Below are 288,358 nucleotides of genomic sequence, written 5' to 3'. Positions count from 1 at the left end.
TGTAATATGTTTCCATTATTTATTTTTTTATTATCAGGGTGAAATTAACATTTGAAAACCGGCCACTATGAGTCTCCCTCCTAGTGGCCGGCTGCAGCCTGGCATGATGTCCCGCCTGAATTCGGACCGATGCCGGCCGGGCAATCGGTCCGAATTCATTTTGACTGCGCTCGCTCCCTGCCTGTCAATCAGACAGGCGGGAGCGAGCGCTCAGAGCGCATTGCCTCCCTGGCCTCAAACGCTGGCCCCGCCTTCCGCTGCTGCTCAGGACTCAGGACTCGGTATGTCTAGCTGCGGGGATAGCGCTGCGGCCATGAAGTTTATTGATTGGGGGAGTTTTGCGGGGGTAGCGCCGTGACCATGACAAAGTTATTGTTTTCACCACAGGGTGCCTCCAGCTGTTTCACCACTACAACTTCCAGCATGCCCTGACAGCCAATAGATGTCAGGGCAAGCTGGGAGTTGTAGTGGTGAAACAGCTGGAGGCACCCTGTATAGGTGAACTAAGGGCAGAAGTCCCTCCCCAGCAGGCATCAGTGACATTGCGCCTGCTGGGGAAGTCTGCCTGGTAGTGAGCACACTACCAGGCAGACAAAAAGGCATTAATATGATAGTAAAAAAAAATAAAAATTAAAGGCAGGGAGGGGGTTAGGGATAGATGGGCAATAGGCAGGGACAGAAAAAAAAATAAAAGGATGGTGGGAGCTACCCTTTAAGTTTATTCTAGACACTTTTATGCTAGACAACTGATATAGACAACATTTTGACATTTCTGTTACCTCATATTGCCTACATGCATTACTTTAGTATCAGGAATACCTTCTGGCCAGGAAAGTATCCTGTGCACGAACATAAGAATAGATATGACATTAGACATTTGACATATGACATCAAGTAGACTGTGTAATTATGAATGCTACAGTACTACTGTATGTGACTTGTGGTGTACATTACTTATGTGTACTTTTTATGTGTACTCTACTGTTTATACTGTTTATTGTATATGTATAAGATGCTTAGTATCTATATCTGGCTGGTATCTGCCCTTGCGTGGACCATTGGCCCCTACGCAGCACCATCTCTTGAGATTCAGGAACATCGACTTCTTGAGGAGCACTTGACTCAACTGGGTTCACAACAGGTTCCTCTGCTACAGCAAATTAAGTAGGTGGTGGCTCTGGACTGTCAGAACTTGGAATTGAGGGGACTGACATGGGTGAAGCGGGTGGTCTGGAGACTGGAGTATATTCCTGGGCCAAAGAGGACAAAACTTGACTTGGTGGGGTGACTAAAGGTGGTTGTACAGGTCCACAGGTTGGTATGAAGCCGAAGAGTGTGGTTCGGCCAGGAGGGAACATGGGAACATCCATGGACGGGACAATTCCCTCTCCGGGCACATCCTTCCTCACAGGTTTGACTGGGAGTGAGGGAGGTATCGGGAGCATAGGCAGATCCTCCTTGTGACACAACTTGATACCACTTCTGGATTGCATACACATCTGATTCGGGATAGGGTACTGCGGTCACCGTGTAGGGCTCCGTTTCCCAGATGGAGTCCAGTTTGTGGGTCCTCGGGAACTTCAGCAGCCAGACCTTGTCACCTATCTGGAGAGGTTTGGCGGAGGCATGATGATTGTGGTCTTGCTGCAGCCTCTGTTGAGCTTCACTCATCTTTCTGTTGACAAACTCTTTTGCTTCCTGAATCCTTCTTTGGTGGTCGGAGACTCATTCCATAGAAGCTTGTTGAGAGTTATTGAATGGTGCTTGGAGGTCCACACGTGCAATCTTTGGGTAGCTGGCCATGTCGGCCCTTAAAAACGCATGACGTAAATGTACGTCCTGGTATGGGGGTACTTAATGCACCAGGACGTAAATGTACTTCCTGTACATGACCGCGAGCATCGGAGCGATGCTTGGGTTATGCGCGGCAGTTCCCGGCTGCTGATAGCAGCCAGGGACCAGCCAGTAATGGCCGACATCCGCGATCGCGTGGATGTCTGCCATTAAGCCCTCAGATGCCGTGATCAATACAGGTCAGAAAAATGCATGTTCGGATCGCCCGCAGCGCTGCCGAGGCGTTCCGATCATCTGTAATGGCGGACAGAGGTTCCCTCACCTGTCTCCGTCCATCTCTTGGGGTCTTCTGCTCTGGTCTTAGATCGAGCAGACCAGAGCAGAAGATAGCCGATAACACTGATCAATACCATGCCCTATGCATAGCACTAAACAGTATTAGCAATCAAATGATTGCTATTAATTAAAGTGTAAAAATAAAAGTAAAAAAAAAGTTAAAAATTAAAGTTAAAATTTTTTTTTTTAAACTCCCCGAATAAAAATGTATTGTCCTTTTTTCCCCATTTTACCACCAAAAAGTGTAAAAAAGTTTTTTTTATAAACATATTTGGTATCGCCTCGTGTGTAAATATCTAAACTATTAAAATATAATGTCAATTATCCCGTATGGTGAACGTAAAAAAAAAAATGTCTAAAATTGTTGCTTTTTATAACATTTTATTCCCAAAAATATGTCTTAAAACTTTTATATAAGCAAATGTGGTATCAAAAAAAAGTACAGATCACGGCGCAAAAAACTTGCCCTCATACCGCCGCTTATACAGAAAAATGAAAAAGTTATAGGTCAGCAAAATAGAGAGATTTTAAACACTAATTTGGTTAAAAAGACTTAAGCGGTACAATAATGGAAAAGTATGTAATCATGGGTATCATTTTAATTGCATTGACCCACAGAATAAAGAAAACATGTCTATTTTACCGTAAAGTGTATAGCATGAAAACCAAAATTTGCAAAATTGCAGTTTTCTTATCAATTTCCCCACACAAATAGTATTTTTTTTTGTTGCACCATACATTTTATGGTAAAATGAGCGGTGTCATTACAAAGGACAACTGGTCGTGCAAAAAACAAGCCCTCATACTAGTTTGTGGATGAAAATATTAAATAGTTATGATTTTTAGAAGGCAAGGAGGAAAAAATGAAAAAATAAAGATAAAATTGAGGTCCAAATGGGGTTAATACTTTAGGAGTCTGAATTCGTAGTGACTGACATTGTTGCTGGGACTGCGGCCAGGACATTTGAACGGCGCAGTATAGGCCTGACTCAAATACTTGGTACAACCCCTCGAAGATCTGCTCTACAGTCGCCTTGTCGGAGGCAGGCCAAGTGCGGACATCCTCAAGAAGTGGTCCCTGTAGTTGTCCTGTGAGCAGCTGCACCTGTTGAATTGGAGGGGGAGAACAAAAGACAAACAAACTCTGGATCTTGTCCTTGAAATCCCTCAGGGTGAAGGGGTCTCCATGGCAGGTAGGGAGGACAGGATTCCCCAAGAAAACCATGCTGACATCCTTTTTGAGTATGCCATCACTTTAAGATTAATCGGGTCACTTTAAGAGAATTTGAGTGTGCTGTCACTTTAAGAAGATTTGAGTGCGCCGTCACTTGAGATACTTGGCAATAGATTGCAACGGGTACGCGTGGACTTTGTTGGGCACTGAGGGATTAATGTTAGCTGCCACAGGTTGACTTGTTGCGGCAAATCGTCGGTTTATGCAGAGTCTGCGCTGCAGCGGGTACTTGCCAGTATTCTGTACAGCTGGACGCAGCCGCCCGAACCTTCGCTATGGCTGCGCCCAAGAAATCTCCTGTTTGGTCCGGTTCGTAAATTCTTCCCCTGTGCAACACAGGGTGGATTCTTAGTTCCAGCTCATACACTTAAGAGGCGTCACCGCTGGGGACTAACTGGGCAGAGCTGCGACCGCTCCTGTGTGTGGGAAACACCGGACTCTGTTTAACCCCTTCAGGTATGGGCATGACACACTTAGCAATAACAATTATAAAACCTTCCCCACTACTTTATCCGCGCCACAGTAAAAACACACTAAAATAATAAAGAATAAAAATAATCATATGTGGTACCGCCGCGTGCGTAAATGTCTGAACTTAAAACCGCACGGTCAATGGTGTACACGTAAAAGATACCAAAGTCCAAAATTGTGCATTTTTGGTCACTTCATATACCATAAAAATATTAATAAATACGGTCCCCTCTCTGCTCCCCATCAATCATGTGTCATACATGATTGATGGGGAGCAGAGAGGGGACCGTGTGGTTTTTCTTCCTTTTTCTTTTTTGAATACTTCAAGGCAAGTGAACATTATTATGTTATCTTTATAGTAAAGTACACTATGCATGCATCTGCTTATAATCTACATAGAGAAGAGCAGAATTAATATTTCCTAGATTTGTAATCTACTTTCTGGAGAATTATTTCTTCATACGACTGTACAATTATTCTCGTTAGTGTAACATTCGCAAACTATTGAGGAAATACTTCATAGATTTTCTCCTTTAGATGTGATGTTTACGATTGTTGTCATATTCTGTATATGTTACTTTTATGTTTTGGAAAAAATTGAAAACTTATAAATAAACAGTTTAAAAAAAAATTATAATAATAAAAAGCGATCAAAAAGTCCCATCAAAACAAAAATGGTACCTATAAAAACTACAGATGATGGCGCAAATGAGCCCTCATACCGCCCCATACACGGAAAAATAAAAAAGTTATAGGGGTCATAAGATGCCAATTTTAAACGTATAAATTTTGGTGCATGTGGTTTATAATTTTTTAAAGTATTAAGATAAAATAAAACCTACATAAATTGGGTATTCTTATAACCGTATGAACCTACAGAATAAAGATAAGGTGTCATTTTTACCAAATATTGCACTGCGTAGAAACGGAAGCCCCCAAATTTACAAAATGGCGTTTATATATTTATTTCCCTACACAAATATTTTTTTTTTGTTTCGCGGCAGGTTATATTCTAAAATAAGTGATGTCATTGCAAAGTACAATTGGTGATGCAAAAAACAAGCCCTTATATGGGTCTGTAGGTGCAAAATTTAAAGCGTAATGATTTTTAGAAAGGAAGGAGGAAAAAGCAAAAATGCAAAAACTAAAATTTGCTGAGTCCTTAATGTGAAAATAGGCTGCGTCCCTAAGGGGTTAAAAGAGGTGGTAACTTGGGCTGTCGGGTTAGTCAGGGGTAATGATATTCCTTATGGCTTGGACTCAAAAACAATATTCAGCCATGCCTCCTGAGAGGGCAGTAGAGGATGATGCTCTGTCTTTGGAGAGTGGGAGGAGTCGGGAAGCTGGTGAGACAACATCACACTGACTATGAAAAGACTACACAACTTTCTGTCAGGGGAAATTCAATAAAAACATGCAAAAACAAGATGAAGTCAGGCTTCAAAAAGTTATACGTCTTGGGTTAAAAGTTTAATTTAAATATAATATTCTGATACCGGAATACCCTATCAAGCTATAGCATCAAGTTTTCCGACAAATATCAGAGCATTATGATTAGACTGAGCCGTTCATAAATAGCAAGTCTCACGGATGTTTTACTTACTACAGTGTTCAAAGTGTAATACATTGACTGCTGAACATTGTTGTGGTCAAAAAGTCCTGGTTAATAAGTGAGGTCAAGACGTGGAGTAACAGATGTGTAACAAATGCAATCTGTAAATAGCAATTCGGCAGTACTAGCAATGGACTACAGAGGGCTGAAAAAATAACTAACTGGAAAAATCTAACTTTCTTCTACAGTACACCGATATCAGGATTTGGTGCAAGTTGCATAATTACATAAATGATGTCCACTTTCTAGGCTTGTAGAAAGTTTTGGGGCATATTTTTATGTCAGCCCTAAGGCAGCTATACTTTTATGTGAAGGCTACTACATGTTTTTGTTATGCCCAATAAAAGAACACTTGATAGCTTGCTGATGTCTTCCTTCTTTGTAGTGATTCTGCTGTGGGCCATGGATCAGCCCTATCAGACTGATAAGTGCAGTTACCTGGATTGTAAATTGGACACCACTAAATAGGCAAGGGCCCAGACAGTTAGGGGGGGAATTCATCAAGCTGTGCTTACGTACACAACTTACGTACACTGGCCCTCATTTGCTAAAGGAGAACCGACGGTTTTTCTCGGTTATTGCGCCCAAAATTTGGTCGCATCCCGCGTGCGACCAAATCTGCGCCCAAAATTTAGGCACACAACCTACATTTTCAAAAACACTCAGAGAGTTTAATTTAACCTACAAAATGGGCGTGGTTTACTCAAAAATGGGCGTTAACCCGACAGAATGGAAAAATCACTCGGAGTAATTGTGAAATCACTCTGAAAAAAGTGTGATTTCTCAACTCTAAAAAACCGACAGCCCAGGGGTCGAGTGAAAATGGAAAAATGGAGTGTTTTTGAGGAAGGGACAGCTGACCATTGTGGTTCATGATTAAATTACTTGTTTTATACTTTAAAAGCATTTTTAACCCCTCAACGCTTTTATGATTAAATTATGTAATAGATTTTTATATATAAATATATATATATATATATATATTTTTTTTTTATATATATATATATATATATATAAATCTATATATATATATATATATATATATATTTTTTTTTTTTTTATTTTTTTTTTTACTTTTGGGTTGTTAACCCATTAACAATCATGAATGTAAAGTTACATCCTTGTGCAGAGTAACTTTACTTTTATTTATTTGGTTTAATTTTTATTTTTCCAGTGCGACACTTTTTATTTCTGTGCGACAGAATTTAATATCACGCGACACAAAAAAAAAAACAACACATGCGACAGATTAGTAAATCACAAGGAAAAAAAAGACGAGTAAACTGAAAAAAAACCCCTACCATATATACTCGAGTATAAGCCAAGTTTTTCGTGCTGAAAACACCCCCCTCAGCTTATACTCGAGTGAACTCTCCGCCCTCAGTGGTCTTCAACCTGCCGACCTCCAGATGTTTCAAAACTACAACTCCCAGCAAGCCCGGACAGCCATCGGGGGGGGGGGGGGGGGGGGGGCCTCTTCTCCTGTGCGTCGTCGTCAAGGCAACGTCATTATTCCGCGGCCGGGCGCGAAGCGCAGAGAAGAGGCCTACCTGGTGAAGATGGACAGCCCGATACGACTATCCCTCCCCACCGGACGGTCCTGCAGCACAGATGGCCCGGACCAGCTCACCCGAACGTCCCGCCAAGCGGAGGTGAGTACGAAACTAATGGGGGGGGGGGGCTGGATGATGACGAAGGCCTGGGCAGTGGACTTCAACCTGCGGACCTCCAGATGTTTCAAAACTATAACTCCCAGCATGCCCGGACAGTCAATGGCTGTCCGGGCATGCTGGGAGTTGTAGTTTTGGAACATCTGGAGGTCTTCAGGTTGAAGACCACTGTTAAATCAGACATTGACAAGCGGTGAGGATGAAGGGGGTGGTGTGGGATGATGACAGGGTAATGATGAAGGGGGGGATGATGAAGGGGAGATGATGACAGGGTAATGATGAAGGGGGGATGATGAAGGGGGATGATGAAGGGGTAATGATGAAGGGGGGGATGATGACAGGGTAATGATGAAGGGGGGATGATGACAGGGTAATGATGAAGGGGGGATGATGACAGGATAATGATGAAGGGGGGGATGATGACAGGGTAACGATGAAGGGGGGATGATGACAGGGTAATGATGAAGGGGGGGATGATGACAGGGTAATGATGAAGGGGGGGATGATGACAGGGTAATGATGAAGGGGGGATAATGATGATGACAGGGTAATGCTGAAGGGGGGATGATGACAGGGTAATGATGAAGGGGGGATGATGACAGGTGATGATGATGAGGGTGTTAATGACGGGCGTCTGGATGATGACAGGGGGGATGATGTATTTCCCACCCTAGGCTTATACTCGAGTCAATAACTTTTCCTGGGTTTTTGGGGTGAAATTAGGGGCCTCGGCTTATATTCGGGTCGGCTTATATTCGAGTATATACGGTAACCGACACTCCAGTTTTTGTAAATGAGGGCCACTGTTTTCCATGGTGTAAGTGTTTCTTACATGTGACACATTTATCACTTGGTTCATAAATTTGGCTCACATAAGCAAAAACACTTTTTTAGCATACATAAGTGAAAACCAAGAAATGACTTCAGATCACCACTTTGCAACACCAACTCTTCTCCTCTGTGACTTTTCTGCTCTAAAGCCGCATTTTTGACAAAAATGTGCGATACATATGTTTTTATTTCATTTTTTTAACACTTTTTCCCCGAAATGTACTAACCCATTTTTGTATGTTTTTTTCTCTCCTCATTTCAGTTCCATGTATGCAAAGGACTACTTCAGACTACGGTGACCAGCATTTTATTTTTTGTTTAATATTAATAAAATGGTTAACGAGGGCTTGTGGGGGAGTGTTTTTTGGAATGAAATTTTTTTAAACGTGTGGTGTTTTTTTAAATTTATTTTGTTTTCTTAACAGGGTTAGTAGTGGAAGCTGTTGTTATCCACAAAAACAGCTAGCGCTAAGCCCCAATTATTACCCCGGTACCCACTGCCCCAGGGGTGCTGGGAAGTGCCGGCACCAACAGACCCGGAGCATCAAAAATAGGCTGGGGAGGGCCAGTAACGATGGTCCTCGCCCACCCTGGTAACATCAGGCTGTTGCTGCTTGGTTGGTATCGTACTGAGAATGAAAATACAGGGAACCACACACATTTTATGCATAAATAATTTAAAAAACAAAAAAGGATAGGGTTCCACGTATTTTAAATCTCAGCCAAATACCAACCAAGCAGCAACAGCCTGATGTTACCAGGGTGGGCTAGGACCATTGTTACTGGCCCTCCCCCATCTAAATAACACCAGCCTGTTACCACCTAGGCCCAGGAGCGACTGTTCGTACCGGCTCTTCCCAGCACCCCTGGTACAGTGGGTACCGGGGTAATAATTGGGACTTAGTGCTAGCTTTTTGGGGGGCTAACGATAAGCCCTGGATTAGTAATGGATTCCGTCTATAAGACAGCTTCCACTACTAAGCCTGTAAAGTAAATAAAATAAAAAAAACACAACACGTTTAAAAAACTTTTATTCCAAAAAACACTCCCTACATGCCCTCGTTAAACATTTTATTAATATTTAAAAAATTCACGGCATAAGCTGTGGTTACAAAGTGTTGTTCTGAAGTCATTTATTGGTTTTTGCTTATGTGTGTTAAAAAAAAATGGCATTCATAAGTGATTTATTGTTTTTTGCTTATGTTAGCCAAATGTATCAACCCCCTGTGATAGTATAATAAATAGGTCATACATGAGCAAAACCAAAAGCAAAAAAAAGGGGGGGGTATGAAGACCAAGGATGAAGAGGGGGGGAAAGGATGAAGGGGGGGGGTGAGGAGACCAAGGATGAAGAGGGGGATGGATGGGGGGGGGGGTGAGGAGGCCATGGATGGGGGGGATAGATGGATGGGGGGGTTAGGAGTCCAAGGATGGGGGGGGGGTTGAGGAGACCAAGGATGGGGGGATGAGGGGACCAAGGATGAAGAAGAGGGGTTAAGGAGACCAAGGACAGGGGGGGGGTCAGGTCAGGGAACCAACGATGGGGGGGGGTTTGGGGGTCCCCAGGATGGGGTTGGTGAGGGGACGAAGGTTGGAGGGGATGGTGAGGCTGAGAAAACCGAGGATGAGAGGGGGAGTTGGATATGTATGATTGATAGATGCATGATGGGGAGCTGTATATGTGAGATTGATGATGTATGTATGATGTGTGTATGTATGTATGATAGTTCGCACATCTATCATATATATATATCTATCATACACCAGTCATATACAAACCTATGATACATACATATGTGGTGAACCAGGAGAATTGTGGTGTCTGGGGTGTTGCAGTGATGTAAGTGCAGGGTCTGGTGATATTAACCCCTAGATGTTGTGACGCCAGGGTGAGGTTTCCAAAGTGTTAATGGTCCTACCTCCAACCGTCCCAGAAATGGTAGGGAAAATAACGGAATGTCCACAGCAGACTTTATGAATAAACTGAAGAACTTTACTTGAAGATTTTATGCAACAGTCTCTTAAGAGGTAACCGGAATGCAGGTTCCTCACAGGCTTTGCTGGGACTTTGGAAGCAATGAACTTTGATGCAGGCCACTGTGCTACTAATTATAAGATTTTAGCTGGTAGTAGTCACACAGGATTTGGTAGATTGAGCTTGGTAACTCACGGTTTAGTGGCTGCAGGTTCTTAGGCTTTGGCCTAGATGAATTGAGATTTCTGCTGAGATGTTTGAGCTTCTTTAGTGTCCAGGAGGTAAGAGATAAGAGAGCGAATTTAGTGGCTACAGCCCTTTGTAAAATAAGGGACTGGACAAAGCTCATTGGTCAGCAAACCTGTAAGTTATGAACCCAGTGAACTCTGGGTACATCACATGACCCTGGAAGGTCCTTAAGCAATTATACATTACAACTGTACATCACGTGACCCCGAAAGGTCCTAAATATCTATACAACCATTATAATAGATCACGTGACCCTACCCGGGTCCTATACATATATTATTTATATATATTAAACAATATACAATTTATATGAGGCGATCAGGGGTAATCCCTGCAGGAGGGCCCTATGGGAATGAAGGGACTCTGGCTGAGGGGACTTTAGACAGGGACAGGACCACGTCCTGTACAAGACACCACACATATACTATACATTAATCCGGTGGGGAGGGGGCCTGGGAGTGATTGGGTACATTTCACACCACTGATGGGTTGAGAAATATTGGTTTGGATTGATGTTCTCTACTCTGCTGCTTTCAAGCTATTGCACAACTACAACTCCTATCATGTTCTGACAGCCTTCTGGAGCAGGGCTTAGGGGTCTGGGGAGGGGGCAGAGGAGCCTGGAGAGGACTTAGGGGTCTGTGGAGGGGAGCAGAGGACCGTGGAAAGGACTCTGGGGTCCGGGTAGGGAACCAGGAGCGTGGAGAGGACTTAGGGGTCTGGGGAGGGGACAGAGGACTGTGGAGAGGATTAAGGGGTCGAGGGGCGTGGAACAGAGGAGTCTGGAGGAGAAGGACACATGGATCTGGGAGAGGACAGTGCAGGGGTGGGATTTAGCTGAAGAAGAAACAGTGTGAGACAATATCGTTATGGGCACAGTGTGTGGCAGTATTATATACAGAGGTAAATGTGTGACAGTATTTCTGGGCCGTATACCAGTTCATACTGAATACCGAAATTTTTGTTCTGCACAATATGAATTTTTCCCATACCGCAATATCGGTTGGGCCCCTGCCCCTCGGGAATGAGTGAATTATCAACCCAGCTCTGCGCTGTCCCCATCGGGGAACTAATCACATGTCACCCGCAAGCGCTGCCTTCCTCGTCCTCCTGTTTGTTGCGGGCCGCCAGCGCTGGAACTCTGCACTGTACGCTGTATCTCTATGCCCAGGCTGCAAAAGATAAACAAAATAAACTTTAATTCACTTTCCCCCGTTGGAGAGCCGTCAGCCTATCACCGGCCGCAGCGATGTTCCGCCTCGGCCGGTGATAGGTTGAGCGCACTGTTATGTAAGAAACCGGCTTCTTACATGACAGTGCTCTCAACCTATCACCGGCTGAGGCGGAACATCGCTACGGCCGGTGATAGGCTGACGGCTCTCCGACATTGCTGTCCCCAGGAAGCATTTGAGGCCGGTACCGGAGCAACAGGAGGTGAGTTAAAGTTTATTTTGTTGATCTTTTGCAGCTCGGGCATAGGGATACAGCATACAGTACAGAGCTTCAGTGCGGCCCGCAACAAACAGGAGGACGAGGAAGGCAGCGCTTGCGGGTGACATGTGATTATTTCCCCGATGGGGACAGCACAGCGCTGGGCTGATAATTAATTGTGGGGGGGGGGCAGGGGGGAGCAGAACAGCGTTTGCGGGTCACAAGATTTGGGGGGGGGGAGAAAACTGTTACATACCGTGGAACCGCCATAAGTTGCAAAAATACCGTGATACACATTTTTGGTCATGCCGCCCAGCTCTATGTGACAGTATTATATTCAGTGGGTACAGTGTCTGGCAGAGTTATAATGATTATTGTCTTTGTACAGATGATGAGCATTGGCTGACAAAGTGAGGAACCAATGATGTCCTGGCATCAGATTCTGCAGAGAAGATGCAGCTAGAAGAAGACAAGGACCAGATGAAGAAGAAAAGACAACAGAGAAGACATCACTCAGGTCACTGATATTATTGTGTATTCTCCTGACTGTCCCATCAGAGCTGTTGTAACTTGTAAGTTCTGCAGTGATGATGGGTGAAACTGTACCCCAATCTGTGGCTCTGCAGCTGTTTCAAAACTACAACTCCCATAATGCCTGAGACTCTGAAGACATGATGGGAGTTGTAACTTTGAAACAGCTGGAGAGCCACTTGTGATCGGTCAGGTTCCCAGCATATGGACCCCCCCCCCCCCAAAAAAATGGACTGCTTATTCAAAAATGCCAGGGCCTAATTTTGGTCCCAGTCCAGCCCTTGCATGGGAGGGTAAAGGGCCCTGAGGCACTATTTTGCAACGGGGCCCTGTCGTTTCTAGCTACGCCTCTGATCAGTGGGTCACCATATATAATCCATATAGGGGGTTACAATATCAAATCCATACAAGAGGGCAGAGTATTTAACCCCTTAAGGAAGCAGCCTGTTTTTACTTTAATGACCGGGTCCAATTTTTCTCTGCAAGGGGTAATACCTTCAACAGGCTTTTACTTATCAATGCATCATTTTTTTGTGAAAAACTCCAAAATATTGTGAAAAATTTAGAAGTCTCTGGCTTTTTTTTATGGCCTTCACTGTATGGTAAAAAATTTTAAAATTATGTTATGTTTATTCTGTGGGTTGGCACGATTTATGGCGATACCCAATTTATATAGATTTTTTTTTTACTTTCCTGCTTATGGAGATCACGGGGGTCCTCAGCAGCAGGACCCCCGCGATCAGACATCTTTGGATAGGGAATAAGATGTTTCAGGCGGAGTACACCTTTAATGCTGGGCATTGGCCTGATTGGCGGTCCGGCATTAGCCACGGATCCCGGCTGCTGAGAGCAGATGGGACCAACCGGCTATGATGCATGCTCAGCAGCCCCTTTGTGCCCAAGTCGTTAAAAAAAGCTCAGGCAAGTTAACAATGTTAAATATACACGTATAGTTTTTTGCTAAAATAATGTAGTTGGTTTCCTTTGGGGGGGGGGGGGGCGACACAGCACCTCGCCAGGGGCACAAGATGCACTAGGTACACCTCTGTATGTACGACTGACACTGCACCCTGTCTTTGGCCCCTTTCTTTGTAAAAATGTAGCTCCGTTCCCCCACGACTGTATGCTGGCTTGACGACTTTTCTGTCCATAAGATGGTGTCCTGTGGAGGAGCAGGTGAAAATACACTCCATTCATCTGCTTCCTCCATAGCATTACACTGTCCTCAAGCAAGGAGCAGTGGGGGTGGCAGAGTGAAATGTATGGTCACATGCTTCTCCACAGAACACCACCTTACAGACAGGTAAGTGTTCCAGCCAGTATGTAGGCATGGCAGAATTAGGGAGTGGAGCTATATTTTTACAACAAACGTAGCGAGAAGGTGCTGTGGCACACCAGTTGAAAGATGTGGTCCTAATCTATGTAAGGCCAGCTGCCTAGGTAGGGGCCCCCAGCCAGCTTGCTGCTTTTTTTTTTTTTTACTTTTCGCCTTCTAAAAATCATAACTTTTTTATATTGGGCTTGTTTTTTGCGCGACCAGTTGTCCTTTGTAATGACAGCACTCATTTTGCCATAAAATGTATGGTGTTATTTGAGTGGGGAAAGAGAAAAGAAAACCCCAATTTTGCAAGTTTTGGAAGGTTTTATTTTTATATTGTACACTTTATGGTTAAAATGATATGTATTCTTTGTTCTGTGGATCAATACGATTAGGGAATAAAGGGGGGGAGGTGCTTATAAGACTTAACTTTTAATAACTCACACAAAAAAATTGTATTTATGTGATGCAAATAAATTTGCTGTAGCACTGTGATGCAAAGTGCACAAGCTCAATGGACGCCAGGGTATACCTGCTAAAATTGCAAATAATGGGGAGATCGCTCCCACAACAATATAATCAATAATGTCCACAAACAGGACAACAATGCCCAAACAGGGCTGACTGTGTCCAAAACCACAATGCCCTACTCGTTTCGGCACATTGTAACATATGACCTCCTCAGGGGCTAGGTGTGAGGGGGGAATAGGATAGGGGCCTAGTGGACCTATATGACCCCTAAAGAGCCCTACCCTAAGTCCCTATACCTAGGCGGGGTGGCCGCCCTAATAAGGGCGGTCCCGAACGGGAACCAAAACTGATGAACCCTCCATCACCCTATCTAAGGAGTGTGCTAACTCAAGGGCTGACTACAGCCCCCCCTGACTGCCTTACCGGCACCCCTATAATGCCCCCAGCGGTATATAAAATTACAAATAACTAGTGAAGCATAGCTGCTCATTCAGCCCCCTGGGGGCCACTGTGTCTAGAGTGTAAATCCAGCGTGTTTCACGTTGTAAGAGCATTTGATCAAGGTTACCCCCACTTGGGGAAGGACGCATCTTCTCAAGACCAAAAAATTGAATCTGTAGGGGGTCTCCTCCATGATTCTCGTTCATGTGCTTCGCTATCGCAGTATCTCTTTTATTGCGAATGTCACCTATATGCTCCAACACCCTATGATGCAGTTCTCTAATTGTCTTACCTACATACAGTAGGTAGCAGGAGCATATGGCCACATAAACCACAGCCCTGGAACTACAATTAATAATCCCCTTGATCTTGAAGATTTTACCCGTAGATTTAACGGTGATGCTTTCAGTTTTCCTCATATGGGGGAAAGCTCTACAGTGGCCACATTTGTAGGACCCATTAATGACACTACTACCCAACCATGTCCTGGGAGGTGTAGGGGGTGCAAGATGGCTTCGTGTGATGGTGTCCCCTATACTCCTCCCCTGCCAATATGTAATCTGTGGATAATCCACCACAATGGGCGCAATAACTTTATCCATAAGAAGGATACTCCAGTGCTTCTGGAGGATCTCACGGACTGGCTGGGACATATTGTCATAAGTTCCAATGACTCTACAGATCTGTGGTTTTTCATGGTGAGTCCTCGGTATCAGTAATTCCTGCCTCGGGGTTGCTATTGCATGCTGGAAGGCTGGAGTAAGTACCTGATCAGGGTACCCCCGTTCTCTGAACCTTTCCCTAAGATCCCTTGCCTGTGCCAAAAACTCCCGCTCCTCCGAACAGTTCCTCCTGAGGCGGAGATATTGCCCTTTAGAGATCCCCTTTTTAAGGGGGCCCGGATGGCAACTCACCCACCTCAGGAGGCTGGTCGTCAACACATTAGTGGTGAGGCCACCTTTATTGTCCTTTCAGATAGTAACATCCAGAAAGTCCAAATGTGAGCCGCTCAAGGTATAAGTAAATTTAAGGCCTACCTCATTAATGTTGATGGAGTCCATAAACTGTTTGAAATCCTGTTCCGTACCTGTCCATAAGACGAAAACATCGTCTATATATAACGGGTCCACAATGGGACATACTCCAGGTACCTTTCTCTCTCCTCGACGAACGCCACAGTAGCCTCCCACCAACCTAAAAAGATGTTAGCATAGGTTGGTGCACAGGGACTGCCCATGGCAGTCCCTTTAAGCTGATGGTAGTGGCGTCCATCGAAGAGAAAGTAGTTGTGTAATAAAATGAACTCCATCAATTTAATAACCAAGATATTATGGTTATGCAGGTAGGTACCTCTTGTAGAGAGGTAGTATATGATGGCCTTTATCCCCTGTTCATGTGGGATGGAGGAATATAATGCCTCCACATCTATTCCCCCCCAATAAGGTGTCATTATCCACTCCAATACCCTCCAATTTGGACATGAGGTCCATTGTATCTCTTGTGAACGAAGGTAGGGCAGTGACAAAATGTCTGAGGACCTTGTCCACATAAACTCCCACGTTCTGTGCGATGCCACCAATGCCCGAAACAATTGGGCGCCCTTTAAGTGGAGATGTTCCTTTGTGAACTTTGGGCAGCGCATAGAACGTGGGAGTTATGGGAGCTACGGGTGTCAGGTACCCATATTCACCGTCACTAATAAGGCCATCTGTCCTAGCTTCCTCCAGAATAGTCATCAACTCCTGCCTATATTTAGATGTTGGATCCTCTGGTAGGATCTCATAGGATTTCCTAACTCTAAGGATTTTATAACACATTTCTTTATATTGGTTTCTGCTCATGACGACTATGTTTCCCCCCTTATCCGAGGGTTTGATCACAATATGCTCATTGGCTGTGAGGTCCCTCATAGCCATTTTTTCTTTTTTTGAGAGGTTATTTCAAACAGTACTGTCACGATTCGGCTGGCAGGAGGTGGATCCTCTGTGCCAGAGAGGGATTGGCGTGGACCGTGCTAGTGGACCGGTTCTAAGTTTCTACTGGTATTCACCAGAGCCCGCCGCAAAGCAGGATGGTCTTGCAGCGGCGGTAGCAACCAGGTCGTATCCACTAGCAACGGCTCAACCTCTCTGACTGCTGAAGATAGGCGCGGTACAAGGGAGTAGACAAGAGCAAGGTCGGACGTAGCAGAAGGTCGGGGCAGGCAGCAAGAATCGTAGTCAGGGGCAACGGCAGGAGGTCTGGAACACAGGCTAGGAACACACAAGGAAACGCTTTCACTGGCACAATGGCAACAAGATCCGGCGAGGGAGTGCAGGGGAAGTGAGGTATACATAGGGAGTGCACAGGTGAACACAGTGGCCCTTTAAATCGCAGAGACCCGGCGCGCGCGCGCCCTAGGGAGCGGGGCCGCGCGCGCCGGGACAGGACCGACGGAGAGCGAGTCAGGTACGGGAGCCGGGGTGCGCATCGCGAGCGGGCACCACCCGCATCGCGAATCGCATCCCGGTTGGGGCGGTATCGCAGCGCACCCGGTCAGCAGATCTGACCGGGGCGCTGCAGTTGCGAGGATGTTGCGAGCGCTCCGGGGAGGAGCGGGGACCCGGAGCGCTCGGGGTAACAGTACCCCCCCCCTTGGGTCTCCCCCTCTTCTTGGAGCCTGAGAACCTGAGGACCAGACTTTTGTCTAGGATGTTGTCCTCAGGTTCCCAGGATCTCTCTTCAGGACCACAGCCCTCCCAATCAACTCAAAAATTTTTTTTCCCTCTGACCGTCTTGGAGGCCAGTATCTCCTTCACGGAGAAGATGTCAGAAGAACCGGAAACAGGAGTGGGAGAAACAAGTTTGGGAGAGAAACGGTTGATGATGAGTGGTTTAAGGAGAGAGACATGAAAGGCATTGGGAATACGAAGAGAAGGAGGAAGAAGAAGTTTGTAAGAGACAGGATTAATCTGGCACAAGACTTTGAAAGGACCAAGATAGCGTGGTCCCAGTTTGTAACTGGGGACACGAAAGCGGACATATTTAGCGGAGAGCCATACCTTGTCTCCGGGAGCAAAAATGGGGGGAGCTCTTCTTTTCTTATCAGCAAACCTTTTCATGCGAGATGAAGCCTGTAAAAGAGAATTTTGGGTCTCTTTCCATATGGTGGAAAGATCACGAGTCACTTCATCCACAGCGGGCAAACCAGAGGGCAAGGGAGTAGGGATGGGGGGGAAGAGGGTGACGGCTGTACACCACGAAAAATGGGGATTTAGCAGAAGATTCAGAGACTCTGAAGTTGTATGAGAATTCGGCCCATGGTAGAAGATCTGCCCAGTCATCCTGGCGGGAGGAAACAAAATGCCGTAAATAGTCACCCAGGACCTGGTTAATTCTTTCTACTTGCCCATTGGATTGAGGATGATAAGCAGAAGAGAAGTTTAATTTAATCTTGAGTTGTTTACAGAGAGCCCTCCAAAATTTTGACACGAATTGGACACCTCTATCCGAGACGATCTGCGTGGGCAAACCGTGAAGACGAAAAATGTGTACAAAAAATTGTTTTGCCAACTGAGGCGCTGAAGGAAGACCAGGAAGAGGAATAAAATGTGCCATCTTGGAAAATCGATCAACGACCACCCAAACAACAGTGTTGCCACGGGATGGGGGTAGGTCTGTAATAAAGTCCATACCAATCAGAGACCAAGGCTGTTCGGGGACAGGCAGAGGATGAAGGAGACCAGCAGGCTTCTGGCGAGGAGTCTTATCCCGGGCACAGACAGTACAGGCCCGCACAAAATCAACAACATTCGTCTCCAGAGTCGGCCACCAATAGAAACGAGAGATGAGTTGCAAGGACTTTTTGATGCCCGCATGGCCTGCCAGGTGGGAGGAGTGACCCCATTTGAGAATCCCGAGACGTTGGCGTGGAGAAACGAAGGTCTTCCCAGGAGGAGTTTGCCTGATGGAGGCTGGAGAAGTGGAGATCAGACAGTCAGGAGGAATGATGTGTTGCGGAGAGACCTCTACTTCCGAGGCATCCGAGGAACGAGAGAGAGCATCGGCCCTAATGTTCTTGTCGGCAGGGCGAAAATGAATTTCAAAGTTAAAACGGGCAAAGAACAACGACCACCTGGCCTGGCGAGGGTTCAGCCGTTGGGCAGACTGGAGATAGGAGAGATTCTTGTGATCGGTGTAAATGATAACTGGAAATTTTGATCCCTCCAGCAGATGCCTCCATTCCTCAAGTGCCAATTTAATGGCCAGAAGTTCTCGATCCCCGATGGAGTAGTTTCTCTCCGCCGGAGAGAAGGTCGTAGAAAAAAAAACACAAGTAACAGCATACCCGGAAGAATTTTTTTGTAGAAGGACTGCACCAGCTCCCACTGAGGAGGCATCAACCTCCAATAGGAAGGGTTTAGATGGGTCAGGTCTGGAGAGCACGGGAGCAGAAGAAAAGGCAGACTTGAGCCGTTTAAATGCGTCTTCCGCTTGGGGAGACCAGGACTTGGGATTGGCATTCTTCTTGGTTAAAGCCACGATGGGAGCCACAATAGTGGAAAAGTGTGGAATAAATTGTCTGTAATAATTGGCGAACCCCAAAAAACGTTGGATAGCACGGAGTCCGTAGGGGCGTGGCCAATCTAAGACGGCAGAGAGTTTATCCGGGTCCATTTGTAATCCCTGGCCAGAGACCAAGTATCCTAGGAAAGGAAGAGATTGACATTCAAACAGACATTTCTCCATTTTAGCATAAAGTTGATTGTCTCGAAGTCTCTGAAGAACCATGCGGACATGCTGGCGGTGTTCTTCTAAGTTGGCTGAAAAAATCAGAATATCGTCCAGATACACAACAACACAGGAATATAAGAGATCACGAAAAATTTCATTAACAAAGTCTTGGAAGACGGCAGGGGCGTTGCACAGGCCAAAGGGCATGACCAGATACTCAAAGTGTCCATCTCTGGTGTTAAATGCAGTTTTCCATTCATCCCCCTCCCTGATGCGGATGAGATTATAAGCACCTCTTAAACCCCTTTTTTAAATTTTCCTGGATGTATTCAGACATAGCAAGAGTCTCTGGGGCGGACAGAGGATAAATTCTGCCCCGGGGTGGAGTAGTGCCCGGGAGGAGGTCAATAGGACAGTCATAAGGCCTGTGAGGAGGTAAAGTCTCAGCTTGCTTTTTGCAAAAGACGTCAGCATAGTCCATATAAGCTTTAGGAAGACCGGTTACAGGGGGAACCACAGGGTCACGGCAGGGAGTGCTGGGAACCGGTTTAAGACAGTCCTTGAAACAAGAAGTACCCCAGCTCTTGATCTCTCCTGTGGACCAATCAAGGGTTGGGGAATGGCGTTGAAGCCACGGTAATCCAAGGAGAATTTCGGAAGTGCAATTGGAGAGGACCAAAAACTCAATTTTTTCGTGATGAGGTCCGATGCACATTAGGAGGGGTTCCGTGCGGTAACGCACGGTACAGTCCAATCTTTCATTGTTAACACAATTGATGTAGAGGGGTCTGGCGAGACTGGTCACCGGGATGTTGAACCTGTTGATGAGAGAGGCCAAAATAAAATTTCCTGCAGATCCGGAATCAAAGAAGGCCATAGTAGAGAAGGAGAAGGTAGAGGCAGATATCCGCACAGGCACAGTAAGGCGTGGAGAAGCAGAGTTGACATCAAGAACTGTCTCACCTTTGTGCGGAGTCAGCGTACGTCTTTCCAGGCGGGGAGGACGGATAGGACAATCCTTCAGGAAGTGTTCGGTACCGGCACAGTACAGGCAAAGATTCTCCATGCGGTGTCGTGTCCTCTCTTGAGGTGTCAAGCGAGACCGGTCAACTTGCATAGCCTCCACAGCGGGAGGCACAGGAACGGATTGCAGAGGACCAGAGGAGAGAGGAGCCGGGGAGAAAAAACGCCTCGTGCGAACAAAGTCCATATCCTGGCGGAGCTCCTGACGCCTTTCGGAAAAACGCATGTCAATGCGAGTGGCTAGATGAATAAGTTCATGCAGGTTAGCAGGAATTTCTCGTGCGGCCAGAACATCTTTAATGTTGCTGGATAGGCCTTTTTTAAAGGTCGCGCAGAGGGCCTCATTATTCCAGGATAATTCGGAAGCAAGAGTACGGAATTGGATGGCGTACTCGCCAACGGAAGAATTACCCTGGACCAGGTTCAGCAGGGCAGTCTCAGCAGAAGAGGCTCGGGCAGGTTCCTCAAAGACACTTCGAATTTCCGAGAAGAAGGAGTGTACAGAGGCAGTGACGGGGTCATTGCGGTCCCAGAGCGGTGTGGCCCATGACAGAGCTTTCCCAGACAGAAGGCTGACTACGAAAGCCACCTTAGACCTTTCAGTAGGAAACTGGTCCGACATCATCTCCAGGTGCAGGGAACATTGTGAAAGAAAGCCACGGCAAAACTTAGAGTCCCCATCAAATTTATCCGGCAAGGATAGTCGTAGGCCGGAAGCGGCCACTCGCTGCGGAGGAGGTGCAGGAGCTGGCGGAGGAGATGATTGCTGAAGCTGTGGTAGTAGCTGCTGTAGCATCACGGTCAGTTGAGACAGCTGGTGGCCTTGTTGCGCTATCTGTTGCGACTGCTGGGCGACCACCGTGGTGAGGTCGGCGACAACTGGCAGTGGAACTTCAGCGGGATCCATGGCCGGATCTAATGTCACGATTCGGCTGGCAGGAGGTGGATCCTCTGTGCCAGAGAGGGATTGGCGTGGACCGTGCTAGTGGACCGGTTCTAAGTTGCTACTGGTATTCACCAGAGCCCGCCGCAAAGCGGGATGGTCTTGCAGCGGCGGTAGCAACCAGGTCGTATCCACTAGCAACGGCTCAACCTCTCTGACTGCTGAAGATAGGCGCGGTACAAGGGAGTAGACAAGAGCAAAGTCGGACGTAGCAGAAGGTCGGGGCCGGCAGCAAGGATCGTAGTCAGGGGCAACGGCAGGAGGTCTGGAACACAGGCTAGGAACACACAAGGAAACGCTTTCACTGGCACAATGGCAACAAGATCCGGCGAGGGAGTGCAGGGGAAGTGAGGTATACATAGGGAGTGCACAGGTGAACACACTAATAAAGCCAACTGCGCCAATCAGTGGCGCAGTGGCCCTTTAAATCGCAGAGACCCGGCGCGCGCGCCCTAGGGAGCGGGGCCGCGCGCGCCGGGACAGGACCGACGGAGAGCGAGTCAGGTACGGGAGCCGGGGTGCGCATCGCGAGCGGGCGCCACCCGCATCGCGAATCGCATCCCGGCTGGGGGCGGTATCGCAGCGCACCCGGTCAGCAGATCTGACCGGGGCGCTGCAGTTGCGAGGATGTTGCGAGCGCTCCGGGGAGGAGCGGGGACCCGGAGCGCTCGGCGTAACAAGTACTTTTTTGGGAAGCAAGATGTTTCAAATCTTGTGTAACTAGTTCTTTAAATATCTCAATACAAGAGGTTTCTCCTACAGGTGGCTGCATTTTGTTTTTTAATTTAAGATCAGTAAATGGTCCCAGACCCCGATCCCTCTCACCAGATTCAAAAAGGTCCACAAGTTCATTCACTGTTACTAGGTCCTCAACCGAGATCCCCATGGTCCGCACTCTTTTTTTCTTTCAAGGTCTTTGTGGAACTTCTGCCAGTTAAGTTTTCGTGTAAATAAACTAACATCCTTTGTCCATGTGAACGTGTCTAATTCCACAGTAGGGACAAAGGACAAACCCTTATTTAGTACGGCCCCCTGGAACTCAGTAAGGACATAGTCTGATAAGTTTATTATCTGAGGGCCTTTGGTTCCTCTAGTTAACTCTGTGATCTGCCCCATCCCGTGGTTGGGCGTAGACGATAAGGGTTCTCCCCTTCTAAAAAATGTTGGGACGAGGAGGAGGAAAGTACAGAGGAGGGGCCACATGCTTGATTATATTGTTGATTCCTCACTGTGGCTCTATGGCAATTCCTACCTCTCTGGTTATGAGGTCTACCTCTGCCCCTACCTCTCCCCCTGTCAATTTTGCCCTTTTCCCTGTCTGAGGTGTCAGTTTCGGAGGAGGAGGGTTCTGTTTCACTCTCCCAGTGAGGATGCACCTTTTCCAGGACTGTGTAGGCCCTGTTGTCCCTAAAGTCCTGGAGATCTCTGACAAATTGCATATGTTTACGCTCTTTTAAATGGTAACAGAACCTTTCTATAGTGTTTTGTAACTGGGTTTCTTTTGTCACAAAATCAGGTTCCCCCTTAAATTTGGCAGCTATCTCTTGCTGTTCCTTTAATTTTTTGCCAGAAATCTCCAGGATTCTTCTCTCCTCCTCAAGTAAGATTTGTAAAAACCTCACTGAGCAGGTTGTTGCCTCCTCTTCCCACTTTTTTAATACCTCTGGTGTACGCAGTCTAGTAGAGGGCAAAATGGGTATGCGCAGTCCACGGGGCACGATTTTATTTTGAATATAGGATTCAAAACTGTGGACCTCCCAGAAGCTGGTTATGTAAGATTTATGACACTGCGTCAGTTCACGAAATGCAGCCTTGAGGGAGGGGGTATATTTAGATTGAACTAAAGTTTTGTCTGAAAAGACATCACGTGCCTCACTGATCCAATCCTCCAAGTTGGGTGTACTAGTAACCAGACTAGCCATAGCCAAGTAAATCCAGAATATACAAGTATTAGTAGAATTGTAAGGGTGTATACCAATATAAAAGGGGGGGGGGGAGGTGCTTATAAGACTTAACTTTTAATAACTCACACTAAAAAATAGTATTTATGTGATGCAAATAAATGAGCTGTAGCACTGTGATGCAAAGTGCACAAGCTCAATGGACGCCAGTGTATACCTGCTAAAATTGCAAAAAATGGGGAGATCGCTCCCACAACAATATAATCAATAATGTCTACAAACAGGACAACAATGCCCAAACAGGACTGACTGTGTCCAAAACCACAATTCCCTACGCGTTTCGGCACATTGTAACATGTGACCTCCTCAGGGGCTAAGAATGTGGTACATATGATAGAAAAACTGTAATGCAAATAATAAAGTAAGCAATAATACTGTATGAGCCACAGATTACTAAGGCTCAGAATATGGAGTACTTCCTTATCCTGATAGCCGGAGTCCACCTGCAAATGAACACACAAGAAAGAATGTACCGTTCAATATGGCATATCCTGACTCCGCGGTGCCTGTAACAAACACATGCACACACTCACGGTTCTATCAGGGTTGCGACGCGACACCTGTAAAGTAAAAAGAAAAAACATCTATTTGTCCCGGCACACTCCTATGTCGCGATGTCTGTACCTGTAAATTGAAAGGAATCGCACTCATGGTTCCGGCGTCCTCTATATGGATAGAAGCTCCAGGGAATGTGGTACCCACAATGGCGGGGAGCCGAACTGTTTGCCGGCTACTCACACATGTCTCCTGAGCTGTCGGCGTCTGACGCCTTATCCGCTTCCGGGGCTGGGAGAGGAGTCCCCGCCCAAACGCCATCTCCATGCCAACGCCGAGGCAGGAGGGCGTATACCACAACCCGCTCGTCTCGTGGGAAGGTGAGCAGGGAAGAGTTTAACCCTGAAAGCCCCGTGGGATAGGATATATACTGTGAGTCAGAAGATAAACTGACTCACCAGTAACCATATAGACTTTAATCGGCTACATCCAGATCGCACCCCGAAGATGCAATGTATGGATCAGTGACAAGCACATGAATATTAGATGAAAAAAATAGAAACATAAAAAATAAATAATAAAAAATGTGGAAAAATGTGTCTAGGGCAGAACTTGGCTCAAAAAACGCCCCGGACAAAAGGGACCAAATGAGGAACGTAAGATTGGCACAGACAAGGGAAATAGATCAGGAAGGCTGAAATATATGAGCAGCTAACATTGAGTAAAGTCAGTGAATACAGGTGTACTCATATGATGATATTGAGAAAATATACCGCCGGGAGGAGGGGGAATTCCCTAAATAGAAGGAGGTGTGAGGGGGGAATTGGATAGGGGTCTAGTGGACCTATATGACCCCTAAAGAGCCCTACCCTAAGTCCCTATACCTAGGCGGGGTGGCCGGGTGCCGGTAAGGCAGTCAGGGGGGCTGTAGTCAGCCCTTGAGTTTGCACACCCCTTAGATAGGGTGATGGAGGGTTCACCAGTTTACGTTCCCGTGCGGGACCGCCCTTATTAGGGCGGCCACCCCGCCTAGGTATAGGGACTTAGGGTAGGGCTCTTTAGGGGTCATATAGGTCCACTAGGCCCCTATCCTATTCCCCCCTCACACCTCCTTCTATTTAGGGAATTCCCCCTCCTCCCAGCGGTATATTTTCTCAATATCATCATATGAGTACACCTGTATTTACTGACTTAACTCAATGTTAGCTGCTCATATATTTCAGCCTTCCTGATCTATTTCCCTTGTCTGTGCCAATCTTACGTTCCTCATTTAGTCCCTTTTGTCCGGGGCGTTTTTTGAGCCAAATTCTGCTCTAGACACATTTTTATTATAAATTTTTTATGTTTCTATTTTTTTCATCTAATATTCATGTGCTTGTCACTGATCCATATATTGCATCCTCGGGGTGCGATCTGGATGTAGCCGATTAAAGCCTATATGGTTACTGGTGAGTCAGTTTATCTTCTGACTCACAGTATATATCCTATCCCACGGGGCATTCAGGGTTAAACTCTTCCCTGCTCACCTTCCCGCGAGACGAGCGGGTTGTGGTATACGCCCTCCTGCCTCGGCATTGGTATGGAGATGGCGTTTGGGCGGGGACTCCTCCCCCAGCCCCGGAAGCGGATAAGGCATCAGACGCCGACAGCTCAGGATGTGTGAGTAGCCGGCAAACAGTTCGGCTCCCCGCCATTGTGGGTAACACATTCCCTGGAGCTTCTATCCATGTAGAGGACGCCGGAACCGTGAGTGCAATTCCTTTCAATTTACAGGCACAGACATCGCGACATAGGAGTGTGCCGAGACAAATAGATGTTTTTTTCTTTTTACTTTACAGGTGTCGCGTCGCAACCCTGATAGAACCGTGAGTGTGTGCATGTGTTTGTTACAGGCACCGCGGAGTCAGGATATGCCATATTGAACGGTACATTCTTTCTTGTGTGTTCATTTGCAGGTGGACTCCGGCTATCAGGATAAGGACGTACTCCATATTCTGAGCCTTAGTAATCTGTGGCTCATACAGTATTATTGCTTACTTTATTATTTGCATTACTGTTTTTCTATAATATGTACCACATTCTTAGCCCCTGACGAGGTCACATGTTACAATGTGCCGAAACGCGTAGGTCATTGTGGTTTTGGACACAGTTAGCCCTGTTTGGGCATTGTTGTCCTGTTTGTGGACATTATTGATTATATTGTTGTGGGAGCGATCTCCCCATTTTTTGCAATTTTAGCAGGTATACCCTGGCGTCCATTGAGCTTGTGCACTTTGCATCACAGTGCTACAGCTCATTTATTTGCATCACATAAATACTATTTTTTAGTGTGAGTTATTAAAAGTTAAGTCTTATAAGCACCTCCCCCCCCCCCCCCCTTTATTCCTCAATTGTTATTTTGGAAGATTCTGTATATGGGTTGGTAGACACCCTTACAATTCTACTAATACTTGTAGATCAATACGATTAAGATGAGATCCATGGTCACATGCTTTTCTATTATTGTACTGCTTCAAAAAAATCTCAAACTTTAATAGAATTAGTATGTTTAAAATCTCTATAACTTTCTCATTTTTCCGTATACAGGGATGTATGGGGGCTAATTTTTTGCACGGTGATCTGTAGTTTTTATTGGTAGCACTTTTGCATAAATGTAATTTTTTTAATCACTTTTTATAATTTTTTTTTTTGGGAATGTGATGTGACAAAAAAGCTACAATTTTGGACTTTTTTTTCATGTTTACAGTGTTCACCGTATGAGATATTTAACATTATATTTTGGTAGGTCGGATATTTATGGATGCGGCGATACCAAATATGTTTATAAAAAAATGTTTTTGATGCTTTTTGGGATTAAATGGGAAAAAGAGGTGATTTAAATTTTTTTTGGGGGAAAATTATTTTTCAAATTTTTTTAACAGTTTTTTACACTTTTTTTTACTTTTTTAATTGGGATTTATCAAGGGATTTAGAGTTTTTTCTTGCTTACAAAAGTCGCACGTGCGCCTAAGCAATTTTTTGTGCGACTTTTGTGGGTAAGCAAAAAATACCATTCAGCCCTATCTAAGTAATTTTCAGTTTTCACTTTGCAGTGGTCGGGAATTTATCAAGTGTGAAAGTAGCACTTCAGCAAAAAAAAATTAAAAAGTCACAAAACCCCTTCAAAAAGTCACAAGTGTAAGCCAGGTCAGACCTTTGACAGCCATTTTTGTTCGACTTTTGTGCGACTTTTTGCTCCCCGGCCACCCGTCCCCATCCATCACCCGCCCGCGAGGTATTGCAGAACTACAACTCCCAGCATGCCTTTACAGTGAGGACAATCTGGGAGTTATAGTTACAACAGCTTGCGGGCGGGTGGCTGGGGAGTGGAGCCGGTCAACAGAAATATGAAATTACAGCACTGTCATTTCATATTTCCCAGGCAGACCTGTGATTGGTCCAGACCGCCTGGCCAATAACAGCTGTCAGAGGGAAATATGAAGTTACAGTGCTGTAACTTCCTTTTCCCCACTGGGAAGCCAGGGAGTGGAGCACAGTAAAGATATTCTGGTAGTTGTAGTGGTGCAGCACGGGCGGGCGGAAGATGTGCGGGTGGGTGACAAGGAACCCCCGCGATCTAGGCTGCGGTACACCAGACATCCAGTGCACGTTCTGTGCCGGATGACTAGCGATGGTTACATGGTGGGCAGGGAAATAACTGCAGAGGTAGCATCGCACTAGGGCCTTGGGGATGGCACATGGTAGACAATGACATGGGGATTTATGGACCTGAAAATACAAGTTATGCCTCTAATAGTGGGCCTTTTGTCTTCAGTCCAAGATTTGGGCCCAGATGAGAGCAAAAATTCTCCTTTTCAGACAGAAATGGGCTAGATTATAGCCCGCCACTACTTGTAGCCTGCGCTTTAGGCTACCCAAAAGAAAATAGTGTAAACCTTCCTGTAAAGTTGAGGAAGGTAGTGGGTGATTGTTGGTAAACACCCCCATCTCTCTTTAACCATTTATGCAAGAACTAAGCACTAATGTAGATAAGTTATGCTTACTGTAAGCCTCATGGTTGGAGGTCCAGTGGTGTGTATTTACTCCCCCATTGACCACATTATATCTTTTTTTAAAGGGGTACTCTGGAGGAAAAAAAATTTCAAATCAACTGGTTTTAGAAAGTTATACAGATTTGTAAATTAATTATATTTAAAAATGTTAATCTTTGCAGTAGGTATCAGCTGCTGTATGCTCCAGAGGAAGTTGTGTAGTTCTTTCCAGTCTGTCCACCTCTGTCCATGTGAGGAACTGTCCAGAGTAGGAACTGCATGGACAGAGGTGGCAGCAGAGAGCAATGTGGTCAGACTGGAAAGAACTACACAACTTCCTCTGGAGCATACAGCAACTGATAATTGCAGGAAGGGTTACGTTTTTTAAATAGAAGTAATTTACAAATCTGTATAACTTTCTGGCACCAGTTGATTTAAAAACATTTTTTTCCCTCCAGAGTGCCCCTTTAAGGGTACGTTCACATGTGTGGATTTACAGCGTATTTTACGCTGTAGATCCACCGCTGAAGGACCTCTGTATGGTGCCCTAAAATGTGCCTGCTCGGAGCAGCAATACGCCGCTCCGAGCAGACACACTGCGATGTGCGAGTCGCCGTGCATGCGCGGTGTACTCGCACACATCGCAGCCGCTTTGCCTGCTCAATGTGCTAGGCTGAGAGCTGCCGCGATGTGCGAGTGTACTGCGCGTGGGAGCGGCGACTCGTACATCGCAGTGTGTCTGCTCGTAGCGGCGTATTGCCAGCATATAGAGGTCCTTCAGCGGCGGATCTGCAGCATAAAATCCGCTGCAAATCCGCTCGTATGAACGTACCCTAAGGCTAAATAGTTAGGAATGGCATAAGAATAGTCTTTCTGCCCCTGTTGGTGTGCTGCACCTTCTAACACTAGAGCTTCGATTTCTTTTGGTGTTTGGAAAGTTTAAAATGACAAAACCAGAAGAGGAATGCAGCCGCCGATTTTCCCTCGTGACATGTGAGGCTTTAAAAGGGGAATACATACTTTCTTGAAAGGCTTTATCAACAGGGATTTCTGCAAGATGACATGGAAAACATCCCTCATTTCCACTCTCTTTTCTTGACTTGTTTTTGTCTGTTTGATCCCATTAACTCCATCACTGCCTAAGGCTGAAATGAATGGGGTCAATGAAATCAGACCTTCGCAAAGGGATTTCCAGCTCCTCGCCCATCCTCCTCCTTCTTCTCTTCAGCTGCTGCTTCCTGGTGACAGAATACTTTAAAAGCAACAGGAGCTGAGAAAAACAGGATTCTTATTACATTTACAGAAATGACCTTATCCTATAGTACAGTTTTTCCCAAACCAGTGTGCCTCCAGCTGTTGCAAAACTACAACTTCCAGCATACCCCGACAGCCAACGGCTGTCGGGGCATGCTGGGAGTTGTAGTTTTGCAACAGCTAGAGGCACACTGGTTGGGAAACACTGCTCTAGAATCACATCCTATTTATAATTGTATAGTACTGTATTTCTTCATGCACTAATACATAAAAAGGTGTGTGGTATTGATTGGGATGAGGAATCTATTTAAAACGATTCTTACTATCTATTCATATTTGGGGAGATTTATGAAAACGTGTCCAGAGGAAGAGTAGCGCAGTTGCCCATAGCAACCAATCAGATCACTGCTTTCATTTCTCAGAGGCCTTTTCAAAAATGAAAGAAGCGATCTGATTGGTTGCTATGTGTTATGATTCGGCTAGCTGGATGTGGATCCTCTGTGTCAGCGAGGGATTGGCGTGGACCATGTCGGTGGACCGGTACTAGGTTGCTACTGGTTTTCACCGGAGCCCGCCGCAAAGCGGGATGGTCTTGCTGCGGCGGTAGCAACCAGGTCGTATCCACCGGCAACGGCTCAACCTCGCTGACTGCTGAGAAGGCGTGGGACAGAAGGACTAGGCAGAAGCAAGGTCAGACGTAGCAGAAGGTCGGGGCAGGCGGCAAGGTTCGTAGTCAATAGTAATAGCAGAAGGTCAGGAACACAGTAATGGTAAACACAGTAGTAGCTTTCTCTGGCACAAAGGCAACAAAATCCGGCCAGGAAGTGCAGGGGAAGTGAGGTTATATGGACAGGGAGCAGGTGGAAGCTAATCAGACTGATTGGGCCAGGCACCAATCACTGGTGCACTGGCCCTTTAAATCTTAGAGAGCTGGCGCGCGCGCGCCAGAACATGATAGCCGGGGACCGGGACGGGTAAGTGGCTTGGGATGCGATTTGCGAGCGGGCGCGTCCCTCTATGCGAATCGCATCCCCATCGTGAATGTCAGTGCAGCGCTCCCGGTCAGCGGGTCCGACCGGGGCGCTGCATAGAGGAGAACGCCGCGAGCGCTCCGGGGAGAAGCAGGGACCTAACACTATGGGCAACTCAGCAACTTTTCCTCTGGACAAGTTTTGATAAATCTCCCCAATTATAATTTTTACAGTTTAATTTATTTGCTATTGCACACATATATAGGTACAAAAAGGTTCCACTCATGTTTCTGTACTCTTTGAGGCTCATGAGAAGGAAATCCAGTGTCCTCACAGGTGTGAACATACTTCAAGGCTTTATTAAAGGACAAGTCTCATGCCGTTAAGTACAGAAAAACGTAATCGTAACGGGGATAAGTTTTAGAATGCGGGGGTCCGAGCGCTGTGGCCCCTCGCGAACTTCTGAATGGAGTCCAACTCTCTCACCGAGTGGTGCGTCACAACCTCCGCCCCCTCCATATATCTCTACGGGAGAGCCGTTTAGCAATCTTCGTCTCTCCCATTGAATAGGGCCCCGGAGAGTAACGGAGGGGCCACATGGGATGAGCCCCCTGTCAGGCCCAAGGCCTGATTATTAAAATCCTATATGTGTAATATAATTGTAACTGTGTAATGTCTTATCCAAGACATGGTTGAGAGGTCATTCAGACTGTGTTTTGTGTATTGCATTTTATTGGGGGTCTGGCTGTTTGTTTACATCTCCTTTGAAGTCAAAGGCTTTTTTGAAGTCATGCACTCTGGTCCCATCATATAATCAAACAGATAAGGGGCCAGGAAGAGAGAAGACCCCCTGGTGGGGATCAGAGGGGAGGGGGGAATGGAGTCTTCCTCCCAAGAAAGCAGATATGATATTTAAAACAATGCTAGACTCAGTGTGTTAAAGGATGTGCAACAAGCTGACAAGACCATCCTAAGAACAGCTGGACTCTCACTCACTCATGGACTGCTATATCATCATGCTGTAAGAACTTCATCTTTTGTTTTCTGAACTTGCCTTGCAAAACTCTTTTATATATTTTTATACCTGTATGTCATTTGTTTCTGTATTTTTATATAGTCAGCACTGTGATACCTTTTATCAGATTAAATGTTTAATTAATCAGCTCTGGTCTTTGATCTCTAAATATATGAGCTCACCTTTCTGAAGGAGGCTCTGGTAAAACACGTTTATCTAAGGGTTAATTTGGTGACTTGCTGGGACTTGTAGTGGATACCCAGAGGTCTGGCGGCTTTAACCCTTGCACCATCATACTCTCTCTAGCGTCTTAGCTGGACCGATAGGGTGTGATCGTTACAACTGGTGGCAGCATCGGGATATATTTAGAGATTTTTAGTGCTTGCTGGATTTTACCTGTAAGGAAATCTTAGTGCTAAAAATGAAATTGCATACATCTTCTTGTGTGTAAATTCCAAAGACAGAGCTCAGTGCTGGTTTAAAAGACATACAAAAAGTGCAAGACAGTTCTGTCCTCCCCATCTACTGTTTTACTTCCTCTGTTTCATCTTGGAAATATGGAGGCATATGGCAAGCAGTCCAAGCCTGCACTGGAGCTAATGTGCCAAGAAAAGGACATCCCTACTGCAGAAAAAAAACAAGGAACAACTTATTGCTGATCTTGTGGAGTATGATGCCCATGCAGAAGAGCTGAGTGACATGAGACAAAGTCCTACAGCTGGAACTGCCATCCAAGGACTGATATCTCCTGGGGAATACAACATTACTCCCCATCAGGACAGTACTCTACATATACTTATATACAGACTGCCTTACAACACCTTGGGAATGTGGATGCCAATATGAAACTCCAACTGCTTCTCCAGTACCAAACTGCAGAGAGAGAGGCTCAGGCACAAGCCGCAGAAAGGGAGGCCCAGGCACAAGCTGCAGAAATAGAGGCCCAGCAAAGGCATGAACTGGAGGTTCTGAGGCTGAGAGGGGATGCTTCATCCGCACGGAGTGATGTGCAGGATCAAGGAGACCACAAACCCTGCTTGGAACATTTCCCGATGTTGGAGAAAGATGGTGATCTGGATGTGTTCCTGAGGGGATTTGAAAAGGTTTGCCGGCAGTTCCATCTACCTAAGGAACAGTGGGGACGATATCTAACCCCACGGTTGCGTGGGAAAGCTCTGGATGTGTTTGCTTCGCTTCCCTCTGAAAGTGACCAGGACTATGAGACAATAAAATCTGCCCTGCTAAAAAGTTTTAATCTGACTCGAGAGGCTTATCGGAAAAGATTTAGGACTTTGCAACAAAGCGCCACAGAAAGCTGAACTGAACATGCAGGTCAGCTAAGGACTGTATTCAGGCAATGGACTGGGGGCCTACAAGTCACTACCTATGAGACCCTGGAGGACTTGAAGGTCCTGGATCAGTTTCTCCAAACACGGAGATTTGAAGCCAGAGAGTGGATTTTGGACCGCAAGCCCAAGACAGCAATGGAAACAGCCGAACTGGGAGATGACTTTGCCAACAACCGGGCACCAACAGCAAAGTGTGGATCTGCACAAGCTGGAGCAAGTACCTGGAGGGGAGCCACACACCCAGAGAGCACCACCAGCAGCACCAAGCCAGCCGGAAAATTCCTGCCATCAGCACCAAAAGCAACAGGAGCCACATTGGGTCAGGGGGACACCCGCCGATGTTACAGATCCAACAATATTGGGCACCTGAGTGCCACTTGCCCCAACAAAAAGAATTTTCCACCAGTAGCTGGAGGACACACAGCTGTTCTTCTGGTGTCCGGAGCGGTGGAGAAAAGAGCGGATAACCTGCAGAGTGTAACTGTGGGTGACCGGGTGACAGTGGATTTGCGAGATTCTGGAGCCTCCTTTACCTTGGTGCGGCCTGAAGTGGTGGATACAGCGGACATCATCCCTGGAAGAACCATGGCCTTAAAAGGAATTGGAGGTGTGCGGCCTTCTGTGCCCATGGCCCTTGTGTACCTGGATTGGGGTACAGGCAAAGGTTTGCGGGAGGTGGGGGTCTCTGAGGACATCCCTGTTAATGTTCTGCTGGGGAATGATTTGGGTCAGATGCTCTGTCATTATGCTCCAGAGGACACTACCTGCACACCGGATGGGCTAGGAGAGAGCCCTGTTCATTCTGAGGTACTGTGCGAGACTTTGGGAGACACTGGGGTAACTGGGAGGGAGTGCAGGGGATTGATAATTGTTTACCTGTGACTGAACCAGTAATGTTTTCCAAAAGTAGAATGGGGTGTATTGTAAAATGTGACAATGCATTGCCAATGCCAAAACCTAGTGGAGATGGGATAGGGGGAGGGGTTGGTGTGCCCCTGGTGACATTTAAGGATGAGGGACCAGCAGTGATATTTCCCAATCCTGTGAGCCTAAGGAGGAGGAGGGAAGGAGTGATAGCCCTGTGTATGATGCCTGTAACATTGTTATGTCTGGAACTGAGGGAGAGGAAGGTGGAGATGCTAGTTCATCTGGGGGAAATGTGCTCCCTGATGCCCCAAGATTGGGGAGGGAAATGAGCATTTCAGGGAAGCTCTGCGCAGTGACCCTTCCCTTGAAGGGCTGAGACAACGTGCTGAGCATACAGATGTTGACACAGATGGACATCGAGTATATTGGGAAAATGATATCTTGTACTGGGAGTCCCTTTCCAAAGGCATGCTAGGGGCCCAGGAGAGAGAAAGGCCGTTAGTGGTTCCTAGGCAGTACAGGAAAGAGCTGCTGAGGTTTGCCCATGAGACCCCCCTGGCAGGACATTTGGGAGTGGCCTATGCGGTCATAGAGAAGGAATGTCTAGCTGTGGTCTGGGCTTTGCAAAAATTACAGCCATACCTGTATGGCAGGGATTTTACTGTCATAACTGATCACAACCCTCTACATTGGTTGGACAGAGTGTGCGGTAACAATGGCACCTTGAAACAAATGCTAAAAACATTTGTAGAATCGGAGGGCAGAGACTGGGAAAAGTATTTACCCCATCTGTTATTAAGGCAGCTTAATCAGGTACTAGGCCCCTTCAGTGCCATCTTTGCCTGGGAATTCAGGGCCTGTGGTGTCAAGAAAAGAAATAGATGGTTAATGTAGACAGATCTATCAGCCTGGCAGGCAAGATCTCTCTGTCCCCATCTTAAGGGGGAGGTGTCAGGCCCAAGGCCTGATTATTATAATCCTATATGTGTATTATAATTGTAACTGTGTAATGTCTTATCTAAGACATGGGTGAGAGGTCATTCAGACTGTGTTTTGTGTATTGCATTTTATTGGGGGGTCTGGCTGTTTGTTTACATCTCCTTTGAAGTCAAAGGCTTTTTTGAAGTCATGCACTCTGGTCCCATCATATAATCAAACAGATAAGGGGCCAGGAAGAGAGAAGACCCCCCTGGTGGGGATCAGAGGGGAGGGGGGAATGGAGTCTCCCTCCCAAGAAAGCAGATATGATATTTAAAACAATGCTAGACTCAGTGTGTTAAAGGCTGTGCAACAAGCTGACAGGACCATCCTAAGAACAGCTGGACTCTCACTCACTCATGGACTGCTATATCATCATGCTGTAAGAACTTCATCTTTTGTTTTCTGAACTTGCCTTGCAAAACTCTTTTATATATTTTTATACCTGTATGTAATTTGTTTCTGTATTTTTATATAGTCAGCACTGTGATACCTTTTATCAGATTAAATGTTTAATTAATCAGCTCTGGTCTTTGATCTATAAATATATGAGCTCACCTTTCTGAAGGAGGCTCTGGTAAAACACGTTTATCTAAGGGTTAATTTGGTGACTTGCTGGGACTTGTAGTGGATACCCAGGGGTATGGTGGCTTTAACCCTTGAACCATCACACTCTCTCTAGCGTCTTAGCTGGACCGATAGGGTGTGATCGTGACCCCCCCCCCCCTTTTCTTTTTGGTCCATTACTTCTATCCGGTTATGTTATGTGGTAAAAAAAAAATAGGGGGCTGTACTTACGTTTGTGCTGAGTTTCTGTTACAGGGCCAGCTGTTGATGGGCAGGATGGATCCAGATGTTGATTGGTTGCCATGGAACCAGCGGGAAAAGAAGAAGAGATAAATACAGAGGCAGCTGGAGGTGCTGAACCAGTTTACAGTGACCGGCAAGGAAGAATCAGCTGCCCCCCCCCCCCATCCCTTATCCTGTCACGGTCGTTTGAGGGCGTCACCTGTTGGGGGACAGTTAAGTGTGGTTGGTTGTCACCCAGATTGGTCTGGGTGGACAGGTGATAAGTTAAGTGGAGATATGGTGAGATTTTTTTCTCGGTTACATGAGTTTAAGTTTTAATAATTATTAGTTTTGGTTTATGGTTAATTGATTATTTATTTATTAATAAATTATTATTTATTTATTTATTCCCTCAATATAACGGCCGTGGCCTTTCATACCAAAAAGTTGTCTTGTATTTATTTATTAAGTTAGAAATAAAGATATATAGAGGAGACGCTTGGCGGCCCCTGATTCTTGACACAGACAATTGCCAGGAGCCACAGCACTCAGACATCCCCCCCCGATCTTAAACTTATCCCTGTTACGATTGCGTTTTTCTGTACTTATCGACATGGGACTTTTCCCTAAGGGTAGGGTCACACGTATTTTACACTGCAGATCCGCTGGTGACCTGACAAATTTTGTGCCTCCAGCTGTTGCAACCCCCCTTCCACAGCCTTGTCCCACCCCTGGCCTGTTTGCAGCAGCAATCCACCGCTACAAGCAGCCACACAGGGGGCCTGTAAGTCGCCAAGTCCACTCAGACATTGCAGAGCAGCCACAATGTCACTCGGTGACTCGCAGGCCCCGTGTGGTTGCTCGTAGCGGCGGATTGCTGCTGCAAACAGGCCAGGGGCGGGACAAGGGGGGGTGGCAACACCTGGAGGCACAAAATAGTTCAGGTCTGTGGCAGATCTGCAGCGTAAAATATGCTGTGGATCTGTTACATGTGACCCTTAATAGACTTTTATCTTCCAACAACACACTTGTACAAGACAGAGTAATGTCAAGGCATTTTGGGCACAGGTGGCTTTATCATGACAAGGGCACCTGTGCCTGAAACGCGTTGACATTACTCTGTCTTGCTTCGGTGTGTTAATGCAAGTCCTTTAAGTAAGTTCAGAGCCGTGAGGATGGTGGATTTCCTTCTTTGCTGAATTGCATACTGTTCACCATCGCTGGAGGTGGTGAGTTGTACAGCTTTGCTTTTACTATAAAGCATATTCACACGTATACACATATCATATTCAGAGCTGAATACCGACACGCTTTTACGCGTATTTTTTTTTTTAACATTAACTCATCCTTCATCCACAGGATAGGGGATAAATAGCTGATGGCAGAGGGTCCAGCCACTTGGACATCCCGCGATCTCCGGAAAGGGACCTGGCTTTGAGTGAGGAGCACGTGCGGTAGACGGCAGGCGCTCCATTGATTTCTATGGCAGCTCCGAAGAGACTTGGGCTTCATCGGCGCTCCCATAGAAATCAATGGAGTGCGTGATGTCTAGCAATAGACTACACGCACTCCTCATTGCGTGAGATGGGTTCCTGTTCCGTAGATGGATAGGGGATGAGTTAATTTTGGGTCCAGTGCCCCTTTAATATATGACATAACAACAGGGAGGGGATACCTGCTATTGAAAACAAAGTGTATGTGAAAACCAACACCAATGTTAAAAACATTGGTAAAAGCGTGTTGGTATTCAGCTCTGATCTCCGGAAAGGGACTCCGTCTCTCTCAAAGAGGAACGCGTGTTGTCTACCACTAGACGGCACTCGCTTCATTGATTTTTTATGGGAGCGTTGATGATGCCCAAGTGCTGGACATGAATGAGGGGGCGCGTGACGGCTGTGGTCACCCATAATCCGGTACAGAGCGGAAATTTCTCCGTGCACTGGCATGCCGGAGTACCCTTTTAATGCAGTGTTTCGCAACCAGGGTGCCTCCAGCTGTTGCAAAACTACAACTCCCAGAATAGAAGGACTGGGCATGCTGGGAGTAGTAGTTTTGCAACAGCTGGAGGCACCTTGGTTGGGAAACACTGTCTTACTGTTTTGAGGGTAGCTTCTTCTGTACATGCCACATTTTTATCTTTAAGGTTTGTACAAAATCTGACAAAAAGAACACTCTGCATGTCTCTATATGAAATCAGAGACCTAAACCGGTATAGTAGCGGCCTTGTGCACTTTAAAAGGGAGCTGTATTAAGGCTCTGTACAAAACCGAAGCCCCACAGAGAAGTAAAAAGCATTGGTATATTGCCCCACTTGTATGACTGCAATGTATAATCCCTGTGTAGAAGAAGCCTTAGGTCACAATTTAGCAGTATTCACTTGGTGCAGGAGACAGGTGTTTTAACTATGTTCTTATATCTCACCAACAGCCCCTCAGGTGAAGCAGCTATATTTTCTCTTTTTATTCTAAAGTCATTTTTTTTTTTACTGATGAGACTGGGAAAGGACATTGTGACATGTCTAGTGTGCAGGTTAGGACCTGCGTCTCCAATATAGCTGCTCCTGCTCACTGCTAAATGTGGCTTTTGCAGATGAAAATACATTTCACATAAAAGAAAATGCAGACGTGAACAAAAATGATCTGACAGACAGAAAAATGCATGCTGTAAATGTTCTTGTTTAAAGAGATCCTGTCACTTCCGATGAAGTGTTTTCATTGTTACAGGCCGAGAGCATCACATCGCCTCTGTCGGCTTGTCTTCTTCCTATAGTGCATCCTGGTGCCATTCATTTCCCTGTTAAAAAGGGGTAATGTTTCTCCTTAAAGGGGTACTCCGGTGCTTAGACATCTTATCCCCTATCCAAAGGATAGGGGATAAGATGCCTGATCGCGGGAGTCCCGCCGCTGGGGACCCCCGGGATCATGCACGCGGCGCCCCGTTTGTAATCAGTCCCCGGAGCGTGTTCGCTACAGGACTAATTACCGGCAACTAGAGGGCGGGCGGCGTGTGACGTCACGCCCCTGCCCCGTGTGATGTCACGCTCTTCCCCTCAATGCAAGCCTACCGGAGGGGGCGTGACAGCTATCACGCCCCCTCCCGTAGGCTTGCATTGAGGGGCGGAGCGTGACATCACACGGGGGCGTGACGTCACACGCCGCCCGCCCTGTAGTCGCCGGTAATCAGACTGATTACAAACGGGGTGCCGCGTGCATGATCCTGGGGGTCCCCAGCGGCGGGACTCCTGCAATCAGGCATCTTATCCCCTATCCTTTGGATAGGGGATAAGATGTCTAAGCACCGGAGTACCCCTTTAAGGAGAGCCTCATAAAGACATGATGAGACCATTCGGCCACAGTCCACTGGGAAGTCTGAGAAGAAAGGATATGCAAAGCAGCTCTCACACCACTTTTTCCACGTGGTTTTCCCTTAATGTGCTTATCCATCATAAGGTGATTTAACCCCTTAAAGTAGTTCAGTGGTGTACGAGTGGTGAACAACTTATCCTCTATCCTAAGGATAGGGGATGAGTTCCAGATCGCGGGGGGTCCAACCGCTGGGGCCCCCCCGCGATCTCCTGTACGGGGACAGCCCGCGCAGAGGGGGCATTTTGACCACTGCACGAAGCGGCGGCTGACACGCCCCCTCAATACAACTCTATGGCAGAGCCAGAGCGCTGCCTTAGGCAATCTCCGGCTCTGCCATAGCGATGTATTGAGGGGGCGTGTCGCCCGCCGCTTCGTGCGGTGGTCGACACCCACTATCTGGCCGGAGAGCCTGGCCCCCGTACAGAGAGATCGCGGGGGGCCCCAGCGGTCGGACCCCCCGCGATCTCAAACTTATCCCCTATCCTTAGGATAGGGGATAAGTTTTTCACCACTGGACTACCCCTTTAAGGACCAAGCCCATTTTCACCTTAAGGACCAGAGCGTTTTCTGTAAATATGACCACTGTCACTTTAAACATTAATAACTCTGGGATGCTTTTAGTTTTCATTCTGATTCCGTGAAAGTTTTTTCATGACATATTCTACTTTAACATAGTGGTATATTTTCGGCGTTACTTGCATCCTTTCTTGGTGAAAAATCCCAGAATTTGACGAAAAATTAGAAAATGTAGCATTTTTTTTACTTTTAAACTCTCTGCTTATAAGGAAAATGGATATTCCAAATAAATTATATATTAATTCACACATACAATATGTCTACTTCATATTTGCATCATAAAGTTGACATGTTTTTACTTTTGGAAGACATCAGTGGGCTTCAAGATTCAGCAGCAATTTTCAAATTTTTCACAAAATTTTCAAAATCTGAATTTTTCGGGGATCAGTTCCGTTTTGAAGTGGATTTGAGGGGCCTTCATATTATAAATACCCCATAAATGCCCCCATTATAAAAACTGCACCCCCAAAGTATTCAAAATGACATTTAGAAAGTGTGTTAACCCTTTAGGTGTTTTAAAGGAATAGCAGCAATGTGAAGGAGAAAATTCAAAATCTTCATTTTTTACACTCAAATGTTCTTGTAGACCCAGCTTTTGAAATTTTTTGAAAGGGGTAAAAGGAGAAAAAGACCCCAAAAATTTGTAAGCCAATTTCTCTTCAGTAAGGAAATACCTCATATGTGTATGTAAAGTGTTCAGCGGGCGCAGTAGAGGGCTCAGAAGAGAAGGAGCAACAATGGCATTTTGGAGAGTGAGTTTTTCTGAAATGTTTTTTGGGGGGCATGTCGCATTTAATAAGCCCCTATGGTGCCAGGACAGCAAAAAAAAAAAAAAAAAAAAAAAAAACACTTGGGATACGTTTTTTGGAAACTACACCCCTCAAGGAATGTAAGAAAGGGTACAGTGAACCTTAATACCACACAGGTGTTTAACGACTTTTTGTTAAAGTTGGATGTGTAAATTATTATTTTTTTTCACCAAAATGCTAGTTTTCCCCAAAATTTTACATTTTTACAAGGGGTAATAGGAGAAAATGCCCCCCAAAATGTTTAACCCCATCTCTTCTGAGTATGGAAATACTCCATGTGTGGACGTCAAGTGCACTGCGGACGCACTACAATGTTCAGAAGAGAAGGAGTCACATTTGGCTTTTGGAAAGCAAACTTTGCTGAAATGGTTTTTGGGGGGCATGTTGCATTTAGGAAGCCCCTATGGTGCCAGAACAGCTAAAATATAACCCCATATGGCATACTATTATTGAAACTGCACCCTTCAAGGAACATAACAAGGGGTACAGGGAGCCTTAACACCCTATAGGTGTTTGATAAATGTTCATTAAAGTGGGATGTGAAAAGGAAAATTTTTATTTTTTACACTACAATGCTGGGGTTACCTCAAATTTTTCATTTTCACAAGTGGTAATAGGAGAAAATGTCACCATAAATTTCGAAATACATTTCTTGGGAGTATGGACATACCTTATATTAGGACATAAACAGCTCTGCGGGTGCACACCGGTCTCGGAAGAGCAGGAGCGCAGTCAGGGGCCTTGAACATTTACTGAGATTCTATGGAGCCAGAACAGCGGCACCCCCCCTCAAGGAACATGTTACATGGGGAACACTAAGTTACTAAAGTGGGATATCTGTTACCTGTCCATCGGGACTCAGAGGGTATTGTTATTCCTGCGTCTACTGGAGGTGTTCAGAAGGGATTGCGATTATTCCTGTCTTGTGTTCAGTGTGAACAGTGTTCTATAAATATATCCTGTGTATCTAAGCATCCCTATTACCTGTCCATGGGGACTCCGTGTCTACTGGTGGTTTTATGTGGGATTGCAATAATTCCTGTTTATCGATAGATCCCGTTTGCCTGTCCGTGGGGACTCAGAGGGTATTGTTATTCCTGTGTCTAACTGAGATTTTTCTAGGGAATTAAGCTTATTCCTATTTTGTTCTGGAGTATGTTGAGACTTATCCGTTTTCCTGTCTGGTGTGTTGAACTCTATATGTTTATTAGTTCTTTATTCAGATCTTTGGAGTTCTGTTCCTGACCACTTATCTATAGTGTTCTCTGTTCATGACCGCCGATCTATAGTGTCCTCTGTTCACGACCTTTGTTCATGTCCGCTGATCTATGGAGTCCTCTGTTCATGTCTCCTGATATAGTGTCCTCTGTACTAACCCTCTGATCTGTGCCCTCTGAACTTTATACTATAGAGTTCTATGTTCCTGTTACGTTTCTGGTTTGTGACCGACTAATTATTAGTATGTGTTTTTATTAGGCCCCTGCACTTTAGCTCAGGGAAGGATCGGCGCCCAGTTGTCAATCCACCGGTTAGGGTGGATGGGCAAGTAGGCAAGTTTTAGGGTCAGTTTAGGGCTCCCTCTCCCTGTCCCCCAGTGTTCTTCTTGGAACTGGAGGAATGTCCCTGTGTTACCAGCGTGCTGAGACAGTACAAAAGAGTTGTATATGGCAACCTGTACCAAGTAGACCGCACCTTTTTTGTACCATACCAGTGTTTTCCGCATGGCCATGTATGGCTTGAGGACTTGATCAGTGAGATCAACTCCCCCCATATACCGATTGTAGTCCAGAATACAATCAGGCTTGAGGACCGTTGTGGTAGCTTGCACAGGGAAAGGTGAGCTGCCGTTACCATGAATTATGGACAGCATAAGGACATCCCTGTTATCCTTATATCTGACTCGGATCTGGCAGCAAGGGATGTGAACAGAGGGATGCTAATATAAACGTTGTCCACATACACATGCTTATCCAGAAATGGGTGAACAAGGTCCCAAACGAGTTTCCCGCTAAAACCCAGAGTAGGGGAACATTCTAGGGGTTCAATATGGGAATCCCAAAGTGATCAATGACCGGCCTCACTTTGTAAATCCGGTCATAGGTGGGATCACCTCGGGGGGAGGGGACATGCTACATTGTCAGCGTAATGCAGGCATTTCCGAATGGCCTCGAACCGTACTCGTGCCATGACCATACTGTAGAGTGGGTCTGGTAGAGGATGTCCCCACTCCAGTACTGCCTGAAGCTGGGTTTTTGACTAGGCCCATATGCAGCACGAGGTCAAAAAATGTCCTCATTTCGGCTGCATCGAAGGCGTACCATTCATTGGGCCTAGCCAAAAACAAATCAGGGTGGTGGGCAATGAACTGTTGGGCGTACAAGTTCCTTTGCTCCACCATATGATTGACAAAGTCATCACTGAAAAATAATTAAAATAATCTATTTCAGTGTACCCAACTATGTCAATCTGGATTCCTGAGTCGCCAACAAATTCAGGAATCCGTGGCTGATATCCCTCTGGGGGTCTCTAGACAGGTTCACCGGAAGGGGGCTACAGTATGCTTGTCTGGGGGGTCGGACTCCTATTATGAGCAGCATGGACACTCGTACTAGTGTTGGCCACTGGGTCACTATCATGGGGGGTGCGTGGTCTCGCCTGCCCTTCTGGGGGACTCATCATCAATGCTAGAGGATGAGGAGGACAAGGAAGAACACATGAAAGTAGGAACTTCTTCGTCCTCACTGGCAGAATCGAAGTCGGAGGCAAGTAAAGCATGTGCTGCATGTTAAAGCATGTTAAAATGAAATGTGGTTCATCAGACCGTCAGTGGACAGGAGTCAGCGTGGGCACTTTAATCTACAGCCCCATACTCTCCTAGCTGCGATACATTCTGACACCTTTTTACCATAGTCAGCAGTAAGTGGCCAAACCAGAACTGACATCCAGGAGAAGACAAGGTGGTGGTGCCGAATGTCTTCCTTGAAATTTGAAGTCTTGACCCTGCAGTGGTAAGAGCAAATGGTATTTGTTGTCTGCCTTGTGAAACATAAAGGGGGAGATTTATCAAAACCTGTCCTGAGGAAAAGTTGCCCAGTTGTCCATAGCAACCAATCAGCTTGCTTTTTTCATTTTTAGCAAGGCCTCTACAAAATGAAAGAAGTGATCTGATTGGTTGCTATGGGCAACTGGGCAATTTTTCCTCTGGACAGATTTTGATAAATCTCCCCCAAAGAGTTTCAATGATCTCTATGGTAAAGCTATGATCTGTGAAGTAATAAAAGAGTTCGGAGTTTTAGTGGGCAAGGAAAAAGGAGCATTCATAATCCAGTTTACTATGTCCGCTGAGATGCAAATGAATACAGTAAAGCCAATATCAATCATTTGACCGCTCTTAAATTGTACAGTATATGAACACAATATACAAGCAATGAAGGGAGGGCTATAGTATAGTCTTGTGAATCAGTTATTCCTCCATTAGAACATTTCCCCTGAGACTTAGGTTTGTTTCATTACATAATGCAGCCTTCTCATATTCATAGATATATACAGTACAGAGAAAGGTTTCACTGTATAAGGAAAATAGCACAACACTAACTTAGCATCTAATGTTCCAAAAAAGTGTACATTTATACTATATGCAATATAATACAGTACATAATATCGCACACAACACGATGGGTACACACACGCACACACATACTGTACATCTATACAGTATATACACATACATCTATACAGTATATACACATACAGTACACACATCTATACAGTATATACACATACATCTATACAGTATATACACATACATCCATACAGTATATACACATACAGTACACACATCTATACAGTATATACACATACAGTACACACATCTATACAGTATATATACAGTACACACATCTTTACAGTATATACACATACATCTATGAAGTATATACACATACATCCATACAGTATATACACATACAGTACTCACATCTATACAGTATATATACAGTACACACATCTATACAGTATATACACATACATTTATACAGTATATATACAGTACACACATCTATACAGTATATATACAGTACACACATCTATACAGTATATATATATATTCAGTAGACGCATATATACATTTAATACACATACAGTACCCACATCTATACAGTATATATACATACAGTACACACATCTATACAGTATATATATACAGTGTATATATATATATATATATATACAGTACACACATCTATACAGTATAGACATATAGTACACACATCTATACAGTATATAAACATACAGTAAACACATCTATACAGTATATATACATACAGTACACACATCTATACAGTATATACACATACAGTACATACATATATACAGTATATAAACATACAGTACACACATCTATACAGTGTGTGTATATATATATATATATATATATATATATATATACACATACAGTACACACATCTATACAGTAAAGACATATAGTGCACACATCTGTACAGGATATATACATACAGTACACACATCTATACAGTATATATACATACAGTACACACATCTATACAGTATATATACAGTATACACATATATACAGTATATATATATATATATATATATACACATAAAGTACACACATCTATACAGTATAGACATACAGTACACACATCTATACAGTATATACACATACAGTACACACATCTATACAGTATATATACATACAGTACACACATCTATACAGTATATATACATACAGTACACACATCTATACACTATATATACAGTACATACATCTAAACAGTATATATACAGTACATACAACCAAAGAATAGGATCGGATCAAGAATTGGATCAGTAGTGCTGGCCAAATTATCCTTTGGTTGTATTACACATACGGGGGAGTGGCTACCTTCATGTTGGTTCTTGGACCCCACCCACCTCTATTAGGTGTATATAAGGTGCCTTGGATGTTTCAGACCTTGCATGCCTGCTGTACTGTTCACACAGAGGCATATACACAGTGTAGGGTCCGTCCCAGAATGAGGTCACCTTACCATGGTGGGACGGTCCACGCTATTTGGCGCCAAATTTGCAAGCTAAATACCTCATAATTTCATAGTTTCATATCTTCCTTTATTGCACTACAGCTGTATAGCTTTTCATGTTCTGTCTATATACTCATATTTTATCTATATACTCATGTTTCATCTATATCTTTGTGCTAGCAGTGTGCTGCTGTATTCTCCTGTTGCTGTATACAGTACATACATCTATACAGTATATACACATACAGTACATACATATATACAGTATATATACATACAGTACACACATCTATACAGTATATATACAGTACACACATCTATACAGTGTGTGTGTATATATATATATATATATATATACACATACAGTACACACATATGTACAGTATATACATACAGTACACACATCTATACAGTATATACGCATACAGTACACACATCTATACAGTATATATACATACAGTACACACATCTATACAGTATATACATACAGTACACATCTATACAGTATATATACATAAAGTACACACATCTATACAGTATATATAGTACACACATCTATACAGTATATATACAGTACACACATCTATACAGTGTGTGTGTATATATATATATATATATACACATACACATACAGTACACACATCTGTACAGTATATACACATACAGTACACACATCTATACAGTATATACACATACAGTACACATCTATACAGTATATATACATACAGTACACATCTATACAGTATATATACATACAATACACACATCTATACAGTATATATACAGTACACACATCTATACAGTATATACACATACAGTACACACATCTATACACTATATATACATACAGTACTCACATCTATACAGTATAGACATACAGTACACACATCTATACAGTATATACACATACAGTACTCACATCTATACAGTATATATACATACAGTACACATCTATACAGTATATATACATACAATACTCACATCTATACAGTATATATACATACAGTACACACATCTATACAGTATATATACATACAGTACACATCTATACAGTATATATACATACAGTACACACATCTATACAGTATACATACAGTACACACATCTATACAATATATATACATACAGTACACACATCTACACAGTATATATATACATAAAGTACACATACATCTATACAGTATATACACATACACTTCACACATCTATACAGTATATACACATACAGTACACACATCTATACAGTATATATACATACAATACACACATCTATACAGTATATATACATACAGTACACACATCTATACAGTATATATACATACAGTACACACATCTATCTATACAGTATATATACAGTACACACATCTATACAGTATATATACATACAGTACACACGTCAATCTATACAGTATGTATACATACAGTACATACATCTATACAGTATATCCACATACAGTACACACATCTATACAGTATATATACATACAGTACACACATCTATACAGTATATATACATATAATACACACATCTTTACAGTATATACACATACAGGTCACACATCTATACAGTATATACGCATACAGTACACACATCTATACAGTATATATACATATAGTACACACATCTATACAGTATATATACAGTACACACATCTATAAAGTATATATACATACAGTACACACATCTATACAGTATATATACATACAGTACACACATCTATCTATACAGTATATATACAGTACATACATCTATACAGTATATATACATACCGTACACACATCTATCTATACAGTATATATACAGTACACACATCTATACAGTACATATAGTACACACATCTATCTATACAGTATATATACATACAGTACACACATCTATACAGTATATCCACATACATCACACACATCTATACAGTATATATACATGCAGTACACACATCTATACATTATATATACAGTACACACATCAATACAGTATATACACATACAGTACACACATCTATACAGTATATATACATACAGTACACACATCTATACAGTATATATACATACAGTACACACATCTATACAGTATATACACATATAGTACACACATCTATACAGTATATACACATACAGTACACACATCTATACAGTATACACATACAGTACACACATCTATACAGTATATACATACAGTACACACATCTATACAGTATACATACAGTACACACATCTATACAGTATATACACATACAGTACACACATCTATACAGTATACATACAGTACACACATCTATGCAGTATATACACATAGAGTACACACATCTATGCAGTATATATACATACAGTACACACATCTATACAGTTTATACATACAGTACACACATCTATACAGTATATATACATACAGTACACACATCTATACAGTATATACACATATAGTACTCACATCTATACAGTATATACACATACAGTACACACATCTATGCAGTATATATACATACAGTACACACATCTATACAGTATACACATACAGTACACACATCTATACAGTATATACATACAGTACACACATCTATACAGTATACATACAGTACACACATCTATACAGTATATATACATACAGTACACACATCTATACAGTATATACACATACAGTACACACATCTATACAGTATATACATACAGTACACACATCTGTACAGTATACATACAGTACACACATCTATACAGTATATATACATACAGTACACACATCTATACAGTATATATACATACAGTACACACATCTATACAGTATATACACATACAGTACACACATCTATGCAGTATATATACATACAGTACACACATCTATACAGTATACACATACAGTACACACATCTATACAGTATATACATACAGTACACACATCTATACAGTATACATACAGTACACACATCTATACAGTATATATACATACAGTACACACATCTATACAGTATATACACATACAGTACACACATCTATACAGTATATACATACAGTACACACATCTGTACAGTATACATACAGTACACACATCTATACAGTATATATACATACAGTACACATCTATACAGTATATATACATACCGTACACACATCTATACAGTATATACATACAGTACACACATCTATACAGTATACATACAGTACACATCTATACAGTATATATACATACCGTACACACATCTATACAGTATATACATACAGTACACACATCTATACAGTATACATACAGTACACACATCTATACAGTATATACATACAGTACACACATCTATACAGTATACATACAGTACACACATCTATACAGTATATATACAGTACACACATCTATACAGTATATACATACAGTACACACATCTATACAGTATACATACAGTACACACATCTATACAGTATATATACAGTACACACATCTATACAGTATACATACAGTACACACATCTATACAGTATATACATACAGTACACACATCTATACAGTATACATACAGTACACACATCTATACAGTATATACATACAGTACACACATCTATACAGTATATATACATACAGTACACACATCTATACAGTATATATACAGTACACACATCTATACAGTATATACATACAGTACACCCATCTATACAGTATATACATACAGTCCACACATCTATACAGTATACACATACAGTACACCCATCTATACAGTATATACATACAGTACACACATCTATACAGTATACATACAGTACACACATCTATACAGTATATACATACAGTACACACATCTATACAGTATATACATACAGTACATACATCTATACAGTATACATACAGTAAACACATCTATACAGTATATACATACAGTACACACATCTATACAGTATATATACATACAGTACACACATCTATACAGTATATATACATACAGTACACACATCTATACAGTATATATACAGTACACACATCTATACAGTATATACATACAGTACACCCATCTATACAGTATACACATACAGTACACCCATCTATACAGTATATACATACAGTACACACATCTATACAGTATACATACAGTACACACATCTATACAGTATATACATACAGTACACACATCTATACAGTATATACATACAGTACACACATCTATACAGTATACATACAGTACACACATCTATACAGTATATACATACAGTACACACATCTATACAGTATATACATACAGTCCACACATCTATACAGTATACATACAGTACACACATCTATACAGTACACACATCTATACAGTATACATACAGTACACACATCTATACAGTATATACATACAGTACACACATCTATACAGTATATACATACAGTACACACATCTATACAGTATACATACAGTACACACATCTATACAGTATATACAGTACACACATCTATACAGTATACATACAGTACACACATCTATACAGTATATACACATACAGTACACACATCTATACAGTATACATACAGTACACACATCTATACAGTATATACAGTACACACATCTATACAGTATACATACAGTACACACATCTATACAGTATATATACATACAGTACACCCATCTATACAGTATATACACATACAGTACACACATCTATACAGTATACATACAGTACACACATCTATACAGTATATACAGTACACACATCTATACAGTATATACAGTACACACATCTATACAGTATACATACAGTACACACATCTATACAGTATACATACAGTACACACATCTATACAGTATATATACATACAGTACACACATCTATACAGTATATACATACAGTACACACATCTATACAGTATACATACAGTACACACATCTATACAGTATACATACAGTACACACATCTATACAGTATACATACAGTACACACATCTATACAGTATATATACATACAGTACACACATCTATACAGTATACATACAGTACACACATCTATACAGTATATACATACAGTACACACATCTATACAGTATACATACAGTACACACATCTATACAGTATATATACATACAGTACACATCTATACAGTATATATACATACCGTACACACATCTATACAGTATATACATACAGTACACACATCTATACAGTATATACATACAGTACACACATCTATACAGTATATACATACAGTACACACATCTATACAGTATACATACAGTACACACATCTATACAGTATACATACAGTACACACATCTATACAGTATATACATACAGTACACACATCTATACAGTATACATACAGTACACACATCTATACAGTATACATACAGTACACACATCTATACAGTATATATACATACAGTACACACATCTATACAGTATACATACAGTACACACATCTATACAGTATATACATACAGTACACACATCTATACAGTATACATACAGTACACACATCTATACAGTATATACACGTCCTCTCCGCTGCCTGCTCTCTGCCTCTAATCTCCGTCTGGTGGGCGGTGCAGGGGCGGGGCCTTCTGTGATTGACGGTTCCCTGTGAGTGTGACACGGCAGGCCCCGCCCCCTCGCTGTGCTCCAGTCTCTCGGAATGTAGTAATAAGATTCCCAGTGTTCGGGGCTGAGAGTGAAGACGTTGTCGGGAGCGGAGGGATCGGGCTCCCCGGGGCTGACACACATCACACCGGCAGGGACTGCAGGGATCTCCTGGAGAAGCCGGGACTTGTGGGATCGTGTAGATCTGCCCATCCTGGAGGAGGAGGAGGACGGGGGGGACATGCAGCATCTCTGGGGTAAGTGTCATCACCCTGGACATGTACTCTCTGCCCTGGTAGAAAGTTTACTGCCTGTGCTTGACATAGTTCCTGTGCCCCCCATCACTCTGCCATCTGCTGCACTGTTTCCTAACCAGGCTGCCTCCAGCTGCTGCAGAACTACAACTTCCAGCATGCCTGGACAGCCGAAGGCTGTCCGGGCATGCTGGGAGTTGCAGTTCTTCAACAGCTGAAGGTGGGAAACACAGGAGTGCCTGCAGTGAGAGGGTCCTAGGGATTGTCCAGAGAAGAGGAGGGGCTTTATCAGGGTCTCCTCCAACTTTTTTTTATATATACTTAAACCCCTGTGCTTTATATTGTCTTGTATACAGGATGTGAGTTAATAGTTATTGCCCCCCCCCCCCTTAACTCTTATATATTGGCAACCATGGCCCCCGCACCCCACGCTTGTATAGTGAACAATGCTGAACTACCACAGTGCATATATACTAACCTCTTAGTGGATACATTGTGTTAAATTCCTAAATCTTGAGGCCCCCCGACCCTGTGAATGAATACCGTAATGTTATCCTTTAGCCTGCTTTCCTCTTATGTAAGATTTCTGAACAAGAGCCTTATGGTAGAAAAGTGTTCCCCCAAACCTATACTCTCCAGCTGTTGCAAAACCACAACTCCAATCATGCCATGTCAGGGCATGATTGAAGTTGTAGTTTTGCAACAGCTGGAGAGCCACAGGTTTGGGGGGGGGGGGGGGGGGGGACACTACACTACTATAGGTAATCTGTAGCACTCAGTATCTTACCCAACAATATCAGGAACATCTTCCAGCAAGGATAGAGTTAATTCCAGAATCAGCCGTGTCCTGGGGATTTCTCGGTGATGCTGAGCTGATATCCTAAGTGACTTGACTGATCCTTACCTCGAAACGTAAACACGAGCGACAAAGAGCGGGATCGCCATCCCAGGATGACGGAGCTGGCACCTGGACAAGTGTGGGAAGAAGATACCCAGAGCCTATCCTGTGCAAGGAGGAGAGAGAAGGGAGCGGAGGAAGGAGGAGGAATTCCAAGGAATACAAAGTCCTACAGAATAGTTACATGCAAAACAATGTTTCCACCTTCTCTCCTGCTGTGTTATGTATATTTATTTATTTTATTATTATTATTTTTTGTTATTTTTTATTTATTTATCCATCATAACACTCAGCAGTTGCTCATACTCTTATTTTATTAATTTTATGTATTTATTTATTCATTCATTTATATATTTATTTATGTATTTATTTATTTTATTATTTGTTTATTTTATTATTTATTTTATTTATGTTTTTTATCCATCATAACACTCAGCAGTTGTTCATACTCTTGCTCATACTCTTATTTTATACTTTTTATGTATTTATTCATTCATTTATTTATTTATGTATTTATCTATTTGATCATTTATTTAGTTTATTATTTATTTTATTATTTATTTAGTGTTTTATTTATTTATTTATCCATCATAACACTCATACTCTTATTTTATTAGTTTTATGTATTCATTCATTCATATATTTATTTATGTATTTGTTTATTTTATTATTCATTCATTCATTTATTTTATTTTATTTATTTATCCATCATAACACTCAGCAGTTGTTCATTCAGTTGCTCATACTCTTATTAATTTTATGTATTTATTTATTCATTCATTTGTTCATTTATTTATATACCGTATATATATATTTATTTTATTATTCATTCGTTTATTTTATTTTATTTATTTATTTATTTATTTATCCATCCATCATAACACTCAGCAGTTGTTCATACTCTTCACTCTATACCAGTGTTTCCCAACCAGTGGGCCTCCAGCTGTGACAGAACGACAACTCCCAGCATGCCAGTGCAGCCTGGGCTCTGTAGTAGTGTAGGAGTTGTAGTTTTGCAACAGATGGAGGCCCACTGGTTGGGAGAAAAGTCTATAGATTTCACTCATGACATGCACTGGATTATTATTATTGTTATTATTGTTATCAGTTTCTCAACCTTTAGTCTTATATTGTTTAGTAGTGACACATGGAGGCAGGACTGAATGCTCAGAATTACTGGGGCAGGAGTTGAAGCTCTCAGAGGTTTCCTTTAACCTCTTCAGGACACAGGGCGTATGGATACGCCCTGCATTCTGAGTCCTTAAGGACCAAGGGCGTATCCATACGCCCGTGGGAAATCCGGTCCCCACCGCTAGCCGGTTGGGGACCGGAGCCGGATGCCTGCTGAAATCATTCAGCAGGCACCCCGGCACATCGCCCAGGGGGGTCCTGAGACCCCCCCCCCCCATGTCGGCGATCGGAGAAAATCGCATGTCAATTCAGACATGCGATTTTCTCCAATTCCGGGCTGATCGGGTCTCTGGTGACCCGATCACCCAGAAAATAGGGCTGATCGGAGCTGTCAGCAACAGCCCCGATCAGCCTAAAGGATAGGAGTGAGGTGTGAGTGAGCTGCGATCTCCTCCTATCCCCTGGCATTAGTCAGAACGGAGTTCTGACCAATGGCAGCGCAGGACAGCGGGTTGCCATGGCCCTTCAGATTTAGCAATTTTTATGACATTTTTGAAAATTGCTGCTCTACTTTGAAGCCCTCTAATTTTTTCAAAAAGCAAAAGTATGTCCATTTTATGATGCCAACATAAAGTGGACATATTGTATTTGTGAAGAAAAATAAAATTTATTTGGAATATCCATTTTCCTTACAAGTAGAGAGCTTCAAAGTTAGAAAAATGCAAAATTTTCATGAAATTTGGGGATTTTTCACCAAAAAAGGATGCAATTAACGACGAAAATTTTCCACCAAAATAAAGTAGAATATGTCACGAAAAAACTATCTCGGAATCAGAATATTCGGTAAAAGCGTTTTCGCGTTGTTAATTCGTAAATTGACGGTGGTCATAATTGCGAAAAAGGGCTCAGTACTTAAGGTGAAAAAGGGCTGCGTCCTTAAGGGGTTAAAAGAATGATGTATTTTTTTTTTTTCAGCAAGCAGCAGTCCTGAAAGTGATCTTTTAGTCTGCAGTTGTTATTGGAATTTTAGGGCTGCCGAAGTGGAATTGAACAACTTTTCAACTCTGAAAGTCACATTCTCCTGAATATTGTTTAGCATAAACAGCTTAAACAGTCCACAGTATCTGAGACTTCTCTGAGCTCATGGGTAATAAGTCTATGTTCACATGGTGGAATTTCCCAGTGGAATCTGGTGGAAAAATTCAGCTGAGAAATTCAGTTGCAGCAGAGTCCCATTGTTTTCAATGGGATTCTGATGCATCATTCACACAGCAGAATTTCTGCAGCGGAAACATCTGCCATGGAAATTCCAATTTGGGCCTCCACATAAAGAATTGACATGTAAATTATTTTTGCAGAATCCACTCGGAAATGCAATCGCTTGTATGGAGATGGCGCTTCACCGTGCGGACCTATCCCTGGCATCTGCCGGGCACTCGCTGTCTGCGGAATTTCTATCAAAAAGTTTTCTGGGTGGTCATCCCACCATGTGAACATAGCCTAAGGGTAGTGAGCCCTTTATTTTACAGATTGAAAGAAATTGGAACTTTGAAACCCACACCCCAAATAAAGATTTGTAGTACAGGGCAGCAAGCCCCCACTAACAGTCTTCATCCTTAGGAAGTGCTTGAATATATATAAACCCTACCCTAGGCATGATATGCTTCTCAAATACTTCAGACATTGTGTTGCAAATAATCTTCAGGCTACTATTACATCAGCGTTTGTGGCCCTTTCAGGTACGGTCAGTTTATGTAGGTGAACAGATTCGTTTTTGAATGGATGATAACTTATAAAGGATCAGTTTGAATTTGTATTTAAAAAAAACTTAACATTTGTATCAGCTTGCAACATTTTTTTTTTTTTTTTTTTTTTTTTTTATCAGTTTACATCAGTTTCCGTTTGGGTTTTTCTTCTGAGGCTGCTCAGTACAATAAATAGATATAACCCGATGCAAACGGAACCCTCTTCCGGTCACATCCAGCACCATAGACTGTAATGTAATTTTTTTGCTGTACGTTACAGTACCTATGGAGTCTATTCAGGGATCAGGGAAAGATAAACTGACTGCAAATGGAACTGAAGCAAATGAGATGAACTGATCACAACAATGACCCATTGACATCAATGGGATCAGTTTGTGTCAGTTTTTCTTTCTCTCTGCCGGATGACATGAACGGTACACAAAAACACTGATGGGAAACTAAGGCTTAGTTCACATTGCCGTTAGGCAATGCCGTCCGCTTTATGGAGCTCCGTCGACAATTCCGTCAATTTTAGCATAGAAAAAAATAGTGCATGCATTGTTTTGTTTTCTTTGCTAAACTCCAGTAAACTACCTGATCTTAGATGGACCCCATTAAAGTAAGTGGAATATGTTGGGACCCCTTGGAGTCCGTTGTGCTCTGACCCATTTTTGGGGCCATTTTGGCACAAAAGAAGAGCCATACGGAGCACAACAGCAATGTAAACTTAGCCTTGAAAGCTAGATCTTGAGAATGACTGTATTTAATGATGTAAACTGTAGGGATGCCTGTACATATTGATATTCCAATATTGTATGGCGCTAGAGTGGGCACTTGTTTATACGGGGTGCACACGGACCAAACAGGAGCAAGATAGATAAGAAGAACACCCGGCACTCACAATTTTCTTGAAGCAATTCTTGTGTTTTATTCACACATAACTTATCAAAGCTGCGACACACAGGACTCGTTTCTGCACAGATAAAAATGTCTCTGTACCCAAACGCGTCACATGTTTCTTAACTCTGATAAGTTATGTGTGAATAAAACACAAGAATTGCTTCAAGCTAATCATGAGTGCCGGGTGTTTTACAGACGCTACAGACAACGGGAGTGATGATACCAACAGATCCCAAATGGTTCCATTTACTTTGCATTCGCTCCGTCGGGGTTCCGCTAGATGTCTGATATTTATTAGGATTATAGCGGAGGAAAAGACCAGACGTGCAAGATGTTATTCACCACTTAAAGGGCTACTCCGCTACTCAGCGTTTGGAGCAAACTGTTCCGAACGCTGGAGCCGGCATCGGGAGCTTGTCACGCCATAGCCCTGTCCCCTCATGATATCACGCCCCACCCCCTCAATGCAAGTAAATGGGAGGGGCGTGACGTTGGGAGGGGGCGGGGATATGACGTCACGAGCTCCCGGCGCCGACAGTTTGTTCCAAACACTGAGCAGTGGGGTACCCCTTTAAGTCCTGTAATTTTAACAGAATCAGCGAATGGAGCTCCAAACACTAATTTGCTTTGATAAGTCTTTCTGCTGAGACATATTCTTGGTACAATTACAGGCAAGATTTTAGTGAGATTTAGGCCGGGTTCACACTGTGGAATCTCTGGACAGAACTTCCGCTGTAAATCCTGTGGGTGGCGTCGAAAAATCTGCTCAGAAATGCATTGACTTCTATGAGGACACCAATGCAGTCCGCAGATTCCGCAGTGTGAACTTAGCTTTATAGAGAAGTTTGGACTAAGCCTTTTATTTTTGCACTGGGCTGATAAGTCTGGAGCACTGCTTTCCCTACTGTTTTTTATTCAGATTAGCGGAAGTATAGAATGCTGTGTGCAATTTTTAGGAAGAGCAATCTCTGAGCAGTGTCAAAGAGTTTTTCAATTTATATTTACACAAAGGAGACAATATATGTAAGTGAGCAATTGCTCAGAGCAACAAATTTGGTTTCAACTTTCATTTTTTAGAGGTCTTTTTAAAAATTTTAAGGACAACTGCAGTGGTACACATTTATATATACCCATGTCCGGGCCTCAAAAACAAACAAAATAAACTCATACATACCTTCCTACGAGCCCCCGTTGGTCCGGCACAGGCCTCACGGTCCGGCAGTGCTGATGTCATTCCACTTCCTGGGGACGGGGACGCCGCAGAGCCGTCGGCGTATCACCGGCCGAAGTGATGTCCCGCCCCGGTCTGTGATAGGCTGAGCCCACTGTCATGTAAGGAGCTCTGGCCGGCTTCTTACATCAATCAGCCTATCACAGGCCGGGGCGGGACATCACTTCGGCCGGTGATACGCCGACGGCTCTGCGGCATCCCCAGAAAGTGGAATGATGTCAGCACTGCCGGACCGTGAGGCCTGTGCCGGACCAATGGGGGCTCGTAGGAAGATATGTATGAGTTTATTTTGTTTATTTTTGAGGCCCGGCACAGGCATATATAAATGTGTACCACTACAGTTGTCCTTTAAGCTGGAATTTATTTTGTTGCTATGGGCAATTGCACCACTGCAGGACTAGGACTAACCAGGACTTACAACCATAATACAGATTATAAAATTCACCCACATTACTCTGGTGTAAATCTGACCTAAGAGACACTTTCCCTTGGAAGCATTCCATGGGAAGCCTATTTTCTAAATGTGAACAGGCGTGTTAATAAATCAGCTATTTCTGATAAAATGATTTACTTGCTAGAATTGAACACTAAACACTCTTCTCAAATCTTTAGCTTGGCAGAAAAAAAAACTGCTTAAAATTTTTTGCCCACTTTTTGCCTTTGATTATCTGTCGTACGGATGAACCATTTCTAACAAAGAGTCTTTTAAAGTTCTCTGCATTCTTTCAGGGATGCTTGTCGGGGTATTGTGCTGGGGCTGAATATCCCAAGACGACCACTCATTTGTGTCACTAAATTAAATTTACGGATTGAATGTTCCATCGCTCTTTACCCTTTTCTCTATGTAAATTCAGTGTAGTAAGAAAACCGAAGCTGATAATTGTACTTTTTAGATGACATGGAATAATCCATTACCATAATGCACTTCCTTTCTCATCATAGATAAACATGACTTCACATGAAAAGAACATTTTTTCTTCTTATCAGCTAAGTCGGCTTTTATTTGCTTTCCTACCAATAATTATATTTGTTTTCCTCCTCAGGAATCCCTTAGCGGAATAAGTATTGACTTCAGCCTCTGGAAATTGAAGCGTGCAGGATTACGTTCTGTTTGGGAATTGCTCAACATATTGTTTTCCCTTGGATAACCTTGTTGGTTTTAACTCTGTTTAACCTTTGATGAAGTTTACCTTGTTGGCTGAGCATCATGGCATCAAGTTTGACATGTACCGGGGTGATCTGGGCACTGCTGTCCTTCCTGTGTGCTGGAGCGTCATGCGTGGGGTTTTTCATGCCTTATTGGCTCTTGGGCTCTCAGTTGGATAAGCCGGTGTCGTTTGGTACTTTCCGGAGATGTTCTTACCCTGTAAGAGATGAGAGCCTACAGACCACTGTCATGGTGGAGCAATGTGGTCGCTATGCCTCTTTCCAAGCCATTCCAAGCCCTGAGTGGCGAATCTGTACAGTGGTTACTGGACTTGGATGTGGTCTTCTGCTTCTGGTGGCATTGACTGCTATCATGGGATGCTGCGTCTCTGAGCTTATCTCCAGGACTGTTGGAAGAGTGGCTGGTGGGATACAGTTTCTGGGAGGTAAGTTAGTTGGTAATTCATGACTTACCTTTCATGAATGCATATGTCTTTGATAGATATTTGTAATATAATTCCATCATAAACACGTGCATCTCTTCTTCACAATTTTCACCATAGAGTCAGTTACACACTAGCTCACATTGTGGACAGAGGGGAGAGATGTCAGGGAGGACAGCTCACACAGGCTGTATATTAAGGGGGTTCTCCGCTGCCCCAGCGTTTGGAACATTTTGTTCCAAATACTTGAAGCGGGAGGTGGGGTTGTGATGTCACGGCCATTCCCCTTGTGACGTCACACCATGCCCCCTCGATGAAAGTCTATGGGAGGGGGCATGACGGTGTTCCGAATGCTGGGGCAGCGGAGTACCCCTTTTAAGGGCAGTGTACAAGTGTAGAAAGAAAACAGCTCACATGGATTTTACAAATCTGTTTAACTTTCTGGAGCCAGTTGATATATTAAAAAAAAAAGTTATTTCCTGGAATACCCCTTTAAACATATCCCACCTGCTGTATGAAAAGCAGATGATCCTCTCACAGCCTCTGTGTTCTAGTGTCTCTATCAGGGGTGGACAGAGGTGCTCTGGGCCCATAGCATTAGAACTTATAGACCATCTACTAACCTTTATTGCTATAATACCGTTTTGGGTTAAAAGTCAGCATTTTAGAAGCACTGACCAATTTTATCTTTATTTGTTTAGTAAACCCCTCCAACCATGGCCCCTTGGGCACTGTCCTTATACCCAAATGGCCACCCTGCCCTGCTGTCCTAATAGGACTTCAAGAAAATCAGTTTACTTAAACTTTTGTAACATTGTTTAGATTCACTTATTGTATTCATGAAATTTGTGATCCTGTGGAGTTGAATTGATACCTTGCTTACTCGCAGATCTAGCTTTTGACCTTGGTTTTGCCGGAGCAATCACTATCTAGTTTTTTCTCTCAGTAATATTGGTGTTTCACATAAAAGGTGCTGTGTGCACAGATTTACCTTGTCTGAGGTCTTTTCTGCTCTTATAGTTTTTCTTTGATCACATAATAACCCTGAATGAGCCTCCAAGCTAATATCAAGTGGCCAGTGTAAAGATGTGTATGATGTTTTAAATTACTTATTTGCTGCTGCACACAATTTAAGGGGTACTCCGGTGGAAAACTTTTTTTTTTTTTTCATATAGATTGGTGCCAGAAAGATAAACAGATTTGTAAATAACTTCTATTAAAAAATCTTAACCCTTGCATTAGGGATGTCCCTATACTGATACTGTTATCTGTATCAGGACCAATACTGGACATTTGCATGAGTACTTGTACTCATTCAAATGTCCTGGACACCTAATCCTATACTCACCGGCGGGTCCCACCGGCAGGTATCACAGAGGCGCCAAACAATGCAAGCGTGCTCAGCAGCCAAACGCGCATCATAGACTGGACCTTTGGCTAATGCCGAACATCACCGATCGCGGTGATGTCCAGCATTAACCCTATAGACACTGTGATCAAAGTTGATCGCGGCATCTAAAAGTCCCGAAGTTAAATGCTGGTTACCTCAGGGATGCTGATCGGGATCACCGCAGTTAAATAGCGGTGTCCCGATCAGCTGTGAGGATGGCCGGGTTCCCTTACCGTGCTCCTTGCCGTCTGATCGTCCCTCCTATAATGCAGCCATCCATATCAATGATCAGTGTATGCAATCTACAGATTGCATGTAATAGTGACCTATGGGGACTAAAAAAATGTGTAAATAAATAAATAAATGTGAATTAATCCCTTCCCTAATAAATGTTTGAATCACCCCCCCACCCCCCAATTTAAATAAAGTAACATGTTTTTTTCAAATACAAAAAAGCCTTTCCTCTATTAAAAACTTTAAGAAAAACATACCCTTTTCCCTTGGAAAAAAAATAAACTCCTGTCACATGACATAGGAAAAAGTATCGGTAATTGGAATCGGTGAGTACTTTAAAAAAAAAGTATTGGTACTTGTACTCGGTCTTAAAAAATTGGTATCGGGACATCCCTACCTTCCAGTACTTATCAGCTGATGTATACTACAGAGGAGGTTGTGTAGTTCTTTCCTGTCTGACCACAGTGCTCTCTGCTGACACCTTTGTCTGTGTCAGGAATTGTCCAGAACAGGAGAGGTTTGCTATGGAGATTTTTTCCTGCTCTGGACAGTTCCTGACATGGACAGATGTATCAGCAGAGAGCACTGTGGTCAGACTGAAAAAAACTACACCACTTCCTATGGAGCATACAGCAGCTGATCAGTACTGGAAGGATTAAGATTATTTAATAGAAATAATTTATAAATCTGTTTAAGTTTCTGACACCAGTTGATTTGGAAAAACATTTTTACCACGAGAGTACCCCTTTAATATCCTGTGGGTAAAGTAGCATTGTCCATGTTAACATTGTGGGCAGTCCATAAGTACTCCCTATCTGCAGTAATAATATTTCATCCAATGCTGGGCTAAATGGAAAGGTATTTATAGAGATCATTTTGTAACATCTCTGCTATAAGGATAGATAATGTGAACTAAACATGCTCCACTCACTTGCTATGGGACTGACTAAGGGTCTATTTACACGGCGGAATTCCCGCTTGACTACCACTCTATTCATTTGGAGAACAAGGTGCCCTTGTTCTCATGAATAATAGGGGTCCAAGCTATCAGGACCCCTACTGGGCAGTGTAAGGCTATGTTCACACAGCAGAATTCCCATGCTTCCGCTCAGATTCCATTCTGCCAAGCTGGTACACTGTTGTCATGACCGGGGGTGGACAGGGAGAATGAGCCCTAAGCTGTCCCTAGAAACATTTTGCCTGCCTACTTGCCCATCTGCCCTAAACGGCGGATCGACAACCACGGTGCTGGTCCCTTCTTGTGCTAAAGTGCATTGGGCATAAAGGTACACAAATAATACTGAACATAGACGGGAACAGGTCAGAGACGGAACGGGAAAATAACCAAACAACCAGATAAACCAGAAAGGATATAAATATACAAACAAGGTAGGATATAGCGTACATACAGTTCAGAAACCGGAATCAAAATAAACTGCAGATATGAATAAATGAACAAGATTAGATATGGAATAAGTAAACAGCAGAAACCAGGAGATGCAGGGGAAGAACAGATGAACTGAATGTAAAACACTGTTCACACTGGACACCACTCCAAACCCCACTCCAAACATGGAGGGACATCAATACTAACGCCAAAGCTAGCCAGCAGGCACACTCCACCATGTGATCTGGATACTGGCCTAGAAGGAAACAGAAATATAATACACGGAACACTAGATTGAGAACCAGATGAGTCTGAATAGACTCCAGAGAAAACATCAAAAGCCAAACTCCAAACATGGAGGAATACAGGTCAGGATACCAAACAGGAACAATACAAAACCAAATTCCATAAAATGGAGGAATACAGGTCAGTAGTAAACAGGAATACTACTGTAAATACAGAGCACAGGTACAAGCAAGACTCACAGTGTGAACACAGACTAAGATAACAAGGTTAAGGCTGGGTTCACAGGGGAAGTTCCTGAGGAAGTTGCCTAGAGTAACGCGTGGGGTCTGTTTGGAGCACATATATGTCTATCATGCCGTAGTCTGTATCACTTGTCATTTCTACACTGGAACTTGCTGTTGGATAGTTTTTTCTGACCTTCTATTACTGTGTTTATCTACCTAGTCATCCGATATTCCTGATAGAATAATTATTATATGCTATATATTTTTTACATGGATACTAAGGTGTTTGCACTACAGCATGTGGGAGTAATATACATTTGATATCGGACTGTGGGTTTCATAATTGTTTACATTTATTCATGTGCTCCTGGAGGGAGAGCGTCTTGCCCTCGGTTTGGTTGGGTCCTGCCTTTTTTCTGTGGGATAATTTTAATTGATTTTAAATGTTTTGTTTTTTATTCATTGACTCTGTATTGTATTCATTGTATATGTTAGGCTTTCTCTTTTTGTTCATGTTAGTATTCTGACACTTTGTTGCACCCCTATTTATATTAAGGTTTGAGCCCCCTTTTTCTTGTATATTATAGAGTAAGAACTAATCACCAGCTCAGAGTTCCAACAGAACTCGGGTTATAAAGCCGCACCCGAGCTGCAATAGGGTGAGAGCATTAACTCTTCCAACCCTAGGAAGAATTAGCACAGAAACTGCTCAGACATAAAAACTAGTGTCTGAACAGGCCCCAAGACAGAAAAATACAAAAACAGACATTACAACTGTATTGCAGGATCACTTTATAATGTTGTCACCACTTTCTACAGGACATTTTCATTGTTATCAATGTCCTTAACTTGGCAGCTAGGATATGGTAATTGATGTTGATTGTGACTGATTCACACCGGTGTTACCTATGACAATTCTGAGTGGAATTAGAGGAAGAGTTGTCATCAGGATTAAGAGGATTGAAATGATTTGCAAAGATCTGTATCTGACGCCTTTCCGTTAATGGGTTCGGTCATATTTTGTCACATTCTCTGACACTTTTGGGCCGTGTCTAATATATTTTTATATATTTAAACTTAAATCCAGATAGAAAATCCCGCACTCACCATGTCCATCGCCGGGTCTGTAGAGGTTCCAAGGAAGAGGAAGGTGAAAGGAGTAGACGTCTACTCCTTTCACCTTCCTCTTCCTTGGAACCTGGATTTAAGTTTATTTACAAGTTATATTCTGATTAACCGTGCACCTCCTCCACCACTTTTTTGTTACCAATGTGAACTTTGCCTCCCCTTACTTTTTTACTTGCATTTTTATATATTTTTTACATCTATATAGAGAGAGATAAAGAGAGAGAGATATAAAGATATATATATATATATATATATATATATATATATAAATATATATTTATATATATGTTATTTGTTTACATTTGTTTGGTCTGATCTGCACAGAAACCAGAATTATTAAAGGGGTACACCGCTGCCCTGTGTCGGAAGCTCCGCTCGCAGCGTCCGGAAGTTTATTGTTCCGAACGCTGTGTGCTGGCTTCCGTGTTCAGGGCCGCAACCCTCGTGACGTCACACCCGCCCCCTTCGTAACGTCACGCCCGCCCCCTCAGCGAAAGTCTATGGGAAGGGGGCGCGATGGCCGTCACGCTGCGAGCGGAGCTTCCGACACAGGGCAGCGGAGTACCCCTTTAAGAGTGGATTTCTTGAGACAGAAGAGATTAAGTGGACTATAACTATGTATAGTGTATTATATGATGCTATTAAAGCTAACCTGGATAGACTGTGCATTAAAACTAATGGCATTGTAACATAAAGACGAGGTGAGGTCAAGTACTCGGATGTGATCTCTGAAGAATCTAAAAACGACACAAAAAGTAGAGCCCGGGGAAATGAAGACATTAGGACTGGGATTTGTACAAGGTATTACATGTCCTTTTCTGCTAGTTCTAGCAATGTAGTTCTTCAGGCGATAAACAAATTGCTAGTAGCCAGCACACTATATATTTTTGCAAGTGACACATTATTTTAATGAAGTTTCCATAGCCCATCCACTACACAAATGATTATTTTCCAGTTCTTACTCGCATTGCTTCCTTAAAGGTTACCTATCACTTCTAAAATATTCTGTCATAGATATTTGAATGGTGGGAACCGGGTGCTGAGGCCCCCACTGTTTGCTAAAATAATCAGGCAGAACAGCACAGCTGAGCCCTGCCTCCCGTTCATTTTAGTGATCCGTAGTGGTCTTGAAGGGTTTATCCAGAAATAGAAAAACAGAGCAAATTTCTTCAAAAACAACACCACACCTGTCCCCAGGTTGTGTGTGGTATTACAACTTGGCTCCATTCACTTTAATGAAACTGAGCTGCAAACCTGGGGACAGAAGTGGCACAGTTTTTTTTCTAAATAAATCAGCTATGTTTTTTTTAAATCTTGGATAACTCCTTTGATGGGGTGCTACGGTGGAAAACTTAGTTTTTTTTAAATCAACTGGTGCCAGAAAGTTAAACAGATTTGTACATTACTTCTATTAAAAAATCATAATCCTTCCAGTACTTATTAGCTGCTGAATACTACAGAGGAAATTCTTTTCTTTTCGGAACACAGATCTCTCTGCTGACATCACGAGCACTGTGGTCATGATGTCAGCAGAGAGCTCTGTGTTCCAAAAAGAAGATAATTTCCTCTGTAGTATTCAGCAGCTAATAAGTACTGGAAGGATTAAGATTTTTTAATAGAAGTAATTTACAAAACTGCTTGTAGTGAGAAACAGCGTTCGGCACAGCCAACTGTGCAGCCTGATATTCGCTCTTGGTGGAACAGGTGTGTATGTGTGTCGCTGCTTGTGGGGTGCTCAGCCAGGACAGAGTCATGAGTCAAACATTTGAGAGAGCATAGAAAATAAGCGGCACTCACCACAGACAGCTAGCGACAACTTCTTTATTTCTTAGGCGTGCAGTTAAAACATGCAGGTGCAGGGAGACAAGGACGCCGGGGAATCCGGCTGACTGGTCACAGCCGTATCGTGCTTCCGCACTTCGTCAGATCATCTCATCCACTGGGAGCTCACCAGGTAAATACCTGCCGGGCTCCACCCATGGGCGGTCATTTCTGTTACATATAAGTACAAGTGCAAAAATACAAAAACGTAGAAAACGTATAAAAACATTTAAAAACAGAAACTTAGCCGAGATTCGTATTACTGCACCAAGGACAGGATTAAAGAAATATACTTAAATCAAGTTTATCTTTCAAGCCGAGGTCTCCTTGTGCGTTCGTGCGCATTATCCATCGGGCCTCGGCTTGAACTAGCAACTTGCGCCTGTCTGAACCGTCTGTACTATCAATTCTTTCAATCCCAAAGAATTTTAATGATTTTGGGTCCCCTGCATGCATATTAATTACATGATCGATCACTCTTGGTGATCCTTTCCTCAATTTAATCGAGTATAGGTGTTCCCGAAATCTGTGGTGCATTGGTCTGGTAGTGCTCCCGACGTAAAATCGGCCGCAATCGCACACCAGGCCATACACCACAAATTTTGTCTTGCAACAAAAGAGATCCCTGCACTTAATCTCCACACCTCCAATTGTAATAACTTTTTCACAAATCAAAGAAGGACACCATTTGCATGCTCCACACTTATAATTTCCTTTTGGGCTGCTAGATTGTAACCAATTTGGGTTAGATTTACTGGAGGAAAATTTACTTTTTGTAAGGACGTCCCCCAAATTTTTGGCCCGTTTAAATGTAACTAAGGGCATTTCTTCACTAAAGCTGGATAGGACAGAGTCTTTTTGAATCAAATACCAGTGTTTTGATACAGCCTTTTTAATAGCTGCACTCATTGGACTGAATCTAAATGAGAAGGAGAAGCGTTCCGGTCTCTCTCTTCTCGATCCAGGTCCATGCAACAGCATATTCCTATTTTGGCTTGATGCCCTTTTTAAAGCTGTATCCAAAACTGGCTTGGGGTACCCCCTGTCCTCCAACCTAGTGAGTAAATCTTTTGCTTGAACTTTAAAATTTTCTTCAGAACTATTAATTCTTTTTAATCTAAGTAGCTGCCCATAAGGAATGGCTAATTTTGTGTGGTCTGGGTGGTAACTAGAATAATGTAATAATGAGTTACCAGCTGTTATTTTTCTGAAACCAGACGTGGATAAACCCTCATCATTTAAGGTTACCAACACGTTTAAAAATTCAAGTTGAGTAGAACTAGTTTTAAAGGTGAAACTAAGGTTCATATCATTGACAATATTCAGAAACTGGACGAAATTCTCAAAATCATCTGTAGAACTTGACCACATAACAAAGATATCGTCCACAAAGCGGACGTATCCCTTTATGTGGTTTAGAAAAGGATTAATTTCCGAGAAGACAAAGGTCTTCTCGAAGCATGCCACAAACAGATTGGCGAGGGTGCAGGCCACCGGAGTGCCCATGGCCACCCCGCCAATCTGTCTGTACCATACATCATCAAACACAAAAGTGTTATTTTCTAACACAAAGAGTAAAGCATCACAAATAAAGTCGATGCACTGACTGCTTTTACTGGATTTACTCAATAATTTCCTAATCCACTGTACACTCAAATTCTGGGGAATATTAGTGTAAAGGGATTCAATATCAATAGAGGCTAAGATACACCCTCTTTGCCAACTCATATTATTAAGGACAGATAGAAACTCATTAGTATCTTTAACTAAAGCAGGAACGTCTTTTAAGAGAGGTCTCAAACCTTCATTATTTTAATGAAGTTTCCATAGCCCATCCACTACACAAATGATTATTTTCCAGTTCTTACTCGCATTGCTTCCTTAAAGGTTACCTATCACTTCTAAATTATTCTGTCATAGATATTTGAATGGTGGGAACCGGGTGCTGAGGCCCCCACTGTTTGCTAAAATAATCAGGCAGAACAGCACAGCCTCCCGTTCATTTTAGTGATCCGTAGTGGTCTTGAAGGGTTTATCCAGAAATAGAAAAACAGAGCAAATTTCTTCAAAAACAACACCACACCTGTCCCCAGTTTGTGTGTGGTATTACAACTTGGCTTCATTCACTTTAATGAAACTGAGCTTCAAACCTGGGGACAGAAGTGGCACAGTTTTTTTTTTAAATAAATCAACTCTGTTTTTTTTTAAATCTTGGATAACTCCTTTGAAGGGGTGCTCCGGTGGAAAACTTTGTTTTTTTTTAAATCAACTGGTGCCAGAAAGTTAAACAGATTTGTACATTACTTCTATTAAAAAATCATAATCCTTCCAGTACTTAATAGCTGCTTAATACTACAGAGGAAATTCTTTGCTTTTTGGAACACAGATCTCTCTGCTGACATCACGAGCACAGTGGTCATGATGTCAGCAGAGAGCTCTCTGTTCCAAAAAGAAAATAATTTCCTCTGTAGTATTCAGCAGCTAATAAGTACTGGAAGGATTAAGATTTTTTAATAGAAGTAATTTACAAAACTGTTTAACTTTCTGGCACCAGTTGATTAAAAAAAAAAAAAAAGTTTTCCACCGGAGTACCCCTTTAACACAGAACCCCCACCAATCAAAACTTAAGACATGTCAGAAGTTTTTTTTTTTTAAGAGGACATGTGGCCAACCCAGATACTGTGATGAAATAGCTTAGGCTGCCCTGATCACACACCTTTTTACAATTTATTGATCCGTTCCCGAGATATGAGGGTTTATGGTTTGTCTGGCAATTCAGGAAATCAGTCAAATGGGCATGACCTTAGTTTTTAATAATGGGAGTGACATCAGGTGGTGGGTTGGTTTATACAGGGGTCGTAAAGGCTTTACATTATGGGGTGTATATGCCCACACCCCTCGTAATGTCACATCACACCCCCTCAATGCAAGCCTATGGGAAGGGGCTCTACATAACCAAAAATATATGTGCCTATCGGATCAGTTAGCAAAAATCAAAAAGATAGGTGCCTTAAAACTTAAATTTTAATAAATTATATTATCATAAAATTACACCAATATGAGTGTATGTGTGTGAAGTACTATCACCAAACTGTTAATATAGTATTAAATAAAGCAACAAGTCTACAGCCCCCTGAAAAATTTTACAGAATAAGTACCATAATATTATCACAAAAGAACAAACTGAATATTGCCCCTTTTGCTAATAACCCACCGCGTTTCTGTTTAGTCACAGTGTCATAGAGATCAAACTTCAGAGTTTAAAGGATAATGGGGGAGATTTATCAAAACCTGTGCAGAGGAAAACTTGCCCAGTTGCCCATAGCAACCAATCAGATCGCTTATTTCATTTTTATGAAGGCCTGTGAAAAATGAAAGAAGCGATCTGATTGGTTGCTATGGGCAACTGGGCAAGTTTTCCTCTGCACAGGTTTTGATAAATCTCCCCCATTAAGTCCAAAAAAGTTACATAACCTGCAGCGTGTGGTCTTAATAGGAAATATGAGTCAATAAAGAAGAAAATAATCAAATTGGTATGAGGTAACCCATAGCAACCAGATTCACCATATATAAATACAGCACTTATGGCAGGTGAAAAAGATAAGGTTGTAATTAAGGGCACCAACAGCTAATCGGATTAACGTGGTATGGCCGTAACCAATAGCAACCACTATTAATCAATATTTATAAGGCAATAGCAAAGAATTGTGTGTAGTTATTGCTAGACCAGTACAACAGCCCCCGCAGGATTGATAACCTGCTAATCAAACGATGCCTGATATGGGGGGAAAAGGAGTGTAGTACAGGTCTTGACTAGTGTTGCTCGTGAATATTCGCAATACGAATTTTATTCGCGGATATCGCATATTCGCGAATATTCGCGAATATAGCGCTATATATTCGTAATTACGAAAAATCATTTTTTTTTTTTTTTTTTTTTTTTTCACAGTACACATCACAGTGATCACCCCTCTCTGCTTCCAGCTTGTGTGGTGTAAAGAAGGCTGTAATACTACTGTGCGAGACTGGTGTGCGAATTTTCGCATATGCGAAAATTAGCATATGCTAATTTTCGCATATGCGAATGTTTGCTTATGTTAATTTTGTATATGCTAATTTTCGCATATGTTATTTTCGCATACGCGCATTTTCGCATATGTGAAAATAAAACGAGAATGTTACGAATATGCGAATATTCGCGAATATATGACGAATATTCGTCCATATATTCACGAATATTCGCGAATTCGAATATGGCCTATGCTGCTCAACACTAGTCTTGACTATGTAAAAATGAGTGACTCCTCCACTGACATGAAGATCCAGCCTAAGGGGGAAAAAAAAGAGAAAAAAATACACTCCTCAATAAGAGTCTCAGAGTAGCTTACCTGATTTTTTCCTCACCGTAGTAGATAAGGGATATGTGAACACTGACAGATCTACACTTCATTACAAGGCTGGACAGATTTTGCATTCCAAATACCTGCAAGTCCCACGGTTCTGTACTCCGGAGTTGCGAATAATTAGGCAGGATGATGGCGCAGGTTCAGACTTTCTAATTGCCGGATCCAGATAATAAATGATCTTTAGATCAGTGACTGTTCATACACGTTACACACTACAGACTGAGAACAAGTCAGTGATGAATGGCTGCACCAAAAATGGCCCAGAAATCATTAAATATTCATGAGTGTTGTCTGAAAACATGTGTTGCTGCTTTGTGCCGCCATCTAATGACAAATCTCTAGTTGTGACAAGTTTTTATATTCTTTCCTTTATTAATCGCTTCACTTCCAGGGAACGTACCGCACATGGGCGAATGACAAGATCATAGGAAAGCAACATAAAATGACAGAATTGCTAAATACTACAGTAAAACGTTTATTTCAGCCGTCCGAAAATCACATTGATTAAAAAACCCCTTAAGCAGCACGTTTAAGTAACGTAATAGGATTATATATAGGATAATGTGTCCCTTATTGTACATTGAAAGGATGTTATAAGCCACCCAGGACTTCCTCAACTACATAAAAGTAGAAAGCCTCCGGCTAAAAACCTTTGTAGAGGTTGTGATGACACAAGGTGATTTCTATTACCCGTAATATTTTGGTCCTGTAGTAAGGCTTGTTAAAGGAGTCCCAGACAGATAGCAAAGAAATGGAGCACTCACCAGGTTATTCGGGGTCATCAAGCTTCTTTTATTTCATGGAGCTTGGCAGCATACAAACATGTAAGGGAGAGCGGACGGAACAATGTGGGTGGGGGGAGAGGGTTGGACGACGGTCCGTATCGCGCACGTAGCTCTTCATCAGGGTATTGGATTACGGAGTAGCGGTGCCGGGCTTCTTTCTGTTTGGGACTGTGCTTGTTAAAGGAGTAGTGCAGTGAAAAAATAACTTATCTCCTATCCAAAGAATAGGGGATAAGTTATAGATCACAGGGGATCCAACCGATGGGACCCCGCAATCTCCTGAACAGGGCCCCGGCAGTCTGCCGGATGCGGCTGTTTCCATCCCGGCAGGAAGCCGCTGCTGTTACGCCCCCTCCATGTATCTCTATGGGATATACATGGTCGGTATGCCCCCTTTCAGCAGACTACCAGGGGGTCGGACCCCCACATTCTATAACTTATCTCCTATCCTTTGGATAGGGGGTAAGTTATTTTTCACTACACTACTCCTTTAAAGGAGATTTCTACCCATAGTTATTGTCTGGGAATGTGATTCCCTTACACAGGCCGTCGTCTTAGCTTATTGGGGCCCTGCGATTGTATCACAGAGGTCTCAATCAGCCCTGAAGGGTTGGCCCTAGAGGGAACAATACTCACCTATCCTGGTCCGGCTCCTGGTACAGCAACTTCCGGTTCCTCACTGCTCTTTGCTTGAAGCTGTTTCTGAGACAAGGCTTCAGAGCAGGACCTGTCCCCCAAAAGTATAGTCTACTATGCTTTAGAGACCCACAAAGAAAATATGCATTCTGGAAACTTAACCAAATGTAGTCACTAAAAGACTGTGTTCAGTCTACTAAACTCCACAGGTGTACCACAGTATATTTAGAAAATGTTATGTGAATGGGGCTCAACTTGGACACTGCGAGTGCTGTGGGGGCCAAGAAGAGATAAGTAAAAGCAGACAAATGACAAAATAAAGAGCTGTATGCACTCATCCACTGTTTGTGTACCCCTGCCCACCCAATACCAAGTCGTCTAATAGGCTTGATAAAGATAGCAGGTAATATAGCCCTAAGTCTATAAGATCTTCAGATTTTATTCATCTATAGCCAAAATTAAGCAGAAATTAATTTAGGGTGGGTTTATATACGACATATTAGGGCATATTTCTCAAAACCTGTCCAAAAGGAAGAGTTGCCCATAGAAACCATTCAGATTGCTTCTTTCATTTTTCCCAGGTCTCTTCAAAAATGAAAGAAGCGATCTGATTGGTTGCTATGGGCACCTGCTCCACTCTTCCTCTGCACAGGTTTTGATAAATCTCCCCCATTATGTTGCAGAGACTTCTGCTGCTGCCTCTTCATCTGTTTAGAAGCTGCAGAAGTCCATGTACTTGGCACCAAAAAAACCCTGTTCAGATTAATGGAATTGATTAAAGTTGCAGAAGTTTCGGCAACTGAATTTGCCTTGGAATCTGCCCTTAGGAGTTTATGGAAGAAGTTTACAAAGTACTAGTCTATTATTACGTGATCATTTATCTTGGCAGCTTGTAGGTTGAAGCTTCTCCACACAGCTATTTTGTAGCCCCCCAGCTATGCGGAACGCTGCATTAAAGGGGTACTCCAGTGGAAAACATTTTTTTTTAAATCAACTGGTGCCAGAAAGTTAAACAGATTTGTAAATGACTTCTATTAAAAAATCTTTACCCTTCCAGTACTTTTTAGCAGCTGTATGCTACAGAGGAAATTCTTTTCTTTTTGAATTTCTTTTTTTTCTTGTCCAGAATGCTCTCTGCTGACACCTGATGCCCGTATCAGGAACTGTGCAGAGCAGGAAAAAATCCCCATTGCAAACCTATGCTGCTCTGGACAGTTCCTGACACGGACAGAGGTGTCAGCAGAGATCACTGTGGACAAGACAAAAAAGAAATTAAAAAAGAAAAGAATTTCCTCTGTAGCATACAGCTGCTAAAAAGTACTGGAAGGGTAAAGAGTTATTATGAGAAGTCATTTACAAATCTGTTGATTTAAAAAAAAAAATGTTTTCTATCGGAGTACCCCTTTAAGTAAGTATTAGGAAGCAGAGTGTACTGTTTATCAGTACAGGTGTAGCTGAGGTGAACTTGTCATTTAACTCTTTGTGGCGTTATAGGTATTAGAAGTCAAGATGTCTCTCTGACATAAGAAAAATCTGCAAACGTATTGTGTGCTATACTGAAGAATTGAAATAAAATGCATTATTATGATGGTATCACTTCTGCATAGAAATACAGCACTTTCCTTGACAGTTCTTGGTTGGCGTTTTATGTTTAGTTTAAATTTTTGTTGAATCCATTGTATGTTAGTGCAAACAGTATATGTGTTATCTACAGTATAGGCAAACAGACAAAATACCAATGACTGCAGAGGGACATTGTCAGGCTGGAAGTTATACTGTGTATGAGTATAGATAATCATTCCTAATGCTTTCTATTTTAATAATGAACTGAACACGCCAAACTAAACAGAAGTAGTACGAAGCACAGATCCCTTTGAACTGCAGATAAGCGGTGCCAGCATTGTTCCATTAACTTCTTAATAAGGAATGATTGTACATACTTTACTGCTTCTGTGCACCGACTGCTCGGGCGGCAGCCATCCATGGAAATTCTCAAGTCTGATAGTTCTGCCTCACATGTCACTGCATTTCAGATACTGGGAGGTCATCATTTAGGGGGATACTCTGGATTATTAGATATGTTGTTCTGCCTCAAGTAGTCTGGTATGAGGTCACCTAATACTTGATCCAATATAACAAAAGACACCATTGATTTCTATGGTAATTGTTTGTGCTTGGAATATTCCTAGGGAGAAAATGTTGTTACCAAAGGCACTTTAGCCATTATTGCTAAGCAAAAAAAAAAAAAAAGACGCATTGTCATGGATAGGGGATAAGTGTTTGATAACTTCAGTTCCCCAGAGTACCCCTTTATTCCCTATCCCCGCAATCTCCCCACTGCACCCCTGTCAACTGATGCACAGAGCGAGCTTCGCTCCGGGCCTGATGACTGGTGATGCAGGGGCTGGAGGATCGTGGGGATCGGGGAGGAACATCACGGCCGCCATGCCCCCTCCCAAAGACTTACATTGAGGGGGTGGGAGCAGGAGACTGCATAACGGTTTCCTCCTTCCATTCTCCCAGACCTCTGTTAGGGAGCACATGGTAAGTGTTCACACTGGTGTGGTTCTCTGTGGCGACCATTGTTTGTGGGGTGGTGTGGCCCAAAGCCAGGGGTTTGGTCAGGCAGCAGTGAGGCTGCCTGGCCACTGGGTTGCTCCCCCTCTGGGCATGGTGTCTCGGAGGCGGTGGTCACCCACGGCTCAACGCCAGTGTTAGGTTAAGGACCCACTCTGACTAGGTGGCCTTGACGTGGCGAGTGGGCTTGTACTTTTTGATCAAAATGTATACTAACAACCTGTTAGTTTTTTAATTATACTGAGAAGCAAGTAGATCAAAATAAAAATGGTGGATGTGCGGCTATGTTTCTGTTTGTGTTGCACTTTCCATTATTGCTTTTCTCTATCTTGCTTCCACTCCTTGTTTTGCTTAAAAATACTGGCTAAAATACTGCATGTGAACCCAGCCTTAAAGGGGTACTCCGCCCCAAAGATGTCTGATCGTGGATGTCCCGCCTCTGGGAACCACCGTGATCTCTCCTGCAGCACCCCTGTCATCTGGTGCACAGAGCGAGCTTCGCTCCGTGCCGGATGACTGGTGATGCAGGGGCCGGAGGATCGTGGGGATCGGGGAGGAACGTCACGGCCGCCATGCCCCCCCTCCCAAAGACTTGCATTGAGGGGGCGGGACATGATGTCACAAGGGGGCGGGGCCGTGACATCACAATCCTCCGACCCCTGCATCGCCAGTCATCAGGTACAGAGCGAAGCTTGTTCCGTGCACCAGATGACAGAGGTGCAGCAGGGAGATTGCGGGGATAGGGGATAAGATGTCTAGGGGGGAGTACTCCTTTAATTATACTTCAGAAAGCTTGTTGCTACTGTTCTGAATATTACAGCGGTGATTTGATTTATAAGGAAAAAATATATGGAAAGTTTTTGTCGAATATTGAGATTAATCTTGGAGGAGCCTACACCCAATGACAGCTCAGACTAATCATCAACCAGAGCAGAATATCAGATCTCATAAATTAGTGCCATCTGTTTAGTGTAGGCAGCAATATAACACTCCACTATCTCCAAGACATTTCTATTAAGACTAATCTTCCTACACAAGGTTCGTTCCTAACTGAAACTTCTTATAGTATCATATAACCAAGTTTTTACTTTTTTTAATCCACTTTAAATATCATATGTATGTTTTTTCTTTTTCTCCAACTGCCCATGGACAACTCCATTCAAAGCGTCACTGTCATATAAATATATTTTTGACATGTTGTCCAGACATGTCAAAAGTTTAGACGGGGTCTCAGTCCTAAAACACGCTGCAGTTGTGAGTTACTTATGGGTAAAGTGTGCGGCAGAGCATGCCCCTGACCCTGGCTGTTACCAACCCCTTCACTGCATAATTTATAGAGTAAAAAGATCGGCTGGCTGGCTAGTAAAGAGAGCAGTTGCATACTACTTTACAGGGTTATAACTCACAATCGTGACGGGTCTCTGGACTGAGACTCTGTGCGATGTAAACTTTTACATTGCAACATATCAAAAATGTATTTAAATTACACTTTAAGAAGAACAGGCAAAAAAAGAAAAACATTGAAAATGCTCCCTGTGAAAGTATTCAGACAGATCCAACTTGTATTGGCTCTTCTTAGGAAACCAGTGTTTCAACTATGCTTATGCTTTTTCAAAATCAACATGCTACTGTTGCCGGGGGGGACGGGGGGGGGGGACGGGGGACATAAGTAAATAAAGCATACTTACCTAGCCTAGGTCCATGCCGCTCCAGTTCCCCTATGTCCAGCCCTTCTCCTTTTCCTGCTGCCTGGATAAGCATTCTGAACAGGACCTGCCTAACCAGCCCATTACTGGCCGAGACTGGACAAAACTGCAACCAGTGATTGGCTGAGCCAGCAGGTCCTGCACTGAGCTCTCTTCTTGGAAACAGGAAGAAGAGAGATCAGGGGACCAGACGGAGCTGAATGGGAGCTGTGGAGGACCAGGGCTAGGAAGTATAGCTTTTTTCTATTTTCCCTTCCTCTCGTCCCAGCAGCATTTTATTTTTTAAGTAAGGCTAAAATACCCCTTTAAGCTTACACTTTCTAAATATTGCAAATGATTCCTAAATCTTTTCTTTATGGCCTGAAATAAACTTGTTATAAAAATATACAGACTTGATAAAAAGTGAGCATTTTCAAAAGATAAACCAGCGGCTAAATCTGTATTTTCACTTGCATTAATTATAAAGTCGTCTGGGAATTAGGCAATTTATGAAAAATATTCTGCTGCCATGTCATCCATTCAACCCTGTGTTCTGAGGGACATCTTGTCTCAGTGTTTGGCGTTCATCAATCTCTGTTATATGTGTTCTCGCTCCTGGTATTTGCATTTTTTTAATGCTCTAAAGTAGAGAAGTCTTTTTTTTTTTGTTCTCAAAGTAAAAAGGATTTCTCTGTATTGGACTCCTATTAGATGTACCAGCTATATGAAAGTCATCCATCTATGTCATGCTTGATTCTCTCATATAACATCTGTGTGGCTCACAATTCAGCTGTGCTCAGGGTGGTTCCTCCTTTAGGCCTCTGTTGGTCTGCACATGAAAGTATTCAAGTTTGTGTATAATAGCAACAATCTGGGGTAAAGTTCAGTTCCAGTGTTAAAGAAAAAGTCCAGCTCACGGAATCTTCTCCATTCGCCACGCGGAATCTCCATCTGATATTGGCAGCCTCCATAGCATAGAAAAAATGTTTTAGATCCAGATCTTGTTATAAAATATAAATCCTTTGTTAAGCCTTTCTTTAAAGGGGTACTCCACCCCTAGACATCTTATCCCCTCTCCAAAAGATAGGGGATAAGATGTCTGATCGCGGGGGTCCCGCCGCTGGGGACCCCCGCAATATAGCACGCATCACCCACCTGTTACTGCTCTGGAAGCGCTGGAGGGTCTGGCTCCCGACCACAGGGACGGAAGATCGTGATGTCATGACTCCGCCCCTGTGTGATGTCACGCCCTGCACCCTCAATGCAAGTCTATGGGAGGGGGCGTGACAGCCGTCACGCCCCCTCCCATAGACTTGCATTGAGGGGGCGGGGCATGATGTCACACGGGGGCGGAGTCGGGATGTCACAATCATCCGTCCCTGTGGTCGGGAGCCAGACCCTCCAGCGCTTCTGAAGCAGTAACATGTGGGTGCTGCGTGCTATATTGCGGGGGTCCCTAGTGGCGGGACCCCCGCGATCAGACATCTTATCCTCTATCCTTTGGATAGGGGATAAGATGTCTAGGGGTGGAGTACCCCTTTAAGAAGCCAGCATTAAACTATAATGATAGTGCAAACCTGAAGCGTTTTGGACATATCTGTCTTTAGTCATGCCAAAAAATCTGTATTTGGTGATAACACTAAATAATTAGTTACAGGATTATATGTTCTTCTAATAAACGTATATGTAGTCTATAGTTTCCAGGACCCTACTAAACGGAGTTGTCTGTTCAGAGTGAGGAGCCCCAAGCACCACCTTTATGCTCTGTGGATATCTCTATTATATATACACTATTTAGACATCAATAGTAGATAATCTCCACAACACCATGTAGACAAAGAATCCAAGGCATCGGAGATCCTATAAAACCACTTAATTTATTTAAAAATCTAAAAAAAATACAGGAAAGTTTTGGCCACAAAATGACCTTTTATCAAGCCAAGACAGACATAGTAGGTACATCAATACATGTTTCAAGCTATAGGGTGTGGGCCACTTCTCCTCAAACCCACCTCCAAACACACCAAAGTCACAACCACTATGGATGGCATGTATGGAGGCGGTTTGGTGGAGCAGTGACCCTCACCCTGTAGCTTGAAGGGGTACTCCACCCCTAGACATCTTATCCACTGGGACCCCTCGTGATCTCTGCTGCGGCACCCCAGTCATCCATGCTGGATGACTAGCGATGCGGCGCTGGAGGCTTGCGATGTCACGGCCCACCGCCTCAGTTCAAGTCTTTTTATGCCCCCTCCCATAGACTTGCACTGAGGGGGTGTGGTGTGATGTCATGAGGGGGCGTGGCCATGATGTCACAAGCCTGCGCTGCAGACGACGTTCTAAACAAACCCCTGCGTAGTGCAGGGCAATTGCGGGGGGGTTCCTAGAGGCAGGACCCCCATAATCAGGCATAGGGGATAAGATGTCTATGGGCGGAGTACTCTTTTAAAGAGCTGACACATGTGTGCTGATGTTATGTCTGTCTTGGCATGATGAGGGCCAGTTGTGGCTAAGACCTTACTGCATTTTATGGGGATTTTGGAATAAATCCATAGGGTTTTTGTCCTATGGATTGCATATCAAAGACATTAATGACATATCGATAGTATTTGTCACTATAATCTAATCAGTAGGAATTCATTGTGACGATACAAAGTACTCTGCCATGTATCTCTTGTCGGCTCCACTTTGCTTTTTCGGGCAGCTACCTGGTTGTCCAATACAGTTGCTCAAGGCTGTCCCAGTTTCTGTCATTGATCATATATTGATGGCTTATCCCATCTATATTCCAACACTAACTATGATGACACAACCTGCTTATTATTCCAGCACCAGCCCAAATTCCTGCTTTCACAACCACATATATATATATATATACAGATCCATTTGCTTTTTGGGGCATCAGTGCTCTATTAGTCCACCCTGCCTCTGCTCCACAGCTGGTAGCATTGTTTGGGTTGTATTGTGTTACTGTACATATCCCTTCTGTAGACACAAGAACACGAGGAGAACAAACAGCTCCATATGATCTGTCTGACTTGTTTTTATTACGGGGTCCCCATCTTCTTTGTTCTGTCCTCCTACAGTAAAATAGTGTAGATCCAGCAATGGTAATCTGTTGGATGGTGTGTTATCAGATGTTGTGGATTTCATACACTGCTCAAAAAAATAAAGGGAAACTTAAACAACACAATGCAACTCCAAGTCAATTACACTTCTGTGAAATCACACTGTCCACTCAGGAAGCAACACTGATTGACAATCAAATTCACATGCTGTTGTGCAAATGGAACAGACAACAGGTGGAAATTATAGGCAATTAGCAAGACACCCCCAATAAAGGAGTGGTTCTGCCGGTGGTGACCACAGACCACTTCCCAGTTCCTATGCTTCCTGGCTGATGTTATGGTCACTTTTAAATGCTGGCGGTGCTTTCACTCTAGTGGTAGCATGAGACGGAGTCTACAACCCACACAAATGGCTCAGGTAGTGCAGCTCATCAAGGATGGCACATCAATGCGAGCTGTGACAAGAAGGTTTGCATGTGTCCACTTAAATGGTCAGAAACAGACTCCATGAGGGTGGTATGAGGGCCTGACGTGCTTACAGCCCAACACCATGCAGGACGTTTGGCATTTGCCAGAGAACACCAAGATTGGCAAATTCGCCACTGGCACCCTGTGCTCTTCACAGATGAAAGTAGGTTCACACCGAGCACATGTGATAGACATGATAGAGTCTGGAGACGCCATTTAGAACATTCTGCTGCTTGCAACATCCTCCAGCATGACCGGTTTCAGTGGGTCAGTAATGGTGTGGAGTGGCATTTCTTTGGGGGGTGCAGGTAGCCTGACTGCCATCAGATACCGAGATGAGATCCTCAGACCCCTGCTGGTGCGGTAGGCCGTGGGTTCCTCCTAATGCAAGACAATGCTAGACCTCATGTGGCTGGAGTGTGTCAGCAGTTCCTGCAAGATGAAGGCATTGGTGCTATGGACTGGCCTGCCCGTTCCCCAGACCTGAATCCGATTGGGCACATCTGGGACATCATGTCTCGCTCCATCCACCAACGTCACATTGCACCACAGACTGTCCAGGAGTTGATGGATGCTTTAGTGCAGGTCTGGGAGGACATCCCTCAGGAGACCATCTGCCACCTCATCAGGAGACCATCTGCCACTCCTCTGGAGTGTGACTCCATATCCAGACCTCCATGGGTTGATAAATTTGATTTCCATTGATAATTTTTGTGTGATTTTGTTGTCTGCACATTCAACTATGTAAAGACGAAAGTATTTCATACGATTAGTTCATTCATTCAGATCTAGGATGTGTATTATTAGTGTTCCCGTAATTTTTTTGAGCAGTGTAGTATTGCGCATATTTTGTTTTGTAGTGTATATTGTGCAATAGAAAATGTTTTTACAGCTGGCTCCAATGATCACTAAGGGCAAACGTAAAGCTTCCAGGGGAAGTATAGGGGGACATTATGGGCATTCTTTCAGTACTGCTTGCAGACTATATGACGGTACATGAGTGTATTGTTCAGGACTTCATGCTCTATTTCTTTTTTGGGGAAACAGAAGAAAAAGAATAACATAGCACAAGAATGGTGAAGGTTATAATTTAGAAGCTGCGGTTTGTAGTTGCTAAAACCACATGGCAGACTGGCAGGGTGGGCACACTGTGTGCACTTCTGACTCTGTGCCAGTGTATTTTTGCTTACAAAGTGTTAGCCGATAAATGCAGCGGAAATGGAAGGTTTTCTAAAATAGCAGGCACGTGCCTTTATTATAACTGTGAAAGCCACTAAACCTTGAATAAAATATACTTAGAATGAGGAGAAGCTTTTCTTGCCAGTTTTTGTCTCTAATGCAAATTCAGAATGCCAGTACCATAATGGCATTACATTGCTGTATTACAGTAGTCACTTTTACAGTTTTCATGACTAGGGATCTTATGTGATCCAAAATGCGTCAGCATTACTTCTATGATTGTTGTATTCCTTTAATGATCCAATAAAGAAGTTCCTGTTTTATTATACCGCTAGCGCTGGACATTTTTTCTCTTCTTTACCGATTTCATTGGCTTGTATGAATAAAAGAAAGAAAAAGGGACATGTTTTGACTACTTATTTATTAGTATTGCATGTGATTTATTGGAAGACAAGGTCAAGATCATAGGGTCTTAGTGCATATTGTTACATTTTGTGCTCAATAATAAAATGATGGATGATTTGCAGGGAATCCTCCCGAACTTGATTTCAGGAGGTTCCCTCTTCACCAATCCAGATATGTCACTATGGTCTGGACACCTTGTTACAGTGGTTATCCAGAACAAAAAAAAAAACATTTTATTGTTTCATTGATTTCAGTTTCAAGGAACTGCTTTACCTGTTTTGCTGTGTGACAGGGGGCATTGTCCTGCATGAAAATTGCTGCTGATTGAGTGATAAATGCAAGGAAGGAACCGTGTGTAGTTGAAGAAGGTTCTGATACACACTCACATTCACTCTGCCATGTAGCTGTATGAGAGGTCCAACTCCTGCTGCAGAAAACATTCCCCATGACACTTCCTCCTCCACAAGTCACTGACTTCTTTACACACTTTGGGTTCAATCTTTCCCCAGTTTGTCCCAAATAAATTAAACTTGCTTTCATCACTAAATGAACTCTGGACCACTTCTCCTCTGTCCACACAATATACTCCTCAGCAAAGGTGAGTCTATCCTTTTGATTCTTTCTGCTAATGAGAGGTTTGGTCACTGCAGAGTGGACTTTCAGCCCAAATGCTCTTAAACATCGAAACACTGTATGACGAGACAGATCCTTACCCTCTTAAATGCTGAACTGGTGATCAATTCCAGCTGCAGTGTTGAAACGATTACCCATGGAGATTCTCTGCATTATCTTGTCCTCTCTTGCATTTGTCTTTCGAGGGTGACCAGCCTTCTTGGGGGACTTGAATGAGTTTGTAATGTTGTAAAGATGCAATATTCTAGAAATCACAGACTTGGAACGATCAACTTCTCTTGCTATGGCTGATAGGGTCACCCCTTTGGCCTTCATCTGGACAACCTGCTGCCGGAGGGTTTCAGTCACTTTGGAACGGCACACCATATTTGAAAAGTTAGTGAAAACTGGAAAGTTAGGCTGCCAGTTAAATAGGGTTTGTCAGATCATTATGGAAATAAGCACCAGTTGTGAGATTAACACCAATAACTTGCAGGTATCTGAAAGGGTTCTCTAATTTTGATTAGTGTTCTTTTTCAATTATCTCATTTACATTTTTATTCTGTGCTTTAGAATAAATAAAATTTATGAAATAAGCTTAAAATACTGATATTTTACTCATATTAGGATATATTCACATAGGACTACACTATGACCTTGACATTTAGGAAATTGTGTGTTGTTCTCTAATTTTGATCTCCAGTGTATCTCACCCTTAGTCTTTTTTGTGCAACAAGAGCATGGTTTGACATTGTCGCTATTTCACTGCCCACCTATGTATGTGTCTATATATATATATATATATATATATATATATATATATATGTAGAAATGAATAAGGCCTTGTTAACACCTGCATTGGAGCTCCATGTGTCGCAGATTCCTCGACCTGGATGGTCTGTTGCACAACGGACGCCAATGGGACCTCACTGGTTCCATTGACTTTGAATGGGGTCTGTTGGGTTTCCTTCTGGTGTCCATTGTTTCGCAGGCGTTGAGCGCAGTATTTTTTCCACTGCTCAATCCCCATAAGGTGAATGAAGCCCGTGAATGAGTTGAGCTTATCGCTGATGTGAACCCAACCTTAGGTGGTCTTAAATGTTTTACGGGGCCCACACAACTAGCCCATGCCATTGATAGCACTGGGGTCGTTCTGTGTGGCAGAATGGACTATGGCATACATTTGACTGCAACCTCTACGGCATGTCTCCAGCTGTTGCAAAACGACAACTCCCAGTATGCCAGGACAGCCTTTGGCTGTCCGGGCATGCTAGGAGTTGTAGTTTTGTAACAGCTGGAGACGAACCGTGTGGAAAACACTGCTTACACCCCTGTAGATTTGTCCTTGTATACCTGTTTTACCAGGCATACACATCACTTATTTCAGACATATGAACACACGGGGGGAGATTTATCAAAACCTGTGCAAAGGAAAAGTTGCCCATAGCAACCAATCAGATCAGTTCTTTCATTTTTCATAGGCCTTCCTAAAAACAAAAGAAGCAATCCGATTGGTTGCTATTGGCAACTGGGCAATTTTTCCTCTGCACAAGTTTTGAAAAATCTCCCCCACAATGCCTCAGGCTCCTATCTCTCTGACCTAGACACAGCCCCAGGACTGTGATTTGGCTGAATATAGGTTACAAGTCAACGAAAAGCTTAAGTCGTAGCCATAACAATACTGATGATTGGATTATAGGTGACAGGGACTTGACAACACTAGTGGATAGTATCTTTAATTGTAGAATATATGGACGCACTCACAATTTACCCATTTCTGTACGGTTAGGTTACTTTCCTGATTTTCCTCCCGGGGCCAGCAAGGAGATTCCATGTATATTACACATCACAGGTCAGCGGAAAGCGGTGCAGATTTCCTTTTTTGGAGGCGACCATCAGTCATAGCAGACCTAGGCTTCAAGGATGTGAATGCTGGATAAGCAGCCACATTTATGATGCTGTACAATCCACTTAAAATCAAAGTTAATGTAAGGAAAGGATAAGGAGGTAAACTGCACTTCAGAAAAGAAACCGGTCAGTGACTGAAGACTGTGTGCTGGGTTCACACCACGTTTTTTCAATACAGTTCCCGTATCAGGTTTTTGATTAAGAGAAACGGATTCCTCAAAACGTGACTAAACTGTATCAAAACGTGTGAACAAATTTTAATCTGTATACAGTTTAAAACCGTATACAGTTTGAAAAATGATGTCCGGTTGCATCCGTTTTTTAAGAGAAAAACGTATACGTTTTTAACTTTTCATTCCATTATGAATAAAGTTTTACTTGTTTGATTGAAATTCCAAGTCAAAAACTGTATGGTGAAAATTGGATGGAACCGTACGCATATACAGTTCTGTATGGTACCCATTGACTTCCATGTAAAAAAAAAAAAAAACTTATAAGTTTCAATACCTTTTTCACCCAGACCGAAAAACCGTGGTAGGCTACGGTTTTGGGTACAGGAAAAAAAAGGACAGAACCGTACAGGATGCAAATCGGACACAACCTGATTCATCTGTTGGCATATGGTTTTCAATGAAGAGTCAATGCATACGGTTTTCAATATGGTTCTGTATGGTTTTCACATTGAAAACGTATATGGGAACTGTATTGCAAAAACTTGGTGTGAACTCAACCTTAATGATGGAGACGTTACATTAGTAAAAAGGTTGTAAGAAGAGGCCTCCCCTGGACAAGTTGTTGCTGGTAGTACAAAGCCATATGCCCCATATTTGCATATTTTTTTTATATATGACCAATTATTTCCTTATTAGACTATTTTCACACGGTGGAATTTCCGAGAGTCCAATTGTTTTCAATGGGATTCTGCTTCGCTGTGCAGAAGGCAGAATTTTCTGCTACAGAAATCCAGATTCCGGCATCAGCAAAACCATTGATCCGGTTCAGTGTTTGGGTATGTTCACGCTGAGTAATTAGCGCGGAATTCCGCATGCTCAGTTGCGCGTCAGAATTCCGCGGTGTGAACTCCTAGCATTAGTGTGAATGGGTCTTTGGCGGACCCGTACACACTGCGGCATTGTAGAGGTGGACAATTTTGTCGCTGAAATTGATCCACACAAAGAAAGAACATGTTTATTCTTTGCGCGGCAGAAGTCCGCGAGCACTGCATAGCCATCAGTGTTGACGGCGCAGTGCCGTGCGGTCCTACCGCAGAAGTATTTTCAGAGGCCAGTTGCAATCTCCGTTTGCGGAATTATGTGAGGAGAGATTCCATTCACATTACTCAGTGTGAACTTACCCTTCATGTGTATTCCACTTGCAAATGCATTGGCGTCTATGAAGACGACATATTTCCCAGCGTTCCTCGTGCCGCCAACTCAAGCAAATGTGCGGAATGCCCGCCAGTGTTTTCCTGGTGAACATGAGGACCATACAGACATTTGTTTTCCCAGCACTTTATGGCTTCTCGCTGGTCTGTTCAATTTGCAGGAACATTGGGGAGATTTATTAACACTGGTGCAGATGAAGTAGTGCAGTTGCCCATAGCAACCAATGAGAGTGCTTTGGTTATTTTTCAGGGGGCCTTTTAAAAAATGAAAGAAGCAATCTGGTTGCTATGAGCAACTGCACAGAACAACCACAAGTGACCACACATGTCTGTTACCTCTATAGCAGTGTTTCCCATCCAGTGTACTTCCAGCTGTTGCACAACTACTACTCCCAGCATGCAGCCAATAACTTGATTCCTGGATTACTCTACAATGCTATGTAATGTGTAAGAAATCAGTATCCTCTCCCTCACGTTTTGGACAATTTTGATGATCTTCTTATCCCAAAATGTAAACAATAACAAGAGGGAAAGATGTTTTTAGATATTATCCGAAAACCTGTTAACTTATGTTGATTGATACCTATTGTATATTTTTACACATATTATTCCAAGACTCATCTTATATTTCTCCAGTTTCTCTTTCCCACGTAAAAACTGCAACTGCATTTTCTGTATTTTTGCTTTTTTTTCTGGCGGTTTATCCTTTGTGTGGAAATTGCTTTTTTCTCCTTTGGCAGTCTTTCCTGTGTCCACCCTTTTTAACTCTTTATTTAAAACACCAGAAAAGAAAAATGTCAGCGCAAAACCCTCAAAGCGTTTTTAATGGCTTTTCTCTATCCTATAGACTTCTAAGGCTATGCTCACACGACGGAATGTCTGCACGGAGAATCTCCATGCGGACATTCCGCAAACTGTGGGGTGCCGGCATATTATGGACCGCACGGGAATGCGCTGTCCCATAGATGTCTAGGCATTCCGTGCAGACTCTGCGCAAAGAATGAACGTGTTCATTCTTTGTGCGGACACGGAAAATGGAATTTCTGTGCCGAAAAACTGGCACTGAAATTCTGCCATGTGCGAGGAGCTGCAGAATCCCATTGACTTCAACAGGACTCTGCTGCAGCGGAATTTCCGTGCGGATATTGCAAGCGGACTTCCGCACGGAAGTTTCGACATGTGACCCTAGCCTAACAGCTAACATCTGGCCGTGGATTTTTAACCAAAGAAATGCTGTGCAGCTGTTTGGGTGTTTTTGTCTGCATTGTTTACAAAAATAAATAAACAAAAGGAAACTCTGCCTTCAGTTGTTCACTTTGGACTATTTTGTTGTAGGCTTATTGCATGGTGTCCTGCAGCCATATCCCCGTTTTGATCCGCTATCTCTAAAGGAACTGAGCAGCAAGTGTCTATTTTCCCCTGCAGCGCCACCGTAGGCGGAATGAAGCACTACACAGGTACTCCCCTGGATTTAAAAAAAAAAATTTATCAACTGGTGCCAGAAAGTTAAACAGATTAGTAAATTACTTCTATTTAAAAATCTTAATCTTTCTGTACTTATCAGCTGCTGTATACTCCACTGGAAGTTCTTTTCTTTTTGAATTTCTTTTCTGTCTGACCACAGTGCTCTCTGCTGACACCTCTCTCCATGTCAGGAACTGTCCAGAGCAGGAGAGGTTTGCTATGGGGATTTGCTCCTACTCTTGACAGTTCCTAAAATGGACAGAGGTGTCAGCAGAGAGCACTGTGGTAAGACAGAAAGGAAATTCAAAAAGAAAAGATCTTCCTCTGGAACATACAGCAGCTGATAAGTACTGGCAGGGTAACAATTTTTAAATAGAAGTAATTTACAAATCTGTAAATAATATATTATATATATATATATATATATATATATATATATATATATATATATATTAATAATTTTTCCAGTGGAGTACCTCTTTAAAATCAATGACCTATCTGTGCAATAGATTTGTCGGGTTGTCCACAGTGAGAGACTCTCTATATCTGCGCTCCACTGCGACATATTGATATGTATCCTATTTGGCAAACCCCATTTTATTCAGATTTTTTTTTTATTTCATCTTACTTAGCCAGTCCCAGAAAATTCTCCTGAAATCCTTGCAAGTAATAGAGCTGTGACATTAACAGGAAGATGCCCCCCGGAGCAGCAGCTCTGGTTTAAGGTCGAGCTGTCAGATTATAGTCCTTCTTTCACGTATCACCGCTCGGCTACTCTGTGATTCAGCCTTCAGTCTTATAATGTACATGAACGGGGACTGGAGTCATTTATGTCCGCTATACATGCTGGAGGACCTTCTACTTATGGCAAAACCTGGGCACATGCCAGGGGGCAATGCAGTCTGTTCAACAGCGGTCAAGTATTCCGCTTTGAAATTGTAGGCAGAAATTCCGCTTACTAAAATGTAGAGTGTAGTGAATGATTTTCCGGTCACAAATTCACACTTCAGAATTTGTGAAGTGAAATTTGTGAAAGGAAAATCCGCTTGAAAATTTCCGCCTGAAGAATGGCGTTGCTCATTCTTCAGGCAGAAATACTTGCGGAACACATTGCAGTCTATTGGAGACTGCAGTGTCCTCGCGGTCATAGTGCCGACTTATTCGGGAATCTCCGGGCGGAAATTTTCTGCCTGGAGATTCCGCAGTGTGAACCTAGCCTAAGGGTCTATTCGCCTGGTAGAATTTGCGCTTGCGAAATTCCACCTCAAATTAAAGCCCTTAGTCTTCTATGGGATTCCGAACTCCCATTCACACTTCTGAATTTCCGCTTGCGGAAATTCAGAAGTGTGAATGGGAGTTCGGAATCCCATAGAAGTCTGAGGGCTTTAACTTGAGGTCGAATTCCACAAGCGGAAATTCTACCCTGTGAATAGACCCTGAGGGTGCGTTCACACGCTATTTGTTCTTGCGGGTTTTCCGCTGCGTATTTGAAAGGGGGCGGTCTCTTCTCGGCTGATCGTAGCAGATTTTCCACGGTGGAATTTACGCTGCGGAAAATCCGCCGCAGTCCCTACTGACTTCAATGGGGCTTGTGGCGGATTTTCCGCAGCGTAAATTCCTCAGTGGAAAATCTGCTGCGGACAGCCGAGAAGAGCCCGCCCCCTTTCAAATACGCAGCGGAAAACCCGCAAAAACAAATAGCGTGTGAACTCACCCTTAGGTGACTTTTGTCACGATGCCGGCTGGCAGGTGGTGGATCCTCTGTGCCAGAGAGGGATGGCGAGGACCGCGCTAGTGGACCGGTTCTAAGCCACTACAGGTTTTCACCAGAGCCCGCCGCAAAGCGGGATGGTCTTGCTGCGGCGGTAGTGACCAGGTCGTATCCACTAGCAACGGCTCACCTCTCTGGCTGCTGAAGATGCTGAAGATAGGCGCGGTACAAGGGAGTAGGCAGAAGCAAGGTCGGACGTAGCAGAAGGTCGGGGGCAGGCGGCAAGGATCGTAGTCAGGGGCAACGGCAGGAGGTCAGGAACACGGACTAGGAACAGACAAGGGAACGCTTTCACTAGGCACAAGTGCAACAAGATCCGGCCAGGGAGTGCAGGGGAAGTGAGGTGATATAGGGAAGTGCACAGGTGGGAGCCAATTAAGCTAATTGGGAAGATTGGGCCAGGCACCATCATTGGTGCACTGGCCCTTTAAATCGCAGAGACCCGGCGCGCGCGCGCCCTAGGGAGCGGGGCCGCGCGCGCCGGGACAGGACCGAGGGAGAGCGAGTCAGGTACGGGGACCGGGGTGCGCATCGCGAGCGGGCGCTACCCGCATCGCGAATCGCACCCCGGCTGAAGGCGGGACCGCAGCGCACCCGGTCAGTGGATCTGACCGGGGCGCTGCAACAACGAAGATGAGGCGAGCGCTCCGGGGAGGAACGGGGACCCGGAGCGCTCGGCGTAACAGTACCCCCCCCCCTTGGGTCTCCCCCTCTTCTTGGGGCCAAAGAACCTGAGAAAAAAAAACTCAATTTTTCCGTGAAGAGGTCCGATGCAAATTAGGAGGGGTTCTGTGTGGAAACGTACGAGACAGTCCAATCTTTTATTGTAAAAACAATAGATGTAGAGGGGTCTGGCGAGACTGGTCACAGGAACGTAGAACCTGTTGATGAGAGAGGCCAAAAAAAATTTTCCTGCAGATCCGGAATCCAAGAAGAGCATAGTAGAGAAGGAGAAGGTAGAGGCAGATATCCGCACAGGCACAGTAAGGCGTGGAGAAGCAGAGTTGACATCAAGAACTGTGTCACCTTCGTGCGGAGTCAGCGTGCGTCTTTCCAGGCGGGGAGGACGGATAGGACAATCCTTCAGGAAGTGTTCGGTACCGGCATAGTACAGGCAAAGATTCTCCATGCGGCGTCGTGTCCTCTCTTGAGGTGTCAAGCAAGACCGGTCAACATGCATAGCCTCCGCGGCGGGAAGCACAGGAACAGATTGCAGAGGACCAGAGGAGAGAGGAGCCGGAGAGAAAAAACGCTTCGTGCGAACAAAGTCCATATCCAGGCGGAGCTCCAGACGCCATCCGGAAGAACGCATGTCAATGCGAGTGGCTAGATGAATGAGTTCATGTAGGTCAGCAGGAGTCTCTCGTGCGGCCAGAACATCTTTAATGTTGCTGGATAGGCCTTTTTTAAAGGTCGCGCAGAGAGTCTCACTATTCCAGGACAACTCGTAAGCAAGAGCACGGAACTGAATGGCGTACTCGCCAACGGAAGAAACACCCTGGGCCAGGTTCAGCAGGGCAATCTCGGCTGAAGAAGCTCGGGCAGGTTCCTCAAAGACACTTCGAATTTCCGAGAAGAAGGAGTGTACAGAGGCAGTGACGGGGTCATTGCGGTCCCAGAGCGGTGCGGCCCATGACAGGGCTTTTCCAGACAGAAGGCAGAACACGAAAGCCACCTTAGACCTTTCAGTAGGAAACTGGTCCGACATCATCTCCAAGTGCTGGGAACATTGCGAAAGAAAGCCACGGCAATACTTAGAGTCCCCATTAAATTTGTCCGGCAAGGACAGGCAGAGGCTAGGAGTGGCCACTCGCTGCGGAGGAGGTGCAGGAGCTGGCGGAGGAGATGATTGCTGAAGAAGTTGCAAAATGGTGGACACTTCCGACAGCTGGTGGGTTAGATGGGCGATCTGTCGGGCGATATCAGAGACAACTGGCAGGGGAACCTCAGCGGGATCCATGGCCGGATCTACTGTCACGATGCCGGCTGGCAGGTGGTGGATCCTCTGTGCCAGAGAGGGATGGCGAGGACCGCGCTAGTGGACCGGTTCTAAGCCACTACAGGTTTTCACCAGAGCCCGCCGCAAAGCGGGATGGTCTTGCTGCGGCGGTAGTGACCAGGTCGTATCCACTAGCAACGGCTCACCTCTCTGGCTGCTGAAGATGCTGAAGATAGGCGCGGTACAAGGGAGTAGGCAGAAGCAAGGTCGGACGTAGCAGAAGGTCGGGGGCAGGCGGCAAGGATCGTAGTCAGGGGCAACGGCAGGAGGTCAGGAACACGGACTAGGAACAGACAAGGGAACGCTTTCACTAGGCACAAGTGCAACAAGATCCGGCCAGGGAGTGCAGGGGAAGTGAGGTGATATAGGGAAGTGCACAGGTGGGAGCCAATTAAGCTAATTGGGAAGATTGGGCCAGGCACCATCATTGGTGCACTGGCCCTTTAAATCGCAGAGACCCGGCGCGCGCGCGCCCTAGGGAGCGGGGCCGCGCGCGCCGGGACAGGACCGAGGGAGAGCGAGTCAGGTACGGGGACCGGGGTGCGCATCGCGAGCGGGCGCTACCCGCATCGCGAATCGCACCCCGGCTGAAGGCGGGACCGCAGCGCACCCGGTCAGTGGATCTGACCGGGGCGCTGCAACAACGAAGATGAGGCGAGCGCTCCGGGGAGGAACGGGGACCCGGAGCGCTCGGCGTAACAACTTTTTTGCCCAAGAACCCTAGTTCTAAGGTTAAAGGGGTACTCCGGTGGAATTATTATTATTTTTTCAATCAACTGGTGCCAGAAAGTTAAACAGATTTTTAAATTACTTCTATTAAAAAACTTAATCCTTCCAGTACTTATTAGCTGCTGAATACTACAGAGGAATTTTTTTTATTTTTGGAACACAGAGCTGTCTGCTGACATCATGACCACAGTGCTCTCTGCTGACACTTCTGACCATTTTAAGGAGTAGGAGAAAATCCCCATAGAAAACATATGCTCCTCTGGACAGTTACTAAAATGGACAGAGGTGTCAGCAGAGAGCACTGTGGTCATGGTGTCAGCAGAGAGCTCTGTGTTCCAAAAAGAAAATAATTTCCTCTAAAGTAATCAGCAGCTAATAAGTACTGGAAGGATTAATATTTTTTAATAGAAGTAATTTACAAATCTGTTTAACTCTCTGGCACCAGTTGATTTAAAAAAAAAAAAGGTTTCCACAGGAGTACCCCTTTAACCCCATAAGGACCAAGGACGTACTGGTACGTCCTGAGTCCTTTCCCTTTCTATAACGCGGGGCCACAACGTTTGAATCACCCCCCTTTTCCCATTAAAAAAAAAAAAAAACTGTGCAAATAAAAATATGTGGTATCACCACGTGCAGAAATGTCCAAATTATAAAAATATATTGTTAATTAAACTGCAAGGTCAATGGCGTACGCGCAAAAAAATTCCAAAATCCAAAATTGTGTATTTTTGGTCACTTTTTATATCATGAAAAAATGAATAAAAAGTGATCAACAAGTCCGATCAATACACAAAGGGTACCACTAAAAACTTCAGATCACGGTGCAAAAAATGAGTCCTCATACCATCCCATGTGCAGAAAAATAAAAAAAGTTATAAGGGTTAGAAGATGACAATTTTAAACATATAAATTTTACTGCATGTAGTTATGATTTTTTTCAGAAGTACGACAAAATCAAACCTATATAAGTAGGGTATCATTTTAACCGTATGGACCTACAGAATAAAGAGTGTGTAATTTTTACCGAAAAATTGAAAGGGTTATGATTTTTTAAAGGTAATGAGGAAAAGAACGAAAGTGCAAAAACGGAAAAACCCCTGGTCCTTAAGGGGTTAAAGCTCTGTGCCTATGGTTAAAATGAAATAAGGTATGGTGGGGTGATAAATCCCTGCAGCTGTACAATAAACGGCAATACATAATAAGGGTAGTGTTACAGTTTCATAAGCGCAAAGACATTTGGACAAAAAAAGAATAAAAAAATCAATGCATACGACAAGAATATATTTTGTGCCTAAAATGTGATATTTCCATATTACAGAGCCCATAGTGGAATTGTATATCTGTCATCCTTTTGGAGGTAATTTGTCGGTCCAGATCCTGCTGAATCAGCCTGGTATTGATAGCGGAGGATTCGGGGCCTGTGCACCTGTTCAGTCCTCTTGCCCTTTGCATCAGTTCATGTTATGTGTGTGTTTAGTATACTAATGACATTTCTGCCAGGATGCTTAAGCCCAGCTGCTCCCTCCGCTCCAAAGTCAAAGAGTCATTTGCTTGCATGAGTACACCTGGGATTTGTAGTATCTAGCGATATCCATTCTGCATTTAACCACTGGCTTTCCTTTAGTATAGTACATCTTTGCTGAGATATGATAGCTTGAGTTTATGGGCACAAAGCCTGCAGAGACATTCAACCGACCTGTTCTGATCTCTGTGGGGGGCAGTGGGGTCATGAACACCTTGCAGGGATTCATATGAACAAACCCACTGTTTCTATTCGAATTTTGGCAGCCAGGTTTATAGGAGCTGATATCATTGGTCACCTATTTGGATACACACAAGGTTTATTTTCAAACACTGAACTGCAACCAGAAGGTGACATGTCTTTAGCAGAATCTCCTAGGAATGAGTCCTGGATTTAGGCCTGTTACAAAGTCATTGTACACTTTTTACCTTTATCTCCCATTTATTTTTTAAATATGTGTGGAGAGTCATTGTTAGTGATGACATTCTCATTAGGGTTAAAGGGGTTATCCACCATAAGGTGATTTTAGTATGTACCTGGCAGGCAGTAATGGACATGCTTAGGAAGGATCTGCGCTTGTCTTCAGGCTAAATGGCTATGTTGTGAGATTTCCCTAACAAATCCCATAATTCCATTTTCCTCCCACCCACACATCAGCCACCCCATCCATTGAAACATAAATGAGCTGCATCCATTCAAAAGACCTGTGGTTTTCAATCAGGGTGCCTACAGCTGTTGCATTAGTTGCAGATTGATCCCTCCACCCATTGAAGCAGACAGGCTCCCTGTTATCAGCTGACTAGTTAGTCAGGTCTCGGCCGCATTGCAATGTGGGAAAAATCCGAGACAACAATCATTTTGTATGCTGTTAAAAATAAATAATGGGATGAAAATCATATAAGAATTGTGAGAAAACCGTCACACACAGGTACAGACACTATATTATGAACTACACTAACTTTACAGCCCCTGTAGCATAGTCAAATAAAAAAACTCCTGGAATACCCCTTTAATTAAGTATGCCAACCACAGTCCTCTAAGTTACATGATATGTTATGTTTTATTATGCAAATAAGAATAAAAGTAAATACACAACCTGGCAAACCACAACCAGAGGACTGTGGTTGTCATACTTTATTGATACTCTTTTAGTCCGGGGTAGAGGAGTTTTATTCACAGTAACCTCAGTCACAGGACGGCATAGTGTGCTGCCCCTTATCATTGTAATTTTCGTTAAGGTGTTTTTATTACTTAAAGGGGTACTTCGGTGGAAAACTTATATATATATATATATATATATATATATATATATATATTACTGGTGCCAGAAAGTTAAACAGATTTGTAAATTACTTCTATTTAAAAATCTAAATCCTTTCAGTACTTATTAGCAGCTGTATGCTACAGAGGAAATTCTTTTCTTTTTGAATTTCTTTTTTGTCTTGTCCACAGTGCTCTCTGCTGACACCTCTGTCCGTGTCTGGACAGTTCCTGATACGGGCATCAGGTGAGAGCAGAGAGCACTGTGGACAAGACAGAAAAAAATTCAAAAAGAAAAGAATTTCCTCTGTAGCATACAGCTGCTAATAAGTACTGAAAGGGTAAAGATTTTTTAATAGAAGTCATTTACAAATCTGTTTAATTTCTGGCACCAGTTGATTTAAAAAAAATGTTTTCCCCTTTAATTAATTTATGTAAATATCAGTTGCTCCAAAATACACTGTTAGACCATTTTACATAGGTGCTATACAGCCGAATAATGTATTTTTACAGCCAAAACAAAAAACAATGGGAGGAATTTATTGATGCTTTTACCTAAAATTGGTTTTAAAAAAATTATAATTTTTGAACAACAATCTCAATTTTTTGGAAAAACATATTATCAATTGCTAATAAAAGAATGGTTAAAACCTTACGACAATTTTTCACCAAAACCTGCACAAAAATCATTGATAGAATTCACAGATGAGGAAATGCTGCTGGTTTTCTCCTGTGGAAAATACCTTTAAATTCAAAAACTTTTACTTCAAAAAGGATGTCCAAGTATAAAAAAGTACAAAAAAAAGCAATAAAAATAAAATAAAACATATCACCTTTTAAATCACTTGCTACTTCACTGAAAATGCTCATGTGGTCCCCTGTCAGCCCTTGTATACATGATGATGTATATACAGTACATGTGATTCCAAAACAGCATGTGACCTCTGCAGCCAATCACTAGGATCACCACTAAAGTGGGATTGGCCAACACTATTCTGTACATGGTGGTCTCTGCACTCTCCTCTGATGGCAGATGGCAGGAGATAGGAGGATTGGGCATGTTGGATTTTAACATGCCTCATCCTTTGTTCCTAGGTTGGTATGGGCAATATTTGGGGGAGCGATGGTGCCTGTTTACGGCCAACATTACTTGATAGACGATTGCCTAGTACACTGACCATCATTTCTCTTTTGCCGTACAATAAAGAAAAGTCACTGGTACTATACTAATGCTACAAATGTATATTTGATGGTACAAATGTCTTTCGTTCTGTATAAATAAACTGAAGGGATTAATACCAACAGGCAGTTCGTTGTACATGGAGTGTGTTCTGAAGATGGATTGACCTTTATGTAATGGCTTACTTCTTCCCTTGGAGACGTAGAAATTACTATTGACTATTTCTACAGAAACATCTAGCAGTCTCCTTGACAACAGCCCCCCATCCCAAGTAGAGGGGGTGGTAATAGGAAAGAAATGAGCACTTTGGTTCCTTTTTCTGACCAGATTGCTTTGACCTTCACATTACCATAACCGGGACGTATTCATGGAAAATACCAAGAAGCCGCCTTTGTACCTGACTGCCCTTTTAAGTCAAACCTGCCATATATGATTGTACAACATGACATGTGACTGATTCTAGATTGCTGACAAATCTATACGCTGTTCTATGTTTTATCTGACTAGCAAGTTTTTGCAAGTTTGCAATTTTGAGTTGATCGGATTATTTAGACTACCATTGTGGCATGTGGCAGACTGAATGTCAGTGATATATTATAAAGATATATGAATGAAAAGAAGTATCCCCTACAGAGCAGCTTCATTTTATGTCTGTATTTTTTTTGCCCTTCAAAATTGCTCTCCTCAAAGGTCATATGTTTGTATCCAAAATTTCATATTAATATTTATTGTGTTAGTCCTCTTGTGTCTTACTGGCATAGATTTAACACTATTGTGTGGTCTACAGAGCTCGAGTCTGAAGGTGCGTGGAGTCAGTGTGCATCAAAATAAATCAAAGTGATATGGGCTTCATTGGGCACCATAATAAATTAGATGGTTCTGAATTTAAATATAAATATATGTTTCAAGACTGAACTGGTGTCCTTATCGAGCCATCTGATAAAGGGACTCATCTAGTCCAGAAACACAATTAATAAATCTACTTTAATCTCCCCAAACCATCTCATTTATTTGGCTTGTGCCCTTTAAATTCTCCCTTGCCCTAATACATTTTGGTTCTTAGAATTGAGGAGGTTTGTCTTAATACATGATATTGATGGGATGAATGAGGATAAGGCTAGGTTCACATGTGCGCTAGACGTTCTCTTTGAGACCAGCAGGTTCAGTTTGACAGCAGTAAAGAGAGTTGACTGGTTTGCAGCACCAATGGAGGCCAACGGACCCCTTTGACAGTAATGGCATCCCTCGGGTTTCCATCTGGTGTCATTTGCTCTTGATAATCATATGGCAACAAAAAATGTATGGTTGTTTCAACAGATTTTGTGAAGGTGGCCCTAAACGAAGATGTGAACTTAACTTAAGTAGAAGGAAAATAAATCATGACGCTCATCATGTTTTATAGACTATGGGAATATATTGTATATATTTGTCTATGAGTATTTTCACGGTCACTCTCCCTTCCCTAATACTTCCTTACCTGGGTTTCTGCAATAGAGAGTTCTTAGTGGCTTCCCTATGCATCTAGATCAGAGGTCCCTAAACAGGGGTCAAGTCCTGGGAAAAAAAAGTGTGGGAACTCACCCAAGATTTCCACTTAAAGGAGTACTAGACATCTTATACCCAATCCAAAGGATAGGGGATAAGATGTCTGATCCCGGGGGTCCCGCCGCTGGGGACTCTCATGTTCTCCCTGCTGCATCCGGCTTTCATTTAGAGCATTGGGTGTAGCGCCGTAGGCTCGTGACGTCATGGCCCCTCAATGCAAGTCTATGGGAGGGGACGTGACGGCCATCACTCCCCCTTCATTAGAATTGTATTGAGGGGGCATTACTATGACTTCACGAGCCTCTGCTCCGCATCACCAGCCATCCGGCACGGGGTAAAGCTCGCTCCGTGCACTGGATCTCTGGGGTGCCGCAGCCGAGATCGCGGGGGTCCCCAGCAGCAGGACTCCCACGATCAGACATCTTGTCCCCTATACTTTGGATAGGGGATAAGATGTCTTGGGACGGAGTACCCCTTTAAGGGCCGGTCCTGCAGGACTCCTGCTAATGGGAACTGCATTCCTGCTGTGGAAAAAGTGCAGGAACTCCATTCCCATGAATTCCTGCAGGACTTGAGCCCTGTCCCTAACCCAGTCCTCATGCCCTACCAACAGTCCAGGATTTTCATTTTTCCCTGGAGTCCCTGAAATAACCTGGAAAGTTGGTGGGCCTTGAGGACTGGGTTGGGGACCACTGAAATAGACCATAACACCTTCAAAAGCTCCACTAAACAGTCATATAATCTCTGATGTTATACCAAATCCTATAGGGGAATATTTTTTTCATACAGAGAATGTGGAGGATACAACGGGAGAGCAAACCAGGAGACGTCTTGAGACCTTCACTTCTCGGAATGTAAGGGTTGGGAGAAAACAAGATTTCCCTTTTCTGCTCAGAGATTGACTTTAAACTTTTATAGGAACCCGTAACTTACAGGCTTTACATGCACATAAAAGTGTGCGGGATAAATTACATTCCTTATCTGGTAGTTAACCTGTTAACTCACGGAAGACTCTTGTGTAATAAACTAAGATGAAGCACTTCAAACCTGTAAAGTTTAGAGACCAGACCGGGAGCTGTATATCTGGCAATAAAGAAAATGACGGAAATGTGTGTGTTTTTTTCTCTTCACTCAGAAGTCTTTTTCTTCCTAGATAGCAGGAGGATTTCTCCCACTCATGTTGTTATCCATAATCTGTCATGAGACACACACTGAACTCCTTGTATACATTACATCACAAGCTGTTCCTTCTCAGTTCACTTAAAAGAAAGAGTCTAATTTACTCCTACACACATTTTCAAGATTAAAATCCTATTGTAAAATTGCTATCTGTTTCTTAGATTGGAAAAATAAAAGTCCTGAACAAGGACTTGAGTAACTGTGTAAGAATCGCAATTACGTAATGTACCACAAAACGATGGTAGTATGCTTTATTGGGAGTAATGTAGGGGGTGGTAACCCAAAACCTGTACTGAATACATGACCATCGGCTATCCTTAGTTTCATGGGGTTATTTCATCCTGAGAAGGACATAATTGCTCCATAAGGGTCTATTCACACGGCATAATTTCCTCAAATTAAAGGGGTTCTCCACTGGAAAACATTTTTTTTTTCCTGTTTAATCAACTGATGCCAGAAAGATAAACAGATTTGTAAATTACTTCTATTTAAAAATCTTAATCCTTCCAGTACTTATCAGCTGCTGAATGCTCCACAGGAAGTTCTTTTCTTTTTTAATTTCCTTTCTGTCTGACCACAGTGCTCTCTGTTGACATATCTGTCCATGTCAGGAACTGTCCAGAGCAGCATATGTTTGCTATGGGGATTTGCTCCTGCTCTGGACAGTTCCTAAAATGGACAAAGGTGTCAACAGAGAGCACTGTGGTCAAAAAAGAAATTCAAAAAGAAAAGAACTTCCTTGGGAGCATACAGCATCTGATAAGTACTGGAAGGATTAAGATTTTTTAATAGAAGTAATTTACAAATCTGCTTAACTTTCTGGCACCAGTTGATTAAAACAATAACTGTGACACAGGGGGGGAGATGATGGGACATTAACTACTGTGACACACAGGGAAGAGATGAGGGGACAGTAATGACTGTGACATGGGAGAGATGAGGAGACAGTAATGACTGTAACATGGGAGAGATGAGGAGACATTAATGACTGTGACACAGGGGGAAGAAAGAGGGGACGTGCTCATATTACATCACATAATGCTCATACATTTTTTTGCTGGCCCCTAGATTTTTAACAAATATTTCATGCCCTCTGCTAACCAACTTTATATTAATAAAAATGTAACCAATGAAGAGACTACACGGATCTACCCTAAGTAATTTGTGTGGCTAGCTACGTCATCTGTGAACATGTGTGGCTAGCTACATCATCTGTGAACACGTGTGGCTAGCTACATCATCTGTGAACACGTGTGGCTAGCTACATCATATGTGAACACGTGTGGCTAGCTACATCACCTGTGAACATGTGTGGCTAGCTACATCATCTGTGAACATGTGTGGCTAGCTACATCATCTGTGAACATGTGTGGCTAGCTACATCATCTGTGAACACATGTGGCTAGCTACATCGCCTGTGAACATGTGTGGCTAGCTATGTCATCTGTGAACATGTGTGGCTAGCTACATCATCTGTGAACATGTGTGGCTAGCTACGTCATCTGTGAACATGTGTGGCTAGCTACATCGCCTGTGAACATGTGTGGCTAGCTACATCATCTGTGAACACGTGTGGCTAGCTACATCGCCTGTGAACATGTGTGGCTAGCTATGTCATCTGTGAACACGTGTGGCTAGCTACATCGCCTGTGAACATGTGTGGCTAGCTACATCATCTGTGAACACGTGTGGCTAGCTACATTGCCTGTGAACATGTGTGGCTAGCTACATCATATGTGAACACGTGTGGCTAGCTACATCGCCTGTGAACACGTGTGGCTAGCTACATCATCTGTGAACATGTGTGGCTAGTTATGTCATCTGTGAACATGTGTGGCTAGCTGCATCATCTGTGAACACGTGTGGCTAGCTACATCGCCTGTGAACATGTGTGGCTAGCTGCATCATCTGTGAACACGTGTGGCTAGCTACATTGCCTGTGAACATGTGTGGCTAGCTGCATCATCTGTGAACACGTGTGGCTAGCTACATCGCCTGTGAACATGTGTGGCTAGCTATGTCATCTGTGAACATGTGTGGCTAGGTACATCATCTGTTAAAACATGGGGCTAGTTACATCATCTGTGAACATGTGTGGCTAGCTTCATTATCTGTGAACACGTGTGGCTAGCTACATCATCTGTGAACACGTGTGGCTAGCTACATCATCTGTGAACACGTGTGGCTAGCTACATCATCTGTGAACATGTGTGGCTAGCTACATCATCTGTGAACATGTGTGGCTAGCTACATCATCTGTGAACATGTGTGGCTAGCTACATCATCTGTGAACATGTGTGGCTAGCTACATCATCTGTGAACATGTGTGGCTAGTTACATCATCTGTGAACATGTGTGGCTAGCTACATCATCTGTGAACACGTGTGGCTAGTTACATCATCTGTGAACATGTGTGGCTAGCTACATCATCTGTTAACACATGGGGCTAGTTACATTATCTGTGAACACGTGTGGCTAGCTACATCATCTGTGAACACGTGTGGCTAGCTACATTATCTGTGAACACGTGTGGCTAGCTACATCATCTGTGAACACGTGTGGCTAGTTACATTATCTGTGAACACGTGTGGCTAGCTACATTATCTGTGCTTGAATTGTGTTGCTAAACAACTAGACAGCTGAAAATAGTAGAATTGTTGCAACATCCATCAACCCGGTGACATATGTGACTTGGTGCAGACAATTAACCTTCTCAATGACAGATCAGGGCTCTGCTTCTCCCGTGTCACCGGGTCAATGACCATCAATTTGACCAGGCCTGTTTTTCTAGTTCATCTCATGGATTGCTACTGGTATTTATTTATTGTAGTATTTTTACAGTAGGTCATGTTGGTTTATACTCACATTGGCCTCTAAAGTGGGCCGCACGAGGTGAGAGCTAATTATTCTTAACAATAGTAATAGATGTGTCAATAGTTGAAATAATAGAAACATAAAATAAAAACATTGCCATGAGTTTAAATACTATGGTTGTTTATCACCTTTGTAAATTTTAACTGACTAGCAAAATGTTGAAGCCAGTACAATACTTGTCCCCTCCAAATGATCTTAAAGGGGTTATCCAGGAATAGAATACCACAGATAATTTCTTTCAAAAACAGTTCCACGTCTGTCTCAAGGATGGGTGTGGTTTTACAACTTTATTCCATTCATTTCAATGGAACTGAGCTGCAGAACCACACCCAACCTGGAGACAGACGGAGAGTGGTTTTTAAAAGAAAGTAGCTGTGTTTTTCTATTTCTGGATAACCCCTTTAATATCAGTCCACATTTAAAAGACATTAAAGGAGTACTCTGGGATAAAAAAAAAAAAAGTATCCTCTATTCTAAGAATATGGGATAAGTGTCAGATCGCAGGGGTTCAGACAGCTGTAACCCTCCGCAATCTTTTACCCGGCGCCCCGGCCCTCTGCATGAAAAGAGCTGTGTCGACCACGGCATGCGTCGGCTTCCCAGTGTAGGCGCGTGCAATGATGCCACTCATTGTGTGCACCTCCATTAGTACCGAGGATGCGGTCCAGCAACATAACCACCGCGCCCGTGAGCCTGCCGGAGGGCACATGGGGACAGAGGGCAATTAAAAGCAGAGGGAGGGGGTTTGGTGAATCAGTGAATGATTTTGCAAAGGAGGGAAGGGTGTAATATAATGGCACAGTGGGGGGGGGGGTGAAATAGAATGGCACAGGGGGGGTGAAATAGAATGGTACAGGGGTTGAAATAGAATGGCACAGGGGGAGTGAAATAGAATGGCACGGGAGGTGAAATAAAATGGCACAAGGGGGGGTGAAATAGAATGGCACAGGAGCGATGAAATAGAATGGCACGTGGGGGATAAAATAGATTGGCATAAGGGGGGCTGAAATAGAATGGCACAGGGGGAGGGGGGCTAAAATAGAATGGTACGGGGGGGGGGCTGAAATAGAATGGCACAGGGGTTCTGAAATAAAATGGCACGGGGAAGCTGAAATAGAATGGCACGGGGGGCTGAAATAGAATGGCACGGGGGGCTGAAATAGAATGGCACAGGGGGGTGAAATTGAATGGCACGGGGGGCTGAATTAGAATGGCACAGGGGGGCTGAAATAGAATGGCACTGGGGGGGCTGAAATAGAATGGCACAGGGGGGCTGAAATAGAATGGCAAGGGGGGGATGAAATAGAATGGCACGAGGGGGGGCTGAAATAGAATGGCACAGGGGGGGCTGAAATAGAATGGCACAGGGGGGCTGAAATAGAATGGCACGGGAGGGCTGAAATAGAATGGCACAGTGGGGAGCAGGAGGAATATAATGGCAAAGGGAGCATCAGAGAAAGGGGAATATAATGGCAGAGGGTGTGATAAAGGGGGGATGAACTGGCACAGGATGGTAGCAGCTTTTCTAATGCTGATACTGGTACTACATTTGTGCATTGCTGACGCGCAACGCAATGCATGCAATTGGCAGTATAAAGTTGGCATGAAAAGTTTGAAAAGCTCTAATTGTTTAAATGGGAGCCCTACATGATGGGGGTGATATCTATCTGGGGGCCTGTCTACCTACTGGGGGAGCTCTACCTAATTGGGGTCATTTCTATCTGGGGCTCTGTCTGGGAGCCTTACCTTTTTACCAACTGGGGGGGGGGGACATATTTATCTGGGGCCCTATTTACATACTAGTGGAGCCCTACATGCCTGCCTACCTGATGAGGGGACGTAACTACCTAAGGGGGGGACTATCTATTTATTGGGGTGGACTTACTTATCAGGGGCCCTATCCACCTAATGGGGTGACATACTGGTCTGCCTATTCATTTTCTCTTAATTAAGACATTATTTACAGACTATTTTGGTTGAAATTATTTTATGTACCAGGACCAGTGGATGGTCATGAGGGACAAGTAGATTGTGCTCCGTTTTAGTCCCTTGGACAAGAAGGTTTTTTTTTATTTCCACATCCCTGTTGTTGTTGTTATTATTATTATTTTTTTCACATGCACATTATAAATATTTGTCAGCGGCCATTGTTAATTTTCTATTAAAACCCTGTTTGGAAAGGTAATGTTCCATCATGAGATTTGTAAAACTCTGTTATATCCTCATTTGAACCTCTGTCTGAACATTGAGACTGTAACAATGAGCGCAATTTGTTTTCTGAGGTTTCCATATATTACTGTAAGCAAGTTCAGTACATTTCTGCTCGTTTCTGAAAGAGTGAGATAGTTATGGGATCAGAGCTAGGATGCTGAGAAACCTAGTGAGATTGCGTACAGACATCCAATGAGATTTTATATAAACATAAATGTCTTTGGACTGTGAAGAGATACCCATGCAAACACAGTGAGAACATACAAACTCAATGCAGATGATATTCTTGGTGGGATTTGAACCCAGCACTGCAAGGCAATAGTGCTAAGTGCTAATCACTGAGCCACTGTGCTAAGAATGAGCTGGTAAAGGCTACTTTTACACCGCGGTTATGACACTGCAGTGTGATGGCCGTTGGGGAACCCAGAGAGAATAGTGGGAGAAAAAAATACTGCAAGCGCCGTCTTTTTCTCCCGCTACAAAACAACGGTGCCCAACGGACACCATTGACTATAATAGGATCCATCGGGACCTGTTGTTGCCCGTTATGCCCCCTCCAGATAACGGCCGTTAAAGTAAAAAAAAAAGAAAGAGAGAACTTAAAGGCCGTTCTCTACAGGGCGCAATGGTAGTGTGAAAGTAGCCTAACTAAAACAACGGTGTGCAATTGGTAAGAGGTCTAAAGGTTGGTACAACAGCACATAGAGTAACTGCATAATCTGTATATGGACCTGTAGGTACTCGATCTCCCTTATGGTGTAAAATGGTATGCAATAGGACTACGCTCACTGACACCCTCAAAACTTACTGACAGTGCAGTAGCAAGAGCCCAGTAATATAACAAACCCTAAATAATACCGTCAGTATGGATAGAGTGTGAGTGGCCAAAGCTTTATCAGCCATATCAGATTGCCCTGACAGGGCATTTTTGAAAAAAAAAAATGTGGAAACTCAGCTTAATAAAGTACTGTATATCCCACAAAGTCCACAAGCTTTGCAGTCTTTGCTTTTTAATAGAATGCTTTGCTCTTCTCCGTTGTTCATTTGACTATAGAACCATTTAGGCTGCGTTCACACGGCCATCTAGACCCATCCCGTACTTCTCCCGTCAAAAATAAAAATGGATTTAAAAAAAAAAAAAAACAGACAATAAGGGATGCAAATGGATGTTATCCGTTTGCATCCGTTATTGTTCAGTTAAAGGGGTACTCCGCCCCTAGACATCTTATCCTCTATCCAAAGGATAGGGGATAAGATGTCAGATCGTGGGGGTCCCGCTGCTGGGGACCCCTGGGATCTTGGCTGCAGCACCCACCTGTAATGGCTTCCGGCAGCGCTGGAGGCTCTCATCCCAACGCCTCACGACCACGGTGATGGAAGATTGTGACATCACGACTCTGCCCCTGTGTGACATCATGCCCCGCCCCCTCAATGCAAGTCTATGGGAGGGGGCGTGACAGCCATCACGCCCCCTCCCATAGAATTGCATTGAGGGGGCAGGGCGTGACATCACACGGGGGCGGAGTCGTGACGTCACGATCTTCCATCACTTTGGTCGGGAGCCGAAGCCTCCAGCGTTTCCGGAAGCCGCTACAGGTGGGTGCTGCAGCCGAAAACCCGGGAGTCCCCAGCAGTGGGACCCCAACGATCTGACATCTTATCCCCTATCCTTTGGATAGGAGATAAGATGTCTAGGGGCGGAGTACCCCTTTAATAAGTAAAGAAGGATCAAAAAATAGATTGACATTAAAGGCTCATCCGTTTTCCATAGACTTCAAAGTTAAATTCACTGTATCCGTTTTTCCTTCCGTTTTTTGGACGTAAGAAATAATACTGCATGTACGTTTTTTTCTGCCGTAAAAAAAAAAAAAGGAAATTAGTGCAGACGGGTACAAACGGATGTAAACGGATTGTAAAAAAAATCCCATTGACATGAATGGGATTTTTTTTTTACGTTTTTAATCCGTATACAGCCTGCAAGAACGGAACCGAAACGGGGGCACCCTTAATGGTATGTTACATTGTATTATGTCATGCTTCCTATACGTGGCCTCTATCAGCTGCAGCCAAGAGTTAATGGGATTCCATTCATAATGGTGATACAGATCGACATTGTCCAGAGAGCGCATAATCTAAACAGCGAAGTGCCGCCATTATACCAGATCTGCTCAGAAAACCCTTGGAGTATTTTCATAACATAAGCATTTTTCTCTTCTGTAGAATATCCCACTCACATACAGAGCACAATACTGGCATACTTGGAGAAATCCTTCACTTCAGGCTAAGATTTCAGTGGGGGAGGTTGAATCTTCTGATGTTATATGTATTTCTTACTCTAGTTGCTTTTTTTTTGTGCATATGTTCAATGAGCAGCATTTCATTTTACATTTCTTTGTTAAACATCAGCTATTTATTTATTCATTTATTTATTATTTTATATTCCCCCTTATTTTACAAATTATTTTTAGCACAAACCACCACTGACGTGACCAGAGCGTATGGATTAAAACATAAAATGCTACGTTTTTTGTCTCCGTGTCCACTTTTTTGACAATGCCTGCAGATGATCAGCACCTGCCTATATAGGGCATGCACTATATTTACCGCTCATGTGGTCATATCTCTGTATGTACAGTTTGGAAACACCTTCTCATTCAGAGTTTTCTTTATTTTCATGACTATGAAAATTGTAGATTCACATTGAAGGCATCAAAACTATGAATTAACACATGAGGGATTGTATACATAAGAAAAAAAGTGTGAAACAACTGAAAATATGTCATATTCTAGGTTCTTCAAAGTAGCCACCTTTTGCTTTGATTACTGCTTTGCACACTCCTGGCATTCTCTTGTTGAGCTTCAAGAGGTAGTCACCTGAAATGGTTTTCACTTCACAGGTGTGCTGGTGTGGAGGAGGAGGTGTGATGGTGTGGGGGGGCTTTGCTGGTGACACTGTTGGGGATTTATTCAAAATTGAAGGTATACTGAACCAGCATGACTACCACAGCATCTTGCAGCGGCTGCTATTCCATCCGGTTTGCGTTTAGTTGGACCATCATTTATTTTTCAACAGGACAATGACCCCAAACACACCTCCAGGCTGTGTAAGGGCTATTTGACCAAGAAGGAGAGTGATGAGCTGCTGCGCCAGATGACCTGGCCTCCACAGTCACCCGACCTGAACTCAATCAAGATGGTTTGGGGTGAGCTGGACCGAAGAGTGAAGGCAAAAAGGGCCAACAAGTGCTAAGCATCTCTGGGAGATGCTTCAAGACTGTTGGAAGACCATTTCAGGTGACTACCTCTTGAAGCTCATCAAGAGAATGCCAAGAGTGTGCAAAGCTGTAATCAATGCAAAAGGTGGCTAGAACCTAGAATATGACATATGTTCAGTTGTTTCACACTTTTTTTTTTATGTCTATAATTCCACATGTGTTAATTCATAATTTTGATGCCTTCAGTGTGAATCTACAATTTTCATAGTCATGAAGATAAAGAAAACTCTGAATGAGGTGTGTCCAAACTTTTCGTCTGTACTGTATGTGTTTCCCAACCAGGGTGCCTCCAGCTGTTGCAAAACTACAAATGTGTGAAACAAGCCTAATAGGAGTTTAAATATCACTTCATATATAGTCAACGTGTATTGAAAGTGTAGAGACTCTGACATTCTTAAAGGGGTATTCCAGGAAAAAAAAACTTTTATATATCAACTGGCTCCAGAAATTTAAACAGATTTGTAAATTACTTCTATTAAAAAATCTTAATCCTTCCACTAATTATTAGCTGCTGAAGTTGAGTTGTTCTTTGCTGTCTGGCAACAGTGCTCTCTGCTGACATCTCTGCTTGTCTCGGGAGCTGCGCAGAGTAGAAGAGGTTTGCTATGGGGATTTGCTTCTACTCTGGACAGTTCCCGAGACAGGTGTCATCAGAGAGCACTTAGACAGAAAGGAACAACTCAACTTCAGCAGCTCATAAGTACTGAAAGGATTAAAAAAAATAATAGAAGTAATTTACAAATCTGTTTTCTGGAGCCCGTTGATATATATAAAAAAAGTTTTTTTTCTAGATAACTCCTTTAAAGGGGTTATCTAACATAAAGGGACTTAAAGGGGTACTCCACCCCTAGACATCTTATCCCCTATCCAAAAGATAGAGGATAAGATGTCTGATCCCGAGGGTCCGGCCTCTGGGACCCCCACAGTCTCTGGCCTGGCATCCCTGTAATACGAATGCACAGAGTGAACTATACTCTTTGTCGGATTACAAGCGACCACAGCCATCACACCCCCTCCATATATCTCCCATAGACATTAATGGATGGGGAAGTGTGGCAACCACAGCCGTCCACAGCCAGCACAGACGGCATTCTAAACATTCAGCGTTCAGAACGCCGGGGTGCCGGGCCAGCAGTCAGATCCCCCACATTCAGACATCATTTGCATAAAATGTTTAGGGGCAGAGTACCCCTTTAAGAACCTACCTTCCAGACAGTAATGGACATGCTTAGATGCATTAGTGCTTGTCTTGGGGCTAAATGGCTGTGTTGTAAGGCCACCATAATGCTGCTGCTTTCTTTTTGTGAAATGGCTATTTCCTGTTGGAGTTCCCTCCCTCCAACTATGAGTCCCAGGATCCCTTGTTTGTAAGTGTAAGGTCACTTTCCTCCCTCCCACACATCAACCACCCCACCCATTGCAGCACAGCTAGGCTTCCTTCCATGCATCCTGTGATTGAAACTACAATTCCCTGCAGCCCTGAAGAGAATAATATCCCTCCCACATAGCAGTCGCTCCACCCATTGAAGCACAGACATGCTCCCTTTTAACACCTTACTAGTGATGTGATGCCTTGAGCCGCACTGCAACCTGGGAAAACCTGAGCCAACACTCATTTTGTATGTTGCTAAAAATAAACATCGGGGCTAAGAATTGTGAGACCAGCCATCAAACACAGGTACAGACACTATATAATGAAATACACTAACTTTACAGCCCTTGTAGCACAGTCAAATAAAAAAATTAAAATCGGGACCCCCTTTTAAGTAAAAAGTTCTTCTTTATACCAGCATGGAGAGGGATGCAAGTAGTTCAGCGACTGTAATAGCATTTCGCATGCCTCTGGTTAAGTAATAAACATAATCTTGTTTTTTAGGTGAAAAATAATCAGTGTTGTGTGAAATAGTTCTGAATTGTAGCCCAGATATACTTGCCGTGAGGATACAGAGAAGCTAGTTGTCACCACAATAATTAAGCTTTGTAGTGTTCCTTTGTGAAGATTGCCCTTCTTTTGTTAGAGTGGCTTAAAGGAATTCTTCTTCACAAGTAGAAAGTGGTTTTTAGTCATTAAAAGTTTGGTGCCGGTATTCAGACTGTGTTTTCATGAGAATAAACCATTGAAGTAATGTATGTTAGGCCCAAAGCAGTTATAATGGACAAGTAAGTTATCTGTTTTAGACAATCCCTCTTGATAATCACCTGACGATTAGCTGATCATAGAAGGTCACGGTCCTGGGACCTCAAGTAATCTGCAGCACCACCATAGGGAAAAAGAAGCTTTCCAATGTAGGACATATGACATACTCAGAAAATGTAAGAAAAGTTTAGGTTCAGAAAAGGCAGATAGGTTCATTTTTTTTCCAGATGACCATCTAGGTAAAAATGGAACCTATCTGCCTTTTTTGAAACCAAATTCTTCTTACATGTTCTATGAGTATGCTATAGGCCTTTCCTGCTAGTGTTAAATGGGTACTCCGATGGAATTATTATTTTTTTAAATCAACTTGTGCCAGAAAGATAAACAGATTTGTAAATTACTATTAAAAAATCTTAAAGGGGTACTCTGCACCCCTAGACATCTTATCCCCTATCCAAAGGATAGGGGATATGATGTCAGATCGCCTGGGTCCCGCTGCTGTGGGCCCACGGGATCTCGGCTGCTGCACCCACCTGTACGGCTTCCACCTCACACCAGCAAAGCTGGAGGCTTCGGAGCCCGACCACAATGGTGGACGAGCATGACGTCACGGCTCCGCCCTGTGTGACGTCACGCCCCACCCCCTAAATGCAAGTCTATGGGAGGGGGCGTGACGGACCCCCCATAGACTTCCATTGAGGGGGGTGGGGCGTGACGTCACACGGGGCGGAGTCGTGACGTCACGCTCATCCGCCATTGGGGTCGTGATCCGAATCCTCCAGCGTTGCTGGTGTGAGGTGGAAGCCGTACAGGTGGGTGCAGCAGCCGAGATCCCGTGGGCCCACAGCAGCGGGAATCCCGGCGATCTGACATCATAATCCTTCCAGTACTTATCAGTTGCTGTATACTAGAGAAGAGGAGTTTTCTTTCTTTTTGAATTTCTTTTCTGTCTGACCACAGTGCTCTCCGCTGACACCTCTGTCCAGAGCAGGAACTGTCCAGAGCAGGAGAGGTTTGCTATGGGGATTTGCTCCTGCTCTGGACAGTTTCTGACACAGACAGAGGTGTCAGCGGAGAGCACTGTGGTCAGACTGAAAAGAAATTTAAAAAGAAAGAAAACTCCTCTTCTCTAGTATACAGCAACTGATAAGTACTGGAAGGATTATGATTTTTAAATAAAAGTAATTTACAAATCTGTTCTGACACCAGTTGATTTAAAATAAATTTCTTTCCTCCAGAGTACCCCTTTAACCCCTTCAGGACACAGGGCGTACCCTATTCCGAAGAGTCAGAGCGGGTGGCGGGAGTTGTTACCTGGAGGGGGGCCCCCGATCCCTGGCATCGGCTGTGGGATCAGGGCCCCAGGACGGGAGGCGGTGGTGGCAGGAGGATGGAGCGCAGCAGCAGGAGGTATGGCGGTGCCTCTGCTGTTGCTTAGCAACAAGTCCCAGCATGCACAAAATGGCATGCTGTGAGTTGTTGTTATGCAACAGCAGAAGGCACAACTACAACTCCCAGCATGCCCTTTGGTAGTTTGTGCATGCTGGGGGTTGTAGTTATGCAACAGCTGGAGGCACATTTTTTTCTATGAAAAATTACTTACGTCCCCGTCTCGGAAGCCCGGCGGTTTCCGAAACTGCAGACGCAGCTACGTATAGAATGCGGGCTGCGGCAGGGAGATCGCGGGGGGTCCCAGCGGCGGGCCCCCCGCGATCAAACATCTTATCCCCTATCCTTTCGAAAGGGGATAAGATGTTTTTGCCCGGAATACCCCTTTAAGGTCATAATGGCCTTGGTCCTTAAGGGGTTAAATGGTCTCAAACAACTACCCTCCATTTGATAGACTATGGGATTTCTGACATATTTGTGATCTATTTCATTTACCCCACTCCTTACTCCAGAAAAAAAGCCGTACAGTCCTAGTCACTTCCCTGCATACTGTTGTCCACTGCCTGTTGTTAGGGGAATTCCAGCTTTAGCAGCAGAGAAACCAAGATGGAGCAAGGGAATTGGGTGCAGGGCTTAGATAGTGCTATGCAAGGAAGATAGCTTGGACACTGTGCATGCAAGCAAAGCCTGTCTGCCTTCTACAGAATGTCCATGCAGTACCTTGTGTAAATATACTGTCCACAGTTCTGCCTTGTAAGTGCAAGCATCTCTTCCCATACCGTCATTATCAGCAGCAGTTCACTGCTTAGACCAGGGATGCTTTTATGAGGTAAACCTTTCCTGGCTGTGATCCTGTTGGCTAAGAAGTAAGGGAAAGGAAGTCCAGGTTTATATACTGCTGGAAAAAAGCCCAGCTCTGGTCTTACACCTTAAATGGGGGAAAATAAATGACCTTGTTAACACTCCAAAGGGTTGGTATAACAAAACCAGGCACCTTTTGCAAGCACAAGAATGTTTTAAAGGTTATAAGTGTGCAATAGATCTTGGAATCTGTGCCAGTGTTTTCCAAGCAGGCTGCCTCCAGCTGTTGCAAAACTACAACTCCCAGCATGCCCCAGCAGCCTTCGGCTTCCACCACAACTCACAAATCAGATTCAAAACTCCATAAAGAACGATTTGTGTTCTATTTTTTAACATGCCAGTCCAATTTAAAAATAAATACATTTTTGTTCATGTACCGTGTCATAATCCAAACTATTTTAATTAGATTGGCGCATTTTTATTTTCTGCATGGCAGGCAAGTAATAAAAGCGGCGGGAGATACCAGAATATTTGTTAAGGTCTTGAACATGGGTGATGGAGATTTAACTACGAGCGCAGGCTAAATATTTTAGTTTCTTCCTGTCAGGCAATAAATTCTCGCCGTGCCAAGGATTAGGGAAAGTTGCCATGCTTGATTCCTCCACATCAGTGACTATTCTAAAAAGCCTGCACCCCTGCTAGACACCATTTTTAAATTCAATTTGGCTTTCTATGCCCTTGGCACTCAGCAGGTTTCATTAAATTTCACAGCGGTTAGTTTCAATTGCCTGTGTGGATACCTTTTTATCTACATTTAACTCCAGCATAATCTTCACAATTGCGCTTTGTGCGGCATTATTATGCAATAATAATTCTGCCGTCCACTTAGACCTGGGTTTTCGAACTGGCAAATTCAAGATAATTTAGTCACGGTATAGACCTGGTTAAATAACCAGTTAAGAAATATACCGGAACAGAGATGAAAATTTAACTTGTGATTCGTGATATTTATTTTAAAGAAGGCAATAGTAGAATGTAGAGCCTGACACTGGAGTACCGGACAGGTTTGCACTACATTGGAAAGTGGTCTTCTATGGGTGTGACCTTCTTAAAGGGATACTCCACCCCTAGACATCTTATCCCCTATCCAATGGACAGGAGATAAGATGTCTGATCGCGGGGGGTCCCGCCTTTGCTGCATCACCGCAGTCATCAGGTGCATGGAGTGAATTTCGCTCATGCCTGATGACTAGCGATGCAACGCTGATGTCACGGCCACGCCCCCTCGTGACATCATGCCATCTCTCTCAATACAAGTCTATGGGAGGGGGCATGACTCCACCTTGCCCCTTCCCATAGACGTCTAAATGAACGCTGGGTGCTGCTGGGAGATCGCGGGGGGTCCAGAGGCGGTCCCCCCCACATTCAGACATCTTATTCCCTATCCTTTGGATAGGGGAATAAGATCCCATGGGGCAGAGTACCGCTTTAATGAAAATAGCAACTATGCATCATTTATATTGGCCTGAAAATCTATCACACGAAATGTGGTCTGGATGATGGGGTTGGTCTTCTGGAGAGGTTTCATTGGACATGTTTTAGATACATTTAAGAAGATCTCGTTGGTTAAATTTGGGATCTCGAGCCCAGGGATGTGGAACCAGTAAGCCAAAATTTCTGACCTGCTTTGTAAAAAGGCTTCTGTAAATTAATGAGAAATAACCTATTTACTGTAGTAACATTGAGCTTTTCGGCACCTATGAAAATACATTTTTCAACAAGTTGTGCTCAGATTTGAATGGGACTTCTGGAATAAGTTTTCTGATCGCGTCTCAGGGTAAGTCTCGGGCTACAAGATTTCCTGTGAGTTTTAAACACATCCTGCTGCCGGACCATCATGACAGGTACTCTTAAAAGGGTCTTTCCAGGGAAGCACATTGAAAAAAAAAATAGTCAGGGTGCCCAATCTCATGCCATTGCCACACTGATGGTGGGTGCCTGGACGCCATTAACATTAGTGTTCACCCTACAGGAAATGCTGAGGTAGGTTTTTACAGAAAAATGTCCTTAAAGAAGAAGTATCGTAGACAAAAACTTATCCCCGATCCGCAGGATAGGGAATATGTTTTAGATCGCTGGGGGACTGAGCACTGGGGCCCCCTGCGATCTCCTGTATGGAGCCCTGGCTCTCCTCCACAGAGGCGCGTCACGACCCCCGCCTAAAGTGGGGGCCACCGCGCCCCCTCCATATAGCTCTATGAGAGCCGAAGATTGCCGATCAGCTCTCCCATAGAGCTATATGGAGGGGGCGTGACGAACCCCGCCTCGGGTGGGGGTCGTCACACGCCGCTGTGGAGGAGAGCCAGGGCTCCATACAAAAGATAGTCATGGGGCCCCAGTGCTCGGGCCCCCCACAGATAGGGGATTTGTTTCTGTCCACGATACTTCTCCTTTAAGCTGCTGTAAAGACAATAATGTGTACTAATCTGTCCCGATCCTCAGGTGCTGCTGTTCTGATAGTGCCTTGTCCCGCTGTTTAACACTGGTCTCAGACTCAGATAGTAGTGCCTGCTGAACCAGTTATTGGCTGCAGCAGTGACCCACCTTATCCACTGATTGGTGGTGATGTTTGTCCAAATGCTGGGTGCTTCATCTCTGGGACCCCCACTGATTATAAGATCGGGGGTCTCCTGTTAGAATGAAGCAATGGTCAGGCACGCTGCTACTCCATTCAACTATATGAAACTGATGGAGATAGCCAAGTACAACACTTAGGATGCATGCACACCACGTTTTTGCAATACAGTTCCCGTATCAGGTTTTTGATGAAAAACATATTCCTCAAAACCTGACCAAACTGTATCATAACGTGTTTACAAATTTTAACCCATATATGGTTGAAAAGCGTACACGATTTGAAAAATGATATCCGGTTGCATCAGTTTTTTAAGAAAAAAACGTATACGTTTTTAACTTTTCACTCCATTTTGAATAAAGTTTCACTTGTTTGATTGAAATTCCAAGAAAAAAAACTGTGCAAAGTCAAAAACTGTATGGTGGAAACTGGATGGAACCGTACGCACACACAGTTCTGTATGGTTCCCATTAACTCCCATGTTAAAAAAAAAAAAAAAACATATACAGTTTAATACAGTTTTTCACCTGGACCAAAAAACGTGGTAGCCTACAGTTTTGGGTACAGGTAAAAAAACGGACAACACCTTATATGACGCAAAACGGACTAAACCAGATGATGCGTTTGACATACGGTTTACAATGTTAAGACAATGCACACGGTTTTCTATACAGTTCCGTTTTTAACTTGAAACCGTATACGGGAACTGTATAGCAAAAACGCGGTGTGCATGCACCCTTATCTGTCTTCTCCAGCCTTGTAGAGTTGAATGGACTAGCAGTACGCCTGACACTTATGACTTGTTTTGTAGACAGGTGATCAGCGTTGTAGGTGGGAAAACCCTTTTAATAACATGTAAGATTTCTTCTTCTCCATAAACAAATAATCTTTATTCCTATAGCGCCAACATATTCTGCAGTGCTTTACAATTGGAGAAGCAACAGGACGTCATGCCCCCTCTCAATGCAAGTCTATGGGAGTGGGGGTGACGGCCGCCACACCTCCTCCCATAGACTTGCATTGAGGTGGCGTGATGTCACGGGGGCACGGCCGTGATGTCACGAGCCTCCGGCGCCGGGTGCTGCAGGGAAATCGCGGGGGTCATGCCCCCTCTCAATGCAAGTTTATGGGAGTGGGGGTGACGGGCGCCACACCTCCTCCCATAGACTTGAATTGAAGTGGCGTGACGTCACGGGGGGCACGGCCGTGATGTCACGAGCCTCCGGCGCCGGGTGCTGCAGGGAAATCGCGGGGGTCATGTCCCCTCTCAATGCAAGTCTATGGGAGTAGGGGTGACGGGCGCCACATCTCCTCCCATAGACTTGAATTGAAGTGGCGTGACGTCACGGGGGGCACGGCCGTGATGTCACGAGCCTCCGGCGCCGGGTGCTGCAGGGAAATCGCGGGGGTCATGCCCCCTCTCAATGCAAGTTTATGGGAGTGGGGGTGACGGGCGCCACACCTCCTCCCATAGACTGGAATTTAGGTGGCGTGACGTCACGGGGGGCACGGCCGTGATGTCACAAGCCTCCGGCGCCGAGTGCTGGAGGGAGAACGCGGGGGTCACAGTAGTGGGACCCCCACGATCAGACATCTTATCCCCTATCCTTTTGATAGGGGATAAGATGCCTAGTGGCGGAGTACCCCTTTAAGACGTTGCAAAACTTCAACTCCCAGCATGCCCGGACAGCCGTTGGCTGTCCGGGCATGCTGGGAGTTGAGGTTTTGCAACATCTTAAGGGTCACGGTTTGAGAGCACTGTTGTAGATGAAAAAAAAGTGACATAGACATGCTGGAGATGAGTTCTCAAGGCTAAAAACATGAATGTTATGAGATCATTTCTAAGACGGGGCAAATTCTTCAGTATCTTGATATTCTTCGATGAAATCTGAAGGCAACTAAGGAAACTTATTGTCGATCAATTGACTGAAAAATATAGAGCTTGACAAGTGTCCGCGCGAAGCGTCGCTGGGAGCCCGGTCTGTGAATGGCCCTGCTGTTACCCAGTCACCCATGGGGCAGATGTTTGGGCTCTTCAGAGCTTTTCCACATTAGACGTGGGATTTCTGCTCTCACTGAGAGAACTTTCCGTGACACAATCTCAAAAACATAGCTGGTCTAAGATTACTTTTATTACCCACAAGGCAATTGGTATTGAGTAACTACGCAGAATATATTGTGGCCAGGAAAATAATTAAAAACTTTTTTGCTTGCAGCGCCCCTACAGGGAAAACAAAGTGTTACGTTTGTGCTTTCTGATTAAATAGTATATAAATCACAAAGGATCCCATATCAGTCTGATTAAATAGGGCTCTGTGGTTTACTGTGGACTTAGAATTGTCTTTTGGCTTCAAGAACACCTTCCATAAGATACTTATATACGGAAACAGTCTCCCAGCAGTTTTGAGCCATCAAATGACCTCCCTGTAGTGGGTTAGGATAGAGGAGTGCAACAATACTTGTTGTTTAAAGGGGTACTCCGGTGGAAAACAATTTGTTTAAAATCAACTGGAGCCAAAACATTAAACAGATTTGTAAATTACTTCTATTTAAAAATCTTAATCCTTCCAGTACTTTCTTTTTGAATTTCTTTTCTGTCTGACCACAGGGCTCTCTGCTGACACCTCTGTCCATGTCAGGAACACTCCAGAGCAGGATAGGTTTTCTATGGGGATTTGCTCCTCCTCTGGACAGTTCCTGACATGGACAGAGGTGTCGGCAGAGAGCACTGTGGTCAGACAGAAAATAAATTTGAAAAGAAAAGAACTTCCTGTGGAGCATACAGCAACTGATAAGTACTGGAAGGATTAAGGTTTTTTTAATAGAAGTAATTTACAAACCTGTTTAACTTTCTTCCACCAGTTGATTATTTTTTTTTAAATTATTTACCAAGTTGTGTTATGTGCTTTGGGGTCCAATCAGGTGACAACTAGAGCTGTCTATCATAGCTGAGAGGAGTGGCCAACTCTCAACAGATCAGGGCACCTAATGAGTTGATCCCGCCTCCTAGACACTTGCCAGGACATTAGGCAACAATAACAGGAGGTATCTTTGGACTCCCTTCCCTGGCCTCCATATAGGGCTGTCAGCAGCTTTCATGTCAAGATGGAACCCCAAGAAAGGCTCATAACGGCATTGTACACAAAGCATAACAAGTAAAGTTTTCATACATAGGAAAAAGTTAGCATCATAGTTGCTAGTGAAGGGGAGAATGTTTTATCCTGGATCCAGCTCCTACATTACGGTTGTCTAGCATTGGACCTTACTGCGTGGTCCCAAGTGTACCAGCTTATCTATCCGCCTGGTGCTTATTATCAGTGCAGCCCCATATTTTATGTTTGCATCTGACTTAAAGGGGTACTCCGCTGCTCAGCGTTTGGAAAACTGTTCTGAACACTGGAGCCGGCGCCGGGAGCTTGTGATGTCATAGCCCCACCCCCTCATGAGGTCACGCCCCCTCAATGCAAGTCTATGGGAGGGGGCGTGACAGCTGTCATGCCCCCTCCCATAGACTTGGATTGAGAGGGCGGAGCGTGACATCATGAGGGGGCAGGGCTATGACGTCATGAGCTGCCGGCTCCAGCGTCTGGCACAGTTTGTTCCAAATGCTGAGCAGCGGAGTACCTCTTTAACGTAAACCACATTGGGACTCGTGGGACAATTAGTTACCCCACTGTATATTTGACATCCTAGCCCTGGTAGTTCCATGCGCTGTTTGTGTGTATTTATGGTTTCGTTAATTTTCATAATTATTTTGTGTTGAGGACAATTTATTTTATTGAGTATCTAGTTAAACGTTAAGTTTTAATTGAGCTCATTTTTCATTTCAGTGACTAGTTTAACATAGTTCTAGGTTGTATCATTAAATTGTGATCTTCTGTGATATCTAGTTAGTAGATTGGTCTTGGATAGGGTGGCCTTAGCCAACATGATTTTGACTTGTGGGGTATTTGAAGACCATTTTGTTCCTGGAAACAATAACATATATGATTGCATTCTCAATGTCACAGCACCACATATGTTATGCGGTGACCATTTCCCCTATGTGCAAAGACTTGAGACACATTAGTGCCACATAAGGTATATATAGGCGAGCATAAACTATATACTAATCAGTCCTGTTATCACTGGTTACATTGGTTTCCCATCGTTCCTCACTTTCACCAGTACATATAAATTTAGCAGTCCCTTCTGTTTTCTGTTATTTACGGCCCATGAGAAGGACACTCTCTTGTTATACATAGGATACATTTCTTTCTTTGACTAGTTAAAAGACCTAGAGATCCATATGTCACCATAAAACATGCTGCAGTCCAGACGTCTCAGACAGCATTCCTCCGGAGAAGGTTACGAGGACGCCCTGGCACAGGTGCTTCAATCATTAGGCCATTTGTTTCCTCTGTACCACCCGTTCTCCGGCCCATAAAACTCTGATCTGTAACTAGCAGACAATTCCCCTATATTTATAGCTCGGTAGAACTTGATTAAATCACGATGGAAATATATATTTTTTTTTAATCAACTGGTGCCAGAAGTTATACAGATTTGTAAATTATTTGCTGTTTAAACATCTTAATCCTTCCAGTACTTATCAGCCACTGTATACTTCAGACAAAGTTGTAAAGTTATTTTCTGTCTGACCACAGTGCTCTCTGCTGACACCTCTGTCCATGTCAGGAACTGTCCAGAGCAGGAGAGGTTTGCTATGGGGATTTGCTCCTACTCTAGACAGTTCCTGAAAAGGACAGAGGTGTCAGCAGAGAGCACTGTAGACAGGTAGGAAATTCAGAAAGAAAAGAACTTCCTCTGTAGTATACGGCAGCTGATAAGTACTGGAAGGATTTTTATATGGAAGTAATTTACAAATCTGTTTAACTTTCTGGTGCCACTGTTTTTCGGTGGAGTACCCTATTAAGCGCTATTATACAAAAAACACTTCTTACCAAGAGGTACATCCTAATATTAACATGGTGAATTAAAAGACGTAGTTAGGGTATGTTCACACTACAGAGTCTGAATTCAGCGAGCGGAGATTCAGACTGGCAGCCGGCGGTGGCGGAAGGACTGTGCGGCACTGCGCCATCACCATTGACAGCTATGCAGTGCTCACGGACTTCCGCGCAAAGAATGAACATGTTCTTTCTTTGCGCTGTACAATTTCAGCTGCGTAATTGTCCAACGCTGAAATTCCGCAGTGTGAACGGGTCTCGCGGAGGCCCATTCAGACTAATGTTAATTTCACACTGCGGAATTCCGCCACGGAATTTCGTGGGGAATTCCGTAGTGTGAACATACCCTTATACAGAAGACTATGCCAGCTTTGGTATAGAGTACACTAAGGTAAAGAGGTTGTCTGGAATTGGAAAAAGAAGGGTCTGCCTTTATTCTCATTAAAAGCGCCACTCTTGGCCATGGGCTTTGTCTGGTATTGAAACCCTGCCCCATTTACTTACATAGGGAATAGCTGTAATACCAAACACAGCCCGCAGGCAATAAGTGTTATCTCTCTGGATAAGGCACAAACCTTTTTTCTAATTCTGGATAAACCAGTGGTCTCAAACTGTGTTGCAAAACTGGTTAGAAAACACTGGTCTATTGTTCGCAGCAAAACATGGAAGGGAGCTCAGTTGTGCTTCAATGGGTGGAGTGGCTGATGTGTGGGAGGGAGAAAAGTGACCTCACACTTACAAACAAGGAATCCTGGGACTTGTAGTTGGAGGGAGGGAACTCCAACAGGAAATAGCCATTTTACAAAAAAGAAAATCAGCAGCTTTATAGTGGACTCACAAACCAACCATTTAGTAACAAGACAAGCACAGATTCTTCCTAAGCATGTCCATTACTGTCTGGTAGGTAGGTACTAAACCGCCTAATGGTGGATAACCCCTTTAAATTCCTTATTTTCAGGCTATTTTACTGGTGCTTGTGTTGGACTTGTAATTGGACCTTTAGCAATTACAATTTACAGTCTATCTTCTTCAAACGATCACCTCTTTGAGAAGACCACTCTTATCCAGACCAGATTGTGAGTAAGAGAATTTTTGTCCACCATACACTAAAGGCCATTTTATTTCAGAAGACCGCCATTGTAGAAGACTACTTTTAAATGCAGTTTTGGTTGGTCTTCTATAGGAGTTTTCACAGTACATTGCAGTTTCAGAAATTTGACTTGAATAATCTATTCCATACATGAGAATCTGCCACATATGGACGTTCCCTAATGCATTCATCTCGGTGCGATCGCCTGTATTTGGAGGTTGGGTTGATAGTCAGAGGTTATACATAGGGTCGCAGGGGTTCTCTTGGATCAATAAATAGGTCCCAGCTGATTCATCTCTTTGTAATATACATTGACATGAGACTCTGTTGCTGAGCCAAGATCTCAGGGATATAGGGACATCAAGGATTAATATATGGAGATCCATACAGCTCATGAACGTATTGTCCTCAGTATAGACGTCACTGTATGCTGATTCTTGTGAATACTGCATTCTAACAGTGATTTTTTTAATTATAATTTCCTAACCACAATTGTAAGATCAAGTTATAACCATTGAAGCTTGGTTTAGGGAATTGCAGTGTGTGCAATGGGTTAATTAAAGCACATTCGTCAACCTGCATACTGGAAGGAGTTAAAATGTATGGCTATTAAAAGGTCTCTAATAGGGTCTACATATTGGTCATGTAGCTTATTGATGGCATCTTCTCGTAACATAACCTATAAATAGCAGTACCAGCATAGCCTTGTGGTTGGATATTTGTGTATTCGGTATATTATTTAGCTGGTTCCATATAAAAGGCAATCTTCCTCTCTTAATACTCCATAAACTCATTTACAGTCTGGCACAATTCACATATATGAAGGGTTATCCAGCAATTTGCTGACCGCACTATACAGAAATTGCTGTCATTTTTCCAAACCCTTCCAAGCTATTTCATACTGATAAACATCATTGTTGAGTAAATGTTTGATTTATAGGGACATCTTAACAAATTCCAACCCATTGAAGCATTTTTAGACGCTTATAAGATCAAATTATTTTTTTCCCTTACTCCCAATGTTCAGCTTATCAGCGATGGCCACTGCAGTACATTGCTGTGCGCGGCTGATAGAAAGCAGTGTGTCTGCAATGAGCTGTTAATCTGGAGGGTATAGCCTTCCTTAGCATATAGATGAAGTAATCTTATTGACACATGGGGGTTGACTGTACTTAAATTCATATTTTGCATTTACCACCAAGAGAACATAGGGGTCTGTCAGGATCACTGCTCATAAATAACATGAAACAATTGGAGTCATATTGGAAGAAATACTGACATAGTGCTGTTTGACATGCCTACATATATTCTGAATAAACTGTATTTCTGGGGCTTTAAAGGGGTACTCGTACTGGAAGAAAAAATTCTAAATCAACTGTTGCCAGAAAGTTATACAGATTTGTAAATTCTTTGCCCTTCCAGTACATATCAGCTGCTGTATACTACAGAGGAAGTTCTTTTCTTTCTGAATTTCCTTTCTGTCTGACCACAGTGCTCTCTGCTGACACCTCTGTCCTTATCAGGAACTTTCCAGAGTAGGAGAGGTTTGCTATGGGGATTTGCTCCTACTCTGGACAATTCCTAAAATGGGCAGAGGTGCCAGCAGAGAGCACTGTGATCAGACAGGTAAGAAATGCAAAAAGAAAATAACTTCCTCTTTAGTATACAGCAGCTGATAAGTACTGGGAGGATAAAGATTTTTAAATGGAAGTAATTTACAAATCTGTATAACTTTCTGGCACCAGTTGATTTAGAAAAAAAAAAAATGTTTTCCAGTGGAGTACCCCTTTAATATTGACAGCCGATGCTTAGCAGCCTGAGGCTGGAACCCTCCATTTGGTTGAATGATTGTGTACCCATACACAGTGACGTCCAAACTGTTGTCTTTGTGCCTGGTACTGCACCTCAGTATGTGGGCTACATGGGGATTGGTCAAGATGGCCAAGGTTGGTCAAGGTTTGACTTACTAATTATTATCTCTCTGTTTCCCATATACACTTGTATTGTATATGTATTTTGAATGGTAAGTGGGAGAAAATGCTGCCAGGCTCCTCAGATAATGTATTATCTTCCTGAGAACAAAAGAATCAGGTGTGTTAAAATCCAAAACCCCTTACCCTTCTCCCCCTGGTCAGGAAGAGTCAGGAGTCATTTTTAATCTTGGAATATACCCTTTAAAGTAAAATTGTCAGCTCTATGTGAAGTTTAGAGCAAAAATTTCAAGGAGTCTGTGCCGAGTTGCAGCATGCATGCCTTCTCCCTCCTCCACCCCTCCCTGCTTTGCTTTCAACACTAAACCCTGTAAATTAGACTTAATTTAAAAAAATGATACACATATATTAAACACTAACTTATATATATCCACAATAATGCCTTGCAAGCCACAGATAGTACTATATTCATAGCATTAAATAAATTATGGCCGTGGTGGAGAGCTCACAAAGGTGGGTGCGCAATGACGATTGCTGGGGTCCCCAGCGGCGGAACCCCTGCTACCAGACATCTTATCCTCTATCCTTGGGATAGGGGATAAAATGTATTAGAGCTGGAGTACCCCTTTAAGGGAGGCTTAGTCCACCACACATACTGGCATAGTCCCTAACGTGTCAATGGATATGGAAGCCCTGGATGTATTGTAGCTGAAGCCTGTGGGGGCCTCTTTGAATACATTTTTAAAGTAACTTTTTAAACAAATAGCATCTGGAAATATCTCAGTTTCCAAAAAGCTGTAAAATGCATATTGTAGAAACTCCTACTGCAGTGATTTATTGCCTGTTGGAAAATCTTGCACTTGCCATCACAAAGTGTCTGATTCTGTAAAATGTTCCATATTCATATCGTTTCTGAAAAGAAATATCATCAAGAAGTAAGCAGCACATTCCCTGCAGATGAGATCAGATCTTCATTCTGTCGACATTTTTAATCAGAACCTGTAATATTTTCTCCAGATGTCTTCCGTGTTGTGGATTTATCTGGTTTATTTCTAAAAATGACATTTCATCGTTTTTAGCAAAAACAAAGTATTAGCTTGGACAGTGTTCCACTAAAACTGAATGATAAAACAGATTTGTTCTAGCTGTGACAGATCAACATTTGTGGTGCGTTCACACTGCGCTTTCGGTTTTGCTGTTTTTGTTAGGCTAGGTTCACCTTGAGGAAGCTCAGGACTGAACCTAGCCTAACAGAGTTCCCGCATGAGCCCAGCCTGTTATATCTAGCACTCTGGCCAGACATGCTTGTCGTGAGCGCTCCCCTGCTCCGTCCACATCTCCCGGCGTGGCTGGGATTCGCATCGCGGGATGCGCCGCATGCGAATCTTTGTCCGTCACTCACCTTCCCTGTCTCCTGTCCCTCCTGTGCTCTCGCATCGCCGTTGCGTGTGTCCCCTCCTCCTAGGGCACGTGCATGACATTGCTCTAAGATTTAAAGGTCCAGTGCAAAAATCCGTTGGTGAAATTCCGTAGCGTGCACTGTGCTGGCAGTAGGTTTCTGCTGTGTGGGAATTTCCAACAGAAATTCCTCAGCGGAGTTTCTTATGGAAATTCTGTAGTGTAAACCCTGCCTTACAGTTTACATTTGAATTTGTTGTATGCAAAAATTCTGTCAACTTCATTGGCTGCAGTCTGGTTTTTTATAATGTAAGTCAATGGGAAGAACATAGCATCATCTGTTTTTTGGTGCAGTGTCACCTGCACTAACCTGTCCCATTCCGTGCTGTGGTTCTCCCGCAATCTTCGTATTTTCTGTTTTGGGGCCAACTTAGAGCATGGGCGGAGCTTAGTGATGTCACCACTACTGTTTGCTAACAGCGGGACCCAGCAGAGAACAGCAGCGGTGACATCACGAAGCTCCACCCATGCCCCAAGTCGGCCCCGGAACAGAAGATAAAGCGGAAGATTGCGAGAGAACCAAAGCACGGAACGGGACCAGGTATGTATCATTGTCGTCATCAGTGTCACCTGCACTTACTTGTTGTACCGACAGGTTAGTGCAGGTGACACTGATGTCAGATTTACTTTAATGTTCACTTTTTTTCCCTAAAAAATGTATACATTAAATGGAAACAGAAATATGTGGGTAAACCACCCTTAGGCTATGTTCAGACAGCAGAAAATGTGCGGAATGTGCACCCGGAAAACAAAGGCGGACATACTAGACATTTCCTTGTTTGGTGGCACTAGGACCGCTGGGAAGTGCGCTGTCTTCATAGATGGAAATGCATTTTCAAGCGGAATCTGCAGAAACATTGAACCGGTTCAGTGTTTCTACGGATGCTGAAATCAATAGGACTCTGCTGCAGCGGAATTTCTGAGTGGCATATTCCAGTGCAATTCCGTTTGGAGATTCAGCCATCTGAACATAGCCTCAGGGTCTTTGGCCATTTAAACCCTTTGCGTTTAGAACATTTATAAAGAAGATTGTCTGGGTTTCCTCCAATGCTCCTGTGTTCTTCTCCGGGTTTGTTGCGATGATGTCATGTACACCAATCATGTGATGCTGCAACCAATCATGCGCTGTACATGCAAACAGTGGGATTTGTGATTGGCTGCAGCGTCATGTGAACAAAGTACATGGCATCATCGCAACTGTAACAGCAAGGACACGGACAGAGGTGTCAGCATAGAGCTTTTTGGTCAGACTGGAAAGCACTACACAACTTCCTCTGGAGCATACAGCAGCTGGTAAGTACTGGAAGGATTAAGATTTTTTAATAGAAGTAATTTACAAATCTGTATAACTTTCTGGCACCAGTTAATTTGAAAACATTTTCTTCCACTGGAGTACCCCTTTAAGATTAAGTATAGTTGTTTTTGTTTTGTTATGTTTATTTTATAAGCCAACTCTAAAATCTAAAAAATCACAGGCAACCCATATATTTTACTCTATCTATGGTGTCTATTGGCACCCACTGAATGACCCTCGGATCTTTTCGTAGACCCCAGTGTATTCCAAACAAAGTTTCTCCAGCTGTTGCAAAACTGCAATTCCGAGCTTGCCCAGACAGCTGAAGGCTGTCTGGGCATGCTGGGAGTTGTAGTTTTACAACAGCTGGAGACACGCTGTTTGGAAAACACTGACATAAAGGGCTTGAGTGTTGACTCCTTATGTTTAAGGTGAGATTTTCCTGTAAAAACGATATCATATAGGTTGTGGTGGGGGTTGGGTTGCTCAAGTAGTCTCAGGTTTCTTAAACGTCTAACCATTTTAGCACCTCAGACATCCCATCTCACCTCAGACATCCCATCTCACCTCAGACATCCCTTCTTACCTCAGACATGTCATCTCACCTCAGACATCCCATCTCACCTCAGACATGTCGTCTCACCTCAGACATCCCATCTCACCTCAGACATCCCTTCTTACCTCAGACATCCCATCTCACCTCAGACATCCCATCTCACCTCAGACATGTCGTCTCACCTCAGACATCCCATCTCACCTCAGACATCCCTTCTAACCTCAAACATCCCATCTCACCTCAGACATCCCTTCTCACCTCAGACATCCCATCTCACCTCAGACATCCCATCTCACCTCAGACAATCCTTCTTACCTCAGACAATCCTTCTTACCTCAGACATCCCTTCTTACCTCAGACATCCCATCGCACCTCAGACATCCCTTCTTACCTCAGATATATCATCTCACCTAAGACATCCCTTCTTACCTCAGACATTCCTTCTTACCTCAGACATCCCATCTCACCTCAGACATCCCTTCTTACCTCAGACATGTCATCTCGCCTCAGACATCCCATCTCACCTCAGACATGTCATCTCACCTCAGACATCCCATCTCACCTCAGACATCCCTTCTTACCTCAGACATCCCATCTCACCTCAGACATCCCATCTCACCTCAGACATGTCGTCTCACCTCAGACATCCCATCTCACCTCAGACATCCCTTCTAACCTCAGACATCCCATCTCACCTCAGACATCCCTTCTCAGCTCAGACATCCCATCTCACCTCAGACATCCCATCTCACCTCAGACAATCCTTCTTACCTCAGACATCCCTTCTTACCTCAGACATCCCATCTCACCTCAGACATCCCTTCTTATCTCAGACATCCCTTCTTACCTCAGACATCCCATTTCACCTCAGACATCCCTTCTTACCTCAGACATGTCATCTCACCTCAGACATCCCATCTCACCTCAGACATCCCTTCTTACCTCAGACATCCCTTCTTACCTCAGACATCCCATATCACCTCAGACATCCCTTCTTACCTCAGACATTCCTTCTTACCTCAGACATCCCATCTCACCTCAGACATCCCTTCTTACCTCAGACATGTCATCTCGCCTCAGACATCCCATCTCACCTCAGACATGTCATCTCACCTCAGACATCCCTTCTTACCTCAGACATCCCTTCTTACCTCAGACATCCCATCTCACCTCAGACATCCCATCTCACCTCAGACATCCCATCTCACCTCAGACATCCCTTCTCACCTCAGACATCCCATCTCACCTCAGACATCCCATCTCAGCTCAGACATCCCATCTCACCTCAGACATCCCATCTCACCTCAGACATCCCTTCTCACCTCAGACATCCCATCTCACCTCAGACATCCCATCTCACCTCAGACATCCCTTCTTAGCTCTTTTCTGAAGCTCTCCGACATGTCTTGGGTCAGCTGTTTGTACAAAGTGAATGTGTTACATAGGTGACTTGAACTATTATTTTAGAATTATTATAAATAAAAGTATGCTGCAACCAATCATGCGCTGTACATGCAAACAGTGGGATTTGTGATTGGCTGCAGCGTCATGTGAACAAAGTACATGGCATCATCGCAACTGTAACAGCAAGGACACGGACAGAGGTGTCAGCATAGAGCTTTGTGGTCAGACTGGAAAGCACTACACAACTTCCTCTGGAGCATACAGCAGCTGGTAAGTACTGGAAGGATTAATATTTTTTAATAGAAGTAATTTACAAATCTGTATAACTTTCTGGCACCAGTTAATTTGAAACCATTTTCTTCCACTGGAGTACCCCTTTAAGATTAAGTATAGTTGTTTTTGTTTTGTTATGTTTATTTTATAAGCCAACTCTAAAATCTAAAAAATCACAGGCAACCCATATATTTTACTCTATCTATGGTGTCTATTGGCACCCACTGAATGACCCTCGGATCTTTTCGTAGACCCCAGTGTATTCCAAACACAGTTTCTCCAGCTGTTGCAAAACTGCAATTCCGAGCTTGCCCAGACAGCTGAAGGCTGTCTGGGCATGCTGGGAGTTGTAGTTTTACAACAGCTGGAGACACGCTGTTTGGAAAACACTGACATAAAGGGCTTGAGTGTTGACTCCTTATGTTTAAGGTGAGATTTTCCTGTAAAAACGATATCATATAGGTTGTGGTGGGGGTTGGGTTGCTCAAGTAGTCTCAGGTTTCTTAAACGTCTAACCATTTTAGCACCTCAGACATCCCATCTCACCTCAGACATCCCATCTCACCTCAGACATCCCTTCTTACCTCAGACATTCCTTCTTACCTCAGACATCCCATCTCACCTCAGACATCCCTTCTTACCTCAGACATGTCATCTCGCCTCAGACATCCCATCTCACCTCAGACATGTCATCTCACCTCAGACATCCCTTCTTACCTCAGACATCCCTTCTTACCTCAGACATCCCATCTCACCTCAGACATCCCATCTCACCTCAGACATCCCATCTCACCTCAGACATCCCTTCTCACCTCAGACATCCCATCTCACCTCAGACATCCCATCTCAGCTCAGACATCCCATCTCACCTCAGACATCCCATCTCACCTCAGACATCCCTTCTCACCTCAGACATCCCATCTCACCTCAGACATCCCATCTCACCTCAGACATCCCTTCTTAGCTCTTTTCTGAAGCTCTCCGACATGTCTTGGGTCAGCTGTTTGTACAAAGTGAATGTGTTACATAGGTGACTTGAACTATTATTTTAGAATTATTATAAATAAAAGTATGCTGCAACCAATCATGCGCTGTACATGCAAACAGTGGGATTTGTGATTGGCTGCAGCGTCATGTGAACAAAGTACATGGCATCATCGCAACTGTAACAGCAAGGACACGGACAGAGGTGTCAGCATAGAGCTTTGTGGTCAGACTGGAAAGCACTACACAACTTCCTCTGGAGCATACAGCAGCTGGTAAGTACTGGAAGGATTAATATTTTTTAATAGAAGTAATTTACAAATCTGTATAACTTTCTGGCACCAGTTAATTTGAAACCATTTTCTTCCACTGGAGTACCCCTTTAAGATTAAGTATAGTTGTTTTTGTTTTGTTATGTTTATTTTATAAGCCAACTCTAAAATCTAAAAAATCACAGGCAACCCATATATTTTACTCTATCTATGGTGTCTATTGGCACCCACTGAATGACCCTCGGATCTTTTCGTAGACCCCAGTGTATTCCAAACACAGTTTCTCCAGCTGTTGCAAAACTGCAATTCCGAGCTTGCCCAGACAGCTGAAGGCTGTCTGGGCATGCTGGGAGTTGTAGTTTTACAACAGCTGGAGACACGCTGTTTGGAAAACACTGACATAAAGGGCTTGAGTGTTGACTCCTTATGTTTAAGGTGAGATTTTCCTGTAAAAACGATATCATATAGGTTGTGGTGGGGGTTGGGTTGCTCAAGTAGTCTCAGGTTTCTTAAACGTCTAACCATTTTAGCACCTCAGACATCCCATCTCACCTCAGACATCCCATCTCACCTCAGACATCCCTTCTTACCTCAGACATGTCATCTCACCTCAGACATCCCATCTCACCTCAGACATGTCGTCTCACCTCAGACATCCCATCTCACCTCAGACATCCCATCTCACCTCAGACATCCCATCTCACCGCAGACATGTCGTCTCACCTCAGACATCCCATCTCACCTCAGACATCCCTTCTCACCTCAGACATCCCATCTCACCTCAGACATCCCTTCTTACCTCAGACATCCCATCTCACCTCAGACATCCCATCTCACCTCAGACATGTCGTCTCACCTCAGACATCCCATCTCACCTCAGACATCCCTTCTAACCTCAGACATCCCATCTCACCTCAGACATCCCTTCTCACCTCAGACATCCCATCTCACCTCAGACATCCCATCTCACCTCAGACAATCCTTCTTACCTCAGACATCCCTTCTTACCTCAGACATTCCATCTCACCTCAGACATCCCTTCTTACCTCAGACATCCCTTCTTACCTCAGACATCCCATTTCACCTCAGACATCCCTTCTTACCTCAGACATGTCATCTCACCTCAGACATCCCATCTCACCTCAGACATCCCTTCTTACCTCAGGCATCCCTTCTTACCTCAGACATCCCATCTCACCTCAGACATCCCTTCTTACCTAAGATATATCATCTCACCTCAGACATCCCTTCTTACCTCAGACATCCCATCTCACCTCAGACATCCCTTCTTACCTCAGACATGTCATCTCGCCTCAGACATCCCATCTCACCTCAGACATCCCATCTCACCTCAGACATCCCTTCTCACCTCAGACATCCCTTCTCACCTCAGACATCCCATCTCACCTCAGACATCCCATCTCACCTCAGACATCCCTTCTTAGCTCTTTTCTGAAGCTCTCCGACATGTCTTGGGTCAGCTGTTTGTACAAAGTGAATGTGTTACATAGGTGACTTGAACTATTATTTTAGAATTATTATAAATAAAAGTATTATAAATAAAATTATTATTATAAATAATAATAATAACAACCATAATAATAATAATAACAACATTAATAATAATAATGATTATTATTAGTCTTTTTTATTATTATTTCTTATTTATTATTATTTCTAATTATTATTATTTTTTATTGTTGTTATTATTAGTAGTATTTTAGAAATACCTTCCAGTTTTTACACCTCAATAAACACATTGTTAATACAGGAATATGTCAAAGATGCTCCTGTCTCCTACATCTCAAGGAAACCTTCCAGATGAGAATGCAGTGTTGTATGTGATATGGGGGTGGGTGCTATAGCAGTACAGGTTATTTAGGCACGCTATACTGAGTATTATTGGCAGCTCTGACATAATGCTTCAAATATGTGCTCCTAGGCAATGGCAGCTGTTTAAGAGGTTTGTGCAGTTTTTCTCTGAACCATACCACCAGGGTTGTTCTTTAAATAAAGGTGCAGCACACTGACAGTATCGCTATTCACATTTGCACCTACTATATCTTGAGCCGGTAATACTCTACGTAAACCTCGATTCTAAACTGGATCCGTGCCAGAAGATTCTATCACATAAGGATAGACTCTTTATCTCTTACTACAAAAATTGCTCTGAAATCACCATCTATAAGAATGCACAGAGTAGCTTGAAAATCTCTTCCAAATGGCTCCGGTCAGGCGAGTCACTGGGATTTCGGAGCAATTTTTATAAAGCAGTAGTTACCTTTTACCCCTTGTAGAGTAAGGCCCTATTCACATCACGTTTTCATCTACTGCATTTTTGATACAGGTAAAACCAGCCGGCACTACGGGTTTCAAGTGGTGCTCGCTCCCCAGGGATGCCGCTCTACACTACTATATTTTCAAGTAATGCAATAAAAAAAAATAAAGAAATAAAAAAAATGTCAGTTCAGAAAACAGGAAAAATATGCACTCTGTGGGGATGCCACAAATTGGAATAGCTTTTAGCTGGTGTCTCAGACTAAGTAATGTACCCTGAAAACCATAGCTTAACCTTATATGAAAATCAGTTGGAAATCTGTTGCAGTTCGCTTGTTAAACCATACCTGTTATATCCCACAAAAAAGTTATATTTTACTCTCTACCTAATCCTGATCATGTACATATCATTTTTATGTGTTTAGCACCTATATTTCTCTCACAAATACCTTCTTTCTGTTGCTCACGGGGTCTCCAGCGGCGGGACTCCCGCGATCAGGCATCTTATCCCCTATCCTTTGAATAGGGGATAAGATGTCTAAGCACCGGAGTACCCCTAAATATTTGGATGTCCAATCTTACAAAAGTATATTATTACGGGCTTTCAAAAAACTGTCTTGGTGGCCCAAGGGCTTCAAAAGCCAAGAACAAAACAGACAAAAAAAAAAAAAAACTCCTTCTCTCTGAGTCCGAGACTATTTATCCACCTATTCCAAATCAAACTAAATTTGTCTGCTAGTCCCCTTTTTGCATATATAGCTTTCTCCCATGCCACCACCTTCTCCATCTTCTTAATAAATAGTTTTTTGGTTGGAGGTTTTGGGTCTTTCCAGAGCTGGGCTATTAGTTTTCTGGCATTGTATAGTAGTCTACCAAGACCTATTTTAGTATAAGCTAGTATAATTAAATTATCAAGATATCCCAATATATGCATTTTTAGTTCTATAGGTATAATCATTTCCCACACAATATATTCTGTGATCTGTGAGTAACTTTGAATATATGAGCAATCCCAAAACATATGTGTAATATCTGCGGGATCTTGCAGACACCGAGGGCATTTTGCGTCTTTTCCATATCCGATTTTAAAAAGGAGAGCGGGTGTTCTATAAGATCTATAAAGAATATATAATTGTGTTAATCTCGCCCCTTCCCCTAATGCTTGACTTTGGATGTTATTAAGAACGGATTCCCACTGTTCTCCATTAATATCTGCTTCCATTTGCCATTTAAAGAATGCCGGTGCGGATTGTGTCATCCAGCCCTTTATAGCTAATAATTGATTTGTTCTGGAAACAAACCCCCCCTGTTTCTTTTCTTTTATTATTAAATCCAGAACTAAATCGCTAGTTACAATTAAAGGAAACTACTTTTGCTGGGCAGCGATCGCACGCCTTAGCTGGAAGTATTGAAAAACAGAAGTGGAAATCCTCCTGAAAATCCCTAAAAGAACAGAGACTATCAGATTTGAAAAGGTATTTTACCCAGACCACCCCTGCCCTTCCCCAATTATCAAAACCATCCAATTTGTTTAGTTCTGAGAGCAATGGATTGTCTCATAGCAGGGAACAAATAATCTGATGATGGAGCCATAGACACTTTATTTGGTATGGGTGGAACATAACCAATGACCCTGGGTGAAGGCTGAACAATCTTTTAGGGAATATTCTGGGAACATTTCGAGAATAATCTTTCCCAAAAGAAAGCTCACGAACGAGCATTCGTAAACAAACAACAAACAAATGATTGTTTGTTGTTAAGTTTTACCCAACGAACAGTTGTTTTGTTTGAAATCATCGTTTCCATCACCTTTGATCCAAGCTGTTTGGGCACCTTAAGGAGATTAATGTTGTGCACTCTGTTAACTGTTCGCTAAAGGGATTAGGGAAGGAAGAGGGATTTGCAGTGAAAGGTGTCAAAATTTAACAGCGTTCATGCTGACATTATGTAACATCAACAGGACCAGATGAGGTTGGGTGAGACAGGATAAAGACATTGCCCCAAAGGAATGTTTTTGGTTTTTCAGTGATTTTGCTTTTACTTGCAATTCAGTTTTTATAAATAAAAACCACCTATTTGTTGATAAGGAGCTAAAAGGGTGAATTCTATCAATTGTGTAAGTGTGTAATTTGCCTTAGAAATGCATTTTTCCGTTAGTTTCCCCTAAATGTTAAAGTGGTACTCCACCTCTAGACATCTTATCCCCTATCCAAAGGGTAGGGGATAAGATGTCTGATTATGGGGGTCCCGACGCTGGGGACCCCGCGATCTCCCTGCTGCACCTGGCATTCGTTTAGAGCATCAGGTACAGCGCCGGGGAGGCTCGTGATGTCACGGCCATGCCCCCTCAATGCAAGTCTATGGGAGGGGGCGTGACGGCCACCACGCCCCCTCCCATTTGGCTTGCATTGAGGGGGCGTGGGCATGATGTGATGAGCGGGGCGTGACCATGACATCACGAGCCTCCGCCCTGCATCGCCAGTCATCCGGCACAGAGCGAAGTTCGCTCTGTGCACCGGATATCTTGGATGTCACAGCCGAGATTGCGGGGGTCCCCAGCGGCGAGACCCCTGAGATCAGACATCTTATGCCCTATCCTTTAGATAGGGGATAAGAAGTCTAGGAGCGAAGTACCACTTTAACAATGGAAATAGATGAAAATACATGTCCTAAAAAAGAGTGAAGTGATCATAACTTTATCCTTCTCACTATAATCATACATGAAGCACTGTAAAAGGAACCAAAAACTACAACATTATGAAAAATATTCAAAAGGGATTTCAAGTGGGTAGCTGGGCAACAAGATTGTTAAAATATTCAGTATAAACACATGAAAATAGGGGAAATAAGAGCATATTGAAATAGGGGATCGCACTGAGGTAGTGTTGGCAGGTGGAATTCTAACTCTATTTTCATGGTTGCAATATGTGCGCAAATATTCCATGAGTTAGTATCCTAGATTTCTGAAATATTTTGTAAGTATTTTTTTTTATTATGGAGATATGTTATTCATTATAAATGGGCTTTCTATTTTGATAGCTTTGTTTTTTTCTCCTCTTTGTGAGTTTCGAGCACATTTCCAAGAGAAAGCCCATAAAATATGAATGCTGATAGAAGCTTGATGTGAACAGTAAAAGCCCAAGTTTTACTTTCTTTATATTTTATATTACAAAAGCTCAGTTTTTTCGATTTGTAGGTAACTTGAATTTTGCATTTCTTCTAAGTGGAACTCAAGATTTAGCTGCTCGGAGATGTCCAGGATTCTCTTTTCTTGCTACCTACAATGTGTAGTTACTGAGCACCAAGGCATCTAAGTAATAAAGACTCAAAGTTCTATTTTTAACAAGAACAACAGATCATAAATTAACACATAAAGAACATCAACCCCAACATCATAAGCATTCCAGTTACATAAGTAATGAAAATACTCTTGTTACGCCGAGCGCTCCGGGTCCCCGCTCCTCCCCGGAGCGCTCGCTTCACCTCCTCCGCTGCAGCGCCCCGGTCACGTCCTCTGACCCGGGGCGCTGCGATCCTGCTGCTAGCCGGGATGCGATTCGCGATGCGGGTAGCGCCCGCTCGCGATGCGCACCCCGGCTCTCCTACCTGACTCGCTCCCCGTCTGTTCTGTCCCGGCGCGCGCGGCCCCGCTCCCTAGGGCGCGCGCGCGCCGGGTCTCTGCGATTTAAAGGGCCACTGCGCCGCTGATTGGCGCAGTGGTTCCAATTAGAGTTATCACCTGTGCACTCCCTATATTACCTCACTTCCCTTGCACTCCCTTGCCGGATCTTGTTGCCTTAGTGCCAGTGAAAGCGTTCCTTGTGTGTCCCTTGCCAGTGTTTCCAGACCTTCTGCCGTTGCCCCTGACTACGATCCTTGCTGCCTGCCCCGACCTTCTGCTACGTCCGACCTTGCTTCTGCCTACTCCCTTGTACCGCGCCTATCTTCAGCAGCCAGAGAGGTGAGCCGTTGCTAGTGGATACGACCTGGTCACTACCGCCGCAGCAAGACCATCCCGCTTTGCGGCGGGCTCTGGTGAAAACCAGTAGTGGCTTAGAACCGGTCCACTAGCACGGTCCACGCCAATCCCTCTCTGGCACAGAGGGTCCACTACCTGCCAGCCGGCATCGTGACAGTAGATCCGGCCATGGATCCCGCTGAAGTTCCTCTGCCAGTTGTCGCTGACCTCACCACGGTGGTCGCCCAGCAGTCACAACAGATTGCGCAACAAGGCCAACAGCTGTCTCAACTGACCGTTATGCTACAACAGTTGCTACCACAGCTTCAGCAGTCATCTCCTCCGCCAGCTCCTGCACCTCCTCCGCAGCGAGTGGCCGCTCCTGGGATACGCTTATCCTTGCCGGATAAGTTTGATGGGGACTCTAAGTTTTGCCGTGGCTTCCTTTCCCAATGTTCCCTGCATCTGGAGATGATGTCGGACCTGTTTCCCACTGAAAGGTCTAAGGTGGCTTTCGTAGTCAGTCTTCTGTCCGGAAAAGCCCTGTCATGGGCCACACCGCTCTGGGACCGCAATGACCCCGTCACTGCCTCAGTACACTCCTTCTTCTCGGAAATCCGAAGTGTCTTTGAGGAACCTGCCCGAGCCTCTTCTGCTGAGACTGCCCTGTTGAACCTGGTCCAGGGTAATTCTTCCGTTGGCGAGTATGCCGTACAATTCCGTACACTTGCTTCAGAATTGTCCTGGAATAATGAGGCCCTCTGCGCGACCTTCAAAAAAGGCCTATCCAGCAACATTAAAGATGTTCTGGCCGCACGAGAAATTCCTGCTAATCTACATGAACTTATTCACCTAGCCACTCGCATTGACATGCGTTTTTCTGAAAGGCGTCAGGAACTCCGCCAAGATATGGACTCTGTTCGCACGAGGCGTTTCGTCTCCTCGGCTCCTCTCTCCTCTGGTCCCCTGCAATCTGTTCCTGTGCCTCCCGCCGTGGAGGCTATGCAGGTCGACCGGTCTCGCCTGACACCTCAAGAGAGGACACGACGCCGTATGGAGAACCTCTGCCTGTACTGTGCTAGTACCGAACACTTCCTGAGGGATTGTCCTATCCGTCCTCCCCGCCTGGAAAGACGTACGCTGACTCCGCACAAAGGTGAGACAGTCCTTGATGTCTACTCCGCTTCTCCACGTCTTACTGTGCCTGTGCGGATGTCTGCTTCTGCCTTCTCCTTCTCTACAGTGGCCTTCTTGGACTCTGGTTCTGCAGGAAATTTTATTTTGGCCTCTCTCGTCAACAGGTTCAACATCCCAGTGACCAGTCTCGCCAGACCCCTCTACATCAATTGTGTAAATAATGAAAGATTGGACTGTACCATACGTTTCCGCACGGAGCCCCTTCTTATGAGCATCGGATCTCATCATGAGAGGATTGAACTTTTGGTCCTCCCCAATTGCACCTCGGAGATTCTCCTTGGACTTCCCTGGCTTCAACTTCATTCCCCAACCCTGGATTGGTCCACTGGGGAGATCAAGAGTTGGGGGTCCTCTTGTTCCAAGAACTGTCTAAAACCGGTTCCCAGTAACCCTTGCCGTAACTCTGTGGTTCCTCCAGTAACCGGTCTCCCCAAGGCCTATATGGACTTCGCGGATGTTTTCTGCAAAAAACAAGCTGAGACTCTACCTCCTCACAGGCCTTATGATTGCCCTATCGACCTCCTCCCGGGTACTACTCCACCCCGGGGCAGAATTTATCCTCTCTCTGCCCCAGAGACTCTTGCCATGTCCGAATACGTCCAGGAGAATCTAAAAAGGGGCTTTATCCGTAAATCCTCCTCTCCTGCCGGAGCCGGATTTTTCTTTGTCTCCAAAAAAGATGGCTCCCTACGTCCTTGCATTGACTACCGCGGTCTTAATAAAATCACGGTTAAGAACCGCTACCCCTTACCCCTCATCTCTGAACTCTTTGATCGCCTCCAAGGTGCCCACATCTTCACTAAATTGGACTTAAGAGGCGCCTATAACCTCATCCGCATCAGAGAGGGGGACGAGTGGAAAACGGCATTTAACACCAGAGATGGACACTTTGAGTATCTGGTCATGCCCTTTGGACTGTGCAATGCCCCTGCCGTCTTCCAAGACTTTGTCAATGAAATTTTTCGTGATCTATTATACTCCTGTGTTGTGGTATATCTGGACGATATCCTAATTTTTTCTGCCAATCTAGAGGAACACCGCCGGCATGTCCGTATGGTTCTTCAGAGACTTCGTGACAACCAACTCTATGCCAAAATTGAGAAATGTCTGTTTGAATGCCAATCTCTTCCTTTTCTAGGATATTTGGTCTCTGGCCAGGGACTACAGATGGATCCAGACAAACTCTCTGCCGTCTTAAATTGGCCACGCCCCTCCGGACTCCGTGCTATCCAACGCTTTTTGGGGTTCGCCAATTATTACAGGCAATTTATTCCACATTTTTCTACCATTGTGGCTCCTATCGTGGCTTTAACCAAGAAAAATGCTGATCCCAAGTCCTGGCCTCCTCAAGCAGAAGACTCCTTTAAACAACTCAAGTCTGCCTTTTCTTCGGCTCCCGTGCTCTCCAGACCTGACCCTTCCAAACCCTTCCTATTGGAGGTTGATGCCTCCTCAGTAGGAGCTGGAGCTGTTCTTCTACAAAAAAATCCTTCCGGGCATGCTGTCACTTGTGGTTTTTTCTCTAGGACCTTCTCTCCAGCGGAGAGGAACTACTCCATCGGGGATCGAGAACTTCTAGCCATTAAATTAGCACTTGAGGAATGGAGGCATCTGCTGGAGGGATCAAGATTTCCTGTTATTATCTACACCGACCACAAGAACCTCTCCTACCTCCAGTCGGCCCAACGGCTGAATCCTCGCCAGGCCCGGTGGTCTCTGTTCTTTGCCCGATTTAATTTTGAGATTCACTTTCGTCCTGCCGATAAGAACATTAGAGCCGATGCTCTCTCTCGTTCCTCGGATGCCTCAGAAGTTGATCTCCCTCCGCAACACATCATTCCACCTGACTGCCTGATCTCCACTTCTCCTGCCTCCTTCAGACAGACTCCTCCAGGAAAGACCTTTGTTTCTCCACGCCAACGCCTCGGAATCCTCAAATGGGGTCACTCCTCCCATCTCGCAGGTCATGCGGGCATCAAGAAATCTGTGCAACTCATCTCCCGCTTCTATTGGTGGCCAACTCTGGAGACGGATGTTGGGGACTTTGTGCGAGCCTGCACTATCTGTGCCCGGGATAAGACTCCTCGCCAGAAGCCCGCTGGTTTTCTTCATCCTCTGCCTGTCCCCGAACAGCCTTGGTCTCTGATTGGTATGGATTTTATTACTGATTTACCCCCTTCCCGTGGCAACACCGTTATTTGGGTGGTCGTTGATCGATTCTCCAAAATGGCACATTTCATTCCTCTTCCTGGTCTTCCTTCTGCGCCTCAGTTGGCTAAACAATTTTTTGTACACATTTTTCGTCTTCACGGGTTGCCTACGCAGATTGTCTCGGATAGAGGGGTCCAATTCGTGTCTAAATTCTGGAGAGCTCTCTGTAAACAACTCAAGATTAAATTAAATTTTTCCTCTGCATATCATCCCCAGTCCAATGGACAAGTAGAAAGAATTAACCAGATCCTGGGTGATTATTTGCGACATTTTGTTTCCTCCCGCCAGGATGACTGGGCAGATCTCCTTCCATGGGCCGAATTCTCGTATAACTTCAGGGTCTCTGAATCTTCCTCCAAATCCCCATTTTTCGTGGTGTACGGCCGTCACCCCCTTCCCCCCCTCCCTACCCCCTTGCCCTCTGGTCTGCCCGCTGTGGATGAAATTTCTCGTGACCTTTCCATTATATGGAGAGAGACCCAAAATTCTCTCTTACAGGCTTCTTCACGCATGAAGAGGTTCGCGGATAAGAAAAGAAGAGCTCCCCCCGTTTTTTCCCCTGGAGACAAGGTATGGCTCTCCGCTAAATATGTCCGCTTCCGTGTCCCTAGCTACAAGTTGGGACCACGCTATCTTGGTCCTTTCAAAATTCTGTGTCAAATTAATCCTGTCTCTTATAAACTTCTTCTTCCTCCTTCTCTTCGTATCCCTAATGCCTTTCACGTCTCTCTTCTCAAACCACTCATCCTCAACCGTTTTTCTCCCAAATCTGTTCCTCCCACTCCTGTTTCCGGCTCCTCGGACGTCTTCTCGGTCAAGGAGATTTTGGCTGCCAAAAAGGTCAGAGGAAAAAATTTTTTTTTAGTAGACTGGGAGGGTTGTGGTCCTGAAGAGAGATCCTGGGAACCTGAGGACAACATCCTTGACAAAAGTCTGCTCCTCAGGTTCTCAGGCTCCAAGAAGAGAGGGAGACCCAAGGGGGGGGGTACTGTTACGCCGAGCGCTCCGGGTCCCCGCTCCTCCCCGGAGCGCTCGCTTCACCTCCTCCGCTGCAGCGCCCCGGTCACGTCCTCTGACCCGGGGCGCTGCGATCCTGCTGCTAGCCGGGATGCGATTCGCGATGCGGGTAGCGCCCGCTCGCGATGCGCACCCCGGCTCTCCTACCTGACTCGCTCCCCGTCTGTTCTGTCCCGGCGCGCGCGGCCCCGCTCCCTAGGGCGCGCGCGCGCCGGGTCTCTGCGATTTAAAGGGCCACTGCGCCGCTGATTGGCGCAGTGGTTCCAATTAGAGTTATCACCTGTGCACTCCCTATATTACCTCACTTCCCTTGCACTCCCTTGCCGGATCTTGTTGCCTTAGTGCCAGTGAAAGCGTTCCTTGTGTGTCCCTTGCCAGTGTTTCCAGACCTTCTGCCGTTGCCCCTGACTACGATCCTTGCTGCCTGCCCCGACCTTCTGCTACGTCCGACCTTGCTTCTGCCTACTCCCTTGTACCGCGCCTATCTTCAGCAGCCAGAGAGGTGAGCCGTTGCTAGTGGATACGACCTGGTCACTACCGCCGCAGCAAGACCATCCCGCTTTGCGGCGGGCTCTGGTGAAAACCAGTAGTGGCTTAGAACCGGTCCACTAGCACGGTCCACGCCAATCCCTCTCTGGCACAGAGGGTCCACTACCTGCCAGCCGGCATCGTGACAACTCTGATGTGGCACACCAAATGTTCTGTATATTATTGTTAAAGGGGTTATCCACCATAAAGTAATTTTAGTACATACGTGCCAGAACTGGGTATTTCCTCTTGAATTTTGTTCTCTAAACTACACATCCCATAGTTCCATGCTTGTAAGTTTGAGATCACTTTCCTTCCTCCCACACATCAGCTACCCCACCCATTGAAACACAGCGTTTTCTAACCAGGAGGCCTACAGATGTTGGGAGCCTGAAGCAGGACAGGCTCCCTCTGATCACCTGACTTGTGATATCAGGTCTCGACGCATTGCAACCTGGGAAATCCCAAGACACGAGTCATTTTGTATGCTGTTAAAAATAAATATTGGGGCGATAATCACAGAAGAATTGTGAGAAAACTGTCACACACAGGTACAGACACTATATTATGAACTACACTAACTTTACAGCCCCTGTAGCATAGTCAAATAAAAAAAGATCATGGAATACCCCTTTAATATCTATTCCCCTTTTTACTGACCCTATCACATTTATATCCTCAATATTGCCCATTTCAGTCAAGATTTTGACCCTCTTTTTAGTATCTATGTCCCCCATATACCTGCTCCTTTTATTATTGCCCATGTCACAGTTGCATCAGCAGCTCTTATTATTGCAGCATAAGCATTATATCTGTAACTATTATAGTGCTTGTCACCTGTGTATATTCTTCTCTTATTCCTCAACATGCCCCTTATTACTGCCCATGTCACTCTTGTATCTGCCCATTATTACTGCCCATATCACGATTGTATCTGCCCATTATTACTGCCCATATCACGATTGTATCTGCCCATTATTACTGCCCATATCACTATTGTATCTGCCCATTATTACTGCCCATATCACTATTGTATCTGCCCATTATTACTGCCCATGTCACTCTTGTATTTGCCCATTATTACTGCCCATGTCACTCTTGTATCTGCCCATTATTACTGCCCATATCACTATTGTATCTGCCCATTATTACTGCCCATATCACGATTGTATCTGCCCATTATTACTGCCCATGTCACTCTTGTATCTGCCCATTATTACTGCCCATATCACTATTGTATCTGCCCATTATTACTGCCCATATCACGATTGTATCTGCCCATTATTACTGCCCATGTCACTCTTGTATCTGCCCATTATTACTGCCCATATCACTATTGTATCTGCCCATTATTACTGCCCATATCACTATTGTATCTGCCCATTATTACTGCCCATATCACTATTGTATCTGCCCATTATTACTGCCCATATCACTATTGTATCTGCCCATTATTACTGCCCATGTCACTCTTGTATCTGCCCATTATTACTGCCCATATCACGATTGTATCTGCCCATTATTACTGCCCATGTCACTCTTGTATCTGCCCATTATTACTGCCCATATCACGATTGTATCTGCCCATTATTACTGCCTATATCACTCTTGTATCTGCCCTCTTAATATTGTCTTTGTCATTCTAGTATCTGCCTCTTTGATTGCTGCCCATGTTACTGTTGAATTGGTTCCTCTTTATATAATAATGAAAAGGACCGGGCACTACCTAGACAAATGGCTAGCGGCGTGCGGCTGAATGGAATATGCAATACGTTTCCCTGGAAGTAGTGCAGTACCTGGATGTGGTGCTAGCTACGTGCAAGCTCGTAGCAACAAATATATCAGTCACCCTTATATGTACCCCTATTATTGCCCCTGTCTCTTCAGCATCTGTCACTTTAAATATTGCCCTTGTCACTATTGCATCTATTATTATTGTCCCTGTCCCTGTTGTATCTGCCCCACTTAATATTGCCAGTATCTGCTCCTTTAATTCTTGCATTTGCTACTCTTATCGCCTCTGTCACTGTTATATCTACCCCTATTATTGTCCCTGTCACTCCTATGATTGCCTCCTCACACTAGTATCTGTCTTGTCTTTTTACCCCCTGTTATCACCTTTACCTGGTCATGGCTCCTTATAACTGCACAGAGTTCCTGAGCTGCTGACCCTAATTTGTATCCCTGCCCTGGGCAGAAGCTGGCACACTCCAGTCAGAGCTGCACGCTGCCTCCCAAGAAACAGCAAATGCAAAGTCGGATGCAGGAAGTGCCAACTGCACCTTGCTCCCTGAGGTCAAAGGTTACTTTGCTGAAAACAGAAAGACATGCTTTGGTGGGTATTACACCTTAAGAGTAGGGTCACATGTAGCACTTTTTACAATGCGGACACGCCGACAGCAGTCACATGAGTGAGCTCTCTGCTGCGGCTAGGTAGCTCTGTGTGTCCACTGGCAGCAGCGGATTTCCCACTGTAAACACAGTGCCTGCTGGTAGAAGATGCGCGGCAGAAAATCCGCCACTATGAAGGGACACACAGAGCTACCTGCCCACAGCAAAGAGCTCACTCTTGTAAAATACGTTGCGGATGCGCTGCATGTGACCCTGCCCTTAAATGGATCATGCACGCGGCTGTAGTATGGATCCATGCGATATGGATCCTCAGCACAGTGGCAGTAGAATTCTATGATCCCTTACTATATATACCTCTACATGCCTCTGCTTTTACATGGAGACTTTTTTTTTCATGGATACTGTGAGACTATGCGACAATACAGTAGGGCCGTGCTCCATCACATGTCCTATTACAGAGGTATTCTCCCCTGGAAGCAATGCATATATGGAAGAAAACAAAACCTTATGGATGCACCATATGGTAACACATGGTGAGCAGATGGTTCTGTAATAATGACCCATAGGGACTCGCTAGAAGAAATACTACTGACGCAACTATGCTGCTGACTCCATTCTTTGTTGGTGATTGATAAAGAGTATAAAAGAATCAAATTTCTGTAACATTTTTTTTCTGATGTTTTTGCCTTTGTGTGGAAATTGCACTTTTTCTCCTTTGACAGTTCTTTCAGTTCGTAAGTCCACCACTTTTTTTTAAAGTGTACCTGCCGTTAACAAAAACTTTTAATATAATTTAGATAATACTATTATATGTATATTCGTAATATACATTGATTAAATAAATTGTATATTTTCTGGGTGCAAAAATTCTGTCTCTGCAACTGTTGCCTGTGTGTCTCTATGAGGAGTCCAAATACAGGAAGTGAGGGCAGGACAAGCAGGACTCTGTACACTGAGGACAAGCAGGGCTCTGTACACTGAGGACAAGCAGGGCTCTGTACACTGAGGACAAGCAGGGCTCTGTGCACTGAGGACAAGCAGGGCTCTGTACACTGAGGACAAGCGGGGCTCTGTACACTGAGGACAGGCAGGGCTCTGTACACTGAGGACAAGCAGGGCTCTGCACTGAGGACAAGCAGGGCTCTGTACACTGAGGACAAGCAGGACTCTGTACACTGAGGACAAGCAGGGCTCTGTACACTGAGGACAAGCAGGGCTGTGTACACTGAGGACAAGCAGAGCCCTGTGCATTGAGAACAAGCAGGGCTCTGTGCAGGCTCCTGGCTTCTCAATTATCCTGATGTGTGAGCTGGGAGAGTGTCACAGAGCCTCATTGCACAGAGCCCTGCTTGTCCTCAGTGCACAGAGCCCCGCTTGTCCTCAGTGTACAGAGCCCTGCTTGTCCTCAGTGTACAGAGCCATACTTGTCCTCAGTGTACAGAGTCCTACTTGTCCTCAGTGCACAGAGCCCTGCTTGTCCTCAGTGCACAGAGCCCTGCTTGTCCTCAGTGTACAGATCACTGCTTGTCCTCAGTGTACAGAGCCATACTTGTCCTCAGTGTACAGAGTCCTACTTGTCCTCAGTGTACAGAGCCCTGCTTGTCCTCAGTGTACAGAGCCCTGCTTGTCCTCGGTGTACAGAGCCCTGCTTGTCCTCGGTGTGCAGATCCCTGCTTGTCCTCAGTGTACATAGCCCTGCTTGTTCTCAGTGTACAGAGCCCTGCTTGTCCTCATTGCACAGAACTCTGCTTGTCCTCAGTGTACAGAGGCCTGCTTGTCCTCAGTGTACAGAGTCCTGCTTGTCCTCAGTGCACAGAGCCCTGCTTGTCCTCAGTGTACAAAGCCCCGCTTGTCCTCAGTGTACAGAGCCCTGCTTGTCCTCAGTGTACAGAGCTCTGCTTGTCTTCAGTGCACAGAGCCCTGCTTGTCCTCAGTGTACAGAGCCCTGCTTGTCCATCCACACCTGTATTTGGACTCCTTACAGAGGCACACAGACAATAGCTGTAGGGCCAAAATTATACTTAAATATATTTAACCAACATATATTACAAATTTACATATAATGATATTTTATCTACATTATATTAAACGTTTTGATTAACGACAGGTTAACGTTAACTCTTTATAAAAAAAAAAGATTTAAAACCGCCAATGCAAAACCTTTCCTATTCTCCCATAGATTTCCATGGGGGAAAAAAAGTCATGATTTCATAGAAAAAAATGCCATAGTCTCAACAGGCTGCAATTTTGAAAATTCCAGACTGAGCCTAAAAACACTGAAAAAGGCCAAATAGGAGTAAAAAAAAAAAAAAAAAACGCCAAGTGGGTATGGCGTTTCATAAATCCCTAATAACTTGCAGCTAACATATGGTCACTGAAAGAAACGGAGTGCGGCATATGTGGTGTTTTAAGTGCAAACCCAGCCTTACTGTAGTATGCTGTGTATTAAGATTGATGTTTCCTCGTAATTTCCCTTCATAGTGTCTGTGAATTTTGATGGTCTCGGAAACTCTTAGCAGATATAATGATATAATAACAACCCCTCAGATTGTCGTAAATGACTGGTTTGTGTGATTGTGTAGTGGCTCGTAGGCAAAATAGCGGAAATGATATGCCGTGAATGACACGACGGGGCTCCGTAGCCGTATGGGATCAATTGGTGTATTGTCACAATTACGGCAGTGCACATAGAGTAGTAACCGGGGCACAATGCGTCACTCGCAGCCTACAGACGGCCCCTGCAATGCTTGACTGTATTTTAATGCCTGCTTTTGCATAATGTAATGAGCTTTAATGGTAAAAGCTGTTTATGGCTCGTAGCTGTGTACAATGGATTCACATGTGTCCAATTACGAACAGTTTGACCACTTCTTTGAATATTGGTCACACTATGAGCGCGCACCGCATGCTGTTTCATTTTCTTGTCTTTTCCCGGCGGAATTACAGCCGCAAACATTACATTACATAAAAATGCTGACTACGGGACCAGTCAGGGATAAAAACTAACGTAGGAAAGACGGCCTTATGAATGCTTCTCCGTAACAGGTTTTAATTAACTTGATGGCGGTCATATAGCATCGTGCGGCGTGCATCTGCTTCATGAGGAGTTATTGCTTTTGTCTTGTCCCCCCAGTAAACGCCACGGTAGCTTTTTGGTTATGAGGACATGGAGAACATTAAAAGAACTCTGCTTTGTTTGTGTGCCAGTTCTGACAACGTGTCAGTGGTGCAGACTCATTCGACACTCCTGTTTCGGTGTAAGCGTACAATTAGCCTGTGTCTCTAATGTATTGTGACATATTTTCTATGCCGACACCTGCACTGGCTGACGAATGCATAAAGCACTTTCTACTAGTTCTTTTAGTTTTATGTCTGTCAGACTTGCAACTTTACAAGAGACTCTAAGGCAGTTTTGCAAAACTACAACCCCCAGCATGCCCGGACAGCCTACGGCTGTCCGGGCATGCTGAGGGTTGTAGTTTTGCAAAAGCTGAAGGCACCCTGATTGGGAAACACTTCTCTAAGGGCCCGTTCACACTACATAATTTGATGATTCTGCTTATTTCATGCAGAATTTTATATTGGAAGTAAGGGGGGAAAGTCCCATTGAACAAATGGGATTCTGCCAAAAGAATGAACATGTACAGTCATGGCCGTAAATGTTGGCACGCCTGGAATTTTTCAAGAAATTGAAGTATTTCTCACAGAAAAGGATTGCAGTAACACGTTTTGCTATACACATGTTTATTCCCTTTGTGTGTTTTGGAACTAAACCAAAAAAGGGAGGGAAAAAAAGCAAGTTGGACATAATGTCACACCAAACTCCAAAAATGGGCTGGACAAAATTATTGGCACCCTTAACTTAATATTTGGTTGCACACTCTTGGTTGAAAAAAATTACTGAAATCTGTTGCTTCCTATAACCATCAATAAGCTTCTTACACCTCTCAGCCGGAATGTTGGACCACTCTTCCTTTGCAAATTCTCCAGGTCTCTCTTATTGGAAGGTGCCTTTTCCTAACAGCAATTTTAAGATCTCTCCACAGGTGTTCAATGGGATTTAGATCTGGACTCATTGCTGGCCACTTCAGAACTCTCCAGCGCTTTGTTGCCATCTATTTCTGGGTGCTTTTTGATGTATGTTTGGGGTCATTGTCCTGCTGGAAGACCCAAGATCTCGGACCCAAACCCAACTTTCTGGCCTGTACAGTGCGACCCAAAATCCTTGGTATTCCTCAGATTTCATGATGCCTTGCACACATTCAAGGCACCCAGTGCCAGAGGAACAAAATGTACTGAACGCTGGGGCAACAGAGTACCCCTTTAACCTACCAGTTTGTTTTTGGAATGTGAAAATAACCCAGTACCTGGAGTAAACCCATGCAAACATAGGGGGATACACCACCTATCAGCCTAAATGTGGTTTTAGACACAGGACCTTACTGCTTAAAGGCAACAATGCTACTCAGGGAGCCTTTGAAGGAATAGTAATAAAGACTGTAAGGCCCCTTTCACACTATACATTCATCCGTTTTTAAAGATCTGTTATATGTTCCGTTATGAAAACCCTGAAGATCGGCCATTAAACGGCCGTTACAAAATCATATTATAGTCTATGGGATTTTTACATTATACGTTTTAACCCGTCATAGCCCATTATTAATAATGGACGTTATTTTGTGACGGGAGAAAGAACGGAAGAAATAGTGCATGTGCTATTTCTTCCGTTCCATTTTCCCGTCACAAAATAACGTCCGTTATTAATATCGGGCTATGACGGTTTAAAACGGATAATGTAAAAATCCCATAGACTATAGTGGGTTTTTGTAACGGCCATTTAACGGACGATTGTCAGAGTTTTCATAATGGAGTGTGGTGAGCTTGTGGGGATGTAGGGTAGGAAGGGTGTAGCTGTGCAGTGATGAAAGTGTGTTTGATTAACCCTTAATTGTTGTGACGCCAGGGTGCGGGTTCTTCCTCTATATAATGATATATATATATATATATATATCCTACCGCCACCCGTCCCAGGAACGATAGGGAGGAATAAAGGATTGTCCACAACCGGAGGTTTAGTAAACTGGAAATAACTTTACTGCAACTTTTATGCAGGTTAACAGTAGTAACAGTCTTTACAGAGGACCGGACTTTAGGTTCCTCACAGTTGGTTGGGACCTTGTAGGGAAATAAGCTCTGAGGCTTGCTTTACGCTGTTCCACTGAATTTAGGGTTTGATTTTAGGTTCAGTAGTCACGTAGATTTAGGATTGAGTTTAGTTGAACTCACAGTTTTGTATTCGGCTGAAGCTAGCAGGCTTCAGGCCTAAGTTCTCTTACAGAATTGTACAGAGTGATGCTTTCTCTAGAGATGATCAGGAGCAAGAGAGCGATCATTGAATACAGCGCCCTTATATGGGAAGGGGGCAGGCTCATAGCTTATTGAGCAACTGTCAGTCCTTTCACAAAGCATGTGACCCACTCACGTGACCTGGAAGGTCCTTAAGCTTAACCTAACAGTAGGCGTAGTAGTCATGTGACCTAAGGTCCTGGAAGTACTATACATATCTATATTATATACAAATTATATACATCAAACACATAAAATTAAAGGGGTACTCCGGTGAAAACCTTTTTTTCTTTTAAATCAACTGGTGGCAGAAAGTTAAACATATTTGTAAATTACTTCTATTAAAAAATCTTAATCCTTCCTGTACTTATTAGCTGCTGAATACTACAGAGGAAATTCTTTTCTTTTTGGAATGCTCTCTGATGACATCACGACCACAGTTCTCTCTGCTGGCGTTATTATAATAATAATAATAATGCTTTATTTATTGTTGTCCTTAGTGGGATTTGAACCCAAGTCCCCAGCACTGTAAGGCAGCAGTGCTAACCACTGAGCCACCATGCTGCCCTTAGCATACATCTGCTATGCATGGTTGCTAAAATGGACAGAGATGTCAGCAGAGAGCACTGTGTTCGTGATGTAATCAGTGTTCCAAAAAGAAAGGGATTTCCCCTGTAGCATTCAGCAGCTAATAAGTACTGGAAGGATTAAGATTTTTTAATAGAAGGAATTTACAAATATGTTTAACTTTCTGCCACCAGTTGATTTAAAAGAAAAAAGGTTTTCACCGGAGTACTCCTTTAAAGAAGGAAGAGGTGACAAGGGGTTATCCCACTAGGAGGATCCTACCGGTACGCAGGAACTCTGACTTTGGGGACTTAGCACACAAGGTACGGTACAATGCACGGTACCGGGACACCACAGGAGCATATAACAGATCTTTAAAAACAGATGAATGTATAGTGTAAAAAGGGCCTAAGACTTATAGAATAAATCACTGTAGTTTTCAACAACCTGGGTTGAGCAGTAACAGAGTATCATATCCCTTACTTGGGATTTACCTCCTATATGCATAATGGAATGCGCAACACTTCCCCAGCAACATCTGCATGGGGGTTCCAAATGTCCACAGCATAGGAATGAATTTGTAAGATCTTATCCACTTGCATTCTAGTGTAATTTGCATTTTCACCACATTTAAATTTGGTCTAAAACTACAGAAAGTTACAACAAACTGCAAATTCTTCTAGTTTGTGTTTTTTTGCATTCCATTCTACCAGTACGTTTCTACATAATGCATATCTATGGTAATGCTGAAATAATTCATAGAATTTGGTAGCTTATGTTAGTTCAAATTCACTATTAGGTCCTAACTTTCGCATGGTTAGTCTAAGTGTATATTTACAATATAGATGTGTTTTTATTTTATTCTTTTGTCTGAAAATCTATCATAAAACTTGTATCTGAGGCTGAAGAACTGTTCTCAGTTTAGTTGCAGTCAATGGGGCTAATGAATGCCTTGGCTACCCACCCAGAATCTACATGGATTATGTAAGGGGCCTATGACCTTCATTGCTCAGGGGCCCGTATTCAGCTCACCATTTGTTGGCATTCATGGAACTGATTGTTTCTACCTGTGTTCTTGTAACATAGTTAGCTAGATTGTTAGCTCCATTGGTCAGGACCTGATTTGAGAAATGCTGTTCCTGTATAGAGGAACATATATATAAACATGCACTTGATATACTTTATGTGTTATCCCCGACAAGACCCTGGCAAGGTATCTATGGCATTGCTCCTGGAGAAAGCAGGACAGCGAAATGCGTTGGAGGGTGAGGTGGGGGAGCACAAGTAATTTTCCCAGTCTGCATAGGTGGTACATTGTCTGTGAATGAATGACGAGATGATCCAGCACTTAAAGAAACTGCAGCTTTATTAGTAGATCCTCTTAAAAACAGGATGGAACAACTTCACAACTTCACAAAGTCTGACATATCTTGGCGCATTTCGAGCGCATGCGCTCGAAACGCGTCAAGATATGTCAGACTTTCTGAAGTTGTTCCATGGTGTTTTTAAAGCACAACTGTCAGGAGATTTTAGCCCCCCAGACTACTACAGTGTTGTTACAGATGTCCATAGCATGAGTGTAACCATACCTTTATGGGTTTTCCTCCTTCTTTTATAACTTATAAAATACATTTATCCAGCGGTCTGGCAAAGTCGGATAGGCGTGTCTTGGGGTTCGCAAAGCCGCCACGCCTATCCTCTCCTTTCAGCGCTGGGATTGCTGTGTAGTAAGACAAAGGGCATCCACAGCTCATGCGCCCCTCCTGACGTGCGCGCGTCACCGCCCTGCATTGACAGAGCTCCCACTAGCTCCCACTGCCAATGTGCTCACTGCGCAGGTGCAGTACTAGAGGAAGGGAGGGGCGCGTGGGTCTTACTACACAGCGAACCTAGCGCTGAAAGGAGAGGATAGGCATGGCGGCGGGGCTTTGCGAATCCCAAGCCACACCTTTCCGACTGTGCCAGACCGCGGGATAAATGTATTTTATAAGGTATAAAAGAAGGAGGAAAACCCATAAAGGTATGGTTACACTCACGTTATGGACATCTGTAACAACATTGTAGTAGTCTGGGGGGCTAAAAACTCATGACAGTTGCGCTTTAAGAGGATCTACTAATAAAGCTGCAGTTTCTTTAAGTGCTGGATCATCTCGTCATTCATTCATTGGTTGGACATGGAGGGTCTGAGTGTGGATCCATGCACGAGACACAGCAGGGGAGCTTTACTTTCTTTAATTTTTCGTACATTGTCTGTACAATGATTACACCATGGGCATTTGTGCAATAGGATGTATTATGTTATACATGTACTAACTTGGATTGTAACTACTATATTATGATATTTCATTAATATCTATTTTATTATCTAGGAGTATCATCTAGAATCTTCATATACTATTTTTATTAATATTTTGAATATACTTGTTGTTCCACCTCTCATATCACTTTTAATTGTCTTCTTGTGTCTATATGTGTTTTTATGGGATCAGTTGGGATCACCATTTTTTGTCTTTATATGTACCAATAAAATGTATTAATTTAATTTATTCACTCCAATTTTTTGTGGTGTGTTATTTTGAAGTGGCTTCTACTTAGGAGTTGTTATCTGTGGCAGGAGTTAAAGCTTCACAGAGCAGGAGCGCCATTGTTAAATCAACTGCACCAATTCCACTTGTTCCCTCGCATCAGATCCTATAAGGAGGAAGAACATGTCTTGTATATGTATTATTATGGCAGGTTTAGCCAATAGAGCGGAATCACCAGCTTAGGGAATATCCCAAGGTCTATATCTATTTTCTATTGGGAAGTTATTGTGGATTTCTTCTTCTTCTCGGTTCGTGAAACTTGTAATGTCTTAAGTCGACTTATTATGATGGCTGTAGAACCACCATATCTTTATTATGTCCTTGTAAAGAAAATATGTAGGAGATGTGAGCATCAAGGACAGGGTTAAAGATACAGGCTTTCCAGATTTAGTTTTATATTTAGAAGAATGTGGGGCATACTTTGAATTCTTGACTCACGTTGTTGCCATTTAGCATTGGAAGAAAAATGTATTATTTCTCATGCTGAGCCCTGGCGGTTTTCCGTCTTCTACTGAATGTGACATTCCTGACAAGTAGACTGTCGATGCCGAGGCTCTATCCCAGTGGACGACCATTTATTGCTCAGTTGTTTCCTACAATAACTGCTTGCGCAGTGTGTCTGCCGCTCATTTCTCAATGTTCTCGTATTTCCACCCATCACAGCAGGAGGCCCCCATCAAAACACACAGCAAGAGACCTCTCCGCTTTATTAGAGGGTGGGGTGAGACGTCTCTGCCTCATTTTATCTGTAGACAACTGTAATTGTGTCTGAACACCCATATCGCTTGCTTCTGTTTTTAATATCCATCAATATTATCTGGCAGTAAAAGAATTCCATTTATGTTGCTACTATTTCTGTTACTATTTCTATATTATTTTTATAGTTGTTTTGTGCTATAGAAAACTGTCAAGCCCATCTGTAATAATGAATCATATTGATCATAATGATATGGCGGCCCAGGTTGTTCAGCGTGAAGGGCACATAATGACCAGGGCTTGAAGGACAGGATGGAGTCGTGACTACAACTGCTTTCGGATGGGGTGGATAACTTACTGTAAACTACTACATGAGCCTGTTTGATTAAATTTTTTAGCTGGCATACAAAAAGAACCTCCAAAAAATTAGGCAACAGCAATAACTTTGTAAGTGGATTGGTCACAACATTTTAAGGAAAACATGTCATCACTTAATTATACTGGGCAAATCAAGAGTCATCTGGAAGGTCCCTGTGGCTTCTTCCAGTTTTTTATTGATAGAATACCCCCTCTACCCAAACAGGGAGCGATCTATAAATCAAGGCTGGTGGTGTGGACAGAAGCCATCGGGGACCACCCTGATGATGTTTGGTTCTGACAGTATATACCCAAGTCTGTCAGAAGGTCCACTATCCTATCATTATTTAACAAGAACAGAAAATGGATAATGTTTATTGTATTTTTCAAAATATCTCCTTTCTAGTGCCCATAATGGAGTTCGTTTAAGGCTTTGTTCAGGTCCATGTCTTAGTTTCTGTTTATAAGGGGACCCCACAGAGCCCATTGACTTATAATGGGTGGTCCATCGAGTTACGTTGAGGTGTCCTTTGAAAGAATTTCGCTGCTAACAGATAAATCAACTGAAAGAAGCCCTGCATGTAGATGGAGGTATACAGACGTACAGTACAGTCCTGTAGATGTAGGGCCCTGACCGAAGGCAGGAACGATGATCAGGGAGATTGGTGCTTCTTTGCAGAGACTTCAGAAGTCTTAATCAATCCGCTTTTTTGACTGTATTGTTATCACCCGCATATCCCCTATTTAGAGTATGGGGAGGTTCGATTAACGGGCACTTTTACATGAGCCGAGAACTTTTGCATGGGTCAATTATGGGGAATGAGCGTGCCTGTGTAAGGGCCTTTAATTTCTCTGTACTTTACTTTCTCTGTTCAACTCGGCTGGAATTGAACCATAATATAGCATACAGTTAAAGGGAATTTGTGTCATCTGCACTAACCTATTGGTATAGACATGTAGTGGGGGGGGGGGGGGGGGGGACACACTTATGCAAAAGATGTTCTTCTTTTTCTTAATATGCTAATGAAGAGCTTGGTGCATAGGGGGCGTTCTCAGGCCACCAGTGTGCAATAATGTCAGTTTTTCAGTTTTCATATGAAGCGCTTCCTCTCTCTTTGCTGAAGCTCCTTCTCCTTTGGTGTGAAATCACTTTTTGCATTGTTTATGAGGAAGAGAGGCATTATGCTGTAGAGTGGAACTCCATTCTGCTGTTTAGGAGCCTCAGCACAGGGGTAGGAAAAGCTTCATGGAAGAGTTAAGACAGACATCACTGCACCCCCCCCCCCCCCCCCCATGGAAATAGAAAAATATTGTTGGAAAAAGCATCAGAAAGTATCATTTTCATCAGTGTCCCTCACTAAATGCCTATATCAATAGGTAAATGCTGGTGACACTGATGACAGATTGCCTTTAAAACGCAACTGTCATCAAATCTGGGCTATACAACCAACACACAGCCTTTGTACTGCAGTGCATTAGGGAGTGTTTTTACCTTCTGTTTGTCATCCTTTATTACCCCAAAAAAACTGTTTTGATGGAAGTTTCACATAGTCGGATAGGCATGGCAGGGGTTCGCAATGCCCCGCCGCCGCCATGCCTATCCCCTGCATGTCAGCACTGGGACCGCTGTGTTATTGACACACAGGTCCCAACGCATGTGCCCCATCATTTATCCACCCGTGCGCGCCACGGCGTGTGTCCCCATGCTCTGCTGTTAAAAAAAACTTTATTCTGATGTGCACCTTTATTATTTCTGAATATCTAATAGTGCCTGCTATCCTTTTCTTTCTTCTTGCTGTGCTGGTGACCGGAGACGCGCACTCTGTTGCTTCTATTTCCAGTGCCTAGAGGCAGAGAGGAAGCGCGCTCCCTGCCTCTAGCACTGGGCATGCGCACTGAGGAGGTAGGTGGCGGGAGCGAGCGCTTGCCATGACGACACGGGGGATAAGCAAAGGGGCACATACCCCGGCCGCACCTATCCAACTGTGTGCGGCTTTCATCAAAACAGTTTTTTGGGGTAAAAAAGGATGGCAGACAGAAGGTAAAAACACTGCCTAATACACAATCTGCACATAGTACAGAGGCTGTGTGTAGGTTATGTGGCCCAGATTTGATGACAGTTGCGCTTTAACTTAACAGTCTAAGGATACTCTAATTGCATGCTTTGTCACATTTCAAACTACGACGCTTTTTTGCTTATCTAAGCATCTTCCCTCCAAACCATTCCCCCCATGTCAAGAGTAACACAAAAGCTGTCAAAAAGACATAATAAATGTGGTCCAAATGTTTCTCAAATGAGGTGACAATTTGCGTCAGAATTTGCCAAATTTGTTGGCCTATTGTTTGTATCTTCACAAATATAAACTTACTAACACAAATATAACATTATTATCCACGGTTGAAGGAATGTCAACGGTCAACGTTCTGGAGAATATGACTAAGATCCAAGCACAGGTGCATCGTCTTCATATCATAGCAACTGTTTCCATTCCCGAAGTTAAAAGCATTTTAAATTTACCACAATAGAAGAAAGAACAATAAAAATACCAAACAAGAAGAAACTCTAGTGGAAAGAGTGTGCCAGCCTATACAATTACTGCTATGTCTAGAATTTCAGGCTCGAAGAAAAGGTTCATAGCAAGTGAACCGGCCTCCCCTGTGCATTGCTGTAGTGTTAGCGTAGGAATCATGAATTCTTAATGAAACATACTAATTAACTAAATAACAAATTGATTATACAGAACAATGGCAGCCAGCATTGATTAAAGCCGCCAAAGAGTTAAATAGTCCTTTCAGCGTCTCTGTTGGGTCTAAAGCTGACTTAGTGAACCGGCTGATGAGTGTGGTGCCTGGAGGAAGAATAGATCAGAAGGGTTTATAATATGCATGAAAAGTGGGTCAACACATAGCATATGAGAATCTTGAGGTTGCAAATTATGTCTGACACATCTAGTGTGGCAGTACGGAGTCTTTGTCTCGTATTTTACTCGGTTTTGTACGGGTTCTTTTGATCTGGGAGCCTGTGATAAAGTGTCTGGTCATATACTATAATGTATACGATTACCTCTCTTGCAAGACCAGGGAGAGCTTATATGACCAAACCTGAGCTCAACCGGCACCAGGAGCTCATGACACCATAGCCCCGCCCCCCTCGTGACATCACACCCCGCCCCCTCAATGCAAGTCTATGGGAGGGGGCGTACGCCCCCTCCCATAGACTTGCATTGAGGGTGCGGGGCATGACGTCATGATGGGGTGGGGCTATGACATCACGAGCTCCTGGCGCCTGCTCCGCCATTTGGAACAGTTTGTTCCTAACGCTGAGCAGCGGAGTACCCCTTTAACTCTTTCTTATCTTTCGCCATTCAGTTCAGTAAAAACTTTTCTTCCCTGTAAGCAGCCAGTCCAGGAAACTGACTAGAGTGTTTTTAGTGGTCCCTTTGGTTCTATCAACTGCAGTCAAGAATTGTACTATAAAGAGCAGACAGGGGTACATCTAAAGCTAAATGGGTACGCCACTAGGAAAAACTCTGCAACCCACTTTGTGGGCATCTGAAGCCCACCCCCCAATGTATAACTTCCTTTATTCTGATATGTCAATAAGACAAATGGGTTATCTCAAGATTAACATATCCTCCATCCACAGAATTGGGGATAACTAGCTGATTTTTGGAGACTCGACTGCTGGGACCCCCACCAATTACAAAAACTGAGGTCAAGGGAATGTAGGGGGAGGTCATGAGAATAAAGGGGCAATGCACATGTTCAACCACAGCAATGCTCCAAAGTCCAATAGAGAATGGATGGAGTTGGTGCTGCATTTATTCACTCAGTAGACAATAGGCCTCCATTCTCATCATCAGAGAAGGACCCAGAGGTCAGGCCCCCAGTGATCAGCTAGTTATCCCTTTGAAGAGGACCTGTAGCCAGCCCAAAGAGAGCCTCACAACGTTCTCCTTCATGTTTTATGGTCATTCATGAATTAGGACCACATTATACCAGTAATGTCTCTGGTGGTAATACATGCAAACATGTACCAAAGATTGTGTTTTGATATTGATTTTTAACCTGAGTTTTTGCATTGGTTTTGGGTTAGGATTTCTCTCAAAAATGAATTGGTACCCCACATATAATTGAATGCCATGTGTCTGTGATATCGCGACATTGCAGTATTGTCTCTTAATGTGGCCTGTATTGCATCATATCTAGGTTATCATGAGCTGTAGAAATGCAGAAGGTGGATCCCTCGGTTGTGGCAAATGTCACGCTGGCCACTGGTGCTATTGGGTGTCTCCTGGCCTAATGCTGTCTCCTGGCCTCAAGCTGTAGAAAGTTGCTTCAAGCTATTAAGAATCTGAAGCTTATTGACAGGCTGTGTTGAGTATAATTACTTTCTAGATCTGTTGAAGAAGACTGCAAGACTGCAAAGTAGAGTCTATATATATATATATATATATATATATATATATATATATATATATATAAAGGAGTTTATTCACCAGAATGTCCTACAGCTGGGATATCTGCTGCTATTCACCCCCTCCTATTCTGATTTAATAGTGTCCCTCAGGCACCTCTCTACAAAACACAAGACTTGTCTTTTACATTTTATATATTATTAACTATGGAAATTATGTTACATACTGTGTTACAACAAATCTCTCTTCATGGGCATTTCTTAATACTTTAAAGGGGTCATCCAGGAATAGAAAAACAGAGGTAATTTCTTTCAAAAGCCACTTCCCGTCTTTCTTCGGGTTGGGTGTGGTTCTGCAGCTCAGTTCCATTGAAGTAAATGGAGCCAAGTTATAGTTCCATGCACAACCTGGGGACCGACATGGAGTGGTTTTTGAAAGAAATGAGCTCTGTTTTTCTATTCCTGAATAACCCCTTTAACATGAGGAAGGCGGCTTGGCATTGCATGACAGGGTGGTTTGATGACTTCATGACATCATTGGCGCTGCTTGTATGGCAGCACAGGCAGTCCCTACAGCTATATAATGCAGGCCTTCAATCTGTCACAGTATGCCTACCTAGTTAAATGGTTGAAAAGCTGACAAATGACCCAGGTCCATCAGCTATAACCTATAATCCTATGCTGTGGATTCAGTGAAAGGCAAAAACCCCTATAAGGCAGACACCTTTTACCCCTATAGGAAAATGTATTTCTAACTCAAAATATGGCTAACAAATCTCAAAGCACCTCTCAATCGAGCACCAGACATCATTTCAACAAACTCTGCATACATCAATAGTACAAGTGAAAATAAAAAACTTTGTCATGTTGCTTATCAGAGATTTTTTCCCCTTTCCTCTTATTAAATTACTTTCCTCCCCTCACCCCGGCTACACATTTATTTACTAAATTCCTGTATCAGCTCGATTCTATCTTGTGTTTACAATGTAGACTAGCAGCGCAAATAAGTTACATGCTATCAATACAATTCAGAGAGACTGCAAAGAAAACACACAAGCTAACTGTACGTATTGGATCTCACCCCTTGATTTACAGCTTACACTGCTTATTATTTCTCTACAATGCCCTCTGTGCTGCTGCTGCTTCTTCTGAGTGTGTCCTATAGAGATATATGGAAGCCAGATCTTGTGTTTGTAGTACATGGCAGCACGTCTCCACCCACTGGCTCAGCGACAACTGAAAATTAGAGACTTACATGATTAGAGCATTATATGATTAAAGGGGTATTCCGGGCAAAAACATCTTATCCTCTATCCGTCCGTGGGGACGTGACATCACGCCACGCCCCCTCCATCCAAAGGATAGGGGATAAGATGTTTTTGCCTGGAATACCCCTTTAATAATGCTTCTAGGAGAGAAAACCTCTGAAATAGTGCAGTAAATGGAGCATGTTTCTATATTAATTCCAAGGCATAGATTAGTATGGTTTAGCTAAGGGTTTCTGTGAGGATTAGAGTATCAAGTAAACAGTCCAGCTCACCGATTGACTAGTCTTCTAGCCTTTGGTGTATGTATTAGTTCTCCACCCTTGGTGTTAGTATGTAACTCACAAAGATCTTGCAGCTGCTATTTTAGTGTATTAAAACAGGCAGCAATATGGCATAAGGAATCCAACCATATGGCCAATGCCTGATCCAGGATTTATATGCAGTTGTAATACAGCTGTGTCCATGATGCCTTAAAGGTGTATATGTTTGTGTTTTCTATAGCTTGTAAATTATAGGTTTATGAAATCTCAGGAAAACTTCTTGTTCTAAAGCGACAATAGATATGGAAATTTTGCAAGTAACCTAAGGATAATATGGCAGCAGAGGCTTAGTAAACCTGCTTCTATTCCGCTGTCAGATCTAGTAAGCCAAGCAGCTTCTTTATTTCATCTTGCTTTGTTATAGCTCTGCTTCATTTAAATTCTGACTTCCTTTTATGTGAGATGCCACGTATGCGGAACGCTTAAGATATAATTAGATGTCTGACACAGCTTAGCTTCATCTACCAGATCTCTCAAATTTTCCTAACACATTTTCCTCCCATGCCGGTGACTTGCGCGGCGCTTCTGTTAATGTTATTAGACGTGCCGTGGGTCCAAATCAGCGATAATATACTTATTATTACTTATAGGAGAATCTCTCAGGTCTCAAGTTCAGCTTCAGCCCTTGGAGACTTTATAGTTCTATCTGGATCTCCAATAATGAGATTGTGAATGCCAAGTGTTCTTCTGATGTTGGGATGTTTGTACTTTCTTTGTACTTTTGCACGTTTGCATTTTGGATGAAAATAGGTCAAAAGGTAAGGTAAAAGCTGATTGTTATCATACAGAGGAAAAGCTGCGACATAGAGAATCTTCATGTTCATACTTTTACTTGACAATCTCCTATCTAGTACACTGTAGCTCAACCTACCACATAATGGGGGTCCAAGTTGTGACCATTGACGCCATTCGTGCGGTACAGTCAATGACAATCTTACTTTTGTGGTTGGTCTGTAACAGATGTTTCCAGTAACCATTATTAAAATTAAATGTAATATGTCATTATTTATACCTATATAACTGTAATGTTGGACATTTGTATTGGTCAAGGTCAAGCTTTAGTATGTACAGAAAATATACCAGTGGCGCCTTTCTTTTTTTTGTCTCAAGGTTTATTTGCTTGATCACAATCATTCTGAAATACTTTACTTTTTCCGCACATACACCATATGGAAAACATGTCGGATAGCCAGGTCACACATTGGTCCCATTGACTTCATCCAGTTATTGACAAGGCATATGAATTACTGACGTTAGAATTTGAAGAAGTATTCCTATCTAGGAGCCACACCTATCTGGAGATCGAGAGCTGCCTAACACAGATGGATTTTCATGCAGCTGTTGGAGATGGTTGGAAAGCCAAAAAATTACCAAGCAGGTTTTACGCAGTTTGCATAACCCCCATTGACATTAATGGGAGTTACAGAAATAGTGTGGCTTGCCTTGCCACATTGTCTGCGAAACTCTTAATAACCTATATGGGAGTTAAATAACTTGATTGTTTTAGGGTTCCTAACTTCTCCAGCGGCCAGAAGAAGGTTGGAGGTCCTCAATCTCTATCCAGAGGTGACGCCCACATCTACCAGACATCCTGTCCTATCCTATGGATATGCCATAATGTTCAGATTGGAATACCCCTTTAAGTATAAGGGACTAAACGGACTAAACTAATAGTAAATTGAATTTAAGTGTTCTCAGCATAGGCATTGGTGGCATAACATACAGTACGTCACCAGTGACAGATTGGCAGGGGTTTGACCACTGTGTTGATAAAACATGGCAGTGGCTCAAAAAAAAGCTTTTTGCCCAATTTGCCCTTTGAATCCACATCCAAACTGCAACAAAATCCCCAGCAATAGAGAGATATGTGAGAGTATGTCTTGGATGTATCTAATGGGCCGCATATCTAACTTATGTATTGAAATACCATCCCTGTTTGGGCAAAATGAAGGGTCATTTTTAAAGAAAGTCAGGTAAAATGTTATTGAAATAAAAGCTACCTCGGCAGCCACATATGTTATGTGTGTAGCTAACTTTATTATAGGGAAGGATGGGCTATAGCCTTTCAATGCTTTGCCTATTGTTTGGATACAAACACCTCAGTCATTTTTATTTCCAGAAAGAAATCAATACCAAAATGACATCTTGACTTGTTATTACCTTGAGTTAAGAGGTTTGTCAGAAGTGTTGGGATATGGAAATACAAGGTCCGGGACCTTCCTGGGTTCTTGTATTATTGATAATGTCTGTATTCCCGCTCGCTCCTGAGCCTGATGTCTTTCATGTGCTAATTAGGAAGAGAAAGAGTTGGGAGAAATGGATTTTGCCGCACTTTAATCTCTTTTATTAACAACAATATCTGTCTTATCCAATATTTGCTTTGTGAGCACATGTAGATATGTCTTTGATTCCGTTCTAGAAAGAGCAGTAAAACGCGTCAGTGCTGTAATTGCTTTTGTGGCTGAAGTCGACAGGAGAATCATTTTTTCCCCTTTCATTTAAGTTAAATGAAAAATCCACTGTATGACTACTTTTCAATCCTTCTTACTAGGCTTGTAACACGTCTGCTTCACCACCTATACTACACTGTTAATTACTCACAAGGTATGTGAATTACTGACATAGGAAATTAGTTACAAGGAACTAAAGAAAGAAAAGAAAAATTATGTTACATTGTTTCAGAAAATACATTAGTTGTTGTTACGCCGAGCGCTCCGGGTCCCCGCTCCTCCCCGGAGCGCTCGCTACACTCTCGTTTCTGCAGCGCCCCGCTCAGATCCACTGACCGGGTGCGCTGCGATACCGCCTCCAGCCGGGATGCGATTCGCGATGCGGGTGGCGCCCGCTCGCGATGCGCACCCCGGCTCCCGTACCTGACTCGCTCTCCGTCGGTCCTGTCCCGGCGCGAGCGGGCCCGCTCCCTAGGGCGCGCGCGCGCCGGGTCTCTGCGATTTAAAGGGCCACTGCGCCGCTGATTGGCGCAGTGGTTCTAATCAGTGTGTTCACCTGTGCACTCCCTATTTATACCTCACTTCCCCTGCACTCCCTCGCCGGATCTTGTTGCCATTGTGCCAGTGAAAGCGTTTCCTTGTGTGTTCCTAGCCTGTGTTCCAGACCTCCTGCCGTGCCCTGATCCTTGCTGCCTGCCCCGACCTTCTGCTACGTCCGACCTTGCTTCTGTTTACTCCCTTGTACCGCGCCTATCTTCAGCAGCCAGAGAGGTTGAGCCGTTGCTAGTGGATACGACCTGGTCACTACCGCCGCAGCAAGACCATCCCGCTTTGCGGCGGGCTCTGGTGAAAACCAGTAGTGACTTAGAACCGGTCCACTAGCACGGTCCACGCCAATCCCTCTCTGGCACAGAGGATCCACCTCCTCCGCAGCGAGTGGCCGCCTCAGGCCTACGACTATCCTTGCCGGATAAATTTGATGGGGACACTAACTTTTGCCGTGGCTTTCTTTCACAATGTTCCCTGCACTTGGAGATGATGTCGGACCAGTTTCCTACTGAAAGGTCTAAGGTGGCTTTCGTAGTCAGCCTTCTGTCTGGAAAAGCTCTGTCATGGGCCACACCGCTCTGGGACCGCAATGACCCTGTCACTGCCTCTGTACACTCCTTCTTCTCGGAATTTCGTAGTGTCTTTGAGGAACCTGCCCGAGCCTCTTCTGCTGAGACTGCCCTGTTGAACCTGGTCCAGGGTAATTCTTCCGTTGGCGAGTACGCCGTACAATTCCGTACTCTTGCTTCAGAACTATCCTGGAATAATGAGGCCCTCTGCGCGACCTTTAAAAAAGGCCTATCCAGCAACATTAAAGATGTTCTGGCCGCACGAGAAATCCCTGCTAATCTACATGAACTCATTCATCTTGCCACTCGCATTGACATGCGTTTTTCCGAAAGGCGTCAGGAGCTCCGCCAGGATATGGACTTTGTTCGCACGAGGCGTTTTTTCTCCCCGGCTCCTCTCTCCTCTGGTCCTCTGCAATCCGTTCCTGGGCCTCCCGCCGTGGAGGCTATGCAAGTTGACCGGTCTCGCCTGACACCTCAAAAGAGGACACGACGCCGCATGGAGAATCTCTGCCTGTACTGTGCCAGTACCGAACACTTCCTGAAGGATTGTCCTATCCGTCCTCCCCGCCTGGAAAGACGTACGCTGACTCCGCACAAAGGTGAAACAGTCCTTGAAGTCAACTCCGCTTCTCCACATCTTACTGTGCCTGTGCGGATATCTGCCTCTACCTTCTCCTTCTCCACTAAGGCCTTCTTGGACTCCGGATCTGCAGGAAACTTTATTTTGGCCTCTCTCATCAACAGGTTCAACATCCCAGTGACCAGTCTCGCCAGACCTCTCTACATCAATTGCGTTAACAATGAAAGATTGGACTGTGCCGTGCGTTACCGCACGGAACCCCTCCTAATGTGCATTGGACCTCACCACGAAAAAATTGAGTTTTTGGTCCTCTCCAATTGCACTTCCGAAATTCTCCTTGGACTACCCTGGCTTCAACACCATTCCCCAACCCTGGATTGGTCCACTGGGGAGATCAAGAGTTGGGGCTCCTCTTGTTCCAAGGACTGCCTTAAACCGGTTCCCAGTACTCCTTGCCGTGACCCTGTGGTTCCCCCTCTAACCGGTCTCCCTAAGGCCTATATGGACTTTGCGGATGTTTTTTGCAAAAAACAAGCTGAGACTTTACCTCCTCACAGGCCTTATGACTGTCCTATTGACCTCCTCCCGGGCACTACTCCACCCCGGGGCAGAATTTATCCTCTCTCTGTCCCTGAGACTCTTGCTATGTCTGAGTATATCCAGGAAAATTTAAAGAAGGGCTTTATCCGCAAATCCTCCTCTCCTGCCGGAGCCGGATTTTTCTTTGTGTCCAAAAAAGATGGCTCCCTACGTCCTTGCATTGACTACCGCGGTCTTAATAAAATCACTGTAAAAAACCGCTACCCCCTACCTCTCATCTCTGAACTCTTTGATCGCCTCCAAGGTGCCCACATCTTTACCAAACTGGACTTAAGAGGTGCCTATAATCTCATCCGCATCAGAGAGGGGGATGAATGGAAAACGGCATTTAACACTAGAGATGGACACTTTGAGTATCTGGTCATGCCCTTTGGCCTGTGCAACGCCCCTGCCGTCTTCCAAGACTTTGTTAATGAAATTTTTCGTGATCTCTTATATTCCTGTGTTGTTGTATATCTGGACGATATCCTGATTTTTTTTGCCAACTTAGAAGAACACCGCCAGCATGTCCGCATGGTTCTTCAGAGACTTCGTGACAATCAACTTTATGCCAAAATGGAGAAATGTCTGTTTGAATGTCAATCTCTTCCTTTCCTAGGATACTTGGTCTCTGGCCAGGGACTACAAATGGATCCAGACAAACTCTCTGCCGTCCTAGATTGGCCACGCCCCTCCGGACTCCGTGCTATCCAACGTTTTTTGGGGTTCGCCAATTATTACAGACAATTTATTCCACATTTTTCCACCATTGTGGCTCCTATTGTGGCTTTAACCAAAAAGAATGCCAATCCTAAGTCATGGCCTCCTTAAGCGGAAGACGCCTTTAAACAGCTCAAGTCTGCCTTTTCTTCGGCTCCCGTGCTCTCCAGACCTGACCCATCTAAACCCTTCCTATTGGAGGTTGATGCCTCCTCTGTAGGAGCTGGAGCGGTCCTTCTACAAAAAAATTCTTCCGGGCATGCTGTTACTTGTGGTTTTTTTTCTAGGACCTTCTCTCCGGCGGAGAGGAACTACTCCATCGGGGATCGAGAGCTTCTAGCCATTAAATTAGCACTTGAGGAATGGAGGCATCTGTTGGAGGGATCAAGATTTCCCGTTATTATTTACACCGATCACAAGAACCTCTCCTATCTCCAGTCTGCCCAACGGCTGAATCCTCGCCAGGCCAGGTGGTCTCTGTTCTTTGCCCGATTTAATTTTGAAATTCACTTTCGGCCTGCCGATAAGAACATTAGGGCCGATGCTCTCTCTCGTTCCTCGGATGCCTCGGAAGTAGAGCTCTCTCCTCAACACATCATTCCCCCTGACTGCCTGATCTCCACTTCTCCAGCCTCCATCAGGCAAACTCCTCCAGGGAAGACCTTCGTTTCTTCACGCCAACGCCTCGGAATCCTCAAATGGGGTCACTCCTCCCATCTCGCAGGTCATGCGGGTATCAAGAAATCCGTGCAACTCATCTCTCGTTTCTATTGGTGGCCGACTCTGGAGACGGATGTTGTGGATTTTGTGCGAGCCTGCACTTTCTGTGCCCGGGATAAGACTCCTCGCCAGAAGCCCGCTGGCCTTCTTCATCCTCTGCCTGTCCCCGAACAGCCTTGGTCTCTGATTGGTATGGACTTTATTACAGACTTACCTCCATCCCGTGGCAACACTGTTGTTTGGGTGGTCGTTGATCGATTCTCCAAGATGGCACATTTCATTCCTCTTCCTGGTCTTCCTTCAGCGCCTCAGTTGGCAAAACAATTTTTTGTACACATTTTTCGTCTTCACGGCTTGCCCACGCAGATCGTCTCGGATAGAGGCGTCCAATTCGTGTCAAAATTCTGGAGGGCTCTCTGTAAACAACTCAAGATTAAATTAAACTTTTCCTCTGCATATCACCCTCAATCCAATGGGCAAGTGGAAAGAATTAACCAGGTCCTGGGTGATTATTTACGCCATTTTGTTTCCTCCCGCCAGGATGACTGGGCAGATCTTCTACCATGGGCCGAATTCTCGTATAACTTCAGAGTCTCTGAATCTTCCTCCAAATCCCCATTTTTCGTGGTGTACGGCCGTCACCCTCTTCCCCCCCTCCCTACTCCCTTGCCCTCTGGTTTGCCCGCTGTAGATGAAGTGACTCGTGATCTTTCCACCATATGGAAAGAGACCCAAAATTCTCTTTTACAGGCTTCATCTCGCATGAAAAAGTTTGCCGATAAGAAAAGAAGAGCTCCCCCCATTTTTGCTCCCGGAGACAAGGTATGGCTCTCCGCTAAATATGTCCGCTTTCGTGTCCCCAGTTACAAACTGGGACCACGCTATCTTGGTCCTTTCAAAGTCTTGTGCCAAATTAATCCTGTCTCTTACAAACTTCTTCTTCCTCCTTCTCTTCGTATTCCTAATGCCTTTCATGTCTCTCTTCTTAAACCACTCATCATCAACCGTTTCTCTCCCAAGTTAGTTTCTCCCACTCCTGTCTCCGGTTCTTCTGACGTCTTCTCAGTGAAAGAGATACTGGCCTCCAAGACGGTCAGAGGAAAAAGGTTCTTTTTGGTGGATTGGGAGGGCTGTGGACCTGAAGAGAGATCCTGGGAACCTGAGGACAACATCCTAGACAAAAGTCTGCTCCTCAGGTTCCCAGGCTCTAAGAAGAGGGGGAGACCCAAGGGGGGGGGGTACTGTTACGCCGAGCGCTCCGGGTCCCCGCTCCTCCCCGGAGCGCTCGCTACACTCTCGTTTCTGCAGCGCCCCGCTCAGATCCACTGACCGGGTGCGCTGCGATACCGCCTCCAGCCGGGATGCGATTCGCGATGCGGGTGGCGCCCACTCGCGATGCGCACCCCGGCTCCCGTACCTGACTCGCTCTCCGTCGGTCCTGTCCCGGCGCGCGCGGCCCCGCTCCCTAGGGCGCGCGCGCGCCAGGTCTCTGCGATTTAAAGGGCCACTGCGCCGCTGATTGGCGCAGTGGTTCTAATCAGTGTGTTCACCTGTGCACTCCCTATGTATACCTCACTTCCCCTGCACTTCCTTGCCGGATCTTGTTGCCATTGTGCCAGTGAAAGCGTTTCCTTGTGTGTTCCTAGCCTGTGTTCCAGACCTCCTGCCGTTGCCCCTGACTACGATCCTTGCTGCCTGCCCCGACCTTCTGCTACGTCCGACCTTGCTTCTGTTTACTCCCTTGTACCGCGCCTATCTTCAGCAGCCAGAGAGGTTGAGCCGTTGCTAGTGGATACGACCTGGTCACTACCGCCGCAGCAAGACCATCCCGCTTTGCGGCGGGCTCTGGTGAAAACCAGTAGTGACTTAGAACCGGTCCACTAGCACGGTCCACGCCAATCCCTCTCTGGCACAGAGGATCCACCTCCTGCCAGCCGGCATCGTGACAGTTGTTATGACAATAGGAGGGTTGTGAAGCCCTAATGTGTCCCCAAAACCCTGTTCCTTCCACTTGGAGCACTCCCCCTTCTCCAAACAAGGGTGGACCAAGCACCTAGATGATCCCTTCCTTTGCTAAGTAACAGCAAGGAACTGGGACCACCATGGGATAACTAGGTACAGTCCAAAGGTCAATAGCCAATGCTAAATCAACAGACAAAGAGTAAATCAGAAATCCAAGTACAGGGTCAAAAACACAGGAGGTCAGATGGCAGGTCAAAATGTCAGTCAAAAGTCCAGTAGAAACAATCACAGGCATCTGTCATAGGCAAATGTCTGTTTAAAGGCAGGGTCACACGGGCGCATCATGCGCATCACACAGGGCGCATCATGGGGGTCACAAGGATCACATCATGCTCTGCCTTCGCATTCCATATGTTCACAGGCCAGGATATTAAGGAAAGTGTCACACGGGCGCGTCCGCAGCATATTTCACTCCGTGGATTCGCTAACGGCAGTCACAGTGAGAGCTCGCTCTGCAGTCCCCCTGTGACTGCTGTTGGCGCATCCGCAGCGTGAAATACGCTTTTAATTTCTTATTATAAACCTTATAATCCAGTTTCTTCTCCTACTTTAGCGAGATTGGTAAGGCAAACCATGAATTTAGCAGGTATAGACACTTCTGTTTTTGGTGCCCATTTCACTAGAGGAGCCATGTCAACTAAAGTTTATCAAACAGGTGGATCCTTATCAGACTTAATGAAAGCTGCCAATTGGTCTTCAGAATCCACTTTAATTTTTTCATTTTAGACTTGAATCACGTTTCTATGACGATATTATGAACATGTATTTTGTTTTACTATATACATTGTTTAAGCTTTAAACAAGCATAATATGAGCCAGGAGGCGATTATTAGCCCACCCTAACACTCTACCCTTTTACGGTATTAATTTTTTATTTATTCTTCTTCATTTGTTCTCAGTTTAACCTGATATTGTTCCAGTTTGTATTTTTCTGACCGTTGTTACTAAGTTTTCTGTTCCTTTTCAAGATTATTTGTCTTCTTCTCTACCTTCCATTAGTTGATTACTGGTCTCTCATATTTATAACATGGAACTTTTGCTCTGATTGGGCAGTTTGGTTATGTTCATTTGCATATTATCTACTCATGTGAACATTTTTTTTTTTCTTTAATTCTGTATTTAACTCTTTTGCTGCTGGATGCACGTAAAGAAAGATGATAAGCATAATATTCGCCTCCTGTCTTTAATAAAATCCATATTTTCCGTCACCAAGGATAGGAAAATCTCGAATTTTAGGCCATATGTCCTATGGCATATTATGATATATTAACTACAAGCATCGCTGTTTCATCTTTTATAGACCCTCATGGATGGGGCGCTAAATACTAATTACAGCCATTGCTTACATCTAGAGGGACATTGCATTGACCATCAGGTATGACATCTCTGGCCAGGAGATTGAAATAAATGTTTTTTCTTGGTGGCTATGATCGGGGGTCAAGTCCTGGGAAAAAAAAGTGCAGGAACTCACCCAAGATTTCTACTCAAGGGCTGGTCCTGCAGAACTCCTGCTAATGGGAACTGTGTTCCTGCTGTGGAAAAAGTGCAGAAACTCAGTTCCCACGCGTTCCTGCAGGACTTGAGCCCTGGCTAGGATGTATGTGGGACATAACGCACCATATAAGAAATAATTGTTAGCTATGTGGACCTATTTTACGGATGTATGGTTTGTAAGGAAGGAATCCTGTACTGAAAAGTTATTTCAGTATCTGTGATGAAAACCGTGCAGGTGTTGATACATTTTTTTTCCAGAATATTTGAAAAGATTCCTTTGTGTTCTTTAGGAAGCATAAGCAGCAGAAAATATATTTTCTAGCAGAAAAAGTAGCCGTGATAGAGTTAATATCATGTTGATTCAGCTGCAGAGACTATTGCCTTACATTTCTGCACTGTGCAGTCGTCTTTGTATGGCTTGTTAGATGGATTTGTGTTCGCTGTGTCATCAATTTATATTGTAGAATTTTCCATCAAGTGTAACAGTGTTTTCAAGTATGTGAGAACCGATAATACCAAAAGTATATTAGCTGTTGCAGCAGCTGCCTGACATTGAATGCTGCCATTATTTCCCATTTATCATCCTGTCACACATTGGGACTGGCACATACACTCTGGGAACTACATGAATTTACACACTTATTGCTATAAATTCTAGTTTATTGTTTATATTTATTAAACAATTTTTTGAGTTATGTGAATCTCCTACATAGGTAACATGATGTAAGACAACCACTAATGATAGCCATTATAGTTCATTGTCACCCTGCTTTCCACAAAGCCTGATAAATGTATAACTCTATTTTTAATGTTCACTTTATATAGTTACTGTTATATATATATATATATATATATATATATATATATATAAACTTTTCACATTTTGTCCAAACACGTCAAAAGTTTAGATCGCACCAGGTCTTAGTCCTGAGACCTGCAGTGATTGTGAGTTATTGCCAGGTAGCATGCATTACTTTCCAGAATCTGTCAGATCTGACAGGCTCCATTATATTCCATAATACCGCATGTTTCACCTGGTTATTATAATTATTTATTTTTTATGGCGTTCTTGGTTCCAGGTAGGGCTGGGCGGTATACCGGTTCATACCCAATACTGAAATTTTTGCTGCACGATATTAATTTTTCCCATACCGCAATACCGGTTTGGCCCCTCCCCCTCGGGAATGAATGAATTATCAGCCCGCTGCGCTGTCCCCACATCGGGGAACAAATCATATGTGACCCCCCAGCACTGTTCTGCTCCTTGCCTCCCCTCCCCCCAAATCATGTTACCCGCCAGCGCTGTTCTGCTCCCCCCAAATCATGTTACCCGCCAGCGCTGTTCTGCTCCCCCCAAATCATGTTACCCGCCAGCGCTGTTCTGCTCCCCCCCCCCCCAATTAATTATCAGCCCGGCGGGGTACTACTCACATATGTCACCCGCAAGCACTGCCCTCCTCCTCTTTGTTGCGGGCCACCGGCGCTGGAACTCTATACTGTACGCCAGTGGTCTCCAACCTGCGGACCTCCAGATGTTGCAAAACTACAACTCCCAGCATGCTGGGAGTTATAGTTTTGCAACAGCATGAGGTCTGCAGGTTTGAGACCACTGCTGTACGCTGTATCCCTATGCCCGGGCTGCAAAAGATAAACAAAATAAACTTTAACTTACCTACGTCGGCCTTACGCTGGGGACGGGAACGTCGGACAGCAGTCAGCCTATCACCAGCCACAGCGATGTCCCGCCCCGGCCAGTGATAGGCTGAGCCCACTGTGATGTAAGAAGCCGGCTTCTTACATGACAGTGGGCTTAGCCTATTACCTGCCGTGGCAGGACATCGCTACGGCCAGTGATAGGCTGACGTCTCTCCGACGTTCCCGTCCCCAGCGTAAGGCCGACGTAGGTAAATTAAAGTTTATTTTGTTTATCTTTTGCAGCCCTGGCATAGGGATACAGCGTACAGCAGTGGTCTCAAACCTGCAGACCTCCAGCTGTTGCAAAACTACAACTCTCAGCATGCTGGGAGTTGCAGTTTTGCAACATCTGGAGGTCCGCAGGTTGGAGACCACTGGTGTACAGTATAGAGTTCCAGCGCTGGTGGCCCCCAACAAAGAGGAGGAGGGCAGTGCTTGCGGGTGACATATGTGAGTAGTACCCCGCCGGGCTGATAATTAATTTGGGGGAAGCAGAACAGCGCTGGCGGGTAACATGATTTGGAGGGGGGGGGGGGAAAGCAGAACAGCGCTCGCGGGTCACATGATTTGGTGGGGAGAAAGAAATACCGTTATACACCGTGGAACCACCATAAGTTACAAAAATACATTTTTGGTGATACCGCCCAGCTCTATTTCCAGGTTGCTTTACATTTGATCAGGGTTAAAATACATGACACAAACACAACTGCAGTGAATGTAACTCAGTAAATGACAGACTGATATAGAGGGAGAGAGGGCCCTGCCTGCAAGGACTTACAATCTACAATGGGAGGGGAAGGAAACAGTATGTGAGGGAAACAGCTGGTCATCTGTAAGAAGTTAGGGAATGACCATTGCCAGTGCAGTGGAGCAGGGTTATTGTAGCTCCAGGGCTTTCTGAAAAATGGGTCTTCCGGTTGCTTATGAAGGTCTTTATGGCAGATGAGAGTCGAATGTGTAGGGGTAGCGAGTTCCATTGTATAGGGAAAGCACAGCAGAAGTCTTGGAGACAGATGTGTGAGGTGCGAACGAAGGGAGAACACAGGCGGAGGTTTTAGGAGGATCAGAGATTATATGAGGAGCGGTATTGGGAGATCAACAAACAGATGACTTTGCCTACCGTAGAAAACAACCATGAATGACAAAAGTCCCAGAAAATCCCTTTAATGTAATTGTAGCATTTCATAAAATTCATTCGAATGACTGCCCATAATAAAGCCTAAATAAAGCATATACAGTATTCCATATGTATCAATACCCACATAGGGCATACAACAATGGCTTACCATATATACTCGAGTATAAGCCAACCCGAATATAAGCTGAGGCCCCTAATTTCACCCCAAAAACCCAGGAAAAGTTATTGACTCGACTATAAGCCTAGGGTGGGAAATACATAATTCCCCCATGTCATCATCCCCCTCTGTCATCATCCAGACCCCTGTCATTAACACCCCCATCATCATCACCCTGTCATCATCCCCCCCTTCATCATCACCGCCTGTCATCATCCCCTGGTCATCATCCCACACCCCCTCCCCCCCTTCATCATCACAGCATGTCATCATCCCCCCCCCCTTCATCATCACCGCCTGTCAATCCAGTGGTCTTCAACCTACGGACTTCCAGATGTTACAAAACTACAACTCCCAGCATGCCCGGACAGCCATCGGCCTTCGTCATCATCCAGACCCCCCCCCCTTTTAGTTTTCTACTCACCTCCCCTCGGTGGGAAGGAAGGGTGAGCTGGTCCAGGCCATCTATGCTGCAGGGACCATCCGGTGGGGAGGGTTAGTCGTTCCGGGCTGTCCATCTTCACCAGGGGGCCCTCTTCTCCGCGCTCCGGGCCTGCCCCGGACTAGTGACGTTGCCTTGTTGACGATGCACAGGGAGGTTCGTCCCTGTGCATGAACGTCCCTGTGCGTCGTCATCAAGGCAACGTCACTAGTTCGGGGCCGGGCCCGGAGCGGAGAAGAGGGCCTCCCGGTGAAGATGGACAGCCCGGAATGACTAACCCTCCCCACCGGACGGTCCCTGCAGCATAGATGGCCCGGTCCAGCTCACCCTTCCTTCCAACCGAGGGGAGGTGAGTAGAAAACTAAAGGGGGGGGGTCTGGATGATGGTGAAGGCCGCATTGGTCTTCAACCTGCGGAACTCCAGATGTTTCAAAACTACCAAAACTATTGGGCAGTCCCTATAAAGTGACTTTGATACAACCCAATCCAGCCAAGACAATTCTATAGGGTTACATACCACAACAGCACTAATATGTATCACCCTGGAGTCCAGGCCGTTTAGCTCATAGAACTGAATAGAATGGATATAATTAGGTCTGTACTGAGCCCCATACCTTTACATTGTAAAGTAAATCTGGGCCATCTGGGCCAGTTTAGGGAACCATTTAGATTTCAAGGGAAATATATCTGATAATGTATTCAGAGGTTTTACAGCACTGACCGCCGGCTGTTCATATACTGCAGCCGAGGAAACTGTAGATCCCGTCCGCCGGCATCCCAGGATCAACCATTGTGTGAAGAGGTTCTGTTCCCTTTGGATTTGATGTTTGGCCTTAGCCAGAAGATGAAAAGCCCGTGCTGCATGCATTCCCCATTTATATATGTCCCCACTAACTTATATCTATTTTAAACTTCTGAATAAATCTTATTTTCAGCCATTACAAAGTGTAAAGATAAAAGGATATAGGGAGTTATACTGAAGCTCTTGAAGCACATGAAGTCGGGTATTCCCCAATTAGATTTTCTATGGCTTTGCTGCAGGGACTTTCTGTTACAAAGATCTCTAGACGTAACGCAACATTCCAAATATAATAATGTATAAGAATGCGCTGAAATCTGTATCAGATAGGGTTAAAACATAGCATTAAGAATCATTGGTTGAGAAATTACCCATGAAAACCAGTCAGCTAGATCATAGAGATAGAAATATAAGAGATTGTCACATTTACACAGGTATTGTAGTAATAATGACACCCATTCACATAAATGGGCCACCAGAAATAGGACCATAAGAGGACACAGTTTTATATTAGAGGGGGAAGGTTTATGCAATAATATCAGGAAGTATTACTTTACTGAGAGAGTAGTGGATGCATGGAATAGCCTCCCTGCAGAAGTGGCAACTGCAAATACAGTGAGGATTTAAAGCATGCATAGGCATAAGGCTATCCTTTATATAAGATAGGGATAGGTATAAGGCTATCCTTCATATAAGATAGAGATAGGCATAAGGCTATCCTTCATATAAGATAGGGATAGGCATAAGGCTATCCTTTATATAAGATAGGGATAGGTATAAGGCTATCCCTCATATAAGATAGAGATAGGCATAAGGCTATCCTTCATATAAGATAGATATAGGCATAAGGCTATCATTCATATAAGATAGAGATAGGCATAAGGCTATCCTTCATATAAGATAGAGATAGGCATAAAGTAACCTTCATATAAGATAGAGATAGGCATAAGGCTAACCTTCATATAAGATAGAGATAGGTATAAGGTTATCCTTCATATAAGATAGAGATAGGTATAAGGCTATCCTTCATATAAGGTAGAGATAGGTATAAGGCTATCCATATAAGATAGGTATTAGGCTATCCTTCATGTAAGGTAGAGATAGGCATAAGGCTATCCTTCATTTAAGATAGAGATAGACATAAGGCTATCCTTCATATACAATAAGGATAGGCATAAGGCTACCCTTCATATAAGATAGAGATAGACATTATATTATCCTTCATATAAGATAAAAATAGACATAATGCTATCCTTCATATAAGGTAGAGATAGTTATAAGGCTATCCATCAAATAAGATAGAGATAGGCATAAGGCTATCCTTCATATAAGGTAGAGATAGTTATAAGGCTATCCATATAAGATAAAGATAAGTATAAGGCTATCCTTCATATAAGTTAGAGATAGGTATAAGGCTATCCTTCATATAAGATCGAGGGAGATAGACATAAGGCTATCCTTCATATACAATAGGGATAGGCATAAGGCTATCCTTCATATACAATAGGGATAGGCATAAGGCTATCCTTCATATAAGATAGAGATAGGTATAAGGCTATCCTTCATATAAGATAGAGACAGGTATAAGGCTATCCTTCATATAAGATAGAGATAGGCATAAGGCTATCCTTCATATAAGATAGAGATAGGTATAAGGCTATCCTTCATATAAGATAGAGACAGGTATAAGGCTATCCTTCATATAAGATAGAGACAGGTATAAGGCTATCCTTCATATAAGATATAGACAGGTATAAGGCTATCCTTCATATAAGATAGAGATAGGTATAAGGCTATCCTTCATATAAGGTAGGGATAGGTATAAGGCTATCCTTCATATAAGATAGGGACAAGGACTATTCATATTTTTCAGAAAATTGGGCAGACTAGATGGGCCAAATGGTTTTTATCTGCCGACACATTCTATGTCACCCGACATCTCCTACAAGTAGACATAACTAAGAAATGTCTGAATAGGAATTTTAAGAACTTGAAACCAAAGGGGAAATTGTCTCTAAAATGCATTTTACTAACACGATGCTTCTTCTAGTGTTGTATTCTGTGCCACAACTAGATTGCATGTAAAAGAACAGATCTCCATCTCTGTTTGTATGATTTTTTATATAATTCACTTGTCTTTTGTATCTATTGGCCATTTCACAATAGCAATGTCTACTACTCGGCAAGCGACTTGATCACTTGTAAAGGATAGAGAGGAAAGTGTATAGCGATGATCTGACTGCCACGGGTAAACATATTGGGGGAGATTTATCAAAACCTGTGCAGAGGTAAAGTTGCTGAGTTGCCCATAGTAACCAATCAGATTGCTTCTTTCATTTTTCACAGGTCTCTTTAAAAATGAAAGAAGTGATCTGATTGGTTGCTATGGGCAACTGGGCAACTTTTCCTCTGCAGAGGTTTTGATAAATCTCCCCCATTGTGAAGGGAAGGTGGGACAACATATGCTACCATGAATACACCAACTGATGAAATGAACACAGCAATCCATGATATATATATATATATATATATATATATATATATATATATATATATATCACATTCTTTACATATGAAAAGAATATTTTCTCACAAGAAATATGGTAATCTCAGAATTCCTTTCAAGACCCAACTTGTGTACACAAAGAATTAGCAGATAATTCTCACGTATATCTGATCGTCTCATTTTTGACATTTCTACATATTTCCTCAAAATGTCCGCTTCACCTGTGCCTTATATTTCAAATAGCATATTTTATAGCAATCTGCTGAAATAAATGGAAATCTGTAATGATAACATACTTACTTTAAAGGGGTACTCCACTGGAAAACATTTTCTTTTAAATCAACTGGTGCCAGAAAGTTAAACAGATTTGTAAATTACTCCTATTAAAAAAATCCCAATCCTTCCAGTACTTATCAGCTGCTGTATAATACACAGGAAGTTCTTTTCTTTTTGAATTTCCTATCTGCCTGACCACAAGTGCTCTCTGCAGACACCTCTGTCTACGTTAGGAACTGTCCAGAGCAAAAGAGGTTTGCTCCTGCTCTGGACAGTTCCTGACATGGACAGAGATGTCAGCAGAGAGCACTTGTGGTCAGGCAGAAAGGAAATTCAAAAAGAAAAGAACTTCCTGTGTATTATACAGCAGCTGAGAAGTACTGGAAGGATTGGGATTTTTAAATAGAAGCCATTTACAAATCTGTTTAACTTTCTGGCACCAGTTGATTTAAAAGAAAATGTTTTCCAGTGGAGTGCCCCTTTAAATACAGTGCTAGCAGTTTAAACTCTTCCTTCAAGGTTTATTAGGGCATCCAAGCTGAAAAGAGACAGAAGAGTCAGAAACATTCTCCAGATCAGTGTTTCCTAACCAGGATGCCTTTAGCTGTTGCACAACTACAACTCCCAGCATGCCCGGACAGCCAGCGGCTGTCCGGGCATGCTGGGAGTTGTAGTTTTGCAACAGCTTGAGGCACCCTGGTTGGGAAACACTGATCTAGATTCACAAAAACTGAAAGGAAGGAAAGGAAAATAGTGTAATGAAGTGTATGTGGGGACAGGATATGGGAACGGAATATGAGGTCGGGATATAAGAACGAGAAATGAGGACGGGATATGAGGTCGGGACATTAGGACAGAATATGAGGTTGGGATGTGAGGACAGATCGGGATATGAGATCTGTCGGGATATGAGGTTGGGATATAAAGGTGAAAGAGATGTCGCGAATTGTTCGCCGCCGAACAGTTCCCGGCGAACTTAGCATGTTCGCGTTCGCATCGCATCGCATCAGCAGACACATTAAAGCCAATCAGCAGCAGTCCTTCCCTTCCAGACCCTCCTACCTCCTGCACGGACGCCATTTTACCTTCATTCGGCATGCTGCAGGCTTAGAAAGTGGAGGGACAGAGAAGCTGCTCCGTCTGTAATAGGGAAAGCGATAGCTAGGTTGCTGCTAGGTGGTATATTCAGGGTCCACTTTACTCCTAAAGAACTAGTCTAACATCTGCTTTAAGGACAGCACCCAAAAAAAAACTTTTTAGGGCTCAAATATCAGTCCGTGTGTCTTGCAACAGCTGGAGGCACCCTGGTTGGGAGGGAACCGCTGGTTAAAAGGGGTACTCCAGTGTAAAACTTAAGTTCCTTCAAGCAACTAACTACAGTATTAAAAGGGCTATAAGTTCAGTCCGTGTGTCTTGCAACAGCTGGAGGCACCCTGGTTGGGAGGGATCCGCTGGTTAAAAGGGGTACTCCGGTGTAAAACTTAATTTCCTTCAAGCAACTAACTACGGTATTAAAAGGGCTATAAGTTCAGTCTGTATGTTTTGCAACTGCTGGAGGCACCCAGGTTGGGGACCTCTGCTTAAAAGGGGAACTCCGCTGGAAACTTTTTCTGCTCATTGTCACACTAGTGCAAATCACATTTGGTGTGACAGCTGTTCAAATAAAAAAAATACCTTTTTTGGCTGTGAAATAAAACCAGTTCTGCCTAAAGGGGGGCTCTAACTATGTGCTGCCTAATATGGGGGAATCTATGTGCTGCCTAAAGGGGGGATCTAAATATGTGCTGCCTAAAGGGGGCTCTATGTGCTGCCTAAAGGGGGGCTCTACCTATGTGCTGCCTAAAGGGGGGCTCTAACTATGTGCTGCCTAAAGGGGGGCTCTAACTATGTGCTGCCTAATATGGGGGAATCTATGTGCTGTCTAAAGGGGGTATCTAACTATGTGCTGCCTAAAGGGGGCTAAAGCACGTTATTCCAAAGAATTTAGGAATAATATGTGATTTATGCCCTTTATGGATTAAAACCAGACTCTGCATCAACTATGTAATTTTCCATGGGAGTTTTGCCATGGATCCCCCTCCGGCACGCCACAGTCCAGGTATTAGTCCCCTTGAAACAACTTTTAAATCAATATTGTGGCCAGAAAGAGTCCCTGTGGGTTTTAAAATTCGCCTGCCCATTGAAGTCAATGGCGGTTCGCCCGGTTCGCGAACATTCGCCGTTCGTGAACCGAAAATGTTATGTTCGCGACATCACTATCCTAATTTTTCCCCAGACCGCAATACCGGTTTGGCCCCTCCCCCTTGGGAATGAATGAATTATCAGCGCTGCGCTGTCCCCACATCGGGGAACTAATCATATGTGACCTGCGAGTGCTGTTCTGCCCCCCCACCCCCAAAATTTATTATCAGCCCAGCGCTGCGCTGTGCCCATCAGGGTAAATACTCACATATCACCTGCAAGCGCTGCCCTCCTCGTCCTCCTGTTTGTTGCGGGCTGCTGGAAATCTATACTTTACGCTGTATCCCTATGCCCAGGCTACAAAAGATAAACAAAATTTTAACTCCCCTCCTGTTGGTCCGGTACTGGCCTCACCTGCTTCCTGTGGAGGTGAACGTCGGACAGCCGTCAGCCTATCCCCGGCCACAGCGATGTAAGAAGCCGGCTGGACAGTGGGCTCAGTCTATCACCGGCCGAGGCGGAACATCGCTGCGGCCGGTGATAGGCTGGCGGCTCTCCGGCGTTCCCGTCCCCAGAGTAAGGCCAACGTAGGAACGTGCGTTAAAGTTTATTTTGTTTACCTTGCAGCCTGGGCATAAAGATACAGCGTTCAGTATAGATTTCCAGCGGCCCACAACAAACAGGAGGACGAGGAGGGCAGCGCTTGCGGGTGACATGTGAGTAATTACCCCGATGGGGACAGCGCAGCGCTGGGCTGCTAATTAATTTGGGGGGGGGGGGTTTGGTCATACCACCCAGCCCTACTATGAATACATCAGGAGTCTAAACAAACAGGGGAATAAACAATGTAAGATTTTGGCACAGACAGTCGTGCTGCCTTTGGTTTGTAGTAAACACAAGTCCTGAGGTTGTGGCTGTCAGCTGCTGTGTGGTACCAAGCATGTCTTGACACCAGTTGTTAGCATTGTTCATGCCTGGCTGTCGATAGCTGTACGTTCCCAAGAACTTTTATGATGAATATGTGTACTTTTCGATATGTGCCGCCTTTACAATCTATCCATTCATTCCAAGAGATTATTGATTGAATGCATTTGGCAAAACAATCCTGGGCACCAGGAAACGATTTTATGTACTCAGCGTTTTCTCCAAACCATGTGAACCTGGGAGTGTTATTGATTGTAGAGGCTGAGGAGGCGCTCTCAATTCTTCACGTTCTTAATCTTTCATTTGGAGAAGGGCCAAAAACCTGTAAGAGGCTCTAAAGGAACAGGAAAGCCATTTACAAAATCAAAACATGAAATGCCCTGATTTTTATCTGCAAAGCACAGGCTTTATGAACACTGGCAGATAAGTAGTATTTGCTATCCCACGTCTGTATAATACTTACCGAAACCGTCTTCAACCCACTGTGGCTGTGAAAATCCTGTTTGTTCTTAATTGCAAGAAGAAGGCATTAATCCAGCGAGGACTTTTCTTAGTTCAATGTTAGGCCCCTTTCACACTGCCATTGCTCCCCGTCCTCCCCGTCGAGAACAGACGTTAAAGTATATATATATTTTTTGTCACTCTAGCATCCGTTCTCGTGGCGGGAGCAACGGGCAACAATGGGTCCCGGCAGCTCCCATTTACTATTAAGGGGGCCGCCGGCTCTTGCAGAAATTTTTCTCCCGCTATTCCCCAGGGCTCCCCCGACGGCCGTCACAATGCTGTGTGCTAATGACAGTGTGAAAGTAGCCTTAAAGGGGTTATCCACCATAAGGTGATTGTAGTATGTACCTGGCAGACAGTAATGGACATGCTTAGGAAGGGTCTGTGCTTGTCTTGGGGCTAAATGTCTATGTTGTGAGATTACCATAACACTGTGTGGCTAGCTTTTTCTGGACTGGTATTTCATGTTTCAGTTTCTTTTGTTGACTACAAATCCCATAATTCCATTTTCCTCCCTCCCATACATCAGCCACCCCACCCATTGAAACAGAAATGAGCTGCATCCATTCAAAAGACCTGTGGTTTTAAATCAGGATGCCTACAGCTGTTGCATTAGTTGCAGATTTATCTCTCTCCCACCAAGCGATCCCTCCACCCATTGAAGCAGACTATCATCAGCTGACTAGTGAGTCAGGTCTCTTCCGCATTACAAGCTGGGAAAAATCTAAGACAGTAGTCATTTTGTATGCTGTTAAAAATAAATATTGGGGTGAAAGCCGTCACACACAGGTACAGACACTATAATATGAACTACACAAACTTTACAGCCCCTCTAGCATAGTTAAATAAAATTAATTCCTGGAATTGTAGTGTGACTCTCAAGAGTCTGCTCTAAAATCGTGTGTTTGCCCGATTGATATATAGATATTCCTCTCTAGTAGTATTCTAGGTGGGTGATTGCCTTCACAAATATACAGTATAGTTCATATTATGATGGCCCATCATGACCTTAATCAAATAAAGATGCAGCTTATTTTAAGCCATAAAGGGATATTCTAACTTTAGACATGTATAACATAGCTACAGTAGATGCCACAATTGTTTTAAGATGCTGATCCTTCATCTTAGACCCCTATCTATTTCCAGGATAGAGGTTCCTTCACTCACAACCTGCTTTTTAAGGCTCTATTAATAAATATACGATCTTGGTGCTTCCTTATCTGTGGGTGTAAACTGCACTAGTTTTGGGGATTATGTGGACCCTTACTGCTGCCGGGTTTGTATGCATAGACGTGTAACTGTCCCTGATGGGAGGTGGCAGTGTGTGGTAAAGAAGAGAGCGTGATATCCTGGATAAATAAATAAATGAAACGGTTAAGTATAAAAGCGCAAGAATGGGACTTGCAAGTTATTCGCTTGGTAAATAGTCCGTACCCCCTAAAGGGGTACTCTGCTGCTCAGCGTTTGGAATAAAATGTTCCGAACGTTGGAGCCGGCGCCGGGAGCTCGTTACATCATAGCCCCCCCCCTCATGACATCACGCCCTGCCCCCTCAATGAAAGTCTATGGGAGACTTGCATTGATGGGGCGGGGTGTAATGTCATGAGGGGGCGGGGCTATGGCATCCCGAGCTCCCGGCCGGCTCCAGCGTTCGGAACAGTTTGTTCCAAACGCTGAGCAGGGGAGTACCCCTTTAAGGCTGCTGCTGGTTTCCACATAAAGGCAGGGAGTGAATAGAAAATTGGCCCTATTTGCATGTAGAGAGTGATCTACCGATATTGGCCAGTGGACCACCCTGATGACTCAAAACCGTGTTCACAAGCTCACACAGCCATTTAGAGTGAACCATATATCATTGGGATAAGGAAGCCTGTGGTTCCCTTTAAACAGAGCCTTAGTTATTTAAAAATTTGAGCCACATTGGGCAATGCACTATTTCTTGTCTCCCTTGTCAGAAAGGTATTACTTACCTGGATTCACAGTCTGAATCTGGAGATACTCGTTGCATTAGCTCAAATTGCTAAATTGCTAATAGCCAATAGAGGCGGGACCTGGCATGCTGGGTATACCGGGTGTAAGTCCGGAAAAGGACCATGCATCCGGGTAAGTGATTCCTCTTTTTAATCCGGTTCACCTGCACTATAGGCCTGTGTATTCGGTTTAGTGCAGGTGAACCAGCTGTCAGTTTTCGTTTAATGAAAATGTTTGGGCTATTGAATGCTAGATTAAAGGAATCTTACTATTGTCGTGGCCCGGTACAGGAGTTGTACCCCTGTACCCTATCTGCCCTGTCAGGCAGCCTCCCTGTAGTGTCCCCTGGGCCCCATTCACCTGTTCCCCTTGTATAGTTATATTTATGCTGTGTATTGTATATAAAAGTGTTATGTCTTTAAGAATCGTTGACATGTGATTAACCAGTGTCATGTGATTGTAACCCAGTGAGGTATCAGTGACCATGTGACCTTAGGGTGACCTATAGGACACCTCCTAGTCTCCCCCCATATAAGCCCTGGGAGGAGCTAGCTCGCTCTCTTGATTTCCAGTTAAAGGGGTATTCCAGGCAAAAACTTTTTTTATATATATATCAACTGGCTCCGGAAAGTTAAACAGATTTGTAAATTACTTCTATTAAAAAATCTTAATCCTTCCAATAGTTATTAGCTTCTGAAGTTTTCTGTCTAACTGCTCAATGATGATGTCACGTCCCGGGAGCTGTGCATGATGGGAGAATATCCCCATAGGAACTGCACAGCTCGCGGGACGTGAGTCATCAGAGAGCAGTTAGACAGAAAACAACAACTCAACTTCAGAAGCTATTAACTATTGGAAGGATTAAGATTTTTTAATAGAAGTAATTTACAAATCTGTTTAACTTTCCGGAGCCAGTTGATATATAAAAAAAAGTTTTGGCCTGGAATACCCCTTTAAGTCTTTGCTGAGGTCCAGTGCAGTCAAGTCCTAAGAGTGTGCCTGGAGTCCAGAGGAGGCCTCGAGTCAACCACACAGCTACAAGTCTACAAGTCCACAACCCTCAGGTCCCAGTCAGAGCCTGGTAAGTAACAAACGGGGTATAGTCAGTCTCAGTCGAGTCAGTCAAAGTCAACCTGTCTTCAGTCAGTGGGACCTGCATCAAAATTGTCCCAGTCCACTGCAAGTCCCAGCAAGCCCTAAGGTCTCTGAAGTCACTGGTCACCTCCGTGGGCCTGGCTAAGCCTTATAGACTTTTCCACCTGTCTAACTAAAGCTACCGTTATTCCGAAACTTGGCGTCGGAGTCATTATTGCCCCCGTGCGTAGCCCAGGATCCAGCGGTATACATTCGGGTGGTATTGGGGGATAAATCCTGCCCTGGCATCACGAACACAAGGGATTCATGCCATCTGCCCCTAGGGCCATTCCATCTGCCCTCATCACACCCTCTACCACACTATACTGTAAGTAGAGTAAAATAACTTGGGTCTGGCATCTGGTAATCCAGAATTTAAAAACCCAGCATTATTTTTTCAGCACATAAAATAATTAGTAATTACTGAACTCTAAAACAAATGATTGGTATATACTTTTCTATGATTTTCTAATAATCCAGAAATATATAAAGTTTTTTTTTAATTAAATCACATCTATACAGAGGTGAGGAATTTTATATTCTACCTGTAAGGGACTGTGCAGACTGTGTACCATGGAACTGACCTTGTTACCTTTTTCTTGTGGAAGAATAAAGGACTTGTCCCAGTTTTTGTTCTCAGTGTGAAGAGAGTGTACATGAATCATAATAGGGGCAATTGTTTCTATCCTGCACACGCACTGCGGTCACATATATTCTACTCCTGGAGCTTTTCATACCTGAACACCTGCAGCACACGGTACGAGCAGATACAGACCACCAGCAGAGCCCCTCCTGCCTCCCGCAGATAACCATTCACTGGATTTCCTCCTAAAAGGTCTTCTTCATGTCTGAACAGGCTCTCGTGCCATAGAGTAGAGTCTGAGAGCCCTCCCTGTGATGGTTGTCATGTGAGGGTCAGGCTGACACGCTGCACTTTCTCAAGATGCCAAATTACATTTAGTTAAGGACAATGACGGTCAACATATGAACACGTTTTTTCTTAGATTTCACCTTCACGTAAATATCAAGTGTTGAGCAAAATCCTGTGTTGCTGTTTCTTATTTTAACAGATCTTTTCTTTTTGAATGTTATATCGATATAAAGTTGTATATCTTTTATATCATATCTAAAGTTGAGCGAATCAAATCAGACGAATCTGAATTTGTTCCGAATTTCATGAAAGATTTGATTCGGACCGAATCCGAATTTTCACTCGATTCGAAATAATGAATTTCTTCATTCACTCCATTTTGTTATTACTCTAAGGCTAGGATTCCACTGAGTTTTTTCAGTAAAAAAATGTATTCAACAAAATTTCTTTTTTCTATAACAAAATTTTAATGCATTTTTAAACAGGGACCAATTTATGTGGGCGGACAGGGACCTAAAAATGTAGCCGACAATAATGAAAATGTAGAAAGGGGCCTTTCAAAATGTAAAAATAATATATTTTTTAGAATTAATTTTGTTAAACTTTTTATTAGTAATGTATTTTAATAATGTGTTTAAAGGGGTTCTCCGGTTCTTACACATCTTATCCCCTATCCAAAGGATAGGGGATAAGATGCCTGATCGCGGGAGTCCCGCAGCTGGGGACGCCCGGGATCATGCACGCGGCACCCCGTTTGTAATCAGTCCCCGGAGCGTGTCCGCTCTGGGTCTGATTACCGGCGACCGCAGAGCCGGCGGCGTGTGACGTCATGCCTCCGCCCCCGTGTGATGTCACGCTCCGCCTCTCAATGCAAGCCTACGGGAGAGGGTGTGACAGCTATCACGCCCCCTCCCGTAAGCTTGCATTGAGGGGCAGAGCGTGACATCACGCAGGGGCGGAGGCGTGACGTCACACGCCGCCGGCCGTGCGGTCAACCGTAATCAGACCCGGAGCAAACACGCTCTGGGGACTGATTACAAACGGGGTGCCGCGTGCATGATCCTGGGGGTCCCCAGTTGCGAGACTCCAGCGATTAGGCATCTTATCCCCTATCCTTTGGATAGGGGATAAGATGTGTAAGCACCGGAGTACCCCTTTAATAAAGTGTGTGTGTGTTTTTAACTTTTTTCACTTTATCTTTTAAAATTTTTAGGTAGTACTACTACTTCTAGCATGAAACAGACTGTTCCATGATGGGAGTAGTAGTACTTGTACTAATAGAAAGACACCCCAACGTGTCACTTCTGACACCCGTTGCAATCCTCCTGTATAATGTATAGAAGCCATGGCTCTTCTGCGCGATCCTGCACTATGTTCTGCGATGTGAAGTTCTTCACATCATTTATTCATATTTCCCGCAGAGAGCTGTGATTGGCCAAATGGTTCCAGCCAATCACATCTCTCTGCGGGAAATCTGAATAATAGTTATATAAGCAGCAGTGCAGGGGATAATATATTTTTACTTTACCGCTGCAACCACTGTACTGGAATTCAGGAATTACAACTCCTATCATCCCCTACACAAAAAATAAAAGATTTTTAACATACAGAGCAGAGACATTGGAATTGCAAGAAGAGCTTTTCAGTAATTTGTCAATTAAAACCAGCTCATACTGAATAATTACAATGACATCGTCTTTCCCAATTACATTAAATACATACATACATTATTGTCCCGGCCATCTGCCTCCGCAAATAACAATTTGAAGTATCTTTAATTTCTGATAGAAGACCTCTGTAAATTTATGGAATTTTGGTACATTAAGGAAACTGTCAGCCTTTTTTACATATTACTGATGTCCCTGTCCATGCCAGCACATCAAAATGCATCTAAATCACAAAAATATGGGGCTAAAAAAGTAAAGTAATTAGTCCCTGTAGTACCTGCATTAATAGACAGATCTGAACAGGCAATATGTCTATTAATGCAGGTACTACAGCAGTAATATATGCAGGGCACGGCTGCTCTTCTCTGGTCCCCTGCACTGCCGTATATATACCTATTATACATATTTCCCGCAGAGAGAAGTGATTGGCTGGAACCATCTGGCCAATCACAGCTCTCTGCGGGAAATATGAATCTGTGATGTGAAGAACTTCACATTGCAGAACATAGTGCAGGATCGCACAGAAGAGCGGCCAGCCGCTCGCATCTAAACATTATACAGGAGGATTGCAACAGGTGTCAGAAGTGACACCCGGGGTGATCAGTCTATTAGTACAGGTACTACTACTCCTATCATGGAACAGTCTGTTCCATGCTGGGAGTAGTAATACTACCTAAAAAATGTAAAAAATAAAGCAAAAAAAGTGAAAAAAGTTAAAAACACACATGCTCTTTATTATATCGATTCACTGCGAGTTTATTTGGATCGAATCGCATTTTTCCCAAAAATTTGGCAAATCAGCCAAATCGAATTTTTCTAAAATTCGCTCATCTCTATATTATTGTAAAATATTTTATCTTGAGATATTGAGATAGAGAGATATTCAAATAAAGGCCACAGCTCACCACTTCCAAAAATGTCGAAGACAATTTATGTAACAGAAACAAAGTGCAATGCATCTAGTGCAAAGTTTCAGACCATGTTCAAGAGAGTAAGGGAAAAAAATATGCTATTTATACATTACAATACAAATCCTGGTATCTTAATAGTGTATACCAATTTACACTCAATTTACAGTGCATACTAAATGCAATATCTATTACACGTACATGTAAAATATTAAACCACAATACAAAACTTGTGTGCTACCACCCAAAGTATAATAAATTAATAAGTTCTAATTAAATGATATGCAGGAATAAGACCACTCATCGTCTGCACAAATAAAAAATTATAATAATAAAATGGATACTAGATTTATGTGGATAGAATGCTGATCCAGGGGCTTATTCTGATTGCAATATTAGAGTCCTCTGTTCCTCTATTATTGGGCAATTGGCATCGGCCTCATTGGGGGTTTTGCCTTCCTCGGGATCCACACATTAAAGGGGTACTCAGCCCCTAGACATCTTATCCCCTATCCAAAGGACCCCCGTGAGTTCCCTGCTGCACCCGGCATTCATTTAGAGCATAGGGTGCAGCACCGGAGGCTGGTGATGTCACGGCCACGCCCCCTCAATGCTAGTCTATGGGAGGGGGTGACATCACGAGCGGAATGTGACCGTGACATCACGAGCCTCCGCCCCACATGGCGGGGGTCCCGCCACTGGGGACCCCCATGATCTTGATTGCGACACCCCAGACATCCGTTGCACGGAGCAAACTTTGCTCCATGCACCGGATGTCTGTGGTGCCTCAACCGAGATCACGGGGTTCCCCAGCAGCGGGACCCCCGCAATCAGACATCTTATCCCCTATACTTTGGATAGGGGATAAGATGTCTAAGGGCAGAGTACCACTTTAAGGTTTTAGGCGGAACTTGACAAACTCTTGTCTTGTTTTTTTAACCTTCCAAGCTATGTAACTATAAGTAAATTCAGGAATGTACATATGTTTCTCTATGTGCATCCAGGTAGCATGTAAAAATAGAAACAGCACCTGCACTAGCTTTCTTGGAAGTGAAAGCTGGCCCTTGAGTCACATATGCTCTGTGCTGTCTGGATGCCATGGTAATGCTATGTGTTACCTGCCTTATGTATCTTATTAACACTACGCCCTGTCAGCGCATCTAAAGACCATGGTCATAACATAACCAACAATCGTGTGAAAAGCAAGCAGCTGAACAATCGTGCCATCGGCGCATATCAGTTAACAATCTTAGCTTAACCAACGGTTGGCATTAAGCACGGTAAGGCAAACTAAGGGGATTAATCTAATTGTATACAAAGATCTTATATCAAAGGAAGAAAAGGTCTATCTGGATCGCATGTCTACTATGTCCAACTTGCTACAGATATTAATCAAAAAAGGCTTTAAAAATAGAATGACATAAACCAAAAGGAAGCAAGGTGTATGTTTTCAGAAGGAAATACATATATTTAAAAGGTATACACTAAATGTATCTACAGTGCATTCAGAAAGTTTTCAGACCCTTTCACTTTTTACATTTTGTTATGTTAAGCCTTGTGTTACAGCCAACACAATGTAAGTTTCCCCATCAATCTGCACTCAGTAACCCAAAACAAAATGTTAGAATTTTTTGCAAATGTATTAAAAAGAAAAAAACTATAATTTTGCAGTGACATAAGTATTCAGACCCTTTACTCAGTACTTAGTTGAAGCCCCTTTGGCAGCGATTACAGGCTCCAGTCTTCTTGGGGATGATGGCACAAGGTTTACACACCTGGATTTGTGGACTTTTTGCCATTCTTCTCTGCAGATCCTCTTAAGCTCTGTCAGAGTCTTTCCAGAAATGTTTAATTGGGTATAAGTCAGGGCTCTGGCTGGGCCATTTAAAGCGTACCTGTCGCCAAAAAAAACTTTTTATATTTTGTTAATCAATGTAATAGAAACAACTTTCTAATTACATGTGATTAACAAAAATTTTTCTTTATAATTAATTTTTTTTACTTTAAAAAAATGACCACCAGGGGTCTCCCTACATGGCCCATTGCATAGAGTTCAGACTCATGCCAGCCTGGCAGCATGAGTCCGAAATCTCAGCGAAGCCGGACACTGACAGGCGGGAGCGAGCGCTGTGCCTGCAGCACGGGCGCTCCTGACATGGCCAGCCAGTTGGCTGGCCAAATGTCAGTGTAGCGCAGGGCTGCACAGAAGAGGATCGGGTCTTGGGCGCTCTGTGTCCCAAAGCAGTCATGCTTTGTCAGCACGTCGGGACACAGAGCACATCAGTCCCGGCGTGCTGCCGCGCTACTGCGGGACAATGAATGACTGCTTCGGGACACAGAGCACACAAGTCCCGAAATGCTGCTGTGTTAACTCACCTTGCCGGGGAGATCTATTGTGACACACTGTGATGTTGAAGAGGGAGAAGGGCAGAAGTGCGGACTGACAGGCTTCAGATGATGTTGCGCCTGCTGGGCCATGCCCCCTTCCTCCCTCGCTCATGGCAGGAACCTGAGCAGCCACAGGGGATCTAAAAAAAGGTATTTATATGGATTTTTGGGTAAAAAAATACACAGGGATAGGTCAGCGAGAGTCAGGGACAGCTTAGTTGATGATAGGTACTCTTTAAGGACATTCACAGAGTTGTCCCTAAGCCACTCTTGTGTGGTCTTGGCTGTGTACTTAGGGTCATTGTCTTGTTGGAAGATACATTTTCTGCCCAGTCTGAGGGCCAGAGCACTCTGGATCAGGTTTTTATTAAATCTCTCTTCTTGTTCCATTCAGCTTTCCCTCTACTCTGATCAGTCTCCTTGTCCCATCTCATGAAAAACATCTACACAGCATGATGTTGCCACCACCATGCTTTTCTGTAGGGATGGTATTGGGCAGATGGTGAGCATTTCCTGGTTTCCTCTAGTTATGACACTTAGAATTGAGTCCAGAAAGTTCAATTTCATTTCCAAGAAAATCTTGTTTGTCACAGTCGAAAAGTTTTTAAGGTGTTTTTTTTTTTTTTTTTTTGTATACTTCGGGTGGAGTTTCATGTATGTTATACTAAGGAGAGGCATAATTGTGGCCACTTTGCCATAACACCCAAATTGTTGAAATACTGCCATGGTGGTTTACCTTCTGGAAGTTTTTGCAATCTGCACTTAGGATCTTTGCAGATCATCCATGACCATTGGTCACCTCTCTTACCAAGACCCTTCTCCCCCAATTAGTTACTGTGGTGGGACAGCCAGTTCTAGCAAGAAATGTCAAATCATATAAAAGTCGATATGGGATATAAACCCCTGTATAAACAGCTGTGGGGCTCCTCGCAAAACAACAAACTAAAGATTTTATTAAAAAACAAACAAAAAAAAAATGTTCAGCAGGTATCAATATAATTCTAAGCAAAGTGACTGTACATTCCTCTTTTGTTTACATGGCATTTCCGCTGTGAATGATCCATCTCCGGGCCCAGGACAAACAAATACATCATTGTCCTCATGCATTCACCACAATTAGGAATCATTAGGCCGTGTTCACATCTGCATTGTGAATTCGGTCTTTCTGAAAAATGGAATTAAAGCTGATCTTTTGCACAGTGGACACTATCAGCCCCCAATGGACTCCATTGATTTACAATGATTTTCGTTGGGCACCGCCAAGGTGTTCATCAATTTGCTGGAAAAAATATTGCTGCATGCTGTTCTATCTTTTCTCCAAATAAGAAGCTTTAGTGGCTCAGAAAAGAGTCTCTAATCCAGATGTGAATGCAGCCTTACATGGTTATACAGTAGGACAATAAATAGTCAAATAAAAAACATGCATGTGGAAACCCATCACTTATAGTTAGTTGTGAGTGGGTTGACAAGGATGGGCGTATTTATTCATGTTTGCAGGAATATTGCTGCTCTGTCTTATGTGGAAAATGTCCGTGTCCCTTGAAGAGCTTTGAAGTTGCGTGATGCGCTTTCTAAGAACGCTCAGGGGACTTCCAGTCGGTGGATCCTGTCACTGTCACTTAGTATCACTTAGTAAGCTGCGTGACCTGATATTCCTCTTTGTAAATGAATTGAAATACTCTATTAAGTGGCTGCGCTATTTATGTCAAATGAGAGCTGCCTATTACAATGATCTATGCGCTGGATACATTTGTGAAGCTTCAGAGAAGAACCTGGAACCAACAACCACCAGTATTCTGTTTATGGACCCTTCATGCTCACCTCTGGAGGAGCTGGTTGTGAACATATAAATATTTATAAATACGGTGTAAGATAAAAATACCCTTAAAGGGGTTCTCTGATGCTTAGACATCTTATCCGCTATCCAAAGGATAGGGGATAAGATGCCTGATCGCGGGAGTCCCGCCGCTGGGGACCCCCGGGATCTTGCACACAGCACCCCATTTGTAATCAGTCCCCGGAGCGTGTTCGATCCGGATCTAATTACCGACGACCACAAGGCCGGCGGCGTGTGACGTCACGCCTCCGCCCCCGTGTGACATCACGCTCCGTCCCTCAATGCAAGCCTACGGCCTACAGCTATCACGCCCCCTCCCGTAGGCCTGCATTGAGGGGCGGAGCGTGACGTGACATGGGGGCGGAGGCGTGATGTCACACGCCGCCGGCCTTGTGGTCGTCGGTAATCAGACCCGGAGCAAACACACTCCGGGGACTGATTACAAACGGGGTGCAGCATGCAAGATCCCGGGGGTCCCCAGCGGCGGGACTCCCACGATCAGGCATCTTATCCCCTATCCTTTGGATAGGGGATAAGATGTGTAAGCACCGGAGAACCCCTTTAAGAGGGAGTGAATGCTTACTTAACCATTGATATTTGTATGTATAAATATAGACCAACTTTGTAGAAGAACATTTGGTTGATTCTCTCAAATTGCTTTGATAATGTATTTTTCCAACCAAAAATGAAAAGTGAGCTTGACATTTCAACTTCCCATCCACATGATACTTTTCTTCACCCTTTATTAGCCATTTTGAAGATGGTAGCAGAGATCTAGTCAGGTGAACCAGTTGTCCCAGCAGGATTTCTTAGGATTACTTGAATTGGGTGCCTGGCCCAGCACCTCCTGATATAGCCACTTCAGACATATTTTATGACTATAGCTGAATTACTGTGTATACAGTGATCCCTCAACTTACAATGGCCTCAACATACAATAGTTTCAACATACAATGGTCTTTTCTGGACCATTGTTAGTTGAAACCAGACTCAACATACAATGTACAGACAGTTCAGATCTGCGAAACATGTCAATGGCTGAAAGATCTGACCAGTCAGAATGGACATTTCACTGGTAAAAACCCCTGTATTACTGAAGTGTATGCACTGACTGATGTCTGGTAGCGCTCCCTACAGTACAGGGAGGTATTAGATGTTCTGTACTCTTTACCTGTGCCAGGGTTAGCTGCTCCTTTGGACACCAGGTGAGGGCGACTCCATGTTACTTTTTTAGGACATTGCATTTACTGTACAGGACCCTGAAGAAGCTCCTGTCCTCTATATAGACCAGTGTTTCCCAAGCAGGGTGCCCCCAGCTGTTGCAAAACTACAACTCCCAGCATGCCCGGACAGCGAAAGGCTGTCCGGGCATGCTGGGAGTTGTAGTTTTGCAACAGCTAGAGGCTCCGTGCTTTGGAAACCGTGACATAGACAGTGATTACAGCTCCCACCAGATCTTTATTACTTTTATATGTAAGGATTTGCTTTATCTGTATTAGTTATCTACTTATTTTTCTTTAATCCTCACTTTTTCCTATTTTTTGGATGACATTTTGGTGCCTTCAGAACCATTTACCAGGTTTCCATAGAGTTATGGTCTCAACATACAATGGTTTCAACATACAATGGTCGTTGTGGAACCAATTAATATTGTAACTTGAGGGACCCCTGTACTGTGAGACAGTGACAAGAATGGTTGTTATGGATTGCTCTTGCGTCTGGATGCCAGCTTTCAGCATACCAGATCTCATCCAGGGAAAGCTAGGTGAAATGTGGGGAATTTAGTGAACAGTTAATGGGGGAGATTTATCAATACCTGTGCAGAGGAAAAGTTGCCCAGTTGCCCTAAGCAACCAATCAGATCGCTTCTTCCATTTTGCAGAGGCCTTATTAAAAAAGAAACAAGAAATATGATTGGTTGCCATGGGCAACTGCGAAACTTTTCCTCTGCACAGGTTTTGATAAATCTCCCCTAAATCCCTGGCGAGACTTCGCTTGCTAGGGAATTTCGTAACTCCTGTAATGGGTCCTTTCATTCCCTACCTGTGTCACTCCAGATTTGTAGGTTTGTCCTAAGTCAGCACAGATGCCGAGGCCGATTAATACACGGCTTACAAAAGGTATAACCAAGTCTGCACTGAGAGGCTGTGAGAAACCTCTGATGAGAGTTGGAGTCCTGAGGTGGACAGCCTCAAAAAGGGGACATTTACCATGCGTAAGGGTGCATTCACACCACGTTTTAGCTATACGGGGATCCGGCCCCCTTCTCATTCATTTGAATGAGCCGACGGAAGTCAAACAGTGTCTCCGGACGGCTCATTTTTGCCCCGTATCCGGTTTCCTGACCGGACTGCAAACCGCGGTGTGGTGTCTCGGTACCGTATTTCATACGTTATCTTGTGGTGAGGTCCCCAAATACAGGGTCCCTAGGAACGGTGGGGGTCCTCTACCTTAGCTAGTCCCTCGTCACCCCATAGTTAGTTAATATTTATGTAAATAAATATGTAAATATGTCTATTAAAGATTCCTACCTTGGTTGCGTCACAGGACCTGCTGGTCATGTGACCGGGTTTACGAACTCTATGGTTTGCTGAAGGACCTTTGGTGGTTCTCTTGACATGTGATCACCCACAATGCAATGTAACGGTGAGTGACAGCTGATTGGACCAATCCAAACCGGCCAGCCCCTGCCCATATAAGGGAGCTGCACCATCTTGATCGCTCTCTTGGGTTGCTGACTCTGGACGAGGTAGGACCTCCGCAGCTTGCAAGACAAATTACTAGGCCTAAGCCTGCGCTAGAGACGGATAGTTCATACAATCCCCTGCTACCTCAGCAAGATCTCCGGACCTATTCAAACCCCTAAATCCGGCGGATCTCTGCAAATACAATCCTCTAAAGCTAAAGCGAACTTTCCGGTCCTAAGCATCTGTCAATCACTGCTGGGCTGTTTCAATAGACTCTGTTATCTGGACTGTTACCGTTATTGCAAATACAGAAAATCTTCAGTAAAGATTCTGCAAGTTTTAAGTTCAGCACTGCTGTGAACAATCTTTTTATTTCACACTCACCTATCGCTTTTGGGAAGGGTGGCGATAGGCCCAGCATCACTACAGAGTTTTAACCCACACCCTGGCGTCACGAGTGACAAGGGTTAACAGCCCCCTTTCAGTATCTAGAACAGCAACACCCCAACTAACCTACACCCCACAAGGCTTTCCACACAGTTCCTCACCACAGCGGTATGCTGCGGCTTTCAGTCCGGTCAGAAAACCGGATACGGGGCAAAAATGAGCCGACCGGAGTCACTGTTTGACACCCCTCGGCTCATTCAAATGAATGAGAAGGGGGCTGGGTCCCTGAATAGCTAAAACGTGGTGTGAACCCTAACACAATTTGGGGACTGTTTTTTTGGGTGGCTGGTAGGAAGCCACCTGTACAGAGAGGGAAGATTTTGGACAAGTAGGATTTATTTTGTATTTGTTTGTACCAGAAGTAAAGGCTAGCTTTGTTTTATTACAGAAAAATAAACACTGTCTAAACGTCACTTCCTTATCCCTGTCTCTGACTACTAATTTTAAGCTATTGGACTGGTTCTACGGAGCATATACCGTATTTTTCGCCCTATAGGACGCACCGGCGTATAAGACGCACCCAATTTATAGGTGCAAAATATAAAAAAATAAAGATTCTGAACCCAATAGTGGCCTTCAACCTGCGGACCTCCAGATGTTGCAAAACTACAACTCCCAGCATGCCCGGACAGCCGTTGGCTGTCCGGGCATGCTGGGAGTTGTAGTTTTGCAACATCTGGAGGTCCGCAGGTTGAAAACCACTGCATAGGAGGTAATACTCACGCGTCCCCGCCGCTCCGGACCATCACCGCTGCCCTGGATGTCGCTCCATCGCTGTCGACGTGTCCCCGTTGCTCCGGAACATCTCTGCTGCCGGCCGGGTATCCTCGCTCCCCGTTGCCGCCATCACGTCGTTACGCACGCCGACGCACGTGCACGACGACGTGATGGTGAAGAAGGAGAGCGCCGGCCATACAGGAGATCCCGACACAGAGCAGACACCGAGGAGGCAGGTAAGGTCCCTCCCGGTATCCTGTAAGCACTAACCCGGCTATTCAGTTGGGCTGTTGGGGACCGCCGTGGTGAAATCGCGGCGGTCCCGAACAGCCCGACTGAACAGCCGGGTTAGTGTCACTTTCGCTTCAGACGCGGCGGTCGGCTTTGATCGCTGCGTCTGAAGGGTTAACACAGGGCATCACCGCGATCGGTGATGTCCTGTATTAGCCGCAGGTCCCGGCCGTTAATGGCCGCAGGGACCACCGCGATAGGGGTGTATTCGCCGTATAAGACGCACCAACTTTTCCCCCCCAGTTTTGGGGAAGAAAAAGTGCGTCTTATACGGCGAAAAATACGGTACTTATTTTAATCCTTGGTTGATACAGTAATACACAAAAGCTGGCCTATGCCTTTAATCCATGGAACGTTTAGCAGGCTTTGTGGCTGATCAAGGTGGCTGTGACAAGATTTAGTTTTCAGCTGCTTGGTGTTATCAAGTGAATGTCATTCTTCAAGCTGTCACTTCATTCTTCATGATGGGACTGTCACTTCCATTCATCACATCATCACTGTGTGGAATATATCACATACAGTACATGATAATTCAGATGCCATCAAATGTACCTACTCAGTAACAAGAGTTGACCCACTTTTTGACTATAAGAAAACTTTTTGGAGTTCTTTGGTGTATGGACACATCACATATAATGAAGAGTATTTAAGGCCCATTGTTAGGTTGGCGGAATTCACTTGAGAGGCCTGTTAGGGTATGTTCACACGTGGCAGGTAATGCTGCAGATTTGTTGTGAAAACAGCCAAGCAAGGGTATGGCCACTTTTCCACTGAACTTCTCAATTGAAAGTTTAAAGGGGTATTCCGGGCAAAAACATTTTATCCCCTATCCAAAGGTTAGTGGATAAGATGTCTGATCGTGGAGGGCCCGCTGGTGGGACCTCCTGCGATCTACCTGCAGCACCCACATTCTATGCGGGGACTGCGTCTCTAGTTTCGGAAACTTCCGGGACTGTGGACATGACGTCACGCCACGCCCCCTCCATTCATGTCTATGGGAGGGGGCGCGGGAGAGGTTGGATGTCATAAGTTTTAAGGTTCCTCTAAGGCATGAAGAGAGATTCCATGTGATCCTGAAATTGCATTATCCTGAAGTTCGTGATACTCTATTATCAGCAGCTAGGGATCTACAGGCTCTGCCGGGCATGCCACCAACAGTCAGGTTGTTCTCAGACCTGGCGCCAACTACCCTGGCTCGCCGCAGGGAATTCCGCTCGATTACACTCGTCCTGACACAGCGGCAGATTAGATACAGGTGGGGGTTCCCATTTTCATTATCGTTCCAAGTGAATGGACGTTCCTGTATTGCCCGTACATTGGCTGAGGCCCTGGAGGTTCTCTGTTCTGAAAAAATACAACCCATAGATCCACCACCACTGCTTCAGCGGGGTACTCGCCCATCCCGTACTTGGACCTTGGTGGGCAGTAAGCAAAAGCCAGCTAAAGTTGCCTGAGGAGTGGACATCGTACCGGACGGACTTGATCCTTCCTATCCCTGGAGGACTTATTGAGCTGTATTCAGAGGTTCGTGGATATCGCGTTTGCATAGACTGTGGTTGGACTTTTTGCATTTTTCTGGAACCGGATGGACTCTGGACTTTTTTTTCTCTATCATGGCTATTCACAGTTCGGAATAGTGCACCTTCACTGAGGACTCGGAGGAGGAAGAATGGAGGGTCAAGATGGGATCCGGCCCAACTTTCCTCGGATGGTTTATATTTTTTGTCGGTTTGTTTTTGTGTCATGTATGTCTGTTGTATGTTGGTTACTTCACATTGCCAGGTATATCTGTACGTCATACCATGTCATGAGGACGACATCTGTCGAGACTTGTATAGCGCTGTATTCTCAATATCTCACTGTCATTTTCTTTCAATGTTGGCCTCCTATAGCATTATACCCCTGTCCAGATGAGTAGTATTATTTCCCATAACGTTAGAGGATTTAACTCCCCGCATAAGAGGGGGAAAGATTTTAGGGATTATACGAGATTGATACCAGATATGATATGCTTGCAGGAATCGCATTTTACTATTGACTCTCTGCCTAAGTTTTTTAATAGGGCGTACAAACGCTATTATTTTTCCACGCTCGCTAATAAGAGTAGGGGTGTGATTACCTTTTTGCATAATTCTTTTCCCTTACAGGTTGAGGAGACGAGGTTAGATCCGAACAGTAGATATGTTATATTGCTGGGTATTATTCATGATAAAAGATTATGTGTGGTCAATTCCTATGCTCCAACTGACCACCCTGTGGCTTTCTTTAGTTCGGTGTGCTCCGTACTTGGGTCCTTGCATTACGACTGGTTGATTTGGGCCGGAGATTTTAATTTTGTTCTTCATAGTACCCTTCATCGATCACATAGCACCCCCCTGCATAGATCGGGGGCCCAACAGCGGAGCATAGTAGATCTATTTGCTGAACGTAATATGGCGGATGTGTGGAGGGAATATAATGGACAACTTAGGGGTTACACTTATTATTCACCCTCCCAACGTTCTTATTCTAGGATAGATTGGATATTAGTCAGTACCCATAAGCTGCCTACCCTCCTGTATGCTAGACATGTTACTTGTGTGTTGTCGGATCATGACATAGTCCAGCCTGTCTTTCATCTGGGGGGGACAGACTAGGATCCCTTTCAGGTGGCGGCTCAATGAGTCCAGGGTGGTTTCGCAATTAGAGGGAGACCTTTCTTCTTATTTTGCGACTCATGATCTGTCACGAGATGTCCCCCACTGGACATGGTTGGCGCATAAAGCCTTTATTAGAGGTCGCATTATTTCAATTGCTACAGGTGTTAAAAAGGACCGCAATGCGACGCGGATAGCACTGGAGTCTAAACTGGCCAGGCTATCTTTTGCACATCAGCAGACCCCATCGTTGTATCTTTACAAGGCGATGCGTGACACCCAGGTTCAGCTGGATGCCATCCTTTCAAGTGAGGTGGAGGGGGCGATTTGTTGGACACGATCCGCATATTATCGTTTTGCTAATAAACCGGACCGCCTATTGGCTTCTATGTTGCGGGGCACCGCTTCTTTTAATAAGGTACACGCCATACAATTGAGACCGGGTGTGCGCACTTCTAATCCCGATAAAATATACTCATTATTTCAGGCATATTATTCCTCTCTATACTCAGCACCTGTCCTGTCCACCTCCTCAGCGACTGTTTTCTCCTCTTTTCTATCACCTCTATCCCTACCCTCCTTAGACTCTGACGCAAGGGATTATCTTAATGCCCCTTTCACTTCAAAGGAGGTGAAAGATGCTATAGATAGACTTAAGGCAGGCAAGTCTCCCGGCCCTGATGGCCTTTCGGCTGCTTATTATAAAAAAAAATTCCACCATCCTGATCCCGCAACTAGTTGTCCTTTTCTACTCTCTAAGTGAGACCACTCCTATATCACCTGACTTTCTTGATGCCCATATAACTGTTATTCCCAAGCCCAACAGGGACCCCTTGCAGCCTTCCAATTATCGACCTATAACGTTACTTAACCTAGACACTAAATTGCTAAACAACTTAACCGTTATCTACCTTCCTTGGTTCATAATGACTGTCACGATGCCGGCTGGCAGGTAGTGGATCCTCTGTGCCAGAGAGGGATGGCGAGGACCGCGCTAGTGGACCGGTTCTAAGCCACTACAGGTTTTCACCAGAGCCCGCCGCAAAGCGGGATGGTCTTGCTGCGGCGGTAGTGACCAGGTCGTATCCACTAGCAACGGCTCACCTCTCTGGCTGCTGAAGATGCTGAAGATAGGCGCGGTACAAGGGAGTAGGCAGAAGCAAGGTCGGACGTAGCAGAAGGTCGGGGGCAGGCGGCAAGGATCGTAGTCAGGGGCAACGGCAGGAGGTCAGGAACACGGACTAGGAACAGACAAGGGAACGCTTTCACTAGGCACAAGTGCAACAAGATCCGGCAAGGGAGTGCAGGGGAAGTGAGGTAATATAGGGAAGTGCACAGGTGATCACACTAATAGGTAATTGGAAGATTGGGCCAGGCACCAACATTGGTGCACTGGCCCTTTAAATTGCAGAGACCCGGCGCGCGCGCGCCCTAGGGAGCGGGGCCGCGCGCGCCGGGACAGGACCGACGGAGAGCGAGTCAGGTACGGGGACCGGGGTGCGCATCGCGAGCGGGCGCCACCCGCATCGCGAATCGCACCCCGGCAGGAGGCGGGACCGCAGCGCACCCGGTCAGTGGATCTGACCGGGGCGCTGCAGCAACGGGGATGAGGCGAGCGCTCCGGGGAGGAACGGGGACCCGGAGCGCTCAGCGTAACAGTACCCCCCCCCTTGGGTCTCCCCCTCTTCTTGGGGCCAAAGAACCTGAGGAAAAAAAAGTCAATTTTTCCGTGAAGAGGTCCGATGCACATTAGGAGGGGTTCTGTGCGGAAACGCATGAGACAGTCCAATCTTTTATTGTTAATACAATAGATGTAGAGGGGTCTGGCGAGACTGGTCACAGGGACGTAGAACCTGTTGATAAGAGAGGCCAAAAAAAATTTTCCTGCAGATCCGGAATCCAAGGGGACCATAGTAGAGAAGGAGAAGGTATAGGCAGATATCCGCACAGACACAGTGAGGCGTGGAGAAGCAGAGTTGACATCAAGAACTGTGTCACCTTTGTGCGGAGTCAGCGTACGTCTTTCCAGGCGGGGAGGACGGATAGGACAATCCTTCAGGAAGTGTTCGGTACTGGCATAGTACAGGCAAAGATTCTCCATGCGGCGTCGTGTCCTCTCTTGAGGTGTCAAGCGAGACCGGTCAACTTGCATAGCCTCCGCGGCGGGAAGCACAGGAACGGATTGCAGAGGACCAGAGGAGAGAGGAGCCGGGGAGAAAAAACGCTTCGTGCGAACAAAGTCCATATCCAGGCGGAGCTCCAGACGCCATCCGGAAGAACGCATGTCAATGCGAGTGGCAAGATGAATGAGTTCATGTAGGTCAGCAGGAGTCTCTCGTGCGGCCAGAACATCTTTAATGTTGCTGGATAGGCCTTTTTTAAAGGTCGCGCAGAGAACCTCACTATTCCAGGACAACTCGTAAGCAAGAGCACGGAACTGAATGGCGTACTCGCCAATGGAAGAAACACCCTGTTCCAGGTTCAGCAGGGCAATCTCGGCAGAAGAAGCTCGGGCAGGCTCCTCGAAGACACCACGGACCTCAGCGAAGAAGGACTGGACTGTGGCTGTGGCAGAATCATTGCGGTCCCCATCAAACTTGTCCGGCAGGGACAAGCAAGGGTTAGGAACGGCTGGTTGCTGCGGAGGAGTTGCAGGAGCCGGCGGAGGAGATGGTTGTTGCAGCTGTAGCTGTGACTGAAGTTGCTGTATCTGCGGCAGCAGCTGCTGTGACTGAAGTTGCTGTATCTGCGGCAGCAGCTGCTGTAACTGTGAGTGAAGACGCTGTGTCTCGGAGATCAAGTATGCCAGCTGTTGATCTCGTTGGGCGATCTTTCCGCCAAATTTGTCCGGCAGGGACAAGCAGGGGTTAGGAACGGCCGGTTGCTGCGGAGGAGTTGCAGGAGCCGGCGGCGGAGAAGGTAGTTGCAGCTGTAGCTGTTGCTGTATCTGCGGCTGCAGCTGCTGTATCTGTGACTGAATACGCAGTGCCTCGGAGGTCAAGTATGCCAGCTGTTGATCTCGTTGCGCTATCTGTTGCGACTGCTGGGCGACCAGCGTAGGGAGGTCAGCGACAACTGGCAGAGGAACTTCAGCGGGATCCATGGCCGGATCTACTGTCACGATGCCGGCTGGCAGGTAGTGGATCCTCTGTGCCAGAGAGGGATGGCGAGGACCGCGCTAGTGGACCGGTTCTAAGCCACTACAGGTTTTCACCAGAGCCCGCCGCAAAGCGGGATGGTCTTGCTGCGGCGGTAGTGACCAGGTCGTATCCACTAGCAACGGCTCACCTCTCTGGCTGCTGAAGATGCTGAAGATAGGCGCGGTACAAGGGAGTAGGCAGAAGCAAGGTCGGACGTAGCAGAAGGTCGGGGGCAGGCGGCAAGGATCGTAGTCAGGGGCAACGGCAGGAGGTCAGGAACACGGACTAGGAACAGACAAGGGAACGCTTTCACTAGGCACAAGTGCAACAAGATCCGGCAAGGGAGTGCAGGGGAAGTGAGGTAATATAGGGAAGTGCACAGGTGATCACACTAATAGGTAATTGGAAGATTGGGCCAGGCACCAACATTGGTGCACTGGCCCTTTAAATTGCAGAGACCCGGCGCGCGCGCGCCCTAGGGAGCGGGGCCGCGCGCGCCGGGACAGGACCGACGGAGAGCGAGTCAGGTACGGGGACCGGGGTGCGCATCGCGAGCGGGCGCCACCCGCATCGCGAATCGCACCCCGGCAGGAGGCGGGACCGCAGCGCACCCGGTCAGTGGATCTGACCGGGGCGCTGCAGCAACGGGGATGAGGCGAGCGCTCCGGGGAGGAACGGGGACCCGGAGCGCTCAGCGTAACAATGACCAAGTGGGCTTTGGCCCCTGATAATGTGCGTAAAATTATTAATCTAATTCACTGGTCGGATACCACTAAAACACCGATGGTAGGGCTGGCTCTTGATATTGAGAAAGCATTTGACAGCATCACGTCGCCATATTTATTTAGAGTTTTATCCGAATTTGGCTTTGGGGGACCATTTGTCACCATATTGCGACATATTTATTCCTCGCCCAAAGCCTATCTTAAGTTGCCCTCCACCTCTCCAGCACCACTGTTGATCCGAAGGTGCACTCGACAGGGATGCTCTCATGATGGAACCGCTAGCCATACATATTCGTGACATCGTGAACATTGGTGGAGCGAAGATCGGTGGACATGAATATAAATGTAGTTTATTTGCAGATGATTTTTTACTCACGATTACCAAACCATTGACATAACTGCCGAGTCTCTCGGACGTGCTGGAGAGGTTCGCGACGGTATCGGGATTACGCATTAATACAGCTAAATCGGAGGCGATGTACTGTAATGTCCCCACAAAAGTACAGCACCTTATAACATTGAACTTTGGTTATAAAGACTCTACAGCAGGCCTCTCCTATTTAGGGGTGAAATTGACCTCTCACTTATCTGACCTTTATAAGGCTAATTATGTCCCATTGTATAGGGCGCTGAGGGCAGACCTTAAAAAATGGGATTATCCCTACATATTTTGGGTCGGGAGGATTAATGTAATTCGCATGGTTTTATTACCGCATATTTTATACCTTTTTCGCACTCTCCCGATAAAGTTAATAAAGTCTGAACTCCTCTCGTTACAGAAAGAGGTCTTCTCATACATATGGTCACATAAGAGGCCCCGGATCAGGAGAGCACTTATGCACTATCATAAGAACTCGGGTGGTTTCTCAGTGCCTAACCTTATAAAATATTATAATGCCGCTCGCGTGGCACAGCTGGCCTTGGTCAATATCCCGGCAGGCGCTCCTAGATGGGTTGAATTGGAGGAGTCGATAGTGCATCCATATTCCCTTAGAGCTCTGATATGGAATAAATCACCTGTTTCATCCTATCTGCCTAACTCGGCGTTGGTCACCCTCACTGCCCTCTCCCTTTGGCGTCAGGTTAGATTTAAGTTTTCTCTTCAATCTGTCCTCTCTCCCCTCTTACCTTTTCTTGCTAACCCATCATTCCCTCCTGGACTTTCACGCATTCTCTTTCGCTGGTGGTACGATAAAGGTTTGGTATGCATTCATACTCTCTTGACCGCAGGCACACTCCCCATTCTGTCAGACCTTTGTAGGACTCATGAGCTGCCGGTTGGAGAGATGTTTAGAACACGTCATATACTGTCATATTATGGGTCCATGTTGCCCTCCAATAGAGCAATAGTCCCCACGTCTTTTGAACGGCATATGTTTTATTCACCGCATATGACTGGGCTTCTTTCTTTATTATATGCATATTTTAACGCCCCTCCTCATGATACCAAATTGAAGTTTATGCTTGACTGGGAACGAGGCTTACACACTACCCTTACCCTCTCACAGTGGAGGGATTGCTGTGCTGCTCTTTGCAGGGGAAGCTTACAGGTTTCCCTTTCTGAGACCTCTCTAAAGATTTTACATAGGACATATAGGGTGCCTGAATTACTTCATAGTATTTATCCGGAGGTATCCCCCCTGTGTTTCAGAGGTTGTGGGTTGAGTGGGACTCTAAACCATACTTGGTGGAGTTGCCCTGTGGTAGCTGATTTTTGGAGAAGGATCCTGGACTTATTGACCTCGATTCTCCCTGGTAGGGTTCCTCGCACACCCAAGTTTTGCTTGTTGGGTTTCAAACCATCGAGAATGACATACCGCACATTTAAATTGTCCCACAGCATACTACTTGCTGCTCGTATCCACATTGCCTCACTTGCTGCAATCAGGGAGGATCACGTTGAACACTTTAATTTAACCTGGGACCCGTGGTTTTCATCTCCCCATTGCCTTGCCATGACTCATAGTTTCTCCCTTTATTAAGATTATCATTCTGTTGGGGGGGGGGGGGGGGGAGGAGTTGCAATATCCTGCAATCTGTGGGATTTCTTTATAGGCCAATATGGTGATATACTACTTTTATTATGTTTTCTTTTCTAATTGTACATGTACTGTAAATCTATATACGTGACATGGACCCTTATAACTGTTCATATTGGCTTACTTCCTGGCATTGTAGTTCTTTTCTGGTTGGTCTACGGACTCTGTGTTAGATATCATGCTTACTATGTGTGTGCTTTATTTCTGTTTAATAAAGCTTCGATGTTTGATGATTAAAGAGAGATTCCTCAACATGACCAACTGTCCAGAGGACAAAAAAGAACACAATAGCCTAGGATGCGGAAGCTCCTTTATAGGGGAGGGAATGAAAGTAGACCACTTCTTTAAGATAGAGTCACATGTAGCTCATCTGCAGCGTATTTCATGCTGTCAGAAAATCTGCTGCGCAGCAGGAAATACTCTGCAGATTCTGCTACGAGCCAAGACACAGGTCTTCTCCGCCACGCCCTGTGTGTACAGTATGGTTTGGAGGCGGGTCCGTGCGTCACAGTCATGCCAGTGCGCTGGGCCCGCCTCCAAACCATACTGCGCACACAGGGCTGTGGTGGAGTAGCCTGGTTTCTTGGCTTGTAGCAGAATCTGCAGTGTATTCCCTGCCGCGCAGCAGATTTACCGCAGTGTGATGATGCGGATGTGCTACATGTGACCCTACCGTTATTGAGAATTTGGCAATAGATTTCCACCTTCACAGGGGAAAATACCCCATTGGCGAGATTTATCAAAACCCGTGTACAGGAAAGGTTGACCAATTGCACATAGCAACCAATCAGATTGCTTCTTCAATTTTCCAGAGGCCTTTTAAAAAAATAAAAAATAAAAAGAAGCAATCTGATTGGTTGCTATGGACAACTGGTCCTCTTTTCCTCTGCACAGGTTGTGATAAATCTCCCTCATGTGTGCTGCTGCTAGGACTACGGGAAGACATATTATCATTAGAAACTACTGATTTCCTTAGGTTATAAATGACTTCAGCTACTTTTTGAAAGTTGTTATATTACCTTCATATTAGGAGAATAGCAGTAATGTCTCGCTGTGTGAGATTAATATAGTCTCCTATGATGGGCTCCCCACTGAGCCATTAATATTTCCTTTACTGCCTTATAAACAGTGTTACAATGTGACATGAATTGTGCATTACAAATGTCATGGGAAATCAATCTCCTCCCATGGGAAACCATCATTATGCTGAAACTTCTAAGTTCTTTAGTATTTATTAATATTCAGATTTAAAAGCGCACTCCATTATATTCTCATAGTGTTGTTTGCTTTAACAAAGGAATTCTTACAAGGATATTATATTTATGGGCCATCCCAACACTGCATAGTAGGGGTGTCCACAAAAATGTTTTTTTTGGGATGTTGGAACCATGTACCCAAACCCTCTAGTGTTCATCACTTTGTGCAGTTTTATTTTATTCCTTAGATCTCGGAAAGAACCATCATCTGTTGTTGGTCAGGATGTGTCTAATCTTGATTCGTAAAGCGTACCTGTCATATCACAGAAAAAAAATAATGCTTATACTGTATATGTTACTCACTAGGTCATGCAGATGCTTTAAATGTTTTTTATGTGTCTAGCTTCTGTATTTGCCTCACAAATCCCTCCGTTCTGCTGCTCACTCATTCTGACATCCACTGCTCAGGAAGAGGAGTGTCTGAGGCAACCACTGAGCCCGCCCTCACTCACCATGCATTCACTTCCTCCCTGTGTCTGCTGTGCTGGATCTTTTCATCCAATCACTGTAGCTGCTCAGTAACCTCCTCCTCCTTCCCTGTTTTAATGCTACAGTTTGACAGGACAAGAGTGAGTACAGGGGAGTGTTAGTCCAACTCTCACTTACTGGACTCAGTCTGGGACAATGATGATGCTGCAGCTGGACAGGATTATCTTCTAATTGGTATGGGTACCCCTAGTGGTATTTTTTATATTCCATGATTATGTTTTGCCAAGATGTACAGCTACAACATTTTTAATTCTGAAATTCGGGCCTAAGTAGTCATGTGGGCAGTCCTAATCAGTGATTGATGTCCCTCTCTAAATGGAAACTCATACAGTTAGCAGTCCATCACTGAGTAGGACCGCCCACTTGACTACTTAGCAGAGATTCACATGAATAAATGACAAGTAATCCTGGATCTTTTCTCACATAACTATATATCACTCTGCTCAGCTCCTCCTGCTCCATAACATGATGCCTAAAGATTGGACTGCATTATCAGTGTCACAGGTTCCCTTTAATGGAAACAATTATAAGTCAATAGGATCCAACAGAATCCAAAATGGACTACTGATGTAAGAAATGTGATCAGCACCAGATTTATCATATGCCCTGCTCCATCTAATAAATTCGGTGCAGGTACACAGTTTCCACCACATAAATTAATGGAGTAAAAAGACGTTCACCTACACCAATTTTCATGAATACCCCCCTTAGTGTTGACAGTAGCGTTCTCTTCCATAATGACCAACATGCACAATAGGCCAAGAGTACAAGTTAATCTTGCTGATGCTTTGCAGGCTGTAGCAGACTTCACACTGTGCCCCCAGTTTCTGACATATTACCCCAGTTATTCACAGTGACCCACAGTAGTAGCTTCAGTTGCACCAATGCCACCCACAGTTCCGGCAGTTTCTGTTACACTGCCCCAGTACAAGCCAGATTCCGTCCACTGCCTCCTATAGTAATTCTACAGTAAGCCAAGCTGAAATAAATATCCAAGAAATGAGAATGGAGTCACTTGTTTATAATATAAAAGAATAATTTTATTGATATACATAAAAAAATTCAATAAAATAGAAATATATCAATGGAAGAAATGAATAGGTGTCACTCCAGAGACAGACCAACATCACCATACCAAAAACATAATAAGGTACATGAGAACCTGGGACAAAGGCTTATCCCATACACAAACATTGGCAGGCTCAATGAGAAATACATACATACTCAGATGAATATACATCTGCTGGAGCGACGCCACCCCAAACTGCCGCACAGTACCCCCACTCCCCACTTAGCTCCTGGTACAAAAACTACATCATGACTTCTGTTCTGCAAAAATTATATGCCAGACAAATGGCGTCTACTGGGTTGGACACTGCAGGACACCTAGAAATTTCCACTCGATTCAAAATAACACATTTCTTAATTCACTCCATTTTGTTATTACTCTAAGGCTAAGATTCCACTGAGTTTTTGCAGTAAAAAAATGTATTTAACAAAATTTTTATTTTCTATAACAAAATTTTTATACATTTTTAAACAGGGACCAATTTATGTAGCCGACAATGATAAAAATGTAGAAAGGAGCCATTTAAATGTAAAAATAATATATTTTTTAGAATTCATTTTGTTAAACTTTTTATTAGTAATGTATTTTAATAATGTGTTTAACCTCTTCAGGACGCCGGGCGTATGCATACGCCCTGAATCCCGAGTCCTTAAGGACGTGGGTCTTATGCATACGCCCGTGGGAATTCCGGTTCCCGCCGCTAGCCGGTTGGGGTGGGGACAGGACTGGGATGCTTGCTGAAATCATTCAGCAGGCATCCCGGCACATCGCCCAGGGGGCTCCTGAGACCCAGCCCCCCCACCCCCCATGTCGGCGATCGCATAAAATCTAATGTCAATTCAGACATGCGATTTTCTGCTATTCCGGGCTGATCGGGTCTCTGGTGACCCGATCACCCGGAAAATAGGGATGATCGGAGCTGTCAGTGACAGCCCCGATCGTCCTGAGGGCTAGGAGTGAGGTTGCAGTGCTGCGATCTCCTCCTATCCCCTGCCATTGGTCAGAACTGATTCTGACCAATGGCAGAGCAGGACAGTGGCTTGCCATGGCAACCCCCCCCCATTCTGCCCACCCCTGGATGTCGAGGGGAACATGGGGAGAAGATGGAGGCCGGTACCTGGAGGAGAAGATGCCTGGGAACCGCTGGAGACTGCAAAGATCCTGGCTCAGGTAGGGAAACGATGGGGGGGGGGGGGGGGAATGAAAGTGAAAGTGAAAGGCTGTCTGGGCATGCTGGGAGTTGTAGTTTTGCAACATCTGGAGGGTCACAGTTTGGAGACCTTTGTTACAGTGGTGCCCAACGGTAGCCCTCCAGATGTTGCCAAACCACAACTCTCAGCATGCCTAGACTGCCCAGGCATGCTGGGAGTTGTAGTTCTGTAACATCTGTCCCTTCAGATTTAGCAATTTTCATGCCATTTTTGAAAATTGCTGCTCTACTTTGAAGCCCTCTAATTTTTTCTAAAAGCAAAAATATGTCCATTTTATGATGCCAACATAAAGTGGACATATTGTATTTGTGAAAAAAAATAAAAAATTTTGGGAATATCCATTTTCCTTACAAGTAGAGAGCTTCAAAGTTAGAAAAATGCTACATTTTCAAAATTTTCTTGAAATTTTGGGATTTTTCACCAAAAAAGGATGCAAGTAACGCTGAAAATGTACCACCAAAATAAAGTAGAATATGTCACGATAAAACAATCTCAGAATCAGAATATTCCGTAAAAGCGTTTTCGAGTTATTAATTCGTAAAGCGACGGTGGTCATAATTGCGAAAAAGGGCTCAGTCCTTAAGGGGTTAATAAAGTGTGTGTTTTTACTTTTTTTTTTTATATTTTTTAGGTAGTACTACTACTCAGACTGTTCCATGATGGGAATAGTAGTACCTGTACTAATAGACAGATCGCCCCAGGGTCTGACACCCGTTGTGATCCTTCTATATAATGTACAGATGCAGGCAGCCGGACGCTTTTCTGCGCGATCCTGCTCTTTGTTCTGCGATGTAAAGTTCTTCACATCACAGATTCATATTTCCCGCAGAGAACTGTGATTGGCCAAATGTTTCCAGCCAATCACAACTCTCTGTGGGAAATATGAATAATAGGTATATATATATATATATATATATATATATATATATGGCAGTGCAGGGGACCAGAGAAGAGCGGCCCTGCCCCGCATCTATACATTACACATGATGATCACAGTGGGTGTCAGGAGTGACACCCGCTGTGATCTGTCTTTAATTGCAGGTACTACTGCTCCCAACATGGAGTACATTCTGCTCCATGCTGGGAGCTGTAGTACCTGCATTAATAGACAGATTGCAGTGAGTATCACTTCTGACACCTGTTGCGATCTGTCTATTAATGCAGGTACTACAGCTCCCAGAATGGAGCTGTGTGATCCATGTTGGGAGCAGTGGTACCTGCAGTTAAAGCGCAACTGTCACAGATTTTAGCCCCTATAAACTAGCCCCAGGTCACAAAGTTGTTAGAAATTACAGTTCAAGCATACCTTTTGCTGCTTTCTAGTAGCTTTAATCGGGCTAAAAATGCTTTTTATGAAAGTCAGCTACAGTCGGATATCCCCTGTTTGTCAGTGCTGGGACCGCTGTGTGATTGACACACAGGTGCCAGCGCATAGGCCCCTTATTCTTATATGTGGGTGGCGAGTTTTCTACTGTAAAAGAATAAACAGTGTTCGTTCTCCTGTGCACAGCAGTGATGTGATGCGGGCGGCCAGCTCTCACAGCAAGCGCTCGCTCCCCATGGGCAGCATAATGCAGTAGCGGAATGAGCTGGCCACACACATCGAATCATTGCTGTGCACTCTAGGAAGACAGGAGAATGGGCGGTCGGCTCATTCCGCTACTGCATTATGCTACGCATAGGGCCTTAGGGACCGAGCGCTTGCTCTGACCACCCGCACTCAGGCCCCACTCTGCTCCATGCTGGGAGCTGTAGTACCTGCATTAATAGACAGATCGCAACAGGTGTCAGAAGTGATACTCGCTGCGATCTGTCTATTAATGCAGGTACTACAGCTCCCAGCATGGAGCTGAGTGTGCTCCATGTTGGGAGTAGTAGTACCTGCAGTAAAAAGATCACAGCTGGTGTCACTCCTGACACCCCCTGCGATCGTCCTGTATAATGTATAGATGCGGGGCATGGCCTCCCTTCTCTGGTCCCCTGCACTGCCATATATATATATATATATATATATATATATATATATACACCTATTATTCATATTTCCCACATAGAGTTTTGATTGGCTGGAACCATCTGGCCAATCACAGATCTCTGAGGGAAATATGAATCTGTGATGTGAAGAGCTTTACATTGCAGAACATAGTGCAGGATCGTACAGAAGAGCGGCCGGCCGGCCGCATCTATACATTATATAGAAGGATCACAACGGGTGTCAGACCCCGGGGGGATCTGTCTATTAGTACAGGTACTACTACTCCCATCATGGAACAGTCTGTTCCATGCTGGGAGTAGTAGTACTACCTAAAAACACACACTTTACATCGATTTGCCGTGAATTTATTCTGATCGAATGGAATTTTTTCAGCCAAATTGAATTTTTCTAAAATTCGCTCATCTCTATTCCTGATGCTAAGAAGCGTCTTCAGTGTGTGCTTCAATATGACCACTGTTGTTTTCAATGGCAGTCTGTATGAATAGTGTAACTCCTTGCCAGATTGGCAGTGCCAGGCACTTTCCGGGAACCTTATCTAGCACTTGCATTTACAGTTTCGGATGGAATATCTAGGAATGCTCTTAAGAACTGCATGGATGCTTAGCAACATTTCAAGTGCTATCTGCCAAGGCCGATAATGATGTTTTCCGTGGCTCTATCTGTGATGAGAGGAAAACAAGAGTCCTTTACTGCACTGTGGATATTATCATTATTACCACTTTACTATACATATTTATTATCAAATAAAACTACCCTGATAGTTTGCTGCAAGGTCGGGAGTCGACACTTTATATTTCACAAAGGATTTCCTAGACTAGACAGACTTCTAGAAAACCCTCAGCCAAGTTAAGTATTGGGTCTGTACAGGTTTTCTGTCGCTGGATGTAAACAGGAATGTTTCCATTCACTTATCGCAAGCAAATAGAGATCTTAAAAATAATGTGGAATGAAAAATACAGAGGATCCTAAGGCTATTGTTACGCCTAGCGCTCCGGGTCCCCGCTCCTCCCCGGAGCGCTCACGGCGTCTTTCTCCCTGCAGCGCCCCGGTCAGTCCCGCTGACCGGGAGCGCTGCACTGTCTTGGCCGTTGGGGATGCGATTCGCACAGCGGGACGTGCCCGCTCGCGAATCGCATCCCAGGTCACTTACCCGTCCCGGTCCCCTGCTGTCATGTGCTGGCGCGCGCGGCTCCGCTCTCTAGGGCGCGCGCGCGCCAGCTCTCTGAGACTTAAAGGGCCAGTGCACCAATGATTGGTGCCTGGCCCAATTAGCTTAATTGGTTCCCACCTGTTCCCTGGCTATATCTAGTCTCCTCCCTTGCACTCCCTGGCCGGATCTTGTTGCCTTGTGCCAGTGAAAGCGTTTAGTGTGTCCAAAGCCTGTGTACCTGATCTTCTGCTACCCATCCTGACTACGAACCTTGCCGCCTGCCCCCGACCTTCTGCTACGTCTGACCTTGCCTCTGCCTAGTCCTTCTGTCCCACGCCTTCTCAGCAGTCAGCGAGGTAGAGCCATTGCTAGTGGATACGACCTGGTTGCTACTGCCGCAGCAAGACCATCCCGCTTTGCGGCGGGCTCTGGTGAAAACCAGTAGCCTCTTAGAACCGGTCCACTAGCACGGTCCCCGCCAATCCCTCGCTGACACAGAGGATCCACTACCTGCCAGCCGGAATCGTGACAGTAGATCCGGCCATGGATCCCGCTGAGGTGCCGCTGCCAAGTCTCGCTGACCTTACCACGGTGGTCGCTCAGCAATCGCAGCAGATTGCCCAACAAGGACAGCAGCTGTCGCAGTTGACCGCCACGTTACAGCAACTTCTGCCTCTGCTACAGCAGCAACCATCTCCTCCGCCAGCTCCTGCACCTCCTCCGCAGCGAGTGGCCGCTCCTAGCCTCCGCTTGTCCCTGCCGGACAAATTTGATGGGGACTCCAGACTCTGCCGTGGATTTTTGTCTCAGTGTTCCCTGCATATGGAGATGATGTCGGACTTGTTTCCTTCAGAACGGTCTAAGGTGGCGTTCGTAGTAAGCCTTCTCTCAGGAAAGGCCTTGTCTTGGGCCACACCGCTCTGGGACCGCAATGATCCTGCCACAGCCACAGTCCAGGCCTTCTTCACTGAACTCCGGAGTGTCTTCGAGGAGCCAGCCCGAGCTTCTTCTGCCGAGACTGCCCTGTTGAACCTGGTCCAGGGTAATTCTTCCGTTGGCGAGTATGCCGTACAATTCCGTACTCTTGCTTCAGAACTATCCTGGAATAACGAGGCTCTCTGCGCGACCTTTAAAAAAGGCCTATCCAGTCGCATCAAGGATGTGCTGGCCGCACGAGAGATTCCTGCCAATCTGCAAGAACTCATCCATCTAGCTACCCGCATTGACATGCGTTTTTCTGAGCGACACCAAGAGCTCCGCCAGGAAAAAGACTTAGATCTCTGGGCACCTCTCCCACAGTATCCGTTGCAATCTACGCCTGGGCCTCCCGCCGAGGAGGCCATGCAAGTGGATAAGTCTCGCCTGACCCAGGAAGAGAGGAATCGCCGCAGGGAAGAAAATCTCTGTCTTTACTGTGCCAGTACCGAGCATTTCTTGGCGGATTGCCCTATCCGTCCTCCACGCCTGGGAAACGCACGCACGCACCCAGCTCACGTGGGTTTGGCGTCTCTTGGTTCCAAGTCTGCTCCTCCACGTCTCACGGTACCCGTGCGGATTTCTTCTTCAGCCAGCTCCTCCCTCTCAGCCGTGGCCTGCTTGGACTCCGGTGCCTCAGGAAATTTTATTTTGGAGTCGTTGGTTAATAAATTCAGCATCCCGGTGACCCGTCTCGTCAAGCCGCTCTACATTTCCGCGGTCAACGGAGCCAGATTGGACTGCACCGTGCGTTACCGCACAGAGCCCCTCCTCATGTCTATTGGACCCCACCTTGAGAGGATTGAGTTCTTTATTCTCCCCAACTGTACCTCTGAGGTCCTCCTCGGTCTGCCTTGGCTCCGGCTTCATTCCCCCACCATTGATTGGACCACCGGGGAGATCAGGAACTGGGACTCTGCCTGCCACAGGAAGTGCCTCTCCCCCCCTCCCAGTCCCGTCAGGCAAGCCTCTGTGCCTCCCCATGGTCCCCGTCCTGGTGTCACACTGCTCCGTGCCAGGCCTCGCCCTCTGCCCTCCCTCCCCATTCCCACTCCTGCTGTACTGCCTGCCGTTGAGGAAACCCTCCATTCTTTCCAGGTGTCCTCATCCCAGGGGAGGCAGTTACCGGACAAAGAGAAGGGGAGACCTAAGGGGGGGGGTACTGTTACGCCTAGCGCTCCGGGTCCCCGCTCCTCCCCGGAGCGCTCACGGCGTCTTTCTCCCTGCAGCGCCCCGGTCAGTCCCGCTGACCGGGAGCGCTGCACTGTCTTGGCCGTTGGGGATGCGATTCGCACAGCGGGACGTGCCCGCTCGCGAATCGCATCCCAGGTCACTTACCCGTCCCGGTCCCCTGCTGTCATGTGCTGGCGCGCGCGGCTCCGCTCTCTAGGGCGCGCGCGCGCCAGCTCTCTGAGACTTAAAGGGCCAGTGCACCAATGATTGGTGCCTGGCCCAATTAGCTTAATTGGTTCCCACCTGTTCCCTGGCTATATCTAGTCTCCTCCCTTGCACTCCCTGGCCGGATCTTGTTGCCTTGTGCCAGTGAAAGCGTTTAGTGTGTCCAAAGCCTGTGTACCTGATCTTCTGCTACCCATCCTGACTACGAACCTTGCCGCCTGCCCCCGACCTTCTGCTACGTCTGACCTTGCCTCTGCCTAGTCCTTCTGTCCCACGCCTTCTCAGCAGTCAGCGAGGTAGAGCCATTGCTAGTGGATACGACCTGGTTGCTACTGCCGCAGCAAGACCATCCCGCTTTGCGGCGGGCTCTGGTGAAAACCAGTAGCCTCTTAGAACCGGTCCACTAGCACGGTCCCCGCCAATCCCTCGCTGACACAGAGGATCCACTACCTGCCAGCCGGAATCGTGACAGCTATGTTCAAAGAATTAAGCATGGACAATTCACTGAAGCAGAGTCCCATTGATTTTAATAGGATTCTGCTGCACTGTGCATACGGCAGAATTTCTGCGCCAGATGTTTACATCATTAAAATTTCTATTCTGGCGTTCCCAAAGTACTATGGGATCGGTTCTATGAATGATAATACCAAAAAAATACCAGACTAATTTGGCAGATCTCTGTTAAATCCCAGCAAGTTTAGGCACAATGGCAAATGAACAGCAGAATTATTATATATTTTTTTTCCAGCATGGCCAAGTTTTTTCGGCAGACAGAAGTCTGCTGTATGTCTGCAAAATCATTTACTGTATTTCTGCTGACCATTATCTTATGTGTATCGTATTACCTTTACCTAGAGTTGGTGCCATGGACCTTTGCTGCTCATTGCTTCTACCTCTTCCATGAAAACCTATGTTGTTGAATGGTTTGCCACCTTAAAAAGTAATTGAGTATGAAGCAAAGGGGTCCTGGCACTTCACAGAGCACCATAGACCCTTTACTCATGTCATCACTTTAGGTCCTAGCAGTCTGGGGGCCCTCAATGATCAACACGTAATGGCATGCCCTAGCTACAGTCATAACCGTAAATGTTGGCACCCCTGAAATTTTTCAAGAAAATGAAGTATTTCTCACAGAAAAGGATTGCAGTAACACGTTTTGCTATACACATGTTTATTCCCTTTGTGTGTATTGGAACTAAACCAAAAAAGGGAGGGGAAAAAAAGCAAGTTGGACATAATGTCACACCAAACTCCAAAAATGGGCTGGACAAAATTATTGGCACCCTTCACTTAATATATGGTTGCAAACCCTTTGAAAATAATAACTGAAATCAGTTGCTTCTTATAACCATCAATAAGCCTCTTACACCTCTCAGCCGGAATGTTGGACCACTCTTCCTTTACAAATTGCCCCAGGTCTCTCTTATTGGAAGGCGCCTTTTCCCAACAGCAATTTTAAGATCTCTCCACAGGTGTTCAATGGGATTTAGATCTGGACTCATTGCTGTCACTTTAGAACTCTCCAGCGCTTTGTTGCCATCCATTTCTGGGTTCTTTTTGTTGTATTTTTGGGGTCATTGTCCTGCTGGAAGACCCAAGATCTCGGACGCAAACCCAGCTTTCTGACACTGGGCTGTACAGTGCGACCCCAAATCCATTGGTAATCCTCAGATTTCATGATGCCTTGCACACATTCAAGGCACCCAGTGCCAGAGGCAGCAAAACAACCCAAAAACATAATTGAACCTCCACCATATTTCAATGTAGGTACTGTGTTCTTTTCTTCGTAGGCCTAATTTTTTTCGGTAAACAGTAGAATGATGTGCTTTACCAAAAAGCTCTATCTTGGTCTCATCAATCCACAAGACGTTTTCCCAGAAGGATTTTGGCTTACTCAAGTTCATTTTGGCAAAATGTAGTCTTGCTTTTTTATGTCTGTGTCTGCAGTGGGGTCCTCCTGGGTCTCCTGCCATAGCGTTTCATTTCATTTAAATATCGATAGTTCGCACTGACACTGATGCTCCCTGAGCCTGCAGGACATCTTGAATATCTTTGGAACTTGTTTGGGGCTGCTTATCCACCAACCGGACTATCCTGCGTTGACACCTTTCATCATTTTTTCTCTTCTATCCACGCCCAGGGAGATTAGTTACAGTGCCATGTTTTGCCAAATTCTTGATAATGTTGAATGAATACTGTGGACAAAGGCAAATCTAGATCTCTGGACATGGACTTGTAACCTTGAGATTGTTGATATTTTTCCACAATTTTGGTTCTCAAGTCCTCAAACAGTTCTCTTCTCCTATTTCTGTTGTCCCTGCTTAGTGTTGCACACACAGACACACAATGCAAAGACTAGGTGAACTTCTCTCCTTTTTATCTGCTTTCTGGTGTGATTTTTATATTGCCCACACCTGTTACTTGCCCCAGATGAGCTTAAAGGAGCATCACATGCTTGAAACAATTTTATTTTTCCACAATTTTGAAAGGGTGCCAATAATTTTGTCCAGACCATTTTTGGAGTTTGGTGACATTATGTCCAATTTGCTTTTTTTCCTCCCTTTTTTGGTTTTGTTTCAACACACACAAAGGGAATAAACATGTTTATTGCCAAAACATGTGTTACTGCAATCCTTTTCTGTGAGAAATACTTCATTTTCTAGAAAAATTTCAGGAGTGCCAACATTTACGGCCATGACTGTATATAACATCACTCATGAAAGAAGAAAAAAGTAGTCCAGTGTTTCAAAGATTGGATGAAACTTTTATTTACTCCATTAAATCCATTTATTTAATCCTTTTATTTAATCCATTAAAAAGTCCAAAATATACACAGTCTCAAACAGGAAAACATAGCAGCTTGACGGGTTTCGTGTTTGCCCACTTACTCATAATCACTCACATGAAGGTAATACCAGCCATAACATATGGCCCTGGCCAGAAATTCTATCTGCCTTATGTATTTTACAATCTCTTGATAAGCAGTTTTTACAATTTGTAATTCTTATTTTAGGTTCTTACATTTTTTTCTTATTATTTATTGGATTTTTTTGTTCATTTATTTTACTGTGATATTTCTTTAAATGTAAAAAGAAACATATAAGAAATGTAAGGTATTATCCTCTTTGTTGTGTTTTTTTGCTCACACGTCTTTTTTTCTGCATTGATTTCAGGCTTTTACACAGACCACACACACTGAGCAGTCACAGCAAGACAGGGTAATAGCCCAAAAGGCCTGTTCTACTTAATTGACTGCTTGGCTCCTGAGTCATTCAGACCTGTAGCAGGCTGGTCATATTTCAGCAAATGTTTCCTCCTATACTGGTACCAAAGTGCTTATGTTTTCCTATGTATGGGCTGTTTGACAGTTTTATCAGAATCAGTGATGGCATATAAGCTGCTGTATTATGGGTTGTAAGAGAACATTGATAGGTGCAAGATGCACTCCACTTGGTTAAATACAGCTGACTATAATATGAAGGAGGCAGGCAGATGACGCGGCGCATGACGTCAGAGCGCCGCGCCGTGCATAGCAACGACGCTGGGGACGCACGACGGAGGCCTGGAGCAGCGCGGACCCAACTCAGGTAATTATGCCACCGGGGATGGGGGGAGGCAACGGGGCAGCGGCGCCGGCAATGGGTGCCGCTGCCCCTTCTCTCCCCCTGGCTGTCGGCGCCGCTTCTCTCCCCCTGGCTATCGGCGCCGGCACCGATAGTCAGGGGGACAGAACGGGCAGCGGCGCCGATAACCAGGGGGTGAAAAGGGCCGACAGCAGCGCTCTAGACCCCAGGAAAGGCAGGGGGAGAGAAGCGGGCAGCAACGGCCTCTCTCCCCCTGCCTTTCCTGGAGGTATATCGGGGTATACACGCGCACACACGCACCCTCATTTTATCATGGATATTTGGGTAAAAAACTTTTTTTACCCAAATATCCTTGGTAAAATGAGGGTGCGTGTTATAGGCCGGTGCGTGGTATACCCCGATAAATACGGTAGCTTTTTTCCCCCTTTCCTTCTAATAGTCATAACGCTTGGAATTTCCACTTACAGACCCATATGAGAGCATGTTTGTTGCCTTACAAATTGTGCTGTGTAACTATGGTAAAACAAAAAAAATTATTTGTAGGCCAAAATTAAAAAGGAAAACAAAAAAACATGCCATTTTGTAAATTTTGAAGGCTTCCGATACTATGCAGTGTACTTTTTGGTAAAAATTATTTCTTACCTTTATTCTGTAGGTCCATATGATTACAACCATACCCAAATATAGAGGTTTTATTTTGTTTTACTACTTTTAAAAAATTATCTATGTGTAAAAATTGGTATGCTTAAAGGAAATCTGTCATAAGAATCACCTGCACTAACCTGTCGGTACAGACATGTAGTGCAGGTGACACTCTTGACAACTATACTTACCTGATCCCGCTCTCTGCTCCAGTTCTCCCACTATTTCTTCATTATATTCTGTTCCGGGGCCAACTTGGAGCATGGGCTTGCTGTGCTGGTGCAGACACTTGCTGTGCTGGTGCAGACAGTGGCACCCGACATGATGTCACTGCTGTGGCTTCTCTGCTGGGTCCTGCTGCTAGCAAACAACAGCGGGGACCTCAGGAAGCTCTGCCCATGCTCCAAGTTGGCCCCGGGACTGAAGATACCGAAGAAGATAGCGGCAGCACCAGAGCACGGATCGAGACCAGTAAGTATCACTGTCATCAGTGTCACCTGCACTACATGTCTGTACCGACAGGTTAGTGCAGGTGAAACTGATGACAGATTTTCCATATACAGGGGTCCCTCAAGTTACAATATTAATTGGTTCCAGGACGACCATTGTATGTTGAAACCATTGTATGTTGGGACCAGAACTCTATGGAACCTGGTAATTGGTTCTAAAGGCACCAAAATGTCATCCAGAAATAGAAAAAAGTGAGGATTAAAGAAAAATAAGTAGATAACTAATATAGATAAAGCAAATCCTTTCATATAAAAGTAAGAAAGATCTGCTGGGAGCTGTAAATCACTGTCTATGTCAGTGTTTCCCAAGCAGGGTGCCTCCAGCTGTTGCAAAACTACAACTCCCAGCATGCCCGGACAGCCAAAGGCTGTCCGGGCATGCTGGGAGTTGTAGATTTGCAACAGCTGGGGGCACCCTGCTTGGGAAAAACTGGTCTATGTAGAGGACAGGAGCTTCTTTGGGGTCCTGTACAGTACACAATATCCTAAAAAAGTAACATGGAGTCGCCCTTACCTGGTGTCTTAAGGGGCAGCTAACCCTGGTACAGGTAAAGAGTACAGAACATCTAATACCTCCCTGTACTGTAGGGGGCGCTACCAGACATCAGTCAGTGCATATGCTTCAGTAATACAGGAGTTTTACCAGTAAAATGCCCATTCTGATTGGTTTTTTCTTCCGGCCATTGACATGTCTCACAGATCTGGACTGTCTGTACATTGTATGTTGAGTCTTGTTTCAACTTACAATGGCCAGAAAAGACCATTGTATGTTGAAACTATTGTATGTTGAGGCCATTGTAAGTTGAGGGATCACTGTACTGGGATGTCTGAGGGCTAATTTCTTGTGCCATGATCTTTAGTTTTTAACAATACCATTTTTGTTTTGCTGGGACTTTTTGTTCAATTTTATTATTTTTTTTATTCTGGTATATGAAGTGACAAAAATATGCGATTCTGGACCTTGGCATTTATTTCTTTTATGTTTATACCATTGAACGTGCGGTTTCATTACCAGTATATTTTATTCGTTCGGACATTTACACATGCAGTGATACAACATATGTTTATTTTTATTTTTGTTTCCATTATTTAAAAAAATATTAAGAAAGCAGCTTATTCAAATTTTTTTTTAACCTGTTTTTCATAATTTTTAAGTCCCCATAGGGGACTATTACTTGTAGTCTTGCAATTGCATACACTGAACAATTCCAGAAAGATACAAACGGCATCGGCACTAACACCACTCTAAGTTTACAAGGCAGTCCCAGTAGTCAATCCACTTCGGGCACCTGTCCCGTTAGCGGTGGTGAACGTAGCCAAATAGATACATATGCAGGCAAAAAATGAAAAGAAGAACAGTGACTGGCACTCACCAATCAGGAGACTTTATTTTCTTATGCGGTGCATGAATCAGATAGCAGCGGGCAGGGGTCAGAGGCAGGGGTCCCGAGACCCCTGCCTCTGACCCCTGCCCGCTGCTATCTGATTCATGCACCGCATAAGAAAATAAAGTCTCCTGATTGGTGAGTGCCAGTCACTGTTCTTCTTTTCATTTTTTGCATACACTGAACAATGTTGTGCTGTAGCACAGCATTGATCAGATTTATGGCGCTCCATTGGTGCAGACTGCTGAGACCCAAACGGACAAGCTGGAGGCAGGTATGGACTCTTTGCTTGTCCTCTGAGCTGATCGGGATGCTGAGATTTTGCCGGAGTGGTCCCGATCAGCTGCCCTGAGCTAACCGGCAATAAAATGCCACGACCAGCTTGTAATGTAGATATCATATAAAGACACCCACCTTGATCTAATTACATAAAAGCTACAAAAAAAAACATACAGCTACGAGTAAACATTGACATCTGTAAAATCTAAAGCAGAAATATAAGTGATCAGTGAAGCCTAAAACATCAGATCTTCAAAGTGTTATGTAAATGACAATATTCCGCTCTTGGTGAGAATACTGTGTATTGGAGAAGCCAATACTGTTTCAGGTATTCCTGTTTTCTATTTCTGCTTCTGAGGCAAATTGCATCAATATTTTATAGCTGTCACTTCAGAGAAGTCATTGCATCTTAAAGGCTGACAGTCTTACTATTTTGCTCTTTATCAAAGTGGATGAAAATATGCCTGAAAGCAGCGGACTGCCGAAAATGACAAGTCAGATTCCCCGTGTGGCTTCTTCAGAAGATGTTGTTAAGTGATAAGCACCAGACGCCTGACACCGTCTCTCAGCAAAAAAATGAATAAAGATTGTTGTCATAATTGTGTTCTGAGTGTTAGGGACTAAAGATCAGGACCGCGAGGAAAGGAAGAATTTGTGCATTTGTCAAGGAGACACATGAAAGGGAAACTCCAGTGTGAAGCCTCTTCACATAATTGTATTATGAGCCATTCCCTAGTATTATTAGCCATAGTAACATGGAAATAACATTTTGGCAGCGTGAATCTGCAGTTCATTACATTGACTAGAGATTCGGGGAATCATTGCATCTCAATGGGAATAGACCATTCTCTGTACGTTCTGTACTGCTAACTGTATACTGCTTTGGGGGACAGTTATTCTTGGGGATGCAATTCCAGCCCCGACCACCCGACCCCCCCCCCCTTACTTTGGATTACTCTTGGCCTTACGACTGCCACCCTTTTAGCCTCCCTACTCCCCTACCCCCTCTTGTCTACACCCCCCCCCTTCTGATTTTTTTCTTACCCGTAAGACCGTGAATGTTATTGATCTCGTGGATCGGTACCAGCATTTGTGTTTCAAGATTTTCTGTCGGCACCAACTCTCCTCACCCTTCTCACAACACACAAATAGTACCTTCTGACTTGGGTTACATGTTTAACAATATTAAGCCCTAGTATGTGTTATTGAAAATTGTGAGCATTGACAGCGTACCCACCTGCGTGTGGGTCAGTTATGTTTTGGCCATGCCTGTTGTATCATGCTCAATAAAAATTATAGTTGAAAAAAAACAAAAAGTTATTCTTGGGGATGCTGGTTTTGGGGACACGTATTTTGTGGATACTTTCTTGGCGTGGGGAATGCGGGGTTATTTTGAGAATGCGATCTTGTTTTTGAGGGTGTTGTGTTATTTTGGGGACACTTATTTTGGGGATACTTTCTTGGTTTGGGGCAGGCAGTGTTATTTTGGGAATGCTGTCTTGTTTTTGAAGGTGTTGTTATTATTGGGACACTTATTTTTGGGGATTGTGGGGGACATTTATCATATCATAGCATACCATAGCAACCAATCAGATTGCTTCTTTAATTTTTCCCAGGCCTCTTTGAAAATGAAAGAAGCGATCTGATTGGTTGCTATGAGCAACTGCACCTCTCTTCCTGTACACAGGTTTTGATAAATCTTGTTTTGGAGACACTTATTTTACGAGGTGTTGTCTTGTTTCTGGGGAAGCTGTTATTGTTGGGTATGCTGTGTTACTTGTAGTATTTTGTATACAAACATCTTCCCCCTCACGGAATCTCCATAGACGATTGTAGCAACGACATAAAGATGGCGCAGCAGAAATGCAGTTTGATGTGTAATCAGATTACAATAAGAATCTCCTACCGGTGGGGATATCTTCTACTTCACTCAGCACTAAATAACAATCTCCATTATTGGAGATCCACATACATGGAGGCAATTCCTACGGTATACGGGAATACATGATGATAATTGGGTCCCCGGAGATTGGGGGGAGGAGGTGGGGGTGACCATAGCAGATGTCTAAATAGTCTAAAATAATGGACTTTCTATTACTGTGCAGGATTAATGAGATGCAGATTAGTCACTTTATAGAGTGCCAGATAAACACTTAGTATACATTTGTCAGTTCTTGTATATTTGGAAAGTGACTGGAACATCAAGGGGACCAGGCTGCGGATAAAGATGGAGTCATTGAAATAATATTGTTTAAACTACTGAACATTTTTTTCTGTGATTGTAAAAATTGTTCTGCGCATAATAGGATACATTGAATGGCCAATGTACTATATCCTTGGAACATTGTCAGGTGTATGTCTTCCCTTGGGCAACATTGTCCAAGTGGGCCCATAGTCCACCCACCCTTGACAAGCATAGATCATGTTTACCCCCTTAAAGCCTATGGGCCCTACATCTGCCTATGTTGTGCCTGGTGCAGATGCCATCATTAAAGGGGTACTCCGCTGCTCAACGTTTGGAACAATCTCCACCTTCTCTGTCCCCATATTTGTTGGAGGTCTCAGTGGCTGGTCCCTTCCCCCGATTAGCTTGTTATTCACGATCTTTTGGATAGGGAATAACTATTCAAGTTAATAATGCTTCTTTAATTTATGTTTTGAGGTAAATTTTTTACACCATTTACCAATCAGTTTAAATAAAGTTATGCATCTATAATACAAGTTGCATTGGTGCCACAGTGACGGGCACAGTACCGCAGCCCTGTTACTTTGTGGGTTTTTAAAGAGTTAAAGAATATAACGCAATACCTAATAATTTTAGATTACTTTACATTGTATAAATGACTATATCTGAGCTATATGTCTCATGAGTCCTGGTCAGTGACTGCCAAAATTCTGTATTATTTCTTACTGGAGGTGACGCATTGATGAATATGGAACATTACATTTCATAATACTTTTACCATTTGCACAATGTGACTAAATAGGCCACAAACTCTCATCAGATGGAAGAAAGTGGGAAAGTCTTTGTGCTAGTTGTAGCTGCACAGAACATTGGCTCTGAAGGCTGCGGAGCCTTTGATTTACTGTGGAAAGTAGAGGAGACGGGTGAAAACGAACTCATCATTTCTAATTAGTCTGACTTTCACTGGGTATTAGAACAATGTTGTGAGCCTGTATTACATAAAGCCCATTCATACTTCAAGAGGGGGATCTAATAGAATAGATTTCAGGCAGACATCTATCTCTGGAAATCAATGAATCATGTTCCATTAGTCAGAGGATTTTTTTTATGTCTTAACATTGTGAAATCTGTTGATTTTGGAAAAGTTTGTCTTCCATACCTGATACTGTGATATGTTCTTTATACTGTATGTTCCTTAAAATGTACCTGTCATTTTAGGTAACTTTTCTAGATAAGCTGTTGTGTGTGTGTGTGTGTCATTTGAAATGTCAGGTCTGCTTTAAAGGGGTGCTCCGGTGCTAAGACATCTTATCCCCTATCCAAAGGATAGGAGATAAGATGCCTGATCGCGGGGGTCCCGTCGCTGGGGACCCCCGTGATCTTGCATGCAGCACCCCATTACAATCAGTCCCCGGTACCCCCGCGATCAGACATCTTATTCCCTATCCTTTGGATAGAGGATAAGATGTCTTAGCACCGGAGTACCACTTTAATGGTCACAACACGTTAAAGGGGTACTCCACTGCTCAGCGTTTGGAACAAACTGTTCCGAAAGCTGGAGCCGGCGCCGGGAGCAAGTGACATCATAGCCCCGTCCCCTCATGATGTCAGCATCACGCCCCCTCCCATAGACTTGCATTGAGGGGGCGGGGTGTGACATCATGAGGGGGTGGGGCTATGATGCCACAAGCTCGCAGCTCCAGTGTTTGGAACAGTTTGTTCCAAACACTGAGCAGTGGAGTACCCCTATAAATAAACTTTAGGCTAAGGTTTATGACATGAGTATAATATGCATACAACCTTTTTTTCCAGTTTTCTTCTCTGCAGTCGTCACCTCTAATTCTCAGTTGTCCCTGAGCTTAGATGTGAAGCTTAGTCTCTATGGCAGTGTATCCCAACCAGTGTGCATGGCGGCCGACCCATCAAAGTAAAGCTCAGCAAATTGCAGGCCACAGAGGTGTTTCACCTCAGCCAGCGATGTGACTTATTGAGTCCTAGCACCACTAAGAAGACACATTACCACTCAACCAATCACTGGCCAGGATGGGCCGGCACTGTGACAGATCGACCACCAGCACAAGGACGAGGAGCACATCGGAGACCAGGAGCAGGATTCTTTTGATAATAGATAGAATAGGCATATTAAAAAAAAAAAAAACACAATACCCTACTGCCGGATAACCCCTTTAATGCCAGAGATTGGGCACAATGGTATGTCACATCGAGCAAATAATTAACTTGTGTGCAGTGGTTGGGAAACTACAATTTTTGGCATGGTTATATTTTCACAAATGGAGAGAGAAGGACCTGGAACACTGTTCCGAGGCTGGATGACTGTAAAGTAGGGAGAGCCATCGCGGCAGAATAATAGGCCAGACAACACTCCTAGGGAAAAAGTATGGTTCCACTTCCTTTTGGTGAAGATTTCGGTTTGGCTTATAGCCCGGTTGTTTTAGGGGTCAGCTACTTCCCATGTGTGGCGCTAGAGAGACGTTTTTTATCATTCCTGAGGATAGACATAGATGATAGAAGTCATATACAACCATAATAGCCTATAGTGTCAACCTACTTTATCATACGGTAATTGTTATAGTTTTATCCTATATGTAATTACAGTCATAATGATGCATTTAATCTGTACTATTATACAGTACCTATCACTGGGCTCTTTATAATGTGTGTGGACAGGAAGCAATAAGAAAAATGTGACTGCACAATGGCAATATTGTCTAAGGAAAAGTGCCTAGTACCACTTAACAGACCCTATATTGTTCTATAATTGTCATTGCCTGGGGTGCCTTCATGTCAAGACTGCCATGGTATGATAAAGGAGGATGCGCTCTAGTATTTTGCCTTGCCCGACATAAACTTATAAAAAAAAAGAACATGTTTGGGTTAAGTAGCTGAGTTTCATCATTTTGGCAACAGCTGGGACATTATTATTGTATTTGTGACTTACATTGTATTGTGGCCAAAGATTGTAGTATTTATAACAGGAAATAACGTCCAAATGCGGACTCCTTTTTTATGTCTGCACATTGTAGCAAGATGTGCTGGAGAATCTGGGAGAGAATGAGCTGCAGATTGGATTGGAGGTAGGTTAAGGACATATTTTGGAACAAAGGAAGCAAAGACTGTGCAGCGGCAGGGCAAGTGGAATTGGCAGATGAGGCTGTGAGAATGGCTATTACTGCTATACAGCTGGGCTCGAAGCCAGTCTCAAGCAGGTCAAGAATTGTATCACAAGAGGCCAAGCTGCTCAATGGCTCTTACAGACTCAGGGAAGTATTTGGCTTCTTTCTTCCCGAAAACTTTAATCTTCTCTGTGAATAGAGGTTTTAAGCTGGGACTAAATGTTTAATACATTCCTCTATTAATGCCAGTACAGTGCTGTGACTCACCGATTGGTATATAGACTTAAGGTGTTATAAATGTACATAATGATTGCATAATGTTAAAGACTTAACAGAGAGTTCTGAACTTTCTTAAAGGGGTACTCCACCCCTAGACATCTTATCCCTTATCCAAAGGGTAGGGGATAAGATGTCTGATGCCGCAGATGGGACCCCTGCAATTTCTGTGCAGCACCCGATGTTCATTTAGAACGCTGGGAGCAGGCGGTGTGGTCGTGACATCACGCCACGCCCCCTCCATCCAAGTCTATGGGAGGGGGCGTGGCGGATGCCACGCCCCCTCCCATAGACTTGCATTGAGGGGGCATGGCCGTGACGTCACGAACTCGCCGCCAGCTCCAAACGTTTGGAGTAAAATGTTCCCAACGCTGGAGCAGAGAAGTACCCCTTTAAGGGCTTTCTCACATTGGGCAGGGAGAGGTGTAGCCCTGAGCTCCCCAAGACCACTGTTCCTGCCTTTAGGGGTGCCCACCTTCTTAATAGGATGGCCCCAGCCATAGTGCTGGACCCTACTCTGCTACATTGCAAGGCTTAAATAAGTCTAATACAATAAATAAATAAAAAGTGTACAGAAGTCAGGGAAGCAGATCAGGACACAATAGGTTAAGGAAGCCAAACTCAGAGAATAAACAGACAAAATAGTAAAAGAGTGATCAGATGGGCTAAATACAAACCTACAGTGCTCACAGTACAAAAACAGAAGATAGAAGGATAGTCTGGTCACTTAGCCAAGGGTCAAAATACAAAGCAATGAACAATACAAATGCTAGCGCAGAAAGAACTCAAACACAGGCAACGAAATTACAGACTGACTGGGCAGTTATATTAACCTGAGAAGGGTGTGGATGATGTGGCCAGATGTCATTAGCTATAAGTCCAAGCCTCCTGATTGGCCCAGGTGTGGCCGCAGCAATGCAGGATGCATCAGCCAAACTCTGCTGGAATCAGATCCACTAATTGCAGGATTTTCCTGGGACTTAAAGTGTACATGTCATTTTTGGTAACTTTTTTTATATGTTGTATGTACATAAGGAGAAGCACAATTTCTACCCATTATATAACTCATATTTGGTATTTATTCACCAGATTTCTGCTCTGGAGGCTTCATCTATGCTTATCAGTTGTCCCTGATCTAGTGGCCTCTATGATGTCTCTCGTGCACTGCACACTCATAAAAGAGGGAATCCTGTTCCCTATATCTCTAAAGCACAACCTCAGAAGCAGCAGCAGCATGGAGGACATTATAGCATCAATACTGAACAGTGTAAGCTGTAAATCCCATACTTGGGTGAGATATAATGCTCACTACAAGCTCATGCAGTCTCTGTGTCTGCTTCTGTCTATAGCCACTTCCCCTCCTCTTCATTCTTTCCATAGACCTCTTAGGTAGCTGCAATCTGCTCTTCAGTGAGAATGAGGAGTTTTCCAGGATGAATGAAGAGTTGAGGAGGAGAAGTGGAGAAAGAGGCATTTCTCTTTTCTAAGATACATTAAAATGCCAATTTCCATATTATATGCATGTAGACATATTAAATAAACATTTGGGGCTTTATCCAATACTTCTCCACATACTCAGTGAAGGTGGCTGTAGCTACTTATACGTGAGCAGGAATCTGATTTTCTGCTCAGGGTTTTGATGAACCTTATGGATTGATTCACTCTTCATATTGTAAAACATGATACTGTACATGTTCAGATCTGAGCGCAAAAGTGTATAATTCTAGACAGTTTTTTTTTGTTGCTGAGTTTATTGTGTTTTAGGGTGCATTCCCACGTGGCGTATTTTGCTGCGTATTTGCTGCGTATTTGCTGCTGCGTATTTTCCTACCCATTGACTTCAACGGGAAAATAAAATACGCAGCAGCAAATACGCAGCAAAATACGCCACGTGGGAATGCACCCTTAGTGAACAAAATAAATGCATAAAAAAACATTAAGAATGTGACAAAAATGAAAAAAGACACACCATGACACTGTACCTAAATATATCTGTCTTTTCAAAAGCGTTTTAAAAATCTTATGATTTTGTTACATTAACCCTTCAGCATGGCCACAAGTTTTAGTCATTGCTGTTATTGAGTCTCTGAAAGCAGTTATTTCCCATTATGACTATTTGAGGGGGTGGGGGCTGTGTGCAAGTAGTACACATGCAGGACTTCCTTTCCCTTACTTCTTTGGCCAATCACATCACAGCACATATTCATTTCTGCAATGCCATGATATGGTGCTTGTGAAAGTGCACTGGACTGGCCCTGTGCTTGGGAATGATTTACACAGTGGATGGCATATGGAGATAGGGGATTATTAACCCACTGGCTTTGAAGTCCTAGGGGAGTACACCTCTTAATACGGAAGTGTATAGAAATATTATAGGGTGGCTTGTAGAGCACCTACAGCACCATCATACAGTGGTCCCTCAAGTTACAATATTAATTGGTTCCAGGACGACCATTGTATGTTGAAACCATTGCATGTTGAGACCAGAACTCTATGGAAACCTGGTAATTGGTTCTAAAGGCACCAAAATGTCATCCAAAAATAGGAAAAAGTGAAAATTAAAGAAAAATAAGTAGATAACTAATACAGATAAAGCAAATCATTACATATAAAAGTAAGAAAGAGCTGCTGGGAGCTGTAATCACTGTCTATGTCAGTGTTTCCCAAGCAGGGAGCCTCCAGCTGTTGCAAAACTACAACTCCCAGCATGCCCGGACAGCCGTTGGCTGTCCGGGCATGCTGGGAGTTGTAGTTTTGCAACAGCTGGGGGCACCCTGCTTGGTAAACACTGGTCTATAAGATTTAAAAGATAAACTTTATTGATACAACACAATGAAGAAATAAAAACAAAGAAGTAGAAACAATAAGCAAGCACCAATAAACATACAAAGATATAGGACTATGGTAGGACCCAAGAACATCAGAATATGCAAATACAATAAGAAAATACCAAAATAACAGGTAAGGTACATGAATGATACCTCTCAGAAGTACAAAATACCACATTAAATGTGCCGGACCATACCTACACCTGAACCCCAACGATCGTTTCGCTCTTATGTCTCTTCTTCAGGGGGCATCACCCGCCCGTCACACGCCCCCTGAAGAAGCAGCATAACAGCGAAACGATCATTGGGGTTCAGGTGTAGGTATGGTCTGACACCCTTAATGTGGTATTTTGTACTTCTGGGAGGTATCATTCATGTACCTTACCTGTTATTTTGGCATTTTCTTATTGTATTTGCATATTCTGATGTACTTGGGTCCTACCATAGTCTTATATCTTTGTATGTTTACTGGTGCTTGTTTATTGTTTCTACTTCTTTGTTTTTATTTCTTCATTGTGTTGTATCAATAAAGTTTATCTTTTAAATCTTATTTCTTTCTTGTTGTTGGGGTACGGTTCTCTTTTTGGTGTTAGAGCTTTAAATACGTACTCTTACCTACTATATATATGTAGGGTTATATATCTTTGGTGACAAACACTGGTCTATGTAGAGGACAGGAGCTTCTTCGGGGTCCTGTACAGTACAGTGTCCTAAAAAAGTAAGATGGAGTCGCCCTCACCTGGTGTCCAAAGGAGCAGGTAACCCTGGTACAGGTTGATTGGTCGGTTCTTCTGGCCATTGACACGTTTCACAGATCTGGACTGTCTGTACATTGTATGTTGAGTCTGGTTTCAACTTACAATGGTCCAGAAAAGACCATTGTATGTTGAAACTATTTTATGTTGAGGCCATTGTAAGTTGAGGGATCACTGTATGGATCCCTAAGGACTATGTTTGGCCAGGCATTGAGTCTGTGCATATGGTAGAGCCTGAAAGTAGTCAGTGAATTGTTTGGAACTCTCCTTGTTTGATGTTATGCAAATAAGCAGAGTTAGGATTTTACAGAATATTTTATTTAGCATAAAGATCAAAAATATGGATTTGTTGGTTCCATATCAATGGAAACCGGTTGAATAGAATCCTTTTATATATATACATACCTCCTTTCATTCATTTTAGTGTATTAAAGGATAACATCCTCCTCGTGAAGAGAAATGCCTTCCGCACTGACTGCGCTACCTCCGCACTTGTTTTATGAAACCTCTGAAGAATGTTTCTGCGGATCAGGTGCTGTAAATCCTTTGAGACCTAAGATTGTCTAGATTTGTCTTGTCTGCTTGTAAGAGATGAAACAGTATTTAGCTTCTGGAAGGAGATAACATTTTATTTTTGGCAGCAGGGTAACGCATTTGTGCACACAATGTCTAAATAATTATCCTTTTCAATGCATCAAAGTCGGACATTTTTTTTTTACTCCAAAAGACGTCGATTTTTGTGGATCATACAAAGAGATAACAAAAAAGCATAATTAAGATCTTTATTTTTCCTAGTAAAAATCCATTATTTTATAAGTATTCAGACGTAGACTACATAAAGAGAGTTCATTTTTGGAGAGACTAGCAGCATCTGCATTTATAATGTAAATGGACAGGCCCGAAATGGAGACAAAATTAATTTTATCATCAATTACAATGGACTTTTTATTGTAGCAATAGAGCTTAGATACATAAATTAAATGTTCATAAAATATTGAAGATTGCTTTAATCATCAATAAAAGTATTTTATTCTCTGGTAGATGAAAAAGAAAAGCAACATGCACATGAAATTGTTCCTAACACCGCTTATCCTTCCTGGCCCATATTATAACAGTATTCTATTGCTATATGATCTTTTGCTCCTCAATAAATGACATTTTTTATTATTTTGAAACATCTGGTCCGTTGTACGCACACGTGTGGATTGCATCTTCTTTTTACCAGCTTTAAAGAGACATCAGACATATTGGGCCTCATGTACTAAGAGTTTCGGGTTTTTACTAGTGGGAAAAGTTGTTTCAGACTTGCAGGATTCCTCTCTATTTACTATTGGGAAAAGTCGGGAACATTTTCTGACCAGCTTTTTCTAGGTCGATATTTCCAGCCATTTACCCACAGGATTTTCTGTCAATTCCATAGTAAATCCGTCGACCACACCCCCTTTGCGACAGACCACGCCCCCTTTTGGGTTTGTCGGGTTTTTCAGGCGCACACTGGTGCAGACATGTCTCAGACAACATAACCAGACAAAAACTGTTCGGTTTCAGCTTAGTAAATGAGGCCCAATATTTACATGGGATGATTTATATAGAAATCCATGATTGCCTTTTTTAATTGCTCCTCACTTTTTTTTAACCTTTTTATAGAATTTTTGCAAGCTGCAAATTCAACAAAAATATTCACATTCTTGCGCCTTTCCTTTAGTTTTTTTTTTTTGTCAATTTATTATTCATTAATGCACACTGGTAATGCATTTTGATGTTATGTCACATTCTGTTCACCTGTTATTTCAAAAGATTTGTATAAGTCTGCATTTGGTAACATGGGGAATTTAGTGCTCTCACTACGGTTATTGAGCCCCTGAGAGTCCCCTCCATTGTGCACAGCTATTTCTCATTCTCTCCATATGAAGGGATTGGACCAGAACTGGACTGTTTGCCAGTAGTACATATATATAGACTTCCTTTCTCTTACTTCTCTAGCCAATTAAAGTACATCATTCTCTCTGCTTTGTCATGACATAGTGTTTTAGGAAGTGGATCAGACATAGGAGGGGGGGGGGGTGATATACATACTACGGTGCTTACACAAGTCTTTTGTTTAAGTCCCAGGTGGCTAAAACTGTATAGTTGGTTAGATATGGGAAGGAAGCCTTTATTTAACTTTGTTTATCATCTTTAGCAGGCAGACTGGCTCACAGGTACACAGTACTTGCATGTATACAGTCCAGCTTTTCTTGGGTTCTCTGTTTCTCCTGCACATAGCACATGGCTGGGCCTTAGCCCCACTTTCTGTTTTCTGTCCTGATCTAGCTATTACTAGAGACAGATTTCCCTGACAACAGGCAGTGGACAACAGATTGCAGAGAAGTGAGAAACTTAGTGGCCAAGACTTTAGAGCTTTTTTCTGGGGTAAGAAATAATTTTTGGAGCAGAGTTCTTTTAAATGACAGTGACCATTTAAACTTGTGCCATTGGAATATTTGATGTGGCTTTTGTTAGAGAAGAAAACATGCAACGTCCCGTAAACCGGTGATGCTTATATTGGCAAACATGCATTGTGCAATTGAGAGAATTTTTAAAAAGCATTACACAGCAAAAAACTATGCAACAGAAAAAAATACATCTATTAGAGCAATATGTTACACTCCATGTAAAATATATAACAACATCACATTATGTGAACCTAGTGTTATATTGGTGAAGATAAATTAATGTAAAGAGGACTAGGGGTAGGTTTTGTATAAAAGAAATGTAAAGCATACAAATAAATGGTGGCTCAAAATAGCAACTCACAGTGTGTATCGGACATGTTTTTCTGGAGACCACAGGATTTTAATCTTGTAGTATTGAACCTGACAGCATACATTTGTCTTCGAGGGTTGACATGTTTTCTCTATGGCCACCTTCCTTTATTTACCACCTGTTTCATGGCCTGGGGGGGGGGGGGGGGTCACTTGTATAATATCATACAACAGTGCTGTATTTTTTACACTTTCTTGGCCAATACAACCCAACATCTAGTTGTCCAGTGTATTAATAGTCAGGAAAAAGTCAAGGAAGAACTGAAATGTCCAGATGGCAGAATAAATAATACTTTAAGTAACCCATCAGATTCTCCAAGACATTGTAAACAGGAACACTGGCATTTCACTAAATCAAGTTATCTTAAATACCATATTTTAGAGTTTTTAAATAAGTAAAATGTAAGACACGTTTGGCAAGGATTTTAGATGAGAATTAAAAAAAAAAAAAAAAAGACTTGAATGAGGCTGAGTATATTGGTCAGGATTTTGGTCAGGATTTTTAAAGGGGTTCTCCGCCAAAAAAATCTTATCCCCTATTCAAAGGATAGGGGATAAGATGTCTGATGACGGGAGTCCTGCCGCTGGGGAGCCCCACGATCTCCGGGCCGGCAACGGTGGCGTCCTGAACACGGAAGCACGTAGCCGTCAAGCCTCCTCCCATAGACATGAATGGAGGGGGCAAGGCGGCTGTAGTCGCCAGTCATCTGGCACAGAGTGAAGTTTGCTTTGTGCATGGATGACTGAGGTGTCGCGTCGGAGATCGTCCCCAGCGGCAGGACCCCCGCGATTGTACATCTTATCCCCTATTCTTTGGATAAACCTTTGGATTAACCAAAACCAGGAGAGGGGCCAACACAGTAAAATGTGCAAATATTTCCATTATAGTTTTCCTCTATGTCAGTTCCACTCCTGGTTTTATTGTAAGCAAAATACTATGTGCGAAGAAACAAACACATCAAAAAACATAAGTGAATTTTGATGTGGATTTCCTATTGTGGATTTCATGCAGTTTTAATGCTGATCCAGTGTGCACAATGCCTTAAATGACTTTGATAACAGTATCCAGCAATATTGCCTTGCAGTGGGGTCCTGGGTTCGAATCCAAGGGAAACATAGGTTGTATGGTCACCCTATTTGTGTGTTTTTGTTTTTTAGGCATTCTAGAGTCTTCTAACACTCAAAAAGGCATCTTAATAAGAAAATGCTGTGTGTCTTAGATCAAATAGTGAGGGACTCGTGAATAGCCGGCCTTATTTTGCTGGTCCAGTTACGAGAATGATGATGACTTTTTCGCTGTTTGGTGTGCGCAGAAGCATTACTTTTATAGTGATGACACAGAACATATGCTGCTGCTTAGGTGCCACATGTCTCAGGAATAATCTGGGCACCTTCAGAATTCTGTCTCATTTCGGCTGAATTAGTGATTTTAGTGTTCCTCGCTCCTCCTGGCCAATGTTGCTGGCTTCAGTCAGTAGTCACAAACTCATGTAAATTTTATTCTCACCATCTGTATGTATTCTCAGTTTACAACGTCCTGGCAGTCTTGGTGAATATGAAAGAAGGCAAATATTGTGGTAGTTTAGTCTTTTTGTTGCTTTACGCCTGGGTAATTGCACATCTTTGTCACTTCCCAAGAGGTTTTCCACTCGAAGTGTAAAAATATGGCCTCATTGGTAAATCAAAAATTTGGGAATGATGTTTCTTTTACTTGAAGGGATATTAGTTCCTTTATGGGTCACTGTTTGAGACATGTGAAGATACCTTAAAACAATTCCTTGTAATGACTGTCTTTCATTATTGGGTGGGGAGACAGTATCATTATTATTATTTGTAATATTATTATTGCTGTTGTTAAGTATTATAATCATTTTATTATTATTTGTTTCTCTGGAATATCCTGTTTTCATTGTGGATCTCAAAGTCCAAAATAAAGTAGCTTCATTATTTATAGTAACTTATCTGTACATAATAGAGGATGTCAATCAAATACAGAGAGAAAAGTAAAGCAATTATAAGGGATGAAAATGTTGGGCACTTAAAAGGGTTTGTCCGGGGACAAAACATTTTTGGTGGGGAAGAACAGTGGGTGCTGTAAGAAAAAGTAAAGAATACTCACCTGCCCTGATCCCCCAACACTCCAAAGGCTCCCGATCCCTGATGCTCTTTTCTGCTTCTGATGATGTCTCGACCCTGCAGGAGATACCTACTCAGCCAATCACTGTCTGAGGTGGGTTACCATTGCAGTTCCTGATTGGTCGGGACCTCATCATCAAGCAGAAAGGGGTTGGGAGCACTGGGGATTGAGAGCCCTTTGAAACGGCAGCATCAGGGAAGGTTACTATGCTGTAGTTTATATAAGGTCCTTTAAAAGAAATTTGTCCTCAGACAACCCCTTTAAGGCAACCGACCCCATTTTGTTGGGCACTTGCATATTTGCATATATGAGAAAATGTAAATAACTAGTTTCACAAGAAGACGTTCGCAAATATAAAGCTATACCTGTGAAGGAAGTTTTAATCTCTACCTGATGATGTCATTACTTACACTATGTGAAACCATCTGACAGATTCCCTGTAAGGAGTGCAGGAAGGACACTGATTTTTGTATTCCTGACATGACTCCCTGCCACCCCATGATGCAGGAGAACCTGTCAAATCCTAATTATAGTTTGCCTTTATACAGTATATGTTTTACTACCCATTAGTACAGGTTATACACTTTTTTGTATGTAAATTTACTTAAATCAGTAGTGTGCATAGATTCAACTTTTGCTAAAGTTAAAATCTTTCCTATAAGATTTAAAGTAATAGGCAAAAAAAAAAAAAAAAAAGAAGAAAACCAGCTCAATTTTCCCTCTTTTAAAAGAAATTTAACAATGTAAAACTATTGTAGGTTGTGACTAAACGCCTATTAGGTTACAGAAATATATTTATGTACGGAGCATAAAAGCGTGAATTTTATCTGTACATATTGTTCTTGTTTCTCATCACCTCTGAAGCTGATCTACGCCTACAGCTTGGATGTGCCGCAGTTTTGTAGAGTAATTTGTTCTGGTTTCTTTGCAGGTCTGCTGATTGGATCTGGTTGCGCTTTGTATCCTCTGGGTTGGAGCAGTGAGGAGGTCCGACAAGCATGTGGAAATGTCTCTGCACAGTTTGAGTTGGGTAGGTACAGCCTCTGCAGGAACACATAAAATATAAAATATTTTGTCTATGAAAAACACTTAAAGTGTCCCTGTTAGCTCAAAAAACTTTTGAAATGTCACCGAGACATGTCAAAAGTTTTGATTGGTCAGGGTCTCAGTGCTGGGGAATGAGGGAGTGATTTTCGTCCTGTGGCTTTAAGCGCAGCACCAGCGTTGCTTTACAGTCTGCACAGTTCGGTGTGGAGAGACACTGCATAACCGTACCATGCCAAGAAAATTCCTAGCACGAATTCTTTAGTAATTATTAGGACTCATGCATTGAACTTACTGGGTGTGGTACATTTGCATATTTTTGTACAGTGGCCTGCATCTCATCTGGGTTCCTCCAGATGTGTTCTAGATGACCCACTGCACAGCATCACGACAGGCACTGCCTCACACTTTTCCAGGTCACCAAATTGCTCCTGGATTAAAGGGGTTATCCAGGAATAGAAAAGCAGAGCTAATTTCTTTCAAAAACAGCTCCACGTCTGTCCCCAGGTTGTGTGTGGTTTTTACAACTTGGCTCCATTCACTTCAATGGAGCTGAGCTGCAGAACCACACCCAATCTGGAGACAGACATGGAGCTATTTTTTAAAGATATTATCTCTGTTTTCTATTCCTGGATAAACCCTTTATTTGTGGTACTTTACAGTATTTTTAGCCAAAACCAGGAGTGGAACTGATGCCGAGAAAAAGTAAAATGGAAAGATTTGCACTATTTTCTGTATTTTGGACCCACTCTTGCTTTGTCTAAATATAGTGGCCACAGTTCTGATCAAATACTGACCAAAATGCTATGTGTGAACCTAGATAGACAGTATTCACAGGCCAATCAAAGGTCTTCCTGACACCATATCTGCACTAAGCCCTTCAGTACCAATACACCTTTCTCTCTCTCCCTCCTGTCAGCATTGTGGCACAGTGTTCTACCATCAAAACAAACTATTAGAGACCTTAAAGGAGAACTATCATGCAGGACAATGGATCCCCCTATCCAAATTATAGTGAATAATTGTCTGATAGTGGGTGGTCCAACACTTGGGACCCCCTGCGATCTCCTGCATGGCATTTCGGTAGTCCCTGGGAACACAGCATGTAGACCCCCACACGAAGCACTGGCCAACAGGCCCTCTCCATGGATCTGTATGGGAGAGCCGGAGATACCCCAATGCTATATCTCTGGCTCTCCCATAGACATATATGCAGAGGGCATGTCGGCTGCCGCTTCGTGTAGGGGTCTACATGCTCCGTTCCTGGGGAGAGCCTTTGGATAGGGCATAAATTGTCCTGTATGATAGTTCTCCTTTAAATATCGTACCACAAAGTATATTAGAAAGTTGTTAAAAACAGAAAAGCTCTTGAAAGGATGTGTAGAAGATAAATATATCAGTGCAGATGGGTGAGTCCTGCTGTGACCCCATGGGGAAAGAACAAGGAAGGGGCGGTGGAGATTTTCTAATGCCCTTATTGATAAATATGTTAGACTTTTCAGCTAATATTTAATAACCCAGATAATGTCAATGTGTATCACTTTGGTCTGTTATGTAGCGGGGTATTTGTATATCTTCTTCTTAATTAAATCATGCCTGTCTCTTTAATTGGTCTCTACTTCTACCTCCTGTCTGCGGCGCCCTCGCTGCCTCCCGTACCTGTTTGTACATTCCTTATTTTGACTGCGTCTCATCCTCGGTAATCACTTTGCTTTGATTTTTGTCTTACATTTCAATGATCTCCCTGGAGCCTGAGCTGGAGATTAATGAATTCATTGCTGGAAAAAAAGCAAAGGGTTCATTTAAGTAATTGCTACTTGTAATTGAATATTCAAACCTAGGAATAAAATATAAAAATATGTATATATGATGTTGCAGAATCTTGTAATACCTTTTTTATTGGACTAACAGTATTTTGTAAAGACAAGCTGTCGGGAGTCCTCCCATAAGTAGTAGTCTCCCCTAGATGCATTATTTGAAGAGAGTAAAACTCTGTAAAGATGCAGCAAAGTGTGTATGGCTATATAGGATCTGTGCGTCCTACTGTGCAGATTCTGTGCACATGGTGACACCTAAAAAGATTCCACCACAGTATATTTTTTTCTGGTTAATTATAGAAACTTAAAGGGGTACTCCGGTGAAAACTTTTTTTCTTTTAAATCAACTGGTGGCAGAAAGTTAAACATCTTTGTAAATTACTTCTATTAAAACATCTTAATCCTTCCAGTACTTATTAGCTGCTGAATGCTACAGAGGAAATTCCTTTCTTTTTGGAACACTGATGACATCACGAGCACAGTGCTCTCTGCTGACATCTCTGTCCATTTTAGCAACCATGCATAGCAGATGTATGCTAAGGGCAGCATGGTGGCTCAGTGGTTAGCTCTGCTGCCTTGCAGTGCTGGGGACTTGGGTTCAAATCCGATTAAGGACAACAATAAATAAATTGTTATTATTATAACGTCAGCAGAGAGAACTGTGGTCGTGATGTCATCAGAGAGCATTCCAAAAAGAAAAGAATTTCCTCTGTAGTATTCTGCAGCTAATAAGTACAGGAAGGATTAAGATTTTTTAATAGAAGTAATTTACAAATATGTTTAACTTTCTGGCACCAGTTGATTTAAAAGAAAAAAGGTTTTCACCGTAGTACACCTTTAAAGGAAACAGTCACCCATTCACCCACACTAAACCCAATACACCGGGTTATAGTGCGGGTGAACAGAAGACCGATGCAGGCTCTCTGACTAATATACATACCTTCAGTCCTGCCCGCTGGCTGGATTTGAATATTCATGGTCGCTTGTTATAAGGCTGGGTTCCTACTTAGAAGTTTGGTCAGTATTTTTAACCAAAACCAGGGGTGGAACCAACAAGAAAAACGTTTTCTTTGTTTTAGAACCAAACCAGTTTTTTTTGCCAAATTACTACGAGTGAACCCAGCATTATCTTGTAAACATATCAGTATTTCAGTATTCAGCTACACAGGGGGCAGGGTTAATGTAAACCTTGCCTAAAATTGTTGGATTAGGAAAGTGTTCCCAAGCAGTCTCAGGCTTTTAACCTCTTTAGTTGGGCAAGTATGGAACAGGCTCAGGTGCTGAATCTGCTCTATACATTCCAGGTACTGGCTGTTATCTGCAGTGGACACCCAACATCAGTAACCAGCTGGTTTCTTATCGGCACCCCCCAAATGCAGTTGCAGGGTGTTGATTGGTTTTCATGGCAGCCAAGAGTGTTACAAAGGCTTCCATGGCTGCCATGTCAGATCTGTTAGTACAGCCTGCCTATGGCAGAATCTTCATTTTGTTTGGTTCAGTTGTTCACCCCAGTATACCAAAATTCCTGAAATCTTGTATCTAAAAATGTAAAGCTGAGTTCACATATATCAGTTGTCCGGCACAGTTTCCCTCCGGCGTGCAGCGGAGGGAAACTGATGCTAGAACTGATCCCATTCACTTGAATGGGACAGTTTACAATCATCTCAATTTTGAGGCTGGATGGTTGGACACGCCAGAGAGCACCAGACAGGGGTACGCAGCTTGTTTTGTTTCCCTGTCTAGCATCCAGAAACAAAGGATGCCGGATGCAATACAACTGATGACAACTTGTCATCAGTTGTAGCATCAGTTGTGTCCAGATCTAGGCTGAGTTCACCTATGCCGGATGCCCGACATATGTGAACCCAGCCTAAAGAATCTTCTAGCCTGACACTTTCCTCTAGCACAGGAATTTAACAAGACCAGAAGCCAAAAATATTAAATAGTGGCTGGAGGCCAGAGGTTAAAGCAGGATATACTTACAGTCATGGCCGTAAATGTTTGCACCCCTGAAAGTTTTCAAGAAACTTTGAAGTATTTCTCACAGAAAAGAATTGCAGAAACACATGTTTTGCTATATGCATGTTTATTTCCATTGTGTGTATTGGAACTAAACCAAAAAAGGGAGGAAAAAAAGCAATTGGACATAGTGTCACACTAAACTCCAAAAATGGGCTCGACAAAATTATTGGCACCCTTAACTTAATATTTGGTTGCATACCCTTTGGAAAAAATAACTGAAATCAGTGTCTTCCTATAACCATCAATAAGCTTCTTATACCTCTCAGCCGGAATGTTGGACCACTATTCCTTTGCAAACTGCTTCAGGTCTCTCTTATTGGAAGGCGCCTTTTCCCAACAGCAATTTTAAGATCTCTCCACAGGTGTTCAATGGGATTTAGATCTGGACTCATTGCTGCCACTTCAGAACTCTCCAGCGCTTTGTTGCCATCCATTTCTGGGTGCTTTTTGACGTATGTTTGGGGTCATTGTCCTGCTGGAAGACCCAAGATCTCGAATGCAAACCCAGCTTTCTGACACTGGGCTGTACAGTACGACCCAAAATCCATTGGTAATCCTCAGATTTCATGATGCCTTGCACACATTCAAGGCACCCAGTGCCAGAGGTAGCAAAACAACCCCAAAACATAATTGAACCTTCACCATATTTCACTGTAGGTACTGTGTTCTTTTCTTTGTAGGTCTCATTCCGTATTTGGTAAACAGTAGAATGATGTGCTTTACCAAAAAGCTCTATCTTGGTCTCATCTGTCCACAAGACATTTTCACAGAAGGATTTTGGCTTACTCAAGTTCATTTTGGCAAAATGTAGTCTTGCTTTTTATGTCTCTGTGTCAGAGTGGGGTCCTCCTGGGGTTCCTGCCATAGCATTTCATTTCATTTAAATGTCAACAGATAGTTTGCGCTGATACTGATGCTCCCTGAGCCTGCAGGACAGTGTGAATATCTTTGGAACTTGTTTGGGGCTGCTTATCCACAATCTGGACTATCCTGCGTTGACACCTTTCATCAATTTTCCTCTTCTGTCCACGCCCAGCGAGATTAGCTACAGTGCCATGGGTTGCAAAGTTCTTCATAATTTTGCGCACTGTGGACAAAGGCAAATCTAGATCTCTGGAGATGGACTTGTAACCTTGAGATTGTTGATATTTTTCCACAATTTTGGTTCTCAAGTCCTCAGACAGTTCTCTTCTTTTCTTTCTGTTGTCCATGTGTTGAACACACAGACACACAATGCAAAGACTAAGTGAACTTCTCTCCTTTTTATCTGCTTTCAAGTGTGATATTTATATTGCCCACACCTGTTACTTACCCCAGGTGAGTTTAAAGGAGCATCACATGTTTGAAACAAACTTATTTTTCCACAATTTTGAAAGGGTGCCAATAATTTTGTCCAGACCATTTTTGGAGTTTGGTGTGACATTATGTCCAATTTGCTTTTTTTCCTCCATTTTTTGGTTTAGTTCCAATACACACAAAGGGAATAAACATGTGTATAGCAAAACATGTGTTACTGCAATCCTTTTCTGTGAGAAATATTTTTCTCGAAAAATTTCAGGGGTGCCAACATTTACGGCCATGTATAATTTAAAAGCAGGGCTATAGTAGCAGATTTTGTTTTATGATTTTATTCAAGGCTTTATTCCTAAAGGGTTCCCTATTTAATAGCCCCCTGATTGCTGATAGTGATCGCCAGAGTGGATGGTTTTAATGGCTAAGGGACTATCAAAGACCCCCAGGCTCCGCTGTCAGAATCCTTGCACAGGCAGTAATGTATTAAGAAGTGTAGGTTGTATAATAATAATAATAAATAAAATAAAAAAAAATAAAAAATCTCCTTTGTAGAAAGAATAGAGACTAAAGTAATTATAAAAATTGCAACAAAATTACCAAAAATTACCAAAAAAATAATTTTCTTTGAAAAAAGGAATAAATATACAAAATAAAAAACAAAAAAAACTGAACATTTGTAGGGATTGAGGAGGTTTCTTTTGTATTTTGCTTGAACATTAAAAAAAAACATTTTGAAAAAATACTGTATATACTCGAGTATAAGCCGACCCGAATATAAGCCAAGGCCCCTAATTTCACCCCAAAATCCCAGGAAAAGTTATTGACTCGAGTATAAGCCTAGGGTGGGAAATACATCATCCCCCCCTGTCATCATCCAGACCCCCGTCATTAACACCCTCATCATCATCACCCTGTCATCATCCCCCCTTCATCATCACCGCCTGTCATCATCCCCCCCTTCATCATCCCCCTGTCATCATCCCCCCCTTCATCATCCCCCTGTCATCATCCCCCTGTCATCATCCCCTTGTCATCATCCCACCCCCCCCCTTCATCATCCCCTTGTCATCATCCCACACTCCCCCTTCATCATCCCCTTGTCATCATCCCACACTCCCCCTTCATCATCCCCCTGTCATCATCCCCTTGTCATCATCCCACACTCCCCCTTCATCATCCCCTTGTCATCATCCCACACCCCCCCTTCATCATCCCCTTGTCATCATCCCACACCCCCCTTCATCATCCCCTTGTCATCATCCCACACTCCCCCTTCATCATCCACTTGTCATCATCCCACACTCCCCCTTCATCATCCCCCCTTCATCATCCCCTTGTCATCATCCCACACTCCCCCTTCATCATCCCCTTGTCATCATCCCACACCCCCCCTTCATCATCCCCCTGTCATCATCCCACACCCCCCCTTCATCATCCCCCTGTCATCATCCCACACCCCCCTTCATCATCCCCTTATCATCCCACACCCCCCCTTCATCATCCCCCTGTCATCATCCCACACACCCCTTCATCATCCCCTTGTCATCATCCCACACCCCCCCTTCATCATCCCTTTATCATCCCACACCCCCCTTCATCATCCCCTTGTCATCATCCCACACACCCCTTCATCATCCCCTTGTCATCATCCCACACACCCCCCCTTCATCATCCCCTTGTCATCATCCCCCTGTCATCATCCCACACCCCCCTTCATCATCCCCTTGTCATCATCCCCCTGTCATCATCCCACACACCCCCTTAATCATCCCCTTGTCATCATCACCACATATCATCAGCCCCCCCCCCTTCATCATCACCACTTGTCAATGTCTGATCCCACCCCCCCTTCATCATCCCCCTGTCATCATCCCACCCCCCCCTTCATCATCCCCTTGTCATCATCCCACACTCCCCCTTCATCATCCCCCTGTCATCATCCCCTTGTCATCATCCCACACTCCCCCTTCATCATCCCCTTGTCATCATCCCACACCCCCCTTCATCATCCCCTTGTCATCATCCCACACTCCCCCTTCATCATCCCCTTGTCATCATCCCTCACTCCCCCTTCATCATCCCCCCTTCATCATCCCCTTGTCATCATCCCACACTCCCCCTTCATCATCCCCTTGTCATCATCCCACACCCCCCCTTCATCATCCCCCTGTCATCATCCCACACCCCCCCTTCATCATCCCCCTGTCATCATCCCACACCCCCCTTCATCATCCCCTTATCATCCCACACCCCCCCTTCATCATCCCCTTGTCATCATCCCACACACCCCTTCATCATCCCCTTGTCATCATCCCACACCCCCCCTTCATCATCCCCTTATCATCCCACACACCCCCCCCTTCATCATCCCCTTGTCATCATCCCACACACCCCTTCATCATCCCCTTGTCATCATCCCCCCCCCCTTCATCATCCCCTTGTCATCATCCCCCTGTCAACATCCCACACACCCCCTTCATCATCTCCTTGTCATCATCCCACCCCCCCTTCATCATCCCCTTGTCATCATCCCCCTGTCATCATCCCACACACCCCCTTAATCATCCCCTTGTCATCATCACCACATATCATCAGCCCCCCCCCCTTCATCATCACCACTTGTCAATGTCTGATACAGTGGTCTTCAACCTGCGGACCTCCAGATGTTTCAAAACTACAACTCCCAGCAAGCCCGGGCAGCCATCGGCTGTCCGGACTTGCTGGGAATTGTAGTTTTGAAACCTCTGGAGGTCCACAGGTTGAAGACCACTGCGGCCTTCGACATCATCCAGCCCCCCCACCCTCTCACCCCCTTTAGTTTTGTACTCACCTCCGCTCGGTGGGACGTTAGGGTGCGCTGGTCCGGGCCATCTATGCTGCAGGACTGTCCGGTGGGGAGGTCGTCCGGTGGGATAGTCGTTCCGGGCTGTCCATCTTCACCGGGGGGCCTCTTCTCCGGGCCCGGAATAGAGGCGTTGCCTTGACGACGACGCAGAGGGACGTTGCTAATGAACGTCCCTGTGCGTCGTCGTCAAGGCAACGTGACTATTCAGGGGCCGAAGCGCGGAGAAGAGGCCCCCCTGTGAAGATGGACAGCCCGGAACGACTATCCCACCGGACGACCTCCCCACCGGACAGTCCTGCAGCACCGGACCAGCGCACCCTAACGTCCCGCTGAGCGGAAGTGAGTACAAAACTAAAGGGGGTGGGGGTGGGGGGTCTGGATGATGTCGAAGGCCGCAGTGGTCTTCAACCTGCGGACCCCCAGAGGTTTCAAAACTACAACTCCCAGCAAGCCCAAACAGCCGATGGCTGCCCGGGCTTGCTGGGAGTTGTAGTTTTGAAACATCTGGAGGTCCGCAGGTTGAAGACCACTGAGGGCGGCAAGTTCACTCCAGTATAAGCCGAGGGGGGTATTTTCAGCACGAAAAATCGTGCTGAAAAACTCCGCTTATACTCGAGTATATACGGTAATTTAATTAATTAAAAATAATCCAAAAAAAACACCAATTGAAACATAACAACTAAATACTTGGAATCATGTGCAAAGAAGAAAAAGAGGGACGTCACTCACCAGGATACGGTGCAATATTCTTTATTTCGACGGTGCAGAGACATGGAGCACCGACGCTTGCAGGTAGGACTAGCTCATCAGTGGAAAACTGGGTGACAGCTGTTGCGCATCACGTTTCTTCAGACCCTTCAGACAAGGGTCTGAAGAAGCGTGATATGCACGCGCAACAGCTGTCACCCAGTTTTCCACTTATGAGCTAGTCCTACCTGCAAGCGTCGGTGCTCCATGTCTCTGCACCGTTGAAATAAAGAATATTGCACCGTATCCTGGTGAGTGACGTCCCTCTTTTTCTGTTTGTGAATGCTGTAGTTTCAAGGGACTCGGAACCACTCAGAGTACAGTGCCTGCCAGCACTTTACGGAACTGTTTCAGACAATCCAGGAACTCGATCGTGTGTACCTTGCTGCCTAACACTAAGGGAGGAGCTGTGTCTGGGGTTGAGGTGCCGACTATCCACTCTTGCTTGAGTTATTTAAATACTTGGAATACTTGGCTGTTGAAATGTGAAGGCAAAAACTGAAAAATGATCGACATCTATAAGGAGTTACAATTTTAGGCTGCAAGGTTTCTTTTTAACAATATATTTATAGTATATAAACAGTATAAGCCGACCCAAATAAAAGCCAAGGCCCCTAATTTCCCCCCAAAAACCCAGGAAAAGTTATTGACTCGACTATAAGCCTAAGGTGGGAAATACATCATCCCCCATGTAATCATCCAGACCCCCGTCATCATCCCCCCCCCTTCATCATCACCGCCTGTCAATCCCTTCATCAGTGGTCTTCAACCTGCGAACCTCCAGATGTTGCAAAACTACAACTCCCAGCATGCCCGGACAGCCGATGGCTGTCCGGGCATGCTGGGAGTTGTAGTTTTGAAACCTCTGGAGGTACGCTGGTTGAAGACCACTGCGGCCTTTGTCATCATCCCCCCCCCCTTCATCATCACCGCCTGTCAATCCCTTCATCAGTGGTCTTCAACCTGCAGACCTCCAGGTGCTGTCCATTTTCACCGGGGGGGGCCTCTTCTCCGAGCTTCGGGCCCGGACTAGTGACGTTGCCTTGACGACGACGCACAGGGACATTGCACATGAACGTCCCTGTGCGTCGTCGTCAAGGCAAAGTCACTACTTGAAGCGCGGAGGAGAGGCCCCCCGGTGAAAATGGACAGCCCGCAACGACTAACCATCCCCACCGAACGGTCCCTGCAGCATAGATGGTCCAGACCAGCTCACCCTTCCTTCCCACCGAGGGAGGTGAGTACAAAACCAAAGGGGGACGAGGGGGGGCTTTATGATGACGAAGGCTGCAGTGGTCTTCAACCAGCATGCTGGGAGTTGTAGTTTTGCAACATCTGGATGTCCGCAGGTTGAAGACCACTGAGAAGGGATTGATAGGCGGAGAGTCACTCGAGTATATGCCGAGGGGGGCGTTTTCAGTATGAAACATCGTGCTGAAAAACTCGGCTTATACTCGAGTATATACGGTAAACTTTTTATTTGTGTTCTGTTTTTTCCCCCTCAAAGTTCCATAAAGTAGGTGAGGTAAATTCCAGGTGAGGTAAATTCTTCAGAGTCTTTTAAATGTTGAAAAGCATATTTTCCTTTTTACGGCCAACGCATTTCTTTTGTCCCAACTACAGCTGGAGTTCTATGTATGTCATATTTCTATTAGATTGTAGTGTAAGTCATTGTTTTATCTGGATTTTTGTTGCAATGAGCAGAAAGCTATGTAAGGACATCAAATAATATTATCCCTCCCGCACCCTACGCCCTGTTGTGTAGCTCATGTAAAATTAGTTTGATTGTAAGAAGTTCTTTAAAGTTTCGGCTGCTGTACACGGAGATATCGCGGGTGCCTGTCCGCACAAGTTATGTTGTTAATGTTTAGCTGTGGAAGATAAAGCTGATATATGTTTTTGCCTTATTTGACCTTTACAGTAGTGTCAGTGCTGGATTTATTACAACACATGGAGCGTTGTTATAACAAAAGCATAACCAATTTTCTGGTTAATAATCTTTCCAAATGATTTATGTGACTGTGAAACAATAATTATGCATCTCCATGTGTGAAATTACTGACCTTCTCTAACTTTTATTCCAGTAAATAGAAACTCTGGAGCATCGAGGTGATTTTAGTTTATAATAACACCTTACTGCAACTTTAGCAAGTTTCACACAAGTGGTTTATGCCCATAAAACAGTCCTGGCCTGACGGCGAGCTCAGGCCCTTCAGGATATTAAAGGGGTACTCAGTGTTTAGAACAATATGTTCCGAACTCTGGAGCCAGGAGCTTGTGACATCATGGCCCTGCCCCCTCATGGCGTCACGCCCTGCCCCCTCAATGCAAGTCTAGAGGGGGCGTGACATCCGTCACGCCCCCTCCCATAGACTTGCATTGAGGGGGGGTGCCGTGCCGTTGTGAGGGGCGGGGCTATGACGTCACAAGCTCCTGGCTCCAGAGTTCGGAACAGTTTGTTCCATACGCTGAGCAGCGGAGTACCCCTTTAAATCCCCGGACAGTTCAGGACACTTGCCTGTAATACGGGCACAAATATGTACCTATCATAGAGTTGTGTGAAACCGGCCTCTATCCTGTTTTACTTCATAGGCTGTGGAGGCAGCTTGAGCTCTATAAAAAAATAATGCCAGGTATATTAATTTACTGTGGATTTACCAACCATATCTGCTGGAAGTTTGTTCCAAGTATCTACTACGTGTTTAGTAAAATAATAGATTCTCAGGTTTCTCCTGATCTTTCCCTGACTATCAGCTTGTGCCGCTTTGTTCTTGTTATGTTTAGTTTCTATTAAAATCTTATATAAGTCTAGTATATGTAAAGGTTTACATCATGTTCCTTTTTCCCTTCTTTCAACCAGACTATATAGAGTTAGCTCTTTAAAGGGGTATTCTGGCCAAAGACATCTTATCCCCTATCCAAAAGATAGGTGATAAGATGTCTGATCACAGGGAGCCCGCCGCTGGGACCCCCCCCCCCGATCTCCATGCAGCACCCGCATTCTATTCTAGGCTGTTGCTCCAGTCTTGGAAACCTCGGTGTTTCCGGGACTGAAGACGTGAAGTCACACCACGCCCCCTCTTGACGTCACACCACACCCCCTCCATTCATGTCTATGGGAGGGGGCGTGACGGTCTCCATTTGTAGGTGAGGTCTCCATAAATGTGTTAGAGTGCATTCACACCCCGTTTTTGCAATACAGTTCCCGTCTCAAATTTTTGATAAAAACGGATTCCTCAAAACCTGATTAAACTGTATCAAAACGTGTGTACAAATTTTAACCCGTATACAGTTAAAAAACGTATACGGTTTGAAAAATGATGTCCAGTTGCATCCGTTTTTTAAGAAAAAAAACCTATAAGTTTTTTACTTGTCACTCCATTTTGAATAAAGTTTCACTTGTTTGATTGAAATTCCAAGAAAAAAAAACTGGGCACATATGGTTCTGTATGGTTTCCATTGACTCCAATGTTAAAAAATGTATACGGTTTAATAAATGTTTTCACCCGGGCAAAAAAACGTGGTAGACTACAGTTTTGGGTAGGGGGAAAAAAACTGACAAAACCGTACAGGATGCAAAACGGACACAACCTGATACATCTTTTGGTATACGGTTTTCAATGGAGAGTCAATGCATATGGTTTTCAATACCGTTCTGAATACGGTTCTGAATGCTCCCCTAGTGAAGACTTTTCTTTTGAAGTCTTCACTAACACAAAACTGCCAATACGATACTCAGAGGATTCCCTTTCCCACGTGAACCATTTTGCATTTGGAAATAATAAACTTCAGTATCCATTGTTCTGACCACTTATCTAGTAAAGCTAAATCATTTTTCATATTACTGACACCTCCAGAATGATCAGCCCTGTTTACACTTTTGTGTCATTCGCAAACAGGCAACAATTACCGACCAAACCTTCTTTGTGATTTACAAACACATAAAACCCAGAACAGACCCTTGTGGTCCCCAGTGACTGATACCACTAAATACAACCCTTTCATATATACCCTGCAGTCAACTACAAGTTTTTAAATTATCCAAGGATTAAAAAAATGGTTTACTAAAATATGATTATACCCTTTAAAAATTAGCTTTTAATAGATTAGGATTAAAAAAACATCACATGTGGGGTATTGTTTAATGCTGATCTATTAAAAGCTAATTTTTAAAGGGTATAATCATATTTTAGTAAATGTTTCTTTGTTGATTTAACCCAATTCTAATGTTAGTAATTTCTATCCAAGGATTAAGTCAATTTTTTCAATAATTTATGTGTCAGCTCTTTGTAGAACTGTATAAAAGGCTTTGCTGACGTGTCATATCTACAGCAGCAACTTTATCCAATGCATTAAGAAAAGAAAACAATGGGGTTATTTTACATATTTGCCCTCAGTAAATCCATGCTGGTTTGGGTCTTTGGATGGTCAATTATCTTCTTTTTTAGAAGAGTTTTCATTATTGTTACTACTATGAATGTCAACCTAACTGGTGGATCTGGGGTCAGTATAGATTACCGTATTTATCGGGGTATAACACGCACCGGCCTATAACACGCACCCTCATTTTACCAAGGATATTTGGGTAAAAAAAGTTTTTTACCCAAATATCCTTTGTAAAATGAGGGTGCGTGTGTGTGCATGCGTATACCCTGATACACCCCCAGGAAAGGCAGGGGGAGAGAGGCCATCGCTGCCGGCTTCTCTGCCCCTGCCTTTCCTGGGGTCTAGAGCCCTGCTGCCAGCCCTTCTCTCCCCCTGGCTATCGGTGCCGCTGCCCCTTCTCTCCCCCTGGCTATCGGTGCTGCTGCCCCATTGCCTGCGCCGCTTCTCTCCCCCTGGCTATCGACGCCGGCAATGGGGCGCCGACACCGATAGTCAGGGGGAGAGAACGGGCAGCGTCACCGATTGCCAGGGGGAGAGAAGCGGTGGCAGCAGGGCTCTAGACCCCAGGACAGGCAGGGGCAGAGAAGCCGGCAGCGCTGGGGGTCTCTGCACCTGCAAAGCCGCTGCAGTTCATTGATTTAAAGCGCCCGCTTTAAATCATTGAACTGCAGTAGCTTATCGGCGTATAACACGCAGGTAGACTTTAGGCAAAAATGTTTTTCCTAAAAAGTGCATGTTATACGCCAATAAATACGGTAATTGGTAAAAAAAAAAAACAACTCAAGGGGTTTGAATATAAGGCTGTGGGGCATGATTCAGGCACAGAGGGGTGTAAATATGAAGCTGAGGGGACGTGACTCAGGCACACCTCTTCCAGAGCCTAGTATTCACATCCCTTTTGTTTATGAATATTTAAGCAAAGGTGGGGATAATCCCCTTTAAAGGAAAACTGTCAACCTGTTCACCCACACTAAACCCAATACACTGGCGTATAGTGTGGGTGACTAGGAGTCCAACGAGGGGTCACTTACTTAAATATGTCCAGTGGGTCCTGAGATATGTTCCCCAGAAGATCCTCTGTTAAATTCAGTGAATCACACGCAGGGGGCGGGGCTTCATGACTCCACTTCACTAGGATGTGGATTTACAGGCATCGAATATGTAAATTACGGGGGCGGAGCTCCCTTCCCTGCACGACATTCACTGAATTCAACATAGGATCTTCACAGAGCTGCAGATGTGTCCCCTAGACCCCAGGGATTACCGGCATTTAAACATTAAAACATCGCTATTGATCATGGCATTTAACCATTTCAATGACAGACATCATAGCCAGCTCCGATGTCCGTCATTACTGGCAGATGTCAGGTGCTGATAGCAGCGGGATCTGCCGGTCATGACGTGGACCCAACCAGCGGGCCTGCGCAATATTCCCCTCACCCGACCCATGACTTACCAATACATCATGGGTCGGGAAGGGGTTAAAAAGCTTCTTGGAGCGGCAACCGCCCCTGTGACGGTGCCGCCTGGGTGCAATGGACCCAGCAGGATCCACTGTAGGGCCGGTCCTGTTTATGGCGATGTTATTTTTGTCACTTATTTTTGATTGTGTTACTTGGGCACTATATGGTAAACCATAAGGATGGACATCAATAAAACAGAACCACACCAGCCACTAGTCACCTTTGGGTTGGCCCTGCGATCATTACAGTTAATAATAACTTTATCCTCACATAACCAACAATGTAACCTCTGATTTTGTAATGACCTTCATGCAACCAAACATTGATGTGGAAGCCTAGTATTAATAATACCCATCTCAGATGATGCTACAGATAACATTATACAGTTCAGTAACAATGAGGATCATGGAGGTAGATTTTTTGCTCTGCGCTTGTAGCCAAATACTTCAATAGCTTTTGCTTTTCAGTTCTCTATATTTAGCTTTAACTTGAAGTGACGCATCAGTGCCTACACGTTAACCAACTATAAAACAGTAAAATGACATTCTGAACATTGGAGAGTCATTGAAGCTTCAATATCAGCAGACATTTCACACCCAACTGAGCGTGCAGAGAACGGGACGGCTGATGCATCTTGTGCACTGGATGTACTGTAGGAGAATATCTAATTCATTGTGTACCTACCTGTGATCCACAATAGGCAATGAAAATCTGACATTTTAGAGTGCAAGATGTTGAATTTATATTCGATAACTTTCATATAAAGCTACAGTAAACTCTGATAGGGATAAGCTAAAATACTAGAGACAGCCCATATACAGGAGAGGTGCTATTTCTGGGAAAAAATGCCATCTACCATCTGAATGGGTGTCTTTGGCATGGACAGGCCGATATTAGTTATTATTTATTATTATTAATAATAGAGATGAGCGAACTTACAGTAAATTCGATTCGTCACGAACTTCTCGGCTCGGCAGTTGATGACTTTTCCTGCATAAATTAGTTCAGCTTTCCGGTGCTCCGGTGAGCTGGAAAAGGTTATTACAGTCCTAGGAGACTCTTTCCTAGGACTGTATCCACCTTTTCCAGCCCACGGGAGCACCTGAAAGCTGAACTAATTTATGCAGGATAAGTTATCAACTGCCGAGCTGAGAAGTTCGTGACGAATCGAATTTACTGTAAGTTCGCTCATCTCTAATTAATAACAACAGATTTTAGTGATTGTGAATTTATTCAGGACTCAGTGGGAGTTGTTAGCAAAAAAAAAAAGTGAGATATTCCTTTCTGCTAGAATACAGGGGTTATACAACCTTAAAAAATTGATGACTAGGATAGGATATATACATTAGATTGTCGGGGGTCCACATCTTGGAAATCCATGCCACTGAAAGGGGCTGCAATGCTTGTGTGAACAGTCTCTTCAAAGCACTCTTCTTAATGATAACCTCTGCTGGTGGATGCAACCACATTGGATGGCGGGTGTTAAATGGTGGACCTGAGGAAGGTGCATGCTAGCGCCAAAACAATAAAGTCAACCTATTGTTTTGCACCTGTTGTGTAGAGTACTTGTCCAGTAATAGATCATTAGACACTTTCTCCATACCTGTGCGCCATATTATCTGCTGCCGTTGTGCAGTCCTATTGGGTCCTAGAGCTGCAGACTATCATTTCCACACGTAGTCCATAGAGTTTGGCCTTTAATTCAGCACAACTTTTTGTTGCTTAGTAGTCACTTCGGATGAGGTGGTGGGTAGTCCATAATGCTACACAATGGAGCACCCCCTTTCCTTTTTAGTTTTTTTGCTGTTCCTTGCACTTGCTGTACTATTATTAGCAGCAGTGCTACTGTCACGATGCCGGCTGGCAGGTAGTGGATCCTCTGTGCCAGAGAGGGATTGGCGTGGACCGTGCTAGTGGATCGGTTCTAAGTCACTACTGGTTTTCACCAGAGCCCGCCGCAAAGCGGGATGGTCTTGCTGCGGCGGTAGTGACCAGGTCGTATCCACTAGCAACGGCTCAACCTCTCTGACTGCTGAAGATAGGCGCGGTACAAGGGAGTAGACAGAAGCAAGGTCGGACGTAGCAGAAGGTCGGGGCAGGCAGCAAGGATCGTAGTCAGGGGCAACGGCAGGAGGTCTGGAACACAGGCTAGGAACACACAAGGAAACGCTTTCACTGGCACAATGGCAACAAGATCCGGCGAGGGAGTGAAGGGGAAGTGAGGTATAAATAGGGAGTGCACAGGTGAACACACTAATTGGAACCACTGCGCCAATCAGCGGCGCAGTGGCCCTTTAAATCGCAGAGACCCGGCGCGCGCGCGCCCTAGGGAGCGGGGCCGCGCGCGCCGGGACAGGACAGACGGAGAGCGAGTCAGGTACGGGAGCCGGGATGCGCATCGCGAGCGGGCGCTACCCGCATCGCGAATCGCATCCCGGCTGGAGACGGTATCGCAGCGCACCGGGTCAGTGGAGCTGCCCGGAGCGCTGCGGTAGTGAGAGAGAAGCGAGCGCTCCGGGGAGGAGCGGGGACCCGGAGCGCTCGGCGTAACAGTACCCCCCCCCTTGGGTCTCCCCCTCTTCTTAGAGCCTGAGAACCTGAGGAGCAGACTTTTGTCTAGGATGTTGTCCTCAGGTTCCCAGGATCTCTCTTCAGGTCCACAGCCCTCCCAATCCACCAAAAAGAACCTTTTTCCTCTGACCGTCTTGGAGGCCAGTATCTCTTTCACTGAGAAGACGTCAGAAGAACCGGAGACAGGAGTGGGAGAAACTAATTTGGGAGAGAAACGGTTGATGATGAGTGGTTTAAGAAGAGAGACATGAAAGGCATTAGGAATACGGAGAGAAGGAGGAAGAAGAAGTTTGTAAGAGACGGGGTTAATTTGGCACAAGACTTTGAAAGGACCAAGATAGCGTGGACCCAGTTTGTAACTGGGGACACGAAAGCGGACATATTTAGCGGAGAGCCATACCTTGTCTCCGGGAGCAAAAATGGGGGGAGCTCTTCTTTTCTTATCGGCAAACTTTTTCATGCGAGATGAAGCCTGTAAAAGAGAATCTTGGGTCTCTTTCCATATGGTGGAAAGATCACGAGTCACTTCATCTACAGCGGGCAAACCAGAGGGCAAGGGAGTAGGGAGGGGGGGAAGAGGGTGACGGCCGTACACCACGAAAAATGGGGATTTGGAGGAAGATTCAGAGACTCTAAAGTTATACGAGAATTCGGCCCATGGTAGAAGATCTGCCCAATCATCCTGGCGGGAGGAAACAAAATGTCGTAAATAATCACCCAAGACCTGGTTAATTCTTTCTACTTGTCCGTTGGATTGAGGATGATATGCAGAAGAAAAGTTTAATTTAATCTTGAGTTGTTTACAGAGAGCCCTCCAGAATTTTGACACGAATTGGACGCCTCTATCCGAGACTATCTGTGTGGGCAACCCGTGAAGACGAAAAATGTGTACAAAAAATTGTTTAGCCAACTGAGGCGCTGAAGGAAGACCAGGAAGAGGGATGAAATGTGCCATCTTGGAGAATCGATCAACGACCACCCAAACAACAGTGTTGCCACGGGATGGGGGTAGGTTTGTAATAAAATCCATACCAATCAGAGACCAAGGCTGTTCAGGGACAGGCAGAGGATGAAGAAAACCAGCGGGCTTCTGGCGAGGAGTCTTATCCCGGGCACAGACAGTGCAGGCTCGCACAAAGTCCACGACATCCGTCTCCAGAGTCGGCCACCAATAGAAGCGAGAGATGAGTTGCACAGATTTCTTGATGCCTGCATGACCTGCGAGATGGGAGGAGTGACCCCATTTGAGGATTCCGAGGCGTTGGCGTGGAGAGACGAAGGTCTTTCCTGGAGGAGTTTGCCTGATGGAGGCTGGAGAAGTGGAAATCAGGCAGTCAGGAGGAATGATGTGTTGCGGAGAGAGTTCAACTTCCGAGGCATCCGAGGAACGAGAGAGAGCATCGGCCCTAATGTTCTTATCGGCAGGCCGAAAGTGAATTTCAAAATTAAATCGGGCAAAGAACAGAGACCACCTGGCCTGGCGAGGATTCAGCCGTTGGGCAGACTGGAGATAGGAGAGGTTCTTGTGATCGGTGTAAATAATAACTGGAAATCTTGATCCCTCCAGCAGATGCCTCCATTCCTCAAGTGCTAATTTAATGGCTAGAAGCTCTCGATCCCCGATGGAGTAGTTCCTCTCCGCCGGAGAGAAGGTCCTAGAAAAAAAACCACAAGTAACAGCATGCCCGGAAGAATTTTTTTGTAGAAGGACCGCTCCAGCTCCTACAGAGGAGGCATCAACCTCCAATAGGAAGGGTTTAGATGGGTCAGGTCTGGAGAGCACGGGAGCCGAAGAAAAGGCAGACTTGAGCCGTTTAAAGGCGTCTTCCGCTTGAGGAGGCCAAGACTTGGGATTGGCATTTTTTTTGGTTAAAGCCACGATAGGGGCCACAACGGTAGAAAAATGTGGAATAAATTGCCTGTAATAATTGGCGAACCCCAAAAAACGTTGGATAGCACGGAGTCCGGAGGGGCGTGGCCAATCTAAGACGGCAGAGAGTTTGTCTGGATCCATTTGTAGTCCCTGGCCAGAGACCAAGTATCCTAGGAAAGGAAGAGATTGGCATTCAAACAGACATTTCTCTATCTTGGCATAAAGTTGATTGTCACGAAGTCTCTGAAGAACCATACGGACATGCTGGCGGTGTTCTTCTAGATTGGCAGAAAAAATCAGGATATCGTCCAGATATACAACAACACAGGAGTATAAGAGATCACGAAAAATTTCATTAACAAAGTCTTGGAAGACGGCAGGGGCGTTGCACAGGCCAAAGGGCATGACCAGATACTCAAAGTGTCCATCTCTAGTGTTAAATGCCGTTTTCCATTCATCCCCCTCTCTGATGCGGATGAGATTATAAGCACCTCTTAAGTCCAGTTTGGTAAAGATGTGGGCACCTTGGAGGCGATCAAAGAGTTCAGAGATGAGGGGTAGGGGGTAGCGGTTCTTTACCGTGATTTTATTAAGACCGCGGTAGTCAATGCAAGGACGTAGAGAGCCATCTTTTTTGGACACAAAGAAAAATCCGGCTCCGGCAGGAGAGGAGGATATACGGATAAAGCCTTTTTTTAAATTTTCCTGGATGTACTCCGACATAGCAAGAGTCTCTGGGGCGGACAGAGGATAGATTCTGCCCCGGGGTGGAGTAGTGCCCGGGAGGAGGTCAATAGGACAATCATAAGGCCTGTGAGGAGGTAGAGTCTCAGCTTGTTTTTTGCAAAAAACATCCCATCCGCAAAGTCCATATAGGCCTTAGGGAGACCGGTTACAGGGGGAACCACAGAGTCACGGCAAGGGGTACTGGGAACCGGTTTTAGGCAGTCCTTGAAACAAGAGGGCCCCCAACTCTTGATCTCCCCAGTGGACCAATCCAGGGTTGGGGAATGGAGTTGAAGCCAGGGTAGTCCAAGGAGGATTTCGGAAGTGCAATTGGGGAGGACCAAAAATTCAATCTTCTCGTGATGAGGTCCGATGCACATTAGAAGGGACTCCGTGCGGAAACGTATGGTACAGTCCAATCTTTCATTGTTTACACAATTGATGTAGAGGGGTCTGGCGAGACTGGTCACTGGGATGTTGAACCTGTTGACGAGAGAGGCCAAAATAAAATTTCCTGCAGATCCGGAATCCAAGAAGGCCATAGTAGAGAAGGAGAAGGCAGAGGCAGATATCCGCACAGGCACAGTAAGACATGGAGAAGCAGAGTAGACATCAAGGACTGTCTCACCTTTGTGCGGAGTCAGCGTACGTCTTTCCTGGCGAGGAGGACGGATAGGACAATCCTTCAGGAAGTGTTCGGTACTGGCACAGTACAGGCAGAGATTCTCCATGCGGCGTCGTGTCCTCTCTTGAGGTGTCAGGCGAGACTGGTCGACCTGCATAGCCTCCACGGCGGGAGGCACAGGAACGGATTGCAGGGGACCAGAGGAGAGAGGAGCCGGGGAGAAAAAACGCCTTGTGCGAACAAAGTCCATATCCTGGCGGAGCTCCTGACGCCTTTCGGAAAAACGCATGTCAATGCGAGTGGCAAGATGGATGAGTTCATGTAGGTTAGCAGGGATTTCTCGTGCGGCCAGAACATCTTTAATGTTGCTGGATAGGCCTTTTTTAAAGGTCGCGCAGAGGGCCTCATTATTCCAGGATAATTCTGAAGCAAGAGTACGGAATTGTACGGCGTACTCGCCAACGGAAGAATTACCCTGGACCAGGTTCAACAGGGCAGTCTCAGCAGAAGAGGCTCGGGCAGGTTCCTCAAAGACACTTCGAATTTCCGAGAAGAAGGAGTGTATAGAGGCAGTGACGGGGTCATTGCGGTCCCAGAGCGGTGTGGCCCATGACAGAGCTTTTCCAGACAGAAGGCTGACTACGAAAGCCACCTTAGACCTTTCAGTAGGGAACTGGTCCGACATCATCTCCAAGTGCAGGGAACATTGGGAAAGAAAGCCACGGCAGAATTTAGAGTCCCCATCAAATTTATCCGGCAAGGATAGTCGTAGACCAGAAGCGGCCACTCGCTGCGGAGGAGGTGCAGCAGCTGGCGGAGGAGATGATTGCTGAAGCTGTGGTAGTAGCTGCTGTAGCATCACGGTCAGTTGAGACAGCTGTTGGCCTTGTTGCGCTATCTGTTGTGACTGCTGGGCGACCACCGTGGTGAGGTCGGCGACAACTGGCAGAGGAACTTCAGCGGGATCCATGGCCGGATCTACTGTCACGATGCCGGCTGGCAGGTAGTGGATCCTCTGTGCCAGAGAGGGATTGGCGTGGACCGTGCTAGTGGATCGGTTCTAAGTCACTACTGGTTTTCACCAGAGCCCGCCGCAAAGCGGGATGGTCTTGCTGCGGCGGTAGTGACCAGGTCGTATCCACTAGCAACGGCTCAACCTCTCTGACTGCTGAAGATAGGCGCGGTACAAGGGAGTAGACAGAAGCAAGGTCGGACGTAGCAGAAGGTCGGGGCAGGCAGCAAGGATCGTAGTCAGGGGCAACGGCAGGAGGTCTGGAACACAGGCTAGGAACACACAAGGAAACGCTTTCACTGGCACAATGGCAACAAGATCCGGCGAGGGAGTGAAGGGGAAGTGAGGTATAAATAGGGAGTGCACAGGTGAACACACTAATTGGAACCACTGCGCCAATCAGCGGCGCAGTGGCCCTTTAAATCGCAGAGACCCGGCGCGCGCGCGCCCTAGGGAGCGGGGCCGCGCGCGCCGGGACAGGACAGACGGAGAGCGAGTCAGGTACGGGAGCCGGGATGCGCATCGCGAGCGGGCGCTACCCGCATCGCGAATCGCATCCCGGCTGGAGACGGTATCGCAGCGCACCGGGTCAGTGGAGCTGCCCGGAGCGCTGCGGTAGCGAGAGAGAAGCGAGCGCTCCGGGGAGGAGCGGGGACCCGGAGCGCTCGGCGTAACAGCTACAGTGGATAGGACAATGATTTAGTACTTTGCAGCAATGTTACTTATAGTACGGAAATTGCAAGTGCCAACACAGGTAATCACTGACGGGACTGCAGCGCTCGTACAAGCACCATGGCCCGCTCCATCAGCTAATCAGTGGGGGGAGCTGGGAGTCTGACCCCTACATGTTGATTAGCATAGGCTATCAATTTTGTAGGGCTGGATAACCCCTTTAATATTAGGATATGCAAGTTGAAGTAGGTAATACAGGGCTGAAAGAAAGACTGCGTTGTTCTACTGTGTAATTTTACACACATTTCCATATTCATGATGACTGTGTTTGCTTTGTTCTAGGTATGTGCAGAATCGGATGGGCATATTACTGCACCGGTGGAGGAGCGGCAGCCGCAATGCTCATCTGCACGTGGTTGTCATGTTTCTCTGGAAAAAAACAAAAGCAATACCCATATTAGAAGCCACTTGGAGAGATGAGGAGCAGCATTCTGTTTCCTGAGCCTAGCTTTGGAGCTTGCCTACCGGGACAGCTGACAAGTTAAATATCACTTGGGGATGTGACTCTGCAGCCACAAGAACTTGGATAAAATGCAACATATGAGAAACAAAAGTCTGGTTCTAAGTATGGACAATGTGCTGGGGACGGAGAACCATGCTACTGGAAGGCCACAATTGGGATTCTGAATGAGCAAGGTCTAAACTTGGTAATTGCTGGTTGGGATAAGCACATATGTATAGCACACAGGCCTCTCTTACCATTGAGTATTCCACCTATCAAAATGGCCGACAGTCACATTCACTACTATAGAATGTGATGCACTGGAGGACTCTTACTCTCTTACTCTCTTTTTCTCTCTCTTGTTTTCAGGTTTTTCCTTATTCTGGCACAATATAACAATGGTGGACTCAGTGCAGTGGTCTAAGACAAGTACCAGTATTACATAACTGATTATGAAGCCACATGACCACTTAGCCCCGAATGAGCAGAGATGTACACAAGTAAATGACACATTATCATAGAACTTTTCTTACAAAACGATAAAATATCAACTTGCTCTATAATATGATATCTGTAGTTCAGACTGCATTTTTAGTGTGACAGGTTCCCTTTAAGAAGGCATTGACCTTTTAAATCCACTAGATCACCAGGGATGTCGGTTTTGACCTTTATAATACACTAGACCGGGTATGCTGACTTTAACCTTTTAAGTACACTAGACCATAAATTATGACCCATTCAGTACCTAAGGGTCTATTCACACGGCATAATTTCAGATGGCGGGATTCCGACTCAAATTAAAGGGGTAGTCCGGTGGAAAACTTTAGTTTGTTTAAATCAACTGATGCCAAAAAGTAAAATAGATTTGTAAATTACTTCTATTAAAAAATCTTAATCCTTCCAGTACTTATTAGCAGCTGTATACTACAGAGGAAATTATTTTCTTTTTGGATTTCTTTTCTGTCACAACCACAGTGCTGTCTACTGACACCTCTGTCCATGTCAGGAACTGTCCAGAGCAGGAGAAAATCCCCATAGCAAACATATGCTGTGAGCGTCCGGAATGGTGTAAAAATACCAAAAAATTTCCCTAAATGTTGATCAGGTACAAGCCATTGCCTCCTTCTTCCTGTCAGTGGAATAACATGAAAACCTTAATGACATGTCTCTTTAAAAGGTTACTCCGCCTCTAGCCATCTTATCCCCTTCAAATGATAGGGGGTAAGATGTCTGATGGCAGGCGGCTCGCTGCTGGGACCCAGCGCAATTTCCCTGCAGCATCGGGCATTCGTTTAGAATGCTGGCTGATGCACCGGAGGTTTGTGATGTCATGCCCATGCCCCTCGTGACATTACGGCCACGCCCCTCAATGCAAGTCTATGGGAGGGGGAGTGGCGGCGGGAGGGGGCGTGGCCATGATGTTCGCTCCATTCTCCTGGTGACTGCGGTGCCACAGCAGAGATCGCGGGGGTCCCAGCAGCAAGACCCTTGCCATCAGACATCTTATCCCCTATACTTTGGATAGGGGATAAGATATCAAGGGCGAGTACCCCCATTTTCTGAAACTCCTCTGTGTTACTATGTCCTCCGACAAACAGAGGAGCTTCACATTCAGTATTATTTTCCTTTGCTGCATATATATTATGTATAATATTCATCGGACCGATAATCACTCTTTATGTGCACAGGAGACAATAAGAACCAATACTGCATTATGTTTTGTATTAAAATTATCATTTGGTCAATTCTATTTCTAAGAAAGTACAAGAAAGGTAGCCCAGATTTTTTGGATAACCTACTGCATCCCTTTCATGCATTTACATCTATGTGCAGAGAATGATTGAAAACCGTAGCTGGCTCGAGTCTCATACTTTGAAAACCATGGCTACATAGTTCTGCCCTTTAATTCGCTCTATATAATACCTTCCCCAGAGCTTTCCTTAAAGGGGTACTCCACTGCACCAGCATCCGGAACAGACCCCCAGCCAGGCCCCCTCAATGCAAGTCTATGGGAGGGCGCGTGGCGCCTGCCACGCCCCCTCCCATAGACTTGCATTGAGGGGGCGTGACATGATGTCATGAGGGGGCGTGTCCATGATGTCACGACCCTGCACCCAGCGTTTGGAACAAAATGTTTCGGACGCTGGTGCAGTGGAGTACCCCTTTAAATGTTGATCAGGTACAAGTCATTGCCTCCTTCTTTTTGTCAGTGGAATAACATGAAAACCTTAGAGACATTTCTCTTTAAAGGGGTACTCCGGTGGAAAACTTTTTTTTTTTTTTTTTTTTAAATCAACTGGTGCCAGAAAGTTAAACAGATTTGTAAATTACTTCTATTAAAAAATCTTAATCCTTCCAGTACTTATTAGCTGTTGAATACTATAGAGGACATTCTTTTCTTTTTGGAACACAGAGCTCTCTGCTGAATCACGAGCACAGTGCTCTCTGCTGACATCTCTGTCCATTTTAAGAACTGTCCAGAGTAGGAGAAAATCCCGATAGCAAACATTTAGGACAGTTCCTAAAATGGACAGAGATGTCAGCAGAGAGCACTGTGCTCGTGATGTCAGCAGAGAGCTCTATGTTCCAAAAAGAAAATCATTTCCTCTGTAGTATTCAGCAGCTAATAAGTACTGGAAGGATTAAGATTTTTAAATAGAAGTCATTTACAAATCTGTTTAACTTTCTGGCACCAGTTGATTAAAAAAAAGTTTTCCACCGGAGTACCCCTTTAACTGAAACTCCTCTGTGCTACTACGTCCCCCGAAAAACAGAGGAGCTTCCCGTTCAGTATTTTCCTTTTGCTGCATATATCATGTATAATATTCATTGGACCAGTAATCACTCTTTATAACGTCTTCAGTTTTATGTGCACAGGTGACAATAAGAACCAATACTGTGTTATGTTTTATATTATTCTACATGTTTTATCATATCCCAACAATATTATATACCATGATTATAGTTTTGTTTGCTCACGCAATGCAATATCCTGATGTTTTATCAGTGGATCTTCAATAATCTCTTAGAATACTGTCTAGCATACACGGCTTATGTTCGACATCAGTGGTCCCCAAACTGTGGCCCTCCAGATGTTGCAAAACTACAACTCCCAGCATGCCTGGACAGCCAACGGCTGTCCAGGCATGCTGGGAATTGTAGTTTTGCAACATCTGGAGGGCCACAGTTTGGGGAACACTGTTCTACATTGTCATAGATGTCACGTGTTGGTTTAGTTGCCATGCTGCCTTTCGGGCTATGTAACGTTTACTATCATATTTTTTTTAACTATAATGACAAGGTAATATGTTTGTATTTTGAAAGAAAAATAAATAAAACCTGTAAATATACAAGCTTCTTTGACCATTGGTTTATTCATTACAAAGTAAAGTGCGATAGTGTTGTTGTATATTCTTGTAAATCCTTTCATTAAAGGGGCTATCCAGGAAAAAAAACTTATATATATATATATATATATATATATATATATATATATATATATATATATATCAACTGGCTCCAGAAAGTTAAACAGATTTGTAAATGACTTCTATTAAAAAACATCTTAATCCTTTCAGTACTTATGAGCTTCTGAAGTTAAGGTTGTTCTTTTCTGTCTAAGTCCTCTCTGATGACACCTGTCTCGGGAAACGCCCAGTTTAGAAGCAAATCCCCATAGCAAACCTCTTCTAAACTGGGCGTTTCCCGAGACACGTGTCATCAGAGAGCACTTAGACAAAAAAGAACAACCTTAACTTCAGAAGCTCATAAGTACTGAAAGGATTAAGATTTTTTAATAGAAGTTATTTACAAATCTGTTTATCTTTCTGGAGCCAGTTGATATATATATATATATATAAAAAAAAAAAGTTTTTTCCTGGAATACCCCTTTAACCGAAAAAATGACTTTACCCGAGAAAAAAAGCTCTGAAGACTTGGTCACTAGGTGTCTGACTGCTGTCCACTGCCTGTTCTCAGGAGAAATCTGTCTTTAGTAACAGCTAGATCAGGACAAATTGCAGGAAGTGGTCATGGGATTTAGCATGTGCTATGTGCAGGAGACTAATAAAGACCAAGAAAGCCTGGGCTGTGTACCTGCAAGTTGAGCCAGTCTCCCTGCTGAACATGATCTACATGGTCCCTAAAGGTAAATCAAGGCTTCTCTTTCATTTCTGAAAACCCATAAAACTTAGGACAGTTGCCCCTTGTGTAGTTTATTCCAACACATCTACTGCTGTATGTCCACAGTGCTGCAGAGCAATCTCCCCCCCTCTTTAGCTTCTCAGCAGCAGCTTAGTGCTTAGTTGTGTTTCTGCTGCAGCTGTTTCTTTAATTTCTGCTCATATACAGTAGCACCTTGCAAACCAAGTGCATCAGTAACCCTTACTCTCTCCACATCTAGTACTGTACTGTGTAATCATCCCCCAGCACAGTGCCAGCCTGTTATATCCAGCACTATGTCATGACATAGAGAATGATGTGCTTTGATTGGCCAGAGAAGTAAGAAAAAGGAAGTCTATGTATGTGTACTACTGGCAAGCAGCCAAACTCTGGTCCCACCCATTGGAATGGAGAGAATAAGAAATAGCTGTACACCATGGATGGGACTCTCAGTGGCTCAAAGACAATTGGAAAAATACTAAAATCACATTATCACCACTTTGGTTTGGTCACCGAACTTTAATTAAACATTTTAGAATAAGGTTTATGCCATACATATAGTGTTTCTGGATAATATATCACTTGCATATGCATTTTTAACAAGCTTTCCCCTCTGTAGTCACAATCTCCAATGTTTGCTTAACCCTGAGCTAGTGGAGCCTAAATTATATGATGTCTGCCATACACTTGTACACCACCTGAAGCATCAGCATGAAGGACATTATAGAGTAGTTCTGAACAGAATAATCTGGGAATCAAGCACTCATGAGAGATAAAACACTTACCAGATCCTTTACTTGTATCTGTCTCTTTTCCTCTGTCCCTCTCCAGTAAACCCCCTTTCCTTCTCCATAGACTTGTAAGGGGAGCATGTAACCTGATGCCTCAGTGAGATAATGAGTTTAGGAGGGACAGGAAAAGAGCTTGATCAGGTTCAAAAGAGGCATTTAATTCTAATATTATGTGCTATAAAGCATCTTATATCCACTTGTACTATTGCTTTATGCACAGGTTATTGAATGTGCAGTGACCAAGTAAGTATTTTAGGAGCTTGTTTTATGCACCGCATATACCTCATGTACCTCAAGTACCTCTATTATTTGCTGACATCATCAGGGTTGATCATAGCTCTGAATTTCTTATTATCTAAAGTGTCTGACATATGCTTGGGGGAATTTACCAATCATGATAACTGTTCTTGCACAAAGTGACAGTGACGGTCATTTAATACTGATCACAGGATCTTATTGAGGTTCCCTATACACAAATGACATGAAAATCATATAGGAATGTAAAAACATTTAACCCCTTAAGGACTCAGGGTTTTTCCGTTTTTGCACTTTCGTTTTTTCCTCCTTACCTTTTAAAAATCATAACCCTTTCAATTTTCCACCTAAAAATCCATATTATGGCTTATTTTTTGCGTCACCAATTCTACTTTGCAGTGAAATTAGTCATTTTACCCAAAAATGCACGGCGAAACGGAAAAAAAAATCATTGTGCGACAAAATCGAAAAAAAAACGCCATTTTGTAACTTTTGGGGGCTTCCGTTTCTACGCAGTGCATATTTCGGTAAAAATTACACCTTATCATTATTCTGTAGGTCCATACGGTTAAAATGATACCCTACTTATATAGGTTTGATTTTGTCGCACTTCTGGAAAAAATCATAACTACATGCAGGAAAATTTATACGTTTAAAAATGTCATCTTCTGACCCCTATAACTTTTTTATTTTTCCACGTACAGGGCGGTATGAGGACTTATTTTTTGCGCCGTGATCTGAAGTTTTTATTGGTATGATTTTTGTTTTGATCTGACTTTTTGATCACTTTTTATTCATTTTTTTATGTTATAAAAAGTTACCAAAATACGCTTTTTTGGACTTTGGAATTTTTTTGCGCGTACGCCATTGACCGTACAGCTTAATTAATGATATATTTTTATAGTTCGGACATTTACGCACGCGGCGATACCACATATGTTTTTTTTTTTTTTTTTTTTACACTGTTTTATTTTTTTTATGGGAAAAGGGGGGTGATTCAAACTTTTATTAGGGAAGGGGTTAAATGACCTTTATTAACACTTTTTTTTCACTTTTTTTTTGCAGTGTTATAGGTCCCATAGGGACCTATAACACTGCACACACTGATCTCCTATGCTGATCACTGGCGTGCATTAACACGCCTGTGATCAGCATTATCGGCGCTTGACTGCTCCTGCCTGGATCTCAGGCACGGAGCAGTCATTCGTCGATCGGACACCGAGGAGGCAGGTAAGGGCCCTCCCGGTGTCCGATCAGCTGTTCGGGACGCCGCGATTTCACCGAGCAGCCGGGATACTTTCAGTTTCACTTTAGAAGCGGCGGTCAGCTTTGACCGCCGCTTCTAAAGGGTTAATACCGCACATCGCCGCGATCGGCGATGTGTGGTATTAGCCGCGGGTCCCGGCCGTTGATTAGCGCTGGGACCCACGCGATATGATGCAGGATCGCGGCGCGATCCCGCTTCATATCGCGGGAGGCGGCGCAGGACGTAAATATACGTCCTGCGTCGTTAAGGGGTTAATGGGGTATTTCAGGAAAACACCTTTTTTCTATATCAACTGGCTACAGAAAGTTAAACAGATTTGTAAATTACTTCTATATAAAAAAAAGCCTAATCCTTTCAATAGTTATCAGCTGCTGAAGTTGAGTTGTTCTTTTCTGTCTGACAACAGGGCTCTCTGCTGACACCTCTGTCTGTCTCAGGAACTGTCCAGAGTAGGAGCAAATCCCCATAGCAAATCTCTAATGCATTGGAAAGTTCCTGACACAGACAGAGGTGTCATCAGAGAGCACTGTTGTCAGGCAAAAAAAAGAACAACTCAACTTCAGCAGCTGATAACCACTGGAAGGATTAAGATTTTTTTTTAATAGAAGTAATTTACAAATCTATTCAAAAAATTTGAAAGTGACTCAGGGTATATCTGACATCTCCTGGTTCCCGCCACTTACTGCTGCTTCCTGGTTTGTGTGATTTGTCAACACCACAGGAACCTCAGTCAGTCATGGTCCAAAGTGGGTCACTGTTGTGTTTGGTTCAAAGGCACTTCCTGTAGAGTCATTCATAACAGGAACCAGGAAGCAGTGGTAAGCAACAAGGACTGAAAGATGTCGGTTTTGCAACTCCATGGGATTGGGGCAGGTGAGTATAGTTTCTTTTGTATTGTTATATATCCCTAAGGGTTATTTTTCAATCTTTTTGCTGGGGCTGTAATACCCTTTTAAATTCTGAAAAGGACTTGAGATTTTTTTTGGGCAGGGGACTACCCTTTTTGCCTCCTTTATAATCTGGTCCTGTTGCTTAAAACATATTATTCCAGACCCAAGGGCCATTATGTAGGGATTATCCTCCCATTAGCAAGTTTAAAAGTCTGCATAATTCTTTTTGATTGAAAATAACTTTATTAGCAGTCAATCGTCCTAAACATACAATAAATGGATACAATTTTTGGTACATAGCACGGCAGTACAACATGCAGCACATACAGCAGAGTCTTCCGATGCTATAAATCATACCACATGCTACACTAACATTCCTACACACATACTAAAACAAAGTCAATCAGTAAAGCATTGCAAACAGTGATAGAGGATAGGGATTGGAGGAAAAGGAGGTAGGGACAGGAGATGATAAGGGAAGAAGGGGATGGAGAATGTTAATCCTTCTCCCTCAATATCCGGATTGTCCATGATGGAATAGTTTCTAGGCAGTCTGAAAACCAGCCAGCAAGCAGTCCAGGATACAGATCATCTCCAAATTTTTAATCAGACATTTTACTGGCAAACTAAGTGTCCTTATTACAGTTCATAAGGTACTAGGCCTCCTGCATAGCCCCTCCTGTGAGATCCCCAGGAAATAGTCCATAATGAACTGTGTGGTGCGATAGACTACTCCTGGGAACAGAGTCTAAATTCTAGGACATTCAATAGGGCCTGAGCAAAGGGGCAAAGCCATAAGAGGTGTAAAGTTGTTTCTTAAACAAATGGGCTCCCCGGGCAGAACCAGGTACTGCAAAGTCTGCAGACATGCATAAAAGTTCTCAGAGGCTGACCCTCCTGAACAGCATTCTCGGAAGACTTAAAGGGGTACTCCACCCCTAGACATCTTAACCCCTATCCAAAGAATAAAGGGATAAGATGTCTGACCGTGGGGGCTTTCATGTTAGTGTCATCACACCACTATCCCTCCATTCATGTCTATGGTAGGGGGTGTGACAGCTAATACATAGTCGTCATGCCTCCTCCCATAGAAATTAACGCAGGCGGCGTGACGGCTGTGGTCGTCCTTTATCCGGCATTGAGCGGAGATCGCTTCGATCACCGGATGACTGGGGTGCCGTGCTGGAGATTTCGTGGGGGGGGGGGCTGAACCCCCCGTGATCAGACATCTTATTCCCTATTGTCACGATGCCGGCTGGCAGGAGGTGGATCCTCTGTGCCAGAGAGGGATTGGCGTGGACCGTGCTAGTGGACCGGTTCTAAGTCACTACTGGTTTTCACCAGAGCCCGCCGCAAAGCGGGATGGACTTGCTGCGGCGGTAGTGACCAGGTCGTATCCACTAGCAACGGCTCAACCTCTCTGGCTGCTGAAGATAGGCGCGGTACAAGGGAGTAGACAGAAGCAAGGTCGGACGTAGCAGAAGGTCGGGGGCAGGCGGCAAGGTTCGTAGTCAGAGTGGATAGCAGAAGTACTGGTACACAGGCTTTTGGACACACAAAACGCTTTCACTGGCACAAGGCAACAAGATCCGGCAAGGGAGTGCATGGGAGGAGGTCAGATAAAGGCAGGGAGCAGATGGAAGCCAATTAAGCTAATTGGGCCAGGCACCAATCATTGGTGCACTGGCCCTTTAAGTCTCAGGGAGCTGGCGCGCGCGCGCCCTAGAGAGCGGAGCCGCGCGCGCCAGCACATGACAGCAGGGGACGGGAACGGGTAAGTGACCTGGGATGCGATTCGCGAGCGGGCGCGTCCCGCTGTGCGAATCGCATCCCCAACGGCCATGACAGTGCAGCGCTCCCGGTCAGCGGGACTGACCGGGGAGCTGCAGGGAGAAAGACGCCGTGAGCGCTCCGGGGAGGAGCAGGGACCCGGAGCGCTAGGCGTAACAGTACCCCCCCCCTTAGGTCTCCCCTTTTTTTTGTCCGGTGACTGCCTCCCCTGGGATGAGGACACCGGGAAGGAATGGATGGTTTCCTCAATGGCAGGCAGTACAGCAGGAGTGGGAATGGGGAGGGAGGGCAGAGGGCGAGGCCTGGCACGGGGCAGTGTGACACCAGGACGAGGGCCATGAGGAGGCACCGAGGCTTGCCTGAGTGGACTGGGAGGGGGGGAGAGGCATTTTCTGTGGCAGGCAGAGTCCCTAACGACCTTAGGGGGACCGGATACAGGAGGAACCACAGGGTCACGGCAGGGAGTACTGGGAACCGGTTTAAGGCAGTCCTTGGAACAAGAGGGACCCCAACTCTTGATCTCCCCAGTGGACCAGTCCAGGGTTGGGGAATGGTGTAGAAGCCAGGGTAGTCCAAGGAGAATTTCGGAAGTGCAATTGGGAAGGACCAAAAATTCAATCTTCTCGTGATGAGGTCCGATGCACATTAGGAGGGGCTCCGTGCGGTAACGCACGGTGCAATCCAACCTGGCTCCGTTGACCGCGGAAATGTGGAGTGGCTTGACAAGACGGGTCACCGGAATGCGGAATTTATTCACCAAGGACTCCCGAATAAAATTCCCAGAGGCACCAGAATCCAGGCAGGCCACGGCTGAGAGGGAAGAGCTGGCTGAAGTAGAAATCCGTACAGGCACCGTGAGACGTGGAGAAGCCGACTTAGCATCAAGAGACGCCACACCCACGAGAGCTGGGTGCGAGCGTGCGTTTCCCAGACGTGGAGGACGGATAGGGCAATCCACCAAAAAATGTTCGGTACTGGCACAGTACAGACAAAGATTCTCTTCCTTACGGCGATTCCTCTCTTCCAGGGTCAGGCGAGACCGATCCACTTGCATGGCTTCCTCGGCGGGAGGCCTAGGCGCAGATTGCAGTGGAGACTGTGGGAGAGGTGTCCAGAGATCTAAGTCTTTTTCCTGGCGGAGCTCTTGATGTCTCTCAGAAAAACGCATGTCAATGCGAGTGGCTAGATGAATGAGTTCATGCAGGTTAGCAGGAGTTTCTCGTGCGGCCAGAACATCTTTAATGTTGCTGGATAGGCCTTTTTTAAAGGTCGCGCAGAGGGCCTCATTATTCCAGGATAGTTCAGAAGCAAGAGTACGGAATTGTATGGCGTACTCGCCAACGGAAGAATTACCCTGGACCAGGTTCAGCAGGGCAGTCTCAGCAGAAGAGGCTCGGGCAGGTTCCTCAAAGACACTTCGAATTTCCGAGAAGAAGGAGTGTACAGAGGCAGTGACGGGGTCATTGCGGTCCCAGAGCGGTGTGGCCCATGACAGGGCTTTTCCAGACAGAAGGCTGACTACGAAAGCCACCTTAGACCTTTCAGTAGGAAACTGATCCGACATCATCTCCAAATGCAGGGAACATTGCGAAAGAAAGCCACGGCAAAACTTAGAGTCCCCATTAAATTTGTCCGGCAAGGACAGGCGGAGGCTAGGAGTGGCCACTCGCTGCGGAAGAGGTGCAGGAGCTGGCGGAGGAGATGGTTGCTGCTGCTGTAGCTGAGACTGAATCTGCTGTAGCTGCGACTGGAGTTGCTGAGTCATGGTGGTCAAGTACGACAGCTGGTGATCTTGTTGGGCAATCTGTCGGGCTTGCTGGGCGACCAGTGTGGGGAGGTTGGCGACAACAGGCAGAGGAACTTCAGCGGGATCCATGGCCGGATCTACTGTCACGATGCCGGCTGGCAGGAGGTGGATCCTCTGTGCCAGAGAGGGATTGGCGTGGACCGTGCTAATGGACCGGTTCTAAGTCACTACTGGTTTTCACCAGAGCCCGCCGCAAAGCGGGATGGACTTGCTGCGGCGGTAGTGACCAGGTCGTATCCACTAGCAACGGCTCAACCTCTCTGGCTGCTGAAGATAGGCGCGGTACAAGGGAGTAGACAGAAGCAAGGTCGGACGTAGCAGAAGGTCGGGGGCAGGCGGCAAGGTTCGTAGTCAGAGTGGATAGCAGAAGTACTGGTACACAGGCTTTTGGACACACAAAACGCTTTCACTGGCACAAGGCAACAAGATCCGGCAAGGGAGTGCATGGGAGGAGGTCAGATAAAGGCAGGGAGCAGATGGAAGCCAATTAAGCTAATTGGGCCAGGCACCAATCATTGGTGCACTGGCCCTTTAAGTCTCAGGGAGCTGGCGCGCGCGCGCCCTAGAGAGCGGAGCCGCGCGCGCCAGCACATGACAGCAGGGGACGGGAACGGGTAAGTGACCTGGGATGCGATTCGCGAGCGGGCGCGTCCCGCTGTGCGAATCGCATCCCCAACGGCCATGACAGTGCAGCGCTCCCGGTCAGCGGGACTGACCGGGGAGCTGCAGGGAGAAAGACGCCGTGAGCGCTCCGGGGAGGAGCGGGGACCCGGAGCGCTAGGCGTAACACCTATCCTTTGGATAGGGGATAAGATGCTTAGGGGCAGAGTACCCCTTTGAAGTTCACGTGTCAATGATTTGGCACAGAATTAATACTGAAATCTACACTAAAAGGATCTTTTGCAACCTAGATTAAAGGCGGACGTTGGTGCTGCCATCTGCTAGAGTATTTATAATATTCATTATTCAGGAAACAGTATGGATAAGCTCCGTTTGCACATCCACAGCAGAGCTGCCTTGCTTTTTTCTGAAGATCCTTTTGTAAAAATAGACATTGGCAAATCACCAATGTGTGAATGTAGCCTAAGGTTATCAAACATGGCTGTGAGCATTCAAGTCCATGGAGAAGTAAGGATATATGGCCTGGCACGCTGCCATGGCTCCTTTGGGTTTTAAGGCTATTTGATGAGGTTGAGGTCAGAGCATTTTGCAGACCAGTCAAGTTCTTCCACATCATTTCATGTTGAAAATCACTTTGCTCAGTGAACAAGTGCATAATAGGCACTTTATTTCCCGACCTGATGATGGGTATTGCACGGCCTTATTAGGTCTGTTTTACAGATGTAATAAAAGTGAAGGGTCCTGTTCCGGTGACTGGTGCCCTTTAATATACACGGCCACCCAATGTTATGTGGATATTAATCGAGTTTTGGAAGTGGTATGACCTGACAGGAGGTCCTGGAGCTGAAAATTGTAAGGGTTTATGGCTACAACTTGACCTTGGGTTGTACTTGACTTCCAGTCAATGATCTGAATCTAAGTGGATCTGGTGGACATATATAATATTACATTTAAAGGGGAACTCCAGTGGAAAAAAATGTTTTCAAATCAACTGGTGCCATGAAATTAAACAGATTTGTAAATGACTTCTATTAAATAATCTTAACCCCTCTAGTAGTTATCAGCTGCTGTATACTACAGATATACTTCACAGAAATGTGTGAAGTTCTTTCCAGTCAGTGCTCTCTGCTGACACTTCTGTCCGTGTCAGGAACTGTCCAGAGCAGGATAGGTTTTTTATGGGGATTGTCTTCTAATCTGGACAGTTCCTGACATGGACAGAGGTGTCAGCAGAGAGCACATCCTGTGAAACACAGCTGTTCAGTGTGAGAAGCGTGCGGGTGTGTCCCTGTTTGAGCTCTCCAGGACTTCCAAGAGGACTACAGAGGCAGGTGTTCTAACTGCTTTTCCCAGGAGGGTGGCAGACTCCTGGGGAGAGCCTCCCCTGCATGGAGCCCCGGAAATCTCGAGCCTCCACTCCCCGTTCTTCCAGGCTGGTGGGGGGTGGAGAGAAAACTGCAACAGCCATTGTTCCGGCCGGAGGAAGAAAATCTGGCAGAGTCTGCAGCAATGCAGGCTCTGCTTCCACGGCGACGGGTGCCAACCAGAGATCTGGAGGAAGCAAGGCGAGGAGGAAAAGAGTGGTGATGTGGGCAGAGAGAGGGCCCAAGGTGTCGAGCGATACATACTGCTCCCGCATGGCCGCACGCTTTGCGGAATATGACCAGTGCGGTAAGGAGCTGAGGATGGCCAGGGAGGATCTACGTGTGGCTCAGAATCTGGTGAGCACGGGGTCCAAAAAGAACAGGCCAGAGCTAAGAAAGAGGATCACAGTGCTGAAAAGCGAAATTGTGAAGCTGGAGGAGAGGAGAGACGAGATCCTTGATGGAAGCGGTATTTCCGGGAAAAGCTGATTAATGAAGACCGGTTTGCCGCCACGAAATCCCCAGGTAAGGTGGAGGTGGATGATGGGGAGAGTAGTGGCGGTGAAGAAAGTGAGGATGGTGGTGATGAGGAAAAGGATGAGAATGTGGAGGAAGACGCTGTGCCTGTGGCTGCTCCCTGTGACACCCAGGCCACCCAGGACAGCTATATTGAAACGGCCCAGGTGGCTCTTCCTTCAAGTGAGAGCGAGGAGGATGATGTGGAGAGTGAGGCTGGGGGATTGCTAAGGGCGATAGTCATGCAGGAGTCCCCAGCCCACCTCCAGCATTTCACCTTTGGTGATGATCTCTGTGATGATGTGGCAGTTAAGAGGAAAAAGCAAAAGACACAAGAATCAGTGAAGTACGTGTTTGTTCCTTTCCAGCAGTCTGGGCCAGCTGCAAAGCTGGTTCAGGCTGCTGGGCCCCCCAGACTGCCAGACTCCGTTTCTGTGGTGGAACGGAGCCAGCATGGGGGGTACAGCATGGCGTCAGTAAAAGCTGCAGACGCAATAGATGTGAAGCCCACCCATACTGCCGGTAGGGAGGGGCAGGATGGGCTCATGGTGGGCAGCGCGAGTTATGCCCCTGTGTGCTCGGGGGGGCGGTTCCCCGAGTACTGTGGGCATTACCGGCACTGCGGGGCACTCCTCTGTGAGGGAGGGGAGTGTCCGGGCGCCGGGATTATCCACAGAGCCTGTGAAGTTGGGTGAAGCAGGTGCTGGCGCTGTGGGAGGAGCTGGGGTGCGCCCGGTGGGGCAGCCCCAGAATGAAGATATGATATCAGCCATGAAGGAGAAACCATCGGCGTCGACCCCAGCAGCGGCTAAGCCAGCACAAAGTACTTTACTAAAGCCAGCCAAAGTCCCAGCCAGCCCAGAATTTGTTAGTCAGGACAAGAATGTAGGATGTGATATTGATGGGTGTAGTAGTGTTGTGGGTGAGAGGAGTGTATGTGGGAGTGTCAGTGGATTGAATGTTGATGGGAGTGGTAGTAGTATGGCTGGAAATAAAGAGGTTGAGAGTTGTGGTGTGAATGGTGTTGTAAGTGGTTCTGACTCTGGGTCTGGTCCGGCTGCCCCCCCCCCCCCCCCCCCGGCAGTGACTGCTCCTAGGAGCTATGCTAATGTCACTGCCGGGGGTTCAGGGGGGTCCCCGTCTCCGTCCGGCCCTGGGGGCCATTTGCAACAGCGCCTCCTGGAGGCTCTACGCAGGGGTGACAGGTCGATCCAGGTAGAGGGAAGGGGTGAGGTCGACCTGTCTTTCTGGATAGAGAGGCACGGTTTGGGGGCTTTCCGAGAGCGGAATGGGGAGGTGGTCTGGTCCCTCCCGACAACCGGGCAGGACAATAACTGTAGGAATGTGGTCCGTCTGATTTGGAGGGGCGAGGATGCGTGCCCACCTCGCGCTAAAGTGGTTGAGCTCCTCCTTCAGATGGAATTCAGGGCGAGTGACATCTTTGCCCTGATTCACCCCTACGGATCGTCTGAGTTTGACGTCAGTTTTGTTCGGCCAGAGGGTCTCGAACTCTTCTGGTTGAATTACGAAGTGGCAAAAAACGAGCCCGGCTGGCGGGATTTCGCCGTAAAGGCGATTTCCCGTCAGAATGCTGTCAAGAACGTGACCGTTTTGACCCGTAACGAGTCACTTTCTTGTTATGACATCATGACCTGGCTCGGACGGTATGGGGATGTGACGGACATGCCCAAGAAAAACTTGGATGAGCACGGGATCTGGTCCGGGGCCTGGACGTTTTCCGTCAAACTCAAGCGTTCAAGGAGTACGGTTGCCCACATTCCGTCAGCCGCCTTCCTTGGACGTGATAGGATCCAGGTCTTCTACCAGGGGCAGCCTAAGGTCTGTCACAGGTGTGGCAGCCCCACCCACTTTAGCGCAGCCTGTACTGTACAGGTCTGCGCTTTGTGTGGTGGGGTGGGACATCTGGCCGCATCCTGTAGGCAGATTCGGTGCCACCTGTGTGGTGTCCTTGGGCACCCATTTAGCCGTTGTCCTAGCGCCTTCGCCCGTGCAGCGGCCGCTCCGGCTGAGGAGAGCTGTGAAGTTGCCTCGGCCGGGGAGGGTATGGGCAGGGATGGGGGCGCAACAGGGCTCGTGAGGAGGAAAAAGGGCCCCGCCAAACTAAGGCGGGAGGAAAATCGTAGAAGGAGTAGGGAGCTGGAGAGTGCCCAGGTGACGGGGGTAGCTCCGGCCTCTGCTCCTGAAGCTGGCCCTGTAACCGCTGAAGCCCTGGAGGAGGATGTGTTGGATGGGGAGATCAGGAGGCTTCACAGAGAGGAAGGCAATATGGCCGACCCGTCCGATTCCTCCCACTATGAAGGTGTGGATGAGGAGAGTGGGGAGAGGCCTAAAAAGAAAGACAAGGGCAAAAGGAAAGGGAGAAAGAAGAGGTCAGAGCCCTCTGTTCCTTGTACTACGGGCCAGGTTCAAAACGGAAGCCTGACTGCCCCCCCTCTGGTTGACCTGTCAAACCGGTACCTCGTCCTCGATACCATCTCCTCCCCCTCCTTGGCTGGGGAGGGTGAGGTCGAGGTTCCTAGGGAGAAAGAGCCTCTGGGAGGAACTAGGCCCTGTCCTATTGAGGCACCTTCCTCAGAGGGCAGGGCTCGACCGGGGCCGGACGGAGACGGGGATAATATGGATCTATCTGAATAAAAAAAAAGATCCAAGAGTGGTCCTGCCCTCTCGTCTTCTTCGGGGGATGGGGGGGCAAAAAAGAAGGGAAAACAAAAGTAAAGGGTGTGGCCGTCTAATTTAATCACCCTGTATGGCGGCACTCACCCCATTGACGCTGGCATCTATTAATTGTGCCAGCATAAAGTCGGATACGGCTAGATTCGCAGCCTTTGATTTTCTCGGCCGCGTTGAAGCCGACATTTTCTTTTTACAGGAGACCAGGTTGTCAGATCTAGCCTCTCTGGTAAAAGCCAGAAGAGAGTGGAGGCGCGGGCCCTCCCACTGGTCTCTTGCGGCTGAGCCGTATAGTGGGGTGGCGGTCCTTTTTACCGCTCCTGTTGAATGCCGACGGGTTATTGAATTAGAAATGGGGAGGTGCCTGATCTTAGATGTCTTCTTGAAGGGCCAAGAGCTCCGGCTCATTAACATCTACGCCCCGCAAACTAAGCGGGGCCGTAAAGATCTCTTTATGAGGATTAAGCCCTTTCTTTTTACGAATCGGCAGGTGAACTTTGGAGGGGACTTCAATAATGTCACGAGGTCCCAAGATAGGAGAGGCTCCAATAGTCCGCTGACTTGCGATAGTGTGGCGCTGATTAGCATAGCTAGAGAAGCTCGCCTAGAGGATGCCCACATCCGGAGCCCCTCAGGCCACGCGGGTTTCACCTATCATCAAGGTAGTCGCAGGTCTAGAATAGATAGGTTTTATTTAAAGGAGGAAGCCGTCTCTTCCGCAGTGTCCGTGGTTGAGGTAGAGTTCTCCGATCACTGTATGATTTTGTTTTCCCTGAATGTTTCAGAAACCCCCCGGATGGGAAAAGGTTATTGGAAGCTGAATTCGTCCCTCCTGGAGGAAGCGGAGATAAGACAGTCCTTTGAGGATTTTCTTCAGGGTCAGGTACCTTTACTGGGCCTATGTAGTAGTAAGTCAGAGTGGTGGGAGATATTCAAGAAGCGGGTTGCGGGGTTCTTCCGCCAGCTCTCGAGCCTCAGGTCCCTGAACAGGTATCGCCTGTATCAGGCTCTAAGGAGGAAACTTAAGCTTCTCGTCTCGACTGGAGGTAGCCGAGAGGATATCTCCAGAGTGAAATCCTTGCTGATGAGGTGTCAGTACGATAGGCACGCATCTTTGGTTTTTGAGAGGGATTACGGGAGGTACCGCTCGCCCGACCCTTACAGAAACTGTAAGATGTCAGTGAGTAGTAAAGTCATTTCAGGACTGATTGATAGTACAGGATCTCTGAATCGGTCCAGATCAGGGATCTTGGAGATCGTCAGATCCTTCTACTCTCACCTCTTGGGAAGGAAGGATCTGGATCGGGATGTGATGTCGGGTTTCCTGGCTGAAACCATTCCTGAGCCAGGGGTAGCCCCCTCTCTTGGCGTTTTGGCAGAAGAGATCAGGGAAGAGGAAGTGAGACTGGCGATCGAGGGACTTGCCCCCAAGAAGTCGCCAGGTCCGGATGGCTTAACATCTGAGTGGTACAGGACCTTTAAGGAGTCTTTAGCTCCCCTCTTGACTGAGGTATTCAATGAGTGTCCATCCTCGGGCACTCTGCCAAAGTCAATGAGGAGGTCAGCCCTGATTCTTCTCTCAAAGGGTAAAGATCCCAGCCGTATTGAGAATTGGAGACCCATAGCTCTTCTCAATACGGACAGGAAGCTTCTGGCCAAGATACTGTTTAATCGGCTGGTGAAGTTTGCACCCCGGCTCCTTTCGAAGGCCCAGCACTGCACTGTTCCAGGCCGAAGCACCTTAAGTGCTGTCCTTAGTGTCAGGGAGGCAGTGGAGCGGAGTAGTGCGGGTTTCTGGAAGGGATACTTGCTGTCCTTGGATCAGGCCAAAGCATTTGATCGGGTGAACCAGGAGTACCTCTGGTCCGTCCTCCTGAGATATGGCTTACCGAGTACTTTTGTTAATTGGCTTAAGATCTTGTATGCAGGGGCAGAGAGTTTCCCACTGGTGAACGGGTGGTCTGGCCACTCTTTTGGAGTGGGGTCTGGAGTCCGTCAGGGTTGTCCTTTGAGCCCGCTGTTATATGTGTTCGCGATCGATCCCTTCCTTAGGAGGATGAGTTGCGGACCGTTGGCGGGAGTCGGGATGAGTCTGGCGGAGCCGGGGGCCATCCAGGGGGTAGTGGCGTACGCCGAAGATGTCACTTTCGAGAGAGAGGGGGTTGATGTGGTGATGTCGGAGGTGGAATGCTACTCGGAGGCATCCGGGTCTAAGATCAACCGGGATAAGTGTGAGAGTCTCTGGCTGGGAGGGGGGGATCCCACGTTTGATCTCCCGGACACCCTTCCAGGGCCCCAAGAATCAGCAAAAGTCTTAGGCATCACATTTGGCCAGGATGATTATCCCACCAAAAACTGGGATGGTAAGCTCCAGGATGCCACTCAGAAGGTGGACCAGTGGAAGGGTTGGTCTTTGATCCTCAGGGAAAGGGTACACCTGATCAAATCGTACCTGCTCCCCTTGTTTATCTATCTGGGCAGCGTATGTATCTTGCCAGAGGCTTACTACACTAGGATCTACAGCCTGTTTTTCCAACTGTTATGGGGGAACAGGATGAACCTAGTCAAGAGGGAGGTTACGTACCGCACGAGGAGACTAGGGGGTTTATCTATGGTAAACCCTGTGGTGTTCTTAACGAACACCTTTTTAAAAGCTAACATCTCAAACCTCTGGTCAGAGAGGGCTCCTCCATGGGTACTGCAGGGAATGGTTTCGGCCTTTCTTCCAGGAATGGGAGACAGGAGGGCAAGTGAAGGACCTCCGTACGCCCCATGGATATCTTCCGGCTTACGCTACCCCGACTCTGAAGGCGATACGTCGGTGGGGTCTGGGAGTGTGGGAGATCAGGAGCCAGTCAAGGCAGTTCCTTGACAAACGGGTTCTGTTGACCCACTTCCAGAGGCCTCTGGCGCTCAGGGACTGCCCAGGTCGGGATCTGAGGGTGGGGTTGTACCTTTTAAACATGAAAAGGATCCCCCAGAAGTTTTGGGACTTGGCCTGGCGCTGCTTTCAGGGGAAGCTATATGTAAGGGACAACCTGAAGTGCAGGAACTCTGATGACCGGGGATGTCCCCGAGAAGAGTGTGGGGACACGCTGGAAAGCATGGACCACTTCCTGCTTCACTGTCCCTTTAATATAGGGGTTTACAACCGGGTGGGCGCTTCCATCGGCTGGAGTCAACTTGCCGGCCTTACCTATCCGGAGTGGGCTTATGGGGCATTCAGGACACTGGGTGGCCTAGACCGGGGCACTTTATTCTTAGTTAGTTTAGTGGTTAGGTACTACACGTGGAATGCACGGTGTTTAGTGTCGACCCAGCAGAAAATCCTTTCCGAGGTGGAGGTCTGTAGGAATATCACCGGTGACCTCGGGAAGATCAGGTCTTTGGAGTATGGCAGTCTTGGTACCAGTAGGGCTTCTCTCCTGTGGAGAGGGTTTTCTTTTGATGTTCCCTAGGTACTAGATCTTTTGGGTAGAGTACCTTTATTTTGGATAGGGGAAGTGTGATAGGGATAGAGATAGGGTGGGAGTAGGGTTAGCTTTAATGGAGGGACAGAATTAGGGAGAATTGTAGGGGGAGTTAGGAAAAGAGTTAAAAATTATTTTGGTGTATCAAGTCTGCCATCCTTCTTCCTGGTGGTGGGCTAATGCATGTGCACGCCAGCTTTTTTGTTTTGTTTTAAGCTGATATGGCATGAAGGGCTTACAGGCGACCAAACTTGGGCCTAAAGTGGGTTGTGGTTCAGTGTTTGTTAGTTAGTATGTATAAGTTTGTGTATAAGTTGGTTGGGTGGAGTGCTAGGTGGGGAGGGTGTGTTTTCGTGTTTTTGGGGGACCTGACATGGGTCAGTTAAGGACAGAACTTTGTAAACTGTAGAGGAACGGTATGGACTCTGACCCATGTGCAGGAGGGGTGATGTGGGTGAGGGCACAGTTCTAGTGTAGGGATTTCCATTTTTTTTTTTTTTTTGTAGGTTTCTGTAAATAGGGTGCATATATTTATGTTTATATACTATATTTTATTAATTTCTATTAGTGATTTTGTATCTATTTGGTTTTGTATCTACATTGTTTTATATTGTCTCATATTATAGTTATGGCAGTCGGACCAGTTGTTGTGTTATGTGTTTTTGTTTATTTATTTATATTTTTAATTTTTATATTTTTAATTTATTTATTTTCCCCTTTTGTTTTGTTTCCCGAGTATGGATGGTTTTGAGTCACAGCCGGGTAGTGCTAATTTTATGTTTATGTTTAAGCCAAGTTGTGCTGTTTATTTTTATTTATTTATTTATTTTTATAATTATTATTATAATTTTTTTTTTTTTTTTTTTTTTTTTTTTTTACCCCCAACCCCCCCCCCGAGTATGGATGGTTTGAGTTACAGCCAGGTAGTGCTAATTTTATGTTTAAGCCAAGTTGTGCTGTTTTTATGTTCATTTTTGGTATGTGTGTCAGTGTGTTTTTGTTTGTTTGTTTTCTTTTTGCTTTGTAAAGCTGGGCTGGCCGGTTAGGCAGGGTTTTGTTTTTGATTTATATTATAGCTGGTTAAGCTTGTTTTTTGTTGTATTGGATAAGTTTTGTATTTTTATAATAAAAAGAGTGTCAGCAGAGAGCGCTGACTGGAAAGAACTTCACCAATTTCTCTGTAGTACAAAGCAGCTGATAAGTACTGGAAGGCTTCAGATTTTTAAATAGAGGTAAATTGCAAATCTGTTTAACTTTCTGGCACCAGTTGATTTGGAAACATTTGTTTTCCACTCGTTTCCACTGGAGTTCCCCTTTAATGCGGGATGAGGGGCAGTTTAAAGGGGTATTCCAGGAAAAAACTCTTTTTATATATATCAACTGGCTCCAGAAAGTTAAACAGATTTGTAAATTACTTCTATTAAAAAATCTTAATCCTTTCAGTACTTATGAGCTTCTGAAGTTAAGGTTGTTCTTTTCTGTCTAAATCCTCTCTTATGACACCTGTCTCGGGAAATGCCCAGTTTAGAAGAGGTTTGCTATGGGGATTTACTTCTAAACTGGGCGTTTCCCGAGACAGGTGTCATCAGAGAGGATTTAGACAGAAAAGAACAACCTTAACTTCAGAAGCTCATAAGTACTGAAAGGATTAAGATTTTTTAATAGAAGTAATTTACAAATCTGTTTATCTTTCTGGAGCCAGTTGATATATAAAAAAAAAAAGTTTTTCCTGGAATACCCCTTTAACCCCTTAACGACGCAGGACGTATATTTACGTCCTGCGCCGGCTCCCGCGATATGAAGCGGGATCGCGCCGCGATCCCGCATCATATCGCGTCGGTCCCGGCGCTAATCAACGGCCGGGACCCGCGGCTAATACCACACATCGCCGATCGCGGCGATGTGCGGTATTAACCCTTTAGAAGCGGCGGTCAAAGCTGACTGCCGCTTCTAAAGTGAAAGTGAAAGTGACCCGGCTGCTCAGTCGGGCTGTTCGGGACCGCCGCGGTGAAATCGCGGCGTCCCGAACAGCTGATCGGACATCGGGAGGGCTCTTACCTGCCTCCCCGGTGTCCGATCGACGAATGACTGCTCCGTGCCTGAGATCCAGGCAGGAGCAGTCAAGCGCCGATAATGCTGATCACAGGCGTGTTAATGCACGCCAGTGATCAGCATTAGAGATCAGTGTGTGCAGTGTTATAGGTCCCTATGGGACCTATAACACTGCAAAAAAAATGTAAAAAAAAAGTGTTAATAAAGGTCATTTAACCCCTTCCCTAATAAAAGTTTGAATCACCCCCCTTTTCCCATAAAAAAAATAAAACAGTGTAAAAAAAATAAAAAATAAACATATGTGGTATCGCCGCGTGCGTAAATGTCCAAACTATAAAAATATATCATTAATTAAGCCGTACGGTCAATGGCGTACGCGCAAAAAAATTCCAAAGTCCAAAAAAGCGTATTTTGGTCACTTTTTATATCATTAAAAAATGAATAAAAAGTGATCAAAAAGTCCGATCAAAACAAAAATCATACCGATAAAAACTTCAGATCACGGCGCAAAAAATGAGTCCTCATACCACCCCATACATGGAAAAATAAAAAAGTTATAGGGGTCAGAAGATGACATTTTTAAACGTATAAATTTTCCTGCATGTAGTTATGATTTTTTCCAGAAGTGCGACAAAATCAAACCTATCTAAGTAGGGTATCATTTTAACCGTATGGACCTACAGAATAATGATAAGGTGTAATTTTTACCGAAATATGCACTGCGTAGAAACGAAAGCCCCCAAAAGTTACAAAATGGCGTTTTTTTTTCGATTTTGTCGCACAATGATTTTTTTTTCCGTTTCGCCGTGCATTTTTGGGTAAAATGACTAATGTCACTGCAAAGTAGAATTGGCGACGCAAAAAATAAGCCATAATATGGATTTTTAGGTGGAAAATTGAAAGGGTTATGATTTTTAAAAGGTAAGGAGGAAAAAACGAAAGTGCAAAAACGGAAAAACCCTGAGTCCTTAAGGGGTTAAGCTTTAGAGACATCCCGTGGCCTGTAATTTAATCTTATTAGCTGAGCAGAACATCTGATTTATTACAGACACAATGCATTCTTCCTACTTCAATTAGACATAACATTATATCACTTGAAGTCTCATTCATGGAACCTACATTTACCACAAACTAGGATTTCAGTATGACAGTTTTGAGACATTTGTTGCTTTCCAATTTACAAGACAGATTGACTCACACAGCAGTAGCAATGACAATAGAGTGCCATCCAGTGTCATTACCATGCAGCCTGGCGAGAACATGATGCCCAATATAAGATAATGAAGATCAAATGCTGTCAGCACCTGTCTGCTGCCGCCTGGTTAACATGTCTGTACTGTCGGTAGGACAGCATTCCTGCAGGTATAACACTTGTTTGGATTACACAAGAAGTACAATGCTATGGAAAATCTATTTCACAATGTGATACCTTCAGTGGAGACTTGCTTCTAAAGCGCTAATGCCGGCAATAATTGACTACAATATAACGTGTATCAATAGGAGCTGTATTCTGGTAATTCCCAGCAATTTATAGCAGTCATGATAGTGGAGGGCAGGGAGTAATGTTCACGTAAATTGCTTATGAGTGCCAGGCTAATTCCAGGTCATTAAAAACTACAAAAGCAAAGATTAAAGTCTCAAAATGTGTAATATTGTGTGTAATTTTGCCACATTTCAGGCTTCAAACATAAAGATATAAAACTGTAATTTTTTGTGAAGAATCAACAACAAGTGGGACACAATCATGAAGTGGAACGAAATTTTTTGGATATTTCAAACTTTTTTAACAAATAAAAAACTGAAAAATTGGGAGTGCAAAATTATTCAGCCCCCTTAAGTTAATGCTTTGTAGCACCACCTTTGGCTGCGATTACAGCTGTAAGTCGCTTGGGGTAAGTCTCTATCAGTTTTGCACATTGAGAGACTGCATTTGTGAACAACGGTTTTCAGTTCTTTCCACAGATTCTCGATTGGATTCAGGTCTGGACTTTGACTTGGCCATTCTAACACCTGGATATGTTTATTTGTGAACCATTCCATTGTAGATGTTGCTTTATGTTTTGGATCATTGTCTTGTTGGACAAATCTCCGTCCCAGTCTCAGGTCTTTTGCAGACTCCATCAGGTTTTCTTCCAGAATGGTCCTGTATTTGGCTCCATCCATCTTCCCATCAATTTTAACCATCTTCCCTGTCCCTGCTGAAGAAAAGCCCAAACCATGATGCTGCCACCACCATGTTTGACAGTGGGGATGGTGTGTTCAGGGTGATGAGCTGTGTTGATTTTACGCCAAACATAACGTTTTGCATTGTTGCCAAAAAGTTCAATTTCGGTTTCATCTGACCAGAGCACCTTCTTCCACATGTTTGGTGTGTCTCCCAGGTGGCTTGTGGCAAATTTTAAACAACACTTTTTATGGGTATCTTTAAGAAATGGCTTTCTTCTTGCCACTCTTCCATAAAGACCAGATTTGTGCAGTAAACGACTGATTGTTGTCCTATGGACAGAGTCTCCCACCTCAGCTGTAGATCTCTGCAGTTCATCCAGAGTGATCATGGGCCCCTTGGCTGCATCTCTGATCAGTCTTCTCCTTGTATGAGCTGAAAGTTTAGAGGGACGACCAGGTCTTCGTAGATTTGCAGTGGTCTGATACTCCTTCCCTTTCAATATTATCGCTTGCACAGTGCTCCTTGGGATGTTTAAAGCTTGGGAGATCTTTTTGTATCCAAATTCGGCTTTAAACTTCTCCACAACAGTATCTCGGACCTGCCTGGTGTGTTCCTTGTTCTTCATGATGCTCTCTGCGCTTTAAACGGACCTCTGAGACTATCACACTGCAGGTGCACTTATACGGAGACTTGATTACACACAGGTGGATTCTATTTATCATCATTAGTCATTTAGGTCAACATTGGATCATTCAGAGATCCTCACTGAACTTCTGGAGAGAGTTTGCTGCACTGAAAGTAAAGGGGCTGAATAATTTTGCATGCCCAATTTTTCAGTTTTTTATTTGTTAAAAAAGTTTGAAATATTCTATAAATTTCGTTCCACTTCATGATTGTCTCCCACTTGTTTTTGATTCTTCACAAAAAAAATACAGTTTTGTATCTTTATGTTTGAAGCCTGAAATGTGGCAAAAGGTTGAAAAGTTCAAGGGGGCTGAATACCTTCACTATGCACTGTATATATTAGTCTGTAATACATAGATTACTAATAATAATCACTAGTTAGATAAGATATACACTAATCAGCCATGTGTAAAATTATATAGATTCCCTGTAGGTCGCCCGTTTTGCAACCAAAAGAAAACATACAAACTGCTGTGACCCATGAACTCTACAAGACCGCTGAATGTGATCAAGATCAGGGAGGGCTGCACAGTGGGATCAGGTACCTTCAGTACAGCACCAGTGGAGGATCGGGACATACGAGGGACCTCTGACACAGGGGGTTATTGACCCAACAGGCCAACATCGCCCTATTAAGAAGGCTCAAAGATTAGATGACGAATTAGCAAATGCTGACTTGTCGGTGGATTGGCATCATTTTGACTTGTTGAAATAAAACTAAACACTGCCCACACGATTCTTCATGTATAAGGGGGGTGTGGCCGACAGCTGATTGTGGGAAAAGAGAGAATGACTGACCGAGCCTTCTGAATTTTCCAGATAAACTCTTGGTGGGTAAATTTTCTTATTAAAGGGGTACCCCGGTGGAAAACATTTTTCTTTTTTTAATCAACTGGTGCCAGAAAGTGCCCCAAAAAAATAAATAAGCGTCGGACCTCTCGGCAGCGCGGTCAATTTAAATCTGTGAGCTGCGGCGGCTGGCTCTCTGGATGACGAGTGATGCCCCTGACATTGCGCAGGGGGACATCACTCATCATCACGGAGTCCACACCAGGACAAACTGACGCCTGCTGCTCGCTCTGCCTGGACGGAGTCTGACTGACTCACAGAGAGACAGACAAATATAAGACCTAGCGCATCTTTGTGAGCAAAAAATAATATAAGACACTGTCTTATTTTTGGGAAACATGGTATTAGCAGCTGTATGCTACAGAGGAAATTATTTTCTTTTTTGTCTTGTCCATAGTGCTCTGTGCTATGTCAGGAACTGTCTAGAGCAGCATAGGTTTGCTAAGGGGATTTTCTCCTGCTCTGGACAGTTCCTGATACGGGCATCAGGTGTCAGCAGAGAGCACTGTGGACAAGACAAAAAAGAAATAAAAAAAAGAAAATAATTTCCTCTGCAGCATACAGCTGCTAATAAGTACTGGAAGGGTTAAGATTTTTTAATAGAAGTAATTTACAAATCTGTTTAACTTTCTGGCACCAGTTGTTTTAAAAAAAAAAAGTCTTCCACCGGAGTACCCCTTTAACTTGGAAAACCCCTTTAATTCTTTCCTTTAAAGTTGAGCGGTGCGACCTCCAGCACATCCCACAGATGGTCAATCAGATTGAGATCTGGGAAATTTGGAGTCCAGGTCACCACCTTGATCTCTTCGACATGTTCCTCAAACCATTCCTGCAGTGTGGGCAGGCAGGCTTGGCATTTCCAATGTTTAGGGAGTTCATTCATGGCAACGTAACCCGGAACATTTATTACAGCATCACTCTGTTATCACTCAGTCACAGCCCTTTCTGCAGATATTTTTAAGACCGAGTAGAGTTATACATTTTACAGTGTTTTTGTATGTACAGTGGTCCCTCAAGTTACAATATTAATTGGTTCCAGGACGACCATTGTATGTTGAAACCATTGTATGTTGAGACCAGAACTCTATGGAAACCTGGTAATTGGATCTGAAGCCACCAAAATGTCATCCAAAAATAGGAAAAAGTGAGAATTAAATAAAAATAAGTAGATAACTAATATAGAGAAAGCAAATCCTTACATATAAAAGTAAGAAAGATCTGCTGGGAGCTGTAAATTACTGTCTATGTCAGACAGCCAAAGGCTGTCCGGGCATGCTGGGAGTTGTAGTTTTGCAACAGCTGGGGGCACCCTGCTTGGGAAACACTGGTCTATGTAGAGGACAGGAGCTTCTTCATGGTCCTGTACAGTACACACAGTGTCCTAAAAAAGTAAAATGGAGCCGCCCTTACCTTGAGCAGCTATCCCTGGCACTGGTAAAGAGTAGTACAGAACATGTAATACTTCCCTGTACTGTAGGGGGCGCTACCAGACAGCCAGTCAGTGCATGCACTTCAGTAATACTCATGTATTACCAGTGAAATGTCCATTCTGATTGCTCGGTTCTTCCAGCCAATGACAGATCTCACAGATCTGGACTGTCTGTAGTATTGTATGTTGAGTCTAGTTTAAAGGGGTACTCCGGTGAAAAACTTTGTTTTCATAAATCAACTGGTGCCAGAAAGTTAAACAGATTTGTAAATTACTTCTATTAAAAAATCTTAATCCTTCCTGTACTTATTAGCTACTGAATACTACAGCGGAAATTATTCTCTATTTGAAACACAGAGCTCTCTGCTGACATCATGAGCACAGTGCTCTCTGCTGACATCTCTGTCCATTTTAGGAACTGTCCAGAACAGCATATGTTTGCTATGGGGATTTCCTTTTACTCTGGGCAGTTCCTAAAATGGACAGAGATGTCAGCAGAGAGCACTGTGCTCATGATGTCAGCAGACAGTTCTGTGTTCCAAACGGAATAGAATTTCCACTGTAGTATTCAGCAGCTAATAAGTACAGGAAGAATTAACATTGTTTTAATAGAATTCATTTACAAATCTGTTTAACTTTCTGGCACCAGTTGATTTAAGAATAAAAAAAAAAAGGTTTTCACCGGAGTACCCCTTTAAAGTTACAATGGTCCAGAAAAGACCATTGTATGTTGAAACTATTGTATGCTGAGGCCATTGTAAGTTGAGGGATCACGGCATGTGGGCCTATGTGTGCCATGTGTTGAAAACGCCCAACATTTCCACTTTCTCAGACCTACAAAATCAAGGAGGCTACAGCATTATTAATAAATCTCCCCCAAAATCTCCATCTGAGGCTTCATTTAAGCAGCAGTATTTGGTCATATTCTGGCGTCCATATTATTTCTAGACTTCTATTGCATCCACAATACCTAGAACACCCTCTGGGTCAAGTGAACCAAACTTAGATTACTATAGTGTCCATGTGTCCATGGTGATCTAAGTCTGGTTTACTTGAACCACAGAGGTTCGGCTCAATGCTATGGGGCCATCTGAATAAGGATCTATTTCTCATTCAGAGCTATGAGTTTTTGATGTAGGAGCACTAGACCGGACAGTCGGCTGGTCCTGTCCAAGGTTGCGAATTCAGCCAACTTTTGATTACAGTATATGGGGACTATTATAACATATAGGTTTTAGCTTCCCCATACACCTGTGTATTATTTGGCATAAGGTTCAAGCCACACATCAAACCCTAGTGATCAATTGCCGCCAAGCAAATATTTTTTCTAGATTAAAGGGGTACTCCACTGCCCCAGCGTTCAGAACATTTTGTTCCTGAAGCTTGGAGTGGGCAGCGGGGGTGGTGACATCTTGGCCACACCCCCTAGGTGGCGTGGCCGTGAAGTCACAACCCCTGCTGTTGACGCCCAGAATTCTAAACGAATGCTGAGTGCTGCACAGAGATCGCGCCCCCGAGATCAGACATCTTATCCCCTATTCTTTGGAGGGACATAATATGTCTAGGGGTGGAGTACTCCTTTAAAGGGGTACTCCGGCGCTAAGACATCTTATCCCCTATCCTAAGGATAGAGGATAAGATGCCTGATCGCGGGGGTCCCGCCGCTGGGGACCCCCGTGATCTTCCATGCCGCACCCCTTTAGAATCAGCCCTCGGAGCGTGCTCGCTCCGGGTCTGATTACTGGCGATCACGGAAACAGAGCATAGTGATGTCACGGCTCTGCCCCCATGTGATGTCACGCCTCGTCCCCTCAATGCAAGCCCATGGAGGGGGCGTTTCACGCCCCCTCCATAGGCTTGCATTGAGGGGGCGGGGTGTGACGTCACATGGGGGTGGAGCCGTGACATCACTATGCTCCGTCCCCGTGATCTCCAGAGTACCCCTTTAAAATGTTTTAACAATTTTGCTTATTGACAGTAGATCACTGTAAATATAAATGTACAGACCATGTTTTTTTTTTAAGGATTTAGGGATTTAGGGAAAAATATAGAAATATTCTAAATGTCTCGGAATGAATTGTTAAGCTTTGTTACATTGATCTAGATGACATAATGCTGTCATTTACAAGAAAGCGTAGTAAGAGAAGCAGCACATGACACAAGACGGTTCCTTTATGAAGAGCGCTCTGTCTGTCTGGAGTCTTGAGGGAAAGCGCTGTCTTTTCTATGGAAGACAGAATTCTCAATGGAGAAATAAGACTGGAAGGGAAACTGTTATTTTTGTTTTCAGCAATGCCTGATGTTCCATTAATTACCCGTCGGGGGACTTGTCATTACTCTTCTTCATATTGTGACTGTCGCTCTGATAGGAGGTCGAGAAATCCAAATTTGCGCTCTGTTGCTCCAGATCTGTATCCCGCGACAAAGCTTGAAGAGATCAGCAGCACCAACGTGACCCATTTAGGCAAATCACTTCTGCTCCCTTAGCGTTACTTTCCGCTTTAGCAATCTGTGCGGAAATAATACTATTACAGTGATCCCTCAACTTACATGGCCTCAACATACAATAGTTTCAACATACAATGGTCTTTTCTGGACCATTGTAACTTGCAACCAGACTCAACATACAATGTACAGACAGTCCAGATCTGTGAAACATGTCAATGAACTGACCAATCAGAATGGGCATTCACTGGTAAAAACCCCTGTATTACTGAAGCGTATGCACTGACTGGTGTCTGGTAGGGCCCCCTACAGTACAGGGAGGTATTACATGTTCTGTACACTTTTCCTGTACCAGGGTTAGCTGCTCCTTTGGAGACATTGTGTACTGTGCAGGACCTCAAAGAAGCTTCTGTCCTCTACATAGACCAGTGATTCACAATGAGGATGCCTCCAGCTGTTGCAAAACTACAACTCCCAGCATGCCCGAGCAGCCGAAGGCTGTCCAGGCATGCTGGGAGTTGTAGTTTTGCAACAGCTGGAGGAACCCTGGTTGGGAAACACTGAAATAGACCTTGATTTACAGCTCCCAGCAGATCTTTCTTACTTTTATATGTAAGGACTTGCTTTATCTGTATTAGTTATCTACTTATTTTTCTTTAATTCTCACTTTTTCCTATTTTTTTATGACATTTTGGTGGCTTCAGAACCAATTACCAGGTTTCCATAGAGTTATGGTCCCAACATACAATGGTTTCAACATACAATGGTCGTCCTGGAACCAATTAATATTGTAACTTGAGGGACCGCTGTATATTAAAACGTCTTCTCTGTTAACCATTTAATTACAGCCTGTCTCAGCAAAGAGCTCCTTATCCGACAGTCTAGGGCAATTGTATCCCGTCTAAGGAAAAAATAAAATTCAGCCCAGAGTAAGCATACCAGAAGTATTAGTTATGGGGGGAAATGTATCATTTCCTGCACCAGCGCAGAGTGTTAAATTGGCAGACAATGTTTGCACACATTCCGATTTTTTTGCTCATAAAATTTTTATTTTTTTTTAATTGTGCAATTTTGCCACTTTGGGCTGGTACAGGGAATGATAAATCCCCATATGTGTCATTGCTTTATGTAGGGGATATTAGGGTGTGAATAAAGCAGAATACCGTATTTTTCGCCCTATAGGACGCACCCAATTTCAAAGGTCTAGAAAATCTAGAAAAAAAAAAGATTCTGAACCCAACAGTGATCTTCAACCTGCGGACCTCCAGATGTTGCAAAACTACAACTCCCAGCATGCCCGGACAGCCGTTGGCTGTCCGGGCATGCTGGGAGTTGTAGTTTTGCAACATCTGGAGGTCCGCAGGTTGAAGACCACTGGCATTGGAGGTTATACTCACCTGTCCCCGACGCTCTGGACGTCTTCTTCCCCGGGATCCACGCTCTCCGTTGCCGTCATTACGTTGCTACGCACGCCGCTCCTACTGGATGACGGGACGGCGTGCACAACAACGTGATGATGACGAAGGAGAGCGCCGGCCATGCAGGGGATTCCGGCCTGGAGCAGACACCGAGGAGGCAGGTAAGGTCCCACCCGGTGTCCTGTAAGCTGTTCGGGACGCCGCGATTTCACCGCGGCGGCCTCCAACAGCATGACTGAGCAGCCGGGTTAGTGTCACTTTCCCTTCAGACGTGGCGGTCAGCTTTGATCGCCACGTCTGAAGGGTTAATACAAGGCATCACCGCGATCGGTGATGTCCTGTATCAGCCGCGGGTCCCGGCCGTTGATAGCTGCAGGGACCGCCGCGATAGGTGTGTATTCGCTGTATAAGACGCACCAACTTTCCTCCCCCCCAGTTTTGGGGAAGAAAAAGTGCGTCTTATACGGCGAAAAATACGGTAGTTAAAGAAGCACTCCAAGTTTGTTTGTTTTTTGCCCATATCGGGCACACTCACCATCACTATATATGTGTTTTATTGCTATATCTTGGTCATGTTATCACCAGTCTGACTCACACAACATTAACATGCTTAAAGGGGTACTCCACAGGCCAGCGTTTGGAACATTTAGTTCCGAAAACTGTGTGCGCACTGCGGGGGTCGGCCACGCCCCTCGTGACATCACACCACGACCCCTCAATGCAAGTCTTTGGTAGGGGGGGGTGACGGCTGCCACGTCCTCTCCGATAGACTTGCATTGAGGGGGCGTGGCGTGACATTGCGAGGGGGCGTGGCGAACCCAGCAACGCACACACAGCGTTTAGAACTAAATGTTCCGAACGCTGGCCAGTGGAGTACCCCTTTAATGTGCTGTCGGCCCTGGGTCACCTGACTTCCTGTGAACTACAGATTGATGTCATCACTTACCAGATCCCTCCTAAGAGCTCCAAGACCCTTCTGTATACTGCTGCTGTTATCTCTCTCTCTATATATAGCAGTTATACACTGCTGTTAGAGCTGTCCTCACACAATTTGTTTTTGATGATTTTTTTTCTGTTCTTGCTGTGATTTTTCACCACAATTTGGAAATAGTGGAAAAAAATTGCTAAAATACAGTAAAAAAAAAAAAGAGTGTGAGAAATGCAGTCAGGATTTAACATGCAAACACAGCCTAAAGACTTAAAATCTTCATAAAACACCTCAATTGTAATTATAGGTAACATCACTTTTGCCTTATGGCAATATTTCTCTAAAAGAACACACTTGGAATAAATAAAAAGCATCAAAACTACAGATATTGTGAACTGATCTTAACCCACCTATGAGTCTGGTGAGTTCACCTGGATAAACTCCAGCACTAGCAGTCTGATCAGATAACCAGCTGCAGTGATCAAACGCCACACTCAAAGTAAAAGCATTCATGGTCTGCATTACAGAATAACATTAGTGACAGAATTGCGATCTATTATGGAGTCAATCTCATGCCTGCTACAACAGCTAAATAGATAAGCAAAAGGCATACACAAGAATTTCTACATTTTGCACTATATAAAGCAAAAAAAAAAAATGTGGATTTCCTTTGAGTTCACACTGTGGACATTCCACTGGCCTAATTCGACTGTGGAATTCCGCTTGCAGCAGGGTCCCATTGTTTTTAATGGGGCTCTGCTGCTCTATGCATACTGTGGAACGCCACACTGGAATTCCGCCGGCAGAATGGACATCTTCCCAGGGAATAAACATGTTTATTAATTGGGCGGAATTCCACCAGACTGCATTTTCGACTATGAGATGGAGCACGTACGCGCGGTCCTACCACGACGCACATCCATGTGGGACTCTAATATGTGAACAAGCCCTTAAAGGAATATTCCAATTACAGTTATTATCTTACAACAGCAAGCTATCAGTGTAAACCAACAAACTAGAGCATACGTACCTCCCCGATCTTGTGCTGGAGCTTAGGTCTGTCTTAGGCTAAGTTTCCACTTGTTTTTTTTTCTGGCAGTTTTTGGAATACTGCCACTGCAGTCAGAAGTGGATCCATAAGGGAGGAGAAGTATAAGTCCTTCCTTTATATGTCCTATTCCTTTTGAATACACTTCTGGCTTTGGCTCAAAAACTGCAGTGGTAATTTTCCAAAAACTGCCAGAAAAAAACCCAAGTGGAAACCTAGCCTTACCCTCCCTGCTTTGCTGAAGACATCCCAAAGAAAAATACATGGGGTGCTACTTTAAAGGGGTACTCCACTGCCCCAGCATTCGGAACATTTTGTTCTGAACGCTGGGTGCAGGCTGCGGGGGTCGTGACAACATGACCACGCCCCCACGTGACATCACGCCACGCCCTCTCAATGCAAGTCTATGGGATGGGTACCTTATGCCAAATAATGAAACAAGTGTTCGGGGAACCTAACACCTATACGTTATAATAGTCCCCATATACTGTAATCAAAAGTTGGCTGAATCCGCAACCTTGGACAGGACCAGCCGACTGTCCGGTCTAGTGCTCCTACATCAAAAACTCATAGCTCTGAATGAGAAATAGATCCTGATTCAGATGGCCCTATAGCATCAGCAGAAGCCAAACCTCCGTGGTTCAAGTAAACCAGACTTAGATTAGTATAGTGTCCATGTGTCCATGGTGATCTAAGTTTGGTTCATTTAAAGGGGTACTCCGCCCCTAGACATCCAGGGGATAAGATGTCTGATTTTCTTGCTGCACCCGGCATTTGTTTAGAGCGTCGGGGGCAGCGCTAGAGGCTCGTGACGTCATGGCCATGCCCCCTCAATGCAAGTCTATGGGAGGGGGCATGAAGGACGTCACACCCTCTCCCATAGACTTGCATTGAGGGGGCATGGCCGTGATGTCACGAGCGGGGCATGACCATGACGCCAGGAGCCTCCGCCCCGCATCGCCAGTCATCAGGCACGGAGCGAAGTTCGCTCTGTGCACCAGATGTGAGGGGTATCGGCAGTGGAGTACCCCTTTAACAGCATAAAAAAAAATTAACTATAGCAGCACAATAGGAATTAAAACAAAAAAGAAAAGTAATACTAAAAATATATGCATTATTAAGAGGTCAAAATGAGCTTGTTCACTGTTCTGTTCCCTCTGCAGACACCATCTTCCATCTATATAATAGGAAGCGTTGTGCTAGAAGGTTAATTGTACATAGGTGAAGTCTTCACAATGCTTCTATTCCTTAGTCACTCGGAGAAGCCGTACATTCGAGGCCTGCCCTCCCGATTGATACAGAAACAGCAAGAACCCTGTGATCATTGATTGTCAGGGGAGGAAATGAATGGAACCTATTATGATTTTCACTGCTTCTCTACAGATGTTTAACGCAATGAATGGGTCTAATCTGTGGGAGATCATTATGCCCCATTCTCATACAATACCATCATTACGGGTCACTAGGTACAACTTATATCTCATAGCAGCAATTACTATTCCGTACTATAGGAAGAATGATGCCTCGTAATAAAATCATACATTTATACATGGATTTATACTTTAGTGCGGCTGCCCTGAAGATCTTAAAAATGACCTTCCAAAGGGCCGAAACGGTTAAACCCAGAAAAATCAATTGGAGTCTTCATTCAGTTCCCATAATGTCATGTAATCACTTTTGGGGAGATTTATCAAAACCTGTGCAGAGGAAGAGTGGTGTAGTTTCCCATAGCAACCAATCAGATTGCTTCTTTCATTTTCCACAGGCCTCTTTAGAGGCCTGTGGAAAATGAAAGAAGCAATCTGATTGGTTGCTATGGGCAACTGCACCACTCTTCCTCTGCACAGGTTTTGATAAATCTCCCCCTTTGTTCCCATAGGAGGAAAAAACCCCGATCCGGCTAAATGAATTGTTTGTAAAATTCCATCTTGTGCTACAATTAATTAGAAAGCCGGGAATAATGGAATATCTGAAGGGTCAGATGAGATGAGAATAAAGTGAACACGGAAAGTCATTTCGATCTAATTGCCGGTTATTTGCTTTTACATTTCTTTCATGTTCTAGTGTTACCGGGAGGAGGGAGCTGAACATGAGCTGCGAGAGGAACATCCATTAGCCCTGGGTTCTATTTATCACAACATTTTTACAATGTTTAATTTTTATGATATTTTGGAAGGAAGTGGACTCTGCTTTACCCCATTAATTACAGGGCCTTCAGATACGTCCACTATAATTATAGAGACATGATCAAAGTGTAGGCGGCTAAAATAATTACACCAACAAAATAGCATATTTTGCTGCAGATTTTCTGCTCCTGATTTTTCTACCCATTGGGAAGTCAATGGGTAGGAAAATCAACAGCTGAAAATCTGCAGTAAAATATGTAGGTGCTCACGTAACCTCTGGCTGTGTTCACATAGATTGTTTTTAACCCCTTAAGGACTCTTGGCCTTAATTTTTACGTTTTCATTTTTTCCTCCTCGCCTTCTAAAAATCATAACTCTTTTATATTTTCATCCACAGACTAGTATGAGGGCTTGTTTTTTGCGCGACCAGTTGTCCTTTGTAATGACATCACTCATTATATCATAAAATGTATGGCGCAACCAAAAAACACTATTTTTGTGGGGAAATTAAAACAAAAAACGCAATTTTGCTAATTTTGGAAGGTTTTGTTTTCACGCCGTACAATTTATGGTAAAAATGACGTGTGTTCTTTATTCTGAGGATCAATACGATTAAAATGATACCCATTATTATATATTTTTATATTATTGTTGCGCTTAAAACAAATCACAAACTTTTTAACCAAATTAGTACGTTTATAATCCCTTTATTTTGATGACCTCTAACTTTTTTATTTTTCCGTATAAGTGGCGGTATGGGGGCAAATTTTTTGCGCCATGATCTGTACTTTTTTTTTATACCACATTTGCATATAAAAAACTTTTAATACATTTTTTATAATTTTTTTTAATAAAATGTATTAAAAAAGTAGGAATTTTGGACTTTTTTTTTTTTTCGTTCACGCCGTTCACCGTACGGGATCATTTTATTTTAATAGTTCGGACATTTACGCACTCGGCGATACCAAATATGTCTATAAAAAACGGACGTTTTACTTTTTTATTGGGGGAGGGGATTTTTCACTTTTTTTTTTACTTTTACTTTTACATTTTTTTACATTTTTTTTTTACACTTGAATAGTCCCCATAGGGGACTATTCATAGCAATACCATGATCGCTAATACTGAACTGTTCTATGTATAGGACATAGAACAGATCAGTATTATCGGTCATCTCCTGCTCTGGTCTGCTCGATCACAGACCAGAGCAGGAGACGCCGGGAGCCGGATGGAGGAAGGAGAGGGGACCTCCGTCCGGCGTTCTGAATGATCGGATCCCCGCAGCAGCGCTGCGGGCGATCCGATCATTCATTTAAATCGCGAACTGCCGCAGATGCCGGGATCTGTATTGATCCCGGCACCTGAGGGGTTAATGGCGGACGCCCGCGAGATTGCGGGCGTCGGCCATTGCCGGCGGGTCCCTGGCTGCGATCAGCAGCCGGGATCAGCCGCGCATGACACGGGCATCGCTCCGATGCCTGCGGTTATGCACAGGACGTAAATGTACGTCCTGGTGCGT

General features: G+C 44.4%; 1 protein-coding gene and 1 long non-coding RNA gene across 2 annotated transcripts; one reads left to right on the top strand and one right to left on the bottom strand.

Moving 5' to 3' along the window:
* The first annotated feature begins 50,134 nt into the window (after positions 1–50,134).
* On the top strand, positions 50,135–254,354 carry LHFPL6 (LHFPL tetraspan subfamily member 6). Its single transcript, XM_056561981.1, has 4 exons — positions 50,135–50,331; positions 57,277–57,825; positions 229,403–229,501; positions 251,910–254,354. Exons 2-4 carry the CDS (start codon positions 57,441–57,443, stop codon positions 252,026–252,028), a joined length of 603 nt encoding a protein of 200 aa, XP_056417956.1. The 5' UTR covers positions 50,135–50,331; positions 57,277–57,440; the 3' UTR covers positions 252,029–254,354.
* A 2,661-nt stretch (positions 254,355–257,015) lies between these two features.
* LOC130358569 (uncharacterized) lies at positions 257,016–286,420 on the bottom strand. Its single transcript, XR_008889571.1, has 3 exons — positions 286,255–286,420; positions 283,684–283,861; positions 257,016–257,107 (listed from the first exon to the last, which is right to left on the bottom strand). It is a non-coding gene; the product is annotated as an uncharacterized LOC130358569 (long non-coding RNA).
* Between the last annotated feature and the right edge of the window lie 1,938 nt (positions 286,421–288,358).

This window comes from Hyla sarda, chromosome 2 (assembly GCF_029499605.1).
Source record: "Hyla sarda isolate aHylSar1 chromosome 2, aHylSar1.hap1, whole genome shotgun sequence".
In the NCBI taxonomy this organism is placed as follows: domain Eukaryota; kingdom Metazoa; phylum Chordata; class Amphibia; order Anura; family Hylidae; genus Hyla; species Hyla sarda.
This window is presented reverse-complemented; position numbering and strand designations above follow the sequence as displayed.

Bases quoted from the DNA above. Each gene is read 5' to 3' on its own strand.
- LHFPL6 (XM_056561981.1), top strand. From the start codon at position 57,441: ATGGCATCAAGTTTGACATGTACCGGGGTGATCTGGGCACTGCTGTCC. The intron at 57,826-229,402 runs GTAAGTTAGTTG...GTTTCTTTGCAG, and splicing joins TGGGATACAGTTTCTGGGAG to GTCTGCTGATTGGATCTGGT. The intron at 229,502-251,909 runs GTAGGTACAGCC...GCTTTGTTCTAG, and splicing joins CTCTGCACAGTTTGAGTTGG to GTATGTGCAGAATCGGATGG.